This window comes from Dermacentor variabilis, chromosome 10, assembly GCF_050947875.1.
Source record: "Dermacentor variabilis isolate Ectoservices chromosome 10, ASM5094787v1, whole genome shotgun sequence".
Classification (NCBI taxonomy): domain Eukaryota; kingdom Metazoa; phylum Arthropoda; class Arachnida; order Ixodida; family Ixodidae; genus Dermacentor; species Dermacentor variabilis.
The window spans coordinates 47,210,147-47,498,504 of record NC_134577.1 but is presented as its reverse complement, the minus strand read 5'-3'; the positions used below and the strand labels follow the sequence as shown (position 1 = coordinate 47,498,504).

The following is a 288,358-nucleotide window of genomic DNA, read 5'->3' as shown; positions in this document are numbered from 1 at the left end:
TGGAAGATAATGATGACGATAAAGCGCATGTATTTTTCAGAATGTTCCTAGCTGGGGTAGCATATCTGGAGCACAAAGTCCTTCCGCACTCTGTTTGGGTGGTTTCTCGCTGGGAAAAAGCGTCAATAGATTCCGCCGAATGAACGTCTCTCTGGTAAAACTAGTCCCTTTCGCTTACAGCGGTGTCTTCATCGGCTCGCTCCGCCTTGAATGTGGAAACAGTTGCAGATAACATAATTTAGTGATACTTCATAAGAATGGAAATATCACAAAGAGGCAGATCACAAGAGGTGCAGGCAAAACAAGGAAGCCTAATTCAGTGGTACCCATATTCGTTGTTCCTTTTACTTGGCTGCCCAGACGCACCTAAAGCTTCCGCGATTACACGTTAAATAAGATGGAAGAACGCCAGCAATTTACGGAGGGGCTCATTTTCTCGGGAGATAGGGCCCTTCAGGGACCTGACTTCCTTTTTCTAAGGGTGAAATTGCTTTCCCGTTAGCATAAAAGTAGATCCCAACCCATGAAAGCTCTGTTCTGAAGGTTTTCTGAACAAGCTTATTGCGGTGGCTCTTGCCTCCAAGCTATTTGTCAGAAATATTTTATTTGCACTGGTACTACTAGGAAGAACAAAAAAAAAAGCCCAAGTACTCTGTCTTTATCCTTTCGCCTTTTATTGGCAATTTCATATTAACATCCATGAAGAAGCCTGTAACGCCCACTGAGAGCGTCGACCTTTAGGTCTCGGTGGGCGTTACAGGCCAATGACACAGTAATTACTCTGCCTTCAGTCAGAGCATTGCAAGAATAATTCATTATCAGCCAGACTTTTTTTTTTCTGCCGAAATGTCGAAGGCATCTATTCTAGTTCGCAAATGCTCTCGTAGCGAGGCTACTTTGTAGCTTCGTGCTACAGTCGGGTGGATCACGGTTTTCTCTTTCACAACCTTTCCCTTCCCACTGCGGGCATCCACAGAGAACCGACATGCCGTAATCAGTACTTATATATCGTGTGGGCCATAGCGTTCCTTCCAAAGCAGCCAATATACCGTCCTATATGTGTAGTAAGCGGACACGTCTTATTAGATGGCCTCTTACTTCAACACGCGGTGCCTTACAATGACGTCAGTGCAAGGCAAAGCAGGCGTTACCAAGGAAACGCTCTTCATAGATGGCTCGGTGCGACAGACTGTGGGTTCCTTTTACACACTTCAGGCTTCTTATAGCTCCATTGATTCAAGACAGCTGCAGTATTTGCATTCGCCTTTATAAGAAAGTAGAGCATAGAACTTCAGTAAATATTGGGAAACTGCGGGGGTGGGGGGGGGGGGGTGTATAGTTAAATTGGAAGTACCTCGCAACGCCGTAGCAGACTAACCGAATACCTTCCAGTATATTGGCTGCCGTTTCGGGGAACTCCAGAACACGCCTTGGTTTCGTTATACGGCAGCTTTGTAGGCACAAGAGCCGCGCTCTGTTTTCTCGTTTTATTCAATTTACAATCAAAGGAGGCCGTTTACTTCTCTAGAGCTCACCAACTTGAATGATTTTTTGTAGTTCTGTCTTTGACATGCGCATCGAAACTTCAACGGTCAACTTTCACTGTCTATTTGCACAAAGCTTTTTTTTTCTATATTTATCGCAGTAGCTCGCAGTGCCTCAATCTCCTCACTTTATTTAGACCCTACGCGACCGCATATCTACTCGCACGAACGTTCTTTTTACGAGCTTGTTCCTAAATAAGGAAACAAATAAAAAGCTGGAGACTAAAATAAACGCGCAAGCAAAAATGAAAACGAATGAGTCGAAATTACTTTCCCACGTGCAGCGTTTACGGAAGTAGTAACTTAAAAAAAAATCACAGCACAGGTCAGCCACTTATAAAGAGAGAGATGCAAATGAGAGAAAGGCAGTGAGGTTACAGTCACTTAGAATACACAGTAACCAGGGCGGCTTATTGTTCTTGCAAAGGGGCGTGTGGGGTAAAAAAAAAAAGATAACACCAGCGCAAAAAAAGAATGAAAGAACCGTTCATGCGAATGAAGATTTTAGTCTTGCGCACCCTAATTTGTGAGCTTTATTTCGCATGCTCAGTCACGCGTTTCTATCTCTGGCATCACCTCCATTTCGAAACATGCGTGCACTCTAGTTAGTCGGCGCGATATAGAGCCAGCGGAATGCGAACAAACAATTTTGTTCGGTCAAAAGCAATGTGTTCCGCAAGCCGTTTCCTCAGTTTCCGTAGAATGAGGGCTTGCAAACATTTATTTGATTATCGTGGCTGCACAGCCACAGTGCGCTCTGTCGTAACGGCTGTCAACCGATAAACAGCACCACCAGCATGCACGCTGCTCGAACTATGAAAGGCGTAGAAAAGCAATAGACCATAGTGCTTGTTGAAGCAACACAAAATGGATTTCGGGTACCGTTCCATGATGGAGAAAGTTCCAGTTCTTTCATCGATGTTCACTAGGGCGAACAAATGAGCAGGTAAGGCGCGCAATTAGGTAAGGGGGCACGCGTGCGATTGTGGCGCTACGGGGTTTCTGGAGAGATATAGCTCGCAAAGAAAGTGGAAGTGCAAAGCTTCCGTGCAACGTACTTCAAGACAACGCGTGTGTTGGGGCTTACAGCTTGTTTGCGTGGCGCGTGGAAGGAAGCCGTCGCAACAATTTCGCCCGCGAGCTTCAACTGAGAATGAAAGCATACGCCTGTGGCATTGAGGACTCGCAGAACACAAGCCAAATTTTATATACACACGCGCTTTCTAAAGGCGTCGCCTCACTAAGCTTGAGGGCGACCAATGCGCCGTGGCTTATGGCTGGTTGTAATAGTACGAGACATTCAAACGCAGTTAGGATTTCAGCCAACAGCGGAGCGCATAAAAAAAAAGCCATAAAGTTTTTACAGCGAAGCTCTTAAGAGCTACTTTGCCCACTGTCGTGTCCACGTGTGGAAAATATCCAGAAGATTGTGCAATGGCGTTGCACGATCAACGCCTGCGTCACCCCTCGGCGGAGGTGACTGCAGGCGTTAAGCACTCTAAATACGTGGGCCGATCCCGAATATAGTACAAAACAGGGCCGACTCGCGGCGGAAGTAAAGCAGGCGTTAAGCACTCCCCATGCGTGGGCCGATCCCGAAGATCGTGCAATGCCGGGCCGACCCGCGGCGGAGGTGCAGGTAGCCATTAAGGGCCCCAAATACACAGCTTCGCTGGGCATCCTTCTTCACAGAGTGGAAGGGCACTGAGTTTTTTTATTGGAATGACGCGCCTGTAGGCGCATATTTGTTGTAGTGAGGATGTTTATTTATTTAGCGTTTGGTGTATCATTGCGTCATTCCGCAGAGAACAGAGCCATCAGCCAGCCCATTTGACGCGGTTGTACATTTCGACGCAAGTGCGTCTCAAAGAGCTACAATGATTGGCGTTCGGCAAAAAAACGTTGCCCGTAGTGCGGTAACTCGAGCCCATGACGTACCCTTTGCAAGTCGAACCACCAACCACGAAAAGTGGCTATACGTCCAAAGACAGCTATTTGCTTTAGGGAAAAAAAAGGAAAAAAAAAGATCTATCGTGCGTGCTATATACGTCAAGGGTGCAGTTACAGGCGCGCAGTTAAATGTCTAACGAAGGCAACGTTTTAACAATTCACACTATGTTAGGCATAAAACCTAACCCTGGCTTTATTTCGTGGTACACGTATCTCACAGCCACTCCACGCCTACGCACGCGCAAAAGAACACGCAGTCCCCCCTCCATTCAATAGCGCGAACTATATCCACACGTAGGCTGGTCGCTCAGGAGATACGGGTGCCTGGTAATGTACCCACACTCATACTACGTCCGTTTTGCGTTCCTATGAGTTCATTACAATAATTCGCGTGTAAGCATTATTACCTGCAGTAGCTAAGCGCAAGTGTAGTAGCCGACTTCACAGTGCATGACCGCGTGGTCCATTTATATTCATATAGTCTCCATGCGTAGTCATGCAGTTTTTGCGAAGCAGAGAGGCATTTTGGCCTCGCGCGGTTGTTAAACAAATGACCTCTGGCGTAGGATGTCATTAGCGTTGATTAACTTTTGTAGTTAGGCACTGGTATTACGTATTTCTGCCACGCATATATTGTTCGTGAAGTGCCGCTCATTCAGCCGTCTTTTTTACTTTTCGTGTCCAATTTTCGTTGTTTGTTTACACACATGAATTGTGGTGGTGCTCTCGGAGCCTCGCTACGGCGTGGCGCAGTGGCTATAGCGTATGGCTGCTGCGCACGAGGTCGCCGGTTCGATCTCTCGTCTCGGCGGCCGTAGTTCGACACGGGCAAAACGAATAAACGCTCGCGTACTGAAATTTACGCGACGTATATGGCTTTCATACATTATGAAAAGGAATTTGATTCAGTTGAGATGCCGGATGTCATAAGCACATTGCCTAATCAGGGAGTACAGGAGGCACACGGTAATATCTCCGGAACTATCTGCAAATATTCCACAGCTACCTTGGTTCTTCACAAGTAGAAAAATACCTATAAAGAAAGGGATCAGTCAAGGAGACACAATCCCTCCAATGCTATTCACTACTTGTTTCGATTAGGTATTCAAGCTATCAGACTGAGAAGACTTAAAAACGAGGATCAACAGCCAAAATTTCAGCAACCTTTGCTACGCAGATGACATCGTCCTGTTCAGCAACAACGGGGACAAATTAAAACAAATGATTGATGACTTTCACCGAGAAAGTGTAACAGCGGGGTTTAAAATTATTATTCAGAACAGAAAGGTAATCTTCAAAAGCCTGGGGAGGGAACAAGACTCAGGATCGCCAGTCAGCCTCCAGAGTGTGTACAGGAGTACCTTTACGTAGGTCAATTACTCACAGGGGACCTTTATCATGAGAAGGAAAGATACAGAAAAATAAAAAAAATGTTGAAGTGCATACGGCTGGTATTACCAAATCCGGACTGGGAGCTTACTACATCGTTGAAAATAAATAATGTACAATCATTGCATTTTGCCGGTGCTAACATATCTACCGGGCAGAAACTTGGAGGTTAACAAAGAAGCCCGAGAAGAAGTTAAGAACCGCGCACAGAGCGATGGAACGAAAACATATTAGGCATAACCTTAAGAGACTGCAATTGAGCGTTGTGAATCACAAAGAAAACGGGTATAGCTGATACTATAGTTGACATTAAGAAAAAGACATGGAGCAGAGCAGGCCATGTAATGGGTAGGGTAGAAAACCAATGGACCATTAGAGTTACAAAATGGGTACCTAGGGAAGGGAAATGCAGTCGAGGACAGCAGAACACTGGGTGGGGCGATGAAATGAGCAAATATGTAGGCGTAAGTTGGAATCAGCTAGCGCAAGACATCGGTAGCTGGAGATCGCTGGGGAGGGCTTCATGCTGCTGTGGACATAAAGATAGGCTGGTGATGATGGCTGAAACTCGAGTGGTCAAAGTTTGTTGGGAGCCCTCAAGTATGCGTCTCTTATAGCTCAGTTGTTGCCTTGGGACAGGCCATTTACAGAAGTGAACGTCTTGGGAGCCTCGAATCACAGGCCCCATTCGAGTGCTTCTTGAGTACCTAAAGGCAAACAGACTTGAGTGCCCGGCTCCAGGCATGCTGCACTTACTTTAGTGCATGTGAAAGTGCGAAACAGACTCGTATCTTCTCTCTCTTTTTCTTTCACTCCCCCATCTCTCTACCCACCTGTAGGCTAGCAAACTGGACTCAGTCTTGTTAACCTCACTGTCTTTCCTTCCCGATTTCTCTCTGTGTAAACAATCCAATAAATAACTAAAAACAGACAGACAGACAGACAGACAGACAGACAGACAGACAGACAGACAGACAGACAGACAGACAGACAGACAGACAGACAGACAGACAGACAGACAGACAGACAGACAGACAGACAGACAGACAGACAGACAGACAGACAGACAGACAGACAGACAGACAGACAGACAGACAGACAGACAGACAGACAGACAGACAGACAGACAGACAGACAGACAGACAGACAGACAGACAGACAGACAGACAGACAGACAGACAGACAGACAGACAGACAGACAGATAGATAGATAGATAGATAGATAGATAGATAGATAGATAGATAGATAGATAGATAGATAGATAGATAGATAGATAGATAGATAGATAGATAGATAGATAGATAGATAGATAGATAGATAGATAGATAGATAGATAGATAGATAGATAGATAGATAGATAGATAGATAGATAGATAGATAGATAGATAGATAGATATTTCCGGAGGCATCGGCTGTTGCTTTTGAACAAAGTTCGCAATGTAATAAAGAGATTTACGACAGAAAGCTTACGATCTGTTTATATACAGGCTATTAAACTGTAAATAACGGGATCGAACACGTTCCAGTCATTTTCTCTGTTAACCTGTCGCTCTTTAGGCCTTATATGCTTGCAGATATCGTAGACAGCCGGATTCAGGCCATGCTTAGACTGAGTTTCATCTCTACCTTATAGTTCAGCCCCTAACAGAAAGTATCGCGCAATCATCGAGGTTCACAATTGGGAAAGCGTGCGTCCTCACTAGTTCATCTGAAGTACCAGTGATTCGCATGCATACCTGTGCTACTAGCTCGATATTATGGCCACAGTTACCTTCATGTTCCACAACTTTGCTAAACAGCAGCGAGGAACGACACATGCCCGTGACAGACCAAACAACTGTTTTCTCTTTAGAGGAGGCCTTAGCTCGGGCCCGACTCCAACGCTACCTATTCAGATACATGTAAAACTCAAAACCGTTTTTCTGAGATAACCCGTGGATCGATTTTTATGAAATTCTTTGCATTTGGGAGAGAAAGTTAAATTTTATTGACTGCTGGAAGCGGAATTTCGATTTAGGGCCTGAGTATTGTTTAAAAGATCTTCGAAAATTCGAAAGTTTGAAAAAGAAGCACGAAGTTCACAAATTATTAGCTCTGCGTCAAGAGCAGATATCGCGGTTCTGTAAACGGCCCCCGTTGGATCATTGCAAGCGGACAAATTAAATGTGTCATGTTATATCTTACGTAAATTTGGTACGTTGTGTACAAGGGTTTTGCAAAAGCTGTATTTTCATATTACTAAAATTTTCTAAATTCATATGTAGCATATCAATTTTGTTCCCTTTAGAGGTACTATTAGATGCAACTCATAAAATTGAGATATCGTTTATCGTTGCTGAGTTACAGAGTTCTAAACTTGATGCTTTCGTTTTCTGAAATTTGGCCATTTTTGCCAGCTTTTAATAAAAGATTGACGACCTAATAAAAAATTCGAAACCAACAGCCACTAAATCTTAAGTTTCTATTTTAAATACAACAAACCTCGCCAAACTTGGTGCAGTGCTTGCCAGGGAAAACGAATTCTCTTTTTACATGTATTTAGATAGGAGCTTCCGAGCTAAAGCTTCCTCTAAAGAAGAAGCTTTAGCTGTTTAGGATGCCGTTTACAGAACCGCGATATCTGTTCTTGATGCAGAGCTATTTATTTATAAACTTCGGCCGTCAATTATTTTTTTTTTCGAACATAATAATTTCTTAAAATTCATTTGACAAAATTCAAGCCATAAATCGAAATTCCGCTTCCAACAGTCATTAGTATCTAACTTTCATCTCTCAAATGCAACAAATTTCATTTAAATCGGTCCAGCGGTTATCTCAGAAAAACTTTTCTTTTGCTTTTTACATGTATTTGAATAGGCCACGCACCGTAGTTTGGTCCGAGCTAATAAAGCTTCCTCTTAATAGCGCGGCCAAAGAAAAGCGTGCCTGGGCGATCCGACGAACACAACTCGGGCCACTGGCGTGGATCGCCCAAGAGGTTGCAGAAGCTACGCGCGTTCTGGACTGAACGGAGAACTCCGCTGGGCTCACACCAAAGGAGGGAAACAAACGGCCTCCTAGACAAATCGCATCCGCGCGCAGTGGGGCGCCGTTTGATCCAATCATCGTCGTCCCACGGCACGCCGCTGCGATTAGTCGATGATGTCAAGAATGCCAATGTCCTGCCTGTGTTTTATTATTGTATTTCAATAAAGTACCGTTACTGTCCTCCTCCCCCACCCTGTCAATGCGTTGGCCCTGGGGACCGTCCTAGTTAGGCCGCTGTTAATTCATTCATTCACAAAACTTTATTAGTGTCCTGAAGCCCGGTATTTTCAGACCGAGGCGGGCCGCGTCCACGGTGAATCACCTTTCTCTTTCGCGTCCATTTCAGCCGATCGCTGCGCGATGGCCCCGAAGTGTGCGCGATAAACACCATCGTAGAAAGGGTAAAAAATGGTTGCTGCTTTGCTTAATACATCTACAAGCATTTTCACATCAGGCGAAAATTGTCGCGCTTCGTGATCCTCAGGCAATAGCAAGCTACTCGTCTTGCCTTTTTCTATTTAAGTTACAAGTGCCGTTATTTAGTAAACTACAACTTTCAACAGCTAAAATAAAAGGTATACTAGCGTCAGATATGCGTAGGTATACGTAATTGTTTAGCAACAACAGGAAGAAGAAAACTTGTAAGTTTAGTCAGATTTAAGCCCTTTTTATGTTGTTTTCCACAGTAATGGTAACGTTTAGATTGTCTTCCGAATTACTGCACGATAGCTGCCTTAACCTTATAGAGAGAGAGGCACAGATAAACGGGACGGGAAAGGCACGGAGGTTAACCGGATAAGACTCTTGTTTGCTAACGTGCACAGGGTGAATGGTTAGGGGAAAGGAAAGACGGAACCAACAGAGGAGAGAAAAAGCAAAGAAACAAAAAAAGAGAAAGAAAAAACAAGAATAGAGGAGGTCGTGAACTTCCCTGAGAACTACAGTCTATCCAACGGGCCACTCGAACGTGAAAATTTCAAGATTGCCTTCACTGTCGTGTGGTGTGGCGACTGCATGGGTCGGCGTTCCAGGACTGTCTGCTACGAAAACGCTCGGTCGCCAAGACGCGCCAGCGCGGTCTCGAGTGCCTGCCTGTGTGCGCTGTATCGGGGACATTGACAAAGAACGTGTCCGACAGTGTCCTTGCCGCCGCAGTGGTCACACGCAGCACCATCTTCCCATGCAATGCGGAACTCAAACGACTTACCCTATAATGCCCAGTGTATCACAGAGCGATATGCTATACTGGTTTTGGTACATTAGGATATGATTTAGGCACGGGAAACGTAGCACATTATGTATAGTAGTGCGTTTGATACGATAATGCGATTCCCCGACCCGCCTCCCATGTTCTGGATGTTTCAGCAAAATAATTAATAATAAATTAATTACTGTGCTAATTAGGTTCTAACTCCAATAACGTTAACTTTTTTTATACAGAAGTACTCTTTAGGGTAAGAAATAAAGATAAACATAATGTTCTAATTTGCTCGATGAGTACCGGCTTCGATACACTTATGGCGGCCATGAAATGTCAGCAGTGGTTTGTGAGGGCACTTCCAATCTTTAGAATACAGAGTTGGGTATAGGTTGCCGCAAAGAATTAGTTACGCTTGGTAGATGTCTAAGTCTTAGAATCTGGTCCAGACAGCGCGAAAGAAGAGAAGCAGTGATGCAGGTCGATTGTTTTCAGTGTGCTTGTTCCAGAACGGAAGCTTTTCTTTTTCTTTCCCTCCTTTCTTTTTGTGCATTAGCAAACGTTCGGAGTTCAACCACTTCTTGTCTCGCCTCCGCTTCCTTCCTTTTCATTCGAGTGAAGATAACTTTGGAGATGCTCCACTTCAGGCATCAAAGAAGCTTACATTATGGATTGTATTTGAAGAGCACCCTCAAAGGGAAGATGAATGGTGTCAATCGAAGTGAAACTTTGCACCTTTATTTTTATAGACCAATTATTGTGCTGAGTATCTTAAGGAGTGTCTGATAAAATCTAAAAGTTGGAAGGTTTCCAGTTTCCGTTGAACTTTGGCAGAGCAGCTGGCAGCCATGTGAGAGCATGCACAACAGGTTTCCAAGTTTCCTCACGTTAACCTCTGCAAGCTTAAGCGAGCCGTGTAATGTCAACGCCACCAACTAAAGATTGCATTAAAAAAATTCGAGTGCACTTTTAGCCTTTTGCTTTGAACAGCTGGCGCTGTTTACCTTTCTCATTTTTTTTGTTTATGCATATGACTTCGAACACAAAAGCTACAGATCTCCATTTTTTTTCGGCAACAAATCTGTGCTTCCCTCTTTCACAAATTTTCTCTTGATTACGACCTTTCCATCGGCCACAATAATCTCACCCGTCGCACTTTCGGGATGAGGTCCGCATTGTCGAAAAATAAATCCTGTTGCCAGTGTACTATGCCTAACAAAGCAACGGCCAGATAGAGGCGTTAGAAGAATGAGATGACACTAAGAAAGCAGAGCTGAATTTGACGAAAAATCAAAGAGCAGTAGATTGCGGTTGGTGATAGCGTAATGGAAACTTAGCTGCTGCGGTCAGTGCAGATGAGCTGCACATGTAAAGATGCATTTACAATGATATATTCATCAGTCGGACTCACCCGCAATATATGTTTTTTTTCTTCGCTTAGGGCTCACTCAGGCTCAGTCTCACCAAAATTTTACTAGGCCGAGCTCACGCAAACTCACGGGTAGGTCTGAGTACGCGTGAGTCGACTCTTCGGTAAGTTTGCCGACCTGTATCTACCATTAGAGCTAAGTCGATAATCCGGACTTCGACAATCATCAGGTCACTTCCCTCGGGCGGGGAGAAATCAGACTCTTAGCTGAGTGCATACTTTCGGGTAAAAGTAAAGGACACAGCGGTATAGCCCCTTTCCATTATGCGTATCACGCCTTTTCCGCGACAACTCAGACTGATTTTGTCAGGAGTTGAACAGGAAAGTAACTAGGTCGTCGTAATGCATCAGCAGTAGATACAGTCCCGGACGTTTATAAATGAACGTATCTAGCCTAATGCCTGGCATTTATGTTTACATAAACAACTTCCGACCTATTTCGGGAAATGGTCGCGGCGACTCTCGTTCCATGTTTACTGCAGTAATACCCAAAAAGAAAGCGTCTCCCACTGACTTCCGTGTAGCCATTTCTAAGCAAGTGGGTACCGCACATTTCTCTTCTCTTAACGTCTTGTGATTTACCCGCCGTGTATTGGAAACGCAGGCGCCGGCGTTATTACGGAAGCACGGAAGGCTTAGTCTAAGACGCCTTGCACTCTGAATTTTCAGTTCCTTGGCGCACACGGTCTCCAAGAGGTTACGAAGAAAGAAAGAAAGAAAGAAAGAAAGAAAGAAAGAAAGAAAGAAAGAAAGAAAGAAAGAAAGAAAGAAAGAGAGAAAGAAAGAAAGAAAAATGGGGTCGCATCCGCTGCTGCTGGTAAGACTGAGTTTTCGACTGAACGAATTAATGACGTACCTGCATTGACTTACCCTGCAGCTTCGGTGGGCCGTTGAGTGCGGGGTCCCGAATTCGTTAAGAGGCTGACATTACTGCAACGAGCAGCAAGTCGGCAGAGTCATCCTGGCGAGTATGCTGGCCAGAGTCGACCTCAGAGAGGACTGTAATTTTCTGGCAGCTGTCTTAAAAGGGCAGAATATTTCTCGCGTTTCACATTGCCGCTCATTTCAACTATTAGTCCGACGTGATGTTTCTTGTCGGATCAATGACATTATGTGTCCTTAACGCACAAAAGACTTCGTGAACCCACTTCGCGAACGAGGTTCGTTTCGTTACCCGAACGCCGCCTTTGATCTTCTGCGTGAACAATGATTCCACTTCGCAGAAGCCAGGCCGTTACCTTATGTATCTGCAATAAGGGTTTCGTTCTCAACTACCAAGTAAAAAGTGCAGATGGCCTTTGAAATGATGCGCTAAGGGAATGCTCAAGTGCAGGAATATCGGGCTTCGGTTTCTCTTTTAATAAGCAGCCTTTCACGGCGACATAAATGTTTTATATTGTCTCGGAACACAAATTCCTACCAAACTAACCTAATCTTCCGTTGCTCTTCAGTGTACACGTTTCTTACCGAAATGCACCTTTGCAGGCCGGACGGATACAACAGCGAGGATGGTTACGGCGACAATGTCGTCCACAGTATAATGACGCACGATGTGGTATAGTAGGCGATGTCTGTGTTACACGAAGTTTCCTTTTCCCCTGCAACACTTCTTTTTATTTCTGCCTTTCTTTCTGTTGGTGTTTCCTAGTTGTGCTATATTTTTGGAATATTGGATAACCCGTTCTTCGGTAGCTACTTTTATCAAAGTTTTTCAGATTGTCCTCTAATAAATAACAACATACAAGGGTGCGAAAGCACAAGGACGATAACGGGCCGACGACGGGAGGACAGATCAGATAAGGTATGCCGAGTATCATAAGCCGGGTAATAAATAAAAAGAATATTGACTTTTTGAACAGATATATATGCTTGAACATAAGCAGTTGACACACCAAAACTCGAGTATGAGCTGTGAGAACGCGCCTGTGATTCAGTAAACACTTGATAAATGCAATATGAAACCATAATTGAAACGTACGCACAAGTAGGGTACAACGAAGTTAAATATCAAATACAGTTATGCAATAGAGTTAGATACGAGGTTGAAGAATAAACCTCATTACTGCGATAGCAGTTATACGTTCGAAACTGAAGTTCCGTCCTTCTTTGTACTTTCGTGAGAACTTCGTAAACAACTAGATTCGTAATGTGTTAGTTAATATTGTGTTCTTCCCTTCGTCCGCTAGTCTGCAAAACGGTGAGCTTTTCTTTGCGTCCGTACTGTACAACTGTGCGCAACTGTACATGTTTGTTCTCTCTGTTACCATGCGATCATGTGCAGAAGTTCTTTATGCTTCTACTTTCTGTTCCCCTTTCCCTTTCCCCAACGTAGGGTAGCAAACCGGACGGTCGTCTGGTTGACCTCCCTGCCTTTCCTCTCTTTGCTATCTCTCTCTACTGCATTCTTGCATGCTTTACTTATTGTATTTCATTTGCCATGAGGCGATGAGTAACCGGTGACACCTAAACGCACCGACCTCTGTTCTAAAAGGAAGTGAATAAAAAGAAACAAAATTTTAGGTAATGTAAAGAAAATCTATGAAAGTTTTTTCTGTGCCGCCTATAGTCAACATGGGCACTCAAAGCGCAGCACGTTTTTGTCATATAACGTCTCGAGACAACGGCTGCTTGAATAGTTAAATTTCCGAATGGAAGAAAAGGGAATATTTAAAAATATAATTTGTTTCAACACAACGTGGGTTTGAAAATCCTAGCACCGCACAGTGGGCTACAACAGGGACCCGTGAGGGGAGGACTCCGAATTAATTACCCCGCCCTCCCCGCCCCATGGGTTTCTTTACTGTACACCCAATGCACCCGACACACGAGCGTTCTTGCATTTGCTTCGTCATCGAAATACGGCCGCTGCGGCCTGCACTTACACCGCGGCCGGCCTCGTGCTGAGCGATTCAAGGCCACAGCCACTGAAGTATCGAGGCGGTTAAAACTCATTTCAGAATAGCGAAACAAAAATAGAGTACTTTCTCAATTTTAAACTGGACCCGCCGTGGTTGCTCAGTGGCTATGGTGTTGGGATGCTGAGCACGAGGTCGCGGGATCGAATCCCGGCCGCGGCGGCCGCATTTAAATGGGGGCGAAATGCGAAAACACCCGTGTACTTATATTTAGGTGCACGTTAAAGAACCCCAGGTGGTCCGAATTTCCGGAGTCCTCCACTACGGCGTACCTCATAATCAGAAAGTGGTTTTGGCACGTTAAACCCCATAATTTTTTAATTCTAAGCTAAGAGACATGAAAAGCGGATACACCAATTCCAGACTCCGTTTGGCAAAAACAAAAGCTGCTTATCGACATTATTCGACACGTCGCTTCTAAAGCTGCTCGCAAGTGGAACTGCATTGAACGCAGAATGCTGTGAAAAAGAAAGAAAACAAAAAACTGCAAGCAGCTATCTAGTGCGAAAGGACACTCACTGTAACGAAATGACCGAAAACCAGATGCACGCAGAGGGCTGTGTTCCTTGAAGGAAAGGCGTGTGACGCACCACAGCATGGCACACCGGTTCATAGGGTTGCTGGGATAGCGAGACTGGCGAAATGATAAATTGCTTTGCCTAAATCTGACCAACAAATTCGCATGCAAGCTGCGTGAAAACGAGAAATTTTGTTAGTGAACGTCCGGAAGTTATTGACCAGGTGTTACTAGTCACCGCGAATTCATTCGGAAGTTGATGTCCAAGCAAAGGCTGCGGCTCTCCTGTAGCAGAATCATTGAGAATGGCCCTCCCTTGCACCGGTCTCTCTTGTTCGATGCCGCAACAGCGTTATTACGTCATATATTCATACAGACACAACTGTTCGGCACTTCCAAATAATGGGTTATGGAACCGAATACGAACCGAGTGGGAAATGCTACTGGATTTCGTATACGAAATGTCAAATATTCACGCGCCCCTGCTATAGACTTTCGAAAATAGCACGTCCGGAATTGCACAGATATCAATAGAGAAATACCAGTCTGTCTACTTTCCTCTTTGAATAGGAACTCCCCTCTCCGTGAACAGGTACAGTGGCGGAGTATCGTGAAGAAAACCCAGAACCACCTTATTTTTACAGATTTCTTTTTTCTGGAGAAGACGCAGACACACAAAACACAAAGGCTCCGTGTCACGGTGTGGTAAACGGCGCGTGGCGAAATCCAGAAATTTCTCCCGTTCAAGAAGCCGCCGACAAGCGGGATTTAGCAAAGCAAGTTGCGAAATACCGCGAGGTCAATAGACTAGAGAACACTGGAGCGTGTACATTGTTCCACGAAGAAGCAAGCAAGCTAGCTAGCTTCTCGAAGCCCGCATAATCGCCATTTGGCGTTGGTCGTTTGCACAAGTACTATACGACCGTCTTAGCGTGCAGAGATACATTATCACGCTTACCGGATGCCGTGACAATGCGGTCAAGCCAAACTGCGGCTACAATACGGGGACAGTAAGGAAACCCGGCAATATTTGCGCACTAAGATGGTGAAGCAGCATCACCCATATAGCTTCGCAATGTATGCCACATACCACGCATGCGCCACAGTTGACGGGTAAAGAAAACGCAGCCCAATACGGAGAACGCATCATTGAGGAATGACGCCGCAGACAGCTCGCAAATATATGTACGTGGACGCCGTCTCCGGTGTGTACACCGACGTGCAAAGCATTGGGTAGCGTTTGTGCGAAGCCAGAAATGTACCGCCGACCAAAGAAAGAAAGAAAAAAAAAAAAAGAAAACGAAAACGCCAACTCTATATTATTTTGTTTTGGCGATCCCCACAACAAGTAGCGGTCGGCTTTCTGGCCAAGCAGTAGAGGAAACGCAAAACAAGAGTTAGACAGCGGACAAACAACGAAAGCTCGTCGGTATATAGCGAAGGTTCGACGTGTGTTGACACACGGCCTCGTTGTGGCCAGCAGCTAAATCGGTGATCCGGTAGGATCCATGACGTACTAACCAACCAACCGATCAACAAACTCCTTTTCCATCGCTGCTTTTTCTTCGGTCCACAAGAGTCGGCTCTGTTTACTTTAGAGGCTGCCCCTCCAAACTAAAGGGATTGCAAATCCGAGCCACTAACGGTGCTCGCGCAGCTGTTGCTTGACCTTTTTTAAATGCTGTCCGTTGTGCTCAGACAAATGTAATGAACTGGGTAGACGTGCAAACTGCCACGTTTGTCTTGCCTTCTCCGCCTGCGTGGGACAGCTGCTTCAGCTGTCCCACGCCAGATTTTTTATATACGCTCCTAATTCAGTTCTATATGGGTTCCCCTAAAACGAAACATTTTTTGCGTGCAGTAAAACCTCGTTATTACGAAGTTGAAGGGGGAGCCGCAATTACTGCACAGGGTCCATCACTTCCTTATACCCATTATTTCCTTATATCCTGTTTGATCATAATGGCGTTTGGCTTTATATGCTGGTCTTCGCAGAATCTATACGGAACAAAATTAAGAGCGCTACATGTGTTTAGTAGCAGAGACAAAAAGCTCCACCAAAGTATGAGCCCCCACTCAAGGGCGTTGGTTGCACGTTGGTGCATGGTGTACTTAGCAAGCGCCACATTTTTATTCTCCACTTACTTACCGAAACCATAGGTGTGACGAGATTAAGACCGCATTAACGGGGCGCCTTGGCTAGGTGCAGTGCATGCAACAATACATTCATTCACCCAAACAGATTTAACAGGTGCACGGGTGATAACCTGCGCCGTTAGGACTGAAAAAAAAAACTAGATGAAAATAAACAAATCGAATTAAAATTCAAAACAGTAGTAAACTACATAGACAAATGGCCCACTTTCGGCCCATACATATTATAGGCAGCGAAAACATTTTACTATAGTCTTTGAGCAAGTCACTAGCTGTAGAAAACGCAACTGAAATAATTTCGCCCTAGACAAAGGCACCGATCTCGCGTCGCAAGGCTTGCAAATAAACGCCTTACTAGGAAGAAATGAAGCAGAATTGAGTCGCGGGCCCTTATTGACCAGCGTAAGCTTGAGAAGCGTCCACGTTGAAAAAGTCGCATTCAAATTACTGTGAACTGCACCAATGCTTTGTGCGAGGATTCCATCGGCGGGAGAAAGACCGCGCTAAAGTGCGCGTTCTTAGATGCATTAGTTTCTCCCGTTTTCCTTGTCCTTTGAGCCTGTCATATATATACATACATATATATATATATATATATATATATATATATATATATATATATATATATATATATATATATATATATATATATATATATATATATATGTATGTATGTATGTATGTATGTATGTATGTATGTATGTATGTATGTATGTATGTATGTATGTATGTATGTATGTATGTATACATATATTGCGGGCGCGAGTGCGTGAGCACACACGCTTATTTCTTCGCGCCAGCTGCAGACTTAAGTATTTGCAAATTTCGGAACTTGTTATTTGTGACGCCATACTTTAATATTCTCCATTTGGGTGGATTTCACGTCGACAAGCGCATTGTTCTCAAGGTGCTTATGGGGTCAGATTTCAATATGTGACTTCATTTCTGCACCTTATGTTGTACTTAGTCGCATGTTGAGTGGTAAGGATGCATAAGTTGAAAACATCGTGAAGTCTTATCCGTCCTTGGCAGAATAAACAGCTCCAGATGTGCCTTTCCTATAGGATTATCCTGATCCTCTGGCGACGCACTAGACCTCTTACCACAGATTCGACGTAGTGACCTTTCGGCACTAACATAAAGCAGATTGTCGGAAATGGAATGTTTGAGAATTCTTAAGCTTTGCTAGCGTAAGCCCTTCAATCAAATGCGGTACGTCAGTGTGTACAATCTGGAAAACGACGAATGCTTGAAAGAGAACATTTCTGGCGTTCCTGCGAGGCGAGGTCAATGCAACGCCACTACAAAGCTTACTGTAGCTCAAAGATCTACCTTGTTTTGTAGCGTTGAAGTTCTGGACATTTCCTCTAGACTTGTGCACGCGGCGGTGTTTTTGACTCAGCTGACCCGCAAACATTCTTTTGTGCTTGGGACAAGACTACTGAACCCCGGCATCGGTGACCGTGCAAGAATTTTGTGAAACATTTCCAATGTGTACTGTATAATAGCAACTACAGCAGCTCCATACGTGTTTACTAAACTTAACTTATGTGTGTGTGTGGGGGGGGGGGCAGGAAGGAGGGCAGGACAAATAGATATTCGTTCTTTTTTTTTTCAAAACTGCAGAGAAGCGCTGTATGCTGCCGTTCGTCGGCAAAAGCCTTTAGTCGTTCAGTTTTAAAACTCCTTTATGCATTGAATTCCCCATTATCTCTAACAAACATGAGACTGGCATCCGTCGGGGCAATGATACATGAGCTGTTTATGTGGCTTAGAGTTGTCAACAGTGATATCTGTATTTTAATCTTTTTAGCCAGCGTGATGTCTGTTTAAAATCTACAGCAAACATTAAATCTCCGTAGACGCTGAAATGGACAGGCAAACAGGCAGACCGTTTTGCGTAAACAATGTTCGAACTCGGCGCTTGTGCTAATGATCTCTGCAAAAATTCCAAGCACGTAGAGTAACAACTACTTATTTAAATATTTGCGTGATGCAAGTGGAACAATGAGCTGAGAATGTGCGCATGCCGATGTGTTCACGGTGCACACACAGCGACAACAATGCATTGCAGTTTGGACCTTAGTTTATCATACATTTAGGCGTAGCAGACGGTGAAGCTTCAGTTCCTTGAGCACATCAGGGGCTATAACACACTGCTAATATTTATTCACAATACGATACGTATTTCTCTTACGGTAAGTTCAATAGGTACTTGCCATGGCATGAACAGGGATAGCACCGTGACCAGTTAAATAGTTTGCAAAAGTCGGGGGCCAGTTTTTGGTGGCTTCATGTTAGATCACGTGAGTTATGTCACGATGAGTGTACTTGGACACTACGCATCAAAGCAGTATACTTCTGAAGTAGAAAAAGCGCTCAGTCATAAAGTGGTCATAAATTTAGGTGTGCGCAGCAGAATTTAATTCTTTGAAGTATTGGGCATTTGACATCAGCAGGCCGACACTCTAAAAGAAAGTCTTCAGGCAATCCTAGAATACGGTAACAACAAAATAAATGTAATTTAGCACGCTACCTCCCCCCCCCCTTCCTTGGCAATGAGCGCTGACGAATTGCACGCCAACAGCCAATCTACTGAGGAAGACGACGTCTTGATGTTAAGTGATACGCTCCAATAGAATGAGTGGTCCTATTCCGCAGGCAACGTGTTTGCTTCTTCAAAACATTGCCCGTTGGAGGCCTAGTTTGTGATGCAAAAGAGCGCGGGACACCTGTAGTGTTGTAACTTATTTAGCTTGATTTCATTCTATTCTTTTCACAGGCATGCCCAAACTAAAGATAGGCGGGGCATCGCACCTGCTAATCACGATAAAAAAAATTAAATTATGGCACTTCCCGTGCCAAATTCACTATCTGATTATGAGCCACGGCGCAGTGGCGGACTCCGGAGATTTGGACCACCTGGGGTTCTTCAACGTGCACCTAAACCAAAGTACATGGGTGTCTTCGCATTTCTTTCCCATCGAAATGCGGCCGATGTGGCCGGGATTCGATCCCTCGACCTCGTGTTTAGCAGCCCAACACCATAGCCACTAGGCAACCACGGCGGATTTTCCTAACCACGATACGCAATACGGGACGCAACAAAAAAATTCGTCGCTTTATTCTTTCCCAAAAATTATAGCGGCGGCGCAAACTTCTTTAATTCACCCATTCATTAATAACCAGCCGACTACTGTACTACCGTGACACTTATAGCGTACCATGATGAACACCTTGTCCAGCGCTAACCGCTTCGTTCAGCGCTTTAATTACTTCAGCTTTCGCCCACGCAGAACTCTGGCGCGTCGAGCGTCAGGTCTCTTGAAATACGAGAAATTATATAGAGGGTTCCTCTGCTGCTCTAATTGGAAGGCCTTCGCTTTGAAGCAATAGAGCGGCGTGGACTGAGGACGAAAGGCCGGTTGCCAGCGAGCCTGTTAGGGCCCCCTTGTTTTCGCGGTGGCTTCGGGCCGCTGGGAAATTGGCTGTCATAGCCACGCCGACAGGAATGGCTGCGGGGCCTGCGCTTGCCACACTCTGTCAAGTCGCCGAAGAGGGCCGTATGAGGTTTCTCACCTTTCGAAGCTCGTTAACGGACTCGCTTTATTAGTAAAAGCAAAACGTGGCCCGCAGTTTCCCGCTTAATTAAATTTAACGATCCAGACTGAACGTATAGACACTGAAGTATATGTGAAGCCAAGCTTCAGTTCGGCGGTTAGATTACTGCGGTAGACATATATAGGTCAAGCCTAAAGCTGTTCCTTTTCTTATTTTAACCTGCCATATCACGAAATGTTCATCTTTACGCACCGCACAGGTTTCAAGGTTAATACTGTGTGACGCAGGATTGTACGGTGACACTGCATAACACTAGGAACGCCTGTGCGGGCTGCTTGACAGTGCCCACAGAAACAGTTTGTGTGTACGTGCGTGTGGAGCCTTTTTTTTCTTTTTTTCTTACTTCTTTTAAATCCTTCTCTCTTTCACCTATGGCATCCCCTTGCCCCTCCCCCAGTACAGGGTAGCCAACCGGAGATAATCTCTGGTTAACCTCCCCGTCTTTTCTTTGCCTTTCTCTCACTCTCTCTCACTCTCTCTCTCTCTCTCTCTCTCTCTCTCTCTCCCACCCAATATTGGTGTTTATGAACTACACCGTTCACAAAGTATGCCTAGATGCAAATCCCAGGTCAGGGGAACGTAGAGTGTGAAACGTCGACGAAGCTATGTTGCGAAGACGAGTGCGACGTGTGATGCTTGTCGATGGGAGAATGCTTTTAAGAGGCGTATTCACAGAACAGCTGTATGTACATGGAAGTGGCATGCACAAAGAAGGCTTAGGCAAAGAGTCCCCTTTAATCCATCTGGGTTGCACGGAACAGAAATATCGATGTGTCGGATTATCACTGAGAGAAAGATCGCCTAGCGCTATGGCTGAGTAATTTGCTTGCATATTGATTGATTGATTGATTGATTGATTGATTGATTGATGAACTGATCAAGTGATTCACGTGTGAATTTTATCCCACTAAGACATGCACTAAAGCTATCCTGACGCGAGTTTCCCGATGGAGTCTCACGACGGCGCCTTATCAAAGCACTGAAGAAAGTTTATTGGAACAACTTCCTGGGAATTTGGCATTTTTCCATAACCTGTAGCCCTAATCAGAAACTGACCTTTCAAGACAAATAGGGGGACATGAAGAGAAATAGAAGAATGGAAAGAGACAAAGCTGGGATGTGAACCCTGAAAAGCGTCTGGTCTGTTACTCGAGACGCTGAAGGAAGGCTACTGGGTAACTGAAGTATGACAACTGTGTTGAGAACGCACAGTGAATGCAAGCAGGCCCACGGACAGCGCCGTCGGCTCAGGCCAGTTGTCCTCAAAAGAGCACAGCGGTGTCAGCGCTGCCTCGTGGATAGACGATCGGTGGGAATAGCGTTTAAGTATAGCGTCTGCACAAGCCGTAAACGATCGTCCAGTGAATCCACTACAGCGAATGGTGACTGCCATTGTAGATCAAATAGAGCGCCTGTATCACGATCAGCGATAGACCTTCTCTACGCTCTCACAGGCGAAACGGGGAATTTTTCGTTGCTATTATTCTCGTTCGTTAGCCATATATCCGATTGCCAGACGTGGACTAGTGATTGTCTGTGACGATGCTGAATTGCTGTGGGATTGAATGATCGAGCCCCCGCTGTGCCACTGTAATTCGACGCTTTCGTTGAATTATATCGAATTAAGAACGTGCGATGTACTGCATTATACGTACACGTATGATTTCTTGACACCGGGGATGGGAGAATGGGTAGGTAATCTTCGCTTTGAAGATCCGCTCGCGACCGCCGCTTGGCTTGTACTCATGCCAAGTGGCGTTGCGTTTGCTTGAGGTTTCTAGCGCGCGCGCGAAGCCCACCGTGAGTGGTGCCGCGTGATCCCGCGTTTCCGAGACAACAGCAGGCAATGCACACTCACACAACACAAGGCGTGCGCGATGAAATAGTCGTTCTCGGCGCGACTTTGAGCGTGTAGCCGTCATTCTTAGCATTTCTCTATAGGTATAAAGCTGTCCTCGCTGTCTTGGATGTCAGGGGGGTGGGGGGAAATGGTAAGCGTTTCGTCGCCATCGTCATCATTGGCATCGTGTCGTCTTTGTGCTGTCGTCGTGTTCTCGTTTTATTGAAATCGGCCGGTTTTGCAGAGGTTTGCAGGTTAGAGAGAATGGTTGTATAAATATCAGGGAGGTTAACCAGAGGTACTTATGGTTGAATGATCTGCACGGGGCGAGAGAATACATAGGTCCTTGTCGGGAAAAAAAAAAGTCGCATGCCCATATTCAATAACGCTATTTAAACCTATTAGGATCGCATATAAAAAAGCCCGTATACTGTTCCATTATTCTGGCGGCGTGTACAAAAGACAGACATGAAACACATACAAACGCGCCCTTTTATTGAACGAGAAAAAGGAAATGTTTTGAGACCTTTGAAACCAACATTGAAATGAATATATGTGTGAGTGCTGCTTCAGTGCCATTACTCTAGGTTACGTAAATCGAGGTTTGGCACGCGTACAGCATAATGTATGACTGGCTTTTTTTTCGGCATAGTTTTCGCTTCCTCCTTCTTCCTCGTGCACATGTCACATGAGTGGCTCTCGCCTATTCCTATGAGGACGGCATAGCTGCTGGTAAATAAAATGTTGGGCCACAAACGGTACAAAAAAGGCGTACAACATTGAGCGCAGGAATTTCGAATAAAGCTTTGGACATAGCGAAGTAAGTGCTCACGCAATGAATGAGTTCAGAGAGGGATGTCTTGCCCAACGTTGGATTCTGCATTCATGCTAGCTTTCTCAAATATTTTCAAAATCTATGAAAGAAAAAAAAATACTCTCGTCGATCCGACTGTAGCTTGAAGTTACAAAAGAAACCCCATACAGGTTTCCCAGTCAGAAAGCCTTATCTCTACTTTGATACCACTTTACCTCCCCCTCCCCTCTCTCCCCAGCGTAGGGTAGCCAACCGGACCTTTTTCTCTGGTTAACCTCCCTGCCTTTCCCCTTTCCTTTCTCTCTCTCTCTCTCTCTCTCTCTCTCTCTCTTCGCAGTTGACGAAAAATTTGTACTGGGTGCGGATATTCAACCATAAATTATTCGCCTTCCTGGGCGGTAGTTCTGCCATCTGAGCTACCCGGAAGATTAGCACATCGAAGGACTAGCCTGAATTATTCGGCAACTCCAAACACATAGGCTCAATATAGCAAATCAGTTCCGCGGAAGCCCGCAGGGGGTAGGAAGGTAAGCTGAAACTAGTTAACGCTATCCTCAAGCTTCGTCAAAACGGAGTTGAAGGTGGCGAGATGAAAAAGTTAAAAATAGTTTGTAGCATATAGAAAGATATAACCAGAGCTAAAAAAAATTAGGATAATAATTGTAGAGCCTCGTCATCATCATCATTGTCGTTATCATGGTAATACATGATGTGTGGAAATAGCGAAACAATCAAACATAAAGCAAGGAAGCTCCAATCGATATAGCGCGTGTAGATTTGCTAACCTTTAGGCGGGTGCTGCAATCCCCATGAAAGCATGCCTGCGGGCTGTTTTTGCCAAGACACTGCTTTCTTGACTGGTTGTTCAACCGCTTGAATAATTAATTAACTGTTTATCTCGCATTCAAAAGTAGTTAAATGAAAACAAGATCACTGGCTGCCAATTGATGCAGATCTTCGTGAACCGTCTTTTAAGTTGACAGATCGTTAATGTGTGCATTAGGCGCGAAGTCCTTGTAGCAGCCAAATTCTCACGTTTTGTCCTCACTAAGACCTTTTACATATTCTTGAAGCCGTTCTTAATCAGCCGATTGTTCTTGTTCATATAAGCAGCATTACCTAATAAACTAGGCAGGGGCCTGAGGCCTGTTACCTGATTGCGCAAATGTACTTGTAGCGAAGCGGAAATCGGGCAAATGCAAATATTGGAAAAGAAAAATACTACAACGGAAAGCAAAGCGCTGACATTTTGTACAGAGTTGAACAAAGCAATAATAATTCAACTAAGATGAGTACTAATGAATAGTTTGGGGCTCCTTCTTCTCATCGTGCCTTAAGACACGCCTTGCGGGCGTTGACCGTTCCCAGAACATGGAATCTTTGATTATATGCAGCATTATGCTGTGTTTGATCAAGCAACAGCATCTAATAATTGCTGCGTTTTAACGGCACAAGGGCATCTTTGGGGCAAAGAATGCCAAATCTATGGATATATTCAACGATTTGTAATATACATACAAGAATAAGACCAGAATGGTAAGCATGCTGAAGTGTGCTATATAAAGGGGCAAATATTTCCTAGTGGCAAAGATATAAAAGGCCCAGCTAACAATGCCGTTAATGTTATATCAGATATTTCAACTGTGCGTGGGTTAGAAATTTCGGTGACTGTGAGTGATCACCTGTTATATGTTATATGCTATCTGTGTGTAGTACAGATTATTTGTAGTTTTCAGTGATTATGAGCTATAAATTTTGCCTCGAAGCCGTCGGCAAATTACTCTTACCATGTGATAAGCTGCGAGACCTCGAGACCTCAGGTTCCTCACGTTTGGGATGCAGCAAGGTGGCTTGGGTTGTAGTATACATTTAAAGAAATGGACATTGGCGAGGTAAAAACTGTGCTGACACTAAACATAGGGCCACGGGATAAAAATAATGCAAAAGTAAGGTGGTATATTATGTGTGTAATGTTCCTGAAAATGCTGTACTCTTGCTTCTAAATCATGTAAACTGTTGGTGCTGATTTTTTGTTTGCTTTCGGAGGGAAGCGCATCAATAAACGAGCGTTCCTGCCATGCTGTAACAGAAGCGTTACACAAGGCCCTCAGACGCGAGCATTCTGCGCTTCCGCATAAGAGGACGCGCTTTTTCCAAACAATCAGTCGAGCCGGCCCAGAAAGTTTTCAATGCAGCATAATATACTCCTCCGACAACTTCTGCCCGGGCGTGGGTGGTGTGCAAATCCACGCCCCAGCGACGGCTCGCTCAGTGTAAACGAAGCTAATCTCGAACGCGATGCTTTCGCCAACTACATGCGCGCAAGTAATGGCGGAGCCAGAAACGCGTCACCAAAGCCGTAATTTATACACCACCTAATATAACGGACCTAAGTAAGGACCTTAAATTCGTGGATACAAACATGAAGCATGCTAAGAGAGAGAAAGAGAGCAAGAGGAAACGTAGGAAGCTTGACTGCGTGAAAGCTTTCAGTTTATAACGATATACAGAGGAGAAACAAACGAACAATACACTTACAGTAAGTGAATAAGCACCACAGAACTAGGCACTTTTGGCATCCTTAGGTTGTTTAGTGCTCACAGCAGCACGGCGAGGATAATTACGACGACGACCACTCGTTCGCTAATATTCTAAGGGTGAAGAGTCATATTTGTGGGAGATGCGCTTAGAATTACGGGTATATCTGCGCTCAAAACCTAATTCTGAGTTAACCATCCTTCCAACCATCCAAAACCATCCGTCGCTGCACTTGGGCTCGAATTATCCAGCGCTTCCCAGTCACGTAGGACTAAGCTCATTATCTTACGGCTGTGAAATCTAACTCCCTGCATTTCCTTGCTTCTCTGTATATGTCTTTCAACTTGAGTCATTTCGCTCTACGTACGCTTAGTGTTATATCCGTATCTACTTCAGGCCACTAATGAGAATGACTTGAAGGGCTCGCTTTCACCTTGATGCGGTTACGAACGCTTAAACTTGAGATTGCAGGATTTTGATGCATTGCCACATAGAAAGGTAGAGAGAGAGATGGGCGAAGTGAAACGAATGACAGACGGGATTTCTTATAGGCGTTCACAGTGATTCGTTAATTACAAAAAGCATGGTAATGCTACTTCAACCTTCTTATGGTTTCGCCATATGTTCTTGGGTACGGAGGACAAAGAGAGCGTTAAAATTGGGGCGAGCGCAGGCACCGTTGGGTTGTGCGTGTCGAGTCAGGCCATGGTAAAAGAAAGAAACAGAATTTTGAAAAGAAACTAATTCATCGACGAATTTGATACTCTCTAATGCGAAATTTGAGCGCAGCTCTGTACGTGCTTGCATTCCGCGATATACTGGATGGCGCGGACAATCTGTCTCGTGCGGCATGTTGGGAACGGACAGAAGTGTGACATAAATGCGTCGCTAATCGGGAGATCGCAAGAGGCAGCGCGTGGGTGACGCGCGGGTGCGATTCAAAGCAGCCGCCGAGACCTACAAAGGGCTTGTCCGTGTGCTTATGTGTCCGCTCATGCAGTGCTTTGCTTCCATACAGAAGACGCCGGCTAGTCAGGCGCCATCTCGTAGCCATCGTCGCCACACAGCCCGTCTTGCGCGGCACTGCGCTTTTCTCCTCAAGCTTTCGCCATACCATCCTCCTCCGCTTTCCGCCTCATGGTTATGTTGCGCCTTCCTCCTCCGCTTTCCTCCTCGCGCTCTCTTCGTCTCTTCGCTATCGGCTTCTTTGATAACCCGTTGTGCTCCGCGCTCGCTTTCATTCTTCGCTCAGATCGTTCGCTCGGTTACGAGGTACGATGCTGACGCTCCCCGCAGGAGTGCGCGCCTGAGTGCTGCGCTCTAAAACACCGAACGCTATACGTACTAATACGGACCGAGGTAAATAATAATGCATTTTGAACAAAAGAAAGCGCAGTTTAATTTATAGCGGAAATGTTCGAAATCTTGTGACTCGTATTTCTGATTTCAAGCCAAGCATGTTTCACTTGTTCAGGCTTGCTACTTTCCACTCCTTCAAGTCTTGCCACATTGTGAAATTCGCCATCTTGCTGGCTCAACGGGCTTTTCTACGGCCTCTCTTATCGGCTCGGAACGTGAGTGCGGCGTAATTCGACATGATGACTGAATTCTACAGCGTCCACGACATCACTTCGTCATGAGCAATGCACGCGGATGTGAAGTGTTCGTAGATTTCGCGCGTACGAAAAGCCGAAGGTCTTCGCAAGCGTCATTCTCGTTGCCTGCACCGAACGATTCTTTTTTATTACAGAAAAGCGACAGGTTATAAAGACATTTCCAGCGCCGGCTATCCCGAACTCCACAAAGCCCTATTTGGCCAGTATTAACAAGCAGACATTCAGCACAACGACGACGACGGTGACGACGACTACGATGAGATCAAAGGCTCGGTCAGCTGTGTGCTAGGTGCAAGGTGGGACACGCCAACATTCGCTCAATGGTGGTTATCGAAGCCCGATCTCAGTTGCCTGCAACGCGAATTCTCGTTCTCTGCGAGACCAGCCACGCGTGTACGTGTCACCTTCCTTAGATCTGTTTTTATTCCCCCGATTCAGCTTGAGCCGTCCGTGATTGGTCAGAATGGGACAGGCTAAGCCCATATGGCTGCAGATATCGAAGCTTGGCGTACGCCATATGGTCTGGGCCTCAGCCATTCTAAGTGATCACGGACGACTAAATGCGGACAGGGGATAAAAATAGATTGGAATCGTTTGGCTTTCTCCCGGCCCAGTAAACACGGAACAAGTGGCTCTGACGAAACCATTGCATGCGTGCGATAACTCCCACAAGTTGCCCGTGTATCAACGCCATTTCTTAATTTTTGGGTTTTAGACCTGCACAACTCCGAAACCAGAACATTGCCTGATATTCCGCGCATGCGCACTGGCACCTCGCTATTTTTCGCGTATCCAAGCCGTTTGGGTCTCGAGTAGTACAGCTTTCTTATGTTTACGTTTCTATATGGAGGACATTTGTGCCAGTAAACAGCAATCAGAATAGCGAGTGCGTCTAGGCACCTTTCAAGTTGACATGCAAAGGCACAACCTTTTGAAGTGGGGCATTACATGTTTTAAGGCTTCCGGAGTAATAGTGTGTACAAGGGATGAAGAAATGTCGTGATATTTGTGTCACATACAAACAGGGAGTGTATGCACGTAGGACATGTATTTAGCGCACTTATATCCGGTGCATCTTTCTTTCAGCTCCAAATTTAAAAAAATATTAAAATATATTCAGCTTTGGCAAAAAGCGCAAACTTACCCCTTGACACAAATTACTCGATGAGGCGGACATTACCTCTACGCGAAATCAGAATGTTGAATTGATTTATATACAAAACTTAGGAAAATAACTACCTTAATTAATTCCTTTACGGCACACATTGCAATTTACAAATTGCAGTGCATCCGATGAGTTGGCAAATCGCGTCCACTTGGAACGAATCCTCAGTACGGCACCAGTTTCGAAATGTTAAATTTCCACGTTTCTGATGAAATACTTGGCCTTCCAGGTGCTTTTGTGCTTCATTGCACAGAACAGCGTTTTCCTAATAAAATGACCGGAACCAGTGCCTTTCTTACCTCAACTTTGACGGCGCCTATCACGAAACTGCCACCATCCTCCGAATTTGTTACAAGTCGATATGCCTTGCAAACTCGCCAGCTACAATTCGCAGAGTGCAGTACGTCCTGTAAACTCATAAGTAAGAAACTTAATTATAGAATCTTCTGTGATTAATTCTGCACTTTACTGCTCGTGTTAGTAATGTCTCCTCCGTGGAGTGTTTAGTTCAAGGAGTAGAATTGGGCTATCTACCAGAGGTGATTTTTTGAACATCATCATCATCATCATCATCATCATCATCATCATCAGCCTAGTTACGCCCACTGCAGGGCAAAGGCCTCTCCCATACTTCTCCAACTACCCCGGTCATGTGCTAATTGTGGCCATGTTGTCCCTGCAAACGTCTTAATGTCATCCGCCCACCTAACTTTCTGCCGCCCCCTGCTACGCATCCCTTCCCTTGGAATCCAGTCCGTAACCCTTAGTGACCATCGGTTATCTTCCCTCCTCATTACATGTCCGGCCCATGCCCATTTCTTTTTCTTGATTTCAACTAAGATGTCGTTTACCCGCGTTTGTTGCCTCACCCAATCTGCTCTTTTCTTATCCCTTAATGTCACACCCATCATTCTTCTTTCCATAGCTCGTTGCGTCGTCCTCAATTTCAGCAGAACCCTTTTCGTAAGTCTCCAGGTTTCTGCCCCATATGTGAGTACTGGTAACACACAGCTGTTATACACTTTCCTTTTGAGGGATAGTGGCATCCTGCTGTTCATGATTTGAGAATGCCTGCCAAACGCACCCCAGCCCATTCTTATTCTTCTGGTTATTTCAGTCTCATGATCCGGATCCGTGGTCACTACCTGCCCTAAGTAGATGTAGTCCCTTACCCCTTCCAGTGCTTCGCTACCTATCGTAAACTGCTGTTCTCTTCCGAGCCTGTTAAACATTACTTTAGTTTTCTGCAGATTAATTTTCAGACCCACCCTTCTGCTTTGCCTCTCCAGGTCAGTGAGCATGCATTGCAATTGGTCTCCTGAGTTACTAAGCAAGGCAATATCATCAGCGAATCGCAAGTTGCTAAGGTATTCTCCATCAATTTTATCCCCAATTCTTCCCACTCCAGGCCTCTGAATACCTCCTGTAAACATGCTGTGAATAGCATTGGAGATATCGTATCTCCCTGTCTGACGCCTTTCTTTATAGGGATTTTGTTGCTTTCTTTGTGGAGGACTACGGTGGCTGTGGAGCCGCTATAGATATCTTCCAGTATCTTTACATATGGCTCATCTACACCCTGATTCCGTAATGCCTCCATGACTGCTGAGGTTTCGACTGAATCAAACGCTTTCTCGTAATCAATGAAAGCTATATATAACGGTTGGTTATATTCTGCACATTTCTCTATCACTTGATTGATAGTGTGAATATGGTCTATTGTTGAGTAGCCTTTACGGAATCCTGCCTGGTCCTTTGGTTGACAGAAGTCTAAGGTGTTCCTGATTCTATTTGCGATTACCTTAGTAAATACTTTGTAGGCAACGGACAGTAAGCTGATCGGTCTATAATTTTTCAAGTCTTTGGCGTCGCCTTTCTTATGGATTAGGATTATGTTAGCGTTCTTCCAAGATTCCGGTACGCTCGAGGTTATGAGGCATTGCGTATACAGGGTGGCCAGTTTCTCTAGAACAATCTGACCACCATCCTTCAACAAATCTGCTGTTACCTGATCCTCCCCAGCTGCCTTCCCCCTTTGCATAGCTCCTAAGGCTTTCTTTACTTCTTCTGGCGTTACCTGTGGGATTTCGAATTCCTCTAGGCTATTCTCTCTTCCACTATCGTCGTGGGTGCCACTGGTACTATATAAATCTCTATAGAACTCCTCAGCCACTTGAACTATCTCATCCATATTAGTAACGATATTGCCGGCTTTGTCTCTTAACGCACACATCTGATTCTTGCCTATTCCTAGTTTCTTCTTCACTGTTTTTAGGCTTCCTCCGTTCCTGAGAGCCTGTTCAATTCTATCCATATTATAGTTCCTGATGTCCGCTGTCTTACGCTTGTTGATTAACTTAGAAAGTTCTGCCAGTTCTATTCTAGCTGTAGGGTTAGAGGCTTTCATACATTGGCGTTTCTTGATCAGATCTTTCGTCTCCTGCGATAGCTTACTGGTTTCCTGTCTAACGGAGTTACCACCGACTTCTATTGCGCACTCCTGAATGGTTCCCATGAGATAGTCGTTCATTGCTTCAACACTAAGGTCCTCTTTTTGAGTTAAAGCCGAATACCTGTTCTGTAGCTTGATCCGGAATTCCTCTAGTTTCCCTCTTACCGCTAACTCATTGATTGGCTTCTTGTGTACCAGTTTCTTCCGTTCCCTCCTCAAGTCTAGGCTAATTCGAGTTCTTACCATCCTATGGTCACTGCAGCGTACCTTGCCGAGTACGTCTACATCTTGTATGATGTATCTTGTATATCTTGTATATTTTTGAACATATTGTGCTGCTAAAGAAATAAAATGAAGCAATATACACAGCCTATAGTGTACATGCCACGCTTGCATGCACTTGATGGTGTTGAGCTCTATAATACGTTCCATGCATAGCAGTCAACGCTGTGGAAGCTAGAGAGACCTTTTTGGAGTGATTTTTGCAAAAGGGAGCGCAGAAGCGTTGCGGAAAAAGGAGCCATGGACGGGAAAGACGCTACTGTTGGAGGAAAGTCTGCATACAGTTGGCGATTTGTGTGTGTGTGGGGGGGGGGAGGGGGGGGGGGGCTTGCTTTCGTATGCCTCATCTATAGAGCTTGAAGAATATGGGAGCTCGCTTGAGTTTCGCCTTCAAGAGTGGAACACAACAACATTAAAAGATCCACGACTGCTTCTCGCGCTTCTCGTGGGAAGGATGGGAGGCAGCCCTGTCCAGCTCAGCCCTCAAGGACCAGCGAGCCCTCGTGGAAAGAGCTAGGGCGGCGGCCTTAGCCAACGGAATTCCGGAATAGGAATCCGACCACCCTTCTCCTAACTCCCCTCTCCCTTTTTTTCTTTAAATAAAACGTTTTCATCATCATCATCATCATCATCATCGGCAACTGCAGCTTGTGTAACCGTAATGTTTTCCCGGAAACCCTGGCGGCGAACGCAATGAACGAAGGCGACTTTTCGGCTTGTTCTTTTTTCCTTGTAGCACCATTGCGACACCATCTGGATGATGTTGCGAGGAACCGAGCAGTGCGCGCCGCTACTACTAAGACAGACCTCAAACGGCAGCTAGAAAAGGGGTTTTTGTTTGTTTCCCCGTCACAGAATTATGTTTATCGTTCATTTATATAACAAACCGACCCTACCATGTCTGTAGGGTGTGTGTAAGTCCTACTTTACGAACCTCCTGACGCGTTTTGCTTTGAGAAATTCAATTAGTTCAGTGAACCATCTACGCCACGCGGAGGGCTTGCGTAGATAGGGGTGCGGGGTTCGGGGTCGTGAGACTTATAGCGCCTGAAAGGACAAGGACGAAAGGAAGACAGGCGTCTCACAGACACACGTCTTCCTTTCGTCCTTGTCTGTTCACGCGCTATACACCTCACGATGTCTCACCAGCTAGCCCAAATCACTGCATCGCAGTGGTTCGGGGTGACGTTTCTCGCATGGGCATCACCACCGGCGCCGACACAGACACCGGATATTCTGCGACCCGGGGCCCTTAGCGCAGCGCGCTAGAAATGTTTTATGAACCCAACCAACTTGCCTGAGAATAAGTTCTCTTACGTATAAAAGCTTCACTGCGTAATTTACTTAATCACTGCGTTCATTCCGCAGTGGGCATAAATATAGGCTGATGACGATGATATACTGTCCAAACAAACCGCTGCGTTAATTAAAGGACACTAGAGAACCAGCTCTCTGTCAAGAAGAATACCACTGCTCATTTTTCTGGGCACTGTGGTTCCTGCGTGCGTGAGCGAAGCCTTTCTAACATCCGCATACTAGGCAGAGGCAAAGATGCCTGGGCCCGTGAGTTAACGGTACCATGTTACAACAGCACGACATTTGCGTCAGCGATAAGTCTGTGGCCGTGCGCACTACTTAGAACCAGCCTTTTTGTCATGCGTTAGTGTAAGTACGCATTCTAGTGGGCACTGTGGTTTCTGCGTGCGCGAGCGAAGTCTTTCGAACATCTGCATGCTATGCAGACGCAAACATGTCCGGGAACGCGAGTTAATGGTAGCATATGACATTGCAACAACACGATATTTGTGACAGCGATGCGTCTGTTGCTCTGCGCATTACTGAATATAAATCTTTTGGGCATAAGTTAGAATAAGTACGCATTCTTGAAATTGCATCTTTTTGGTCTGATCGCAATGCACAAATAGGTTTGCGCAAGCTGCCGCCACCTGTTTACAAAGGGTATCTGTCCACTCTGAGTGTAGTTAGTTGCGAGTTTTGTTTCGAGTCCTATTACAGGACAGCAAGTACATGTGCCTCGTGGCTATTATTACAACAAATTTCAAGAGGCGATATCGTACACTCATATCCATGCTTCCGGAAATAGCGAGGGCCCGCGGACATTATTTCTGGCCCGCCAGCAGAGCGGAATACACCAAGCCTTCTCTTTTGCTGTTATCAAAGACCACCCTGTCCTGGGCTGTCGTGTAGATGCCTCGATCCTATTTGGCGTGATCGCAGCTGGGCACATGCGAAAACACATCGCCATGAAGCGAGACGGTAGAAAGCTGACCCTCCCTGCACACTCCGTGTGCGCTCCGAAAAGCAGAGTTTGGTTGTGGAGGTCAAGCGTCAATGTACACGTTGTTCATTCTGGTACCATCATTCGCTTTTCTTTCACGGCATGTGGAAATTTCTTTTTTTTTTCTTGCGCTGACATTTGTGGTAAATGCGCTAGTGATGCCAGCTGCTCTGGAAAGACAATGACGCCGTAGCAATTATATGTATGAAACGGACCCACATGCTTATTCGCAAACTAGGCCCCATGGGCACATCGGTGAATAAAAGAGAAAGTGTAAGAACGCAAGTGGCAGCATTGTAGTGTTTTGTGGCTGGGTAAAAAGTGCCTTACAGCATATTACACCGAAATCAGCGGAGCATCAATCACGTGCTTATTCGCCGTTGTCACGTTATTTTTGTTCATGAAAAGGCGTTCACCATGAGATCACTCTGAAAAATGTTTACGCCCTTTGGGGCCTACTCGGTCCCCAAACAATAATTATCATCTGTCAAACTTTCGTTTCCTTTCTTGGAAACCCTGCGCTTGCCACTTTCCTGTCAAGAATGCTATGTCACGCTGATAACAAGCATGCCGTTCATGACCTGAAACCACCGGGGTAGCAACGCTAGAGGAAGTAAAAGCATGCAAGACAGATGACGATTGTTGTTTGGGGTCACTACAAGGCCCGAATGCTGCAAGCTTTCCTTAGTGATGACATTCCCTCTGCTTCCTTTTTCTTTTTCTAATTTTACTTGCGAGCTCCGATACAGTTAGGAAAAGTAAACATACCAAATAAATTACGACGTTGCGATCACGTTCCTGCGGAGCTCAGAATATATGTTTATTTTTCTTCGATGTCCTTTCCATGCTTCCTAAGGCGAGAGGTCTGTAACTACCTTTGATAGCACTGCTGGCGAACATACGTCGTTGAAGCGTCTCCCTTGACAAAATACAGGAATACCATATTGCACTCACTAGACGCCGACTGCGGGCTCGTAATATTCTGCTACCCCGCAAGTACATCTGGCATTGCCATAAATATCGCAGCAAAGAAGTTTCCCCCGATTCTTTCCGCACAAACCACGAATACGCCTAAAGTGAACCGCCATGCGGCCTCGCGACTGATGTACAGCCCCCGAAGCAGCAGTGGAATGCTGTACACAGCATTGACGATGCGCAGCAGCTTCACTCTATTATCGCAGCACGCGCCTTGCGTACCTGAAAACAGCGTGCCCATGGATGGCGCGTGGCCTAGCGAGAGACTACAGATGCAGGAACCGCAGGACCGGTAGGAAAAGTTACTGGGGAAGACGAATTTGTCGCCACTTGCATTTTAGCCGTGTTCCAAAAGCGTACTGTGTGGTGCATAGGAGGAAGCGTTAGCTCGGGGCCATCTCCGATGCCTACGATTGAAACACCTGTAACGTGCACAAATACCTCTATAAACACGGGCCAACAGAGCAGCAGCTAAGCGACTGTACATGGACAGCGGGAGCCATTCTGGCGACGTGTCGAACCCACACGTGGAAGAAACCAGTGCATCATAATAAAAGAACAAACAAATCCAATGGAAGGCTTTCCTTAAGTTTAACAACAACAATCACCGTGATACACTTTCTTGTAAGTATCTGAAGTCGTTTTTACTAAGAACAACAGACGGCTTGCCAACACATCTTTCCCCTTCCCTGTCAATATGAGAGGCTTCCATAAGCTGCCATAAGCTTCCATAAGTGATGATCCTTATGCCGGAATAAATAACCATATTTTTTCCCGCTATCTGTCCTCACCCACACTCCCTAGAATAGAAATGCAAGTGCAAACCCACCCGTACCTTTCACTGATGACAAGTGCTCCTTTAATCTAATGCTCACAGACCAACTGGTCTGGCCCCCATAACCTTGCCCGCATGGCAGTGGTAATACCTACACAACGGAAGATCTACATCGAACATGTCTATAATTTAACTTCTCGGGACAGAAACTGCATTCGTTGCCGGGCTCGAACAATAGTTTATGCAAACAGGAATAGGCCGTGGCAAGTTCGTTGGGGGCGGACATGACCACGCGCACGCTATAGCTACTAGCCATGCTGTTCACCCAATGCGAAAAGAACTTGAGCAATTATGGTTCCACCACAGGTCTTTATTTCTTGCGCGCGGGATCTTTTGATTTATTCTTTACCTTATCAGTACCCTTTACCAACTTAATTAGATTATTACAGGCCCTCAGGATTTCACTTTAAACCACTTTCTGTATTTTCTCTGAATCTGGGCAAGAAAACTCTCCTTCGACGAATGAATGCATGTCTCCCATAGCACCGTGTACAGCGCAGCGTAAATAATGCCGGTTTTTACTGTTTTAGAGCGTCCGGAGGAAAAATGTGAAAGCGCTTTTACAGAACGACGCTTAATAGCCAACACAAATGCCCCCCCCATAACCACAGTCTAATATCCAGGAAATGAAGCTCATTTTCGGCAGGCAATTCAAAAGTAAATTTTAAAAACCCTTACCGCATTCCTTGAAAATCGTTAAAATATCAGCTACCTTATTATTTACATTCTCAATTTACGTGATGATCAAGAAATTGTCAACGTACCCAGAGACCCTCAAGGCCAAACTTCTTAAATTTCTTGCAATACATTTATCAACTAGACCAACAAAAATGGCTTAAGGCTGGGGCCAGTCTCAACCCTATACAAATTCCCGACTTCTGTAACAACGTGCTGCTTTACTTTCAACGAACATAGAGCGGAAATAAAACGACAACAATTATAAAAAAAGGACTCTCCAGAGATATTCCGCAATTACTAACTTGGGTTCGTCATTATCATCAACCGCACAATACCTAACACTATTCGTAAGTTCATTATGCGGTAGCGAATCAAACATATATTCAACGTCAATGCTATAGGTGTAAAAGCCGAACATGAGCCACAATTCTGTGTCCTAAGAAACTTAACCACGGGATCTGAGCTACTATCATAAAGAGGGTCAACAATGCTAAGATCCTCAGGTTGATTCTGCAGGCACCCCTAAATTACACGTTGCCAAGTCTCCCTTTTCCAATTTTTTTCCAAATACGCGCTCATGGGTTTTAATTTTAAAAAATGCCTGCAGTTTTGAACCTTTAACCATCTTGACTCGAGACGTCGAGAGTTCCAGGTTTATATTCTGTAGCATCGCAAGGGACTGCTTTTGATGTTTTGATGTTTCAACATTCATCGTGTAAAAATTCTTCAAAACTGCTTTTTCAGAATTTTCTGTAAATACGCCTTCCGGCATCAACACGAATATTCCTTCCTTATTCGACCCACACATTCTGAGATGGTTTCTTTGCAGAAATCGAACCACATAATTCACAGGCGAAGTGTTATTCCGGGTCATTTATGTTCATAAATGTCATACTCCGCGAAATAAACTTCAGCTGTGATTGTGCGCCAGTGTAGTGTACTTTTTTGCCTAAGTCCTTGTCCATTTAACGCTATTACTTTTGGAAATATGAATTACCACCGGCTCGCCCAAGTTTCCCGTCTAATACCTTTAAGATAAAAACCGCTGGATCGATTTAAGTGAAATTTGTTGCGTCTGACAGAGAAAGTGAAATAGCAGAAGTAGGTAACAGAACTTAAATTTAGGATGTGGTAAGATTGGTCGATTGGTCGATTTAAGAAAACTGAAGCGCTAAGTTTACAAATCCTTAACTCTACATCAAAAAGAGATATCGCCGTTCTATAAAGAGCGCCTGTTTAGGGCATCTGAAGCAGCCAAATTTTATACATAAACGTACAGCTTATGTGCAATTATTATAATGTCCACGCAGGTTTTACAACAGTCTACTCACAATTAGTGCTGTATTTGAGAGTGGTGTGTGATATAGCGATTCGAACCGCATAAGATAGGTGCAATTAAAAAAAAAGAAGAAAATATTGTTTGATTTGCTAAGCGACAGAGTTGGGAAATTATTGGACGAGATTTTTTTTCAAAAGAATATTTCCAAAAATGTGACGGCCTAATTAAATAAAAGTTGCTTCCTACAGCCACTACGCGTCAACTTGTTCTTGTAAATAGAACAGACTATCATCATCGGTGCATTCGTTGCCGACAAAAACTATTTCTGCATTCTCGTCTACACTGATGGGAGCTACTGATATAAGGTTTCCTCTTAAGAATGAAGCAATGCTGGGCCGAGGCCTCTGAAAGCACAACACCTATAAATAAGTTCGCTAACTCGCTCAATCACTCTCCCTACAAGCGAAGTCAATCGATCGAATACTCAACCATGTTTCGCGCCGCAACCTTAAGAAATAACGTTTCTATGATTTTCGTGCCATGCTCTATTTAGCATCCATCATCACTCATCCAACGCGGCATCAATAATCGCCGCCGCCGTCCATCGTACCATGTGCGTTGGTGTCCTCCCGATGCCCTCCACTTGTACCGTACCTGCCCTCGAGTGTGTACGCAGCCTTTCTGTTGCATCTCCTAAACAGTTTCTTGGGAGAATCGGACAGAGCACCCACGAGAATCTCAGCCGGCGCTGTGTCCAAGCATATAGTATGCTTCGTCCTCCGCATTCATTGATACACAGGACGCATCTCAGCACCGGCATTTTCACGAGCATTCGGTTGTACATAGAAGTGTTGATGCGGACAATGCGTCAACGCAAATTAATACGTTCTCTTTCTCTTTCTCGTAGGAGCATCCAGTGATCAAAATGGTTTCAGCACTCACGTACAAGGATGAGTTACCACATAGCGCGCGTATATCAAAACAGAACCAACTGCCCGGCAGAAAAAAAAAAAAACGAGTGTTACCACTTTCGATACGGAAGAAATTGGCTCATTCGTATTGCCTTCTCCCTCACATTTCAATCATATTACCACCCGATTTGTTGTCTATCCCCCGTAGTGGGTTTGTGCCATTAATTAAGGCTTCATCATCATCATCATCATCATCATCATCATCATCATCATCATCATCATCATCATCATCATCATCATCATCATTTCCGCCGACACGATGTTCGCTCGAGCGCTGCCACGTCAAATCCCCGTAGTGCGCGCCCACGCAGCCGTGCGGCCCCGCCTCTCGAGCCGAGCGTGATTGTGCCGACCCTGTTTGGATCAACGGCTCCATGATTCCGGCACGCAAGGTTCGCTGAGGCGTCCCCTTCCGCCGGACACGTCTCGCTCCCGCGCACCCGTCATCCTGTCACCCTCGCGCAGGAACTGGGTAGAATAGCACGACGCTGTGCGATCCTACAGGACTTCCGAGCGGTAATATGTGTCCCATTTGGCACGGTGCGCACCTTTTTCCCAGACACGTGGTGCACTTTGAGAAGAGGTGCTACTGCGAGATTTCTGATTAGAAGTCACGGAGCCAGCGTCGGGAAGAACTGCGCTTGCCTGCGTAACATTGAAGAGCGACGGAAGAACGAAGGACAAGAGTGCCACTACTGAATATATCGTTCGTGCCTAGCAATGCTAGTGGCACGCGGGTGGAAGATTGACGGTGGAAAGTTGGGCAGAACACAACACAGAATGAAATCATTGAGTACTATATAATTGATAATTTCGTCAATTATTATCGCGAGTCGACCGAGATAGAACGGTAGTACAAAAATAAAACGCGGTGGTGCTTTGCTGCCAAAGTTGCAGCGTTATGGAAGGCGAAACACAAACAAGAAACAGAAAAAAAGGTGTGGTGCACTGCGTTTCTCTTTTGTATTTATTGTAAACACACATGGCAGATGACATTTATTCAACTTTCCTTTCCATATTCCATGCGTGAAAAATAAAGAGTTTGCAATGCCCAAAGGTGTAAAAAAGTTGTAGCTTCGACAAAAAAGCACCCCAGGACCGCTCTTGCGCAAAGAATAGTTACATAGCTACGTCTTCAATGCGCTGAACTCGTCGAACTTTCGCAAATCAAAGGAGCGCCAAGCGGGCCCTCGGGCTCTGACACCGCCTCGTTGCATTCGAAAGCACTTCGTGAAGCCTTGTTGCGAAACCTGCTAGTCAGCGTGAAGTCGCTGCGGAATGGTTGGGCGATCCCCTGGTAACTACCCAACTTTCGTTTGCCACAAACAGAACGACACTTTACTGTATAGGCAATCCTGAACGATGCTCCGCTACTTTCAACGCAAGCTTTTGGACGGCAGCAATGACGCGTGGCAACGAGCTTCTCTTTCAGATTACTGCAGTGCTCTTTCAAGGAGTTCGAGCTTTACTGTATTGATGGGGTTATTTTATGCGACACATGCGAAAGAAAGTGCCTTCACGAAACGACCACTACAGTGGAAGAAATGTAGACTTTAGCCATGCGGCTGCTTCGCGACAGCATCGGTGGCTGCCGTGCTTTAAGGCAACGAGGCCTTCTTCAAGTGCCACTTAGCCAAATTTCATGTTTTTTAAGTGTCCCACACTCGTAAGCAGTAGGCGACGCACGTGGTTGATTTTGGCCCGCTCCATAGTTATTCGAAAAGCGTTTCCACTGTTACATAAATCTCACCGAGCCAGTAAACGTCCCTGCTTCTATTTCTGTCTTCATGCTTCGATCCCTGCAGCACTCTTATCTGTCCCCAAACAATTTTCTTTTGGTGGCAGCCCTATTGAAAGCCACTCTCCCAAGCCATTTTCTCCTTTCTGTTGAAACAGGGAGCGCGTAATCATCCTTGAAGGGAATGGCAGGGTCGACGGCCAAGCTGAGACTTTCTATCTCAAGGGCCTCTGGTGGCAGCCAAAGGGAAAAAAAAGGGGGGGGGGGAAAGCCAGTTATGCATTTTTTTTTTCGCTTTGCGAGTTATTTTTGACGTCCCTGAATACGAGGCGCGGGAGTTGCTAGCTGCAAGCGTCGATGGCGCCTCTCTACTGATGTTAACACTGCCACCCATTCTTGAAGATGCTTATTTAGAGCAGAAATCAGTGGGATTCCACTACTTCGTGCTTTAGAGAGCAGCTAACTTTTAATGCGGGAAACGGCGGGTCGCGTCAAGCACCCCGGCTGGCGTATCTAGAGAAAGAGGGGAAAAAAGCACCTCTTCGCCGCACGTGACTCGAACGGAATATGTTCGCGCGAATCGCGCCTGCAGTGGCTTTTAAGACTGGCCGTCGCATGGCCTTGACAGAGCGCGCGGACACTCTCACGGGAGACGGGCGACCACCTCGCCGGGAAAAAGCGTCGCAGATTGAACGCGCCGTGGCCGCGCCTGTCACCTCCCGGCAGGCCCATTGTCGTCGGCATTCCTTCCCTACCAGAGTGGAAGCGGGGCGAGGAACGGGATCTCATCGCAGTCATCTTTCGCTGTTTCTCTCTCGTCTCCTCTGAGCCTTGCTTCTTGATGGAGATTGGGTCGGAAAGAGGAACAACGCCGAATGGTCGTGAAAGAGCTCGCCCATTGTACGCCGGTGAATGTTTCTGGTCCCAATGACCTGCCGTCCAGTTAAGAACGACTTTGCGAGTGGACGCGTTGTACATGTAGCCAGGCACGTCTTCATCTCGCTCACGACGCATCGGAATCAACGTGATACTTTTTTTTTTTGTAAGCCGCGTGTCGATGAGCCCATGATGCTCATTACTAAGAGGAATCGAAAGCGATGATGTAACAGCATCACTCTTCCACCCCCTTTAAGAAAGAAAAAAAAGAAGAGGCACAACAGAAACGAAAATAGTCCAAGAAAATCGGCAAGATGGCGAGGACACCAAACCGTTGAACAGGCACAGAAATCTCGTCCGTTTTGTTACCTTTATGTTTTTTTTTTATTTCTTCTGTTACCAATTTCTTGATGAAGCTGCGTAACCCGTGGTGTTTGAAGAAGGGCGGTGTTTGCGTAGAGCACAAATATAGGAAAGGAAGGACAGAGCCAAGTATAGAGATACCGCCGTTACGGACACTGCCGTTATGAACCACGACCAACTCGCCCAAGCCCTAATATTCTAAAGTGTTTGAAGAAGAAGGCGTTGCGAGATTCAGCTGCTTGGGTAAACAGAAACGTGTACGCGCTGTCGAAGTCCAGAAAAACAGCGTCCTTACCTCGTCTACTCGCATATGATAGTTTACCTTTTCTTACTCTTTTAAAGCGTTTATGTATAAAAGAAGGTTCAAAGCGTTTACGTATAAAAGAAGGTTCAGAATAGTTATGCATCTAACGTCACCGACTGCTTGATGTATCAACCCCATACCGCTTACGGATCAAAATAAAGTAGCGCTTAATGAGATTGCTACTCTATTGCGTTGCTCGACATTTAGCGGTATTGTCAGTGCACATCGTGCGTCGTTTACCTCACGGTACGCACCTGCGGCCAAGCCAGCGTTTCCTCCGTGGTGTTTGAGCCGTCCACAAGTTGAGATAACGATTCCAGGACTACAGAAGAAGACAGATCTACCGGCCCCTGCTCTAAAACAGCTGAGCTTACTTCTTCTGCATGAAAAGTACAGCAACCACGTGCACATCTATACCGACGGATCGACTACGTCGTGCAGTTCTGGTGGTGCCGTGGTTATACCAACGCGAGGAATGACACTGCGGTTCAGGACATCGCATGTCACGACCTCAACGGCGGCAGAACTAACAGCCCTGCGTCGAGCACTGGAATTCATTGATTCGGAAAGACCCAGAAAATGGGCTGTGTTCTGTGATTCAAAACCGGCATTACAGTGCACGCAGTCAGTTCTCCGACACGGATGTCATGACCAATTGACATACGAAGTCGTGAAACTTCACCACGATGTCCAACAAAAAGGCCACGAAGTCGTTTTTCAGTGGGTACCTGGCCACTGTGGAATCAGTGGCAATGAGTCCGCCAATAACGCTGCTCGCACAGCTCATCAAGAAGAGCACAGCACTCCGATTCCGCTTTCGAGGACTGACGCTGCAAGGCAGCTTCGACACCTGGCACGTAGCCTCACAGTGACCGACTGGAACTCGCAAAACTTACGACTTACACGACTACATCGACTAAACCCCTCCCTGCAGCTCCGACCTCCACCCGGACTTCCCCGACATGAAGCTACGCTTCTCTGTCGCCTTTGGTTAGGAGTGGCCTTCACAAAGGCATACTCTACATTAATTGGGGTGACTGACAGTGCAACATGCGAGGTCTGTGGCACCGAAGAAAACATCGACCACCTGCTGTGCCACTGTCCAAGATATGCTCTAGAGCGACAAGAACTTGCCAAAGCTTTCCAAAAACTGGACAATCGGCCGCTTTCTGTGCAGGTGCTGCTGGAACACCGCCCCCATCGCCCATCGGCCCATAAAGCGGTGAAGGCACTTTTGTGTTTCTTAAGGACGACGGGTTTGTGCGACCGCCTGTGACTATTAAGGCCATTTCTGTAAAACCACACGCGTCAGCGAACTTGCCACAATTTCATTCTTTCCTTCCCTCCTCTCTCTCCCTGTGATCTTTGCTCTCCCCTTTCCCATTCCCCCGGTGTAGGGTAGCCAACCGGACGTTATTCTGGTTAACCTCCCTGCCTTCTTCTTTTCTCTTTCCTCCTTCCCTCCTTCCTTCCTACTTCGCTTCCTGGTGGTCAGCTCGATGGATAAGGTTTGTTTCTCTCCCGCAAGAGAGAGAGAGAGAGAAAAAGGTAAAGGAAAGACAGGGAGGTTAAGCAGAGATCAGCTCCGGTTGGCTACCCTGTACTGGGAGAGGGACAAAGGGATGGGATAGGGGAGTGAGAAAAGAAAAGGAAAAGGAAAAGAATCCCGACAATATACACACAGACGTACACACGATACACATGAACTTCGCAAACTGCGTGACAGTGCCCACACACAGAAACAGCTCTCAAATAAAAAATTACACCAACCCAATAGAGTGACAGGATGCTCCTTTTGCCTCTATGCCGCTTATTTGATTGTAAGAATTTAGTTAAACAGTGCTCTTTCGAATTGGTGTAAACATTAAGAATTTCGAAGAAGACAGATTTTACGTTCCTCCATCTCTTGAATCAAATTATAGCATCTTAAATGTTAACCATCGGTATATTGCGAATATATCGCAGTTCTCAAAACAAGGACAACAAGATGGCGACCTGGGAAGCTTAAATAACAACGGATACTTGACCTTTCCGAGCAGAAGCCTATATACGCTAATTAAAATTTATATAGAAAGAAAAGGAACAGAATGACAGCCCTCATGTGCAAGTTATACAGCTATAAAGAATGGATGTTCCGGATTCACCGGGATCAAAAGGAAACGCTAAAGCAATTACAGCCAAATTTCGATATTTATTACGCCTCAATATCTTTTTCGATAATGCGAATTTTCCTTTCTAAGTTACATATGGTTGACAGAAAAGATGTCATCAGCTAGAGTGGCGGCAATACCTGCTAATACTTCAAAAAAACAGCGCTTTCGACGTTACGCCTATCTACGTCACAATACGCCCTATTTAGCCATTCCTACAGCTGCATCATACTGTTTGTCACACGGTCAAAAGGGCCCAAAGTATTCAGTACACACGGCACGCCAGATCTACGTGTAATAGGGTATTCCGTTGCCGATGTTCGCAACAATCTCTTCCAGGCTGGCCGTATTCTATCGTATTCTGGTTTAAACGATGACCACTTTAAACGAAGCAATTCGCATGTGCTTTGAAATAATTACACAATTAAAGCAACGAAATAAATTGAGTTATTTATTATTACCATTGCTGACAACAGTGCAATTTGCGACGCCCGCCAATTCGAATATTTTAGCGAGAAAAGTTTACAACTGTGTTGCGAATTTATGCTTTTTTAAGAACTAAGGACGCACACAGCTGAAATGCCTGTTATGCTGAACGCTTAGAACGCTTCACTCCAAGGACGTATTTGGCTACACAAGTCCTGTTTGAGGACGATCCGTCTTCATAGATTTCACACATTATCTCAAGGTCGAGTATCTCAGAGTTTTCTCCCCAAGCTCACCTTTAACCACTCTTTCAGCCTTTTTCTGTCTTTTATTTTTACTTTTTTTGACAGAGAGAGCGAGAGAGAGACACAAGTTCAAATTGGCAAATATAGCAAAAAAAAAAATGCAACTGAACTGCGGCACCTTTTCTTCCCCCCCCCACCCTCCTCCTCTGCTTGCAACTCATTTATATTTCTGCTTCCTAATTTTGACAGCATATTCTTCCATTCAGCGCGGCCCCACTATATCGCGACTCACGACAGATCTCACTGCCTTACGGAAGCCCGCTCCTTCAACGGGGAAAAAGAAATTGATAGCCGCAGCCACCGCGACGTCGTTCGGAAGGGAAACTTTATTCGCCGGCTCCGTCTATAGCACAGCCGTAAATTCGGCCCGAATATGTAGCCAGTCCCCGCATCAGGATCACTCGTACATTTCGCTATATTGGGAAAGAAACACTCGGAAGAAGAAAGCCGACCGAAGTGTGGGGATATGAGTGGTACCGGGATATCTCGGGCTGTGGGCCTATTTTTTATACGACGCATCTCGTAATGTATAGCTGGAGACTGCCGAATCCGTTCTAACCTTAACAACTTTATATTATCTCGCTCCCTCGTTCTCGACTTTCTTTTTTGTGCATGTGTGGGAATTTGAGGCCCCCTATATCGCCGTTCTAGATTATTTTGTGCAGCATGCGGAGTTGTGGCGTAGAAGATATAACAAGCACATGCTCAGTAAGGACAAGGCTCGGTCGCATCGTCAGGTTGAACACTCTGGGCATCAGTCTTGCAAGCGTCTTTTATTTACACGTCCTTTTTTAATTACGTTCATTTGTTTTCACACACCCTATTTCTGAATAAGGATTGTCCATACTTCTCGATTCCGAAATTATCGAACACGCTGAAAATCTCATCTCATGGAAACGTCACATGGTGGACTAGAACCGCACGTGGCATTGACGTCAGCCTGGTGCTTCGCTCGGGCCTATCGAAGGTTGCGATGCACGGTATTAGAATAGCAGGACGCCTTGCGCCGTAAGCTGGAAGTATGATCGCTGTCCGCATGGGTGGGCCACGCCTTTTTTTTCCTTCCTTAACCAAAATGAAGAAGAACCGACGGCCCATTTGGACCTCAAAGTCTCGACTGCCAGCCGTAGATTACTGCACATCGCCCAGCTATATCCGTCTGCGAGGTGTGAGCGCGGTTTTTTGACCGCCAGCGTTTGTGCTTCTTTATTTCCAAGTCTGGGAGCTTACGGAGAGCGATGATGGATGCACTTGGTCGATGGCATAAACCGCTTATACCCCCCCCCCCCCCTCCCTTAACCGCCTCGAGACTTCTACCTTATACTGCTTTTATTCCCCCTATGTATCCATGAGTGCGCTTCCTGGGTTTACTATCATGAAACATTAACCCATGGTGATGAGAAGCGACTAACGTCGCTCGAAAGGAAGCTCGGGTGGCTGTTTATCGGTTGCCCCAACCGCACCCTGTCTCTGAGAATGCCAACCACTCACCGTTTCACCCAGCGTTGTCAAGAAAACCAGTCGCTTCTCCGATTCACTTCGCCGCCTACCTCATCTCCTTTATCACTTTCTCTTCAACGTCATAGTTAAGCTTAAAGCTTAATAAATGTAACAGATACTTACCGAAGCATACCAACCGTACATCTATTGCCCCATGTGGACATTGCGATGGTAACTTTTTAGATTACCTTTTATTCGTCGCTGCTGTCACCAGTGGTTATGGTCTTATCTCATTTATTTACTTTGAAGACCGCTCAGGAGTTACGAATGTGTAACAGAAACAACAGAAACGTATGCGAGTCAGGAAAGAACAAGCAGCAAGTTGTTTTAGTAGGGCTAATGATAAATTGGAGGCTTTAATATTTTGACATCTTGAATAAGGATTATGAAGAAGGGAATGGTATTCTATAGGCTCTGCTAGCACTACTGCGAGAAAGAATTCATAATATAGTTAGTTCTTGAAAGTGAATATGGACAAATGAGTTCTCAGAAGCCCGGAAGGTGGAGTAAGGTGCATGAAAGGGAAGAAATGTCTTTCACCCGACTGTAGCACCAATCTACAAAGGAAGCCCAATACGGTTTTCTCTTTCAGTGAAACCAGATGAGCGCTTCCCAGAAAGGTAAATCCATAGCGGGTTTCTTTAGCAGTTGCCAGCTTCGTGCTACAATCGGGTGAATGACATGTTTTTCTGTGGAAAATGTGACGGATTTGATGTAATGGTGTGGAAGATACAGTGTGTGTGTGTGTGTGTGTGTGTGTGTGTGTGTGTGTGTGTGTGTGTGTGTGTGTGTGTGTGCGCGTGTGTGTGTGTGTGTGTGTGTGTGTGTGTGTGTGTGTGTGTGTGTGTGTGTGTGTGTGTGTGTGTGTGTGTGTGTGTGTGTGTGTGTGTGTGTGTGTGTGTGTGTGTGTGTGTGTGTGTGTGTGTGTGTGTGTGTGTTTGTGTGTGTGTGTGCGCGTGCGTGTGTGTGTGTGTGTGTGTGTGTGTGTGTGCGCGCGCGTGTGTGTGCGTGTGTGTGTGTGTGTGTCCACGTCTTCTTGCTATTCGGAAGATTGCACGTTCACTTCAGCGTTGTCTTCGTTTTTGTTTTATTATTTCTTAGCCTCAGGAGGGCCATAGTGGGGAAAAATGTATGTGTGTGAATTGTTCACGATTAAAATTTAGTATATATGCAGATGATATCACCCTCTGGGTCAACCGGGGAAGTGATTCGGCCGTCAAAAGCCTGCTCCAGGCCGCCACCGACATCATAGTCCATTACGCGGCCGAGAGAGGCTTAGCGTGCTCGCCGCAGAAATCAGAATTGTTTGTATACAATCCGAACCGCTTAAGGTGCAAGGCACCGTCGGAGATCATAATTAAAGTGGCGGGTAAGGAGGTACCAATAGTCGAGCAAATCAAAATCTTGGCCCTGATTCTCCAGTCACACGGCCATAATGGCGAGACCGTCAAGAGGCTGCAGAATCACGCGATGCAGACCCTGAGCCTAATTAGGCGGGTGGCTAGCAAAGGCCGAGGGTTAAAGGAGAAAAATGTGATTAAACTAACACAGGCGTACATCTTCAGCCGGGTTAGCTACGCAACGTTATATCTCGATTTAAAAGCAGTGGAAAGAGAAAATATTGATTCTCTAATTAGAAAATGCGTAAAAAGAGCGCTGAGACTGCCCATGTGCACTGTTGCGTTTCGCCTGCGACACGTGGTTTTGCCGGCGCGACTGCGGCGGGGCGGCAGACATTTTGGCCCGATCGTCGTCGCCGCAACACTCATCGGCAGGTGTTTCCAGGCGCGACTGCGGCGATGCGACCGCAAAGGATCACCCTCTCATTCCAGTCATTGTGCCCGAAACAGGCGATGCCAAAGCAGGGATCATCCTCTCATTCCAGTCATTGTGCCCGAAACAGGCGATGCCAAAGCAGGGATCATCCTCTCATTCCAGTCATTGTGCCCGAAACAGGCGATGCCAAAGCAGGGATCATCCTCTCATTACAGTCATCGTGCTCGACATGGTGCTACGGCAGCGCTACAACAGGGTGCTACGAGATCGTGCTCGACAGGGTGCTACGAGATCGTGCTCGACATGGTGCTACGGCATCGCTACGACAGTGTGCGTCACCATTAGCCCATTGTACATTCACGTGCTCGTCTTTTGAGGGGTTCCTTCTTGCCCTCAACTGCGAGAGTATAAAAACAGCTGCCCCCGGACGCCAAAAGGAGGGCTCCGATTTCTTCTGTTGAGTGAAGTGCTCTCCCGTCTCTCTACTTCGGTCAACCTGACCGCCAACTCTTTGCGATGTTAAAATAAACAAGTTGTTTCGTTGTTACCAGTCGACTCATGCTTTGCCGGGACCTTCGGATGCTTCCAGTTGTACCCCAGGCCGCCAGGCCAACGCTACCCTTGGGGCTTGCGACCCAGGTACAACCACGGGCGTCAGCGCCGAGTTCCCAACAGATCGTACCAGCGGTGCGATCCAAACATCTGGTTGGCAGCGGTGAGATCGCCTCCGACTTCAAACAACTGTCTGCCAGCGGTGAGATCGCGACAACGGAGGCCAGCAGCGAAGAGATGCAGTTGACTGTATGCTGAGCAGCTCATCGACGATCCGGGAGCAGTGCAACGAGCCCTGTATGATGACTGGTTGCCTGCAGCGGAACGACTGCGCTGGACTCTTGGCTGCGAGGTTTGGTGAGTGCGGGACTTTCTTCTTCTGAGCTTTGCCAGGCTTTTTGTTAGTGTCAGAAACAGAGCTGGTAATTGTGGTTGTCGTTGCTGCCGGGTTAGTTTGCGGCAAGACAATAGTAAGCAGTAGAGAAAGCAGCATTCAGAGCAGCCATGGATTTGAAGTCGTTGCGCAAACCGAAATTGTTGGAGCTTGCAAGAGAGTTGGGTCTGGATGTCTCAGACAAACTCAGAAAACCTGAACTGCTAAGGACTATTCTTGAGTTAGAGGCTGAGGATGACGAGCTGTCGGAATGCCTTGAGACTATTGAGGAGAGGTCAAAAAGACATGAGCGCGAACTTAAAGAGCAAAAAGAGAAACTGGAGCGCGAACTTAAAGAGCAAAAAGAGAAACAGGAGCGCGAACTTAAAGAGCAAAAAGAGAAACAGGAGCGCGAACTTAAAGAACAGAAAGAGCGAGAGCAACAAGAGCGTGACCGTCAACACGCTTTGGAAATGAAGCGTCTTGAGGTAGAGATGGAACGCGCTCGTAATGGAAGTCAGGCACACGGTGCAGGAGAACGCGTATTGTTCAAAATGACTGACCTGATGCGGCCGTTTAAGCTTGGAGAGGACATTGGTTTGTTCCTGGTTAACTTTGAGCGAACGTGCGAGAAGCAGGGGTTCTCTCGGGAAACGTGGCCACAGCGCTTGCTCACTTTGTTACCCGGCGAGGCGGCCGACGTAGTCGCTCGCTTGGATAGAGAGGAGGCAGAGGATTTCGACACAGTGAAATCGAGTCTTCTAAAAAAGTACCGGCTGTCTGCGGAGGCGTTCCGTCGGAAGTTTCGGGAAAATGAGAAAGGCAGAAGTGAGTCATATACTGAGTTTGCGTATAGGCTTATGTCGAACATGCAGGAGTGGCTCAAAGAAGAGAAAGCGTTTGGTGACCACGATAAAGTTCTGCAGTGTTTCGGGCTAGAACAGTTTTATAGTCGCTTACCGGAGAACGTGCGATACTGGGTCTTGGATAGGCCAGACGTTTGTACGGTGGCTAAAGCCGCTGAGCTAGCCGAGGAGTTTGTGACGCGTCGGGCTCGCGGAGCTAAGGACGGTCAAAAGGGTGAATTTGGCTCGAAGTTTGAGAGGCCGAAGTTCACACCCATGAGAGCAAAGGGGAACACGCGTAGTGCGGATGCGAGTGGAAGCAGTGCGACCGAACCTAAGGAGACGGCGTCAGCCGAAGCCGAACGCAGAAAGCGGTTCGAGATGAGGCAAGCGCGCGTTTGTTATACGTGCCAGAAGCCGGGTCACTTTTCGGCGCAGTGTCCGGAAACAACACCAAAAGTTGTGTTTTTTTCAATAGGCAGCACTGACGAGAACATGAAGCTTCTCGAGCCTTACATGCGAGACCTCCTCGTGAACGGGAAAGAGTGCCGAGTGCTTCGCGATTCCGCAGCTACGATGGATGTAGTTCACCCATCTTACGTAGAACCCCATATGTTCACGGGCGAGTGCGCGTGGATCAAGCAAGCCGTGGAAGCTCATAGCGTGTGTCTGCCAGTAGCAAAGGTGCTTATTGAAGGACCTTTCGGAGCGCTTGAGACAGAGGCGGCAGTGTCATCTATGCTGCCACCCCAGTACCCGTACCTATTTTCAAACAGGTCCGATCACCTCCTGCGCGAGAAGGGGCTTTTGTTTGGTGAAGCTAGTGTTCAGGCCTTAACCAGATCGAAGGTTCGGGAGCTCGCTGCAAAGGCGGTAGTTGCGGGGCCGACGTTATCAAACAACGAAAAAGGGTCAGAGGCGCAGCAAGCTGATATTCCGAGCACGCCCGAACTGAATAAACTTGAGTCTGTAACGTTAAAGGCGCCAGATACTGGAGAGGAAATGCCCGACACGGGAAAGTTAGAAGAGCTATCTACTGATTTGCTCATCGCGCCTACGTCAGACGGACTTGATAGGTTGCTAAAAGTCAGCCGGTCGGCTTTGATAGCCGAGCAAAAAAAGGATGGCAGCCTGGAAAACGTGCGCTGCAATGTCAAAGAAGGTATCGCCAGGAAAACTGCGCGTTTTGTGGAAAGGGGTGGAGTCCTGTACCGGAAGTATCTAGACCGCAGAGGAGTGGAGTTCGATCAGCTGGTCGTGCCTCAATGCTATCGTCAGGATCTGTTGCGCTTGTCACACGGGGGTTCGTGGTCCGGACACCTAGGAGTTAAGAAAACTAAGGACCGTCTCTTGCAAGAGTACTATTGGCCAGGGTGTTTTCGGGACGCAGACCGTTTCGTGAGGACATGTGACACTTGTCAGCGGGTGGGCAAACCAGGGGACAAATCGAGGGCGCCGTTGAAATTGGTACCTATCATTACGGAGCCTTTTAGACGGCTCGTTATTGATACTGTGGGACCTCTGCCGGTAACAGCCACGGGGTACAGACACATTTTGACTGTGATCTGCCCAGCGACAAAGTTCCCTGAAGCAGTGCCGCTTAAAGAACTCAGCTCAGTTGAGATAGTTAATGCACTACTGTCCATATTTGCGCGAGTTGGTTTCCCTGCGGAAATCCAATCAGATCAGGGCACAGTGTTTACTAGCGCTTTGACGACAACTTTTCTCGAAAGGTGTGGGGTAAAGCTGTTACACAGCTCAGTGTACCACCCACAGTCGAATTCCGTTGAGAAGCTCCACTCCGTCATGAAGCGCGTGTTGAGAGCGTTGTGTTTTGAACATCGAACTGACTGGGAGCTGTGTCTGCCTGGGGTGATGTTTGCTTTAAGAACCGCGCCGCATGCAGCTACGGGGTTTTCGCCAGCTGAACTGGTGTACGGTCGCTCGCTTCGATCTCCGCTTCGCATGCTTCGAGAATCGTGGGAAGGTAGGGGCGACGACCCAGTCGTGGTGGAGTACGTGCTTAAGCTCCTCGAACGCTTAAGAAGGGCACAGGAGTTGTCAGGTGAAGCAATGACAAAGGCCCAGCAGAGGGCCAAGGTTTATTATGATCGGACAGCCAGGGCCCGTCGTTTTGAGGTTGGCGATGAGGTCATGATATTGCGCACATCGCTAAACAACAAACTAGACGTGCAGTGGGAGGGCCCAGCACGAATTGTTCAGAAACTGTCGGACGTTAACTACGTGGTAAGTCTGCCAGGAAAGCGGAAAGCACAGCAAGTTTACCACTGTAATCTGCTCAAACCTTATAGACAAAGGGAAGCAGTGGTGTGCATGATGGTAAACGTTCCTGAAGAGCTTCCGGTCGAGCTTCCGGGACTAGGCTCAGTGACGAACAGGGAAGACACCGGTCAAGTCATTAGTGACCTTATCAGTAAAGCACCGCTGTCGCCTGAGCAGAAAACCGAACTACACCAGCTATTACAAGAGTTTCAAGGTCTGTTCTCTGAGAGGCCTGGTAGGACTTCTGTACTTACTCATGATATAGAACTTACCTCCACAGAGCCAGTACGATCCAAGGCGTATCGGGTGTCACCCCGCCAGAGCGATATTATGGAGGCTGAGGTAAAGAAAATGCTACAGCTCGGTGTTATTGAGGCAGGTGAGAGTGATTATACCTCCCCTTTGATTTTAGTTGAGGTACCGGGCAAGGAACCTCGTCCTTGCGTCGACTACCGCAGGCTTAATTCCATCACTAAGGATCAAATTTATCCGATCCCTAACATCGAGGAGCGCCTTGAGAAAGTTAGTAGCGCTCAGTTTATTTCCACCCTAGATCTTGTCAGGGGTTATTGGCAGGTTCCACTTACAGAAGAGGCTAGTAGGTATGCGGCGTTCATTTCACCAATGGGAACATTCCGTCCTAAAGTGTTGAGTTTTGGTTTGAAGAACGCGCCATACTGTTTTTCAAGCCTCATGGATAAAGTGTTGCGGGGACAGCAAGAATTCGCTTTACCGTATCTAGACGACGTAGCGATATTCTCCGCATCCTGATCTGAGCATATGGCACACTTGCGGGCAGTGCTAACCCGCCTGCGCGAAGCGGGCTTGACAGTCAAGGCTCCTAAGTGCCAGTTAGCACAGGCCGAGGTTGTCTACCTCGGTCACGTGATTGGTCAGGGTCGTCGCCGCCCCTCTGAGATAAAAGTGGCCGCTGTGCGAGACTTTCCGCAACCGCGCACGAAGACCGATATTCGGTCGTTCTTAGGTGTCGCCGGCTACTATCAGAGGTACATTCCCAGGTACTCTGATATCGCGGCTCCCCTGACGGATGCTCTAAGAAAAACAGAGCCTCAAACAGTCGTCTGGGACGAGACAAAGGAAAGAGCTTTTAGCGCCCTAAAGAGTGCCCTAACAAACCAGCCTGTGCTACGATCGCCAGACTATACAAAAGGGTTCGTTGTTCAGTGCGATGCTAGTGAGCGAGGCATGGGCGTTGTACTGTGCCAACGGGAAAAGGGAGAAGTAGAACACCCCGTCCTGTATGCTAGTCGTAAGCTGTCCAGTCGTGAGCAGGCGTATAGCGCCACCGAAAAAGAGTGTGCGTGTCTCGTGTGGGCCGTTCAGAAATTGTCATGCTATCTAGCCGGCTCGAGGTTTATCATTGAGACGGATCACTGCCCTCTCCAATGGCTGCAGACCATCTCTCCCAAAAATGGCCGCCTCCTGCGCTGGAGCCTCGCTTTACAACAATATTCCTTTGAGGTGCGTTACAAAAAGGGGAGTCTCAACGGTAACGCCGATGGCTTAAGTCGAAGCCCCTAACGTAGGAATCAGCCTCAAAATTGTTTGTTACTGATGTTTTTCTTCCTGAGGCAGGATTTTTTTTAACATATTGCTTTTGTTTAGTGTTTCAAAGTGATGATATGCTTTCTAGTGCAATTTTTCAATTTGTGGACGCGTTCTGAGTGATGCTAGACTACTGTAAGGAACTAGGCAGTGGTATAAAAAGGGGAAAGAGCCTGGCAGGGCTTAGTGAGGGTTGTGCCGTGCTTGCTGACTGAGCGGTTGAGTTTCAGCGTAGTTCTAACGCTTGCCGGGAACGAGAACAAAAAAGGTGAACTCTCCCGAAGTCACTTTGCAGTGTCCCGTGCGAACCTGAACAAGAGAACGAGGCCTTCTCTGTGCGCTGCGCTCAAGAAACGTCGAGGGACGCCCGACTTCGGTTATGAGCATCATCGAGCGACATCCCTCCGGACAGCGGATGCAGTCCCCTGTCCATCGGGATCTCCTTCCCCCGGCGGGGCGGTCTGTTGCGTTTCGCCTGCGACACGTGGTTTTGCCGGCGCGACTGCGGCGGGGCGGCAGACATTTTGGCCCGATCGTCGTCGCCGCAACACTCATCGGCAGGTGTTTCCAGGCGCGACTGCGGCGATGCGACCGCAAAGGATCACCCTCTCATTCCAGTCATTGTGCCCGAAACAGGCGATGCCAAAGCAGGGATCATCCTCTCATTCCAGTCATTGTGCCCGAAACAGGCGATGCCAAAGCAGGGATCATCCTCTCATTCCAGTCATTGTGCCCGAAACAGGCGATGCCAAAGCAGGGATCATCCTCTCATTACAGTCATCGTGCTCGACATGGTGCTACGGCAGCGCTACAACAGGGTGCTACGAGATCGTGCTCGACAGGGTGCTACGAGATCGTGCTCGACATGGTGCTACGGCATCGCTACGACAGTGTGCGTCACCATTAGCCCATTGTACATTCACGTGCTCGTCTTTTGAGGGGTTCCTTCTTGCCCTCAACTGCGAGAGTATAAAAACAGCTGCCCCCGGACGCCAAAAGGAGGGCTCCGATTTCTTCTGTTGAGTGAAGTGCTCTCCCGTCTCTCTACTTCGGTCAACCTGACCGCCAACTCTTTGCGATGTTAAAATAAACAAGTTGTTTCGTTGTTACCAGTCGACTCATGCTTTGCCGGGACCTTCGGATGCTTCCAGTTGTACCCCAGGCCGCCAGGCCAACGCTACCCTTGGGGCTTGCGACCCAGGTACAACCACGGGCGTCAGCGCCGAGTTCCCAACAGATCGTACCAGCGGTGCGATCAAAACAGCACATGCACAGAGAGACTGATGGCTCTAGGGGGTGCACAACACATCGGCAGAACTGGCGGAAGCGGTGCGAACCTCTCAAATTGAGAGACGTAGCAACACGAGGACAGGAAGAGCCATATTGACCAAAGTTGGAATAAATCCGGACAGAGGCCCCGCCCAAAAGGTGGAGGTAGATATGGAAGTCAGAAAAAATCTGATTCTCGCCCCCCCCCCCCCCTTGCCAAATAACATGCACCCGGAACATAACAAAGACAGGAGGCAAAAACGAGCCGAAGCATTGCAAATTAGATTCGGCGAAATTTCGGAACATGACGCAGCATATGTAGACGCCACGGTAGGTGGCGGCGGTTTTACGGTGGCAACTGCCGTCAGCGGCTGGAGCAATTCCGTGACAGCTGCCACTCTGCGCGGGCGGAGCATAGAAGTTGCCGAGAAAATTTCGATCGCGTGAGCTTGCGCTGGAATGGATGCGAAATTTATGATCACTGACAGCAAAACTGCCATACAAAATTTTAGCGAAGGAAGAATCTCGCCCTGAGTGGCCATAATCCTATGTCAGAGAAAGAAAGAATAATTCAAATAATTTGGACTCCGGCGTACGAAGCCGCCCCCGGCAACGAGGAGGCCCACGAGCTAGCTCGAGATCTCTACCGCCGAGCCGCTACGGGGCCCCTCGATGACCGAGGTAGTGGAAAGCGCATGCTAAAATATGAGGAGATCACGCAGCATTATAGATTGGTTGGTAGACTGGTATCCCCGCCAGACCCGAAATTAAACAACAAACAAGCACTCGTGTGGAGACGACTGCAAACTTATACGTATCTGCTACTGGTTATGCCGAACCACATGTTTCCCCGAGGCTAGAAGCGATAGGTGTAATCTTTGTGGGGCGAGAGGAACCCTCAACCACATAATATGGGAATGCCCGTACTTTCCCGGGGGGACGCACAATATAGGTGGTAGAGACACCTGGGAGACCCCGCTGCGCTGCTCGGACTCTGAGCTCCAGCTCCGGCTCGTTCAACTGGCTGAAGAGTGTGCTGGGACCCAAGACCTCGCTGCCTGGATCTTAGGCGGTGGCACCCGCCTCCTAACCTGCGTGTCGCGGGGTGAGAAGATCACCTTACCCGTTGGACAATAAGGTTTATTCTATCAATCTATGTGTGTGAATTGTAGCAAACTGGTCACATCGTAGAGGTATATACCTATATATTAGTAAAATCCTAAACTGTCAACAAAAAATGACACGAAGGGTAGCATAGGGATAATTATTTGATTTATTTGTAGTTCTTAATTGAATAAAGGAACAATAAATTGAAATGAAAGTGAAATAAAAGAAAACAACTCCGATTTCATTTCCACTTATTTATCATGCCATAAATTAATTGAGAAATAAAAATAATTTCCCCTATGCTGTCCTACGTGTCATATTGCTTCTTGGCTTATAATTTGACCACTAAAAATCGCGTGCCTCGATTTCCTTGTGTCTCGTTAACTACATAGCGAAGATCTTGAATCCGGAAGCTTTGACGCTTTCAGGTAGCATGTGTGGGTTTATTGACCAGTTGAATTCACCCCAAGATCTCTCGTACTAGGTCACGCCTGCGGTAGATAGAGTATTCTACACCCACTGCCAAGGCCGTGAGTGGAGGGAAACAAAAGAAAAAGAAGAAAGAAGATCACATGCTCCTTATGGATGTATAAAATGTGTTGAGTAACGTTGCTTGCTTGGCGAGTTTAATATATTGTTCATATCCACCTGTGCAAAGGGTGCTTCGTTTCTCCGATGTATAACAGCCTCATACATGACGGATAAGATGGAATTGTTAAAGGGCAAACATAAAGTTTTCTATTCTCCCCACTTTGCGTGACAAGCAAACGTGACGACAGCTGCCATAGACTACACGAAAACGGCATGACATAAACTTCATTACATCCATTGCCATAAGGCCATCGTGTGAGATATTTCGGTATGCACCGGGTGGTCGGAAATACTACACAGGTTTCAGCTAGAGCTTCTGTCATCGCAGTTGCAGTTTGGGTTCGCTGTCGTGCACAATAAAATTTCTTTGTTCCGTATGCACTCTAAAACATAGTTTACGTACTTTGGGGCGTGTGCATCTTCCACAACAATACTCGTTATACTCTGGCAACAATACTCTGGCAAATTAACGTTAACTTCAAAAAAGAAAAACAGTCGCCATGTCCTTTCACAAGCATGCTAATTGCTCATATTTCAATTACTCCTATAAATCCACTTTTCTGCAGCGCGCATATGCATATAAGTATTTAGGCCTCCTTTTCAATCCAAGGTTATCCTGGTCAGAACATATTCTAACAACTTGCAACAAAGGACTAAAAAAACTTGGTTACCTAACCCGAACTCTACGTGCTGCCCCCAAAGAAACTAAACTCATTACATGCAAAACACTTGTAAGACCTATTCTTGAATATGCGGCTACCATATCGAACCCTTACAAAATTTCGGACATCCACAAAATTGAATCTGTTCAGAAAAAGGCGGTTCGCTTCATATACCGCCGTTATGACAGAATGTTTTCACCGTCATCTCATCTGAATATGCTCGGTTTAACCCCTCTTTCCCACCGTCGTCACATTAATTCTCTGAAACTTCTACACTCTCTACTTTACTCTCCACATTATGCTTCCGCTAACACATATCTGACCCGTGCAAAGCCCCTACTCACGAGAAACAGCAATGACTTAAACTTATCCGTCTTTTTTGCTCACACCAACACTTTTAAATACAGTTTTTTTCCTCGGACAATTGAACTCTGGAATGACCCACCTGGTTCCATTCGTTGTTTACCACATAGAGAATTTGGAGATGCCATTGAGTGCTCCCCTTAGTCATGTTACTCACATATGCTTCTTTTGTATATGGTGATTTTCTTTCTCACATTTTGTATTCACCCACTCCTGCAATAGCCCTTCCGGGCTGCAGTATTTGTAAATAAATAAGTTAATCTTTCTTGCTTACCTTTCCTTTATTTAACACAGCGCGCCCGGTGTTTCCAGGCCACGAACGGCATGCTTATCAGCGTGACATAGCATTCTCCACAAAACAGTAGCTGAGCACAATTTTTGAGAAAGGAAACGGACGAAAAACAGATAACTGTTATTGTTGTGCGACAAAGACACGTCCCAAAGGGTGACATCTGAGTATCTACAAGCGACCGCAAACAACATTAGAGAGTTTTAGAATTGGAGACCCAAGCGGTTTGGGGACGCAACAAAATTGCGGGCCGCAAGTGCGCATGCGCAGAATCCAAGTCCGTCTTGGGTTCTTGCGTTCGTGTTAACCTAAGACACAATAATCGAAAACTAGCGTGGGTCCCCAAGCCGTCTTGGGTCTTAAAACAGCATACTCAGCTCGTACTACTAACACAGTAATTACGTTTATTACATATTATTGTTTGCTCTTTTTTGCTCAAAGATGCATTGTTTGTTTTCACTTGTAGGAAAAGTTTTTGTTCTTTTTTCGCTTTCAAGCGACTTTCTAGTTTCCCCACTGCGGCGTCCTCAGCGCTCGACCCAACGCTGTCTGTGTTTTTCTAAATTCTCAAACACTGCCGCACCTCTAAACCCAAGAGCAGCCTATGCAACATGGCTTGGGCACCCAGAGTCATAGGTCCCCAATTCTAGAACTCTCTATTACCTTGGTTCAGTCAAGCTATACGTACGAATTTGCATATTTTTAAAGGTTGGCTAAACTTACTTGGACACCCTGTATACCCGACAAGAATGGTAGATGGGAAAGAGTTTATTTTCTTTACTGCCGGCCCTACGGGGACGTTTAGGTGGCACAGCCTGCCGTAAACAGTAACTGTGGCGCTAAACAACCGAATTAGTCGACGCATTCTTTCAAGGCGTTTTTACAAAACCAATTGCGCACATGTTGTATAACCAATAGCTTCCTGAGTATCTTCCTACGAAGCAGTTTGTGCAATTTTTGCTTCTGCATCAATCCATTTACTCGCTAGCTCCGGTACACGTTGGACTCCCTGTCATTTCATTGCCTAGTCTACACCTTTTTCCTTCTTATTTATGTATTTCCTAGAGCAGAATAGCACAGCTTCCACGTCCTCTTCCACCTTGGTGGCCTTTGATTGCCTGGCGCTATTGTTTTTCCAGCCTCTTTTTTTTTTTTTTACTTGACCTCAGATTACTGCTTGGCTTCTGTGTCACGTTTGACCAGGCAAGAACGCCTGGTCCTTCCGCATACGTGACCCCCGGTAAGCGCCTCTGTTTCACCGCTTCGATCTTGCGTGGATGGCAAGATGTATCTTTTGTTCTTTCACTGACATTCCGAAGGCTTTCTCGACTTTGATTTTCTCCCTGATCTCGTGACATTGATTGCGGCGTTTTCGTCAGGCGCTCTAATTTTGAAGCATCAAAATATAGCTGTCGTATGTCGGGATGCTGATGTCGTGGCGATTATGTTTGGCATTTCTATCCCACTCCATTTCAAGAATTGTATAGAAATAGCTTTTCTGTAGATACAGCCCACCGCTCACTTCATACCCCTCAGGCATAGAGTTTCTCACTATAACACCTAGAGGGTAATCTGGCGCCACCGTCTATGGGAGTTTCTTAAGGGGGCACCGTGCCGTCATGGGAATGACGGTATATGTGTCTGCGAGGCTCGTGTTGGCTGGTGTTGTAAGAGGCTTCGTCTAAAACGTGGATATGGCTACGCAAATAACACGTTCTCAAAGTAAAATCTTCATAAAATGTTTCCATTCACGCATATTACATCTTTACTCACCCAGGATGCATGACCAAGCGAAGAAAAGCAAGAACAGACGACCAACTGTTTCAAAGCGAGCGCGAACCTTGTCGTCTGTCCTCCAACTTTAGCGGCCCGCTGATACTTTTTACGTAACATGTAGTCGTACACACAATAACAAGTTCTCATAGTTAACCAAAACATGTTTTCGCGTAATAATAAAGCTAAAACAGCTTTTTACGTGCTGTTTTAGTAGAAAATGAACCATTGTGACAGACGGAACGGTGCTTGCCAGGCGCGTCTTCAAGGTATCCTGTCTCTACGAGAACGATGCCAATCCGAATCCACAATATACCGGCATTCCCATGCATACCACAGCGCAGCAGCGCCAGATTTCCCTCTAGGTAATGTAGTGAGAAACTCTATGCCCTCAGGTAAGGTCCCTTCCAAGTAACAAATAAATAAATATTATACGAAATACATCCGCACACAGGCGAATCAGCTTTTGGACTACTGCATCCTACCTCATACCATCAGCACTCAGAACAACACTGTAATCTTTAAAGCTCTCTCTCTCTCTCTCTCTCTCTCTCTCTCTCTTTGTGTGAGTGAGTGAGTGAGTGAGTGAGTGAGTGAGTGAGTGAGTGAGTGAGTGAGTGAGTGAGTGAGTGAGTGAGTGAGTGAGTGAGTGAGTGAGTGAGTGAGTGAGGGAGACGGCGCCCACATTCCAATATCCATATACAAAGTACTTTTTACTCATGAGCTCTAGCCCCTAGGGGCCTTTGTTAAACCCTCTGAACAGGATGCTCAAGGTCGTCCATTTGTTTGCGGTGACCCCGCCGCAAGAGCCGAAGATACTAACACTCATTATGTATGTATACAACATCATTTATTGATTTTCCGCAATATGCCGAACCATGGGAACTCCTAATTTTCCCTTGACAATCATATAAGTTCTAACTGCACATCCCGAAGCAAGTAAATCAGACAGGCACTCATTCTACGCGAACCGCTGGCATTCAATCGCTGCACCCGCTCCTATGGGCCAAGCCCGACGGAGATCGTTCTACTTCCACCTCTGTTCTCCAGTGGTAAGTCTTATACTGCGGCATTAGTGGGACCGCAGTGGCCGCGTAGTTTCCCACCAAACCAGAGTTAGGTCACCCATCTTTTTTTGTTTCTTTGATTTCCTCCCTGATCGCTTCTGGAACTTCCTTTTGCCGTCGTTGAAGGGCAGATAGCGCACTGAGCTGTAAACGGGCATCTTTTCGACCACGATTCCGGTGACTGCCGCCCGCGGTTCTTCTGTGGCCTCTGGCGCTTACTTTGTTGCGCGAGCACCACTGAGCGAGGTTCTTCTCTTGTTTGCGAGGTTGTGAGCTGTATATGTAGTTTCAAACAGTAGGCCATGCCGAACAAAACCAGTAGGCTATAAAAATAAAGGCAGCAGAGGAACGCAGCCCCACAACACGGTGTTTTCGTCTTATTTTACTCGTAGGTGCAAACTTCTCGAATTTTCTTCCATATCGCTCTGTTTGTAGATCCATAGTAGTTTATCGCATTTCAGCAAAATAACTTGATACCCGTAAGAGGAATCATAATATTTTTACGAGCACCATCAACGTTTTCTTGGAAAAAAAATATAGCAAGAAAGTTATTTCCCTATCTCCCTCATTAAATCACGAATTCGCCGTTTGAGTAATCGTTTCGTCACCATCGTCGCTTAGCCAGCCGGCACCGGAACACTTCACGTTTGCTCTGTGTGGTCCTCTACAATTTAAGCATAATAAAAATAAATAAATAAATAAATAAATAAATAAATAAATAAATAAATAAATAAATAAATCGAACGACCGAGTCAGTCGGAGAGTCAGCAAGTCAGTTTGCGCTCTCGACAAGTTTTCACTCTGAGCTCGCTAAGCAAGAGACCTAAGTGTTTCAACTTCGAACCGGAATAAGTGGCAACGCAATCTGCAAGCGATTGTGCTGCTGGCTCAGCAAAAGGCGTTTGCATTTCAAATGCCGGAGAAGACTGCTTCTCATTCTTTCCTAAAACATCGCTCGCCTTCTGCAAACCGAGTCGTAACAAATGCGTGCGAGCGAAAACTTTGTTGTTTTCTTTTCACGTTGCACTTACTCTCGCTGTTTCCTCCGCGGGAGTAATTGTGGCTCCCATGCCTAGGCTTGGAAAAGCGTGATGTGGAAGTAGATACCTTGAAAACTTTCCCAAGCACGAGGATATTAGGTAATAAATAAACGGCCAGCAAAAATCATTGTGCGCACATGGCCTGAAGTATTCTGCAGTACAGAGGCATCTCCAATATTCTCGTTTTGAACGTCGCCTGAATGTAAATTCCGAGAAAGAAAGGAGCGTGAGGCCGCAAATCGCATGGGAGTCTCACCACTCTTCGTGATGTGATGTGCCGAATTCCGAGTAGAAAAATAATGGGCCAGTTATATAGGGTTAAAAGAAGTATGAGTGTTGCTAATGGAAATGCCGGAGTGTTTGAGAGAAGCCAACCTAAGGGGTGGTTCTCCACACCACGAAAGCGAGAAAATTCCGCGATGAAAACTCTGCTTCGTACGCGTGGTCATTTTGCGTTATTTCTTCAGACGCTGCTTATCGCAGGTAGAAATGAGGCCTTCGCTAGAATGTCTTCTGGAGATAGTTAGGGTGTCGTTGGTAGGCAAATTCACACTGATAGGAAATGTCGCTATGCAGACACGCACTACAGAACAGGACCTGCACTTGTCCTGCGTACAATGTCGGTGTGCCGTGGTTCTTTCCTATTTTTTTATCATATAATGGATTTCCTTACTGAGCTTAAGCATTACTAGCACTGCACCAAACAAAACCTGCCACCCGTACAGCTGAAGTCACACACGTGCCAGTGGGTAGGTTGCCGCACGCATCAGCGACATCGAATACGGTGCATAGCGCTGTATATGATATACGCCACCACACTCCCACTATTCCCAGCGTTACTTTTTGAGTATCTTTATCTCGCATTGGTGCTACGAATCTACGAATCCCTGCGCACACGTGAGTGACAAATCCGCCGTATTTGTAACAGATATGATGGCTCATACGCGTGCAATGCTCCTGCAGTGCTGACTCCCGAGAGTCGCCTGGTGTGACGTGCTATTTGTGCGCCGTACAGATGCGGCCTCACGCGTTTGCGCATTCAGCTGAGGAGGCGCCAGCTTGCACATTTTGACAATTTCTCTCGCCGTTAGACCTCGTTACTACTACCCAGGTGCATCTGCAGCTCGGCGTGTGCTGAATCGAGAAGGTCACACTTTGGCGGGTCGTAACAACGTTTGTGGTGCTATGGTTAGGTTAGGTTAGGTTAGGTTAGTCGCCGTTACGCCTTTTCAAGCTTGCTGACGGCATTTCTTTTCTCTTTTTCCGTGAGAATACTCACCGAACTTTTCTAATTATTGCATTCAGCGTAGATATGTCAACGCTATGGTTTCGAACGAACTCGGAAAAATTGATTTCAATTCCTTGCTGTGGCCTCTTTTTTGTGTAATTCTACATTCCTCGCTTAAACAAGAGCCAGTGAAAGAAAGAAAGAAAGAAAGAAAGAAAGAAAGAAAGAAAGAAAGAAAGAAAGAAAGAAAGAAAGAAAGCGGGCTTCCCGCCCCGCTTGCGCATCGCGCTAGTGCTGGTCTCAAACATTATGATGGGGAACTGAACGCTCTCCATGCCTGACCCGTAAGTTGCACTGTCACCTTGACAGGGCATTTCAACGCGAGCTTTAGCTCGGGATCAACTCCGACGCGGCCTATTCAAATACATGTAAAAAGGAAAAAACGTTTTTCTGAGGTAACGCCTGGACCAATTTTAATGAAATTTGTTGCATTTGAGAGGGCAAGTGAAATTCTAGTGACTGTTGGTCGCGGAATTTCTATTTAGGTCCTGAATTTTGTTCAAAAGATTTTCAAAAATTCGAAAGTTTGAAAAAATAGAAGCACGAAGTTTACAAATTCATAACTCTGCATCAAGAGCAGATATCGCGGTTCTGTAAACGAGATCCATCAGATCATTGAAAGCGGACAAATTCGATACGTCATTTTACATCTTACGTAGATTTGTTACGTTGTTTACATTGGGTTCTGCAAAACGTATATTTCCATTTTACTATATTTTTTGACATTCATGTGTAACGTATCAATTTTGTCCGCTTTAGATGTACTATTAGGTGCAGTTCACGGAATTGTATTATCAATTTTCTTTGCTGAGTTACAGAGTTGTAAACTTGATAGTTTCGTTTTTTGGAAATTTTCGATTTTTGCCAATTTTTAATAAAAAATTGACGACCCAAATAAAAAATACGAAACCAACAGTCACTAGATTTTAAGTTTTTCTTTTAAATGCAACAAATTTCGTCAAATTTGGTGCAGTGGTTGCAGAGAAAAACGAATTCTGCTTTTACATGTATTTAGATAGGAGCACCCGAGCTAAAGCTTCCTCTTAAGGCCCTGTGTCGCAGAAAATCCGACGTCGGCGTCAGGCGTCGGTGGTGTCGTCCGACGAAGAAAATCATCCCAACCATGCATCCTGAACCCCGCAGGCCATCCGCGAGGCGCGTAGGCGTTACCGAACTAACCGAATTACTCAAAGTAAAAATGCGTCATCAGGAAATTGGCAAAGTACGACTTACGCGTAGCCTACAGACTTGGTTCTGACTGTACCTTGAATATACCAGAAACATCATTCTGTTACGTAGAAACTTAAACGCGAACCCCTTTTCCGGCTACCGTTTGAGGTCTGTCTTAGTAAGAGTGGCGCGGCCCCCTCGGTGCCTTGCAACACCATCCTGCTGGTGCTCGCTTTCGCGCATCCGCAGCGAAAGGATGGGGAAAAAGAGAACCAGAAAGCTCGACTTCGTGCAAAGCGTTCGCCGCCAGCGTTTCCAGGAAAACATCACGGTTGCATAAGCTACAGTTGCCGGGAAGCGTGAGAAGCAGTCATGGATCTTTGAATGATATCGCGTTATACTCTTAAAGGCGAAGCTTAAGCGTTCTCCAAGCTTTCGGTATGGCTGCCAGATTGCTGCTAGCAATAAGCCTCGCGCCTGAGCACACAACTTTTTGTGACAGCGGGGTATTAGGCGGCCCAAGTAACGTTATAAAAAAATCGCAGCGCAAGCTATGAATTTGTCGCGTAAGGCCAGCATTTTACATGAGCATGAATGAAACAGCCCGCAGGAATACATATTGCATTGAATTTATTTGGCAAGAATGCTGAATTATGGGCAGAATTTTTGTTCACCACGTATTTGAGCAAGGTTTAACGCTAGAACGTTATCTAGGGAGGTGAGTCTAGTAGTGTATTGGAGGAAGTAGCGTGCAGTACATGGAATATAATAGGGCTCAGTGAGGTTAGGAGGACAGAAGAAACATATACAGCGCTAAAAAGCGGGCACGTCCTGTGCTACCAGCCGGGGCTTAGCGGAGAGTCCAGAACTAGTAGTCGGATTCCTGATGAATAAAGATATAACTAGTAACATACAGGAATTCTATACCATTAACAAGAGGGTAGCAGGTCTTGTTGTGAATCCTAATAAGAGGTACAAATTGAAGGTCGTACAGGTCTACGCCCCTACATTCAGTCATGATGACCAGGAAGTCGAAAGCTTCTATGAAGACGTGGAATCGGCGATGGGTAAAGTCAAAACAAAATACACTATACTGATGGCCGACTTCAATGCGAGGGTAGGCAAGAAGCCGGCTGGAGACAAGTCGGTGGGGTATAAGGCATAGGTTCTAGGGATAGCAGGCGAGAGTTATTAGTACAGTTTCCAGAACGGAATATTGTGCGGATAATGAATAGCTTCTTCCACAAGCGGGATAGCCGAAAGTGGACGTCGAGGAGCCCGAATGGCGACACTAGAAATGAAATAGACTTCATACTGTGCGCTAACCCTGGCATCATACAACATGTGGACGTGCTCGGCAAGGTGCGTTGCAGTGACCATAGGATGGTAAGAGCTCGAATTAGCCTAGACTTGAGGAGCGAACGGAAGAAACTGGTACATAAGAAGCCGATCAATGAGTTATCGGTAAGAGGGAAAATAGAAGAATTCCGGATCAAACTACAGAACAGGTATTCGGCTTTAACTCAGGAGGATGACCTTAGTGTTGAAGCAATGAACGAAGTTCTTATGGGCATCATTAAGGAGGGTGCAATAGAAGTAGGTGGTAACTTCGTCAAACAGGATGCCAGTAAGCTATCGCAGGAGACGAAAAATCAGATTAAGAAACGCCAATGTATGAAAGCCTCTAACCCTATAGCTAGAATAGAACTGGCAGAACTTTCCAAGTTAATCAACAAGCGTAAGACAGCTGACTTAAGGAAGTATAATGTGGATAGAATTGAACATGCTCTCAGGAACGGAGGAAGCCTAAAAGCAGTGAAGAAGAAACCGGGAATAGGCAAAAATCAGATGTATGCGTTAAGAGACAAACCCGGCAATATCCCTGCTAATATGGATGAGATAGTTCAAGTGGCTGAGGAGTTCTATAGAGATTTATACAGTACCAGTGGCACCCACGACGCTAATAAAAGAGAGAATAATCTAGAGGAATTTGACATCCCACAAGTAATGCCGGAAGAAGTAAAGAAAGCCTTGGGAGCTATGCAAAGGGGGAAGGCAGCTGGGGAGGATCAGGTGACAGCATATTTGTTGAAAGATGCTGGGCAGATTGTTCTAGGAAAACTGGCTACCCTGTATATGGCTACCCTCATAACCTCGAGCGTACCGGAATCTTGGAAGAACGCCAACGTATTCTTAATCCATAAGAAAGGGGACGCCAAGGACTTGAAAAATTATAGACTGATCAGCATACTGTCCTTTGCCTACAAAGTATTTACTCAGGTAATCGCCAAATAGAATCAAAAACGCCTTAGGCTTCTGTCAACGAAACGACCAGGCAGGATTTCGTAAAGGGTACTCAACAATAGACCACATTCACACTATCAATCAGGTGATAGAGAAATGTGCGGAATATAACCAACCGTTATATATAGCTTTCATTGATTACGAAAAAGCGTTTGAATCGGTCGAAACTTCAGCAGTCGTCGAGGCACTACGGAATCAGCATGTAGACGAGCCATATGTAAAAATGCTGAAAGATATCTATAGTGGCTCCACAGCCACCGTAGACCTCCATAATGAAAGCAATCAAATCGCAATAAAGAGGGGCACCAGACAGAGAGATACGATCTCTCCAACGATATTCACAGCATCTTTACAGGAGGTATTCAGAGTCCTCGATTGGGAAGAATTGGGTATAAGAATCCATGGGGAACACCTTAGTAACTTGCGTTTCGCTGATAATATTACCTTGCTTAGTAACTCAGGGGACCAATTGCAATGCATAATCACTGACCTGGAGAGGCAATGCAGAAGGGTGGGTCTAAAAATTAATCTGCAGAAAACTAAAGTAATGTTTAACAGTATTGGAAGAGAACAGCAGTTTACGATAGGTAGCGGGCCATTGGAAGCGGTAAAGGGAATACATCTACTTACGGCACACACACACACAAACACATACACACACACAAACACACACACACACACACACACATATATATATATATATATATATATATATATATATATATATATATATATATATATATATATATATATATATATATAAAGAAAACAACTGGCACACACACACACACACACACACACACACACACATATATATATATATATATATAAATATATATATATATATATGTGTGTGTGTGTGTGTGTGTGTGTGTGTGTGTGTGTGTGTGTGTGTGTGTGTGTGTGTGTGTGTGTGCCAGTTGTTTTCTTTGAACACGACAAAAATTGGCATTCGGCCATGAAACGCACAGCGCCGCCAACTGAAGTTGATGATTTCGAATTAAATATTGCATACGAATTCATTTTTTATTTAATTAAATTCATCAAAGAAAAAGGGTAGGACTTTCTTGTGATAACATAGCTGTACTGCCTTGCACGAGATGGCAGCTGAAGAATTTTCAACTTAGTCAATAAAGAAAAAAGAACTTTGATAATCGTGAAGCAGGAAAATTTCTTGGCATTATTCTTGATCGGCAATCATCATGGGTATCGCACATGGGTACACTTGAAAAGCAAGTAAATATTATTTTGAACGTGCTTCGCCGACTACCCGTGAAAACGCGGGGAGGATCAAAAAGAAGATTATGGGGTTTTACGTGCCAGAATCACTTTCTGATTATGAGGCACGTCGTAGAGGAGGACTCCGGAACTTTCGACTACCTGGGGGTTCTTTAAAGTGCACCTAAATCGAAGTACACGGGTGTTTTCGCCCCCATCGAAATGCCGCCGCCGGGATTTGATCCCGCGACCTCATGCTCAGCAGCCCAACACTATAGCCACTGAGCAACCACGACGAGTAGGGGAAGATCAGGTTCACCACTGCTACAATTTCATAATGCAGTGAAAACGCAAAAAAAAAAGAAAAAGCTTATTCGGCGCCCACTATCCCACATCTCTCGCGAACTTCGGAAGAGAGACTGCAACGCTCACTGGCAAGAGGGCTCAGATTGCGTCTTGGCGGCCCCCAAGCAACCACGAGTCCTCTTGTTAACGCTAAGGCTCGTCATCCACCTTGTTCAGTTATGCGAGTAGTTGAAACTTGTAGACACGCCTACGGCATGCCAACGCAACACTAATGATATCCACTAAAGCCTATAGCGAAGATAATAAGGTTATTCGCGATCATCAAACTTTATCGCTGAGTCTTGAAATATACAGAATTATCACAGGTTATGCTTCTTGGATGCTGTCATCGCCCGAGATATAATTATCAGTCAAGGGTATCCTACGCAAGAGAGATATGTTCATGATAGCTGTGCAAGAACTTGCCCTGTTATCAGTTCGCTTATATCCCCAGTATATTCATGTGTATACGGATGCTTCCTTCCAAACTAATTCGTCCGCGTCTGCATTCATAATACCGGACCCTAAGCTGAAACAAATGTTTAGCTTATCACGAGTGACATCGCCTACAATCACTGAGAAATTCGCAATCCTTTCTGCCTTGCGCTTCATAGCCTCAGTGGAGATAAACCTGGCCCTTGCGCCATAAAACACTACACATCATCATCATCAGTGGAGATAGCGCAGACAGGGGTTACCTTTCGTGATTGCCAAACCGCACTCACGTCAATAAATAACACAGACCGAAAAGCGCTAAACACACATTTGGTATATAAAACTACAGGGGAACGCACAAAATTCAGTGCGAGAAATAACATTATGGGATATCAGTGAATTGCAGGACCACTGCAATATTCTGAAAAACACTGCAGTGGAAGCTGCTGCAAAACAGGCGTAACAAAATGGAAATACAGCAACTCCTTCTCTTACGCCTACCGCGAGCTGCTTGTTGATGAGACAGTTATTCTGTCGACTTAGCAGAAAGACCTTGTTTGATAAAAAAAAAATCAGAGCACTCAGAGCTATTCTTTATAGATGCTAACAACAAATTGTCTATCCCGCCAAAGCGGAGCTATGACAGAAACTTTGCAATTTCGTTGCACCTCCTGCGACATGGGACACTTCTTACACAGGAGTCAACGCATTGGCCGTCTGCGGTGCCATTGTGGCCACGCTGACGAAGACTCACAATACCGTCTTTAGGAGTGTTCGTGACACGAGACGGCGAGGTGAACAATACAGGTCGATTTGATGTTAGACCGCAAACATCTCACTCCAAAAAAATACTCGGGCCATGGCCAACTGTTAAGCGACAGAAAAAAAAAACACTCGTAGGGTTTTGTAAACTTCGTTGAAGAAACAAATCCATCAGGTTATTACTAAATCCATCGCGGTTGACCCCACTATTACTTTTTTCTTAGTACACCAGGGGCTGTATAGCATATCGTATGTTGGCGCTCACGTCTGGCGCAGTTATCTTTCTTATGTCTTGCTGTGTAGCTATGAATTGAGGTCGTTTGCGAGTTCTCAGGCTCCTTTGTGCGCTTCCATTTGTTTACAGAACTGTGTATGTCTCTTAGTGTCCCTTCTAATTTGTTCTGTGGGTTTACCTTTGCAAATACCCGCCGTGGTTACTTAGCGGCTGTGGTGCTGGGCTGCTAAGCACGAGGTCGCGGGGTCGAATCCCGGCCGTGGCGGCAGCATTTCGATGAACTAAATGCGAAAACATCCGTCTGCTTAGATTTAGGTGCCCGTTGAAGAAACCCAGGGGGTCAAAATTTCCGAAGTTCCTCTCTATGGCGTGCCTCATAATCATTGCGTGGATTTGGCACGCAAAACCCCATAATTTAACTTGGCAAATATGAGTACTATTTGACCGTCACTAGTGCATATCACTTTCTTTCGCGCTTTAGTTTTTTGCTTGCCATGAGAGAAAGGAGTAGCCAGAGCCAACAATGTTTGGGTAAGCGCAAGTCGAAAAACAAAACGCATAGATTTCGAGGTTGTGGCCGAGGACCGCCCTTCATCATGAATCACACATCACACACGCGTGACAGGTCTATTCTACACTTCGAGTTGATTATTGCTGCAACATTAGGCGACTAGCTTGCAGAGAAGAGGTTGTCAACAGGACCTGCAATTCCCTTCCCGAAGTAGGAAGTGACGACACGCACAACGAATAATGGCGACGACATCGAGCACCCCAATGAACTTGCACACTGGCTCTAAAAGGAAAAGAATAATCGCCGCAAAACCTCTCTAGTCCGAGTTCTGTCTGCCCCCTTCTGCAGCGTTTTTTCCTTCCATTTCCTTCCCTTTCCGGCAGGCATTCACTATCTACAAAGCAATTTTGCTTTAAACCACCGCCTTGCCACTAGATTTACAGCTGCATGCGCGATAAAATTTGTAGGTGCAAGCTCCGCGAAAAGCTGAAAAGGCAAAGAGAATTGTTGCGCGATACCTGTAAAACCTGACGAACACTATTTTGACTGCGCCTGCCAACGCTGGCTGGAGACATGAGTACCAGCCTATGTGATCAAGGCACAAAAAATCTTCACTGATCTCATTAAGCTTTTATTAAGAAAAACCAGCCAAAAAAGAAGGCGCACACAGGAGACATACAAGAAGACAGGAAAGAGGCTTCTTGTATGTTTTCTGTGTGCGCCTCCTTTGTTTTTTGGGGGGCGGCGGGTTTCCTTATACATTGTGCTAACTAGCCCAACAACGTGTTTTACTCATTAAGCGCATAGTAGTAATACGGAGGGGCGAGAAATAGACGCCGCCGAGCGCTTGTCCGCGTCTTTCGCTCGTCATTCAGTCTTCTGTCCCGTTGCATCGCTTATCAGTACGGAAAAAGGATTTAGCCCAATCCGCATCCCTTCCAAGTTGCCTTAAACCTGCATTTCAAGTACAGCTTTTGCCGAAAGTATACGGGTCACTCTGCACCTTTATAACATCCGTGTCTTTCGGCTGTGAGTTGAACTTTCCATGGCTCTCATAACACTCCAGCAACTCTCGACGGGGGGCGCGGAAGTCCGTTTCATTCCCCTGGGTATTGGAGTTTATGGCATAGCGCAGGAACTCCTTTAAACAACCCGTAGTCAGCATGTTGGTTGCAGGAAGCAGAGCCCATAACATCTTGACAAAGACCGTTCATCCGTATTATCGTTTTCCTATCATTGTCAACAGTTATAAGCCTATTTCTCTTCCCTGCCCGTTATCCCGGCGCACAGCCGCAGGCTAGAGGAGACCACCTCCGGCCCCACTTCTGCTCCATTACTTAAATTTCTAGGTTTGTTCGTAATACGTACGCAGACCGGTGCATTCTGAAAAACTTGACACCTTTACACGCGGTCATTCTTCGCGCGCGTTATTGGCACCCCCCTCCCCTCTTCCCATCTCTAAGCGCAGAAACGCACACGCACAACACACACACACACACACACACACACACACACACACACACGCACACACACACACACACACACACACACACACACACACACGCACACACACACACACACACACACACACACACACACACACACACACACACACACACCTTTTCCTGCATTTCTTTGCTGTTTCGAACTTTGAGAGCACTTGCGACTGCTGCCCACGTGGCGATACGGCCGCGTCTGTTGCTGCAACAGGCGCGCCCATGGGACTCAACTTAACGAGACTGGCAGCCGAAACCGGCTTGCCTCACGGGCTCCGCTAATGCACCGCAGTCGTGTTAACGAGGAGACGCCTACGTCGACTCGACCTTGAGAGCCACTCTCGAAACTAGTGGCCGCCAAACTGCAACCCCTGTTGACGCGCTACAACCGCAGGCGGTGCAGGCCTGTGTTCTCGCGCAGCTATTAGCATATGCTAACGAGTGTTTTGCTCGTGTGCCTAACGCCCCTCAATCCCCTAGAGTTGGTTCGAAGGAAAGACGAGGGGAGACGAGTGATGTCGTCCTGAATTGTCGCTAAGTAAGGTTTGATGAAAAAAAAAGCCCGAAGCAGCTAAGAAAGCGTACAGCCGAAGGTGTTTAAGCAGCGGACACGTGGCAACGAACCATTGATCTAAATCGACAAAAGCAATGTCTGTTCAAGGTACCTTCGTCGTATAGTATATCTGCTGCGTCTGCAGCAGGCTTCAACGACCTCTTTATGGAGATAAGCGTGCCACTACGGCAAAGGAACTCGGCGTAAAGAGGTTTTTGTTACCATGATGAAACGCTTCGTGGTCGTACTGATGTCTTAGACGGCCTCCTATCGATTACAAAATTACTCGGACCCTGGTCATTTCCCTATGTACAACGAGAAGTTGTGAAATGTCCTTGCAGTTATTCTTTCATTTCCGGCTTTCGTTCTCATTATTGTAATTGTTTGCATTATTTCTTAATATATTAGATGAAGTGTAGGTGCATTCTCGCAATATTGTGCTGCAATTTGTGTAGCTATAGAGGTTTCGGATATGTCGATGGTTTTTCTGAACTACGGCATTGCTTGCAGCGTTAGTATTCGGTTGCTGGAATACCTGACCAGGAAAAATGTCACAGGCCTGCGCGGTACGCGAAGCACGGTAACAATGTAAGCTGGAGGAGTGGCTCTATATAGGAGCTCCATCTTTGGCACCACGCACTACAGGGCCCTCGCGGCGAAGTCCCTTCGCATCGTTATGACGAAAAGGATCTGTGACTGTCCGCCCAGAGTCGACGGCAGGCTGCGGCTTGAGCTGCCAGCGACGACAGAGACGTATTGCTGAATTTTGCGCTTGTAAAACGGTGACACACGTGAGCTAAACGAAAAGCCTGACATCGGCTCTTCAATCATTTTCTCTCACCACTCATAATAGATCTCCAGCTCGTTTCTAGAAGCTTTGCCTACACTCCACAGTCATGTCGAAGGGCCTTTTCCCCACTCTTCGACTGATAATCGGCCCTATTGGTTGTGCTATTTGGAAAACAAGAGGGTGATCGCATCTTCGCGCAAGTTGCATCAGTGTGCTCCGCAAGGCAGCCTGATGTGGCATTTTACCTTGAAGTGCGTAGATACTGAAACATTCTCATTTCCAGGCACACTGCGTGTCATAACTGTGCATACGCGGTTCGAAAAATGTATTTATGCCGGTTCCTTCCCATGAACTTTGCGTACTCTTGACATATTAAATAATGTAACACTGCTGCTCGCGATAGCCCTGCACAAGTGAGGACAGTGTCCTTCTAGGGACAACAGGCGTTCTGCGGCTCACGTAAAAGAGTAAGCGTCCGTTTTCTTCCTTATGTTTCTAGGGACATCTGAGCAGAAACAACAACCAAGGCTGATTTTAATGTTTACACATCTGAGTGTTCCTTCATGACCCCGTGTCCGCACAGTAGGTAAGTATGCAATTCAAGCAGGCACTCATTATGTACACAGGAGACACGTAATAACTCACGGTCATCGTTTTCTTTTTTTTTTTTGAAATAGTGTGGGTGCGATTCAATGAATATGAAATGTTTACTCCGTGGTTATGCTGTTCGATCAACTTGTACTTGCAGCAAATTTGAACGAAGCGTGAACGGAACATCCGAGGGGCCCCAATAATCTATCCCTTTATACACTTTCAATGTTAGAATTTTCAAAATTGTCCTTTAACTGAGTTGATTCGCAAATAATTACATATGAGCATTTCGCACCGAGAGTTACCTTACCAAAGTAACTTATACAGTGCCTGCCTTAGGTCCAGAAGGTGGTTGCGCCATTATTTAAAGCGGTCAAAATGGCGCGAAGTCGAATTAGTCGCTTCTGCAGGTTTGGCCACACCACGTGATTAAACTGACGGCGCTGTTGAACAATTCCAAGGTGACATGGCAATGTGGGTGGCCGTTTCTAGGCGTTTACAGTTATCACTGAACCGGGCAACAGCTTAGCTCAGAAGTTTCAAAAACTAAGCATTCCCAACAAGTAGTTCTCCGTACACATTGGTTGCCTGTAGCAGCGTGTTGTGTGCGTGGTTGTAGCCCCCGTCATCGAGGACACGTCTTCACTAACTCGTCGAGTAAGAGATTGTGGGTTCCAGTCTCAGTCGAGATTGTTGCGTTGCCATGGGGACGGAATAAAAAAAAATTGAACAGATGTAATGAGATCACCGCGCATGCAAACAACCCGAGGCGACACAAGTTCACCTGCAGCCTTATACAACCGTGTCTTAAACGTTTAATTTAAGCGTATAAATGTAGGTGAAATGGAGAGGTACAACAAACACGTCTCTGCGCTTCCAAGGGTTCACTGCTGTATAGTTCCAGCTGTACTGCTACGAGTGCACTTCGAAGTCAATGCTACGTTTCTTGTACATCTTTCTTTCGCTTCAATCCCGACTGGTATACGTATGGTAATCGACGAGCGATATAAAAGTGGATGCGGGAGCTTATTGTGACTATCGTGTGTTATTACAAGGTGAGATCTTGGGAATAAAGTTCACTGACAGGAAAGCTATACGAAATATCAAAAATATAGTCCTACAATTAATACAGGCTAAGAAAACTACAAAACACCAGTTATAAACACGGGCAGAAAGAAAATTATCATACGAATAAAACATCACGCAATGCAGGAACAGCCTTCTATAATATATGGATATTCACAAAGCAAGACATTGGTAACACGCGAACGTCTGGACACAGCGAACATCGTGGGATGTTCGCTGTGCTTTGTTATGACAAAAAAAAAAAAGGAAAGAAAGAAAATGCGCATAGCACAGAATACGTAAATTCACTACATGGACTGCGTGTAAGACAATGACAGCTCTTCACACCAAACAAATATGAAAACATTACGGCACCTCGACAAGAACCTTGAACGTACACAAAAGCTCATTCTGAGCACATTCACGGAGCGCTTGGCAAGATGTCTGCCTTCGACATGTTTCTTAATGATAAACTAGACATACTTGTCCAGGGACAGTACTACTGCGCAGAGTCTTCTTCATTACAAGCATTTTTGTGGGCATTTACTGCTCCTGCGTAAAATCCACTAAAAAAGTTTTCGCCGCTGTTAATCAGGCTTTCATTGATAATCGCGCATAGCAGGACTCTCGAAAAAGCTTTTCCATCCATACATTTACTGCTCCTTCCTAACATCCGCTTAAAAAGTTTTCGCCCCGGACAATCACGCTTTCATTGCCGTAGTAATACCCGTTTCACTTCTTGATTATTATTTTTGCCACCCCAACTTTCCTTTTTCCTTCTACCTCTCCTTTTATTTCCCTCAACGATTACGCTAGGCGTCCAGACTCGTACGCGGTACGAGTGGTTTCCATGGCCGGCCAGAAATAATTTACTATTATGAGTTTGACGACTCTTTCTAATCAAGAAAAAACAAAAGCGAATGTGATGGCATCTGTTTTTCTTTTTTTTTTCTAATCGTTCCTTCTACCGCAGTAGTGTTGGGCGAGAGGAAACCGGAAAAATTGACGCTGTTTTGTATCAGCCGCCCGTGACCATAACGATACTAAGGGCTACCGCTGTTGCTGCTCATATCGTTATCGCTGGGGTGGCTAACATGCGAAGCGGTAGATACAGCGCCCCCCATCGCGACGTCTAAATAACCAAATTAAATTTTTAAACTGAGGCTTCGAGGTTGCACACGAGTGGAAATACGGCAAATGATAAAAGCGTGCGCTGCCAAACGTTTCATTGTTGCGCTTGCGGACGTTATCTCTTCGCACGCGCTTGTATGAAGCAACGAAACAAAAATAATTGAAAAAAAATAAAAGAAGCAAACTTCGCATGCTTGTATGCTCGAGAGTCTGGCGGTGCGATTAACATTGCACTAAACTAAGTTATGGCTTTACTAAGAGAGTTTTCACGAGCAAAGAGCATTATACAGTTTCAAATGAAGAAATGATTTCCGCTAATTTTCTGTGCCCTTCCAACGCAGGGCACGTTCACGCGCCTTTGCCGCACTTAGAAAAAAAAAAAAAACGTGCCGCGTCGTTTATTTGTTAAACTTCACTTATTTCTTTTTCTTTGGTTTGCGGGCTAGTGGCCTAGTCTCCCTATTTCTTTCTTTTTTTTCTCTCAAGTTTTTCTGCAGTAAGATGGACCTTTCTAATGGCAGAAATACTTAGCGGGAGAGAGCAGCAGGAGATGAAAGAAAAGAGCGCGAGGAGGAAAGTGGACGAGGAAAGAAGGGGAAACGGCCTGCCCGTGCGCTGAGTTGAGTTGACGGCGGCCACGCCATCGCAAGGTCGGCATTCGTAGCCACGTGACCGATCTCACCAGTGTCTTACCAGTACTCACCTACGGGGCAGAAACATGGAGGCTTACGAAAAGGGTTCTACTCAAATTGAGGACGACGCAACGAGCTATGGAAAGAAGAATGATAGGTGTAACGTTAAGGGATAAGAAAAGAGCAGATTGGGTGAGGGAACAAACGAGAGTTAATGACATCTTAGTTGAAATCAAGAAAAAGAAATGGGCATGGGCAGGACATGTAATGAGGAGGGAAGATAACCGATGGTCATTAAGGGTTACGGACTGGATTCCAAGGGAAGGGAAGCGTAGCAGGGGGCGGCAGAAAGTTAGGTGGGCGGATGAGATTAAGAAGTTTGCAGGGACGGCATGGCCACAATTAGTACATGACCGGGGCTGTTGGAGAAATATGGGAGAGGCCTTTGCCCTGCAGTGGGCGTAACCAGGCTGATGATGATGATGATGATGATGATGATGATGATGATGATGATGATGATGATGATGATGATGATGATGATGATGATGATGATGACCGATCTCATCTGCGCTTCCGAGATGGGGGGAGGAGGGGGGCAGGGTGATTTTAGGTAGAGAGAGAGCGAGTGTGGGTTTGCTTGTGCAGAGGAAGAGGAGGGCTACGCTCGTCTGCGGCATCAGCTGCATAGGTCAGTCCGCGGTACCAGCGTGCATGACAGGGATCACTGCTCTTGCAAGGGGCGATAGCGAGTGGCTACGAGTAGGGCTTGATGTGACACCCTCTTTGGTGTTGTCGCCCCTCTCGTCTCTGGTGGAACGAAAGCGTGAGAAGAAAATCGTAGTGCCGCGCAAGACGGGCTATGCGGCGACGATGGCTACGATATATGGCGCCAGAGTAGCGCGCGTCGTCTGTATGGAAACAAAGCGCTGCATGAGCGGAGGTCTGTCTGCTGCGGCGGCTGCTCTAAATCGCGCCCACGCGTCACCCACGCGCTGCCTCTCGCGATCTCCTGATTAGTGAAGCAGTCCCGCCACAATTGGCTCCGTTTGCAATGTGCCGCATGAGACGGCATTCTCTTCCTAATCTAAACCGTATAGCTATATATACATAACACAAACTATTTACACGGTAAAATTCAAGACATCGCATTTTACGTCCTCGACAGCTGCAGAACTCGCCGCCCTCCGGGCTGCTCTAGAATTCGCAATTGAAGAACCGTTACAGGCATGGTCAATCTATTCCGATTCCAAGGCCGCTCTCCAGTGCGTTATCTCTCCATCTCGTCATGGGCCGAATGAGCAATTAGTCACTGACATAAGGCTTCTTCACCACCACGCAACACAGAAAGAACTACACATAGCATATCAATGGATACCGGGCCATTGCGGTATCTACGGAAATGACCGTGCAGATGAGGCCGCCCGATCTGCTCGTGACTGTCCCCACTGGGTAGCTATACCGCTATCCGGAGAAGACGCAGCGTCAGGGTTTCGTTCGCTCACGCGTGAACTTACACTTGCGCAGTGGAACTCGACGGAATTTACCAACGCTTGTCTCCACATCTTGGATCCGAATGTGCGGCTGCGCCTTCCGTCGGGACTACCTAGAGCTGAGGAGACGCTTCTGCGCCGCTCGTGGCTTTGCGTGGCCTTCACGAATGATTACTCATTTCTAATCAGAACAGCCAACAGCCCTACATGCGATAACTGTAGCTGCGAGGAAACAACCGCGCACCTTCTCTGTGAGTGCCCCCGCTTCAGTGCGCCCAGGACAGAGTTTTCCAAGAGTGCTAGATAGTCTTGACAAACGCCCTTTGTTGGAGGAAAAGGTCCCGGGACAATGGCCGAGACCGTCCTTAGCAAAGAAGGCTTTGAAAGCGGTGTTGCTCATCTTGTGGATTGCTGGTCTTAGAGACAGACTTTAAGCATTGCCGCATTCCCCTTTTCCTTTTAGCTTTTCTTTTTGCTCTTCCTTCCTTAATTTTTTTCTTGTACCATTTCTTTTGTATCATTTTTATTACCTTTATCCTTTTTCTCCAGGACAGGGTAGCGAGCCGGTCTGAGAACTGGCTAACCTCCTGTCTTTCCGTCTATTTTTCCTCCTCCTCCTTCACACGCGAAATGAAAACACGTATAGAGCTGCGTTCAAATTTCACATTAGGGAGTATCGTAATCGTTGGTGAATTTTTTTCTTTTCCTTTTCTTTTTACTTGCAAGTGAGCGTACTCCGACTTCGGTAACGAACTGCTAATAGCCGAAAAGATGCCCTTCACCCGTCATCATCCTTCATTCATGCAAATTGCTTCTATAGTTGCACCAAACCTAAAAATGGCCTACGGCGGATGGCATAATTCTAACCCTTGGATTAAATTACTCCGATGAGGCGCTCATTACTTCAACGAGAAATCAAAATGCGCAATTGTATAATTAACGTATTTACACTAATTAACCTTTTTCTTTAATTTCTTTATGGCGCCCATTTTCATCTACGAATTATGCCTACTGAGTTGGCAGGCCGCATCCGCTTGAAACGAATCCTCAGGAGAGCGCCAGTTTCGAGATGTTAATCTTCAAGATGTCCGACGAAATGCACTGGCGTTCCAGTTACCTTTATTAAAAGAACACGCTGTTTCGTGCATCAAAGCGCAAAAGTAACGCTTTGCAAACAAATATTTAGAAACTGGTGCAGTCCAGAAGATGCAATCACAAGCTACAATTCGTGGATTAAAATATGTGCCGTGAGATAATTAATTAGAAATTAATCGGCATATTTGTGTATGTTATTCAATTAAGCATTGTTATTTTAGTGTAAATAATAACCGCCCCATTGAGTAATTTAGATAAAGAATTAGAATTGCTGTGTCAGCCACATGCCACTGGCTATTTTCAAAAATTTCGTACAGCGAAAAAAAAAAAAGAAGGATGAACACCCTGTATGGTCCGCCAGCAACGTCCCACAATTTTTATTCTCTTTTCCTTTCAAATTTACGAAAATACAAGAAACAGGGAAGCTGGTTCCGAACTACTTCATCAAGAGAGTGGTTCTATCTCACATAAACAAAGGAGGGGGGTGGGGGAGCGAGCAAGCTGAATGCGCATAACTAAGTCAGCGGCTCTTTGCACAAACTACGCCATTAACCAAATCAATCCACAAGAGCCCACGAGTAGCCCATCTCTTCCACTCGCTGTCCTGCCACATGACCTGAAATACGCCACTAGATCCCTTTCAACGAGAGTTTGCAAGGACACGCAACGCTATCTATCTGTGTCAGCACAGATAGATGTGCCCGACTAGTTGTTTCTGGAATAGGTACGTTCGCGCATGCGTATTGGATACAGTGAGAAAGATAAAAGAGAAAATGGTTAAGCGTTTTAGGTGGGTGCATGCATGAATGAGCCTGGACTCAACTGCCTGTTGTGTTGTTCCTTTCTATTTTCCGGTGATGTAGCGAGACGTGGCCACGACGTAACTTTCCGCGCTTGTGAGCTGCGCAGACTGGATCCAATTGCTCAGGGCAATATTGCTGCTTCGAAGAAATCCTTCTACGTTACTAGCCGAGACGAAAAGGGGTTTTCGTTTGCGAGGATATGAGCAAAGGACCATTTATTTGAGCTCGTCGGAATCTCGGCGCACGCGAGTACTGTTGGTCGTCGTTCGAAGTCATCCACATTTACGCATTTGTCACAAGTTCTGTCTTTCGAGGTAGTATACTTCTGCAAGTCGCCGCCTATACCCTCGGTGAGCTATTTGGTAGAGGTACGTCAAGCATGCATAACGCCACGTGTTACTATGTTACAGAGCGAACAAGGAGACCCTACTGTCTGCATATATTACCTATGCAAATGCACTAAATTAAACTGTGAAAGAGTCACCTGCTCGGTGCGCCGATACTGCAAGACGCTTATAGTTGGTAGGGAAGAAAGCAGCGTACGGAATTATTGGATACAGCTGGCGCATATTTATTCATGACTAGTGGCATTTTATGAGTGGCCATTTCGGAAAGGTGTGCTGGAAGTAGTCACAGAGCCATCTCTCCTTTTACTTTCCTGCTACTGTTTCTTCCTATACCATAAGATCCATCGTTTTAGATAGAAAGTCTGAATTCTTTCTGGGTATATTATAAACGAACTTTATGCCGTTCCTCTTACTGCGTGTCGATTCACCCTTTCGCTTGCATGCCGATACCCCGGCCGGTCTTAGCAGCCTAGCTACAATCCCGTTTCATCCGAAGTTTCGTACTCTGGCAGACGTCGCGCGTGCTAGCCACGTCTGCGTTTGGCTCCCCAAAACAGTGACTTTCGCGCTCATGAACTCTGGGAAACGACAGACGTCACCACGCAGATATGTTGAGCAGACATTACATGCACTCCGTGCTCAGCCTTTTCTTTCGTTATAAGAAGCCATGCGCTCAGAAGGCTGTTGTTTTCACATTTGCGCGATTGCTGCGTGGTGCGATTGCGCACGGCAAGCCTCAGACCCTTGAGATTTCGCTTCGCGCAAACAGCAAAAAAGACGACGCAAGTGATACAGAAAGAGACCGCATAGACACGGAGCGATCAGCCAACTGATCATCATTTGAACCAAGCATCAAACACTCAAACACAAACCCATTTTGCAGCGTTTCTACCATTCATAGAGCGGTGCGACCCGCTCGGTTCCTCCCGACAGTACCATCCAGAAGGCGCTCGCCTGCATGCATCCGTAGGGAGCCTACATACAAGCGCTGTTTTAAAACAGCCCTTGCTTGTAGGCTTCCTACACATCCACAAGAAAGCTGCGTTTGCCGGGAAGCGTGAAAAGCAGTCATCCTTTAATGTTATCGGGGGGCGTTGCATGCTTAAAAGCAAAGCTTAAGCCTCCTCAATTGTTTTTTACTTAGCTTACGTTTACACCATCTCATACTGGCACTACACCTACGAGCCTTGCACTTCGTGTATTATGCTAACATGTTGTTATCGCATTTATTGCTTCGCCCTTATGGCGAAAGTCTGACATATTTTTTTTTCTAACAAGACGCCATCGAGTCTTAACAAGCGTTCTACGACGGACATGACAACTTCTGATGGGAACGCGACGCTCTAAGGCCGAACAATTTTCTCTAATGTCGCTTCAGCTACCTTGCCGTGAACAAGGCCAGAAAAGAGCATTCTTCAGCGTCGAGCGCGTAATGCGTCTTTTCTCAAGCTATCGCTGATCGAGACAGAACGCAGCCCAGGTTTTTTAAGCTCGAAATTCGCGGAGCGGCATGTGTGTGTCAGCACGACCCTTGGTCTGAGAAGCCTCCACTTCCTTGTTTTTTTTTTACCTCGGGTCACTGAAAACTAGTGAAAAGGCAAGTTGCGTGCACGACGCCGACATTTTGAGTTTGCATGTCTGGCGTACGACCAGGCAGAGGCATTCAGCGTGTCGCCAGAGTATATTTCGATCTGACCAGGATTCAGCTTGTCAACTGGAACGGACTCCATGTCCTTGCTTACTGAAAAATGGACACTGTACCGATTAACTTCTTACACCTCGTTGCTGGTTTATGACTGCCTGCTGCACCAAGACACCATGGCGCTGTGCTAAACTTTCCCTTTACCTCGAGTAAGCAGGGCGAAATCCTCACACCTCGAGGTGCGACTGATTTCGACGTGCGCGCAGAAAACGGAGTGGACTAGCGCGGATCGAGTGCTGCAGAAGCAAATACTTGCCATGAGAATTGTCACCTGAAGTGTAATGTCGCACAATCTCCCGCGCTGTACGAGTTGAGGTTCGCGTGCTTTTGACGTCAGTTGAACCAGCTATACACCGGTGTTGCGGGAAGTTATTACCATGCAGCTTCTAGTCAATGCCTGACACCCATGAGGAAAACCGCACAGAGGGCACACACTCGCATCCAAATGCCGCCACCTGTATGTACCCCACCCTGACACCCTACTTCGTTTCCTTCTGGCAGAGTACGAATAATGCACAACGGAAGTGGTCTTTTTAAAACTGAAAAAAAGACGTTTACAAACAAATAAACAGTGGTTAAGTCCTTTTGTGGAATTTCACTTACCTCTACGGCCGTCGTGATTTGTCCCGTGATGTCTACCTGCCTGGTTGTTAGCGGGTGTCCTGGAAACAAATAAAAGAAAGAATAGGAAAGAACAAATACATAGTTGTTATTGCCATCCCTTTGTAGTCTACAGCTTCATGGTTCAAGGGAATTGACCTTAACATACTGAAGCGTCTGGCGCGGTGTACAAAATATCTTTCCGCAGTGTATATCATTTTCTGCTCACTTTTCTTAAGTAACGCTTCTCTTGCCTATAAGTCGCATAGCGCAATCTTCAAAAGCCCAATCAAATTTATGCATACGTTGGCCAGAATGTAACAGAAGCAAGTCTATGGATCACGAAGAAAAGCAGAAAGCTAGACAAAAAAAAGTGCGGACAATGTAAGAACAACACAAGCATGACTTAATCAACCATGTGTTACGGGAAAAACACGCACATAAATAACTGTAGTCAAAGAACTGATGTGGTAACTGTCCCCGATAACAACCCACAGAACTTAGAAAGATTTCTATGTTTGATGGGAACAACCGGCACCTAAAAGCTTCCTAGACAAGGAGCTAAATGAACAGCTTTAAAGATTCTGCGTGAGCTTTAGAGACTCGGAGGAAAACCCAGAATCTGTCGCGCCTTCAAGAACACTTTGTAATATTAACCACGGGGCTTCGTATTCACCAGGAAACTAGAGTGAGAGAAAGTTTTTCGTGACTGACGGAAACGAAAACTCGTTGAAACGTGGTGCGCTCTTCTGTGGCCGCACGCAGAACAAATTGCAGCCACGTCTTCGTCAATTCTTGGCATCGCTTGTCGTGGAGACTAGCTTCAATACATTCCCCACTCGCAAACCTGCATGCCACTCCAAGCACGGGATGTTACGTCCCGCATCCAAAGTATGACGTAATGGTTGTTACTAGGATAATTCAAGGGTTGCTATAATGCGTCGATGCCAAACAAGCTGCGTATGGAGACAGAGTGCGCATTCTTAGCGATAAATCTTTTCGCTCGACGCCACCTTTTTCTGCACAGTTCCTGTCACTGTCCTTCTCAAGGTTTAACAGGACGGTTTCAAAAGGAGAGAAAGGACGTTTTAATGATAGTACCTTTTTTTTGTAATAGGATGTTACAAGATAGAGAGAGGAAGGAGGAATTCTCACCTTCTCCATGACTCGGCTGAAGTTTGCTTCGGGAGGTTATTAGGTTTAGCGAAAGAAAAAAAAAAGGATATTCGAAGGAGTTACGGAGCCCAAACTTTAGCAAATATCACCCTAATCTAGAACATGGCACCAAAGTAGATTATCTACGCGGTGAATTTCGTAATATCAAGTGTACGTGAATATTTTTTCAAGCTTCCTGAAGTTCTTTCAACCAGCCGACCTGCCAAACAGCCAATAAACGAAAGAGAAAGGTAGCTACACTAAAAGTAGACGGACCGACCGATCGACTGATTGACTAATCAGGCCACTGTCAGTCAGCCGGCAATACGCATTCAATTAAGGGCCCTCGTGCATTCAATTAAGTGCATTCAATTCAGGGCGCTCAATTTCGCTTACGCTTTCTCCACACCTCTATTTATGTTAGACTGCTTGCGTGCAAAGTAAGAACATTGGTTGCTGTCATAATACAGGCTCGTCTTCAACAGGGCGTTAACAGCGAACACGCCAGAATATAGGAGCCCAAATGATAAGGCGAGATAGTGAGCCTCCCCGCAGAAAGGCTTGAAATCTGAAGACAGTGACTAAAAAAGAAAATAGAAAATAAAAATATCATTTTTGCGTCGCGCATTGCGCATGCCGTTAGCCTCTTGTGTCACCGCCGTCAAAAAGAAGTAATGAAAAGGGCCAGCAACCCAGTTCAATGCGTCGAAAAGAAAATTTAGGGAAAGAAATATGTTATTACTGGGAATTTCTACCGACAGGACGTTGACACGTCGTCATAAACATACGGCAATAAAATTTCGTTTTCAACGACGCCTGCTGTCATTGCAGAAACCGGTCCCAGACTCGCCTTACGAGCGAAATATACAACCGGACGCTGAGAAGAAACGGCCCTGTTGTGCCATATAAAAGGCAATTCCCATAAGATCGAGTCAAGAAAAATAAAATAAAATAAAACGGAAAACTAAGCTTCTCATATATACCTTTCTTCGATGTGTGTATGCCCCGGCTTCTATGGTTTCGTATTTCAATCTTTGTGGTATTTTCAACTTCTTGGTGAGTTGGAAGAGATCCCTGCATATCCCTTAGTATGCAACGAACATTTTTTCTCTTTAATATTGTTATGTAAATGGTAACAATTACGTAGTCCAAACGCCCACGAATATTGTCACGTTGCATTGGCGGTGAAAAATATGATACTACCAAGGTCATAAGGTAAAAAAAAAATAGCTTGTTATTTGGGGTGTTTGAGAGAGAGATGAAGAGGAAAGGCAGGGAGGTTAACCACATATCACTCTCCGGTTTGCTACCCTACACTGGGGATGGGAGATAGAGGTTAGAAAGAGGACAGAGAGGGAAGCGTTAAAAAAAAACTTGTGCTTGTGCTGGCGCTTGTGCTTGTGTCTAGGAAAAACCAGCAGCGCTCAAACTGCGTTAGCAGCGAGAACAACGAGCGAGAACAATGACAAGATCGCGAGCTTACTAAGTTTAAGATCGCGAGATGCTATATTTAAGGCGGTCGTTATAGGGCAACTAAGCTCATCTGTCATCATAAGCTGGGGCCATAAAGGTAACAATAAACGTCCCACTCACGGAAAGATGCAAAGTAAAAGAAAGCACAATGAGTGTCCGGGGTTACTATCGCTGATAGCAACGTCAACGGCTTCGTCAGAAATGACCGGGCCTCCAGCTGCACCCAACAATTCCTTTATTCCACTGTACGCTTCGCGAGGGCCTCGGGCACTCAAAATATACTCAAAAGGCTCATGAAGAGGCACGTGAAGCCGCATTCCTGAACGGGCCCTTTCTGTCTTGGTTCTGCGACACCCGCAAGACACAAGCCCTATGGAGGAAGACAAGAACGAACACACTCATACAGTCAATCGTTGAAACTTAAAGTCCAGATTAGCGTCGCCGGCAACGGCTCGTCTTCCCTTCTTTTATTTATTTCATGACGACTCACAAGCTGCTGCCTTTCGCCCTTTCCTTAGTGATGACCATACGAAACCACGCAAGAAAAAAATAGTAAGAGCACCTCGTATTTCGGGCAGCCTTACCAATGTGCTGTAAAAATGCGTTGCCGTCACGTCTTTGTCTGCGTGACGTTTGTAGCATTTATGCATAAAAGATCACCAATGCGAACGCGCTACAATAGTGCGCGGGCGCTGGGAATATTTTATTGCATCTTCTTTTTATTCTTTTAGAAATCGTTATTTCCGTGTTTGCGATTCTGCGAAGCATGTTGCTTTCCACAACGAGTTGGGTTTCTGCAACGTGATCAACCACTCGAGGAGTGCTATGGAGAAATCCCAATAACGCTCATCTGCTTATTACCAGAAAGCTTTAAAAGCCGAGTAGCATATAGTACCCTACTGTAGAGGTTCAAGATACGAACGTGTGTTTTGAAAGCGTAAAAAAAATTCTTGAATAGAGCGGCATTGTTGGCCGGTATTAAGGCTTCTAAAAAATACGTTTTGCTTATAAAAGTGTTTTTTGTTCCTACTGTAGCCGTGCCTGATAGACGATGTTACCGTTGATCGCATGGTTCCTCCGAGAATTTTTTTTCCCTTGTGTTGTTTCGAATGATATATGATAGCGTCGTTCGATGTGCACTAACTCTTACTGTGACTTTTTTTCCTAGAAATAGTTGTGCAAACGTACACAAAACCGTATGCTTAACGGTAGCCTCTGTTCTAGGGACAAGACGCAGGCGGCGCCATACTTATGTGCTCCCTGTGCTTGAATAGTGCTCTTTTTTTTTTGCCTTTACAGCTAAGCAGCACATGAGGGTGGGGGGGCGGGGGGTGGGGCAAGCTGATTCGTCCGTCCCTCCGTCCGTCTGTCGGCCGCATGTACGCCGAGAACTGCTCCGGCGCAGCCCCATGCGCATGCGCAAATAATAAAAGAAAGGTAGAAAGAGAGAAGCGCGATTAGCCAACACCACCGAGGTATCACAAGGTCTCTTCACTCCGATCCATGACGTCACCTACCTGGCCCGAAATATTCATTAACAAAGCTGACGCGCTGAAAGCGGTGACGTAAAAATCACTGTTGCCTACTGGGGAGCATCCCTATTAGATTCTATGGCAGTCAGGACAGGTAACATGACGTCATGAACCGGAGAGAAGAGGCCTTGTGCTGTCTAGGTGCTGTCGACAGAGCTTTCCTTCCTTTGGCAACCATGCTTGACTCTAATGGTCCACCGCGGTTATCTATCATACGCATTACATGGCTTGCCCCGCTCCATTTTTTTTTATCTCAATGTCAACTAGAGTATCTGCTATCCCCGTTTTCTCTCTGATCCACATCGTTCTCTTACTGTCTCTTAACGTTACGCCTAACACTTTTCGTGTTATCGCTGTTTGCGTGATCCGTGACATTTTCTCGAGCTCTTTTGTTAACATCTACGCTTCGGCCCCATATGTTTTCACCGGTAGAATGAGATGATTGTATACTTCTATTCAACGGCTGTGGTGGTACCTGCCGTAAGCACAACAACACGCATTTCTTCTCTAAATTTCTTTCTTATGATCAAGGTGCTGTGTGTATGAGTAAGCTAGATAAAAGAACTCGTACACAAACTCTAGAGTCTGACTGGCGATCATGAATTCTTGCCCACTTGACAGTATATTGAACATTACTTTTGTCTTCTGCACAATAATCGTCAACCTTGCTCTTATACTTTCTCAGTTATGGTCCTAGATCATTCGTTGCAATCCATCACTAGTGTTGAACAGTAAAACGAGTCCTTGGGCGAGTTCTTCACTTACTGGAGGCATAACAGTAGCGCCAAAAAACATACACAAAAGAAAGGAACACTGAAAGTAACGCAACGAAAGAAACGCAGCGATTGTCCGTGTCTGTCAGTGATTATTTCTTTCGTGTGTTTTTTCTTTTCGCTGCTGTTTTGCGTGCAGTTGAACAGGACAATGCCATCTCCGAATCTACAGCTGTTAAGATATTCACAGTTGATCCTCACTCCTATGAATTCCCAGTCTAATGGTTTGAATACGTCAAAGCACGCAGTGAATAGCATTGGAGAGACTGTGTCTCCTTGGCCAACGCCTTTCATGATAGGTAATTTTGTACCGTTCTTGTGGAGACGCAAAGTAGCTGCAAATTCTTAGAAAATATTTCCTAGGATATTCACGCATGCCTCCTGTACTTCTTGACTACGCATACCTCCAAGGCTCCTGCTACCCACATTAAATCAAAGGCCTTTTCATAATCTATGGAATTCTTATAGAGAGTGATTATGCTGCACATATTTCTACATTACCTGATGGATGACATGAACGTGATGCATTGTTAAATATCTCTTCCTGAAGCCAATCTGTTTTCATGGATCACTGAAGGTTTGGCCTGATTCCATTGGAAATTATTTCGCTGAATAGTTCATACAGTACTGAACTCAAGCTGAAGGGCTTATAATTCCTCAATTCTTTGACGTATCCCTTCTCATGGATTGTTATAATGTTGGCATTCTTCTAGCTCGAAAGTATATATGAAGTCGTAGGGCATTGCGTATAAAGGGTTGCTAGTATTTCAAGCGTACCGTCTTCTCCATATTTAATTAAGAAGACTGTTATTCCATCTTCACTTGCCGCTTTTTTCGGGACATGTCTTGCAAGGCCCTTCTAACGTCGCCTCTAGTTATAGAAGGAGCCTCTATATCTTGTTTTGCACTACTTCCAATGAAAATAGCGTGGCTGCCTTCAGCACTGTACGAGTCAGAACATAATTCTCCTGCTGCTTTTAAGTTATCACAAAAATTGATGATGACATTACTCTGCTTATCTTTCACTGAATACACCTTGCTCTGTCCTAAGCCAAGTTTTCTTCTCACTGATTTTAAGCTACGGTAATTTTTTCTTGCTTCCTCAACCTTGCCGGCGTTATAATTTCCAATATCGCTTTTTTTTCTTGTTTATCAGCTTTTACAGTACTGCGAATTCTATCTGATCTCTTGAGTTAGACACTTTAATGCTTTGTAGTTTCTTTATATGTTCCTAGGTTGTCAGGTTATAACCAATTTACGCCGACAAGGCATGTCCGAAAATGCAACACGAAGAGCCACTATCATAAAATTAAAACAAATTAGTTTATGGTCCATCTCTCTGGTGCTATACTTCTTTAACCTCCGTAACGGTAACGCGCAACCAAAGTGAAATAAGATTCCTCTCCGCCGCACAACGGCCAGTTCATGCAATCAGCTTAGAGTACTCTTCGCGGTCGTCTACGCCGACGTAGAATAAAATAAATGTAGTTTTCTCCAATGTCAACGGCAGCTGAGCAGCTGAACGTCAACAGGTGAACCTACGCATTTGTGAAAGGTGTAGTGTTTTAAGGGAAGGTAATTCGATATGACATGTCGCTTTTTAGAGCTTCAGAGAAGAGTGCGGACGACCTCGAGTACGTCAACCTAGCGGCCGCCTCGAAGCCCCGAGCCGTGCGCAGAATGTTGCGCAGGCTGAAGGCTCTGAGCACCATTTTCCAGCACTCAAGCTGGCTCGAAGGTACCCGACACACGGTTCTTTAGCAACGACTTCGTTCTAGAGGGAAGGGAGTGAGCCTTCATAGGGCAGTGCTCTCCGCCGCTCAAACTGTGGGTTGACGCAATGTTTTCGTATCCTTCATAGGCGTGGAAGGCTTCGTACTAAGAGGTGACATCCTCGACGAACAATATACATACGTACATAAAATTTAGTGAATGACGCGTAAAAGACGAAGAATTTCATGTTTCTGACAGTTTTTTTTTTGTCGTGACGTCACGAACGGCGGCCTCGTCACTAGTAGGGCGTCAAAGGCTGTCGACATAGACTGTTGTCGCCGCTCAAAAAAAAAAAAAAAAAAACAGAGTTGATTGATGTAGGATGTCGCATTTGCAGAAGAAGAAGTTCCTTTTCCAAGAGTGACATTAATGACATTGGGAGAAATGACTTGTCACCTGTAGTGCGACAATGATTTTTCTCACGGCCAACGAGCATTCAGCCCTTTTTTTTTCAAAGTCTTGGATAAAGCAAGCGAGAATGCTATTAAAAGTTTGCCTCCATGTTCATCGGCGGAAAGGTTAAGTTTGTGTTGCGGCAACACCTCAGCATTCACTATACATATCCACGCAACAACATTTATTATTCGTTTCACTTCCTTAAAATAACCCGTGTGGGGTATTACATAACGTGTGGGAATACAAGAATTTGAAATAAAGGTTGTCCCCTATAATATTTACAAAACGCTCGTTGTTTTGTCCATGAAGGCAGATATAGTAATGAATGTAGCGATGGTGGTAGGGAAGGCCGTTCCAGTCTGCTGCTGTGTGAGAAAAACGTGACCACGAGCAGGATGTACTACGAGCACGTACTTCCCCCTTAGTGTACGGCCTGTGCGAAACGATATGCTTGAAGGTGGTAGAATGCAAGGTGCGGGGCCAAGTAAATTGGTGTAGAACTTGAGCAATGAGGTGTCTAACCACGATTCTGCTTTTTATGAGGTCAGGCTGATGTCATACGAACATGTCGAATTAATGAACCTGTAGTGACGCGATTCTGTACTGATTCTAGCCCGTTGGCGCGGTAAACTTGGCGGGGATTCCACACGGGCGATGCATATTCGAGTTTTTTGCTGAGCTATTGCCTTATATGCTAGTAATTTAAGGCGTTGCGGAGCATCACGAAGGTTATGTTTTAGAACTCCTCAACTTTTATTGGCAGATGATGTGATCTTAGCCACACGCGAGCACAAGTTAAAGCCGTGCGTGATAGTAACGCCTAGAAACTTGAGTGAATGCGTGGTGTCAATGTGTCATGGTGCATGGTGTCATGGTGCATGGTGTCATGGTGTAATTGGGAAGTGGCAACGATTTCAACTAAGAAAAACTGTTATTGACTTTTATTTAGTAAAGCTTAGGACCATTAGGAAGCGAACAAACATGCAACAGTTTGGTCTGTATGCCCACACAGCCCGATCAGGAGACATTTTTTGTGTACTTTCTTTGAGAATCGAATCAGTGTTCCCTTCCAACTATCACACAATACACAATTCGAGAAACTGTTAGTATAGAAGTGGTTGCAGACCGGCGTTGTAAACTTGAAGGAAGGAAACAGTGGAGAAGGAAGGCAGGGAGGTTAACCAGTATAGCCTGACCGGTTTGCTACCCTATACATGGGAGTGGGATGGGGGGGATGAAAGATGGGAGGAGAGAGAGAGAGAGCACGTAGCAAAGCACACACATCGTCAGTTACAGTCCGTCACTCTTGCGCGGTACGTGACATCACTGTCACAGCCGCTTGTTCAAGCCCGTCTCTTTCAAAAACCGAAGTCACTTCGTCGCCTTCAGCTGCGATGTCTTCTGTCGGCGACATGTGAAAATCGTTTGAAGTGACAATGGTCTATTGTCAAAGTGCGCTATAATGGACGCCAGGGACTGTCTCTGAACATTATATTCAGGACAGTCGCACAGAATGTGTTCTAGCGTCTCCTCGCAAAGACAGGTATTGCAGAGAGCGTTGTCGGCAATTTCAATGCGAAATGAGTAAGATTTCGTGAATGCCACCCCTAGCCATAAGCAATAAAGCAGAGTGGCCTGTCTTCGGCGGAGTCCAGTTGGCATACAGAGAGGGATCAAAAAGGGCAGATGGTATTGACGATTGCTCCGACTGATCTGGCTGCTTGGTGTGCACCATAGAGAAAGCGTGATCTCCTGTGCAAGCACTCGAAGTCTGCTGGCTGCGTCGGGCCGTGAAAGTGGTATGGCCTCTTCCTGTGTGTCTTCGAGAGCTGTCCGAGCGGCATTATCGGCGTCTTCGTTTGCTATGGCGCCGCAGTGACTTGGCAGCCACTGAAACGACATGTGGTGTCCTTTCTCGTTTGATTTATGGAGTAGGCATCTAATATCGAATACGAGCTGTTCGTATGATCCGCGACGCAGAGCTGATAGCACAAATTGTAGGGCTGCTTTTGAGCCACTGAAGATTGACCACTGTCGAGGAGGTTCCCGATTGACGAAACAAAGTGCAGCGCGAAGAGCAGCTAGTTCCGCAGATGTCGATGTCGTTGGGTGGTCAGTCCTAAAGCTGATGGGACAATAGCTCTTGCTGGGACAACCACAGCACCGGACAAACACCGGATGTTTGTGGGACCATCAGTATAAATGTGTACACTGTCCACATACTACTCGTGGAGTAGAAGCAGACAGTTGTTGCAGCACAGGCGACAACAGCTCACACTTTTTCTCTATTCCCGGTACAATGAGATGTACTGTGGGGCTGATAAGACACCAAGGGCGTATCGATGGTTTAGATACAGCGGTGAAGCACGAGGGAAGTTTGTCGTTGTACTTGACGATGGTTTTAGAGAATGTTTGGTGCCTGTCTGAAGGTAGTGTTGTAAGGTGCTGACAGGGGGCACGCGCAAAATTTCTATTGTGCGTTCTCAGGGCTTCCATCGTAATGTGAATTTGCATTGGATAGTCCCGAGTAATCGCAATAGTTGCCTCTGTTGACGTGCATCTGAGCAAACCAAGGCAAACTCTCTGTGCTTGAGCTTGTGCTGCCTTCAGAACACGAATATTGGTCTTGTAGGTGTTGTTCAGTACAGATAGACTATATCTTAAAAAACCGAGAAAGTGAGCTCTGTAGAGTTTCACCATTGCGTCTACTGACATACCCCACATTTTTCCTGTCAAATATTTAAACAACTGGGAAGTTGCTGTCAGGCGCCATTTCATGTAGGCCACGTGAGGGCTCCAACAGAGGTCTCGGTCAATAATTAGGCCAAGAAGTACGTGGATTCTGACATAGAAAATGGTCCGCCCATTGATTGAGATCACATAAGGCGTCCTTGGTTTGCGAGTAAATGCCACTAGTGCACATTTTTCTGATGATATACTGAGACCTTGTTTGCACAAGTTATTCGCTGTCAAAGTTTCCTCTCTTTGAAGCCGCGCACGTATCTGAAGGCGTGTGACTGCCGAAGTCCAGACACAGATGTCGTCTGCGTATAAAGAAATATTGATGTAGTTGGCAAGTATTCAGCAAGCCCAACAAGATCGAGGTTGAATAGTGTCGGGATGAGAGCACCGCCTTGAGGAACGCTCCGGTTGGTATAGCGTCGAGTAGTTGGGTCATCGTCAGTTAATACAAAGGATGATCTTGCAGATAGGTAACTTGCAATCCACAAAAAGCCGCGACCACCTAGGCCAACCGTCACAAGAGCGTCAAGAATGGCCTCATGTAATACATTATCGCATGCGCCTTTCACATCTAAGAATAAAGATGCAGATAAACGCTTACGGGACCTTTCGTGCTGGACACAAGAAACGAGATCAATTACATTGTCGATGGAAGAGCGGTCACGTCGGAACCGAGCCATAGAATTCGGATAAATTTTGTAGTGTTCAAGGTACCATTCCAGGCGGCCAAGGACCATCCGTTCCGTTATATTTCCTACACAGCTGGCCAGCGCTGTTGGGCGGTAAGAGGTGAGCTCTAGTGGGGATTTGCCCTGTTTCAAGAGTGGCACCAGGCGGCTTACTTTCCATTCGTCAGCAGTATTTCCCTCCTAGATCTCTCCGTGCGGATTCTCCGAAATAGCACAGGGCTCGGTATGATATACCATCTGGACCCGGAGATGAAGAGCGCCTGCAGAGAGCTAGTGCCGCCTCGAGTTCCTCCATTGTAATCGCGGGAACGGGGGGCGTCGCTTTCCAAGCTTTCCAAGCTCACTCGCGTTGTACACGTCTATGGCGAGTATATTCTTGCTTGGATTTATTCATATGTCTTTAATTTGATCCGGCACCGCACATTCCAGAATAATTGATAGGGCTTGCCTGTTCAGCAATTGTATAGGTTGCTTGAGTGTTCTTCCGGCATAGAGATGATGACGTGTGGCCAGCGCGCAGAACTTGACTTCATAGTCGTTGTACTCGCAGGAGTTGACGGCGCTGTGAGGACGATCTTTCTCTTAATTCGCCCTCTTACTCCGGACGGGTATGAAGCCGTCGTCGGATGAGTCGCCTTCCGACATAGAGTACAGCTCAGTGTCTTCGGTGTCACTGGGGGAGCCAACTCGCTTCCTTGCGGTTGATGGCCGTGATGACTTCTGGCCAGGCGGGCCTAACCTTATGAAAATGGTTATGTCCTTTATGTTTACTGTATGTTTCCCGCAGTTCACATGAGGAAATGTCCTTTATGTTTCCTCCATGTTGAAATTTGGCCACTGCTTTTATGTTTCCTTCATATGACCTCCCTTTATGCATCCCTTATGTTACCGTACTTTATGTTTTCTCAATGTTGAAATTTGGCTACTGCTTTTGTTTCCTTCGTGTGTCCTACATTTGTGCATCCTTTATGTGGCCCCAGGGATTAAATCCTGTATTTTATGTAGACACGCATAGATGAAGAGTTCCGTGTACACATCTTATATTTATGCACTTTTTCTGAGTTTAAGAGTTTTGCATTGGTTTTCATTGTAAGGTTACTGTTCCCTACATGATGCAGCATACGAATTGGAACTCTGCAATGGCACAGAAGTTCATGCTAATTTGTTCTAAAATTACAAACTAATTAAACTTCATAGATTATTTCAGTAAAACACTTGGAGTACCACTGTACGTTCCTCACTGCTGTGCTGCTGTTGTTCTAGTTATGTCTTTGTTACTAATCTAAAATGTAATGTTTGGATGGAAAGATCAGGTTGGATCAGTGCTTGCACTTTTAAAAGAAAGTTTTGACTATGCTTTGCAAAGGTTTGTCTGAAACTACGAACAGTTTATTGGACTATCTGGATGTTACTTCAGCTTGTCACGTCTGCTCATAGCAGACCTCTGGAATCTGGTGCTTGGGTGAGAGCTCACAAGGCAGCTGAAAAACAAAACAAAAGCCAATCTTTTTCACTTATTCAAAAATATTCATATAAGCAAGAGCAGCATGGCCTGTATGCACACAGCTAAGGAGCGTGGAGCATTCAAAAAGAACTCACAAAAACATCAGGGAAACACAGAAGCTTTTAACTAATTGTTGTTTGAAACAGACTGAGCTGCCAGTCCACTCAGGTATTAAACTGCTCACAAATTCTTTTAAACATTATTGCAGCAGCTGCTAAGTAGTACATGACCTTTAGGAGTAGGCAACTGGCCAATAAATCATAGTGTGCTATCTTTGTGTGCCTGCTTGTACAGATGTCTCGTAGTTATATCTCAAGTGGTTACACTGTTATATATGGCAAAATTCAGGCGGGAATAAAACCAGCAGCAAACATCAGACTACATGGGAAATTATCACCAAAACTTAAATATCTACTAAATCAAACGAACAATCGATTATGAATGGTCTAAAACCTAGGCCGCGGTATTGTAGCGATGCCTTTTCCGATGCTACTGGTTTTCCTCATTGATCTGGCCGACATTCCGCTATCGTTGTTAACTAGAACAGCCAGCGGTGGAAGGTGGGTTATAAGAGTGGCAAACATCGAGCGGGAAGCATCGCAAGAAAATCACAGCCCTTATTAGGCAGTGCTACAAGCCACTGTCTTTAACAATCGCAGGAGCTGACATCCTGTTCTTCGGATGAAAATATTAATGAAAACGAGCGTCTGATTGACATGACTCGATTAAAAGGAAATTTCGCTGTTGTAATGTCGGTCTATATTTGCCCTACAACACAAAAGACAATTACGCGAGCACGTCGAAGAACACAAGCAATGCAGACAAGTTCTCGCGAAGCTGCACTTCAAACTGAAAACTATCAATAAAATAATCTTCGCACAAGCTAATATCTGTTCAAGTGTCAAACATTGCAGTCGTGTACCAATTCGCGATGCCCACGACACATCGACATACATTATACACGTAACTTGCGGAAATGCATATCCACGGAAGAATTTCTTGCCGGGAAACTACCGAGGAAACAGTAGCTTTCAGCGTTTACATAAATGTTTGCCCATCCAGTCCTAACAATCAGCGGTGGCAGCACATCACTGCAGAAAGCAAGTAAGCGGTCAGAAACAATACATTTCACGGAAACTCTCATCGGGAAACGGTTTGCTAAATGTGCACAGCAACATATGGAGAACATACGCTTCGAAAGTGCTCTGTTGTCAGTGCACAAAGCTTACTACATGAACCATAAGCTGCGAGAATGCGCGCAAGCGTCAGACCTGCTTACCTTCAACATGTGGCCAGCAAACGCTCCTTTGTCTTGCACCACGCGACGACTCTCTTTCCAGCGCGAACACTGTCGAATTGTCGATGAACACCAGTACACGAAAGCAAAACTTTCAACAAATTCTTCCATGCACCATAATTCGAAGCCACAGTACCAGGTATTTCACGAGCGAACGCGGACAGGCGAGAACAAAGGCAGCTCGGACGGGCGCTGTTGTACACGGAAGACACTGGCTTATCACAGGAAGCATAAGGCGAACTAACAGCGTTACACGAGTCCAGAAGTTTCCTGATGGTTAATGCAGACGATACAGATCACATTTTCCTTATGCACTTCTAAAATACGATTTAATTACCATCTAACTGAAACGAGCACTCTCACCGCGCTCACCAGCACAACGTGGGCCCAGCTTAATATATCATACAGTAATTTTACCGCCGCAGTGCGGTTAACAAGTGAATTTAGCCTCCGAAATCTATATTTGTTTCTAGGGCGTGCAGTTTGCAAACGCACGGCCTTCGAAATTGAATTTTGCTACTGAGGGCAAGTCGTAGCTGGAAGGAAGGCTAATATTTAAACACAACTTATTGAGTTTAAAGTGCACATGTCTTAGTGTGATGCCGTGTTTTTTAAGCATACACAGAGATTTTAGACGAACTATGCGCCAACTTTAGCCGGCGGACACGAGCCAATCAGCGCGCAACATGTGCAGCTCCGTCTGCATAATATGGCGGACGGTTTACGGGCAGCCGCGATAGTTGCGAGACCCACCGATCAGAAATTCGGGATCACCACAGATCTAGATGCACGCTTCTTATGGCGCGCACTGACGTGTTTTTGAGAATGTGAGGCCTCATCTTGAATAGGTGGAACCATATTTCCTCGTAGCGTAAGGAATAAAGGCGACAAAACGTGGCGACGGCTGGCTTGCAGCGGCAGCTGGAGCTTCGGCCGAAGTGAAACAGCCGTACTGCTTGCATACTCGAGTAATCAAACAGGTATGCCCATACGCCGCACACAACTTTCATACTCAGCCAACTGAGAATCATAAATTATTGAGTTGTACGCCCAAGCAAGCATTTACGGGATCCGCGCTGGTGTACTACTTTTGGTAGCAACGCGAAAGCGACACGGACAAAAGGAACAAACACGACGCTGTTTCTTAGGAGTGTTTCTTCCTTGTTTCCGCGTTGCTTTTGCGTTGTTGCTGAAAGTACGATGAATCCTAACGAACTCGCCCACTTTGCTATCTTGCTACAGCAACCACTCGCAGTATTGAAAAGAAAGGCACTTTTAGCATCGACCGCCGGTTCTGCTTTGATGAGTGAACGAACTTTTGTGTATAACTTGTGTGAGTAGTAGAGAAAAGGTATCGTAACAGGCCGAGGGCTGAAGATAGAAATAGCTTAGAAAAACAACATGTCAAAAAGTGCTTAGAAGACCACGGTTTTGAGGTGGCAATGTCTCCCAATGTTAAAGTTTTTTTCCCCGGTTTAAAGTATTAGAAACGTTATAGATATTCAATTTCACTACATTCTTTCGAACTAGGCGTTCTGAAAGTTAGCGTCAGCTCCAGTTCAGCTTTGGAGGTGGCGCGGCTATTTTCCGCTGATGGCTGCAACGAAATCTTAACGAGCGTAATGTAGAGACAACCGTAACGTACGTATCATATTTACGTGTAATGACGCTATCATGAAACCAATATAACACCCGAACAGCTACTTAAATGGTAGGTTGTACATTCATATAAGCTCACAGCAAAGAGGCAGATTGGCCCCGGAGGCGTCCGCCTCGTTATCGGGTCACGTAGCGCAAGGCATCGGCATGCATGCTCCGAGTCGACAGCCGCAAGACGGGGAGGCGAGGCCCCTCGAAAGGCGAAAATTTCACCAAAAATTCACAGAGCACAGAAACAAGTGTTCTGCCAAGAAGACACTTCGTCGTCTTCCCCCCTGTAAACTTCAAACTATCGACGAACCCTATGCAGTGTGTTTGCTTGCAAAGAGCGTTTTGCGTTATTAGTTTGAAACCAGGCAAAGGGCTGAATGCCGTTCCTCAAACTGCAGGATGCATTTGTTAACTCATTCTCACGGTTGGCGTGGTTGACGTGAAACCACAAAAAAAAAAAAGAGCGTTTCAGGCACAAAGTTAACAAATCTGTAACACTGCTTCAAAAACAGGTGTCACAATCTTGATAAACAAGTTTAAAGCTTCTCTGAAATAGATAACATTTTTACAAGGGTTTTCAAAAATTGCTTCTGAAATATTGTGTACTTTACTGTGGTGTATAATAAATCAATTTTGTCCGCCTTATATCTGGTATTAGGTGCAGTTTACGGAATTTCAGTACCATTTTTTTATTTTGCTGATTTAGAGCGGGAACTTAAAAGTAGAGTCGTCTTCCCTTTAATTTGGCAATTTATAACAATACTTACTAAAAAATATTGCTGGCCCAAATAAAAGATCGCTTGCTACAGTCAATAAATTTTAATATTTAATCTTATGTCCCAAAAACTGTTACGAAATTTGATGTGTCGCGCTGGCCGAGAAAAAAAAATATTTATCGGTTCCTGTCTGTGGCAGTGAAGGCAAAACTGCGCGGGTGGAGCTTCTGCACATGTGTCACTGCGCAAAGTAGTCCGGCAGCGTTGGAAAGCATTTTTGGGTTCCTTGACCAGACGCTGAATGAGCGTAGCTTCCAATGCGACGGTATCGCATTTTTCAGCCGCGGAAGAGGAAAGCTACAAAATAAGTTAAATTTAACGCACAGTGGTGTTTCTAACGCAAAAGTGTTCTCTGCCAAGCTACAGCGGAGATCTATCCCATGTGCGTACACCCGTGAACAAAACTATACGGACCACAGGGTCGTGAAAATAAAAAATAAAAAAGCCTACTTGATTAGGAATTCAAACGGAGAAACTGACATTGAAAAGTATATATATATATATATATATATATATATATATATATATATATATATATATATATATATATATACGCAGGAAGGAGACGACGAACTTTTTGGGAGACTTCTTTTTCTTACTTAACGTTTTCGGCTGGTGGACCAGCCTTCGTCAGAGTACATATATATATATATATATATATATATATATATATATATATATATATATATATATATATATATATACTATAAAGGTCGCAACACCATGTTTGCACTGTCGCCCTCAATTTATTCATAGCCAGAGAATAATATCGGCACTATCGCGAATTCGCGGGTCCATATACTTTTGCTGAGGGCAGTAGGTCACAACAACATGATCACGCCAATATCCCAGCATTCAAGAAAAGCTTACGTATCTAGAAGTAATAATAATATATAAACAAGGATTGTGCTCAGCTGTTTACAATTTTTTGAAATATAGTTCGACGAACTTTTAGAAATGTTTGCATATGGGTTTTAAAACTTCAGATATATTCGCATGTTAGACGGTTCGGATAAAGAAAACTTACAAAGGAACGTCGTGTCACCGTTGTTGATTAAACGAACGAGTCGTACATTAGAATGCCTCTAAAAATCGGCCCCAACCGCAGTGAAACGCAATTTCCTTTTGCCAACACTCCCCAATTCCAGCTTGTCTGCTCTCTTTGGCTGCTCTCTTTGGCTGCTCTCTTTGTATGTGTTACCGTTCTCGCAAAGTTCGCGACAACTTGTGTCGGAATAAACATTTTTATGCGTAAACATTCCAGGGCTACTTCCCCCTGAAATCTGTCCTTCCGCCCGTTTGTCTGTAACGGGTGACACGATGCACTTCATAACATTTTTTTTTTAAAAAACCACCAATTGTTAGGCACACTGCCTTTTTTATATCACCCATTGCAAAAACCATGACCTTGCAAATTAAGAATACGTACCATAATTGCAGTAGTGTGACGCCTGTTTTTTTTTTTTTTTCAATATATCTGGTCTGAGAAAGCGCCTTGCGTTATAGTCGGACATTGAGAGGCTTGTGTCGCGTCGACACTTCATCGTAACATGCGCACAGTAAAAAGGACAGGAAGAAGACCATAAAAGTATTCCTATTTTGTCGCGGTCTTTTGTGCTGTAGCTTGTTTTTCGCTATATTCAGGTTCATGACACAAGTATAACGCAGTTTCACAGCGAAGCTGGTAATGCGACTGCGAGCGCTCAAAACGTTATATACCAGTTCTTGCGGCTTTACTTGAAAAAAGTAAATCACCTTAAAGACATGGGGGCAATGATAGCGGAATTGGGCCGGCGAGTTTTCAAATATCTGTGTCAAGAAGGAGTTCAATGAAAATTTTTATACCCTCGTCCTTGCCCGTTGAGAAATGTAATACTACAGGGTTAAAACGTTTTTCCCTCTTTCGTGGAAGCACCATACAAGGCAGATATTTCATATTTAAATGCGATGGGCGCCACACTTTTGTGCTACATGCACCGAAAATTTCGAAGCGTCCAGATTTATTTGATGGATTACAAACATTTACTGCGAACTTGTCTACTCTCAATGTTTAAACGTTACACGCAGTATGTCGATGTTTACTACCAGTTTCTATAATGAATTATGTGAGGCACTCTCTTTGAACTCCGTGGAAATGGTGAACACGTTGTGTATGAAAAATTGTTGTTTCATCTTTGTATCCTAACTGCAGATTTTGCACAACGTTACGCATCCAAGCGTTCCAGAATATGATACGGCCCTTATTCGCAATATTTCTAAAAGCCCCAAAAACTCTTCACAATAAACCAACTGGAAACTTGTCGAAAACAGTGCAAATATAAGGTCAAATGTGTAGTGTGACATTCATATTTCAGGTTTAAATAAAAGGGTTGTAAAGAATGATAGGTGTAACATTAAGCCTCCTTTTTTTATGGAGCATCCTTTGGAGCCTCCATAATTTCAAACGCTAACAATTCCGGAAAGACTTTAATGCATTGTTTGTGGTAAAGCATTTTATTCGGCGGATCGTCGCAGGCCTAGAATTGCTCAAAGAGCAACTTGACTTTTCTCCGTCTGAGACATTCCACATGGAATATTGACCGAATACAACGCAGGGAACACTAACAACAGCGCCGTGTCTTGAAAATTCGCAGAGCAGTTCGGTTGATCGCAGTTGTTGCTGCGAACTGCCAGTGCTATCACGTGTTCTAGGTGAGGGCGAAAGGATGTACGTACAGTCCTAAACAGGCTTCGAAATCGCGCACTCGTCGACATATATACGAAGGTATTGGTTATTGGAGGGTAGCGCACTATAACTTCCGACTTAGACAGCGAAATTAGAAGACCGATTTCATCGACATAATCCGCAGTTATATTCAATGCAACTAGTAACGTTGCCAATAGAGTTCTGGTCCTGTACTTGAAGGGCCAGTAGTCCATAACGCGATAGCATCCGCGTAGATTGTGGTGGTTACCGGTTACTTATGCCGGTTAGGTAAACTGCGAGGCATGCCTGCAAGCTCATAGTTTAAAAAGAGCTACGAGAAAACACCGCCCTTGGAACTCTTCAAGTGACTGGGCGAGGTTTCACTGTCCCAAGACCAATGCGTACCTTCATCGTTCTATCTGCTAGGTATAGCCGAAACATAAGCAGCTACGCGGTCTTCAAATCCGGTACATCTGAGGGTGTGGAAAAAAGTCAAAGGCTTCTTGGATGTCCAGGAAGAAGATTTACGCATGAAGGCTATTATAACTTGCCGACTATACCGATGCCGCAAAGTACCCAACGGGGTGTGATGCGGAACGATTTCGGTGAACAATCGCCCAAAGTTTATGGAACAAAGTCATTCCTGCGTCGTATATCAGTGAGACGCTCACTTACTAAGCGTTCTTCCAACTTTCGACAACGAGATGAGGGAGAGATGGAACGATAACACTTAAGAGGAGGCTTTAGCTAGGGCCCAACTCCCATGCCACCTGTTCAAATACACGCAAAACACAGAAATGCTTTTCTGAGATAGCCCCAGACCAGATATTAATAAAGCTTGCTAGATTTGAGAAAAAGAGAAGTTAGATTGTAGTGACTGTTCATGTCAAAATTGGGATTTAGGCCCGGCCTTAATTTTTTGTAAGGACTGCCGCAAATTGACATGTTTGAAAACAAAAAAGGTTGATGTTCACAAATCTGTAATTCTTCGACAAAGACGGACATAGCCGTTCTGTAAATTGCACCCGTTGGAACACCAAACACAGGCAAACTTAATATATATTAATTCATATCCTGTGCGAAATTGTCACAATGTTCACAAAGGTATCGCAAAATCTTCACTGGTTCATTTAAGGTGCAGTAAAGAGTCCTTTAAATTGTATAAATTTTGACCACCTTCGTAGCACTTTCAAATGCATCTTAGAAAATTGTGATATCATATGTCACTGCTGAGTTATAGAGCTGTAAGCTGGATAGGTTTTCTTAATGTTTTCGATTTCAACAATACTTGCAAAAAATCGATGGCGTAAATAACAAAATCGCTTCGAACAATCACTAGACGTTAAATTGTCGTTTACATTCAATAGACCTCAAATAGTTATATATAACTCATATACCTATATTGCTGGGTCTTGAAAACGTGTCTTTGTGTTATTTTCACCTTGACTTGGTCAGTGGCCGCAATTTGTTCAACATCTTAAAAGCTAATTAGTGTACTACTATGTACCTACCACTAATTAAATTCAAACTTCGAACTGCTGTAATGCCTCAAAACAGTAAGGTTACCTCTTTTGGGGAATAGGTTACAAGAAAACAAAACTAAAAGAACAGGATTCACTCAGAAAACAGAAAGCGCTAGAGTGAAGAATAACGTTACTTAGAATAATCCTTTTTTTAATTTAAACGCGGCGCTCATTCAATACTGAGACAATGTCTCCCGGAAGTGAAAACGAGCAAACCGTATTCCAATTAGGACCACACGTTCTTGTGCTAATTAAAAAAAAGGGGGGGGGAGGGTTATAGTATAAGTTGAGATTCATGCACGAAAAAAAAAAAGGAAAATGTCTCTCGGCTTGAATGAATCACATACAAAATAAAGTAAGAGAATATTTCTTCGGTTATTCTTCAAGCGCACTTAGTGAAAAACAGACTGTGAAGGAAAAAGAAAGCAAGCAGCAGCAACACTGAAACGGAGGTGAGTGTTCGACGCGCTCGACAAGTTCGGTAAAGAAAGGGAGCTTCCAGAAGTAGGTGAGCTCCCCTAGTCTCCCGACTCTTAAATCTGTATTTCAAGTATGTTCTTGTCGTTTCCTTTCCTGTATTATTTTACGTATTTCTTCTTTTTTTCACGGAATGAGGGACACTTCTCACGGAAGACAGGTGGACAGCGGAAATCTAATTGGATTAACTGCTGCTACGCGCAGGTATAACACCTGGGCTCCAACATGAGTCCGGGCCTCAGCAAAAGTTCGGTTAATTGCGAATACTAAGCGGTACTGTTAATTAAGTGCGAAGAGCTTTGCGGGCCAGCATTAACTCGTTCGCCTCGTCGAAAGGTGCCGGTAGACTGGAAAATCTGAAAAATTATACAACCGAAGAGCGACACGCGTATTGGAACTTTCCATGGCCATCGCATTCGTTTTCTCGAACTGGTGCCTGATGAGTGTAAGGTGGCATTCACAACAAGTAGTCGCAGAAATCACGTGGTCAAGTTCGTCGCAAAGCGGTAGTTGCACTCTGTCTCTTTCTTCGAGAAGTGACCGATTTTGAGAAGTCACTCAGTGTCTCAGTCAGCTTCGCGACTGGAATCGCAGCTCTCTTGAAACAATCGGCACCGGAGCAATTTAGACATCGGAATTCGCTCCTGGTTATTTCACGTGGCGGTGGTTCAGCCAGACATGAAGCGTCCTTTTTCTCTTTTTTTCCCTCTTTTCTCGAAGGTGAACGCAGACATGAGCGGAAGAATTTGCGAGACACTTCGATGTGGCAACAGGTAGGATCGTGCTAGCCGGCTTAAAAATCAGTCACCGTGAGTAGCCACTTAGTCGCTATTAATGGTGGGTCACGCGGCCTCCATCAGTATCCGGTGTGGATGCCACATTACTCCAGATGTTGCGCCTACTGGCCGGTCATTCGTTCCCTAGAGACTCGTGCCTATTGGAGTCACTGAATTTCTATAAGCATTGTTTTTCTCGATAGGATTGTTCGATGTCCCATTTGACTCGGAGTAGTTGCGGAGAATCTTTCTACGGGATAATGTAGCATGCGATGTGTGCGCTTTATATACGCGCCGACCACCTTCTGTGGCAGCGTAGCCAAAGCTACGGAGTTGAAGCACACTTTTTTTTTCTCTTTTTACTGAGTATTTGCACGTGCTCTGCGAATGTAAGCAACTGGAAAGTACGTAGCGTGAAACAAACCGTACCAATTATTATTTTAATTTTTTGTTCTAGATCTAGCTTAAACCAAATGGAAAGCTTGCTTCGGAACATGGTTTCCATTTTTGTCGATGCCAGTTTTCTGGCTTTCTGGTGTCCGTGTCGGGTTTTCCTGTTCCTGTAAAACGCCAAACACGCCGGCACTAAGTGGAGTAGTAACACAAGAGCAGAATCTCCGTACGTGCGAGCGCATGGGCGTAGTTTTGGCTGTGCCGCCACAGAAAGTTGCCGCTGGATGCACATCTGTGGTAAGAAAAACAGTGAGAGAGCGCGGATTCCGGCGGTACTGTACAGTGAACTATGTTCGCGTGAAACGTGCAAACGTGTCCTACGCACAGCCCTTTGCAGTTCGCACGCGTCTGTCATTCAGTTCTAGAGCCTGCTGGTAAGGTCGTTCTTAATAAAGTGAAAATCAGACATCCACCTGAACGTATCTAAGTGCTACAAAAGAAACCCATACGGGTACCCCGAAAGAAAAGCCTCGCAGTTGAAGAAAAGTTCGTCATGGTCCGGGATTCGAACCCGGGACCACCGCCTTTCCGGGGCAGCCGCTCTACCATCTGAGCTAACCAGGTGGCTAGCAACATTCAACTGCGAAGCTTTTCTTTCGAGGGACCTGTATCGGTTTCCTTCGTAGCACTTAGCTATGTATTGGTGAATGTCTCATTTTCCCTTTATTATTTACTTCCCTCCAGCTTGCAGGTTTCCGCAGAACTGTTACGTCAAGGTCGTTCTTTGTTTAAAATGTCAAGGGCGCTCCCGTTGTTCGAATTGTCCTCCCCCACCATCGTAAGGGGTATACGCCGTCCAAACCACACAATATGGTATAAGGTACTTGATGTTCTGTGCTGCGATTGGGGCAGTCATGCAAGGATGCGCGACATGGCATCTAGAGTGTGACGTGCTCCACAGCTGGGGCCAGTTTCACGGTCTATCTTGGGAAGATAATCTCCTGTAAACGGCAGCCCGAGCCTGACTCTGTCTATGAAAATTTTATGATTTCGCTTTGTATTAGGTGGAGTACTGAATCTCAAGTCTGTGTCTAGCGCGAATAGCAATCTTGGCGATAGTTAGAATTAGCCCAGAGCAGCTTTTGAGATCTTCCGTCATGCCTGGGGAAGGCGATGCTTACGAGCTGGCGCGACATGCGCAAGCTTTCCTTCCATGTCTGCTGGGACTACTTGCTTAAGATGCCGCATCGGCTGCGCATCCACTGGAGATGTGCGGAGTGATCCTCTTCACGTGACTGTGCCTACATCCCTAACTGCATCTGTGCTGAGTTGCTCGTTCCTTCTTCCCTTCATTGGATATCATTCGCCTTGTACACTGCTGACCTAAAGTCTGAAAATGCTCTCCACCGCCGCGGTATATACCTCCATGCAAATGAGTCTTAGCGCTTTACGGGAAACAGTTCATTCCGCTCGTTCAGAAGACTTCTTTTCTTGCGAGCGGTCTTAAAACGACGTTTTTCTGATGTCCCTGATTAGTCAAAACAAATTGCCTAAATTTTCAACTTTCCGTATTTGCGTAGACCGCAATGATCAAATTGTGCATTGCATTAGAATCCATCATACTGAAGCGTTTCCAGCGCGCTACATCTTCCTTAGTTATCTAAGGAATACCTGGAGGCGAGGCCGAAACTCTACATCATTAATTTCGCAGGGTCGGCTGTTAAGCGCTTACCCACGCTTCGCCGCTTCCATCCTCCACAATTCGTTCGTCCGGTCTTCCCCACGAGCCGTGTCGATTTCTAAGTGAACAATCACGGGCAGCGGGTCTCAATCACGCCGGCAGTGAGTAGGGCATGTTTTCGCGTCGGTATAGATAGCGGTGCGGCCAGTAAAGTGTGCTAGGTCAGATGCCGGAGCAGCTAATTAATTATGAAATTTACGAGGAAACATTTAGACTAGGGTGTGCACGCTCAGATAAACATTCCCTCCAGTGGTATTCCAGTTGAGGAAGTGACCGAACGTTATTCGACAAGCCAGTGAGAGGGAAAGGGGTGAATTCGGTTGTATAAAGTAGGGCAGGTATTCTGGGTGTAAGGTAGCAAACCAGGTCGAAATTTATTTACTAGCTTACACTGGGCGAGGTTCAAGCAGGAAGGGAAAGTGGAAATGGAAGGAAAGGCATAAGAGATGATTCACCAGCATATATATATAGAACCGCTTTTAGTGCGCTTTCAAAGGCGCGATAAAAGAGAAAGAAACGTAGAAAGCAGGAAGGGAAAGAAAAGTAGAAAGGGTGAAGGAAAGGAATAAGACGGGATTCAAGCGCATATATGTGTGCAACCGCGTTCACCGCACATTCAAAGGCGGTCGCAGAGCTCACTCATCCTTAACGTGCTCAACAGCGCCCTTGTTGGCTTGCTGTGCCTTTGGCGCGGTAGAGTCCACGGTCCCAATATGTTTGACTGTGTGAACGCTCCTTCGTTCAGTCGGCTTATATGCGCATGGCAAGCCTCTCTTGCACCATCAAAAGAAGGCGAGTAGCTGAAGCTGCGTAGCGTGGTATCGCCGCAATCTCAAGAGTTGCCTGAGGCACTGTTCATATTGCCCATACGAAAACGGTAGGCATAACGACAGACGCCTACTAATAGTTTGCATGGCCGCCTGGTAAAGCTTCCTTATAACCTGTATTCTAGAGGGAGACGTTACAGAACTGGCATTCAGGACCGGAGCTGCCTTGGTCCAACAAGTGCACACTCTCGATTCGCACCTGCCGCGGTGGCCCAGTGGCAATGGCGTCGTGCTGCAGAGATCGAGGTCGCCGGTTCAATCCCGCAATTAGTGGCCCCATTTTGAAACGCCATGTGTACTTAGTCAACGGTAGACGTTACGAAACCCCACGTGGCCAAAGTTAACCCAGAGTCTCCCATTACAGCGTATGTGCGTCATAATCAGATCGGGGTTTTGGCACCTATTAAAGTCCCAGAATGTAACATTTATGAGTGCTCTCGACTCACACTGGCTACACACAAAAAAAGGAGTACTATATATACAACGCAAGCTCTGCTACATTCGACTTCAATAGCTTAACAGTCAGATCCACGATGGCACATATTTTAGCTTAAAGTTGAACTGTGACGACTGTGCGAACATGGTTCGCACAGTCGTCTCTGCGGCGCTTCTCGCGATCACTGCATAGATTGCCATGCATTAGCGGGAGTTTGATGTCAATCCTGCTGGTACACTAATAATGGCTTGTGGAGAATGAGAAGAGCTCATTACACCGAAAAAGAAGGCCGCGTTTGGTTTCCATCAGTTGAATGAGCATACAATTATCGATGTCCCGCACCGAGATATGGAGAGGCTCTATATAATGAAAACTGCAGATATTTGCCAGACACTAAGTCTTACGCTCTATTCCAGATGTAAACGACGACAAATTAAATAATACATGCAACGCACACAGCATACCAATAACGTACACAAAGCACACATCTTCATGCAGCATACTAAATTGGAGCGTATCGCTGAAACCAGCATATGGCAGAAAGGTTAGCAGAAGATTCGAAGCGCACCTCTCTCTTCGTACTGCTTTCCTTCGCAGAAAAGGAGTGCCAGTAGGGTCCCGGGAATATTACAAGGCCAACAATTGTCACGAATGTGCTCTAATAAGCAAATAGCTTGCTTATGTCTAAAAAGTGTTTGCTTATATCCCTAAAGACAGAAGCAGCGATGAAAAAAAGGGACTCGTCATCCCGGCTCTGCGAAAGTGGATGTCCAGCGACGCTGTTGCAAAATACCATCGCTAAAACTACTGAGGAGGGTTTGCGATGCCTTACTAATGGTTCGGATGTTTGTTTTGAGCATGTTCTTTATTGAAACGTGTGCTGCTCTGTGTGTTGTATGGGCGATTTCAATGAATGTATGCACTGTTCGCTTCACTTCGCCAAGCGCTTGTAGAATCCGTGTTAGGAGGGGGATGAGCCATTGCATTTTTGCTTGCTTAGGGGCGCACGAACCATTACTGATGATGATAATTTTTGTTCACGGACGGAAACAAAAAAAAAAGTGGCTGGGGTTGAACGTGGCTTGAAAGTTGTTGTACAAGCGAAAGCTCTGTTAGGCATGGTTACACAAGGTTCTTTAGTGCTTCTTACCGGCAAGCTGTATCGGCAGGGTGCTCAGACTCAGCCTGGTGCCTGCGGCGAAGAGCTGACGCGCTCGCACCTGCGCGTGCTTCATTAACGGCGAGAACGAGTGACCAAGCGCCGGCGAAGCAGCTGTTAAACCTTCGCCTAGTCACGTGGTACACAGCGGCGAAGCTCGAGCACGCGCAGCTGCGACGCCTTTCTGTAGCGGATCACGTGACGTGACGACACGCCTTCACACTTGCACGGCGGCGGCTGAAGGTGAAACGCGCGCCGAGATTGACCTTGGGAGTTGTGTGTCGAGAAGTGGAGCTTTAGCTCTAGACGGCCGAACACCGAGATGATAACAGCTTCTCCGTAAAAAAACATACTGGCAAATCACTTCGTCGTTTCCGTAATACGTGCGTTGCTTTCTGTTATTAAATGTCCCATTGTTCGTTTGTGACCAACTGTATGAAGCAAGCGTTACCTTACTACGTAAATGTAGAAGAAACTTTCGTGTCAACCTCGACCGCCTGGTTTTGCATAGAGCTCATTTCGGCACTTTGGCATTTTCATGCTACAGCCCCCGCTTGGTATGAAAACTCTGCGGTCGGACAAGAGAAACCCAGCCAACACGTGACCAGTATCCGGAGAAATAGCCGCTGGGCCTCTGCAGCTATAAACCAAGTACTAAACAAAAGAAGTTAAGTCACTCGATCCTCACGCTTTGACAGACATTCCGCGGGGCCGAGCCAAACCGCGCGAAAGAACGCAATAACGGAAAAAGAGGGCCAACCGCCTCGCTCCCGAGGCATCCCGACGCTGGCTGCGGTGTCAACGGCCCGTCACCTACTCGGCCGTAGCGGCCCGGAGCGAAAGAATGCCGCCGCGCGTTTCGGGCCCGGCGGTGCCGACGGCAGCCGCAGAGCGGCGCGGCGTCTCGCTCCGGCAGGCGCGCTTCGGGACGCTCGGTTTGTCGGAGCGGCCACTCGCTCAGCGACGGGTCCTCCGAGCGCGCGCGCGCGGATTCCCCGAGTGTGAAGTGCGAATTTCCTTTTGCGAGGGAGGCGTGCACTCCTCGTGGACGGAGGGCCTATAGCCGGCGCCGGGACGTTTTTTTCGCGGGACCCCTGCCACGGAAGCAGGACTGCCAGCTCCTGTGAGTGTCGCACGCTGTCCTAAAATTTACCTCGCTTTTTCTTTTTTTTCTTTCTTCTTCTCGATTACTGGGCTATCTCAAAGTTTCTTTTTTTTCTTGTACTGGGGGTAGCTGATTTCGATGACTTGCTTTCGCTTCGCCCTGTAAGCATCCGCTTTGTCGTCGACTACTTAGTGCGTGTACCCTCTTTGATATTGGTTTGTCACCTCTTCTTACGACGACTCATTTTCACATTACTACTTGAGCACTAGTACCAATCGAGATAACAGACTAGGGGAAGAGTCGCGTCGGGAAGAAATGATACGCATATATCAACAGGCTATTGCGACCTGACAATAGCAACTATTCAAAGCGGCATCATTTAGCACAAGTGAATACGTTCGCGGTGTTTGTGACAACAAATGTAGAAACAATGGATGCGATAAAGTACAAAAAAATATATCAAATAAAGAAAAATCGCGCGAAAATGTAACAGCACGCTAGAATTGTACAGATCAAGCCAGGTGTTCCTTTACTGATAAATTCACGCAATAAATTATGACAATTGTCTTTATTTTCATCTAACCAAAAAATAAAACATTTTCAGAAGCTATAGCAAAAACAGAGAGCCTATATGAACAAGATATGCAGGCATCAAACCAAAATTTTAAAAAGAGTAATGTCCTGCATAAGACATTGATGGTCATCCGTTTGATTCGTAAAGGTCGCCTGTTACGAGCTCGTCGTATAATGTACCCGACGGGGGAGGCATGACATTGTTGATAATCGTATAACTGAAGTTGAATTCATGAAGACTGGCTGTGTTTTCCTCCGCTCACTGTTCGTTTCGGTGCAAATTAAATATATCTTAAAAGGAAATCTTCACGGTTTCATAACTTATTTAGCTTGAACTTGGACTGTTTATCACTTTTATCGAAGAGACGCTGGCGGGCATTAGCGATTCTTTTACCTCGCATACTGAGCCTATTTTACTTGACAGGATTTCCGCAGTTTTCCTGATTTATTTAGTTTGTTCAAATGACGGACCGAATAAGTTATTTTTTCATGGGAATACAGTAATTCTTTTTTGGTGTGCTGCTAAGGTCATCTCCCGCGATTTTAAACAAAAATTTTAGTAAAATTATGTTGGTCTAAACAGACACTCATCTCGTTTCAACGTTGCGCCCTTTCTACTTGAGTTGCGAATGTATCACTTTTTGAAGCTATTTGGTTTTTGCACAGTTTTTTTTTTCTAGTGGCTATATAAAAAAAAATTATTTTTTTGTATCTTATCGAGGATCACAAAGGCGAGACATATTTGTTTTGCGGAAAAACTTCTCAGAATCTCGATTCATCCTAACTTTGCCAAAGAATTCGCCAACAGTACGTGACAGTGACAAGCTATGCAGTAAAAAAAAAATGTTTTTTACTTTTCTTTCCACACGTAAGCTTTCAGAGGCATCTTTCCACAGAACATGGCTGCCGCTCCGTCCTAATCTTGTGGCTCGTGGGCTACACAGAGTGGAGCGGTGTTGCTAAAATAGTGAGAAACTCGCTAAATTTTGGCAGCTTTTAGTCATCTTAACTGCAACTTTTCCTGCTTGGAACCTTGGCAACCTTAGTGGAATTTAGTGGTCTAAACAGCGAGTAACTTGCCATGGTAAGATTTCTCGAGAAACCTTCTGGTGAGTTAAATACTTCTTCCCTATATTATCATAAAGAATATGCGCCTCCATTTGTTGCTGCTTCTAAAGACGTATCGAAGAGGCTGCTGTTCTAGGCCAAAGCATATTCTCTATATATGATGTTCTTTTCGCATGCAGGCCGTAAACTCTGCAGTGCTATAGTTTAAAAAAAAAAGAAACAGTTAAAAAAACTGTAAGGAAGACGTTTCGAAAGAATCAAGTGATAAAAAAAAGAACATTGCGCTCAAATCTTCATCACCATTGTTACCACGTGACAACTTTTCGCTGGAAATAGAGTCTTTTGAGTCGTTACCTGGCAACTTCGTAAAAAAAACAAGTACAGGTTATCGAAAAAGTTTCCAAACTTAGAGCGGAGGTAGGTCATCCAAGCATTGCGCTTATGAACGCAAAATGAATGTGGAAAATTAAGTGATAATAGAAGTTATATGCGAACAACATAAGAAATGGTAATGAGACAACCAGTGCAAGCCATCAGGTCGAGTCGCAAACAAAGCAGTAACTTTTCAGAAAAGGCCTATCACCTGGATTTCAGGGCCCAACCAGGCTCTCTCATAGCAGGACAAGTCTAATAAGCCCTGTTCTTTTTTTTCTGTTGTGTTTAATTCGATGTTTTCCTTTTGTGTTACGGTCTACTAGATTTTCCACTTCGATGCTCCGTCTACTGCTCAGGTTAAACCCTTTACAACTGTACCGAGCTCACTCTTAACTTTAGAAGAGACAATGTCGCGATTTCACATTTGTATCAGTTATCGTGTTCGGTTTGCTTCCTTACCTTGCTGCAGTTACCCTGCAGACACGCTTGTTTGTCTGTTTGTCGCTATTTTGAGATTAGTGTGCTTAAATATGGTTAGAAGTTTCTGATGGTGCAAGCAACGTAACGCTTAGCTGCAAAGTCGGTGTACTTATTCCCGCGAGAAAAAAAAATGGCCTGAGATGCAGGAATGAGCGAAGAAGTTAATGTTACGCCAAGTGATATGTCACCCAAACAACGCAAAACTCCCCTTTGGTAGCCTGTAAATGAAGTGTTTCGAGGTCATTTAGAAATTTTCGCAATAGACGCGGTCATTGCGGCAGGCGGCTCGCATTGCGAAGAAGTATCTGGTATTGGCATTTTCTCTACCGATGAAAACGGGTCAGTCTCAATTAAGCTTCGGGACTCCTTATCCCTATTTCTTCCTGAAGTTCTGACAATGGCCTCAAGCCTGACGCGAGCTTAAATAATCTATATCTACAATTGTCAAGATAACGAAATGTTTACCCTATGTTTATCGCTCGGCGCAAATAGTGGTACTCACCTCTTACGGCCATTTCGTTTTCTTGTGACTGCCCACGTAAATTTTATTGGAGTATTTTGAGTGCCTGTCCATAAGGGCTTATTTATTAACGAAATGGCTGAAAGAATGGCGAAAGCGGCCCTCAGTGGCCCTGTTCTGTGATTACTCCCTGCGCCAACTTACGAAACTGCTGTTAGAGTCAGGAGACCTGAAGTTATTCGAGACTCTTTGAACCCAGCTATAGATAATTTCGCTGTGTCGACAGCTCCCTCGATGCAAACGTTCATTTCACGCCAGTAAAACTGAAGTACTTTTCATCCGATTACGCTGTCGGATATCGGCCTTCAACTTTTTATCGTCACCCCCCCCTCCCCCTCATCTGCCCAATGTGCGGTGAAGTTGAGACAATCGATCGCGTTTTCTTATTCCGTCACCATTTTCTTCTTCTTTAAGGAAAAGATGTGCTAGAATCACAGTTCAGACATTTTGGTATGCATTTTTACATTTCGGATATTTTTTCTCTGTGAGCTCCCCTCTTGACCGTTGCAATAGGGGCGCTTAAGTTTTTTCAGGCGCGGAGGAACTTTTGAGTTGTTTCAGGCTGTATTATTTTTAATTAATTTCTTCTCGAAACTTTTTTGTTGGTTTTCGTAATAAGTTACTTTTTTTTTCTAATAACATCCAAATATTGGGCAATAATTTCCAGCGGTGGCTACGTGTCATCAGGTAGAGAAAGCAAAAGACGAAACGAAATGAAACGATGTTGCCTCACACTTTCATGTGACATTTTCATACAAAGTTTTCGGTTGCTTGACTGTGCCTTGTAACGTGGTAAATCTCGTGATTATCTATATACCATTAAATGCGGTATGATTTTGTGGCCGTGCGACCAAAAACCAAATAATAAGAACTTCAGTTAATTGTTCTTGCAGACTATGAAAGCTTTAACTAATAAATGAAATCTATTTCGCCTAGTTTTTACTTTTTAACATTTTTCTACCCACTATACTTTCTCACCAGTGATATCTAATAGATATTAAAGAAACCTGTGCTTCTGCCGCTGCTTATTATTTTCTTGCCAGAAATGTTGGACGCTGTGAATGAAAAGCCATGCTCATTTCTCTTGTCAAGTCGTTCTATTTACATGGACAAGTGCCACATATATAAAATCGCATCACCTTGAGAAGAGCACACATAAGAAAGTGCAAAAATACAACCAACAAAATAATGTTTTTTAGCAGCTACTCATTAAATGCAAATGACCCTAATGGTTCCGCAACTTCGATAGATTTTAACAAACATTTCAATGACAGTTTCAAAAAGTGTCAGTGCCACATTAGAGCAACCCTCAAGAATCTCCACTTTAGCTCTCCGTTTCATTAAATAATAAGGTACGCATTAAGCCACTGTCAGCTAACAACACGAGAAATTGTTTTTCAGCTTCCCAGAGCGATCACTGTCGCAATTGTTGCTTCCGCCAACAGGTACGTTGCAGCGCTAAGAAGTACGAGAAAAAAAAGAGAAGAGAGAAAGGAAGCTAATGCAAGAAATAACAACAACAAAAAATAAAAAGAAAGGAAGACTCCTGAGTTGCCCTTTAAATGCTTCCGTTTTTGTTTGCTCTCCGGATCTAGTATCCGCGTGCTTCACTCAAGCGTTCAGAACACATCATACGTTTGTCGTATTCCTCAGCTTCACTTCTATGAAATCCGAACAGTTTTTTCTCTTTTTCTTCCGGTAGCGTTAACGAGGGATACTGCTTGCATGGCACTTTCTTTTTCCGCACCTGTATCCTAACGAAAACCTCAATCTAAGAAAAAAAAACAACAACTAAAAAAAATGCAACGCCGAGCTACGACTTATCCTGATATAATGAGGTAGTGTTTGAAAGCTGCTCGACACCAGACTCGCCCAGGTACGCCGGCTTTTCGCACCACCTACTCACGCGAACTAGTGCGAAAGCGTGACTACTTTAGCACTAGAGCTCCCTCCTCGAAATCGCAAAATTATAGCAAGGTTGCTTCTCGTTCTTTATGGCTGAGCCAACGGATCTGGACCTCATATTTCTTGCTCGAAGCCCAGCGTACCCGTTCATAGCGGCGCGTTCAGCCGTATGCGATACAGTCAGCAGGCGCCGTACCAAACTTTATGTCGCTGTCAGCTCCGTCTAGAGTATGCGCGAATCTTTCCAGACGACACCGAAAGGGCGTTCGTGCTTGCTCCGATGCCACTCAACGTTGGCTGCCAACCTACATTGTTCACGGCGAGGCGGGCGCGAATTCCGGTGCAATGACGTTTTCTCAAGTAATACCACAAGGCGAACTTCCGCTTATTTTGGTGACCTATAGCAGATGCAATCATTACTATGTATGATCACGTTTGCATGACAGCAGTCAACAGAAAATAAAACCCAATTTCATCTGCCTTCTCGCTGGGCTGAGCTAGTTCTGCAGTCGGCGTAACATTGGGGTTATGGTAGAAGATAATGATGGTAATGAATGATGATTACGATGCTGCTGCTATTGATGATGCCAAGAGTGGAGGGGGAAGATAATTTGCTCTGCCCAGATGTACCCAGGCAACAACAACGTTTCCCTACGGTCTTCAACGTTCCATCAGCGTCACTGCGTCGTCATCGGTCTCATTCCTTCGTCTGTCGTAATGACACCGTGATCGAGCCTTCACTGTCATCACCGAGTAGACGGACATCACCGCGGCCGTTCTCGTTGGCATCGTCAATGTCTACGTGCCCCGGCTAGAGCCTGTTTTAATGCTTTTATTTTACATCGCTGGCCCCTACCGTTACATTCAATATAACGGCAGCGCAAATGGAGCAGCGACACCGACAAGATAAACACACAGGACAGGCACAGAACTAACAATTGCAGTTGTTAGCTCAGCGCTTGTCATGCGTGTTTCCTCTTCTCGGGGTCGATGTTACATTTGCACTGCCGTTATAGTGAATATCTGCCAACTCTCCCAGTGTCGCATCCTGAAGCGCATTTTTTTTTTTTGGTCAGAGTTTACAACGGCTTCATCGATCTTTGACGATGTAATCGCAATCATATAGCCGACAAGCCCCTTGCGTTACACCCTAGGTGTTGGTCTTAACCAAGGTGATATGTTCACCAATTGCTCTGGAATGAGCATTGTAACATCGGAGTTTTCACGCGACAGCCGCAGCAGCAAAATGCCGGCCAGCGTGATAATCCCATCGGTGGAGTATCGTGGCGCGAGTGTCTACCCGTTTACTTTTTGCTGCCGATGTGGCCGCCACCCTGATGGCCCGTTCTCGCTGGCTTTTCACAGCGTCATTTATCACCGCCTCTTATGACACGTTCTTTCTCAAATTCAGGAAAAAGTTGCGCGCTTTACTGTCAGTTACCACGCACTTTCTCTTCTTCAGTCACGCTTGTGTTTGCATTACGGCGATAGTGACACAACCTTACAGGTGAAATTGATGAAGAGAAAAGCTAAAATGAGGGCGATTATTAAATGTGGAACGAGGAACGTTAATGCTTAAAGCAAATTCTTGGTCGCGCTCCACATAGCTTCGAGCTATAGGTGGAAAATTTTGGCAAATATTCCCACCTACCTGTATAGAGCGGCGTTCTAGACATTTGAACGTTTTTACTTTTTGAATGCACATAAAATTACCAGAAGTCTTGTTTCAGGGAAACAACCACTGTTATACGGAGCAGCGTTCGACATACCTGTACCTGTTACCCAGAAAACTTTCACAAACATCTACTTGGAAGCGTGTTTTAGTATACGGGACATCGTCCTTCATCACAGAAACGCTGCTCTGAATCTTCTATATATGTATTTAAACATAAGAAATCGCAAATTGTGGAACACCGTTTTATATAACTTACCAATTTTGTGTGAAACGCCGGTCATTTTCGGTGATCGCACGAAATACACTTGCAAATACTTTCCCGTTACATCTGAAGCCTAAATGGCGCGTGATTAATAGTGTAATGAATGCAAAATGTCTGCTTATTTTTGTATACCTTTCTACTTTGTTCTTTATACCTTGCTCAATGCTTTTATTATTTTTGTTCGTGGTGGGATGGAGAATGGTGGGGAAGGGATCTTTGTTTAACATCGGTGAAGAGTCATAAATTCAGTCCCTAAATGTCTCTATTTGGAGGTAATATATTGCGGTTTCGATAATTATCTTTAGGATTGGACTTTATAGAGGCCACCAAAAGGAGACAGTTGGGTGAAGAAATCCTTTATGAATGCATTTTGAAGGAGTAAGCACTGCGCATTAGACAGCGTAATGAGTGCATCGTTGAAAATCAAGTGAAAAGTGTCTTCTCGATGAGGGATTCTAATTCGAAAAACCGGAAATGGGGCACGGTCTAATGAATTTGTTCCGTTCGAACGCTACCAGTTCAATAGCCAGTAGTCGTGGCTAGCAGTTTTCTAATCAGATGTTTAGTCGATTGAGTACTTTAAGAAAATTTCTACTCGGTTTCTTGCGTCATTCATCTTCTTCTGTGCCTGCTGAACTGACTACGCGTTGAATCGCGCCCTTTTCTGTTGATGCAACGATACTGACCGAACAATTTATCGTCAAGCGCGCAAACTACAGTTAACAAATAAACGCATAGAAAACGGAATTCGCAGCACCCCCTTATTAATGCCCTGTTCCTTCCCACATACTTGGTGCAGAAAACGTACACCACTGAAGCTTCCTGGCGCGGCTAATGTGTGCCTGTGCTGGTTGGAACATCAGGCTAAATTGCGCTTTGCAGTCTATTCAAATTCACATATTATTGTTTGCAATATTGTTCAATGTTGTGACTTCAAAGATTGTTCGACTTCAATTGTGAAAGCATTCAAATCGGATAAAATGTATGCTACGACTGCATATATTCGGCTTTAATATTTCAAGTGGTATTCGGATTTCAGTTTAAGTTTATTGCACATAATTATGTTACAAATACGGAATGTACATACATACAGAGGGATGTCCTAGAGTCGACAGACTGTACGGGGGACCTTCCATTAGTATTGACTAAAAGCCTAAATATATAGCATCTATACGCAACTCCGAAAAACAGTATTAATGGAGTCACGAGCTAACACGAAAGATTTCTACTGCGACAAAACAAATATTGTCACAGTGGTAACCTGTGGACTGATTACGTCACTCACCGAGTAGCAGCCTCTGCGTATCCATCTGTTGCTAAATGACACTCCCCATCTCCTGGTATCGGCGCTAAGATATGTACTTTTTGGTTTTCGCTTGAGGTACTTAAAGTTATGCAATGTGTGGGTAAATATTACGAAGTGTTTACTTCCTTAAATCTATGTCAAATGTTTCTTATATGTTGTCAAAATATTTTCCATTATTTCCTATTGCATCCGGTGGTGCGAAGGCGAAGACGCGAAACAGTCATAGAGGCAATTAGGTCTCGTTACGTGCGTTGAATACGATAGCGTTCCGATTCTTCCGAGTGATACTTTTCACTTGGCCATGTGCTCGAATTGGGCAAAGACAATTTCGGCAGTGGGTCAGGTCGGTTTTGAACGTGGGTCAACTCAATTTTCGAATTGGACACAGTCAATTTTTTGGGTGTGCGCCACCCAAACGTTGGATGTGGGCCAAGTCAATTTCGGGATTGGGCCAGGTGTGTTTTCAAAGGAGGTCAACTCATTCTTCGAATTGGGCAAAGTAAGTTATTTGGGCGTGGGCCACGGCTTCCGCCACGTTCCAGCGCCGGAAACGTGGCGCCCTCACTTGGTCACGTGGGTTTTGGCACCATCGGACGGTAGCGCCGGACGCTCGCCGGATTTTCCGCTTCACGGGGCATGTAATGCTTTCGCATTAACAAGAAAATTGGTGCGCGTAACCCAACGTTGAGACCCTTACCAAGCTCGGGCATGCAAGTTCAGGTCACAACGAGATCAGTATCAACGACTCGTACCGGATTGTTTCGAAAGCGACGAATCGGTTGTCTGAATTGTGTGGCTTAAGGAAGGTAAGCAGCGTGGTCGGTGGCATAGAGTTTCGTACAATAATTACGAGAGAGAACTGTGGCGCTGGTGTCTACGGGAGCATGAATTCCTCGAGAGCAAGCCCGAGCGTTGAGACGCTTGGCGCGTTTCGTTTTTGGCTGCCTCGACAAGCTGAAACGCTACAATTAGTAGCGATTACGCGTGTTCGCAGAGTCCTCTGCACTTGGAAAAGTATAGATTGCTCTGAAATTTAGGGCAACGAAGGCATATCAAGCGCAATAAACAAAACCAAAAGAACGCCCGAATCCATAAGCACGAAGATCAGACGAAACCATGCACCATCCGCCATTCCCATGGCGGCTGAACGGTCGCAGCGCAAGAGTTCTCTCCAGTAATTATCGTAGGAAAGTCTATGGTCGGCGGCTGCGTCGGATAGCATTCCCTCATTCCATTAGCACCTCGACGAATCGATTTCGGTGCAGTGTTGTTGATTGCCAAGGCTGACGTTATAACTTCTTTTTCTTGTTATCTGTGTTTGATGAGAGATGTTGGTGCCTGTTAGACGGTGCCGGCTACACCTCGCACACCATGCAACCGAAGAGTGCCAAAACTAACTGTACTGACGCCTCTACAATCACAGCATTTGTACAGTTCATGTACACACTTACGCGCGCGCACACACACACACACACACACACACACACACACACACACACACACACACACACACACACACACACACACACACACACACACACACACACACACACACACACACACACACACACACACACACACACACACACACACACACACACACACACACACACACACACACACACACACACACACACACACACACACACACACATTCTCAACACAAATACGCAAAAACTCTGTTGCCCCTAAAAGGGGACGCATTTGCATTCAGAATTTTGTGAACTGCGCCTCATCGCTTCTTGTTGGATTTCGGGACCCCTCTGCTACCACAAATAAATGAAAGTAACAAACAACATCCAAACCATTACAGCGGAGGATCTAGTACTATATAAACTTCGCCTTTTTGGTGTTTCGGCTGCGTCCATGCAGGAGCGAGTCGTTGGTCTACCGATATCTGTATATGGTGGAAAAGACAACAAAGAAGCATAGGAAAGATCCTTGCTTAGTTTTCGTGTTGCAATGTCCGCGCATTGGAAAGTATGTTACATCGTGCTAGTGATGGCTCTTTACCAAAACGCGCACATTACGTGAACGACAAAACCTACATTTGCGTGGCTTGCTGGTGAACAGTGGTGCATTATTATGAAAGTACATTATGATCTTCCAAGACATATATGGCTTGAATTGAAACGTTTCGCATACGACTATTCGTCACCGATGGTCTTATGTAGTAGGACTCGACTGTTCCATGTGGTATTGGAAATAAGAAGGGGGGGGAGGCGTCAACCAGGAGTGTGGACTTCCTACTTTTTTTCTCTAGTTGCATTGTTTATTCACATTCGCAGCGTCAAAGGAGCCGCTCGGGCGTAGCTATTTCCGGCAGGCCTTTAGGAGGCCAGGCCCACCTGTACACGAAACACAATCGTCATCATCATCATTATCATCGTCGTCGTTGTCGTCGTCGTCGTCACACTTTCAAATAGCTCCAAAAGAACATGCTGTGTCGTACTCCAAGTATTTTCATTAAATACGATGTAGACTCACGGACGTTATGTACTATAGGGTAAAGGGCGTCAGTGTTGGTTCTGGCATCGCAGTGGAATAGATGTGAACGACATAGCAAGAAGCATAAGAAGCGTGATTTATTGTCGTAGAAAAATGCCTATTGTTATATGAAGAAACAACTAAACATGGAAGGAGGATAGGCTGCCTTTTTCTGCCCGGTCGTGTCTTCATATGTATTCGTGTATTTTGCGCGATAATAACTACTAACCAACTAGCCCCGCAAAATGCAGCGATAGCATCGTCATGGCCGGCAGTCGTCATACTTTCGGAGCCAGATAATTTTACAGAAACAAATAGACAAACAAACAAGCAAGCAAACAGACAGAAACCCACAAACAAGAAAATGCTACGCATCCTTTCTTCGAAAGCAAACAGTGCTGACGCAGTTGCATTAGATGAGCTATTTATATACGGTGCTGCGAAAACCACGGCAGTACAGCGAAACATTACGAGAAGTATCATCGAGGTTTGTCGCACTAAACAGCGTCGAAGTCCCCCAGTAAATGGTATCGGCAAACCCAGATTTTCCAACGTTACGGACGCGTGCGCGAGAGTTTACGCGCCTGACTCAACAGATGCGTGGACGTCCTGCCGCAGACAGTTGGACGTGCTGTGCCAAGCACTGCACCTTTTGTTGCCATCTTGTCATCCTTTGAAGAGCATGCAGTTTGGGACAGTGTCTGCGACGTCGTCGCCGGGGACGCTGCGGAACATCGACACGTTTCGACGGTTTACCGATTCAAGCGCGATTCCTACAGTTTTCTTTCGATCTATCTATCTATCTATCTATCTATCTATCTATCTATCTATCTATCTATCTATCTATCTATCTATCTATCTATCTATCTATCTATCTATCTATCTATCTATCTATCTATCTATCTATCTATCTATCTATCTATCTATCTATCTATCTATCTATCTATCTATCTATCTATCTATCTATCTATCTATCTATCTATCTATCTATCTATCTATCCCTCTTTATCTTCTGGCTACCGCGTTGAGTATTTGCGTAAGCTACTCGTAAAAGCTAAATAACAACCTTCGAATCACCTGCTCCCCTCATCGCAGTACATAACGTTGTTTACTCAGTAGCGTTTACGACAGAAATGCGAAAGATGCACTGAAAGTTCTGCGCCACACGCCACCTGCTTCTTCCTTATTTTGCACGGATCTTCGAACACCGAACGCTCAGAATCGAATACGAATGTTCAAGCAACAGGACCTTCGGACTACGTTTGATGACGGATAGTCGATTTCAACATGCACTCTCCGATTTCGAAGCATAACTCACTTACTGAAGACGGTTGCAAACTTGAGAAGAGCTCTGGTTTAAGGGTCTTACAGGACACACTATGCGAATAGCACACCTTTCATTGCGTGTAAGTGCTCTTACATGGTATTACATAACCAGTGTCTCTGTAATGTGTTCTAGACCTTATTTATTAGTTTACGTTCACTTTGTTGTCAAGTCGTCTTGCTGGTGTGTGTCAAATACTGTGTCTATCTACAATTGTATGAACCCCGTCAGGTACTCTGCCTTTGGCGTCCTCCTATAGATTGCACCTATAATGTTACACTTTCAATAAACGTCACTTCGCTTTTATGTGCTTGAAAAACATTTATTTAGCACACGTACGCTTAAAGAAAACAAGACAGATACGTGGACAGCACGCTAAATTGGACAGTTTACTTTCCGAAAATTCACGCCCTTATCTAGCAAGAGCACACACAATTTACACAAATTTCACACACAAATTGACACATTTCTTGCCGAAGTGGTTCGAATAAACCCGTGGTTTATAAACACGGAAATTTGCAGAGAACGAAATGTTGGAGTTAGTGTACCATGGTGTCAGCAACCAACAGACAAATAAAATGTAGCAAATAAGAAACCTGATTTATTTTTCTTGTGTACGTACAATGCCATTTTTAAGGTTGTCTGAGCCGCCTGCATGTGAGCAATATATGAGAGGACACCTCATTCCCCGGTTTCCTTATAACGGGAACTTGAATCAACCGGTAGGCCACATGAGTGAATGCTTTTCTGTGACGGACTGCATCTAGTAGTCGCAGTTAACGCCTCATACGCGGCCCCAATGATATTCGAAGAAAGTTTATATCAAATTGCGCAAACGATTACAAAAATTTCCAACCGGAGAAGTTATATATATTCCAATGATTGAATGTTTGCTCGCCCCCGTCAAAGCCATTCGCACCAAGTTCTGCAACTGCCCATGTGAATCACGATATGGCAGCTCAATATGCTGCCCCTGCGAATGAAAGGTTTAGACAGAACGCCGCCGCATCTGTCGATACTTAAAGAAATATCAGTGAACCACAAACGTTATTTTATTCCCCCTTCGACGTTAAATAAGAATTAAATTTTCGAACCTTATATGCCAAAACCACGATCTTATCATAAAGCACCCCATAGTGGGGGGCTCCCGATTAATTTTGACCTCCTGAGGTTCTTTAACATATCCCTAAAGCACGGTACACAAGCGATCTTGAATTCCACCCCCATCAAATTGCGGTCGCCTCGGCCAAACTTAAGCAGAACAACTCCATAGACATTGGGCTACTGCATGCAGATAGTGCCTCTTCAACGTTGTTAGGCGCGCATAAAGAGTTGCAATGTGAAAATACAGGCTCTTGTACATTTTTTTTTTGTGCAAGTAAATTCTTGATAAGACCATAGCGTCGTGTTTACGAGGTGATAGCTCAAACCCATGTAAGGCCACATTGAACATAACGGCAGCTCTACACCTGTACGTTGCGCATGTTGATTAACGTACTGGGCAAGCATCTTAGCGCAAGTAGGAAAAGACAAAAATGGGACAGGCTGACACCACGGGGCACAAACTCCAACAGTTAATTCTCTGCAAATTTATGCGCTTATAGACCACGCGTTTAAGCGAACCCCTCTGACAAGAAGCCAGTCAATTTGTGCGTGAAGTGCACTTTATTCCATGTATCGTTGCTAGGAGGGCGTGGGTGTGATTTTCCGGAAGGTAAACTGTTGACGTTAGCGCGTTGTCTACGCACCGCTCTTGACCTTTGTCAGCTTGCGCTTAAAGTTTTCCAAGCACCGAAGAGTGAAGTCTATTAAAGCGTAACATTAAAGGTACAATTTGTACGAGGAGGCCGAAAGACAGAGTTCCTGGCGGGCCCGTCCCCTTGCAAACAGTGATAGCATTCGACACGCAGCAGCAACACCACTTCGTCAACATAGTGAACATAAACTAATAAGATTTAGAACACATTATAAAGACAGGTATTCAATAACACCATCTAAGAACACTTAGACGGTATGAAGGATGTGCTACAAGCATAACGTGGACCGTAGGGCCCTCAAACCAGTGCTCTGCTCAAATTTGCAGCCACCTTTAGCCAATTAGACAATAAGCTAAGCTTCCAAAACAAAGAATGCTAGTTGCGATCTACTATCAGCCATCAAAGTCGTGAATCGCTCATTTAGCAGTTCCTTGATTATACTTCTGCGCATACTCACAATCACACCAGGCGTCATCAGAAGTCTTTATAACATTGTTCGATGCAAAGTTTCAACGCTACAACTGTTAAGGAAAACATCTTTTAGAGCGAATAAATCTTCGCGTGCATTACACAGTATGCGCATAGAACAGCAATGAATACGGCGAGGCCGAGATTAATGGATGAACGCTTATCAAAATCGACGTGTATACGACAATGCGCACCTAATAGGTGTGATGGTGGAAATTAACACGCGGTAACAGGAAGCGCTGAACGAACGCAAGCATTGTTGTCATGGCAACTGTTGCATCGGCAATTCTCGCAAGTCGCAAATGGTCAGCAGGTGGTTTATTGACTTAGAAGTATGCGCTAATGCATTTCATAAGTCGCTCTTGGAGCGTCTGCATGGAGCAGGCCTCCACATGCTTACATGCAATTTCCTTCCCACAGTGGGCCGCGTTGCAACCCGGGCGGATATATAAAAAAAAAATGCCAGTGCATTCATCCTTTAGAGGTCGTTGACGACTTCAAAGCTATTAGCGATCGATGCGATGGTTAGTGAGTAATTCTTGCATATAAGTTTTATATAATACATTATGAAAGGCGCCACATACCCGGTGACACATGACCATTGACGACAGTCGGCATCAAGGCGGCTTACTGAGCTGCGGCTCATACCAAGTGGCGAATACCCTGTGACCCAAGTTGGTGTTAAAGATGTCCATTGAAGAGCGGCACCATTACCAGGGGCCTGCACACAGCTACCCAAGTTGGCGTCAAGCAGGTTTCCTGAAGAACCCCACGTGCCCAGTATTTACGTACCCAGAGACCCAAGTTGACACAATCGTCGTTTTTTTTTTTGAACCGGGCTTTCTCAGCACAGCAGCCCGATGCTCTGCCCATTTGACCGAAGACGGTTGGCGGCAAGGAGGTTAGGAGCAAGCAGACATAAATACTTCGAACTGTTTTCAAGGGAGGCCAATAGGATTAAACGCATGCGCCAGAAAGCCGGGTGTCTATGGCCGAGTTGTTCCGTGCAGCGAGCATGCTGAAATCAATGAAACTCCCAATTACCTCCTTCTATTGTTTGCGAAGCACGGAGCTAAATGCGACGTCGCGTGCGATATCCAGCGTCAACTTCAGAGCTCGGAACAGCGAACCAATTAAAGCGGGTGACAGTTTGCCGTTGACAGGTGGATCAGACAACGGGAAATAAATGTACGCGCTCATGATGCATCGAAGGGTTTGGCATCGAACGGTGTAGATAGCATGTTTGGGGCACGTTACAAAATTCTTGCACTCGCTGTTGAGGGGGAGAGAGAGAGAGATAAAGGAAAGTGATGACGTAATGGCAGAGAGGTTAACCAGGCTAAAACACGCGATAATCGCTAACACGACGCGGCGAAAAGGTAGAAGTAGGATAAAAAATATGAAAAGGAGAGAATAAAACTTCACAATACAATATTATAAGTCAGCTTTGAAGGAACTCTTCAAAAGCCCCTGGATGTGCAACTGGTATAAGGAGACTACGGTTGTACCTTAACTTCCTCCTGTGATGTAGAGGAAGCGTGGTATATGGGCAGGACACGCCGCCATATTACATTGAAACATAAGCGAGGTTCTGCAGCGCAACGCGAATCGCTATAACAGGAGACCAATCTTTCTGCAACATAGATAGCTTGTCCCTGTGTCATTTTTTGCGCTATGTATCCCAGTCTGAATGTATCCCACCAGCACGCCGAAACTTCTTCCCTGCTATAGATTGAGTAGCAGTTTTTTGTGGACTCTTTAAAGGCCCAACCGTCCCTTCCATTCTCGCCAGACAAATATCTCGCACTATCGATTTTCATCTCTTTTGCCACGACAGAAAGGAAAAAAAAAGTTTTCTGGTGCGCAATTTCTATCGGTCGTTACAAGGCAAGCAACGCCGAAAAACAATTTCGGCCAATATGAGAGAGTGAAGAGGAGTCTCAAGAAAAAATAAAGACTATCCGGATCCCACGCGCTGTGGGAATCGATGTAAGCGAAGCTTTGTATATGCTGTTTGCTTTGACTGAAGATAATTAGCTGCGACGTTGGCGGCGAATGTGTAATTTCCTTAGCGCTTCTTCCGAGTGGCGAGTTGATCTTAAACGTCATCTTGCGTGCATCACTGCTGTGTGTCTGCATATTCCACAGAACACACGGGGAGACGTGTTTGCTAAAGGCGTTGTTGTGCGTCACTGTTCATAATCTCCGAGATGCTTGATCATTTTCATTGCCTCAAATGACACATCGCATCGTGGCAGAATTGTTCCATTTTAATTGAATTGCGGAGCTCTACGTAATACATTTCATTATTATAAAACTGTACGTACCCACTGCACAGACACATTCGCGGTCTGTACCACGCTTCGCTGGATAGCGAAAACGCCCCTTTCCCGCGCGACGCTTCTTTCGTGCCTGCGTGTCCTCGAGGCTGAGTGCACATGTTGGAACCATTTTACTGGCGCGTGTCTTGCGGGCTCCTTCTGCATGCGTGACGCGCACGCTGTTGAGACGCCAGCTCCAAGCGCTCTCTTCATGCTACGGGCGATTGTAATGTTTACACTATCACAGCCCAGCACGCGACCTCCACAGCCCAGCACCTGAATTTTTGTCGCATAGGAAAGCAAGCATAGCACGCGCCATACGCACAAACTGTGAAACGTTGCCGCGGCGGCGCCGGCCTGGATGGATAAAAAATTATGGGGGTTTACCTTCCAAAACCACTTTCTGGTTATGAGGCACGCCGTAGTGGAGCACTCCGGAAATTTCGGTGACCTGGGGTTCTTTAACGTGCACCTAAATCTAAGTACACGAAGGTTTTCGCATTTCGCCCTCTCGAAATGCGGCCGCCGTGGCCGGGATTCGATCTCGCAACCTCGTGCTCAGCAGCCGAGCACCATAGCCACTGAGCAACCACGGCGGGTGGATGCATGGATGAATGGTTGGATGGATGGATGTGATGAGCGTCCCCTTTGGGAAGAGTGGAGGCAAGCGCCATCTGGTAGTGCTGCAAGAAACCCAGCATCGCGCGCGAGCTGGATGTATGGATGGATGTTATGAGCGTTCCCTTTGGAACGGGGCGGTAGGTTGCGCCACCAAGCTCTTGCTATTATGCTGCCTAATGTCCTACCTGGGTTAAAAAAGAAAAGGAATAAAAAAGCACCATGAATTCCCGTAACCATATTCTCTGACCCCCCCCCCCCCCCCACCCCCCGTTGCGAACTTGCAAACTAGGAGGCGAGCACCATGCGGGGGTGCTCGGAAAGACCATCACAGCAGCAGCAGCGTCCGGAAAGTCGAGAGAAGAGGCAAAGAAAGATTCCGTTTAAAAGAGTCGAACTGTATGTTCTCGCTTCTCTCACTTTGATTTGAGCACTGAGGAGCCAATAACTTGGGGGAGGAGCAGGTAAAAAAGTAAGATTACGCCTATTATTGGCTTCGCCGCTACCTTCTGATTAAGCTAGACAACTCAGAGACAGCTAGAAAACCAATCTTTCGGAACCGGTCAGGTTCGACTGCGAAAGCGGAGAACAAATGAAGGGGGCATGGATGCGCGTAACTTCAAAATTACTATTAAAAATAGGGTAACACAAAAATAAAAGACATTTAAACCCGTCAGTCTGCGTGATAAGGTAAGAAAGCCAAAGCAGAAGAGATATTGAGAAGACAAAGGAGTGCCGCTAGCTGTTGCAACAAAGTTGCCCACCAATCGGAGTGGCCTTATCGAGGAGTCAAAGGGCCAGCGCTGATTAAACCGTCTTCAGTACAGATTTCAGGCTTACTGCTCGCTCGACAATGGAGAAAGTGAGCTACCCACCTAAGAACGTTGCAACACAGGTTGCGTCATAATCGCGGATTACGGAAGAATGACTAACTATAGTCTTATCGGTGCGCTATAGTTGCGCAACACATCTTTGCTGCAACTTGACTGGGGCGAGTTGCGCCATCTTGAGTATAACTTGAAGCAACGCGAAGAATGCGCGGACAAGAACCGAAAGCAAACACAAGCAGACGAGAGCTGTTTGCGCACTGACGTTAAATTCGTTAATCCTTGTGCTTCTTTTATATGTAATTGAACTACGCTCGGCCCAAGTGAAACCAACCGTAAGTGGAATACGGTAATTGGTTTCAACGGCGGTTGAGGCCCCGCGATAACAGTTCCCTTGCGCTGACATAATCCATAATTCATGCTTACACAAAACATTTTCTTCGAGAATCGCTTTCTTATCTGTAATGGTCAAATGAAAATCCAAGTCGGTTCAAAGAGTTTCGCCGGTATTATGTAAGAGGAATCCATCTGCGCTGTAACGCAGCTCGGAGTTTCAGGTGCGCGCTGCCATTTTGTTGACTGTAATTATAATATTGATGGCGAAGACATTGAATGTTCTTTTTTACCACGGTAACACATTCTTAAGATACGGTAACCATTATATCTGAGACATTCGAGAAAAAACTTTTTCAAATAACTAGAATAGCAGTTACCACTGTCGAAGCTCCCAATACACCTCTTGTAGCACGCGTACGCTATTTGCAACACGCCGATTTATTGGCTTTTGGAGATAAAAATTTCGCTAAAATGTATTTGTTTTCATTTGCGGTGCCCAAGGCTACTGCGCTATAGTGCGGCTGCGAGTTGAGCAGCGCCTGAAATGTATCAAGTCTTGCCTTCATTCACCGTACTGATAACTTTCACTTGACGCCACGGACCCAGTTTATCACCGTGCCGGCACACCAGCGTGACAGCTAGGATGACGTCAGTGCAAGCCATCTATACGTATTGCTTTACAGCGTATGAAACCAAATGCCACTAATTTTTATCGCAGCGTGCGTAACACTGTCGGTGACTGCAACGAGGGATTTACAAAAAGCGTGCTCAAAGTTAGAACTGTCACCGTCTGCTTTCTGTGCAAAATGGTTTTGTTTCGGTTCATGTGCGATGCAATCGACATATTTTTTTTTTTTTTTGCAAACATTGAGCTGGTATAATGTAAGTATTTGCCGCGCACGGCTGCCGATCGCGACGAGAAATGTAGGCGGACCTCAGCACGACCAACTGACGAAGCGAGAAAAGGGATAGAAATGAAATATTGCCACGTGGTAGTAAAGAGGACAGGAAACTATTTGCACGTTATATTTACAAGTACAGCAAGCACTGGCGAACGCGGAAGCCAGCCGAAATAAAGCAAGGCCCGTATACTCTTCTTCAGTTCATGCAGTGGCTTCTGTCTTCTTCGAGTGTCTTATAGCAATAAGTGCTTACATTTTCTCGGCCAGTTTCTGATATAGTGCCAAGACGGTCTGCGTTTGCTATGTCTAAATTGCTGAATTTACTCCGTTCCAGAGCTAACCACATTTTAATTGCTCGCACATATTATTCGTTCAGGCATGCTCTCTTTTTGTCAGCCACTTATTTCTCCTCCAGTTTGCAGGTCACAGCCAGTCGTAACACAGCCATAACTATGGTCTTGCAAGACAAACCCCCCCCCCCCCCACGACAAAACCTACCTCACTAAAAACCACGCATAGCGCCCCCAATCTGTTCTCGTCCGCGACGCAAACGTTTTCAAACAAGTCCAGCGCAACCAATGTACACAACTTCCATAGAACTGAAATGTGCGGAAGGTCAAGCATTGATGCTGGTATTCAAAGCTGAGTGTTTCCGCGTCCTCCCGGGCATCCAAAAAATCTTTGCACTCGGGATTCTATATACACGCAGCACTTCAACGGACGGCCGTGAGCACTCCAGCAACGAGTTATAAGCCCGGATGCAACTCTCAGCAACGGCCCCACCGGTGTCAATCATTTCGCCAAGTATATCGCACCGTTGCGCCAGTGTCAACAACAGCCACGCTCCCGCTTTTCTACGTTTTAAACTTCCGTCGCTGTTCTCGTCGTCCGTTCAAACGCAGCCTCCTCGCTTTGGACACGCAGATGTCTTATTTTAACGGCCTCAGCACTCCCTAAGAATGACCTACTTTCTCCACCTCTGCACCCTCAAGTGTCCCCCCCTCCCCTCCCCCACTCCCTTCGGTTCTACACCGGAAGTGTCGTCCCGAAAGAGTTTTGATTGACGCGCGCTTGTTGTTCGCCGGTCAAGGTATGTCAGCACCATCAATCAGGCAGCGGCAGGCCGCGCGCTAGGAAGCTCAGCATATACACTGCCTTGGGAATAGCCAAGATGGGCGCTGAGCGTGAGATGAGTCGATCGTGCTCCAGACCCACAGAATCGAATGGTTGCCAACTGTGCCTCTTGCAAAACACTTTTCATTTTTATTTCTTTTGTGGAATGGAAGGCTGAGGTGGGGGGGACGCTGATCGAGCGACCGAATGCGAAGCAGGCAGCAGGTCTTGTCTGTCTCTTTACGCTTATTACCCCGCGGTTTCAGTTTCCCTTCGTCTGCACCACGTCAGCGAGAGTAAAACGCATCGTGAAGTATGACTGCGCCGATCTACTTGCCGGCCTTGTCAATCACTTATCTGAGGATTCTTGACAGCCCGTTCGCTCTGTCATTCGATCGAGGCTAGAAGAAAGACGCCGGTAGTAAACTGCGCCGTACGGGTTACGACTGCGTAAGGTTCCTAAAAAGAGAGAACAGATTGTTTTCCCTGACTGGTCGGACAGAAGCGGAGCAACCCGGCGAGCCAGCGTAGTCGGTCACGATGCTCAAAGACACAGGCTGTTTGCACTTCTAGAAAAAGTCAATAGATGCAAGTTGTAAATGTCCCATTCACGGAAGCGACGGACTTCTTGGGACATCCTTCATCTTGTAATAGTCTGCGTGCTTTTTTACGAAGAAAGAAGCTTGAGGCCGCGCCAGTCCTTACATGCACGTTTTATTGAGGCGGCACAAATTGCGAACGCGCTTGTAGCGCCCGCGTCATCGCCACTGGCGTCATCGTTTTCGTGCAAGCTCGCTACCGACGACGCATGCGCGCCAGCGCCGAGGAGTAGAGGATCTCCACAGACGCGCAGGGCGTCTGGTCGCAAAAAAAAAAGAAAAAAATTGGAAGACGCTTAAGCTTCGCCGTCAAGAGTGGAACGCGACAGCGTTCCCGTCGACCCGCCAAGGGGTGCTACGGCGCAGCGACTACGCGCCCCGCATCGGACGCGGTGAGCGTCGAGCAACGCAGCGTTCGGCGCGACAACGAAATGTGCGCCTGAGCAAGCGACGCACGCCTGAGCCTTAGAAACAGCTCGTTTCTAAGGCAACACCGCGTTCACTAGAGGCGCTTTTGTACCGCTTTGAAGCATCGAACTCGTGGCTCAGTGGTAACGTCTCCGTCTCACACTCCGGAGACCCTGGTTCGATTCCCACCCCACCCATCTTGGAAGTTGCTTTTTATTTATGAAGTGCCTGCCGTGATTTATCGCTCACGGCCAACGCCGCGGACGCCGACACCGACGCCGACGCCGACGACACCGGCTTTTCTGCGACACGAGCTCCTTAACGCTATCGCGTTAAAAGAAACAACGACCGTCAACGCTCGGCTCAATCCGCTCGACTGAGTGTTCCAGGTCATGCGCACGCATGTCGATAAGCACACCACAAGTATTCCTGCCGAGTCGTCGTGTGTATGTACTGGTCTGAGCGGAACGGGCAGCAGGCGTGAAGCTAGCTGTCATCCAGTGTTGCGCTGGGTAGTACTAACTTACGCCGATGGTTTCCCTTTAGTCTCGTCTCGCACGCCATCGGAGGTGCGACTCCTCCAACGCCAGCGTTCTTCGTCACGTGAGCGTTTTGAGACGCCTTGGTAGTTAGTTGATTGCCATGGTGCTGATCGTTTTGACCTAGCAGTTGGTTACCCTGCATTCTGCGTCGTTAGAAAAATGTCACACCTGCGTACGGTTAGAACACCATCCAGGAAGTGCCAACGCAACGCTAAAACTTGCTATTCGGGCAAAATCGACAAATTTTATTATATGGCATGTTGTTTAATGGTGTCCATGGCTAGCGTGTTTTAAAGAGGACGAGCGGCTGGTAAACTGCCTCACGCCTTTTGACAACAATAAGAATGAAATAACACCAAGTACTTTCCGCTCCTGTGCGAGGCAACCCCGTAGATAACTACAGGAACTGTGAGGTCGTCGGCGTTCCCTGTGTTATTGTGAGCGTACTTCACTGTGGCTGGAACAGTGCGAACGACGATGCTAACCCAAAACTGTGCTTGCGCATTGTGTGGCACATAAAGCCCGATACATGGCGTGCGACTGGGCAGGGAGAGCGAGCTTCTGTCCATGCCCATATTAAATGGAGAAGTGAGCTCACTATGAAAACTGCTTATTCGATATCGAACAAAACTTCTTGAAGTTACGGTGCAAAATTATGCGCCGTTGAGCGATTATTGCAGCATGTAAAGCGAGGTGCTGGCATATATCTATAATTCAGGAAAGGCTGCTGTTGTGCTGCGTTTATTTAAACATCACAATTTACGTTGATTATTATTATTATTATTATTATTGAACACCTCGACGAGAACCATACCGCAGTTCCCCAATAAAAGTGGCGTTCTTCTTTTGGTATGCGAGAAATTTCATTTAGTACGCTTCACGTATTAAACGACCTGAAGACTGCATTCTTTTGTTTTCTTTAAAGTATCTAAGTAGCGAAAGCAAATTTGTCATCCGCCTGCAACTTTCTTTGCTAAATGTCCCAGCGTTTCGACCATCTTGCAGGAACTATCAATATTAGCCAAAGAAAGCAGTTGGCTCACACCAGCACAGCAAAAAAAAAAAAAAGAAGAAGAAGAAGAAGAAGCGGCCTCGAAGAGATGTGGACGAAGAAATAGCATCTTGAAGTGTAACAGAAGAAATATTAATGCGCAGTGTTCATAAATGAACTCGCCAATTTATATATTGTACTCAGGCTCCGTAAGAATGTACAGAATATGCAGGAGAAAAAATAAACAACGACACTTACAAGTAGGAAAATATTGAAAACCATAAAAACCAGCAAACGACTGAACACGTTTTTTTTTATAGTTATTGACGGAAAGGATATTACCAGCTATCTACTCCCAAGAATATAGCTAAAGTCACTATACGAATGCCTCCCCTTCATTTAAAAGACAGAAGGAAATGTACTGAGGTTGCACGTCGGGGTTTATTGGTACGTCATACCAAAGGCCTTTAAGGCTTCTTTCCTGTCTTCTAGTTCTCTTTCTTTCTTTCTCTTTCTCTCTCTATACTAAAGACCTTGGGCGTAGCGCAGCGGATACAGGGCAAAATAACCACACAGAACTCGCACACGGCGCTAACTTTTCTACGAGTTTATTTCCGTGATGGGCGCACACATCTAGTCTTCACTAGGTGCGTATTAGAACACGTACACGGGGCATACTGACATCGCCATATCGCGACGTGTGTTGGACCTATTCCGTGGCCAACTACCATGGCCTGCGCAAGATTTTCAAGCTTCTTTGTTGACAATGAGATTGATGCTTTGCAATTACAAACAAAATAAAAAAGGTTAGAATCTTCGTGCCCGTTATGAATGGTAATCACAGAAGGAGTCTTACGTATGTCGTGATGTGGTGTTGTCAGCATGCTCCGAGTACGTGTTCTGTTGCGCATAAAAGTAAAAAAGAAAAAGATGCGTGTAGTATATTCACTCCGACACCGAAAATAAAGGCCTTGTTGAAAGTGCCGTGTGTATGCTATGTGTCATTCTTTTGTCCTGTGTCCCCTGCCACACTCTTATGCCACGATGCCACCTTAAGTGGCATCGTGACGTAAGAGCATGGCAACTCCTTTACTTTGATTTTACTCCTATGTGTGAGCAGCAAGCCTTCCTTCGCAGCCATGGGGGACCGCAAGGCCATTTCGCGGGAAAAAAAATTGTAATTCCCTCCCGGGGAATGTCGACGATGCATACAAGCGAGATGCTTACGCGGAAACCATTCACATCGCGCAAAGTTAAGAAAGAGCATTTTTTTTTGTCTCTTCCTATTTTTAGAAAACCATATGGCGTCGAAACTGGTGCCGCGTGTCATGAATTCTCAGATGTTTGTCATACACAAAGGAAAAATGCAACAAAGGCTAAAACATTATCTCTAAGCTTCGTGCTTATCGACAACACGCGGACTGTGTGACGGCTTAGCGGCGATCAACGGAAAAGGTGGCGCCCCTCTAGTGACGTTTGTCGCATTATCGAAGTTAATGTGGCGTGTGCGAAGAATAAAATAAAAAGCAGAGCAGAGCCTACTGGAAGAAAGAGTGGGGCGATGCCGGTGGCCCTAACATCAGTTAAGTACTTCCGCAATCGCTGAGGCTAATCCCACAGGCGCCACCGGTACAAATGCACGAAGATAGGTGTGTACGCAGACGCACAAACACGAAGACACAAAAACACACACATCCATGTAGCCCACCCACACACACGCACATGAACAGATTTACAACAAGCGCATAAACAAACTTGGACACTCACACAACACAATCAGACACACACAAGCGCACTCACACAAACACATTTCCATGTTTCTGCCGTTTCTGCATCTAAATAAAAAACGCACACACACACACACACACACACACACACACACACACACACACACACACACACACACACACACACACACACACACACACACACACACACACACACACACACGCACACACACACGCACACACACACACACCTGCCTTCCCATGTTTCTACATTTATATACAATGAAGCACACCACACGAAAACACAATCGACATTTAAAAATACATGTATGACATCAGTCATTTACCGCAAAAGATTTGTGACAGCGAGGTACAGGTCGCCACCACACCTTCTTCGCTTTCACTACAACAAAAGTAGCACCCACCTAATTGTAGACTTTCAATCATTTGTACAGCATTCCTCACGTTCCGGCAAACTCCCAGGCCCGGTCACGTTATATTCTAAATGCCATCATTCAGCGCAGAGAGGGAAGCACACTATAAGTGTAAGAAAAGAGATACTGAAAACAAACTGTCGTGTTTCTTCCTCCGTTGTTGTTGCGATAGCATTGATATGGACACTCCTGGCACATTTTAGACGTCGTCGTCGCTGTAACGGTCGGCGTCGCCGTGATGTTCACTATAAAGTCCAAGGGCGATAACACCATCGCCGCGCGCCGTATGCTGTACGCGCGAGTGAAAGCTGGCGAGGGTGAGCCGACGATCACGGCCTAAATTCACGCTCGCAAGGGAGGAAAGCGGAGAGGAAGAGCGCCGTCTTCCGTCGCGCGCACGGCATAGGGGAGAGGGGAGGGAGAGAAGGGGCCGTCGTAGTTTGGCAGCAACCGCGTATGGCGTGGCTGCTCGCGGCTGTGCGAGCTTTATTTTGAAAGCGATCTGCTTCGGGGGTGGGGGCGGGCACAGTCTAGGTGGGTCGACGGCTCGTAGCTTTGCGTCTGCTGTGTTCTCGCCGCCCAGTTTGCGTTGAAGCGATAGGTAGCACGAAGGCCACTTCGCTCGCAGCTGCTGCCACACTTCCTCACGCCAGCGTTCCGACAGCGAGTGTCCGCGGTCATCGAGTGTGGTGTGTTCTTGTTTGCCTGTGCGCACTAACACCGTGCTTGTAAGCGAATGCTTACAAGTTTGCGTGGCCGATAAAACTACTATCTTTACTTCATATGGCTGCCTACTAATTTGCTATCGCAGTGCGTGCTTCGCCTTCCGGGCGAAACTGCCACTTTTTTTAGCACAATTCGACGCGATCGTCAAGCGAGAAAGAAATGAAGCGATATCAAAAGGGCGAAAACAAAATTCGCGAAGTGAAAACGGAAACACCCAGACGCGACAAAATAGAAGGGTAAAAATAAGCGATGAGTCAACCGTAACAAACGAGGCTTCTCAAGCTAACCTCCATCGCTTCCCTTGCATCGAGCGACCTACGAGGATGCCTCGAGCCTGCTTCCAATATTCGGGCCAAAACTTACGGCCTTACGAGCGGAAGCGGGCGCGCGATGTTTCACTTGCTTGCGACGTCGCGGTGGGAACTTGGAGCACTATTTCCTCGAGGCAAGACGAGGTGAAGTGATCGAGACGAGAGAAAAATACGTCCCGAAATATGGTACGCCGGATAAGGATGAATAATTCCCGAGGAGGTGGCTTCCAAAGAATGTCATGCATATGGAGTGGCTAGAGAACTGTAAAAGAAAACTGGCAAGTTTCGCCCCAAGGGCGAAGTGTTGAAAGCGATAGCAAGGTGGCAGCGCTATGCAGAAGGCGATTGAGAACGTTGTCGTGGTGAGGAGCGAGGCCTGCGGTGTTGCAAGCGTCGCAGTTCGATGGCGCACGAGATGAGACCGAAGGGAAACTGGCTACCTTCGTCAGCGCCCGAAGGAAGTATTAGGTTTATTTAATCGTGACGTTTGCCTTCCGTTTCACTCAGATCAGTGTTGTCACCGTGGCTTGGTTTGTATACTGCTGCTCAGCAGGTACTCCGTGGCCTTCTCCGGTTAACCGTCCCTGACAGTCCTGGGGAGGTGTTCCGTAAATGTCCACGTATAGTGGACATGTCAATTTCGTCTGCTGCTAAGGTTATGATTGGCTGGTTTGCGAATAGCGGACGCCGTAGTAGACGCCTTTTGGCGGACGTCGTAGGGACGCGTTGTCGGCGCTCGTGTGTCTTGAAAGCGGTCTGCGACGTGGCCAAAGTGTGCGCCCGCGCGGGCCTCATCTTCAAAGCGATCTGAGATGTTTGCAGAGTCCGTGTAGAACCGGCAACGTCGTATGCGCTGTGCTTTCGACGTTTCGTTCGCGTTGAAGCGACAGACGCACGGAGGTCAATTGACTCGTGGCTACTGCCGCGATTCCTAACTCCAGCGTTTTCCCAGACAGTTTCCGCTCTCATCAAGCGAGATGTGTGCATGTTTACCTGTGAGCGCGTGACACCGTGCTGGTTAATTTAGTTAAAACACGCTGACGGGCTAGTTGGTTTGAATCCATGATAGAATGGGTAGGCGCGACTGAACAAGGACGTAGAAAGAAGCAGACACACAAACACAGCGCTGTCTCCGTGTGTCTGTTTCTTTCTACGTCCTCGTTGGGTCACGCTTGCACATTCTATCATTCTTAATTTAGTTAGTAAGCGAATGTTTACAAGTTTATACGGCCGATAACACCTTACTTCGTACAGCTATCTACTAACTTCCTATTGCAATCGATGCTTCGCCTTTGTGGCGGAACTGGGATGTTTTATTCTGTATATATTTATCTTTTTATTTTATAATCCCTACCATTGACCCTCACCCCTGCTTTGGCCACTGAGTCATCCCTTTCAATGTTCACTCCGTTGCTCTATTTCAAAGGAACGCTCAACAAGCCAAAAGCGAGAATAAATGGATTTCTTCCAATGCGGCTCCGGCTATCTTAGTTGAGAAAAATAGCTTACGCGAAAACTCGTGAAAGGGCGCATAAAAAAAAAGGAGCTATAAGCTATAATGTCATTCTCGTAGTGGGAAAAAACAAAGAAAACTAAAGGAAATGTTAAACGTTCGAAAACTAGTCGAATGTGCTGTACTGGCAGGCAGGTGTAAAGAGGGTACTTGAATTCCGAGCTGGACAGTTGAGATTGGAACTGTATACACATTGCGTATCGTAATTCTAGAGTATCACTCCTTGAAGTGTGCGCGGAATGATTACTCGACACGCTGTGAAACAACGCAATACTTCATTCTAGAAATGCAACTTGACTCGAAGCTCATGCTTGACTTGATATAAATGACGCCTAGAGACGCATCTATAAGGCGCTCGTTGTGTTTCTTTTGGTGCGTTCACGTCAGGCGTAATTTAAATCAAATCAAGCGTGGGCTTCAAGTTAAGATGCATTTCTGAATACGGGAGTAACTGTTAGGAATACTCTGGCCTACCGCTCAAAGACGTTGTGTGAATGGTTGAAAGCCGACGAAATAAAAAACAATCAGGCAGGCTAAACTCTAATTGACATGAACGTAAAGCGACGCAATCTTGGTGCGATTGTCTCGTGAAACGTAAGTGTAGGCAAAACACGGGGAAGGCAGGAGACGGAAATTCAAGACGCTGAGCAAAACGAGAACAAGGTAAAAGCAGCAGCCAACGCTTCGACAAGTAGACTTGTCTTTCCCAAGGTGACATATCCTTTCGTCGGTACAGCACCCCTTCTCACGTTTAGAACAACCCTAACCATATACACTACCTATATATGCTTTATATTTTTTAAACATACCAATTTTAGAAAACTTATTCTAAACAATACTGGCCCTAAATTGAAATTTCACTTCCAGCAGTCACTAGAATTTAACTTTTTCTCCCAAATTCAGCAAATATATTTAAAATCGGCCTAGTGGTTATCTCAGAAAAGCGTTGCTGTGTTTTACATGTCCTTGAATAGGTGGCATTGGAGTTGGATCCGAGCTAAAGCTTCCCAATTAAGTCTTCCGGAGCCCAGAGAACTTTCACCAAGTCAGCTCGAAATAATTATCGACACTGTCGATTCGTTTTTACTTTGAAAAGTAACAAGAAACATGACTTGAAGCGTCTTTCGCAGAGCGCATCAGAATTGCTTAGTTATTTCTAGGCGATGCCAGTGAACGTTGACGTAAAGTGCCGAGTTATTTAGCGCAGCAATCAAGCACGCGTGATTTTAGTTTGCGATTGCAATTGTTAATGAACGTGTTTGTCTTAAAATTTGACACATCGAGCGTCTATGCCAGACAAATGCGCAGAAAGCGCTGGATCAGTGCCGGCGGTGAGAATGCGCGCCTGTGAAGTTGGGCGGACACCTGCCACGAGGCAAACTTAAAGCGTACATTCTACCTACTTGCTGATTTCATCGGTCACAGTACTTGCTTGTCATTCGTATTTTCCCTCCCGCGAAATGCCTCGAAATAAATCCGATCTGTTGTCGCGGAAAATCCAGAAGAAAGGCTGCGAAGGACATCCATCGCCCGAGATAAATCACGTTCTTGCTCTCACTCCATGTGTTTCGAACTGCGAGCCACGTGGACATGCCCCAAGGCTCCTGCAACGTTGCCGCATACGCAGGCGCACAAAAGCACTCCACGCAACTACGTCGCACCGGGCACCTTTGATCGCCAGGCGCGATTCCAAAACACTAGTGTAGGGGTCACGCGGCGCCATTTGTCTTCGCAAACGTGAGGTTCTCAAACCCCTACGCCAGCCACGAGTGTGGAAATGACTGCGTTTCGTCTCATCGGCGTTTTCGTTCGCACCGCATCGCGTTGCAGCGCTTGCGATTCTTGATGTGTGCAGTTGCCTGCGGGAAAGGTGCTTCGGGCTCCACAGCGTGCTGCTACTATTTCGTTTTTTCGACAGAACTGCTGTGGTTGCAATGGGGGTGCAACATCAGCACCACCCTTATTCGAATTATTCTGTGGAGACGGTAGCTAAATATTCCCATAAAAGTGGCACATTCGAAAGGTTGAATGCTCCTCCAACTTCACTGAAGCGCCCTGAAGCAGCCCCATCAAGTGAAACAAGAAACCTGAAATCATCACGACGCCTTGCCTAAACGTTACTGTTTCATATTCCCATGTAGCTATATAGGAGTGGAAGTACGTCTGAGAAGCGCCATGAAAAGATCCTTTAGCACCCTACTATTACGGTGCTAAAACCTCTCGTGTGCCTAGCGTACCTCGGATATGACTGATGACGCTCGAAACATTCTTAGCGTCGCTGTGTAAACATGGAGAAAAATGAGATAGGGTCTTAAAAGTACGCGCAGCAATTTGGGAGGCAACAGACGTCAATATATTAGCGCATTCTAGATGGTGCCCCAATACCGAGTCGCGGCAAGCGCTCTTCTCAGAAAGCGCGCAGTGCCCGCGCAGTGCCATGCGAGTAGGTCAATTGACTACACCTGAAGCGACGAGTGATGAGCCTGAGCAGGTATACCAAGCACAATCACGGGGAAGGTGTACCTGAGCACTTGGGATCACAAGTCTAGCCAGTCCTCTGCTTTGCATGAAACGCATGTTAATGCTGGCAATAAAAAAAAAGCACGCACAAACACAAAATAGAAAAGAAACCTGCCGAGAGACAGTATTGAGAGTAGGTGACCCACGAATAAATAGAGGTGAGTTGGAACATCGTCCAGAGACAACGATAGCATATTTTCTCTACTTAGCGGTGTTTACTAAAGAGATTCCAACAGAAAGAAAGAGGGCACTGCAATCAAAGACTGATTTACGATTCATAGAATGGCTGTCGTCATGCCGTAAAGATAGATTCCAGTGGTCGAATCGTTGGCTGAGCACGCACCTAAGGGCACTGTGTTCTATTGGTGTGACCTTCCCCCCCCCACACACACACACGCACGCACACACGCACACACACACACACACACACGCACACACACACACACACACACACACACACACACACACACACACACACACACACACACACACACACACACACACACACATGCACGCACACAAACACAAACACACACAAACGCGCGCGCGCGCGCATAAGGGTAATCTCGTGCAGACTTGATCGGGTGAGTCTGAATACACATTGGAGCTTCCAAGTAGTGCCGTTACACAAATTTTAAGTACTTCCTCAAGTGAAATAAGTAGTTGAATAGGATGATGATAATGACAATGAGAGTGATGGCATTATACTAATGTCCACAAACGAAATATTCTGACTAAAGGAAAATGACTGGAATTTAATATCGTTGGTCAGAACCGCCCACCACGTGCCACATTATTCCGTTCGGGTTTCGTGCGAACTACGTGAAACACGATAGGACAGAAATAGGATATTGATAAACAAAACACGCACTAGATTTTCAGACCCTGGCACACAAAACGTACACGCTAAAGCAGAAAAATACCAGGCAAATATTATTGGGATGTAGGTACATATCCTACATGGTGCACGCAATGAGCGAAATAGTAAAGATTGCGCACTAACCCCCCCCCCCCCCTGCCTCCCTCCCCATTTTGCCTCGGAAGTGTACTAGAAACATCACCAAAGCCTAACAAAGGTTTAGATGTGAGCGGCTGCCTGTATGGCTCTTTCTCTCTATGGGTGTGCATTTATTTTTATCCTTCTGTCTCTCCTTCCCCCTTCTCCCGTTCAGGAAGGCCAATTGGATGTTTATTTTCCAGTTAACCTCCTCACCTGTCCCTTCTCAGTTTTCTCTCTCTCTCTCGCCAGAACTTACCCCATCCCTGTGCAGGGTAACCGCTAGTCTGGATGGCCTCCCTGCCTTTCATCTCCTTGCTCTCTCTCCCAAGATTCTTTGGACAAGATTTTTGAATCATTACATACAGGTTCGCTAAAAATGCAGTGACATTTAACTCTGTGACGGTGGATCACCAACGAAGCTGCGTATGTGGGCCCCTTAATGGCGAACTGTTGATTGCCGTGCGTCAAACGCCGTATGCACATAAATGGAAGGCCAGGCGCGACTAGTGGCTCCTCCACGATGTTGAGCCTCGGAAGATGATGAGGCACCGGGGGGTACACATACCCATGCATTGTCGCAAAACGTGGCACGACAACTTTTACTAACGAATCCCGGCAGGTAGAACACACGCAGCGCCCCGCACACAGAGGGTGCAGACTGATTCACCGTGGCCAAGGCGATCGCGCGTTGGTCGACGTCCCGCAGTGCGGTAATCGTTGCGAGGTCTCTCGAAAGCCACAAACGGGCACACACAACACAGGCCACACAAAAGTGGCTCCCCACAAACTCCCTCTTAGACCTGGCCGTTGCTGCGGTGAAACTTTCCAAGTTTGCGGGATCGGGGCCTCATGGACGGTTCGCATTTCTTTCCGCCTCGCGGTACTGGCGGGCAACACGCTCAGGGGACCACCACCACGGGAGAGCGGAAGGAAAGGAAAGGAGATACCCAAGGGCTTGGAACGCTGACAATGAGACGGCGGTGCGAAAGTAGACATGGCCGATGCGGTTCAAAGTGTAGTATCGGTTATTATCAGCATAATATCTGATACGGGCTTTATTTGGAGCGAGCACATTAAAGTTATTTTTGCAAGTTGGCGGAGTGCTTAAAGCCTGCTTCACCTCCGCAGCGTGTCGGCCAGCTATTGCACTATATTGCACTACGTAGGGGGAAAATTCTCCATCTACACGGCTTCTGCCCACGGACACATTTTCATCAGAACCTAGCCATATACAGCTTCGCTGTAACATCTTTTCTTACCCTTGCACCTGGGCCCTCTTTGGGTCCCACGTGTGATAAGGGTAGTTCAAGGGTGCATTACAGGTCCCCCGCCCAGAGGGGTATGTGCCATTGAGCTTGGACCCTTCCTGAACTATCACTAGGATCGGCCCACATGATGACTTGATTTTGTCAACATCTCAGATGCATTTTCTTCCCGGACCCTAGTTTCACACAGGCAGGGAGATAAAACAAGTGTATTGAAAAGTCCATGCTGGGTTCGAAAGGGGAACCGCTGTAAAAACAAAACGTGGCTTGGAGTCACAAGCTTTCAGGACGAGCGTCGCGTGAAGCACTACATTTCTTTGGAGTTCAATGTTTGTACCAGTATTGGCGTTCAGCTTCCTGACTTACGAGATATCAATTGCTTCATACATATATATATATATATATATATATATATATATATATATATATATATATATATATATATATCATTTGTTTACGTTGCAATTCATCTCACGAGTATCAGCTTTTGGTACGGCTGATACGAAAGTACACCACAACTCTTCATATTCAAGTTGTCAGTCAATCCTAACTCGCACAGAACCGGAAGGAGTAAAAAAAAAATTCCCCGAGGCGATAGCGATAAGTTCTCATCATGGTCCCGAAGCGTTCGAGTATCGTGCGTCAATGGAAACGGATTTTTTGTTGATTGGTGAAGTTCAGAAGTATATAAGATAAAAACAAGCAGTAATACCCTGCAAATATCTGTACGCAGCTCCAGAAGCAACATCGCGTAGATATTTAAGGTAGATAACGATGTTCGAGACGGAAACTGTTCGTGCAGAACAAACGAAACAAAAAAAACACGGTTGCGAAAGAAAAATGACGAAGCAAGAAAAGTAGCTCTCTGCCAAAATGAGAGAATCTTCGGATCCGTGTTTACAATAGAATTGGACGCACATCGACTTCCTGTTCAAACACAACTATAGCGACGCGATGTTATGAAGAAAGCGGTGACTCAGAAACAAAAAAAAAGATAAGATTGTCGCCGAACGGTAGCGCCACCAATCCGGCGGCTCTTCCTATAACGTTCACTTTGACTATATGTCCTCCAATGTCGTTTCCTCGGACAGCTAAGCACGGCACCGGTCCCTCGAATACGAGCGGTATATAGTGCAACACGGAGGCTTTGATGCAAACTGATGAAAACAAACACCGCGCTGAAGGGAAGCCGAGATGCTCTGCCACGGCACACCTTCTCTCTGCATTGCTAGGGGCCGTTCCGAAGTCGACGGCAGGTCATTCGCACGCGAAAGGTCAGCCGCGAATGACGCTAGCGACCTTTGCGACCAGATTGTTGCTGTCTCGTCGTTTCTCTCCAGCCGATGTCCATCGGGCAACATCGCGCGAAGCGTCGACGCTATATAGGAACGGCTGATATGATGAGATCCTTGCTTGCCTCGCTCTCAGATATAGGAGGCGAATAACGCAGACAAAATACTCGGGGTCCGGCGGCAGGGCTGTAAGCAATGCTGGCAAAAAAAAAAAGGAGTTTAATCTAGCAGCTATTTCCGCGAGAAGGTGCTCTTCCGCCCCAGAGTGTCTGGTATCCAGATATTCTGTCTTATACTAAAATGAGAGGGGAAAAAAGATATTGCGACAGTCAATCCTGAAGCGTCTGATTCCTTCGTGTGGACATATTCTGTCTTATCCTCAGAATGACGACGGCTTCTGTCCAGTCAAGGTGCTTTTGTCGATCGGGGCAGTCGCCCGCCATATAATTCACCCGTATGCCGTCTGCGGGCTTCGTATGAAGGGGTACACCCGAAAAATCCGGTAGCGCTAGACGCGCGACTGGCGTTATAAGACACGGAACGACCGGCAGGTGGCGGCCTAGCGGCTGTTGCGCTACGTCGATTGATCGCGAAGTCGACAGTTTGATTCCCAGCCACGGCGGCCGCGTTTCCGGTTGAGTGAAACGAAGGGAACGGCAACCTGTGCCGAGATTGTAGTGTTGCCTCTGTTTCTCTTTGTGGGCTGTCTGTTTACGTAAATGATAAGAACGCAAGGACAAAAATCCCGGGCTTAACAGGAATATGCAATCATAGGCACTGCGTGAGAACGTTGAACTTAGGTTGTGAAATTAGCAATTGATAATGCCCAAAAGTGCCATTTTGAGGAGGGTTAATATATGTATATGTATGGCAATTTGCCTTCTCTTTTGAAATGAGCAGACAGAAACATCCGTAATGAAGGCATAACGAAACAACTGAAGGAAGGGAGAAACAAGATGACAGCCGCGTCTTCACTCTAAACTCAGTAAAGAGAATATAGAACGCAGCAGTAGACGAAAAAAAGAAACGCTAGATTGCTACCGCCATCTTGGTTCAGTGCTTTATTCCCTGAAAAAAAAAAGACAATATTGTCGCCCTTCTGTAAAGTCGCACGAAACTACAGATGACGCAGGTATAGGTGTCCCAAAAAGGAAGCTTCGCAGTTGACAAAAAAAATCGTGCTGGTCTGTGTATCGAACGCATGACCAACTGCTTTCGGGAGTGCTCTCTCTGCCACCAAGCTAACCATGGGGCTAATCGATGGCAGGGCGAGAGCGAACTAATCGACAACTTCAAGCTCTTAAGAAAAAAGGAAAAGAGAAAGGATGTGTGGCGTTCTCTTGGTGGCTTCATCCTAACTATCGGCTGGATAAATTTCTTCCATTTCATTTGAATTTACACCACCTTGTGCATTTCCGCGGAACGTATTCGTAAAGTTCTGTAATTCTGCATGTGGTCAGAATCAGGCAAAATTCACTTTCCACTCCTACCAGTGGTGAATGTTCAGCGAATTCATATTCCTACAAGAACATCGGGAACTAAGGAGGAACTTATACACCATATCAATATAATCCAGGAATAAACACGGAGCTACCAGATTCAGTTTATCACTATCGCATTCAAAAGCATAACAGAGCGGTATTCTTGTGTACTTTATTCCTCTCCATCGCTTTTTCTGGATCGCAGTTCCCGTCGTGTACTGCTCGAGTCAACGCCAATCACACTTCTAATCTCGTTACACATAAGTACCGCTTAGTAAGTGGAACATTTTTTTGCGAATATGTCCCGCTTGGCTCGCGCAAGTTACGATATTTTAAGAATGACCTACAATAGCAGTTCCGCCCAATGAGTTCGGCCGCAGGAAAATCCCGTGCTCAAGGACATTTTGATCCACATATGCTACGATTGTGAGTGGCACAGTTTTCGAAAACATGTTCCACTTAGTTGGGGAACGTGTTTAAGGAGGTCAAAATCGTAGTACGCTCGTCATATTCAGCGCCACAAAGAACCCACGGAGGCTAACGCCGCGTAAGTGCTCTGGATGCCTCCAGACGTCCAACTGTGACAGCATATAGTTCTAATCTCGCTCGCAGCAGACGACGCTCGAGCTCAGGTACGAGCCTTGTCAGACAGATGCGTTCAATAACTCTGGCCGCGGCAGGTAGGAACGCGGCGTTTCGCTAGACTAAGCGAGTGCCTGCGACAACCGGGCGCGGATGACGCGTGCCAGGAAACCCGGCGGCTCCGTCGGTGGGGGTCGTGCTTCACCGAACCTACGTGCCAGGAAAAACAGCCATCGATCCAATCAACGTCGAGCCAACCACGCGCGACTGACGAGACGCCCATGGTTGTGTGTGCGTGCGTGTTTGTGTGTGTGTATGTATGCATGTATGTACGTGCGAGCGGTCTGAACTCCGCGCGTACGTCATAGCAACTTGAGTGGTGGCATGTTACTTGGTCACACACACACACACAGTGTTAACGGGACGCCCTTTGAGCGAGCTCCCTGTCGAGAGAGCGCCCGAGAGGGGGAACAGTAAAGGTGTACAAAACTCATTTTGCGGAGAAATGTAGTTCGTCGCTCCGCCGGGAGCCAGTTTTCGCTGCTCGCACATTTCCCGGAAGGCCCTCTGTCGGAGAAGAATTTAGGAAATTTTTCGCTTTCTGTGCAACCATACATTTGCTCGGAGCGGCATCAGGATGGCGCTCGATAGATATGGGACGAGAAGTGGGCAAGACATGAACGTCCCTATTGCGTGGCTCGAATAGCTCACCTATAGTGGTAAAAAAAAAGCGTGTTTGTAAATCGGTGATGATGGACGAGCTGTGGAAGTTAATTGAATAAAAGAAAAGATTTGTGCTTCCCGGAAGTATAGCGCCCTCCCTGCGCTTCAAAGGCTCTGCGAAAAAACGAGCCACTGAATTGCAAGAACAGCAGATTGGCGTCGTTCTAAACTGAAACAATAGGGCTAGCAGCTTGAGTAAATGAACACTGAATGCCTGTACATATGCTTTGATGCTTACATACTACTCGCACATACATTGTACAACTTGGGCTTAAAGAATGAGGCAAAGGCGACACACGGAAAACATTCGGTTTGAAAGACACCGAGGAAAAAAGTGCTATTTTAACAGTCTTATGTGGTCATGTACTTTAGCATCATCACCACTTGTAACGGTACGAACCAACCATTGATAAAATGGGCTCGGAACTTTTAGAGATTAAGCTGGACCGTAGACGAGAAATTTCTGCGCAGATACACGGAGGGTACTGTAAATAATTTTTTATATCCTTTCAACAGCTCTAAAACCTGTATACGAAAGGTTTTCGCGAATCACGCGTCTTACAAATGCATAGAAAGGCAAGCATGTATTTTCTGGCGACTATGTATCGACGATATGTCTTGAAGAAACATACATAAACCATTTCAAATTCTAAAAGAAAGATCAAGAAAACAAGGAAAGAAGGAAGAAAAGATGAGATGTTGTAAATTATAAAGCAAAACTAAGACAAATAGGCACGGCAGTGGAACTACAACAAGCAAAACAAGTTGACTGAAAGATTATACGCAACGGTTACGATCTCCTCTGCGCGAATCCCCCCTTGACAACGGCCAACGCGAAGGGCTTACATATCACGGCCAAAATTCTGCGTAGGAGATGCAGCTCTTTCCCTCCGGAATACGCAGCTAAGTTTCGATCTTTTACAGCCTTAGTTCCTTTTAAAATTTCAAAATAATGTGGGTGCCCGGTCACACTTATCAAACAAATCGCTGCACAAGTGACAACGACCGCATCTGCTTGGGACGCGCGCACTTCGATCTCACTCAGCCGTTAACGCAGGACATCACTTTATGTTTGCCCCAACCGTTCGATGTTCGGCAAGAACGTAAAGCGCGCGTACGATGTGAAACACTGTGTTTCGCCGTTAAGGAATGCTTGCGTGAATGCGAAAGTCCTCGCGACTTTAAGACACGCACACCGATGGTTAATTTCTCTCATGGGAGTCCTACGCCGGGAATTGCCGTCGCTCGCCGCCGCTCTCGCCATTGCAATAAACTCTCGAAAGAACGTTCTATGATCGCCACAAACATGTAAACAACGGCTCAGATACTTATTCGCATATGTATAAACTGTACTCGACTCACTGGGGATGCAAAAGAACTGAACCGGCATGTGAGAAATTGAACGGTCGGTCGGTCTGCTACCCGGCTTGCTACCCTATCCGAGGGAAGGAATTTGAGGGATGAAAAGAAAGAAAGGAGAGAAAGGGAAGAAGGTACTCTCCGTGTAAACACGGTCGGACGGTATAAGCGTCCCCTTTGAAACAGGGTGGTGGGTTGCGCCTACACCTCCCCTCCCCCCCCCCTCTCCCAAGCGCTCGTTCTTATTTTTTTCTGAATTGTTGGAACGCAGAAGCATTGCGTACATGTGCCAATTATTTCCTTTCGCTCTCTGTCTCTCTTTGTGCGCGCGTGTTTGTGTGCACCGCTCGATAACGGAGAATGTGTCAAACCGACTAATAATCGAGAGCCTCAGAATTAACAGTACAGCTGTTAAACAAATGGGGCTTCAAGGATATGGTCTGTCGCAACACCGCTCGATTGCTATTCGCATTACCGTTAGCAGTCGTCGTGAGGTCCGTTGTGGGGTAATTGTATTTTTTTTAAATTTTGTCCTGACTTACGATTGTAACTAAGGAAAAGTTTGCAGCGCCGGTGTGACGCTTTGAATGCTGACTGTAATGCGGTAGCCTTTTCGACAAGTACTTTCTATTGCTGTGCCGCAGTATAACTAATTTTTCAATTTAGTAGCATGCATTGCGCATGTCCGCCGAAGGTAATGCTCGGTGCAGGTGCATTGCAGCTCTTTCTGGAAAGCCTATGTCGCGCCAAAATGTTTGGGATGCCGCCGTAATGACTAAGGCTCATATTCAATTGGAAAAAAAAATGTTGTAGTACAAATCAAATCGGAGATCCATAAGGCCGTTTATTCGTGATAGCGCAAGGTGTTAGCCGCCTATTCAGGAGGAAAGAAACAAGAAAAGGTAGGGAGGTCAACCAGATGCAAGTCCGGTTTGCTATCCTACACGGGGGAAGCGATTTAAGGGATGAAAATAAAGAAAGGAGACGGAGGGAAGAAGGTACACTCAGTGTGAACACGAGTGGTTCTCCATATGCCTTCACGCCTACAATAGGTCACTAATAAGGTGGCTAAGATGGTATCATACCAACTCGCCCAACTCTCAGTTTTGATGACGGACACTGAGGCCAGTCGATTTTATTAATTTTAACAGTAGCCGAGTCGTGTTGTAGGCCTGCGACACATGGGGCCACGGTCTGAGAATTTTAATGTCTGAATATGGTCTGCTGTCTATTCGGTTCAACACCCTCCGGAATGCGTCGCGTTCACTGCTATAAAGATTACGAAAAGACAACAAGTTCTCGGTTGCCTCTTCACAGTTGCATGAGTCATAGATCGGTGTGTCGGACATTTCAGCAAGGAATGAGTAGGCTTTCGTAAAAGCCACCCCTAATCGGAGGCGGCACAACAAAGTTGTATCACGTCAGGCGAAGTTCGATGGAATGTGCAGCTTCGATGTAAGATCCAGTTGGCGGAGACGGCAGTTGGAGAAAATTGGAGTGTTCCACAAAGTTTCAGTCTTGTTTTGAGCAAGTAATCGAAAACTTCTCGCAGCGTCTGTCCTTGTAAGTGTATAGGAACTGTCAGGGTTTCTTTATTGGCTGACCGGATGGCCTCATCAGCAAGGTTAATGCTGACGATGCCACAGTGTCCCGGAAGCCACTGGAAGATGATGTCATGTCCGTTTATGGGGGCTTGATGGAGAATTGCCCTGGTCTTGTAGACCAGTTGTTCATGGGCCTTGCGGCGTAAAGCTGACTGCAGACTCTGAAGGGCCACCCTGGAGTAACAAAAAACGACCCCCTTTCGAGGTTTTGCTTGTGCGATGTAATTAACAGCGTCACGTAGGACGGCAAGTTCTGTAGCTGTAGAGGTTGGTATGTCGGGCACTTTGAACTTAATTGTGACTTGTAAGGCGGGCATGATATCAGCGCCTGTGGAACTACTGACTGAGAAAGATCCATAGGTTTAAATGTGCGTTCTTTGTCCATAAGCTTTGTTCAGTAATGACAATGTCAACTGAGGTAAAGCCACTGTTGAATGATGGGTCCTGTTCGTAATGCCCGGAATCTTGAGGCATACTTGCGCCTGTCGTAGGCACCACAGGTGTAAAACTGGTCTTGCTGCTGGTGTAAAGCCCGGGTCGCAACAAGTTTGAAAAATGTGGCTTCTGGTCTTTGGGCTGGCGAAGCAGCAGTATAGTGGCTGGGTGCGCGACACAGATGTAGAATATGTGATCTAAGGTCGTCAATCGTTTTATATGATTGAACCAACAAGTATCTAGCAATCACGATTGTTGCCTGAGTCGAGGCGTATCTTGGTAGTCGAAGACAGCTCCGCAGATCCGGGCCCTGCAAACTTTCGAGGGTACAGATATTTGTTGTCCATGTGTTCGCCAGAACCGGCAAGCTTTACCCTAAAACGGCCAGAAACAGTGCTCTGTAGAGCTGCAGCATGGACCGTACCGACGTGCCCCAGATTTTTCGGCACAAGAACTTCAATATATGCACAATCGGAGTTAGTCTCCGCTTGAGGTAAATGGTTAGCTGCCTAAAGCGCCAAACACGTAAGGTCCTAATTGCTATGGCGGCAGCGGCATTCCTTTGCCCATTCACTAGCCTGCCTGCTGTTTTTCGAACCATCACCACGTCTTTTTAATTCCCAATGAAATGCTACAAAAAGTTGCGAAAGAACTGACGCTATTAACAGCATGATTGCCACCCGTAGCAGCGTATTTGTTTCGGTATGACTAACCACTGCGAAAAGGAAACTAGTAAAGACAGAACCACAGGTGTCTGCAATTCTGGTTATGATTTTTTTTCTTACTTGTAAAGTACTTGCTTCTTTCAGGTTCCTACTTTGTTGCTTTTCGTGGTATCTGTGTGAAAGCGTTTGCTCAATGACCAGACAATTGACAGCAACGTGTTAAACTAATTCGCTGAGAGCTACCTCGCAAGCGAGAACCAAAAAGTTGCTGCTTTACAGCACCAAGATTTTAGAGAAATCGGAAGTGAAGCGGTTACAAAAACCGACAGTTCACTTGCTACACATATTACACGTTTAATTAATCCCATATTAAACGTTAACAAAAAAAATCAAATGCCAGTCTATGATGATGTGCATATATTCAGACTGAGATTTTTTAAAAACCTAATGAAAGTGGATTAGGCTCTATAGCTTGTTGGTTGCTAGATTCGCAAACAGTCACTTAAAAAGAAACGGCGGTAGCAACCGTTGAAATCGAGTAAAAATCAGATGAAACACAGAAACACAGCTGCATTGGGAGTAAGAGATGCGTCTAAAGAGTTAAGGAACGATATGCGAGGGACATCGATACGCAAGAACCACTTAGTAAAAGATATGTAGAGTCTTCGGTTCGCAATAACTTTAACACCTGTAGTATGCCAACTTCATAAAAATGATGATTAGTGGCTGGAATCAACATCCAGAGAAGGCAGTGAATATGACCGATAACGGCGCCCACTTTCTTTTTCATTGTCGTAACTTATGACGCTACATTGTATGTGAAATTTGATGTTGTATTATTCATTAAATATTGTATTTCGCATTTGGATTTTCATGCGCCTCCTTTGCCCAGCTATGCTTTTCAATATATATGGCTTGTAAATACACACCCCTCCCCCCGCTCCTCCTTGCAGTGTTTCCACTTGGGCAATGTACAGTAAGATAAATAAATAAATAAATAAATAAATAAATAAATAAATAAATAAATAAATATTCGGGGGATTGTCCGCCCCTACAAGAAACTCTGAGGTCTCTTCGTTCGAGCAGCTTAAGGCTAAATTCTGCAATCATTAAACTTTGCGATAAATTCGAGCCCTTCACACATGCCACACTGTATTATTAAAAAAACATAAATTTTCTGCGTAGGTTGTTCCTACGATGGCATGCGCCTTTTAATAAAGCGAGAATATTTCTCTTCGCGATCCCATTCGCTTACCGATAAGAGCGCCACTACTCAATAAACTGCAGATGGCGTTTGTACTTTCCATCTACTTATTGAAAACTTTTCGCAAATGACGGTATTATGGCACAAAAGAAATTAATAGCGAGCTTGCGACCATTTCTGTCAAGTAGTGCTTGCATCTCTCGACTGTGTATTGTCTTGTGTGAAACTTCTTTTTTTTTTCATTATTTTCTACTAGCCATGTAAAAGGCTACCGAGAGATACCTCGTTCAACACTTTTCGTTATATATATTTATCATTATTGTCTGGGCCATCGGGCGAATACACTTCGGTCATGTCTTCGATGAGGTCCCACCTAATCTCTCGACAATTTCCGGTCATGGCAGCCAATAAGACTAGAAAGTATAGTTGCGAGTAGTTCTGCCTCCATGACAATATCTCCATCTTTGTCATTGTAGTTGTGTCACTTGTATCAAGACTGTTAGGTTATCACATCAATCTGCTCGTTGTAGCTTCATACCTCAACAGGTCAGACCTTCAGTTCTTTTTCACGGAGTCTCTCAATTTGAGCAAGAAAACCGGACAATAAATTTACACTTACGAAGAGAATTACTGTCACGCGCTTGCAGACTATGGACTTTCGTTCAGCACTGTGATGAAAATGGCTTAATGAATATAGAAACAATTAGAAAGTCTTGAAATAGCAGACTTAACCTATAGCATTTAAATCCAAGCTTGTCGTGCCAGCTGAACTGGTGAATAGCTAGGGAGTCAAACAAAGGAAAAAAAGAAAACAATAACGAAAAAAAAGTTTTTAGGCTGAATATGCAACGTGGGTTCCGCATTCATTTTTAATTTCATTTTAATCATTGACATTTCAAACCTTGTTTTATTTGTGGAAGACATTCGACAGTAGTTCAGCTCTTTAGCATTATTGTTAATAAAAAGTTTATTAAATAATGAGGCCACAGCCCACCAAGGAAGCGGTTATGGCGATGATAAAAAATGTACTCCGGCCACTAAGGATTGTATGATACAAACAAAATAAAATGAGGAAAGGAAAATTTTAGAAAAGTATCGGGAAAATGAAGTAGCACTTAATTAAGACATGTATCCTGCACGTAATATTAATACTCATAGCACACTCTGTCAGCAACATGTGAGTGGTCAATAATAGTGTGCATTAGCAGAATAATATCTACTTGGTGTGTCACTATACAAAAAATGAAAAAGAGAGAGAGTACCTTGCAGACAACAAGGAATTAAGCCCACGAAATATTTTTGAAAGTTCGCATAAAGGCACCATCATTTCCAATTAATCGCCTTCAAGGAGACCTCATAATGTCACTGTCCATCAGAAAGTCATGAAGAGTTGCGACCTGCTGTCCCTGGTGTAATAACATTATCCAAGCCTGTCACGTGTTTTTAATGGAGATTACTCTCACTTTAGATTGAAAAAGGTTGTACGACGGCTCTCAGCTAGGCACGCAACACCGAGGTTTTTTTTTTCGACCTACGAATGCCTGAATCTATTTCAAGCAATCCATTTCTCCAGTATATGTATAGGCACCAACAAGTAGGCCTCTCAGAGTTATGTGCGCACGATTGAGAAAGGCATCTAAAAGTGAAAGTTCTAACATGTTTTCCTAAGAGATAACGGGCGACTTCGTGTACTCCGAGCATATTCCGATGAGTCAACAGGCATGGGGAATAATGATCTAAAATAACAAGAACCTCCCTTAAGAAGTTGACATAGTTAGCTGAAAAGCTTTACACGTCTAGAGTGAGCATCAAGCCTTTACACCGAAAGGATATTCCTGGCGCAGCTGTCGAAAAGAAGGCAAAACAACAACAAACAAATGGTTCGAAAATGTCTAAATCCGCGACATTTGACTTCCTGCAGCCCAAAGCACTGTATAAACATCCTTTTATATAAATCTGAACCTCTCTGCATAAGATCGCTTTTGGTGAGTGTTTTCTTTCAATTATCCGTCGCTCGCCAAATCACAAGTGGCAGAATCCTGGAAATAAATGATGCAAATGTCACGCTATCGCCGCATACAGTTCAAGCGGCTACCTACGCAGGAAGGAAGTTTAGACCTATGCTGTCGATATGGACAATACACAGCGCGAATCCCAGCCATAGTTGCCAAGCCCAAAAATAACACTAGACAAAGCAACTCCTACGCTATTTGCTCTATCAAAGGCCTACTCTCTTCTTTTTTTGACGACTGAAGACATATTTTGAGTGCTGGTTTAGGCAAACTAGACAAGAAAGCGCTCAGGTAGGGGAAAAAGCAATATTGAGACAGCGTACTTAACTATCCACCACGTAGAAGGCAACGAGAGCCCGGCTCTGCTAGGCTCTGCGACCGTCTTTCAATGTGCGATAAATACTGTTGCTTGTGCACACGCGAGTAATTTTATGTCATTGTCCTTGTTTATTGCAATGGCAATTACATGTACACTTCAAGCCAATATATGCCACCGTTGTAGCCTTAGGCGTCGCCGTGAGGATCCGTATGTATTTACGTATATGAATGTTATATTCCATGCCTTTATTTTTCTTTCTTTATTGCCTTTACTCGATTCACAAAGAAATACATACTACAATCATACCAGTGAAGCTAGGGCTGAGGAGAGAAACACTCAGAACTCTGGCATGTACATCAGCCCTTCTAGCCCAGGAAGCCAGTCTGGTTTCGGTCCATTGCAGTTCACACACTTGAAACATTCTGCTTGCAGATTGCCGAACTTCTTATTGACCCTACGTTCAGATCTGCATGGCAATCGGCTCTTCTTGACCACATACTATGTAAGCCCAGAAGCATCACCATGCGAAATTGAATGCCTTTTTCGTTATGGCATGCTTTATGTCATGCTGTATATGCGGGTTCTATAACACCAATAAAGTTGCTCACACCAAGTCTTACATTTTTGACTGAATTATTCCTCAGAACTTTGAGAAGGGCACTAACAAAGAAATGTTATGAAGCGTAACACTCAGAGCGCAAGAAATTTATTTTAAATCTTTTGAGACTATTGAGTATTAAAAGTGCAAAACAGTATGAGAACTCAAACCTGAACGTGATGTATCTATACTGGCGCGGCTCCTTACAGGCAGCGTAGCGGAGCCTGTGCGATGTCATTACGGGCCCTGCAAAGCTTGGTAAAGCTTTGAAAGGTGCCCGAAGTTTTGGTGCATTCGCGCGTATATCGCGTCCTCGTAAGTCGGACCCGCGTATATTTATAACAACGTCCGAGAAGCTAAAGTGCAACGTCGAACGTCGCTATCGCTGTCAGTGTTTCGCCCTTCAGAAAAAAACTGCCTTTTTACAGCGAAGGATTCCGTGAATTTTCGTTCTAGGGAACAAAAACCATGATCATCAATGACTCATGCCCCCGTAAGCATTCATGCTCCCGTAAGCAAGCAAAAAATGCAATGGCTCATAGCCCCTTAAAGCAGAGGCTACAAGCCCTCGGCAAAGTGAAGCTAACAGTGCTTAAATTCTTTCTAATCACGCATACAACATACAGAACAGCATGTCTAAAACTGCCATCATCAATGGCTCACACCCCCGTGAGCAATGGTTCATACCTCCGTAAGCAAGCAAAAATGCAATGATTCATAGTCCCGTAAGGTTCATGGCCGTTCACTTTGCGTGAATTAGCTGCGATGATACTACCCCTGTTGTTGTTGTCGGTGATTTCAATGTGGATGTGTCGGCACCGAAAAGGCAGCGGTTTACGCGTTCCGTGTTGCAGACATATCCTTCGCGGTGCCACATCGATCCGGCCCAACCGACCATATAGCAGCGTACGTGCACCGATTTGACATTATCAAAGAATTTGATTGCAATTCCGAGTGAAATAATGACTACCGATCAAGACAATAAATGAGTTCGTTCGTCCAAAATTATGTGTCACCTCCGTATTGTGTGCTAAACAGCTTCGCTGGTGAACCACCTTCACAGAGTGGACTGGCTTAAATTTTTTTTCCTACCGCTTACTCCTCCCCAAACGTAAGGTGGCAAACCAGGTGCGACCCAGACAAATTTTCTGCCTGTCCTTTCTTTCTCACTTTCTCTCTCAAACGCGTGCTCACGCTTGCACTCTTTCGAGCTCGTGTGTGCAAATTATGTAAGAGCGCTTCCCCACACAGTTTGTCTGAGCTTACCAAGACAGCGGACGAAGGGCTAGAATCGTAAATAAGGAGCCAACGCGCCGAACGTTGACATCATTCCTACAACCTTGCATCGCCGCAACATGCAAATTTCCAGAAAGCGTGTCTCACCTTTAACTGTGCTACAAGCGGAAGCGCAGTCATCTGGGGCATAGTTAGACGTGTGAGAAATCCTGTCTACGAACTTCCGCGAATGTACTATTAAGATAAATATTAAACCTGACCTCACGAACATATTGAAAAAGAAATCCGGCTTGACGAAGTTCTTGAAGGCCTCGCGTTCTACGGTTGAACTAAAATGGACATCCGTCTTCTTGCTGCGCCCCCGGTACAGACCAACTTCGAAGCCATTATAAGGGCGAGTCCTGGGCTTGCGGGAAGCAATACTGCATGCTTTCTAGCGTTAAAGTCAGCATTAGGAGGAACTTATTCCCACGTAGTTTCTTTTTTTTTCTTCTTTTTTTTTTGAGGGCTCCGACTTCATTTCTTCTCGTTTTATCACGAGCAGTTAGACGGATCAGAGATCTTACTAAACGTGTATAAGGGAGCTCATATTAAATTCTTTTGTGAGGACTGAAGAAAAAACGACGGTGGGATTCGGTGAAGTTTAATACGGGCTTGTCGACTCGTCTGCTCTTAACCTCAAGAATGAGGCAAGATAATGTGTGACTATTTGCCGTCTTTTACGAAACGACTTGCTGAGTGCGGCTTCCTTCAATCTGTTAGTGACGTCATCTGAAGTCCCTGGCCTCCACGTGAGAAAGGTTAAACATTTGATATGGGGGTTCCGAAAACAGAAATTTTAGAGGCGGGCGAATATCAACTTCTTCGAAAACGAGTCAAATATGAATGGTATAAGCATCGAATATCGAAGCGAATATCAAATAGTCAAACATAATCAGCAGGAATATTTATAGCCGGAATACTTAATTTGGTATAAGTAGGAATATGCATATTGCACAGCAGGCAATGCCTGAATTAAGTAACGATGTAATCTTCCCACTCTGTCTAAAAGAAAAATTTCACCGACTATTACGATACTCCCGAATGCGAATATTGAGCGCAGCTGTTTAATAATAATATAATATTTGGGGTTTTACGTGCCAAAACTACTTTCTGATTATGAGGCACGCCGTAGTGGAGGACTCCGGAAATTTTGACCACCTGGGGTTCTTTAACGTGCACCTAAATCTAAGCACACGCAGCTGTTTAGGCGTTATGAATTCGCGATATAATGTTCGCAAAGAATTTTATTCGGGATTATCGTAAATTTTATTCTGAACAACAGGGTTATCTCGGCGGCTGCATTGACCCTCTGCTCGGGCAGCTCGTTTAGCTACCGTGGCAGACGAAGAATTTTCACCGGTTGCGTCGCTCGTCGTTCAGAAACAAAGCGCGAACACGGCAACATGTTGCTCACGCGGAGCGCATTCTCTAGCGGCATCGGCGCCGTAGGCGAAGTAGCGCATGCGCGGTAGGTCCGAAGACCACACTAGCGCTTTGTTTTCGGGCTGGCAGCATGCCTGGTCGCCGCGTGCCATGGGGGAAAGAAAATCTGAGGAGGGGCCCTGACGTCACTCTTTGTGAACCTAAGTGATGCCTGAGCTTGCCAGCACGGCCAGAGTAAATGATAAACTCCGAACAGATGGATAGACCCAAAGTTGCTTAAGTAGGCTAAAACGCTAGTATATATATATATATATATATATATATATATTGTTAACACTGCTATGACCTTCATGCTTCGCCTCTGTACATGCTGCTTGGCTAGGCGCCGCTCACGCTGGCGGAGCTAAGAGCGCTGGTTGAACAATGCCCTCACAATATATGTTTTTTCTATGCGACGTAATTTACAAGCAAGAGCTGCCCGCTGTTCTTGATAAGATGCGCAATATAAATTAGGCTCACATACAATGTCAATTCAAAGCAGCGTCCCAAAGCGTTAACGAGAGTATAAAATGAAAAAAAGTTATAAATCTTTTGGCATTGACCGTACTGAATATTCAAGAAAAGAGGAGTAAATCTGAAACTAAAATTCACTGATGCGAAAGAATTCATTCCGAGGAGCGCGACGAGCCATAGTATCTCACTGCCCCAGAAAGTTTCCTTGTCTTGCGCCTCTCCTTTAGTACGAATTCTGAAGGAGCGAAGAAAGAAGAAATTTTTCCCATCGGGTGAGCGCTGTCATGACGTAAATTTTGGGCTGTTTCGTAAGTTAGAGCAAGGAAAAGAAAGGAAGAGAAAAATACATCCACGTGTCACCGAGTCTAGCATTATTTTCTTCGATTCCGTGCCTCCCGGTGTTGCTGATGGTTTTAACTTGTGCATGCACTGGCTGATTAATTTTCTCTATTTTTTTTCTTTCATTTCTTTATTTTCTTCATTTCTTCTTTGCTTCCTTACCTGCTTCCTTGCTTGCTTTATTCCCTGCTTCCTTACTTTTCGCCTCCTTTCTTTCCTGAATTTTTCTTTTTCTGTTTCATTCGATGTTCTTTCGGTCGTCTTTGGTCGGTTGGCTTATTGATCCGTGCACTTGGGGGGCAGAGGGAGGGGGGGGGGTGAAAGGTGAGCGAAACAGAAGGTTATAAGAAGATGAAGGTTATAAGAAGAAGAGTTTGGGAGCGAAGAACTCGCTCCCCATCTCTGGACCGTCCAGCAGGTCCACGACGCCGCCAGGAAACTCAACCTCCCGGTTCCGCCGTGGGATACGCCCACTCCGTGAGAGCCCCAAAGTTCTCGTGGCCTGCAGGACCTTGAATAAAACTGATTTCCTTCCTTCCTAAAGTGACGCCTGAAGTCGGCGTTACTCCGCCGTCGTGTCGGGCCAGATTCTCCTCACTTGTTTACATGCCTCACCTTCGGCGCTCTACCACAGGCGCAACCACGCCGGGATGCGCGCAGCAGCGATCTGACCAACGTTGAGTTGAGTTGAGTTGTTGTAGGCTACTGGTGGGATTAGCCTTGCAGCTGCTGCCGGCAATTTCTCCACCGTAGCGACACTTAAAATAAATAAATCACATAATCAGACACAGACCTCCCAATTACAAAAGGTCACTCCTCAGTTCACCATGTGGAAGCCAAATCCGTGTCCTGTAGGTAATTTAACAAAAGGCGAGAGACCTCCTTCCTACACAATCGGTTCCCGCGCGGGAAAACAATGTCCTGAAGAGAGCTGTGAGGAAGTCCTGTGTTCTTGAGGGACCCGAATAACACCCTCCTTTCCGCGTTGTACACAATACAGCACATTAGGTAATGTTCTATGTCACCGCACACACCACACGTTGAACATAATGGTGATAACGCCAGGCCAGTCTTATACTTCCCCGCAGGGGTACGAGCAAAGCCCGTGCGAATGCGAAGCAGTACGGTGGCTTGGTTTCTTTTGAGACCCTTCATCACACATGGCTTGTGAGGTGAGCTCCACAAAGAACTGAAGTGGCACGACATCGCTTCTCTGAAGAGTCTCTTGTCTTCTTGAGGCACTTTTCTCAGAGGATTCCCAGACAGCGCTCTATGGGCGAGGCTGTCCGCCATCTCGTTGCCTATGATACCTATGTGTGATGGCACCCATTGGAATCGTATGGAGAAGCCTTTGACACGGAGATTTTGCACCGAACGTAGGGAGCTTAGAGATAAGGCATCAGTAGGGAACCCGTGCTCTAACCTTTGAAGAGCGGATTTCGAATCTGTAAGAATGACAACAGGTTGAGGCGTACAAAACCATAGCCTTTTAAGAGCTGCCTCAATGGCAACGCTTTCTGCCGTTGTGGAGGACACGACTGCAGTGAAGCGAACAGACCAATCATACTTCAAAGAGGGAATGTGAAAAGCAGCTGCACTAGATCCTCTGACCTTGTCCACAGAGCCATCAGTAAAGATTTGAAGATGAGGTGCATATTCAGTTTCAAGATGTTCGAGTACGAGCGAACGCGTTGCCGCCAAAGGAGAACTCCGCTTAGCACGAACGTGAGAAACTGCCAACGAACAATCGAGGCTTGCAAAAGATCAAGGTGGTTTCAACCTCTTAGTTCGACCTCTAGCGTCAAGACCCAGGTAACCAAGAGTATCAAGGGCCAAGTACGCTCGGGACTCGGATCTCTTTCGAAGGCGCTGTAGAAGGGCTCGGCCGGCTGCCGTCTGTTTGAGGCGGCCAATTTGCAACAATAACCTTTGTGAAGCGACTAAGGTAAGAGGTCTCGATAGAGATTCATAAAGTACTGCATTGGTAGGAGCAGTCTGCGGAACGCCAAGAGCCCTTCTTAGGCCCTTTCTGTACAGAACCTCAAGTCGTTCCAGCTGTGATATCGATGGGGAAATTAAAGGGAGCTGATACATTATTCGACTCGTCACTAGTGCATCGTGCAACCTGATCATTGAAGAAGGGTGATTTCCCCATTGCTCACTGACCAACCATCGCGATACAAGCTATGGCAAACCCACCGGCAGTTTATGAGAACAAACGCGCATGCTGGTCGTGACTTCATCGGAATCGTTTTGTTTTATTGAACACGTTTCTGGCAGCCACTCACAGCGGAGGTGTGACGAGTCACAGCGCGCCGACGAACAGTCCGGCAGAGGAGAACGTCATTATGCGTTTAAAACACCAACCGCGGCCTGAGACATATCGTTCTCACAGTTCACGGAAACAAAGTTCTGCGGCGCCGAACAGTAAGCGCTGATGCGTGCGGCTAGCGCATTCACCGGGCCTACGTACGTGAACGCGTAGGTTCTTCTGTTGAACCTTGTTCACTCTTGCACCGCATCCGCCAACCTTCACTTCCTGCGCCTCTCGAGAACACAGATTACCGCAGTAAAGGGGGTTCGTCCCTTTATTATTCACAGCAGCCGCTACTCTGTCTTCCTTCCACATGGCTGTTTTACGTGCCAAAAATACACCGTCCGCTGTCAAAAGCAGGAACACTGCCCAGCTGTGACTGACGTGCAAGGTGTTTACCGTACGTAATCTGAAGCGCACTGGTTTCAGTCTGTGATGACACGTTAGCATGAATCCAACAAAGACGGGTAAAATATCCCCGCGTCGTTCTTCGTCCGTGGCATGGTGTACGGTGTTGCATACCAGCTCGTGTCACGCTTTATACTTCTTCCCGTCCCACCATGCAGGCCACAAGAGCTGGGAGAGCACAATCTAGATAACACAGCGGAACAAAACACAGAGACTAACGCAATCCTGCGCACACGACGCCTTTGCCACGGCACTAAACCCACGGAGCAATGCGTGTGAGCGCACATAACCATAACAAAACCGCCCCTGTGGGGCGAGAACATGGCCGCTATATCTAAAGACAGAGAAAAAAAAAAGAGGAAAAAGGACGAAATACAACGTCACTTCCTCCAAACTTTTCTCCTAGTGCGCGGAAGGGGTAGGGCCTCTTTTGTTTTTTTTTTTCCGTCCTACATGCCGCAGGCACTCCGCTTTCCTCCTCACCCTTTCGCCATACTCTGCTCCGCTTTCCACCTCATGGTTCCACTGCACCCTTCTCTCCGCTTTCCTCCTCAATCCACCTCGCTCTCGCCGCCTTTTTCATCATTGTGTTTCGTAGAACAATTAGTAGAGGGAAACCGGGCGCTGCGATCGTTCAGCCACCATGGGAATGATGGGAAGTAGATGGATTTGTCAGATCTTTGTACTTGTGGATTATGACGTTCTTGTGGCTTTGTTTGTTATTACGCTTTATCTGTCTTTTCAGCACTGCGGGTACTTTACTGGACACGCGATTCGCAGTAAAATGGGCGTTCTTGCATTTCGTCCCCGTCGAAATGCGCGCGCCGAGGCCGGAATTAGATCCCACCACCTACTAGCACCGCAACGCTAAAGCCACTAAGCAACCAGGGCAGTTTGATCGTGTATTTTATACCAGGAAGCATTCTCAGGGCACTCACGTTTCGCACTCTGGCTGAAGTGCGCCTTATCCTTGCTCTTGCCGAAGTCTTCGAACGGAGTTCTTCTCATGTTTAGTCTGCGGGGAACCAGTGCTGCGCCTCTGGTTGGTGCTCGGGAATATTTGAGACCCAATGTCGATAAACGTCGGCAAAGCAATGGCAGATACTTTGTAGGCGCACAAATGCAAGATCGAGGTCGGGTTGACTCGAAAACTAGCCTCCGCGACTATGATGATTGTTCCGTGGGAGGGGGGTGGGAGCAGAAGATTGTCACGAAGAAACTTCGGCACGTGTAGACAAATTGCCTGCACCCTACACCCGGAATGGAAGAGGCAATTACAGCGTTCTCTGTTTTCTTTCCTTTTTTTCTTTTTTTTTTCCACTGGAGCGTCCTCTCGTGGCCCATATTATCTTCGCGTTATACCACGAAAAACGAGCTCCGTAATGCCACCAAGGGATCGAAAAAAATCCCGAGGCTTTTGGACTCGTACGTAACAGCCAACGGCATTGCAAGATGGTGCCGAATTTAGTGCGGCGATATCTGCCTTACGTAAAGACATTCTGGCAACAAATAAAGGCCTTATACACGTTCGTTACAAAAGCCGTCTTCTTATAACCTTCTGTTTCGCTCACCTTTCACCCCCCCCCCCCTCCCTCTGCCCCCCAAGTGCACGGATCAATAAGCCAACCGACGAAAGACGACCGAAACAACATCGAATGAAATAGAAACAGAAAAATCAAGGAAAGAAAGGAGGAGAAAAGTAAGGAAGCAGGGAATAAAGCAAGCAAGGAAGCAGGTAAGGAAGCAAACGAGAAATGAAGAAAATAAAGAAATGAAAGAAAGAAAATAGAGAAAATTAATCAGCCAGTGCATGCACTGGCAAAAACAATCAGCAACACCGGGAGGCACGGAATCGAAGAAAATAATCTTAGACTCGGTGACACGTGGATGTCCTTTGTTGCCACATGGTGTCAGATTGGGGACAGCATAACAAGGCCGGGAGGTGTAATGTCATCAGAAACGTTATAGCCGTGCTGGCGTTTTTAGCGCACTGCGTCACGTTTTTCTTTGTTTTCGCAATGTTTGGATTCCCTTAACGCTTTCAGTCTGCAAATTTGTTTCAGTTTTGTCTCTTCCTTTCTTTTCCTTGCTCTAACTTACGAAAGAGCCCAAAATTTACGTCATGACAGCGCTCACCCGATGAGACAAATTTCTTCTTTCTTCGCTCCTTCAGAATTCGTACTAAAGGAGAGGCGCTAGACAAGGAAACTTTCTGGGGCAGAGAGATACTATGGCTCGTCGCGCTCCTCGGAATAAATTCTTTCGCATCAGTGAATTTTACTTTCAGATTTACTCCTCTTTTCTTGAATATTCAGTACAGTCAATGGCAAAAGATTTATAACTTTTTTTCATTTTATACTCTCGTTAACGCTTTGGGACGCTGCTTTGAATTGACATTTTATGTGAGCGTAATTTATATTGCGCATCTTATCAAGAACAGCGGGCAGCTCTTGCTCATAAATTACGTCGCATAGAAAAAAAAAACATATATTGCGAGGGCATTGTTCAACCGGCGCTCTTAGCTCCGCCAGCGTGAGCGGCGCCTAGCCAAGCAGCCGGCGAGAATGAGTGACGATCAGCATGTACAGAGGCGAAGCATAAATGTCATAGCAGTGTTAACCCTAATATATATATATATATATATAGATATATATATATATATATATATATATATATATATATATATATATATATATATATATATATATTAGGGTTTTAGCCTACTTAAGCAACTTTGCGTCTATCCACCCATCCACATCCATCCGTTCCTCCTTCCCTAACTCCCACACTCTTATGCGGATCTATCTATCTATCTATCTATCTATCTATCTATCTATCTATGCTTGGCAGAATCAAACCCGCGTCCCACGGGTGCGAGTACATACACAAGCACAGCAGCATATCACTTCAGCACTGCGTCATGAATGCCTGCGTGGATCCAGAGATTAATTCTGAGCGTTAGCACGGGCCGGCGTGCTGGCGATGGAATCTCGGAGGCCACGCAAATGGGAGGGGCACTTCGCGGGGAATCCGTTAAAGGGCGCGGCGTGTCCTGAGGAAAGCGTCAGGGAGGAGCCCGTCTGCAGCACATGACTCATACAAATGCTAATCGCAATGGATTTTCAACAGATGGATTCTGCAGGAAATTTTTGAGATTGGCTCGATCCTCTGGGTATGTTCAGGATTTAAAAATGATTCACATTGAGGAACCAGTGACCTGTTTATCCGCGTCATTATTAGAACATCTAAGGACAGCGAAAACGTTCGTGGCACTTGGCTCATTTGCAAGATGCTTTCAATGCCATGGTGGGAAAAATATGCATTGAAGTATCAAGGTTGCTGCACTCAAGCGGAATAATATTTTATACATATAGCGTAATGACACAAATTCACTAAGGAGGAGTTCGCAGAGCGTGTTTTAATTGAGAATGGCGTATGAAGGCGAGCAGCAGCGTTCAATGAATTGAAAACTGAATCATCTCAATGCAGCGATAACGAATGAAGCAGACACCTTTTGAACTTTGGAGCAACTAGGTTGCCAGAGGGTCCCTACATTAGACTAAAGTATGCCTGGCAGCTTAATGCATAATGTGTTGCATAAACGCCTAACGTATTGCCCTATGCCACTGGCAATAATGAGATTCATACAAATTACACCACTGAAGCAATCTTTGCTTTCAACAGTTGATGAATCGCACGGAGCATCGCATAATTAGGTTGAATTACTCAAAACGATTCAAATAAGTATAGAGGAGACCAGTAAAGAGAGAGAGAGCAAAGACAGGAAAGGCAGGGAGACCAGTAAAGCTACTAAGTAAAAGAATAGTTGTGGGACGATAAGTCGCTGAAACTCGTGAAAGTGTTATGGCACCGCGCCTTCATAAAAAAATACGTGGTGGCATGGCGCACGAGATGAGCTGAACGGCAAAGCTTTTGGCGCTTCGCAGCGCCACTCGAGTCGCGCTCATCGTAGCGTTGCGCAAACTGCTTGCGCTGAAGGCACCTGAGTCTCCGTACGCTTATTTACAACTGTCTGTTGTCTGTCCGCTTGCGTAACGCGGCCGTGACCGACGATGAACTCTGGAAGTAAAAAATGTCCAGCTTCTGAGCGTACGTAAGCTGCTCCTACAGCCTTGTGCGTAAGTTTCATCTGGTTCAGTAAGGTCGCTACATCTGTGCGATCGCGCCACCTGACTACCCCCCCCCCCATCGCAATGAGCGATAGTTTGCGCGTCTAGAGTGTCCTAGGCCCACGCTTCCGATACTCAGCCTCTAGGACATGGAAATACGGCGCGTTTAGATTTATCCCTTCTCCTGCACCTGACGGACAGGACTCGGCCTCGGGAGTTCGAGCAGGTTAATGCAATGCCACAGACCAGTAAGCATACCAACGCGAGTAGAATGCAAATGAAGTTGTTTAAGTGATATTGACGGTTCACATCAGTGCGACTGCAACGCTCCGAATTTAGGTGCACGTGAAAGAACCCCAGGTGGTCTAAATTTCCGGAGTCCTCCACTACCGCTTTCCTCATAATCAGAAAGTGGTTTTGGCACGTAAAACCCCATAATTTTTACATGTAACATCTTTACAATTTTTTACATGTAACAATCCTGATGAACACGCGTATCGGACATTTGTCCAAACTCTACTGTATTCTTGAAATTTCCATAATCTTTACCATTTGAGTCACTCCGTGTGATCTGGCCGACACACCGCGGGACTCGGCGGCCTTGACAAAGATATCGGTTTTTCTACGCTCGTTCCAGAAACCGCTGAAAGGAAACGTGTTATGAGAGACCTGCTTGGTATATTATGCAAGACGCCCTGCTACATAATGCTCAAATCGCCCCTTTTCTTCGTTTCGGTACACACGGCCCCAAAGATACGCAGCGAAACGACCTCGCGTAAGGCGCTTCTTATCGCAGCGGCATAGCGTTACAGTGCACAGCTCCCGCCTCCTGGCCGCAGGACCATGGTATCGCTCCAAGATATCGCAGTTCCTCGCGACGCGCTGCAAACGATCAGCCACCGGCATAAATGTGTTTACGTGGCGTGATATGTACGGCGACATTTTTTTATTATACTTTTCATAGTCATTCTGCCAACTTTAACGATACCGCTGGCGCTGAGGCAAAATGGCGACAATGCGAACGCAGGAATGAAGTTATTGTGCAAGAGAGAGGCACACAAGCTCTAATGGTATGCTGGAGATGTTAACCTGGCTGTTCTCTCGACAGGCTACTCCTCAGGTTCTGGGTGATGATCCTGAGGAATACAGGGATAAACACTTACTGTATACATAAAAGAGCACAAATGCTCGCACGCACGCACGCACGCACGCACGCACGCACGCACGCACACACACACACACACACACACACACACACACACACACACACACACACACACACACACACACACACACACACACACACACACACACACACACACACACACACACACACACACACACACACACACAAACACACACACACACACACACATACACTATAGAGATATTTACAAAGTTCTGTTGAGACTCGTGGCCCACAAAAACAAGAACGAAGCCGTTAGCCCGGTGGAAAGCGCGTGAAATGCGCGTCGTCGAAGTGCGTGCGATTGTTATTCGTGGCATTGTTGGCGTCGCGAAAGGCACAGGGTTAACGACGAGGATTTATCAGCATGTCCTTCGAAACGGGGCGGTGCCAAATAGTCACTTCGTTTGCTTGACCTAATCAGATAATATATAGATGTTTATAAGTTTACCACTTTGCATACATCCCCTTGATGTTTCCTTTTGCCTCAAAGCCTAAATATCTACCTAGTACAGCTACTTATGCCTGCAATGGACCCAGTCGTATGAACCTCTTCTGTGCTTTTTTTTCCCACCAAGACTCTAAACACCATTCGTTTATCTTGATATCTGACCGGTTACTCTTTCCATACGCTTTGAATTCTAGCACTTCTGTAAGATGGGCGCTACCTACGAGACTCGCCGGGTGAATTACCTTTGCATTCGATTAGAATATGCTGAGTTGTCACCGGATTTTCGCTGCAGAAGACACACGCCTCATCCTGTGGAGAATGCTTGCTACTGTTTGTTTTTCTCCTTAGGCAACTAAGCTCGCGCCTCAAACAATAAGGCATTGTCCTTTGTATTACCGTGCAAATTTTGCATTTCAATTTCCTTTTTCCCAATTTTGTAAGTATTCTTGGCCTGTTCGGTTTCTATCTTTTGCATCTAATTTATCGTATCTATTCCCCCCTCCATTTTATTTGATGACTCCTAGTTCTCTCCTTAAACTTTCAGTTACCTTGTACTTGACGGCCTACTTTCTTGACCTCTTTCTCCGTTCTGTGTTCACGATTCTGAGGTACATAAACTAGTGGACTTTAACCGCCCATTTATTTTCCTCTAAGGCTCTTTCTTCAAAACATTCTTCAAATATTCTCCCTGCATTGCCACATTTGTAGTTTTACCGTAGGCCCCCAAAGTCAACCGGTCTACCGAGCTTTGGGTAACTTGCAACCCTTAAGAAAGCCTAATATTAAGCAAATTTTTGAATTTGTGAACATTATCGCTGGCATCATTGCTTCTTTCTAATTATCTCGCAACGTCTCAGACTTATTGTAGCTCGAAAGTGCCCTTTGTTGCATTATTGCTGCATTCCGCTTCCCCTTCCTTCAATTATCTGGGTGGATGTTTGAGTAGGCCTTTCTTCATGTGTGTATACACCCAGACACTTATATTGCTTGAATGTGGCTATGAAACTAGGGGTAATGTTGATTATAACGATACCTATCTGTTGCTCAGGAAAGCCTTGATAGGCCGAACACCAGTTACACAGATGGCATTACCAGGCGAATTGGTGGTGCTCTCAATCTTACTTCTCGTAGTAGGCAGAACCGCGCGACAGATGGTCCCTCAGAGCCGTCAGGTGATGCACGATGATGCACGGTCGCGTCTTCAATTTTCACTTCGATCTGGCGAAGGTCAGCATTGTCAGCTTTCTTTCTTTCTTTTTCTTTTTTTTTGTCAGCGTTGTCAGCACCGACGCATTGTGACCTTTCGTGAATGAAACACCCGACGCCTACCCATCGCACGCACATGGGGGACACACGTTCAAAACAGTGCGCATATAGCTTCCGTGATGTATCCCCTACGTGACAGTTTGGAGAGCCCGCGCGTTAAATAAAAAGCAGGATGTGCGGTGTTCGGTCGATAATACTGCGCCGAAAAATCTGCCCATGCCAGAAAGTAGATGCAAACGGCGTCTTTCTTGCATATAGGTTGAAGACAGACATGTGAGGCCTCGCCTTTGCCTCTAGCAAAGCCGCCAGTAATCGCCACAGCACGTCGATAGTAGGTACAGCAGTCGTGGCCTCCTGAGAGGTCTGACGGAGATGAATGGTCCAAACTGTCAGTGGTGTGCCCTCACCGCCTGAGGATGCGCTGACGGGCTCGGTTGATGTTGCGTCAGCAGAAAAACATGCCGTAACTTCTTTTCTTTTTTTAAGGCAAAGCATTTTCTTAGACATCAGATCGATTTGGGGTTCTTGGGATCTGGGTATCTGCCTTCACTTTGGTACCCCTTTCGTCAATTTAAGTCGATTCGAGGCCTTCGAGTGCACAAAGGACGACGAAAAAGTGGTCAAAATGAAGCTTGGAGCGAAAATGACGCATCAAGTTAGCGTGCAGCTACGTACGGAGCCGTGATCAGGCTTAATTTGCGCAAAAAGGCAGACATTAAACCAAGGCACGCTCGTTGAAACTGCGCCTGCCTAAAAGCGGCACCGGAAACGTGCATTTCCTCAACAAAAAAAAAAAGTGTGGGCTGACGCCCGAGACCATGAAGGAAGGAACAAGATAGGAGCGAGCGTACCGCAACACATACCTGGTGGCCTAACACGCGATCGCACGTTAAAGGGCGCGGTTGATTCTAGTGTTACCCCCCTGCAGGCGGTGCAACCGCAGGGCAGCTGAAAAAGCGCGCACCGAATAAACACTACTGGCACAGCTACTGGGAAGCAAAGGACTCAGCGAATCTCGATTCCTGCTACGTGATCTCGACGCGAGAGCTCACGTGTTGGGGCACCGCCTTGGCTGCATGGAGCGTTCGCTTGCCAAGGCTTGCTGCATGACGTAATGCTCCCTCCTATGTTTTTCCTTTTTCCATGCCTGATACACTGCAGTATAAACAACAAACCACATGGTTCACTAATGCTCTTAACAAGACCGTCTCTTTTTACGATGTGAAGCACTATTGACTCGCCTTTTCGACAAGCCTATGTTGAAATGCAAGCTCTTCGCGTGAATGTCACGATATATTGTACCTTATCAACTTTACACTGGTTCTACTCTAGACTATTTTTTTTTTATACTCGGAGCGTGGCCACAACCGTAGAATATTCGAAGAATACTTAAAGTACGAAGGTTGCAAACGCTCTACTTTCAGGTATTGAATATGTATTTAGTTTGGTGGAGGTGTTCCTACAGGCCGTCTGTGCATGCCGGCAGTTGCTTCTCCTGAACGTCAATTTCAAAGTCACGAGAAGCTCTCACTGAGCGTAAAATAAATAATTTCCCTCAATTTAGAAACTTCAGTAAAAGGCATGGGACAACTTTGCTTCTAACGTGATGTGCTTGTACCCCCTTAGTGCTTGCCCGGACTAACCGAGGGACCATGCTGAACATTATGGCTTCATTTTTAACTTCCGCGCATCATATGATCTCATTTACTCGTTTACAAGCATACGTAAGCCATTTATCTACTTAACCACGGCGATATGCTCGCTCCCTGTATCGCATCGTATGAACGAATGAATGAATGAATGAATGAATGAATGAATGAATCAATCAATCAATCAATCAATCAATCAATCAATCAATCAATCAATCTATCTATCTATCTATCAAGTGATCAAGCAATGTTTAACAATAATTACCTCTTGATTCTTAGCTTGTGGGACTGATAATACCACTTTCTAACTATTAGGAGTCTACCTCTACTATAGTAACGCCGATAAAATCGCATCTGCCTTCAACACATACTTTAATTCTGTTTTTACTGAAGATTATATCGAAGCAAGTCCTTTTCAATAAGGTATAGCTTCAACAATTAGTGACCTCTCTGTATCACTTGATGGTGTTCTTAATTTAGTGTTAAGACTCGATAGTAAGAAGTCACGTGGTCCTGGCGCATTTGGAATGCTTTCCTTGTTCGTTACTCCCTTTGTACTAGTCTTTATCTCAAAAGTTATGTTAAACAAATCATTAGCAACTGCGTTTCTTCCTTCTTCGTGGCGACGTGCTAAAATTTTACCTTTGCACAAATCTGATAATAAGCAGATGTTAGCTAACTGCCGACCCATTTCTCTAACCTCCAACTTTTGCAAACTACTCGAACAATCATACCATGGATTAAACAGAACGCAATACCATACTAAGTGATTGCCAGCATGGTTTTCGTCGAGGTGTTAGCACCGTAACTCAGCTGGTTGGATTCACGCATGACATTGCTAAAGCACTAGACCTCGGTACACAGGTTGATGCAATTTGTTCGACACTGTGGTTCACCATAAACTTCTATTTAAACTCAGCCTCATCCTAAATAGTCCTAAACTCGTGGACTAAATTGCCAGTTTTCTGTCCGACCGTTCCCAATATGTACCTTAGGCTTCTGACTCTCTTATTGCTAATATTTCCTCTCGCGTGCCACAGAGTCGTCCTCGGCCCACTTCTAGCTGTTTCTAATTTACATTAATGACTTGCCAAAAAATATAACCACTAGCATAAGTCCCTACGCTGATGATTGCGTCCTCTACCACAACGTTAACTCCCCTGAAGATCATACTATTTTTAACGAACCATTCTCACACTTCTGCTCATGGTGTAACACTCGGAAGATCAGTATAAGCTACACCAAAACCGTCTCAATGACATTCACTTGGCGTTTGACGCCTTCCGTTCTCTCGTACTTTTTCAATAGCTTGTTTCTACTAAAAGTACCCGAATATAAGTACCTCCGACTCTTGTTCACCTAGAATTTACCTTCGAGCAAGCCTGTTGAAGTAATATGTACTAAACTATTAAAAGAAGGGTAGAGGAAGGTATGAGAATGTAACGTAATGTTCTGCACTAGGCTATCTCCAACGCGCGCTTCGCGTGACTCCTCAAGAAACTAAATTGCTAACATACAAAACACTAATCTGCCCAATCCTTGAATATGCATCTATGATTTGGAACCTTTTTTATGATAACGATATTAACAAGATTGAGTCTGTACAAAGAAAAGCTGTTCGTTTCATGTACCGTCGCTACGAGAGCGATTTTTCACCTTTTTTTAACCTCTCTAATCTCAACTTGAACACTCTGGAAACACATCGCCACAACAATAGCAAAAAAGTTCCTGCACACCTTAATTAACACTCCTCAATGTATCCGCTTCGACAACTACCTTAAGTTTACTCAACCTTCCCGCACCCGTAGCTCTCACAACCTAGATATTTTGCTACTGAAATCCAGAAATGACATGTACAAACATAGTTTCCCCCCCTCCCTCAACGATTGCACGCTGGAATGCGTTGCCTAGAAATGTCCGTTCTTTACCCCTGACCGATCTTTTATCTGCAATTGACACAGATGTTATCACCGCTCCTGCTACAGCTCAAAATGCGCTGCAGTATTTAAAAATAAATAAATAAACTTATTCAAGCTATCTACACATTCCTGAAGAAACAAACCAACCAACAAATAATTGATTTGTTACACACATTCTTTGATTCTCAATCAATCAATCAATCAATCAATCTTTCAGAAGAACTCTACGCAAAACATTCTCAGTTTACGTCGCCTTGTTTCACGTCGCTCTCCACTGCAGTCGACACAAAGATGTTTCCACTCACTGCCTCTCAAGTTAAAAAAAAAGACGGGGGGGGGGGGGCTGAGGAGAAGGAGGGAGGGCGTTCTATCAATCAGACGAGCGCTACTGTCATATTCTAGTCACAACTGAGAAAACAACGGCGCGCCTTCACATGCGTTGTGCGCTTCTTGGAGTCGACGTTTCACATCCATGGTTCTCATCCACCTCTGCGGACGCGAGGCGCAGCCGATAAAGCTTTCGGCCTTCGGAAACGCGTAAATGTCGCAGGGCTTAACGGAGAGATGGTGCCAGGGTCACGGCAGCGTGTCCCAAGTTCTGGCATCCGTTCTAGCGCCAAGAAAGAAACTCGCAGCAGCCTTGTAATTGGCGCCAGGCGTGGAACTTGTCGACACTGGGCAACAAGGGCGGCGGAGGGGGCGCTTGGGTAAACACAAGTGGACTTGTTGACCGAGGAAACAGCACTGGTAGCGGCGTAGTGGTCCGTTGCGTGCGGCCTAGGTGGTCACATGTTCAGGCGCACGCCCGCAGTAACAAGGTGTGTCAACATACCACGAATCTGCGTGTCTGGCGAGCAGTCGTTGCTTATATACACCGTATTGTTTGTTTATTCCAATACTACCGTCTGTATTCCCCCTCTTCTTTCTTTTTCCTTCGTTCTTATTTTTCCTTATTTTCTTCCTTTGTTTCTTTTGCTTGATTCAGGGATAAATGCGAGCCCCACTTGTTGCGGAATTCATAAAAACATAACGATATGGCAGCGGGAAGTAGTGTACAGATCTGTGGGTTTCCTCAGACCGCTTATCAATGTTCTCCAAGTTTGCCAATACAAAAGCGGTGTCGCGCAACCATTTGCGAGTTGTTTGTTTTGTCCTCGCGAAACGCTCTCTGTGTATTCGAGATTGCGCTGTCAACATTCGGCTCGTCACCAAAGCGCGGTCAGTATGCCCACCTGATTTCGGGGCGCTGGCCGGCAGGCTTTTGTCACATTCACGCACCAAAGACGTAATATGTTTAATTGCCTCGATCCCGTTTCACTAAGCTTGGTGTTCAGCGGGCATGGATTACGAGAGGTAACAGTAGTACACAGCGCATATATTTATACGTGGTAGAGTAGTCCTAATTAGTGGCACAAACGATAATGGTCACCGACAACAAACGCAGGTTTCGAGGAGCTTGAGTGGCTCTTCAAAACGTGAAATGGCTTCGTGCAATCCGAGATTTCAGCTCAACACCCTTAGCTATCTCTTAGCACGGCATTCACTAGCTTCCATTTCTCTGAACCCCCAAAAACCTAGACTTTAACGACGCGCTTACATCGCACGCACTCTTTATTTTCCGCATTGTATGTAAGGCGCTGAAATTGGCACAACTTTTACTTTCGTCACTACTTTCAATAGATTCGGCAGAGCAGTTGCAGCGTGACAATGTTTCTACGTCTCAGACTTGTCGTATTGTATCGCATTGCATTGTAAAGGGTATGCGTGGTCGCTGGGTGGCGTTTTTATGTGCTTCAATTATAATGCTTGGCTACGTAACCTGAATTTATGAGCTTCGACATCGTGCCGTTTTACAGGCAACGAAAAAGTAACTGGTCATGCTCCGTGCGCACTCAAAGTTGCACTAATAACTGGTTTTGACATACTGAGAAAGGTAGCTAAAATAAAATAGAAGTTCATAAACACATAAGAAAAGGATGTCATAGGAAATCGCCAAGTGGTCGTATGTTTGTGAAATGGAAAGCTCGCGTTCACTTTAATGGACAACTGAAGTTTCAAACGGCGAAGCATTGCTCAGAAAAAATATTCTTCCCTATTCAAATAACCCAAAGTTGGACCAAAAGTAAACCATTGGTGAAACGGCAGATACCACTTTACTGGAGCAGTCTCACTCGAGCACGAAGTCGGATCTGTCGACAACTGAAGGCGCTAATAGATTGATATGGGTTTCGAGACATGAGACGTCGCCATTGAGGGAGCCGAAATTGTTTGCTCCGTCTCGTGTTATGCAATGCGTTTTTGAAGCACTGTACACAAGATTTTCAGAAATCTACGCCCGTAGCCATATAGCCACGTTGGTCGGGAATCGATCAGAACGCCTTAGCTCGTCGAGCCACCATGGTGGGTGAAACTCGCGACGTTGGCACAGTGATTGACCAAATATATTTGCACTTAACTAGTGCAACCGCAAATATAACGCGATGGGGCCCTTTTGGTTTCTCAAAAATAAAAAATAAATAAAAAAAACGTATTGCGATTATAACGCGAAGTGATGCCGCAAGGAAACATTGAAAAGAAACGCATAAAAGCGGATGCCCGCATTGCTTTATTCCTCGTTACTGGGAACTGCCGTCGCAAAAATGAAGTGAAACGGGCCGCGTGCTGACGGATTTGTCTTTGTCGGCGAAAACGATGTCATCCTCCGGGTGACATCCGCCAAATTTATTGGACGGGCAGCACTTCAGAAAGGCCCGTCACACAACGGAACATCACAAAGCGTTTAAAGGACAGCGACGTGACGCATCGTGCGACATCGAAGACCGCTCGCTGTTCGTGCCGGCACAGCAGCGCTGACCGTCTTGCCCAAGGCTGCGATTAATACTCGTAACCACATAGACCCGGCACTAACAGTGTTCCAAATCATGAGAAGAAAGGTTGCGCGAATAGCACAGTGGCAACCCTCGGCTAGCCGCTACTGCGCGAGGCGAAGTAGCACGCGGTGAGCTCGGCGAGCAGTCGAAAATGAAAATAAACCTTAAAAAAGCATCGCATTCGTGTCACGAACACAAATATAACTCGAGGCATGCTCTGCGGCCACTAATTAAAAGAGAGATAGAGAAAAAAAAAGAACACGCCATATTTCTGCAAATACAGTAAGTTTGGCGGCAAACTGCCGAATACTCTGCCACCGCTCAGCGTGAATCACACTAACACTTTGAAACTTCAATGGCAAAAGTGAGGGCAAAGGTGCGCGTCTTGATCTCACTGGTTTCGCGCTAGTTTGCGGCGAAACAGAATGTACAACGTTAAAGCAGTGTATCACACGCATCACTTCGTTCGCATGCCCAGGCCGAACACATGAAAGGTCGCAATATGTTGAGGTCGGAAGGGGCTGTGAAAGGCAAAGAATGGGCTCTTTTATCCCTCTTGTGATAGCACTGTTTTCATGACCCCAGAAAGCTTGCGGTCAAGCATTTTTGACATTGTAAGGTAATATATGCAGCTTTTTCCTTGTAATTATCAGCAAAAACCTTTGTGAAGAATCTTACTATGCAACAAAACGGGTGCAAGGTGGATAGTTCTATTCGTTCCACAGCGCTTAACTGCAAGTAGTTTGGGAGCTGTATTTGTAAACATAAAAAGCGTCTTGCGTGATAGACTTTCCTTCAAAAGGCGTAAGCGTCAACGAAAGAAACAAAAATACTGGCTCTCCCGTAATCGAGTGTAGATTTAAGCATGAAATGGCTACCGCCAACGCAGATTGGTTGCAGGTGATACAAGCTACAATCTTAAAATGGGTGTAGTGCACGTTCGCTACGGCACACCGCACCGCACACCGCACCGCACACCGCACACCGCACCGCACACCGCACCGCACACCGCACACCGCACCGCACACCGCACCGCACACCGCACCGCACACCGCACGCCCTATAGGGCGTGGTGCGGTGTGCGGTGCGGTGTGTGGTGCGGTGTGTGGTGTGCGGTGTGGTGCAATGCCATGTACGGTGTGGTGAAATACTATGCATTGTTTCACCGTCATCATCATCCTTATCAGCCTGGTTACGCCCAATGCAGGGCAAAGGCCTCTCCCATACTTCTCCAACAACTCCGGTCATGTACTAATTGTGGCCGTCTCGTCCCTGCAAATTTCTTAATCTCATCCGCACACCTAATTTTCTGCCGCCCACTGCTACGCTTCCCTTCCCTTGGAATCCAGTCCGTAACCCTTAATGACCATCAGCTATCTTCCCTCCTCATTACATGTCCGGCCCATGCCCCCATTTCTTTTTCTTGATTTCAACTAAGATGTCATTAACTCGCGTTTGTTCCCTCACCCAATCTGCTCTTTTCTTATCCCTTAACGTTACACCCATCATTCTTCTTTCCATAGCTCATTGCGTCGTCCTCAATTCGTAAGCCTCCAGGTTTCTGACCCGTAGGCGAGTACTGGTAAAACACAGCTATCATACACTTTTCTCTTGAGGGGTAATGGCAACCTGCTGTTCATCATCTGAGAATGCCTGCCAAACGCACCCCAGCCCATTCTTATTCTTCTGATTATTTCCGTCTCATGATCCGGATCCGCCGTCACTACCTGCCCTAAGAAGATGTATTCCCTTACCATTTCCAGGGCCTCGCTACCTATTGTAAACTGCTGTTCTCTTCCGAGAGTGTTCAACATTACTTTAGTTTTCTGGAGATTTATTTTTAGACGCACTCTTGTGCTTTGCCTCTCCAGGTCAGTGAGCATGCATTGCAGTTGGTCCCCTGAGTTACTAAGCAAGGCAATATCATCAGCGAATCGCAAGTTTCAATGCGCAATGGACGCAATAGCTTCCTGTCACAGACAGATATCATCATCGCAAGTATCGTCTCGGTCAAACGGCCATTCGCGGTGGACCGGACACTGCCAGCTTGAACGCTGGTGGCACGCCGGATGCGCCGCAGACGTCACGGATCACTGGCGCTGAAAAGAGCGCAGGCAACTCTGTCTCAGCGCAAAAAGATGGCAGTCAAGTGCATAGGGCCCTGTACCTGCCTTTTGAACGTCGACCCCCCCACCCCCATTGGAAATGACAAATAAAACTTCAACGTACTAGAAGTTATAGCTTGAGTGATACTGTGAACAAATATTTAGAAGAACACGGAAGCGATATTTTTGCAACTTCCTTGGGAAGTAAGAAGCGTATGTAACGTGGTCTTGACTGGTTGCCTGGATGATATCGTTTTATTCTCCCAACTGGCCCGGATGTACTTGTTTGAGTGCCCGGATAACGGTTCTGGCTTTTGGCTCAAGGTCACTTGAAGGTCGCCGACAATGGAAGCTAAAAGCATTTCATGCTTACTAGCGCCCAATTACGGGACCAAATAGAAAGCGAAGTGTCAGCGAAAATAAATTTTCGGCAAAAACAGTGAACTACAACAGCGGAGGAAGCTTCTGGCTCTTGAGCAACAGCGTACCACGCTGATTAGCGTAAAATACGGCGTTTCTGTCTGGGCTTCGCCGACATCAACAAAGCCCTCGTTTTCGGAACGATTCTGCGTATCGCTGCAGCCCGAAACGCGGCCATGGTGACATGCTAACAAATCCGCGACCTCGCTCGCGGAAACACGCTGCAACATGGCCCCCGCAGCATAGCACTACAAGTGCTGCGAGCGTGGATGATCATTCACTCGCTCTGCAGGAAACATGGAGCTCGCAGCCGGATCCACCCCACTCGTTGTTTTTTTTTTGTTAATTTATTTTCTTTAATGACCTTTTTGCTGTACGCCATGAAGAAACCGAAATCGGGAACGGATCTCTTTGTCAACGCAACCCGCCACGCTTCAATAACAACGACCGCCACTGCAACGTTTACCCAAGACTATGCGGAAACCAAAATAAAAGAAAAATAACAGGAAGGTGGGGGAGGCCGGGGGGGGGGGGGGGGGGTCAGTTGGCTGATCGTACTAAATGTTCCTGTCGTACCTGCTATGTTCTGGTGGCGTGCCGTGGTTAGATTGCCTACTGGTATTAAGAAGAAGCTTAAACTCGGGCCCAACTCCTACGCGGCCTATTCGAATGCGTGTAAAACGCATAAACGCTTTTTTGATGTGACGCCTGGACCGATATTAAGGAAATTTATTGCATTTGAGAGTTCAGTTCAGTTTTGAGTTCAGTTCTAGTGACTGTCGGATGCGGAATATTGATTTAGGGCCTGAATTTTGTGGAAAGGATTATAAAAAATTCGAAAGTACGAAAAAATAGACGCACAAGGTTTATAAATTAACAGCTCTGCATCAAAAACAGATATCGCGGTTCTGTAAACGGCAGGCATCCGTAAGATCATTCAAAGCAGACAAATTCAATACGCCAATTTATATCTTACGTAAACTCGTTACTTTGTGTACAAGGGTTCTACGAAAGCTATATTTCTGTACTACTAGATTTTTTTTAGATTCAAATGTAACATATAAATTTTGTCCGCTTTAGATGTACTATCAGACGCAATTTACAGAATTGTGATATCATTCTTTCTTGCTGAGCTAGAGAGTTGTAAACTTGATAGTATTCTGAAAATTTTCGGTTATTGCCAAATATTTATAAAAAATTGACGACTAAAATTGAAAACTGGAAACTAACAGACACCAGATTTTACGTTTTTCTTTTGAATCTAGCAAACCTCGTCAAACTTGGTGCAGTGGTTGCCGAGAAAAACGAATGCTCCTTTCACATGTATTTAAATAGGAGCACCCGAGCTATAGCTTCCTCTTAAGAGGATGCTTTAGAAACAAGAAAGAAGCTAAGCGAAGCTAAGCTTTATGATCTTTCAAATATTTTAAAGCATGAAACAGCCCATTCCTTCGACGGGAACGTTTGTTGTACAAAGAACATATGACTTCCATGGCCTTGCTGATGTCATATCCTAGGTAAGCGAGACGTATATTATTGTACAAATACCACATTTCGCCTATGTTCGCTCACTCACCTAGGTTGCAGAATACTTAAGCGAATCAATCAGAACGATTGTCTTGGTTGTATATTTGCACTTTCAAACTATTATACCTTCCTTAGTGGCATGACCAACAGCACCACGAGTGACACATGCAGCTGCGATGAGACGCTCGCACAGATTATCTGTATGTATCGCACAGATAATAGACAGATAAGATATCTATGGCACAGAAGTGGCAAGTGACGTGTTAAGTTGTGGATCAGTTGAGCAATCGTCCACTATGAGAACTAAAAGCTGTGGACCAGTGCTCCCCCCCACCCCCTCAAAAAAAAAAAAAAAGCCCCGCGCACAAGGCCTTATTCGCGCTAATAAGATTCCTTCGGTCTACGGGCCTTCACAACAGACTTTAAGAACGCCAGCCTGTAACTCTCGGTAGTATACGCGGTTCGTTTGTGCTCGTCTCTGTCTATCTCTCCCTTCCACTCTCTTTCTCTTTTTATCCTCCTACTCCTTTCTCCACCCGCCGTTGTTGCTCAGTGGCTATGGTGTTGGGCTGCTGAGCACGAGGTCGCGGGATCGAATCCCGGCCACGGCGGCCGCATTTCGATGGGGGCGAAATGCGAAAACACCCGTGTGCTTAGATTTAGGTGCACGTTAAAGAACCCCAGATGGTCAAAATTTCCGGAGTCCTCCTCTACGGCGTGCCTCATAATCAGAAAGTGGTTTTGGCACGTAAAACCCCAAATATTATTATTATTACTCCTTTCCCCCGTGCAGGATAGCCAATGGGAACTACCTCTGGTTAACATCCCTGCGTTTCTATGCAGCCTTTCTTAATTACCATGCATTTGCATCACCCTTTGGTTAAATGTTTGCGTTTACCCCTTTTATACGTATTTAGTGCGTTGAAAGGTTGCGTTGTATGATCTTAGTTTTTCGAGTCATATGTAGGCTCACTTTGCTGTTACGGAATATGAACATCTGGTTATCGCAATACTGTACACAATTCCTATACATACATCATCTTTACTCATTGTATTAAAGACCACCAAAAAACTGTATGCGCTGCTTTTGGCGCTTAGAAGCTTATGCGGTGTTTCGTGTGGCATCCAGACTCCAATAATGGTGGCGACTTTGCACGCATCTCGGAGGTCACGGCAGGGTACGCACCAGCGGACAAACACCAAGTTGTACTCCATCGCAAAAAAAAAAAAAAAAAAATAGCCCGTCTTCTGGCGGAACTTGCTGTCTGGCGTAGTAAATTAGTTTACTGCCGGGGGAACCGCTGTAGCCTGTTGAGTAATCCAAAGCTCTTTCCGGTGGCTACAAAAATATACGGACGGACATTGCCGAGCGCTTGCACTTCAACACTCAGACATATCCCCTTTATCTATTTCAACTTCTTGCTGAATACGTCTAGTGATGATATTTTCTGTTGTATGCAATGCCTTGAAGAGAGCTTTCAGGCGCTCTCTTAAATGTAAGCAGAAGCATCATGAGAACTAAACGCAAATACTACATGAATACACGCCCCGCCCTGCAGTATCGCCATCCTGAATATGTTAGGACGGGTAGGCGCTTCACAGCCAAACGTACTCCAGATTGTCACACCACCATCACATTGACGCCAAGAAATGCCAACGCAACAACGCCCGCCACCTTCTGAACGCTGCTGCCGCTACTTCTAACGAGTTAGTTAAATAATATGGCGAGTAAAGAGTGGTTGTCGCGCATTAATGCTAGCGCACCTGCCACATGTCTCCGAAACTATATGGAAGTGGTGCTCACCACGTGGTGCATTTGCTGCGGTGAACTTAGCCGAGTTCTGGGCACGCAATTACTCTGAGCTAACTCGGTTGTAAAAATGTGACCTAAGCTGTACACACAGTATTTCGCACCGTGGATTTCTCGCGCCTTCATTTCTTACGCTGACCGCGTCGGCAGTCTCAAGAAAGTCCAAGAATACGCGAGAGTGAGCAGCAAACGAGTGTAGTTTTGAACACATATACACATATACACAGGTAACAGAAAAGGGAAAGCGAGGAGCAGGCTGGCAACTGCCACCGGAAGGGGCACAACGCCTGCCTACTCTTCAGAAGGGAGGTGACAGCAACACAGAAATGGAAGATAGGAAGGAGGGGAAGAAAAAGGAAAGAGGAAAGGAGAGCAACAGGACAAATCTAAAGACCAAAGTAGAACACTGCAACAGGACAAATCTAAAGACCAAAGTAGAACTCTGCAGCCAGAATTAAAGTGACGCCGCGTCGCACAGCCTCCACAATTATCAACCACATCCATGGCTAGTTCGCTATGCGGCTAATTGTGTTCTCCACGATGAGACGCCAAGTAAAGCTGCACGTGATCACCGTTTCACCGGTAGTCGGTTCACAATATACACTACAAGGTGTTTGAACCCGCCACACGAGTGTAGTCTTGAGATGGGAGTTCCATCAACTAACACTGGTGTAGACGCCAAGTTTGTGCAGCTGGGCGCGCATCTAGGTGTAGCCTACATCTGCAGCAGAGGGAACAAAGAAGTGGGCTGCCACGAAACATAAAAATAAAAAGACACCAATACGTTCACGGACGATGACGCCGAAATGGCATTTCGCGGAACACGCTTTCTACTTTTCTTCGCAGCACATTTCTCTCTCACGATGTTTGCGTCAACAGTACGTGAGCGTCCCCTTTACGTAGTGAGCCGTTCTACGTTGGGTAACGTTCTCAGCATGTACTGAACGCAGCACTTTAGGGTGCGTTCCAATTCCGGCCAGTATCGGAGACAGTCTACGTAGACAGCTAAGGAGACAGCCTAGATAGGTTCGAGGCATCTAGCCGTCTGGAAGACGTACGAAAGAAGCTTCTGCGACGTGACGCAACCTCGGGGCGACAAGAAGAAGTTAAGAAAAGCACACATTATTTCTGTACTTTAAGTCTTTGCGCCTGCAAGCCTATGAAAAACACGATAGCTTACATTAAAGGCGTAGGATAGCGTGTTTACGTTTTCTTGTGTGCAGACAACCTTCCTGACGGCTTTGAAAGCCTCCTGCTCAGTCGCCACCTTGTTTGGACAGGAGAGTAGCCGGAATCGTTTTTGACTTCGATGCTGTCTTCACGCAGCTGTCTATTTGGACGTCTTCGTGAGAATCTTGGAACGAGACTTAAGATGGCCGCTGCCCGCTTAGCCGTGTACATTGCCATCTACGGCGAGTAATCGAACACAACGTTGGTTCGCTTCCTTTTGCGGCTTTCAGCTTGCGCCTTTCTCGTTGCTAAAGTTCGCGCCTCGAAAGCTCAGCCTCTAACTTCAGCACAGTTTCTCTCCTCGAGTTAGTGCGGGCTAAAGGGCTGGTGAAAGGCTACAAGACTTCTTTTTTCTTCCCGTGGCAACTGGGACTGCGGAACAATTTGGACTACGTCGAGATAACCTCAGCGTTTATGACCAGTACTAACCACGTACACGCGTAGGTGAAAACGTCAATGCGGACTGAAATAGTAACGTGCCTGCGCGTGTTCATGTTTCGCGTTCCAGGACCCCTGAAAGCCACCGAGCCGAGCTTCGCTTGTCACTCACAGCCGGCGGGCCACTTCGGTTAAATTAAACTTTCGCTAGAAGCCTCTTTCGGCTCACCGTGTAAACAGACCCGGCCGGCCCATAGGCTTTAACTCGAACAACCTCTCACTAAAGCTTTACCACTCCGTTCCCTTTGCCGCAATACCGCCACTGAAAAAGAAGAAAGCCCTTTAGTGTCACTATTACTGGCCCATCATCGCTTGCTGTTTTAAGTTGCTCGATTTGCCACGTAAACTGGCTGACGAAGTACGAAGCGCCTCCGTGATTGCACTACAAAAAAAATATAGGTAGAGGAACGCGGGAAAATGTTCGTTACGGACGCAGTGAATGAATTTGTCGCAGGTTGTGAGCGTATTGTAATGACACAGAGGTTGAGCAGCACGTGTGTACCTTAAATGCACACGCAATAAAGAAAACAGCTGTTTAATACCGCGAGTTTCTGCGGAGCAATCATTGGTTACAGCAGAGTGGAATAGGGAGCTAAGTTCGTGCTTCTGTACGGAGCAGATTTGCAGTCGGCTCCCCCTGCGAACTTATTTCAGCAGCACAGGCAATCTCAGTGGAAAAGCGCCTCGTTCGATTCCTACTCTGTCGCTAAGCGGTTCCGTACTTCAGTGAACTCTATTTACTGAAGTTTCTTTTTTTCTTGTACGCGGTAGAGCTTTATTTAGCAGAGCTTCACGGTCATCGTTGAAACGCTCTAAGCCTTAGTTGAACGGCATGTATCGTAGTAAGTGCCTTCTTAGTACATCTTTGGTGGCATCCGCTTGCCGACTTTGAGGACACTGGATAAGCGATTGAAAGAATGAGGCCTTCTGTTGTTATATAAAGTGAAATTCCGCGTTCAATTGAAAGGAGGAGGTCTGAAAACTGGAACCTGAAAGCAGTTCTTCATTACAGTAGGTATAGTTTAAAAAAAAATAAAGAACATGGCTGTAGTGTCGTCCACCGGGCCTAATATTTATGTTGTCCTTTCAATGTATACACTATAAGAGATGGACAAACAACAGAAACAGACAGCAGAGTTTCGTTTTTTTTTTCTTTCAGTATCTAAGCACATAAATCTGGAGCATTTTCACAGCGAAAAAGATTGACTCGAAAGTTCGGACGCTTCCGCTTGATGTCCAGCACACGCACTGGCCGCTTATTCACACCCACTCCGACAATCTTATCAATAGAGCTTCACACTCACCCCGGTTCCCTTCTTCGTGCGCTTTGACTTCTTTTGGTTCACCTTCCACCTTTCTTTTTACCATTTTTTCCAGCTGCGATGCATCATTTTATTATCATTTATCACACGTTTAAAAAGTGATATTGGCGCTTCGTGGAGGCACCACTTACATAATTTGGAGGTGGGGGAGGTAGAGGGGGGGGGGAGTGGGCTGCAAAGAAAGAAAATTTTACAATGAATTAAGCCTTAGAGCCGTACAGGCATAACCTAAGGAAGAGCTCTTGGAAACACTTCATAAGTGTTATTTGGCTAATCTGGGGTTCAGGTTGGGAAATGTCGGTGCCTGGCAGGACTGATGTGTCATATGGACAGAAAATGCATCATGTGCACGCTTTATTTCTGTTTGCGAGTTGCAAAATAGTTTTTCTTTATCAGAGTGCTGCAATTCCCAAACGCTTACTCCACTGACTGCACTTCTATGTAGCTAAATGTTGAACAACCAAACGCATCTAATTTACCGCTCTAAGTTTAGTACCTTAATATTCTGATTTCAAGGCTAATTGCAATGATCTTTTGTGTAGCATAAAAAAAAAGCTAGTTTCGGATTGTGTAGAGGTATCTGGAGCTAGGTTTTGCCGTGCAAACTATTACGCTTGAAATACCAGTCGACATTTCACAGAAAGGCCCACAAGTAGTAGACGTTCTTGATACCGAAACCGTCGGCAAACGACTGCAGTGTGTGGCATGTGGCCGGACGTCCCATTCACGAACGCTTATTAATTCTTTATCGAAGGAGCCATCAGTGTCGCACCGCGTCTTGCGGGTGTGACGAAACCATAGCGACACATTATCTGCCCCCGTCCAACCATAAACGCAACAATACGATGTGTGTGCTGCGTCAGCTTATTACACGACAGTCAGTCCCCAGAAGGAAAGATCCTGGAAACCTTGGCCGCACAGCTCTAGTATCCGCAATGCCACCAAAAAAGCGTGAATTCTCTTCTTAAAAACAGCTGGCATAAACTAACACTTCTGACTATACGTACGTGACCATTCATCTGCGGTTGTGTGCACACTGACTCTTCTTCACACCTTATCTTTCTTTACCTCGCCCCCATGTGTAGGGTAGCCGACCGGTAGTGACCATAGTTCACCTCCCTCCTTGCCTGAGCTCTCTCTCTATCTTTCTATTAATGATTTCAGTTGATCTTTCAAACCGTCTCAACATGACTCCCTTTATCAAAGCCTCCCCCCTCCCACTAAGAACGAAAGCCGCAGACGAAGAAAGGAACAATTTGGGACACAAATTTTAGGCAAAAATTCGCTACCACGAACATACTTGCAACCGTCTAGAATGACCTTTCAAGAAAGTGCTGAGGTCAACTACCAAAGTTGAAATCGATTACACTGTTCATTAAAATAAAGATTCATTTTCTATTTTGTTAGTGGCTTGACGCGTTACATTTGCAGTTATGGTGAAATAATGCAGAAACCGAGGGCTATACTCCTTGAACACTCTTTGCTATGATTAACGATCGCAAACACTGTATCGCCCGACTATGATGGTCCGCCTGCTTTTTTCACCACCTATTCCCTGGTCGCATTTACGACTGCGAGAAGCATTAACGGATGAGCTCGTTTGCATACGACTCCGATTTTAAGTGAGCGCGACCTGACTCATGGGCGTTGTCAGCTTAGCAGAATGTTCGGTGCAATTAGCGATTTGCCTACCCGGAATACCCTCCGACCACCTTCAGCTTCTACCGCAGTGCGTGGTACTAGTGAAGGCCACTGGGGAAGCAATTGAAGCTCAAAGGGTGGCGGTGACAGCAAAGAGAGTTTTCAGGAAACGTGCCGATATTTTGAATAATGCTTCGAAGTAATTTTCGCCTTACTGCGGTCGTCGCTTTCCAGATTTCTCTCGCTTTTTGATGATTGTTCAAGATTTGATAAATAGTGGCAAGCCACCGACAAATTATCTGCGTTTGTCGGATTTCACTGTGTTTAACATATCGCTTCGGAAACGGAAACATCACATTAAAAAATTGAGAATACGCAAGTTAGAAAGAACAGCTTCCTGAAACGAAGAGGACTTACGGGTTTACGAATTCGATATACTATGGAAAGAGTTGAGTCGTGATGTACCACAAGTTTCTATTTTTCGTTCTTACTACTCCTTGGAAAGAACTCCTGAATTTTTTTAACGGAAATTCGTCATTATGAAGGATCTTCTATTTATTTATTTGCAAAGTCTAACCGCCATTTCGCGGGCATTATAACTTCGACGTGTATTGTGGTGCTTAAAGACGTCTTATGCCTTCGACGCGGAATTGCCGGAAGTCGAGAATAAAAGTAGCATTGTGTGCTTTCTATCGTCTTTCTTTTATTTTTATTTCGCTAACTTCGAGAAGACGAGCTATTGCGTTCACAAAACCCATCGCCGGCAATTCGAATCTCTCGCGCACTTTTTGACGGTATGAAATAGAAATTGCAATCGCTACATTTCATAAACGTATTTTTCTCTACGTTTAATCCTGTATCTTCTCTCCCGGCTAACCACAGATACTGAGAAAGCAATCAATCAACCACCGCTGTTCTTCGAGAACTTCTGGTGATATTGTGGTGGGCATGAATGTTTTTCACGTGGCTTATAGCAACAGATATTCTTTCTGCGTGCGGGAGCAAGCAATTCCTTAGTCAGCCGCGCAGCGCCTCACAAAATTCAGAGGAGAGTCATCTGTCTACACTCAGCGAACAGTAATAAGCTACGCAGTAGAAGTACTCTACACTTGTTTGCTTCAACCAGGTCAACGCTGCAAAAATCTGATAAGTGAATCAGTGTTCCTGGACGAATAGTCCTGCTGGTCTTCGGAGATATCCATGGGCAGCCTTATACATCATTATTGCAGTTCGTTAACGTACTTTGTTCTTCGCGCGGTCTTTAAATTTATTCGCGCTTGTGAAAATCCGCCATCGTGTTCCCTCACAACAGCGTCTAGGAGTGAAGCGGCGAGCGAGCTATGCATGGGTAACCTTTGTGCGTGGCCGTGGAATACTGGAACATTCATTAGCGGCTAAAGAAACTCGGCACTAAGCACTCTTTTTATCACTGCGACGTCCGCTTTGTGCCACTCAAAGCGAGAAACAAATGGCAGGCTTGGCAGTCATTCTGCAACCAAATGCGACTGGGATACGAGCAAACGATACTGTGAGAGCTGGATGATTAATGATCAGCGATTACCTCTCTTCACGGTTCATGCTGTACTATGCTGTACTACAAACTGCGTCTCAGAAAGTGCACGCGTCTCTTTACTTCTTGCTTACGTTAAACCTCTGTGACAAACACGGAAGTAGAGGAAAGGAGGGGGAGGGGTTAGAGAGAGAGAGATTTCAGAACGACGCACGCGAGTAGCACGTATGGAATGATTGTGTGTCCAGTTACTTCGTCTAACGTATGAGTTATTACCTGTTTTCAGTTTGTTTAACGAGCGGTGGATTTAATCCAGGGAAAATTGTTCTCGAAACTTTAAGCAAATAGATAATTTCAGAAGTCTAACGCTTGTAAATTTCTCCCATGTATACGTTTCTTCTTTTACCCATTATTTGTGTGTGTGTGTGTGTGTGTGTGTGTGTGTGTGTGTGTGTGTGTGTGTGTGTGTGTGTGTGTGTGTGTGTGTGTGTGTGTGTGTGTGTGTGTGTGTGTGTGTGTGTGTGTGTGTGTGCGTGCGTGCGTGCGTGCGTGCGTGCGTGCGTGCGTGTGCGTGCGCGCGTGTGCGCGCGTGCGTGTGTGTGTGTGTGTGTGTGTGTGTGTGTGTGTGTGTGTGTGTGTGTGTGTGTGTGTGTGTGTGTGTGTGTGTGTGTGTGTGTGTGTGTGTGTGTGTGTGTGTGTGTGTGTGTGTGTGTGTGTGTGTGTGTGTGTGTGTGTGTGTGTGTGTGTGTGTGTGTGTGTGTGTGTGTGTGTGTGTGTGTGTGTGTGTGTGTAATGTAATTTGAGCACCGCTTGAAACGAGGTCTGTGGAACGACAGACACAAGCGTAAACTTTAAACTCGTTTTAATGGTAGAGGAAGTCGAGTGGCTTTTATACATAGGTAAACGTGACGTAACACGAAAGACGTCATGAAACCTGCATGTGAAATCAACAATACTAAATGGCACGCGTGCATTCGCGATAGCAAGATAAATTCTAAATAATAATGAGTATCACACCCAAGGCATAAAATACTGGGACTCAGTCTTTCACCGGGGCATCCTGCAGAGGACTATTAGAAAAGGAGTTGGCGCTATTGGCGGAGTTGGCGCAGGTTTGTACCACGTTATTCCACGGAAATGCCTCGTGTCGAAATTGTGCTACTTAGCCTCAACAGCTTGTGGAATACGTGTATGTGTGTTAGACATGCTGACGACATTGTACCCTCAGTACGTGAAAATTTCGTAGAAACGTTTTGTGCAGTACAGACACGTGTACAGTGCGTTGCCTGAACCGCTCGAATGGATTGCAATGCTTGATGATTTGGCTGTAGTGGAAAAATTACAATCCATTTGTGTCGGCAAATATAAGCTGACTCGTTGTAACTATTTTACTTGTCTTGTCAAAACCGGCAATAAAGAAGAAAAGCGGCGGTAACCTCAAGGCTATTTCACGTGCAAGTGATTTAGCCCCCCCCCCCCCCCCCCGCCCCCAAAGAAAGAAAAAGCTCGCCGGCAGTCTCGGGAGAACCTTCTCGCCCAGAACCTGTTCTTCGAGCAGTGCATGCCACTGCGATCGAGGTCGAAATATTGTTAAAAAATGCCAAAGAAATTTTCAGGGTTGTCTACTGATGCGTAAGCATTCTTCGGCTCGGCTGGTACTTCGGTCTTGCTTTCTTATTCAGCTGGCTTGCGCATGTGCGCCCATCTTTTCCGGAGCGAAAGACTGCCTCAGAATGGCCTCAGAAGAACGCTTCAGAACATGATTCTCAGAATTTTTGTAGCATTTTTGTTGCTTACATCTATCTTGCTTAGACTATATCATAACGTTCTTTAGAACAATTCAGTTCCATACAATCACGGGATTACAAACTTCTTCTGCTGCGTTCAGCGCAATGTTTTCTTCGGAATCAGACAACTTGCATTTCTTCTCTGGAGGCTGGGAACCTGCTCCTCCTTCGATTTGAATGTCCCGTTGTTCCTGCGTCGTATGACGTTGACCTTGAAGTGCTTGTCGCAGGCCACGTTGCGTTGCTCTTCTTCCTCTTCTTGCCGACGCTGAGCCCCCCCCCCCCTTCCCCCGTTTTCGGTGTCGCTCCGTGTTCTGCTCTTCAATGCCCTTGGCGCGACTTCTATTGAGTGTCGCTCAATAACGTCGTTTCCTATCTGCTTCTGCGGGCCTCCTCTCGTCTGGTCCGTGTTCTAGTTCCTCTCGCTTTCCTTCCTCATTGCGACGCGGACATTCCCGCTACCGTTCGGGGTGATTCGCTTTTGTGCTTCTTGAGGACGAAGGGCTTGTGCGAACGTCTGTGACTGTTAGTGCAATTTCTATTAGACCACACGCGTCAGCGAACTCACCGATAATTGCCTTCTTTCCTTCCCTCCTCTGTCACCCTGTCATCTTTGTTCTCCCATTTCCCATTTCCCCCGGTGTAGGGTAGCCAACCGGACGTTATTCTGGTTAACCTCCCTGCTTTCTGCTTTTCTCTTTCTCCCTTTTCCCCCTCCACCGCTTCGCCCCTTCACCAACCTTATGTTTCCTTGGTGTCATTCAAAGTAGACGTCTTGACACATCCTACCACTTCTAAGCGATCGTATCCATTGAGGCGGAACACCATCGCAACTGCATATTTTTTGACCCACCAAAGCTATTTCCCCTCCTTTCTTATTTTCCTTTTTTGTTACGACCTTGACGCGGTGACGGCGAAGTCACCAGTTATTTTTTTCAAACGCAACCAATCATCTACTATTACACTACTATAACGATTACATGTATTAACTTGACCAATTATGCATCTTTATTGCAGAGATAAAGCGTCGCGGAACGGACAGATTTGACTGGGGTACTCGCGATAGAATGCTTACGCATTAAAACTCGGGAGCGGTGACAATTAACACGACCAATAATGGTGCTTTCGCGGGCTGTGATGCGTGGAGCACGTGACAGGGGAGGTGTCGACGTGCGAAAGTGCTCACGCGCTCGAGCTGGCAACGATTTTCAAGCAGACGACAACCAGTGACGAACCAACTGGTGGAAGCTTCCATTCACGCACTAAATAGGCTGTGCATGGTTGTGCTTTCCTTATCTTTGCCTTCTTTTGTGTGTGTATGTGGCGGGACCAATATCGTCACGGATACGCGTGACGAAACGTCAGTCCATTTTCTCATTCTCGGCGGACGCAGCTGTCTCTCTCTCTCTCAGTCCTGCGCCAACTGATTCCAACTTACGCCTACAAATTTCCTAATTTCATCACCCCACCTAGTTTTCTTCCGTCCTCAAATGCGCTTCCCTTCTTTTTTCATCCACTCTGTAACTCTATTGGTCCACCGGCTACCCTATCCATCCTATGCAATACATAGCCTTGCCTGCTCCATTTTCTCAATATCAATTAGAATATCGGCTATCTCCGTTTGCTCTCTGACCACAGCGCTCTCTTCCTGTCTCTTAACGCTATATGCCTAATATTCTTCGTTCCAGCGCTATTTGCGCGGTCCTTTACTTGTTCTCGAGCTTCTTTGACAACCTCTAAGTTTCTGGCCCACATGTTAGCACCGGTAGAATACAGTGATTGTACACGTTTTATCAATGATAGTGGAAAGCTCCCAGCCAGGATCTGGCAATACCTGCCGTATGCACTTCAACCCATTTTTATTCTTCTGTGAATTTCCTTCTCATGATCAGCGTCGCCTGTGAGTAATTGACCTAGATGAACGTATTCCTTTAAAGTCTCTAGAGGCTGACTGGCGATCCTAAACCCTTGTTTCCGTGCTAGGCTTTATCATTATCTTTGTCTGCTGCATGTTAATATTCAACCCCACTAACACTCTCTCTGTTAAGGTCCTCAATCATTTGTTGTAATTCGTCCGCAGTGTTGCTGAACAGGACAATGTCATCTGCAAACCGAAAGTTGCTGAGATATTCGCCGTCGATACTCCCTCCTAAGCCATCCCAGTTTAATAGCTTGAGTACTTCTTCATGCATGCCGCGAATAGCGCTGGAGAGATTCTGTCACCCTGCCTGACCCCTTTCTGGATAGGTAACTTTCTACATTTCTTGTGGAGCACCACGGTAGCTGTGGAATCTTTGTAGATATTGCTCAAGATATTGACATATCCCTCCTGCGCTCCTTGATTACAAAAGCCCTTCGGCAATTTTTAAAGGCTACTGGACTGTACGAGGGTTTGTGACAGTGAACATTCCTCTGCCACTGACTCTGTGAATGATTGTAAATTTTTTTTTCTGTATTCTTCTTATATATTCCTCCCCTTTCCCCCTCCCCAACTGTAGGGTAGCCAACCGGGCACGTCCTTGGTTACCTTCCCTACCTCTTCCTTTTCGTTTCTCTTTTTCTCCAATGCAACTATAAGGCTGCATAAGTCCTTGCATAGTCTTTACCAGAGGCTAGTGTGTTTTCTTCTTTTTTTTATGATCGGAGCTCTTTTCTCTTGTCTTATCACGCACTTTGAATCGCATTGCGGGACATCAGGGTAGCTTAGTCGGCTGACATCATGCATGTTGGCAAACATCTCTTCGCACTAGCAGACGAGCGCTCCCCCTGATGCCGCGCAAAATATTTAAGCTTGCTAAACTCCTCACCTTCGCTTGGCCAAACGCTCTCTATTCTCTCTTATTCCTTGCGCGGCCCTCAGACGATAATGGTGACACGGTTCAAGGTGCCAGATGCCACGCACTATCTATAGGAGACGCTGCGCGGATACGGTACACAGACCATCAAGGTAACGCAAGCTGTTCGGACGCCCCGAGCACCGACTTTAGACGAGCGGAGAGACGGTACGGGCACACTGCGGTGACAATTTAACAACCAGTTCATCGCGTTCCCGCTCTCGTCACTCCGAACACGACCATCAAATATCCGTCTGCTCGCAAAATAGAAAAAGAAGCCGGTGCCCCAAGGCTTTTCTGTTATCTATACGGCGATTTTGCATCATTAAAGCTCGCGACGTGGAGTGCTGCGATAATGTTCATAAGATACGCAAGGGGTGCCGTGTGTGATCGTCGTGCTTCTTGGGTAAGGAACCAACGCTGGCCCCGTGGCGCTTCGATAGCTATACAGGGTGTCCCAGCTAACTTGAGCCAAACATTAAAAATGTGCACATGCCACGTAGCTGGGCAGAACCAAGGTAATGGTTGCCGTCGCTTGGAGATACTCGAGTTATATTTTTCATTCCGCCTAATTAGATTATTAGCCTTAATTAATTAATCGGCTTCTAGAATATTATAATCAGATGCAAAGTGTCAATGAGAAGGTTGTAGAGCGACACAAAAAACTCGCGATATAGCTTTTTGTTGCTCAATGCGTGCTACATAAAAGTCTGTTTCCGAGCGTGAAAGAAACCCGCATGCGTACGCGAAATTGCCGCGCGACTTGCCACTCGAGACACTTTGCGTGTATTCGCGGGCTTCTTTCATGCACGAAACAACACTTTTATGTAGCGCGCGTTGAGCAACAGAAGGCTGTGTCGGGAGTTCTGTAGCTTACCCACGCTGGTTTACCCGCCGTGATTGCTCAGTGGCTATGGTGTTGGGCTGCTGAGCACGAAGTCGCGGGATTGAATCCCGGCCACGGCGGCCGCATTTCGATGGGGGCGAAATGCGAAAACACCCGTGTACTTAGATTTAGGTGCACGTTAAAGAACCCCAGGCGGTCGAAATTTCCGGAGTCCTCCACTACGGCGTGCCTCATAACCAGAAAATGGTTTTGGCACGTAAAAGCCCATAATTTAATAATAACCCACGCTGGGTAAGGGGTTTGGGCAATCAGAGAGGTAGGATGTGACGAGGAAGGAGAGTGGTGGTATGGTGAATATGATGAGGGCTGCGCAGCATACTGTGTAATACGCACGTGCGCGCTTCACAGCACAGTCATCTTCCCGGGCAGAGGTAGAAGTTGGTGCTGTGTAGCTAGGAGACTGTCTACTGCGTTCATAATTTTTTGCCGCCGTTAGCGCCACTGGCGTACTTAAACCGGACAGTAGCAGCTGCGGGGCGTCGATTATTTGTCGCAGCATGGCTTTGATGACAGAGTCCGATGGTGATATCTGAGCGCACTGTCCTTGCTCGCGTTGACAGTCTGAGGCCCGTGTGCTCGGCGGCAAGCGTGGCCATACACTAGATTCCGGGCTCGCGCGGCTGGCTTGAAGCATCTGCTTGGAGAGATCTATCGATGCCGATTCAATTACCTTCTGCTGGACCTGGGGAATTGGAGCCAGGGAGCTCTCGTACGGACCTACAGCTTGTCCTACGCCAACGATGCGTTCGTCTCCTCCGGTTTTGCACTGACGCTGCCGCCTCCTTGTGGGACATACTTGTCTTGCTCATTTGGTTCAGTATTTTCTTCTTCTTTTTTCTGTTTCGGTCAATTCTTCGAATTGGCTTCGTGGGGTGCATCGCAATTCGAGCATTTCATCTCTTTTACTGTGCATGAAGATACGTCATGGTTGCCGACACAGCGGAGGCATGCCGTCTAGCCTGTGCAGACAACGCTGACATGGCCTAGCGCTTTAGGCAGTTGTGACATTGCGGCGGTCGTGGCACATAAGGACGCACCGGGTGTCTCACCTTGACATGATCAGGTGGCGTGTGTCGCTCTAAAAGAAGCTTGACGCTCGTCGAGCGACAGAAGTGGTGAAAATTGATGACCTTCACTGTTGAAGACAGAAGCCTTTGTAGCTCTTCGTCGCTGATGTCAATCACGACATCGGAAATAATACCTGCCTTAGCGCGACTACTGTGCACGACGAACCACCGCACTTCTATGTGTCCTAGTATGCGCACGGTTTTCAACTTTTCTAGGGCAGCCTGCGTCGCTACTTCCACTCTGACTATGTTTTTCTTGGTGTTGAAGCGCACTTCATTAATTCCTTTCGGAGTAACATTAGGAAGATAGACATTAAGAATCTGTTTGTGTACAGAACATAAATTCTTAGAGGCGTCGAGAGGCACAAAAGCAATCCTGTAAGTCGGAGTAGGCGGTCCGTTGGGGCACTGCTCACTCTCGTCTTTGGTTGTCTTGCGGTATTCTCTCTTCGGTCGCTTGCCCTCCACGACGGTGCAGTCGTTGTCGGAATCCATTGGCTCGCTGTTGGAGAAATAGGAACCGGACATCTACATGTCTACGTTGCAAGCCTTACAATATATTCCTGCGAGACGCAGTGCGAAGAGGCATGCTCGATGCGAGTGATGGCGTGCCGTCTGTCATCGCCCCGGACGGCTTCTCGTCCAAGAAGCACAATTAAGCCTCCACTATGACCAAACTGTCGCAGCGAGGCAAGAAGCGACGCTTGCTCAGATCAGCAGCGGAAACGGCACAGAATCTTTATTTTTTTTTCGATAGGAGAGCTGCTTAACGTGCAGTGGAGGTATCCAAAGGCAGAAGGCTAATTTTCTATACAACTTCTATCTATCTTCTGCTTGCAGCTATCTTCTCGTAGTACGGTGCAAATGTTGCTGTTACCGGATGTGTTGAAAATGGTCGGAAAATCTGTGGTTAGCATATTGACTTCATTAGCTATCGTTCTAATTCATTCGGTTCATTCGTAAGACGTAGCCTTCAATCGATTCCTTCCCTTTTAATCTTCTATGCGCCCTATAATAAGTGTGTATAGAAGTATATGAACTTGTGCGCCTTTGTGCTACCGGCTTTCCAGGTACTGCATACTGTGAATTGGTCTCGAGAGCAAGCCGTCCGCTCCGGTCGCTGGTCGCAGAAATTCGCCAGCCTGCTGGTTGGCCGATAAATAGATTCCGATACGCGACGGCTTCCCCTTTATAATTACGTTATATTTTTGTGACGCAAAAGTAAGAAGGGTTAATGTTACATCAATTTACATGACGCATATGTTCATGTTTCTTTCACACCTGACGCGCTGTTCCTTGGCGGCGAATGCGAGCTACGGGATAACTGTTTCTCTACAGCCTCCGTAGCGTTGCCTGCTCTGTATGGAAGGGAGTATCGTAAGACGTAGCCTCCAATCAACTTCGTTCCTGTTAATCTTCCGCTTTATTTAATAATGATGCGGAAATCCTAGCCTTTTCCTGCACCGCATTGCGTGCCCTCTAACTACCGCGTAATAGTGCGCAAAAATAAGCTTGCTGCCTTTGGATCCCTCGCTGCACGCTTAGCGGTTCTCTATCCGAAAAAAATAAGGTTCTGTGCCATTTCCGCTGCTGTGTTGCAGGAGAGGCTAAGCTGACACGTAACGGATGGGGTTGCAATGGGGGAACATAAGTGGTTGCGAAAATCTGCGCACGCTATGTGCGTGGTCCGTAATCCGCGGCTTGAGCCTGTGATCTTCAAGGGACCGAAGCAGCTTAAGGATCGTCGAATGCCGGAAAGCGCTCTTAACCGCAGCCTCATCTCCTAATTCCATCCTTATTTGAACTCGCGTGTTCTCTTTTGTTTTGCGCCCTGCTTACTGTTTGCTTTGCAAACTCTGAAAGAGGCACGTTCACGCTCGATGCCACACTATCGATAAAAATCGTGCAATTTCTCTCTGTCTCTCTCTCTCTTCTTTAGATACGCCAAGCTTGATTTCTCTGAAGGTATCGAGACTACAAAGAGGCTTGTGAATCCTGTGATATTTGCTCTTGTTATTGCATTGTGATGTATTTTATTTCAAATCGCATCTTTCCCTGCAGATTGCAGTGCTTGGGCGCAAAATTCACTTTTGATTTTTTCTTCATGAAGTTCATACAAGATTAGCACAATGATAAGGCTTTGTTCATAATAAATTTAATCAACACTTTGCTGCTTCCATTGAGGGCTCTATGTGAGATTATTTTTTTTTATGATCTGCGATATAGAGTGCACACGCCAAAATAAGTAACCCTTACGGTGATCGAACAAAAAAAATATGTATGCCACCATCGAGTGACTGCAATGTACGAAGAGGTAGCATTTTGTTTATTTTTGTCACGTTGTCATTTGAGCGTATTTTTGCGTATTGCATCTTGGCGTTCACATAACATGGAATATTTTTTTTCTCTCATCAGAAAAGGCGGATCTTCACCGTCTGCTTCCTTCTCATTTGTTTCCATCAGTGTTTTCTTTTTTTCTAGTAACTTTCATCACTCAGCGCCTTAGCTTATCTTGATGTGAAATCGAGTGTGAGGAAGTACACGTGGTTTTAACCTCTCCATGCGATCCCCCGAATAAATGCAGTCGAAAGAAACTTTGTTTACAAAGTTCTCCTCTTTGTGCAGGCGAACGCCACAAAACACGTGATCAGGTATGAGTTACATTTTTTAAAAAGTTACTACACAGTTGAGGCCAGGCAAGGAGAGACTGCGAAGTACTTTACGTCAGGGAACCAAGTAGCGCATCACGCCGTTTGCGGAGATATACGACAGGAATTCCTCACGATGTGTCTTCCTTATCTTTCAAGCGCACTAACGTCGTTGAAGATTGATGTCTCTTATCGTCGGCTAGCAAATGGTCCCGCTGTATAGCAGTAAATCAAACTTCCATCGCCAAGGAAACCCCAACCACAGAAAGAAACGGAGATGAGAGAGTCACAAGTGAGAAAAATGCGGGGAACTAAACCAAACCCAATCAGGTTTGCTATACGGCACTGGTGTAAGGAGAGTAAATGGACGAAACGAGAGAAAGAAGGTGAGAGGAAAGGGCAGCGCTGTATGTCGTGGCGGGAAGCAAGATACATAAAGTGTTCCATATTTTTTTTTATTCGGTAACGCAGGTGTCGAATATAGTCTTGTCATCCATTCCAATATGGGATGAATGCATACTTTTTTAAATGCCAAACCGATGCAGAAGTGCATATATTTTCTCAATAAACCTTTCAGCTAACGGATGATTGGCCGGCGATATTCGAAAAGGCCTCAGGAGTGAAATGGCAACACTGAGTACGTAGCGTCATCAGCAGAGAGCAAGTTCTCGGCGTCTTTTTTTTTTTCCATTTCAATATTTGTGCTGAAGTTGCGAAACTGTAACGTCTCATAATAAATGTGTGTCGAGTATTCACAATGCCGTCGGAAAACATGATTTCCTTCAAGCCAGCCATTATTGACCTCCACATTCCGTTCGAATAGCTTCCCTATTACAGACTAACCCCAACGCCTCTCAAGCGCGAATTATACAACTCCGTAGGCTTCTCTTCACACATCGAAGCCGATTATGTACTGTGTTCGACAAAAAGAAAAAAAAACATGGCTCGAATCAAGTCAGAAAAAAAAGAGGTTATTCCGGAGTAGGTTATCCTAAATCTCAGAGCACAGAGTCGAATACGAAATTTGGGATTGTTCTTTCAAAGCTTTCCCGCTTGCGCGCGGCAGCAAAATTTAGGCTATAAATGTTGAAATCTGGGCACATTAAAGCCCACGTCGACAAAGTAATTCCACTCACGTTCGCGTACTCCGACAACGTATTTTCTTTTCATAGCTGTACGTGCGTGTTTGAAACGAAAAGGCAGTAGGAACTGCTTTGACCTCGCACAAAGTTGACGTCTACCAGGACATTATTTTTTTTATCATTTGTCCTCAAAAGAACTTGCATCAGTTGCCACTCATCGTGCGCACCCGACTATGCAAACGAGAGTAAGGGAAATGCGCAATGGATGACGCTTCACAGAAGTGAGAACAATGGGGAAAAGAATTACAGAAAGAAAAGAAAACTAGCGAGAGCCATTTCTACTCGATTACGAGTTGGCGCACTCGGGTGTGCGCACTGCGAAAGACAGGACAGTGACATCTGTCGCATACAGGCCGCCAAAGTTTTCAAAGTTTTTGCAGTTCAGCCGAACTCGACTGTCGGACGTCTCAAGAAGAGCTGAAGAAGCAACGCTAGGCCGCGTATGAAACACTATGAACGCAGCTAAGACACAAAGGCCGCCTCCGAGATAACGAGTCGGAGGGTACCTCGTTATCTTGAAGGACCTTTGTTGCTCTTTCCGTTATTTCAAGCAACAATCCTTTGGTGCCTCCCTCCCACAATGGCATCGTCGCTTTGCCGTTTCTTTTTAAGAGCTCGCTTCTGCAGCCGCGCACTATCCACTTTCAACGGAACATTAAGAGACTGCCTCGTGAAATCGTGGCCCCGCGAAACCGGCGCAAGGATTACACTTCTCAAGTGAACCAAGTTGCTCATAACTTATTCTACTTTTCCTTCTTGTACTTGAGAATAATTCCTCGTTATGGCGGCCTTTAGTTAAAAGTGATGGCATGATATAGTTAAGCCTGGAGCAGCCCGTGTCAGCTCGCTTCTATGAAAAAAGTGCGGCCACATTGCGGGCTTTGATGCACCATACGTTGTGCCATTTTAAGCAAGAAACAAGAAGTCAGGCAATAATTTCAATGCACGATAAGTCCAAATGCCTAACTAAATAATTAGAGAACCTAAAGCGTTGCCACGAAGCATGCCATAAACCTACCCGCCAAAAAGGCAATTGCGGTCGCGCGTTCCATCAAACGAAGTGTGCCGAAAAAAAAAAAACAATTACCGGCGTCTTGCCTTAAGTATCTCTCGAATCCAAGTTTGATAACTGCTTTTCTTTTGCTTAGCCTTCTTGAGCTACTGTATTGAAAGCAATGCGATGAACAATCTTTGCAACAAGGGACCTGTGCAAGGTCGTTGGAAGACCCGAACGCTTCGTTATAAAGGATCGCGCCTGCTCCCTTTCCCACAGCCTTTCTCGTGGGTGTGTAGCGTGTGCAGCGCTCGCCGTCCGTCAACTTGGCGCCTGCCCAGGGACAAAGACAGTCCACGAATGTGCACTTAGGGATGTCAAGTTACGAACTCAACAACCGGAAAACAGCGAATGATTGCTAGTGGACAAAAAATTTCATAAGTGGCTATGGACATATCGGCATTAAGCGGGTTTGTAATTTTATTGCCCCGTTATGCCACGGGGGAATTATACCAGGCGATGGAAGAGGCCAATTAACTCTAAGCGTTATCACTCTATAGAGCACATATTGCAATTTGAACACTTCTTAAAGTCCAATGGTTGAAGAGTACACTTATAGAGTGTCTGTGCATCATCCCACGTGCACTCAGTGCTCACTCTCTCCCTATTTTCCTCTTTCTATTCCCTTTACCCTTACTCCCCGTGTAGGGTAGCAAACCAGGCACTCGTCCGGTTGATCTGCCTGTCTTTCCCCTCCTTGCTCTCTCTCTCTCCCTCTCTCTTGAGAATTGGAGCCGGTGAATTTTCAAGATACGCGTGAAGGGCGCATGACGCGTAGTTCCATAACTGTCTTCTGCGCAGGTCTCCTCGCCATGACCGTGACAGCCACCGCTCTCGCGTAGCAGAGCAAGGACGTGCGGAAGTCAGCGTCGCGGAAAACGACGCCCGCTCCTCTAATGTCTCCCGATGGAAGCAACGCGTCGGCCGGCCTCCCGCAGATCATCGACGAAGACGACCTCCCCGAGGACTACGACTACGAGGAGTCGGCGTGGCGCTTCGACCTCGCCGACCTGATCCCGACGGCCGTCGTGTACGGTGCCACGCTCCTGTTAGGCCTAGTGGGCAACCTGCTCATAGTGTACACGGTGGCGCGCTTCCCGCGCATGCGCTCCATATCGAACCTGTTTCTCGCGTCGCTCGCGTCGGCGGACCTGCTGATCGTGCTGCTGTGCGTGCCCGTGAAGTTCGGCCAGCTGTTCTCGTACACCTGGACGCTGGGCGAGCTGGGCTGCAAGCTGCTCCTGTACGTGCAGCACGTGTCCATGATCTGCTCTGTGCTTAACCTCACTTTCCTCAGCATCGAGAGGTAAGGAAAAGGATGACTCCTTTTCGTTCTGCGTTATACGTCGGATGGGTGCACGAAGCCACCGTAGCGCTCCCCTCCATCGGAGGTACCGGGTTTCGTCGCTGGTTCGAGTCCTACCTGATGTAATGGATAAGCGCCATCGCACTACGCTTGAAGTAACGCCAGCGAAAGACTGCGCGCTTGCGTTTTCGTGCGCAGTCCTTCTCTCTCGCCGGCGTAACGCAGGTCTCGTACTTTCTGCTGATTTTCTACCGGGTCAAACTTTGCGGGAATTGCGAGAGCAAGTTGAGCACTCAATCCTGTAGACACTCGGAAGAAATAAGTACAAAATACTTGCGTAAATTTTGTGCCGGAGCGTCTGCACATCCGTCAGTAATCGCGTCTCGTTTCTTTTCGTACAGGCTCTTTTCCCGATATAATACTCACTTCCTTGTGACAATGTGTCAATTGTTGAGTCTTTATGCGACCAGCCATAATTTTTTTAGCGTTGGCGGCATTAGAGATTTGAAGATTTGTTTAGCATACTATGTTTTAGCGCTTACCTAAACGCAGTTGAAGTGAGAGCTGCCGTGCGATCAGAAGCACCAGTAAGGCACGCCGTGAAACACTTCAATTATCAAAACTACTACCGCGGCCTAACCTTGAAGCCTTGTGTCACTTGACAGTGATGCGCACGCGCACTTAAGCGGCAAAAACTGAAATTAGTTCGGCTTTGTAAAAATTAATACTTGACTTAGAACCCAAAACATCTAGGGCACCAGGACCAGCGCTCATCCTGTCTGGTCCTTCTTGTGTCCTAGTTTTTTGGGCTTCAAGTAAAGTACGAGTTAAATCACTTTGAAGGAAATGCGAAATAGCGCAACTCACTTGCAAGGTTAAAAACTCGACAGAAAAGTGTCCAAGGTAACGGTTCTCCTACAGATGAAATGAAAGATCTAGGCACTAATCTCGGCAGAGTTACACTCAACTGACGCGACTCACGACTCAAAACTTACACTTTGTTAAATTTTTACTAACCTCTAGGAAACGAGATGGCGCTGCAGAGGAGCAACGTAAGGACATAGGTCTCTCTTGCTTCAATCTGTATCCGCAGGTTTGCGCAGGTGTGTGCGTGTGTGTGTGTGTGTGTGTGTGTGTGTGTGTGTGTGTGTGTGTGTGTGTGTGTGTGTGTGTGTGTGTGTGTGTGTGTGTGTGTGTGTGTGTGTGTGTGTGTGTGTGTGCGTGCGTGCGTGCGTGCGTGCGTGCGTGCGTGCGTGCGTGCGTGCGTGCGTGCGTGCGTGCGTGCGTGCGTTTATTTTCATCTGCACTAAGTGCACCTATTTAGGGAGCCAGTGTCCCGGAAAAGGGTCTGAACTGGAGCTTGCTCGCGCTGCTACAGGACAGGACTAGAAACCCCTTGTCCTCTCCGTGCTTTCCCGTTTGTACCGCGTTTTTTTGCATGTGGCGTTCTCGGTCTGTTCAGAATTGAGCATGTCCGGCGTCGGTAGACAAAATTAGCAGAGCGAGTTTTAGGGTCAAGAGATATGTGATAATGCGCCTAAACACACTGCTCGTACAGATTCCCACAAACTGCAATCTTACACGGTGCTACGCCCAGGCTAGAAATTCCACAGACGGAGCGCAGCCCATGCCTCCACCAGCCGCTGTCGTAAACAGGATGCCTGTCAGCATAGGCTCGCCGCCATCGGCGGCACGCAAGTATGAGAGCAGGCGCGCTACCAACCACTGTTTGCACAACAAATCGTGCGCGGAGACGCGCGATCCCTTTGTCATGTGCGACGTGCTCAGCTTCTCCGTCTATCGCCCTTTCACTCGCACGTATCCGATGCTTCTCGTCTTCCCCGCGCAATATTACGAGTGGCGCTGATACCCCCAACCTCCTCACTACTGCTAAGTGAGCGACTGTCCTCAAGGCGGCTGACAGCAATGTTGGTTTCAGGCTCAGCTAGCAACGTTGCGGAAGGTGATTGAACGACTGTTGTTTAACGACTATACGTTTAACGAAATATTTTAGCGACTATTGTCGTTAGACAAATTTCGTTTAACGAGAATAGTCTGGTGATTAAAGTTTATTCTTCGCCGGTGGTAATTCGTTGAATGTTTCGGAAAAGTTCATTCATTGTTCTGCCCGAATTGATGAAACCGAACGTTATGTTCATCATGCTGCGCATCAGATGTGTCGAGGGCAGCCCTTGAGCATGCTCTGAAGATTACAGAGAGCCGAACGTATATGACTATGGTAAAAAGATCGAAAATTTATGTCAAAGTAAAACGAATCTAGTGTGCAATTCCCATATCAGGAACATTCTGCAACAACACGCTTCGCACTGAAATACACATTTAAATTAAAGACAGAACTTGCTACTGCTGCTGAAGCGCAGATCGGTATTCTACAGCCGCCGAAGACGGTACTGGCTATTTCAACTTTGAAGTGTTCAAAGGAACGTAGTCACAAGGCGCACGGAAAAAGGCTAGCAAACTGACTCTCGACTTGTTCGCGCTGTTACCATTATGACTATCGAAGTACTGGTTCAATAACACCTATTGACACATCACTTGAAAGCACAAACGAAAAAAATCCAACTTAAGCAACAGTGGCAAGAATACCGACAAGCCACAGAACATTAAAGCCCGAGGATCGGTTCAACTTTATCATTTTGCCTTTGCGGAACGTCAGTAGAAGTGATCTGAGCAATTTATTCCTCGTCCAATGTCAATGAAATTGCACCAGTTAATATATATATATATATATATATATATATATATATATATATATATATATATATATATATATATATATATATATATATATATATACACATTGAAGCCTGTCAGCATTACAAGTGAGCGATTGCCTCATCTTTCACATCGCCAAGCACCTTGCGTAATGGCATTGCACATGTCAAGAAGGCAAAAAACAGGCAGTTCCGCCTGAAGCTCGAAGCACTGACTGCGATAACAAAGTTTACCGTAGTGATCGAACTTCCAGGATGGTGTTCTAACACAAGCTCGGGCGCACGTGTGTTCTATCACACATGGGCCCGGACAACGCGGATGCACGAATTTTTTTTTGCGGCCCTAAACGCTTTAATACGCCGTGTAGCCCCTGTAATGACGTCGTGCAGGTGCCATTGCGCTGCCCATAAAAAGTCCAGCCAGTAAAATTACAGCGCTTTCAGGTTTGAGCATTGATGTCGTCTCGCACTTTTAATATTTAACAGCCTGAGTAGATTTAATGTGAAAGGCATGCGCTGTGAGTCTTATGTTTCGTGAAATCGTCTATGAGATGCCATCGTCAAAATTCTGAGGAATAAGTTTGTAAAGGGCGTTGAGACTTGGTATGAGCAACTTCAGTGATAGAATAACGTAGCAACGTAACCCGCATGTACGGCTTGCACAAGCAGACGCTATACATATACACAAATATAAGCGGGGCCTCACGGCGACGCCAACGACAAAATTTCGCTCAACGTGTCCGCATAATTGCTATCGTAGAAATTTAATTAAGCGAATTGCAAACGTCAACGCAGGTACTACGCGGTGATCCACCCCGTACGCTCTCGCTACCTGTGCACCTTCAGCCAAGCCAGGCGAGTGATCATCTTCATCTGGTTGGCGGCGTTCCTCACCGCTCTGCCCATCATCTTCGTGCAGGTAAGTGTGGTGGAATTGAAGAACCGAAGTAGGTTCTTACTTTATGTGGCTTTATTTATTCTTAATTTACGTGGCTTTATTTTATGGGCACGGAAAATCGCGCAGCGTTTTCTACTGAATTGTATGCATTCAAATATGTTGTCATAACCTCTTCTATACTTTCGTTTGTTAAATGTTAGGGGATCTGCAATAATGTTTCTTAAGGAGAGGAAGCAAAGCTTCGCAGGCTTATTCGATTGGCTGCAAACAGCGTACAATAAGTACGCTTTCAACTCAAGGTTTCACTATGCTTTGAGACTTGGTGACTGTTAGTCGGGCATACTGTATATAGAAATAAGATTCTCATAACATGCTAAGAGCAAGGACGATTGTCGCATCAAAGGCATTAGCACAAAATAGCGAACAGCACAATTTTCAAGCAATTTTATCTGCAGTACTTCCAGGGTAGAGGCGGAGTATATTCTTTATTGACGAATTATCACTCTGCCTCAGAGGTGATTATATGTTATTATTCCTACGAATAATGTAAGGGACCTTCTTGGGATACCAGCCTCCGACGGAAATTATTCTAGAAAACGAGAATGAAATAATGTTGTCATTTCTGTAACCTGTTTGTGTTGAAGTAGTTTTGTACCAATAAACATCGCTTCCTTGTGATTGCAAAACGTACGTCTCAGAACATCTATACTGAAAGCTCTCAACTAACTCCCATCCTTTCCACTTCGTATTCCTGTTCGGGGATATACTGATTTCAAAAACAATGAAAACAGCTTTGTCAATCGTCAGACTAAGATGCATCTCTAATCGTGTACGTTTCATTTCTTGCACTATTTTTTTTTTTTTGCAGATCTATATAATCAATAGCAGCACTTATCTCAATTCTAATGTCTATCTTTGTTCCCATTTTTCATGTTCGTTACTTTTTGCAGTGTAGCGCTAATGGAACGCACAAATGTTCGTTTCGAAGTTCCTTAATGTTTCTTTTTCAGACCCACGATTCACGTATGTACAAGAAAGTATTCCTTTAAGCAATGTTTAAATAATAGGAAAGGGCTTAATGAGAGTGTACGCCTAATTGAAAAATTCGACCACAGCACCTTCGCGTTGCGGTGTTCTATGTTTGCTAGATAACGCCTGAGTGAACGGCTGTTATAAAAAAAACTGCTCGGATTCCTTATTTGAGCGTTTCAAGCCTAAGCTTAAAACGAGCGTACGATAGCTACTGAAGCGATCCGTCGCGTTGTACGATCTCTGAATTTCAGGACATTACGAATAATTGCAGTTCAATAAGGCAGGCACATACTCTAGGCCACCCTTGTTGTTTGACGCCCCGATGTGGTTCTGGTTTTCAAAATTTATAAACAATCCTTCGGAAGGCGGCATATGAAAATGATTTTTCCTTCTAGCATTTCATCCTTGTTTTTCATAAGTGTACGTATTAGCTTTTGCGAATAACATTGACTTGGTTATGTAGGCACACACTGAGTTCACCCTCTTTGCATATCCCCCAAACATACCTGGACTTCCGAAACAAAAACAAATGCCTAATCTCTATCTAAGATGGCAGCTCGCACATATTATTTTAAGATAGTTGCATGACCACGATCTAGAGCGAATGATAATTTTACCCATGAGAGTGGTATCCTTTCGCTCGATGACAACCCAAATCTATTCGATTCAGCCCTTCGCTAGTCGTTTTTATGTGCTCTTCATAAAGTTCCCACTTAGTACTAAGAAGAAAAGAAATATAATAATGTCAAAAGCAGTGTTTTCGTTTCTGGGAGCGAAAAAAAAAAGTGGGAACTGCCCGTGAGCAGTTGTCCGAACAGTGGAGTTGAGCGATCTTCAACAGAGACGCTCTGTGCATCTTCCGTAGTTACATTTGTTACGTTTAGCTGTGAGACACAGTATTCAGACCGAAAATTTCGAGAGGGACGACACATGTGAGATGTGTACGACAAGAAGGTTAATCAACAATATAAAATCAAACGCAGTATAGGAACCTACACCTTAAGATCAGTCTAAACACGTCTTAGTGCAGGCACACGTTGCGACGGATATATATCGTAGTCATGGGGGACTTACCGAATCCTCTCTTGTTATCAGGGTAAGCTTGAGAATTCGTGCAAAAGCGACGATTCTTTAACTTTGGAGCGCTTGGACATCTCGCCGCAGCATGTCACCAGCGCCTTCGTGATTCAAGCGCTGTGCTTGTTGATCGCAGAAGTACTACCAGGTAGTGGTGCTGGCAGTGAAATCACGTCGCGAAATGCCATGCCGAAGTGTGCAGCCTAATCGCGGATAAAGATAAATAACGATACAAAAAAATCTGTGACGAGCCGCGTATCGAACGGATCTATGAAGGAATCGTATGGAGCCGTGACGTAAGAGTCTCGCTCAGGTTGGCAGCACTTGAAGTCCTCTAGCACTATAGTTATGCGGAAAAGAAAGAAGTTTGCGTTAATTAGAACTTCCGTGTCACTCGTAATGAGCTTTTTCTTTATCAAAACAAAGTTCTGCAGGGCCTTATACAGCTATCGCATGTGAGTTCTGGTAGCATACTGACGGACTTTGTAATCCCAGACTTTCATTACCTGTATTAAATGGGCCCATGGTGAAGCCAGCCGAGATTCTGGGTCGGCTTTTAATGGCTACTGGTTCAATGGCCTATGGTTTCTATGGCCGTTTGAAGTGCTCGTGAAGCATGCGTTTTAAATTGACTCTGGAAACACCGCTGTTTGCCGTTCGTCCTGCCGATCCAATCCCTCAAACTTTCAAAGCATTAATAATGACAGGAAATCCTCGGACGTCATCCAACCCGAAATACCATATAGTTTCTTTGTTTGCTTGTTTGTTTTTTTACGTTGGATGGGTGCAGGGTACTATGTTTTGACGCGTATTGAACAAAATATTAAAAAAAACATGAAACAGTCCCACTGGAGATTATGTGTCATTAGGCGGCGCCAGTCTCGATGAAGACCTTTTGCAGAGATTGACCGCGCAGAGCGTCTCCATACGAAACTAGTAATTATAATAATAAAAGAAAATATTAAGTCAGTCGGGAGATCTTGGAAAACAGCAACTTGAAGCTGCAGGCACGACCAAATTCTTTCGACGGAACGTCGCTGGCGGCATCTCTTGCAAGTCCTTCAGCGCCCAGTTCTTGCCGCAGCACGCATTTTCTGACGCAGGGCAGTCTTCACGGGCTTCAGTCTCCACTGGAGTTACAGGGAGGCGCTATTTGGCAGGCGGATCTAGCTGATTCAAGGCTATAGGTATGCCTGCAGCTAGCAGCCCTTGTTTTACTGAAGCAGCGTACGATGAGAAGCAGAGCTTGGGGGCGTGTGAATTGAAAGTTCGATTCCCATCTGGTCATTCCGTTGATGACGTCAATGCTTTAGCAGCACAGATGTCTCACTCCATCCAGAAGACTCCATCTTCTGGATGTTTTACTATGGAAAGAAGAAATATTCCTCGATGAAAGGCACTGTGCAAGGGCCTCTTAATGGCACCCTCTCTCACTATGTCCACCGCCTGTAGGTTCACGTGGAGATGGGCCTGCGGCGGCGAGCCTACTGGTGCATGCGGGACGAGGCCAGCCCCGGCGCGTGGCGTTCCTTCGAGATCTACATGCTCATATTGGTCCTGTGCATACCGACCCTGGTCATGGGATACGCGTACGCCAAGATCTGCGCCCAGCTATGGATGGTGGTGCGCGAGAGAGCGCATCTCACCTCTGGCTCGTAAGTATACCGTGCCTGGAAAAAGAGCACTACGACTGTGCAACTCGTGATTACCGAAGTAAGGGTTAGGCTTTGGTGAAAAAAAAAGTACTCAGATATAAGTGCAAATGGTGTGCTATTACGTGGCGATTTGAAGGAGGTGCGCTACGTATAGAGAGTCTGAGGTGGAGTACTTTACGTTGTAGGTGCCATATGTGTTGTCAAAACTAAAATGGGAGACGTAAATCACTTTGTGAAACTTTTATCAGCACCCTTGGTTTCATCCTCTTCAGGAAATCCAGCTTTACGTTTTCATTCGAGCACTGCCTTGAGGGAGATAAAAGCAACATATCTGTCTTGTTCGTAAAGACCGTAAAGCTAATGGAGCTGGTCATCGAGGAAAAATAAAACCGTCCAATTACTCGTAAACTAAATTGTCTTGACACAAATGGGTGTTCAATACTTTTTTACTGCAACTACCATGTAAAGATACCAATGTAATGATCCCAGTGCAAGGATGCAATCAACACAGCAAAATAATATTCTGCAGTTTGACTGCGGCAAATTAAAGTAATTCCACTACTGCGGCCCTACGGTGCTGAATTTCAATTCCTTATTTATCATAGAGGAAATCACTAGTTGTGCGATTCCCACAAATAGCGCATTAAAGAAGGAGGTCTTATTTCCGGGAGCACCTGTTGAAAGTTCCGTAAATGGCAGCGCTCGTGCAGACAGTTTTTTTTTTTCGTTAGATCGCTTACCTCTTAGCGTTGAAATTTCGCGAATAGGTGGCATTTCGCGGTGTGCTCAGTCCAATAGAAGGTTTGGCTGCGTGACTTGCCCAGTTCCATCGAAATAAATCGGAAATACGGCTCATGGGTAGTAATTCAGAAAGTAATGAGTTCGCAGCAACAGGAAAGGATGAAGCGTTCATCGCCAATAGACCGAAACGAGGCGCATGCCTTCTTTCGACGTTACACTGAGCAATGATGCCATCATTACGTTCCTGCGGACGTGTTCCTTGTTTTTTCTGCCATCACTTCCCACGACGCCCAATCTGATTTATTTGAGGCAAATGCGCATCCCGTGCACGAAAACGCGGCCTTAAATTGAACGCGCAGCAAAATGTTCCGCGACTGCGAAATCTGAGAGCGATCAGGTGAGTTATTTACTCTGCAGAATCTTGTCTACGTTGCTCTCATATTCACGCAACAGTCGGTGCATTCAGTACTCTCAGCCATCATCGATTCATGCAGTATAAAGCCTGAGCTGTATACCTGCCTCGCGAATGCCTTCGTTACATGGTCAGTGGTTGTAGCCTCTTAGCGTATACTACGTCTGTCGTTGTATCTTTCTGCAGTGCTTGTACAGAAATGCTGGAGAAGGCTCCCGGCAAGCAGGGCTTCAGCGTCAACGGTGACAAGAGGTTTCTGGGCAAGCCGTCGAGAGCTGACGAAGACACCGTCAAACAGGTAGAGCACGCAAGCTGGTGAAAGCTTTATAATTTGGCTTGTCAGAGTGTAATGATGTGGTTCTGTGGGCATTTAGATATTTTTTTATCCAGAAATTTTTTTTGAGAGCGCCGCGTTGTCCGGCATTGAAGCAGGAAGCAAAGTCTCCCTCTAACCATCAAAAGCTGAGGATATATTTATATACTGTGGTCTCGTCATATTCACAAAAGTTGCACAAGGCACTGTACATCATTCCGATGCCAAAAAGAGTGCAGGCATTCGTTAAAGTGACTCCCAGCGACGACTGGGACACACAAGCAACAAGTTATTGGGGGCTATGAGAGACAGAGAGAGATAGCAAAGAGAGGAAAGGCAGGGAGGTCAACCAGACGAGCGTCCGATTTGTTACCCTACACTGGGGGAAGGGAAAGGGGCTATGGATTCAGTCACCATCAATGGAGAGCCACCGCGGTCTTGCTACACCTCTAAAGGACAACTGGGTCCTGCTACCGACTTATTTGTTCCTTTGCATAGCGGCTCACGAATTATTTTTACAACGCATATTATCTCTCAGGACCAGAAAGAGGCAATGCCTTCTACAAACATGGAGGTAAAAGTCTGGTATTGGTGCCAAATGGAAGCAAGAAACGGAAGTGTAGACAAAAATAATAATTTCAGAGTATATAGCTAGCAATAAAGAGAGAGAAGGCGGGGAGGGAAGAGAAGGGGGGGGAGGCAATAGGATATACGTGCAGTCTACATGCAAAGCGGTGAATTTCGCGTAGATTAAACATGGCTGAGTTTGTGAGTGCCTCACGATACGTCGAACGGACGCCGTAATAGAAGGTTAACAATGGCTCTTTAAAAATGCACACAAGGTTATGGCCACTATGCATTGCCTCGGAGAAAATAATGAGAAAACGCGAGGCCCACACCAGTAAGCAAGTAATAGTCTTAGAAAACGTTATTTATACGAAAGAGAACAGGTCACACCATAAAAAAAGTTGCAACGTGTCCCCCCTCCCCCCAATGCTGCCTGCTAGTTTTCTCCTAAAACCAGCATGCATGGAGGTAGTATTACGTGTAACCTTGAGTAAGTCCATCGAAATACTGAGTCAGATAACAGGTATAATAAGCCTAAACCGTTACTTTCTTCCTACATCAGTTAAAGTACTATTATACAACGCCTTATTTGCCTCTCATATCAATTATTGTCACCTCGTATGGGACACTACAACTGATACGAATTTAAACAAATTATTTTTATTACAGAAAAGGATAGTACGTGTCCTCGCAAATGTTCTGTACTATACACACTCCGAGACTTTGTTTGACAAGCTTAAAATCATCACAGTGCACAAAATTTTTAGGCGTCGACTTTTGCAGAAGATGCATGAACAGGAAAAGCGATCTATCCCTTCTTAAATTATCATGTTTATAACAACAAGTCCCCTCACGTCTCACAAGAAACACAAAGAAACCCTGGACGTTGCACCATTTTAGAACTAACTGCAGCTCACAATTGCTGAAAAAAACTTACCAAGGCTTTTAAATGCTTACACCAAATCTGGAATTCATATATGTGCCCTTGCCCCGTCAGAATTTCCTCGGCTTAATCAGCAGAACAAATATGCATGTTTATACGGTCAGCTATTTCAGAAATGCAGGTTAGTTGAATGTACAGCTTTTTTGTTTACACTTATAGTACATATATATGTGTATTTTCCCCTCTGTAATGCGTGAAACGTTGTGTAACTTCTCTACGCGCAACTACTGACGTTTCTCACTTTGTGCTTCTCATGCATTCTTGCAAAACTATGTATTATTGTATTGTTAAAAACACGCGGCAGCTCCGCGCTACCCATGTCTTGTGATCATAGGGGGGAGGGTATTTTTTCAAGCTCCACTTGCAGCTCTTCTTCCCTGTCTCCCCCAATCTGTTGGAAATACAGATATATTCAAATATTTAAATTGAAAATAAAGCGACCAATTATCCTTCTTACCGAGGTGTCGCCGCTCAAGCCACGTGCATATGTATGCAGTAGCGCCTGAGCTGTGCGCATGACTAAACATAATATATTAAGCGGACGAAAAGAACAAACGCCATGGGCCCTGCGAACCCCCGCAGAAGTTACTCGCTTATTATTCATAGCACGCACGAAGGAAATATTTCGGCACCTCACTTGCTGCCACAGTGGATGCAACAAAGCGCGAGCAGCGAGCAATCGCTTCCTCCAGTTATGCTGCTTACTTGAAAGCCGGGTGGCCGACAACAAGTAGAAAAAAAACCGGTCGAGGCATAGTTCTACACATCCGCTTTGTGACGCTACTCCCGCGGAAACTCTCGCGCACCGTCGACTCATGCGTGCAGTTGGCGCTTGCGTAGACGGCCTTCTTTCATTCGGTGAACGATTGCTTGACACATTCGTGAATGTTTTTTTTTTTCCTTTCGTTCATCGCCCGTGAGGCAAGCCATCACGACCAAATGCATGCACGCCGCTCCTCCGCAGGTGATCAAGATGCTGATCCTGGTGGTGTCCCTGTTCGTCCTCTGCTGGGCCCCCATCTTGATCCTGAACGTGCTGACGGCGTTCGGCAGCGTCTCGGCGCTCAACTACTCCTACCTGAAGCCGCTGCGCACCTGCTTCCACCTGCTGTCCTACCTCAACAGCTGCGTGAACCCGCTCGTGTACGGCTTCATGTCGCGCTCCTTCCGGGTCTCCTTCCGGGACGCCCTGCTGGGCTGCCTGCGCCAGGGAGGGGCGCCGCAGCGGGGCACCACGTTGCGTCTGAGCCGCACGAGGACCACCAGCCTGAGCATGGGACGCTCGGCGACGTACGTCACGTGACGCCAGCCCCCGCAGCCGGGCATCCGGTGCATCCGCTGGACTAGCAACTGCGGTGCCGCGCCCGGAACCATCGCCCTCTCCACCACGAGTGGATAACGAGCGGTGGGAAAAAAAGAAGAAATCGAGGAGTGCCGTCGACGCTCCACGCAAACCGGAAACGAAAGGCACGAAGAGTGATGTGTCTTGAAACGTAACAGCGCGAAAAGAGCGAAGAAAAGCGCTGTAAGTTTCTCAACTGTGCCACGTGAACTAACCTATATATGCGGTGTTCGCGACGTAGGGCACAAATCGACTAAGGAGACGCCCTTCAAGCGACCGTGGAAGCATTCTGCTGCATTCTGCATTGTCGTGTCTCTGTTACCGAGATCACTCACTGACAAAACGACAGAAACGGCGGCACCTCAGAACATAGAGGAGGCGCACAATTGTCCCGAGTCACTCCTTTTGAAGCACTAGTCACATCAGAGGACAAAAACAAAACAAACGGATACCTGTGGCTCTCTCGTGTCAAAGACAATCGACGTTGTGAGCTTTCCGAGACGTGCAAGTGAGCGGTGCTACAGAAGACAAGTCTTTATGGCGTTGGCACCCGATCTTCTGTATAGTCTGGACAAATGCGTCTACAGAAAGAATCACACCTTCACCTTGAATTAAGGAACTTCTTAGGGAAAAACGCAGGAAGCTATTTCAGATCCTGTGAGAGGCGTATCACTCTTGCTGATAGTGACGGTCGGGAGCAAATTTGTGTTTTATTTTTTTTTATTACTGGTAAAGAAAGCGGGAAAGAAAGAACACTGATGTGTGAAATAAACTTTCAGTAGTGCTAAAAAATAGCATCGACAGAATTTTTCACATTAGCTAACATACGACACGCAAGAACGACATCCAAAGGACACCTGTTTAGTGTTTGTCGCAAGATTCAGTTTTGTTCTTCGGTTTCTGCGTAGCAAGGTGTCAAAATACCTGTGTGTATTCACATCGCCTTAAGGGAAAAATTCACAGTGATGTTGGTGGTACAGCCCCCCTCCCCCCGGCCTTCTCCTTTTTATCCTTCAGTTTAATTTCTCTGCACTACGCTAAATGACCCAGTGTGAGTCACCGCGCTTCGTCTCCAAGGAGATTGGAATCTATGAAGAGCAACATCCGCAAAACACGGTTTGCAAGACTTCGCATGCTTCTGGAAACGTTGCAGTCTTCGTCAGAAAGTGGTATACATCGAGTGGAAGACTGCATTCCTGCACGCACTGGAAACGAGCATCATTGGTCTATATAAGGTGATACCTCAGGTGTTTTTCTATTCTTATCCACAAGACTCCTTTGTTTAGACAGCCCTGTTTTTATCGTCATCTTATCTTTCGACAGAAGCCACCGCCCGTGTCCTTGCGAGTCTACTGTTGCCAGCCCTACTACTTATGGGACGTTGCCTAGAAAAGACGCGGCTGCTTGACTGACCGAAGTTAAAAATGCTGGGCTTGTGTGACTTCTGCGTGGGCAGGAAAGACATGTGTAAACTGGTACAGTCAAGGCTTTTATTTTCTCAAACCTGAGGCACCAAGCGACCGTCAAGCTCGATTCGTTCACTTCTACATGTCTCTGTGCTCAAACACACTTGTGCTTCACGTAGGATTAGTTGCTCAACTGACGAGTGTGGACCGGCCCAGCTGTGGTAAGGTGTGTGTGAACTTGACGCGAGTGAACGTCCCCCCCTCCCCTCCCTACTCTCATCACCCCTACAAGACTGTGGCCGTGACAACGCACACAGTGGTGCAGGCTGTGCATCACTGAACAGAGAGAAAACATGTGAATCGGCGCGCTCAGATCTCGTCTTAAAGTATTATGTCGAGTTGTGTTGGTTGTTGCTCTCAGTCTTGATGGTTCGTGGTGAACTCTCCCACCGGAGCGTCTACACATCCTCGTGAACTGTACTCCGTCCCGTTGTTGCTGGCGCGTTGATGGTCAAGCGCACACACTTCGAATAATGGTAAATGTTCAGTGACAAACATTGTTTGAATGCAGGTAAAAGATATTCGCTGAAAGGTTTTTGACATTCACCTTCCCTTTACTTCACGCGTATTAGTTGGCGTGATAACCTTTCTTCGAGAGCGAAGGAGATAAAAGCGCCATTTATGTGGCAGCGCAGTATTATATTGTGGTGGATCTAATGCGTTATGCGCACAGAGTAGCATATTATTAGCACCATTCAAAGAAGCAAGCGTTCTTTTGCCGCAGATGCTGTAATTGAGAAATTCAGGCCAGCCAGTCATAAAGAAGCTCTGATTTACTACAAGTTACGCAACTGACCATCTTCAAACTATTCGTAATAAGAATGAACTTGATAGGGCAGAAGGTCAGGCGATTCAACAGGCTTTTATCCTTGAGCACTGGGTGCCAAAAAAAAGTGGACAACAAAATAAATTATCAATTGTGCCGGAAAGGTTACCTTTGAATTTGACTATTGTGCAGAAAATCGAGCGGGGGGTTTGAAAAGGGTTATATTCAAAGTGGCGATAACTTATAGTACTTCTATTAAACCATAATTTTAGCGGGCCAAGAATCGAAAGTTGTATAGCAGGCCTACTAAAGTATTAAATAGGAAGCCAATTCTTTAAGCTCCGTGTCTATTACCTGAGTAAAATGTTTCACTGAAAAGATAAGGACGACTACACTCAAGAACGGTCGGCTGTCACAAAGATTGCTATCTCATACTTTACGGCATTACTTGCAACTATAATCATATGCGTAGATACGCGTGGTAGTTGAAATAGCCCTTTTAGTCAAAATGATAAAATGTGAAAACATGTTTTTCGGCGAGAACTATGTCATTTCAGATCGCATTTTCTAATTACAAACAATGGTTCATCCTGTTATTCTATTTGTACTTCTATCTCTGCATAACGAAGGTCCAAAGACACTCGGGAACATTTGCTCAAGCATCGAGCCAAATAAAGATTTACGGCGAGCTACTTCATTTCAAAAATCAAGTGTAAGGTAATCAAGTACACTTGTAGATCAAGTATACTTGATTACACTTGTAAATCAAGTGTAAAGCGTTAAGGTACCGCGTGTATTCGTGCTAGTGCTCATTAATCAAGTACACTTGTAGATCAAGTATACTTGATTACACTTGTAAATCAAGTGTAAAGCGTAAAGGTACCGCATATATTCGTGCTAGTGCTTATTCATCATATTTCTCACACTACCGATTCATCATAAAGAAATGTCATATGATAATAGACTGATAGTTCTCATCTCTACTGAAAATAATGCATCTTGTTTGCATGCATCACCTACCTCTACAGTATTAGATGTGTGTGGATGTGTGTGTGGGAGTTTTAAACATGCTCAACATGTAGATAAATATGGAACTGCTTGTGCCATCTGCTGTAAGGACAGTTTGTGCGCATCAAGGGGGCTGGAACAATGAAGCTAGCGACGAAAGAAAAGTAAGTGCCACGCGAAACGTATGCCTTGTCATAAAGGGCGTGGTTGACGTGGCTCATCAGACTAATGTTTTAGACTTTATTGTAACACTTTCTCCAACGCCCCAACACCAAAACGAAGTACTTGCATTCGTGCCGCTCCTTTCTATCGACAGTACCCCAAAATTTCAGCCACCAGACATTTATCTTTTTTAATATATCTCTGTAAGCAGAGCAACTTGGTCCTCATATGAAGCCCACTATGACGTGACAGGCAACCTTGGATGGCCTCAATGTGCAGCCGTATGGAGAGATGTACAGCAAACAATCTAACGAAACCGGTTCAGATTGTCAGGCTTCATGGAGAAACTTTTCAGCGTGTAAACTAATAGAATTTGTGTATTTCTTGTGAGCACCACAGGTATAAGAAAGTGTCTGTCACCCTTGATATATGTGTCTGTGTCTTACCGCGTGTTTGAATCTACGCAAAAAAAAAACTGTTTCAACTGTCTCAGAACACAGTGTCTGACCACAATCCCAAAGTCACCTACATTGTTTGTGTTTACCCGGTATGTTCACTGGCCACTCAGAAATGACGCTGACTGGACAAGAAACTATGCGCGCGGAGTTGGTGGCGTCAGTCGCAGAATAAAACCTCTAACAGGGTCCAACTCTCTATCTTATTGAAACTGGCGTACTTACCAAAATGTTTGCTTTCACTGTGCTGTAAAATATTTCATTGATTCATTCGTGTCAGCAATACCACTTTGACAGGCATTAGAATACACCGGGAATTTTTTTTTATCATACATACGTTTTCAACATTTTCTGTGAAAGCTAGATAACATTATTCTGGTCCTTGAGCTAAATTACTCGAAGAAATGGACATTACATGTACGAATAAATAAATAGAACAGGTACCTGATTAGCATAATTCCACTAACTAAGCTTTCGCTGTTCACTTCACCGCAAATATGGAAATTTAGGAACTGTAAGCTGTGAGGATACAAGGCGTATCCACTTGAAACGAGTTCCAAACGTAGCACAAGTTGCGAGAGTTTAATTCCCAAAATGTGTGACGCAATATAACAGCGCTACAGCTATTCTTGTGCTTCAGTAAATAAGCCTGCGCTTTTTTAAAAAAGAAAAACAGAAAGTGGAACTATACGGAGCATTCTTTCCGCAAGTTTAACGACTTATTTCTGTAATCCTCAATATTCGTTCTCAGTGGACATGAATGTCAATAACACGAGCTACAATCTGCAAATTGCAATGTGTATCGCAAAGTACATAATTCAAAACTTTATTGGCAAAGTTTTGTTAATTAGTCAATAAAACCTTTTAATTTCCGCACAATTAACGCTCACTTATTCGAGGAAACCAGCTCAAGTATAAGAAGCTACTATTGGCTACAAGCGACGGAAAAAATTCTCCACGCTATGAAAAAACACCTAGCATAGAGCATGCTGGTTGTAGATCGTCCTAAGCGTACCCCTAAAAACGATGTTCAGACATGCTTTTGTTGAATGTTCAGATGCTTAAGAACTCAATTCTGACTTGAGGGTGATTCCGACACATCGGATTGTTGCTATAATTTATTCTTAATAAAGCTGTAGAAGAGAAACTTTACTTTGTAGCACCCAAATTCGCAATAAGTTGGAACTGTAGAAATTATTTTTTAAAATCTGTGGCACACTGGCCCACAGATATTTTCATCATTAACGAACAGACGTCAAGCAAAATGAAAGCATATTTTCGCTGAGCCTCTTCAATATCGAATCAAGATTTCATTGAAAAAAGAGAGGGAAAATACAAGAACACTTCATCGCAGATAACGCTAGAAGCCTCCACGCACTTGCGTGTTCCAAATTCATTCTCAATTTTCCCATTTGCACTGCAAGATAAAGGTGTAAAAAATTCAAGAAACCTTCCAAGAAATATTTACAAGAGAAAGAACGAGATAGTTCAAAGTAGAGAACCTCGTTTCGAAAGACCGCTTGCGTTTAGCTAGCAGCTTTTGCGTGAATTGGTATTCAATTGAGCTGTCCTTAATAAGCATTAACTGAATGCCAATTCTCCACTGGTGATCGCTTCGTGAAGAATGAGGAAAAAATGACTTCTGGTTCTCTTTCTTTATTTTTTTAAAGTAAACAAGTAAAATGTTTCATTGAATTGAGTAAGGCTAGGCCACCTTCACAGCAACATCTGAAGTTACAAGGTGCACCGACTCCGAAACGACACAATGCGAGTCGTTACTATAGTGCACATTTCTGGCAATTAATTTGTACGGCAGCGCTATCGTAGTAGCGGACTTCTGGAATAGTGCTTTTTTTCTTTTTTTTTCTTTTTACAGCTCACTTATCGACAACGCAACAACGACGACCATAAAGCACTTGGTGTCTTTCAGTTACGCGAAGCAACCAAACTGCGGGGAATCGCTGCATAGGAAATTGTGTAGACACACGCGGCAAGAAAACAGATGCAGTCGGTCGTGCCTATAGCAGTATTGTGCATTGCAACGCACGTCGACGCACCGCGGTTGCTCAGTCGTTATGGTGTTTCGCTGCTAAGCACGAGGTCGCGGGATCGAATCCCGGCCATGGCGGCCACATTTCGATGGGGGCGAAATGCGAAAATACCGTGCGTCCTGCAGGACCTTGAATAAAGTTTATCCAATCCGTGTACTGTGGTTTAGGTGCACGTTAAAGAACCCACGGGGTCCAAATTTTTCAAGTCCACCCCCCCCCCCCCTACGGCGTGCCTCACAATTAGACCGTGGTTTTGGTAGGTAAAACCCCAAAATTTGATTTTAAACGCGCTGCAGGTAAGATGTGTGTTCGCCAGTACCACATGAATCTCAGGCCAATGTATCGCATACTTAACTCAACAACTTGTAGAGAGGTGCTCTATAATGAGTGCTACAGCGTCTTGCCTGCCCATGTGCCTAGCACGCTATACCAGGCGGCTATAATTATGCACGAAATGACCCACACATGACAGACGCACACGATGTCTGCAATTGACAACTGCAAGGACACACGGCAACAATCGACTATGGTCTCTCGTTCAAGCCTCGCTGGAAGCATAACAGCACCTTCGTAGCACGCGAAGCCTATAGCAGCGCGTCGAAGAGCGCGTTGCAGCTAAATGTTGCTGCCACGTCAATTTATAGCGTATTTTAGAACCGCTCTCTTCGCAACTGAGCGCTAAGAAAACATAGCGTGAGTCATCGCTCATACTGCGCGCGCTTCCCAGGGACGATCATACCAGGTGAAGTTGCCGCAACACAACAAACCCCTTGGCTCTGAAAGGGAGGAAGACCCAACATTGTTTGTGTCTTATACCAGAGATCCCGATATGAATTAGCGATACACTATTATCGGTCAACAGAAGTTACTGAAGTACTACCGGTACTGGAATGAATGCACAGAAAGCAATATTTCCAGCAGCCACGTAACGTTATATCTCAGTCCTAAAGAGCACTGTTCCATCCCTCTTTGCGATCGAAAAATATTTGAAATATACCAGGCTTTCGCATGTATCGCTGAGTTTCTTCGGAAAACCTAGAAGACCGGGCCTTTTCAAGCTTGTGGCATCAAAACGTGTAAAAAACCATAAGCGCGGAATACATGTGCAGTCCTCAGGTTAACGGGCCTACATTTCAAGATTCAGAATATGTGGCCGTTATCGTTCAGAGTAAGAAATGTCTGCTTACATCGCGTAACGGCGTAAGCAGGCCCTAAAAGCTTAACCATTAACATGGTCCCCCCCAAAAAAACACGCCTAACAATTTTTTGCCTCACATAACCCTTTCTTCACTCCGATCTCCAGCCGTTGCGTGCAAATATCACACAGAAGCGGAAAGCGGGTGGTTTAAAAAGAACCTGAGCGCTTAGTCGCCAGGATTTATTAGGAAAGTCCATTAGCGTCGCTCAGGACACGGCGGCACACGAGCTTGACACGATGGTCGAAACAAGACAGCCAGGCACGTGACGTGCTTATAGCGTGTCGTGCGTATAGCGCGTGGGTAAAGTGCACAAGACTTATGGAACAGAAATATCGATACAACCTGTTCGTGGTTCGGGACACACGCTGTCAGCGCGCACGCACGGGGGAGTGCTGCTGTACGGCGCGGACCGTGTAACGTCGGGGATGCGTTCCAGCAGTGCACGGGTAATCACATGCGGCAGCGTGCCTCCAGTAAGTTGCGTAGGAGAGAGAGAGAGAAAGTGGGTATTACTTATAGAGTGATGTGGGTGTATAGAAACGATGGCAAGTAGGAAACTTGTGCTCATCCTGCTTCAAACTCCAGACGCGTTTCCGGGCTCGGAAAGCAATGGGGAATGAAAAGTGTTGTTAATGACGGCGAATGCTCCACACGGAAGAGAACTTTGACAGACACAGCTGTAGTTAACGCAATGCGAAGCTTTCGTCATTGGTAGAGAACTAACGTGAATGCTGCGTAGCGAACAGATACGCGAAGAATATAGGATGTAGTGTGTTATTTTTTTTAGTAAGACAATGTTTGTGGTGGAAAAAGAAATATAAGATTGGAAGCAAACTAAAATACAGCGGCGCATGCTACCAGCGGGATCGGCCCACTGCAGCAAAACGCAGCAAATAAAGCGCCTGCACTCGAAGAAAGAAAACTTGAAAGAAAGCTTGTGATTGCGTAATGCATTCGCTGTTATGTGTATAATACGCATATGCACGCATTTGCAATGGGCGCTGCTTTCTTGCAGAGAAATATTGTGTTCAGAACTTCAGGTGGAAAGCTTGAAAATGATGGCTACAGTCCAGGAGAAGCCGACTGTTCTACTAAGGGGCACTTCGAGTTGAATCGGTCATTGTTTACAGTGGCCCCGTTTAAGGTTCTTTACACGGTGTGGTTTAGAGCCTGTCGTCTGGACGCATTCGATTACCGCTAACTAGATACGAAGGATGACGAAATACGGAAAAGGAGCAGCCCGGTGAATGAGCCCGGGAAAGGTTGAGGGTGACGGTACTGAAGTTGCTTGCACACAAAAGGTATTTGCGTCTTCTGCGAATGTTTATTTCCTTTTATGTAGAATCATTTTTTTTCTTTTTATCTTCTTTCTTCTCTTCCATGCCTACTCCCCCTTCCGATTTTCATTGCCCTTCAGCTTTAATTTTCTCAACAATTTATCTCCAGCATCCTCAGTTCCGCCTCCTCTGTATTCTTCCCATCTTCCGTCGTACCTTCTGACACTTGAATGTGCCATGTGCAGAGCCTATCATCAAGTTTAGAATCAGAGATCGTAGGAAAAGAACTGTAACTCTTTCAGATTAGTATTAATATCTTTATTATCTACGTAAAGGTACATATGAATCACGGAGAGAGAAAGTTAAGCGGGCTAGCAGTTATCTTCTAGCCTATTAGGGACAAGACATAAAAACTTCGCCAGCATATGTTACACTCCTGTAACACACGAAGACAAAAGCCTGCTGCGCACGTGGTAATGTATTATGTTATACGATCGGAGGGTCAGGCTTCTTGCGAGACATAACGAGCCACGTTTGAAGTAAACGTATGGCGCGGCCGGTTGACCTCCTCAACGACAGATGCGAGCCCCTAATGCACAACCTAAAAGTTATCTCGTTCTTTATTTCATTCTCTCTCTTTATTTATTTATTTATTTATTCATTTATCTTTCTGTTCCTTCTTTTTCTTCGTTCCTTTGCTTGTTGCTTCTTTCGTTATTTCTTTAGTTTGCTCATTCATATTCAGTCGTTGCATCTTTGCTTGCTTACGTGGGTATGAGCCATTGTAACAAGCCACTGAAGGCTTTCGCCTTAATAAGCATAATGAACGAAAGAGAGAATGAACTTTATTGTTTGCCCAGGCTTCTTTGACTTGATACCAAAGGTGGGTGGCCTCTTCACTCCAGGTAGCCAAGGCTCGCTGCCGCCGCCCGAGCCCTGGGCGCCAACCGCAGCTGGTCTTCACGGTCTTGCGTCATCAGCAGAGCCTCCCACTGGTCTTCCGATTGTTCTTCTGGTTCCGCTTCTTTCTGCGCGTTATCTCCTTGTGCTGGTGATGACGGTGGTACGTCTGTGGTATTCCTACACCGCAGCACCATGTGGTGCAGGGTGCTGGGCATGTCCAACGGGCAGAACTTTCAGTGATGCCCGTAGGCAATCCGGTTACATGGCACGCAGCAGTGTTCCCTGCGGGTAGGTTACAGCCTGGAGTTTCCTGCAGGGCACCGCTGTTCCCTACTCAACCTGTTATGTGCAGATGGGTAGGGATTCCTCTGCTTCCTATAGTGCGCCAAGCTCTCCGAATACTTCGAAAAGAAAAAAAGAATACTTTGCAGAAGCTTTTCCAGCAATAGGCGGGAGCAAGCAGCAGGCAGGAAAGTGGAAGTGGGCTTCACCGTAAGGTGCCGTTGGCTTTGCTTGAAATTTGCACAGACAGCTCTGATCGTGTTAATTTAGGGGTACATTTGATGAGTTTTACATCACATGTAATCCTGCATCAGTCGGTCTCCTCACAGTGCGCTTTCAAAAGAAAGCGAGTGGTTCGCCAAACTTCTTCCTTATCATGCGTATCCAGCTGACAACCGAGAAATGGCGCTTGTTTTCCTTTATTTAGTGTTGGCCGAAGTCATCGTGCACACTACCTAAACTCAGAAGGCAAAAAAAAAAGAAAAAAAAGGGAAGCCATTTCACTTTATCAAGGTGGATTACCAGCGCAGCTGTAGCCCATCACACAGGGTTAAGCAAGAATTAATGCATATATTTTCGCCATTTGGTAATGGCAGAGATGATATCTTTATGGTTACTCTGATATACACTGATTGGTTCGATTACAACCTTAGACATAACCTTGGTCAAAGTTAAGTTTATACACGAGCGTCGTTGAGTAGTTGAGCGACTTGGATTTGTGTGTCACTTATAACCAAAATTTTCTAGCACAAACTTATGGAATCATTTCCTGCCTGCCTTTGAAATATTCACATTGAAGTCTCCAATGATTATCACAGGTGTAGGGTCTTCGCGCTAACCCATGCAAAGTGCGGGGTAATGAACTACTCCATATCACACTTGAGGGTGCTTGGAGATATATACGGAGTGGATATCACAAACCTGTCTTTCGTTTGTACAGCATAGACACCCATCCCCACAGTCTCTAGCATTGATCGTCCCTTTCCCAGTCAAGAGGACAAATGTACACGCATGTTGTAGCCATGAATCTTACGGTGCTATGAGCCATTGAGTTTTTTGCTTGCTTCCGAGGGTATGAGCCATTTATGACGACAGTTTTTGACATGATGTTCTTAATGTTTTATCCGTGATTAGAAAGAACATAAGCACCGACTTTGCTCAGTGCTTGTAGCTTCTGCCTTACGCGTCTACGAGCCATCAAATTTTTTTCCTTGATTACGGGGATTGCTCACTCTCGCACATGCTATGGCAATCTACCGCGTTACCAAAGGGCCCTCTCTCTAGTGAGCCCGAATGGGAAGAAGCCCTCAAAAGCCCGGACCTCAAACTCCAGCTCAAGGCCGTCCAGAGGGCCCAAGAACTGTCGGAGCATCACCACGTTCCCGTCCCGACTTGGGCGTCGCCTACGGTTTCGGCCCGAGGAGCTCCCCGCATGGGATCTCTAACGGCTTAAAACTCCTCAGGACCTCACTGAAGTTCTTGACTGACTGACTGATTACGGGGATACGAGTGCTTATGTGGGTATGAGCCATTGATGATGATAGTTTTTGTTGACGCAAACAAAAATTCACAGAAGCCTAGCACCCCCCCCCCCCTATATACAGCTTCGCTATAAAAAAAAGAAGAGAGAAATGCTTTTCTCTTGTTGCCTGCAGGCGAAACTCGTCCATAAAGGGTTAACAGAGGACCCACGGTGATCCGCTTGAAGAGGAGATAAAAAATAATAATTATAAAAAAGCAATGAAGGCACACCCACAACGCTGCTCGCAGTCACATGGTAGGGTACGAGCATTAGAGGCGAGAATCCAGCCGCGTGGTTGACGAGAATTCGAGCAAATCTTTGCGCGGCTCATTTCGAGATGAGGCACGACGTTTCGGAAACAATACCTTACGACTTTCTGTTCGGGTAATGCTTAGTTACAGGAACTTGCTCAACAGCAAACAGCAGCAACAACGGAAAGTTGGGCATCTTCAATATCGTCAAGCAGACCAATGAGTGAAACTTTTCTGAGCGAGGAAGTTGGAAAGAATTGGCAGTGGCTTAGCTCGGCTAGGCCAGGATACACGTAGCGAAAGCTAAGGCTTAGCATGGTTAGCCTTGGTTAATATCGATTGAAAGTCCAGGTTAGACTGGTTGTCTAGCTATGTTGCGGCGCTTAGCCAGTCGTTCGGAGCGCTGTTCGTCTGTTTCCTGGGCAATTCGTTTCCTCTTCATCTCGTTCCGATGTCGATTCCAGGCCTCCTCCTGCTTATCAGAATTGTCGCCGTCCATATTGCCGCCTCAACTGTGGTTGCGGCGCACGCGAGCTCTCCTTTTCAATCCTCCAACATGTTATCAGGCATGCGACGCAGCTGGCCAAGCGAGCGGAGGCGAGCGCAATGACGAGGAACGCGTGTGACGTCATACCAAACGGTGGGGCGGAAATTCGCGGCGCTCCGCAGCGTCGGAACACCTGTGGCTCGGTGCTACTAGTGGCGCATGCGCAGTAATGACTAAGGAGCGAGATAGAGAGAAAGAAATATCCGCGGCGAGGCACGCGTTGTGACGTCATGTGCCTCCTCGGAGCACCGCCACGGCGAAATCGCAAGTTCGCTGCCCGTAAAGCTTTCGCTTTAAAGAAGTTCCGTTCTTTGACGAGTTCAACAGTAAAGCAGGAATGACCCTTAAAACTGCAGTAGCCATATGGGGAAGTATCTGCTGAACTTTTAGAATGTGGAGATGTATGCATAGGGCGCTGCAAAATTTTATCCCCCTGATTTGATGTGCCAAATTCTTTCACGGCTTTGAGTACACTGAAGTAAGCTTAGGTTGCGCATTTCTACTTAAAGAAACAAGTTCTATCTTATCAAAAATAAAATAAAATAATTGTTTTCGATATTAATTGCAGCGCTATGGATTTAGCCTTTACCGTGTATCGCTCGGTTTAATCGTTCCTTACCAGCCAGCCCAGCGACCCACCACGAATGGTAGACTGTCGAGAAATAAAAGGAGCCCTAGGCCCTGCTACAATTTGTTTATAATAAAACGTCTTATACCTCATTCAATACGAAGAAAATTGGCAGCCAATACATTGACGTCACAGCCGCAAGGGAATGGTCTACTTCCTTTTCGAATGCCTCACTCTGCATTTTAGAAAGGCGTACATTTTCCGAAAAAAGGTAGCAATTTGCGTTCAGCGTGCATGTAATAAAAGAGTGAGTGGTTAGCATTGCAGGAAATTTGATAAGAGAGTGGTGATACCAATTTTATTTTTAGTTAAAGAAAGGAACATCTATTACTGGTTTCACGCGCTACAAATGCGTTGTGGCCAAAGGGAGACGGCCTAATGGAAAGCCAAGGAGTGTTTTTGTTTTCAAACTGGGTTTTTTTTTAAACATACGAAAATAAAAACAGGCAAGCGCTTCCCTCCCACGACCTAGTTCTTAGAAACAAAACGAGACAGTGACGTGGCATGTTTACTGTCAAAGAGCATAATTTCGACTGAGATATTGTCGAAAATCTTTCTGTGCCAGAATAGGCAACGTGCTCAAATGCATTGCGACAGATTCACATGAACCGCACACCAGAGTAGAATAAAATAAAATAAAGATTTATTACCTAGTGGCTCCAAAGATACTTTGGCCCACGTGAAAGCACATTACGTCGGACACATATTGCGGGCGCCTCACAAAATAATAAAGAAATGAAAGCAAGGAAATCGCGTTAAGAACACAATCACGTGTACCACCATACACCAGAAACTCAACAGCAATCGTTCAAATAGAACTACATGACTGAAAATGTACACAGCATTATGCAAAACCATTAACGGATGGCTCCTTCAAAACATCGAATCATTCGTTTCTTGTAATCGCGTTATTGGACAAGGTAATCTAACGCCAAGATGTAATGTTCGAATACAAATCTAATGTACATACGTAGCATCGCATGTAATTATAGAAGGAAATGATGGTACTAAAATCTGTTTTCAATAAAAAAATAAAACCTCGAATATTGATTAAATGCGCCCCACATGCACAGCGCTCTATGGGAGACAACCTAGTGGAAGTTCCGGCACACCTGCTATTTTGTTTTTTCTCAAGCCACACAGAAATGCAGGCGTAGCTATAGAAAGAATACCAATAATGTCGACATTAGCTTCCATCCAACCGTTCCTTCCTGGGTGGCTTCCGGCTGGACGCCTGAATCGCATCAAGTATATTAAGAGTCGTGAATCCCAGCCCTCTGAAGACTCGTCCAAGCTATTCTTATTGAGCCATCAAGATTCTCGAGTTCTATCGTCAATGAAGAACCAAGAGCTGTTCGAAATTCCGATTCTCCTTTTGTCGAGACTTCTTCGAGGTAGAAGCAGACAGGGTGCATGCACACACACACACACACACACACAAAAAGAAAAGCAAAACATCGAATGTCAAGCATTTTCTAGCCGTCTGTTTCGCAGAAGACAAAAAATGAACGTTTGCTCTGGCGTCTACCGTTCGCGCGATGAGAACGCCAGAGCTGCCTCGCAGCCTCTACATTCGCAAGATGCTCACAGCAGGAAGGCTTCCCAGGGATTTATCACTGAAACGCCCTTCCACTTCACTTGGCCGAATACCTCCTTGACGGAATAGACTTTACGCCATAGAGGCTGCGTGGCATGCACGAACCTATGGTTAGATACGATTTACGCCGATGTTGAAAGAAACGAGATTTGCATGCATGAGTGACTTCGGAGAGGCCCTGTCGCACGTCAAAGAATGGTTAACGCGCGACAAAGACTTTTGGCTGTTTGTTCGTATGGGTGTGATGAAAGAAAAATAACTGAGTCTCTCGGTTCACCTTATTCTTATCGATCATTTTGCTGAGCGGAAAAAAATATTGTCGGAAAAACACAGGCCACACCTGACAGGCCTCTTTATTGCTCCCGACGACCTTTATTTTTTTTTTTCGCTCGGCACCACGATCAATACGCAACACCAATTACCCCAACTGTCTACCATCCTAAACCTCATTCTTCTCCCTCGTATCAAAGTGAGGCCCTCGAATTTGGCTGTCTCGGTGCCACGGCGCAGCAATCAAAAGTTTATTGGCCAGCCGCCTGTTCCCTAAAGCGTTCCCTAAACCCCAGCTTGGTTATTCAAGACTGGGCTTCGCGCTTCCCCACTCTGTGTTTTCTGTGGTGACATTGGTGACATCGAACATTTTATTTGGCTATGCCCACAGTTTGACGCAGAAAGAAAAGCGTTGGTCGACAACCTGCAAAAAAGCGGTCTCACGCACAGGACCTTTGAAGACGTCGTTTTCCCCGGAGGGCCCGCGGCATTCAGGAAGAGAGCGCAACGCCTGCTGATAGCCTTCCTGCGAGACACGGGGCTCATCGACACCTGGTGACACATCCCTGATCTCAACTTGAAGGAGGATCAGGCGGAACAATTGCCGGCTATGTATGCCAGGCTAACCCCGCCTGCTTCAAGATCACCACCACCACCACCACCACCACCTGTTCCCTAAAGCTCCCGCACTACACGACGCCTGTGATTGAAAGAAAGCTCCTCCTCCACCACCTCAGTAGCTAGCGGCGCCGGCCAACTCGCACAGGGCTAGTCATGTACACAGTTGCGCAAATGTGTCAAAAAATGGGACGACAGGCTGGCCCCGCCGTGGTAGCAGAATCGGTAAAGCGTTGCAGGCGTAACGCTCGCGATGAGCGTTCAGCTCTCACCTGCGGCACGTTATATTTTCGTTCACTTTCATTACTATTGACCTTAGTATTGCTACATTTAGAATAAAACAAATAATTACCGCTCTCCTTTTGGTTGCTTACTTCTTATGGTTGTGACAAGCAAACAATCGTGCCCCTTGGGTGCCTCTATTATTCTCGGGCAGGGGTTATAAAAAAGGCGCTTTATAACTGGTTTCAGCATTACGAGTGGCACCGCCACCGCGGTGACGCGCGTTAATAGCTAGAACCTAACTGCCAACGTCGAGTCCCAAAAGGAAGCTCCGGTCTACGCGTACGCAAGGACCGTACGACTCGCTTTAATTCGCTTTGCTCGAACGAAAAAATACTGCGCGGCACCGATGCGTGCATCGTTGATGCTAAACAAAGGTGCGCATACTGCAGGCTTGTTACGATCCTATACTATAACTACAATACTTAAACGTATAGTAATTAGTTGACGTAAACGTTCTGGACAAACTCGACTTCTCGTTCGAGCGCTCTAATAGCTAAAGAGAGCAACGTAAGATAACAACTAAGCTTTACTCTTACGAGCGATTATGAAGCCAAATTAGCATTATTACAACGCCGAATCTGACAGTTCAGCTTGAAAGTGGTCCTTACGCGAGTTTCAGCATTACCAGAATCTTTTGAAGCGACCAGTCGAATGCGCAGACGTGGCGGAAACGCTGAGACGGATTTTACAATTTCGCCGCACGCCGAAGCAGCAGCAGCCTGTGCGGAATAGGCTCTCAATAGGCTGAATTTAACAGCGCTCGTCTACAGAGAATGCGATTCATCAACTCCCACTTTCATATGCAAGCCGTTACATTTCGGTCAGTGTTCCAAAAGTGCCTCACGCACCTCGTATGCACGCAGTTCTATCTACCCCTTCAGAGCACCTCCATTTATCAGCCCAGCACGCCTAAATTCAACCTCCGGTTTCCTGGATTGCTTACGCCAGCACAAGCTATACACAATGGGCGGCACACTGTGCCTATTCATTGCCGTGAGTCATCGTCCCTCTGCACGCTACGTGCGGAAAATGTTCCAGCCATTGTTCTAAGCTCGCGAAATGTATGCATCGGCAGAAGAGTTAGCTAATTGTTGTGCCTTAAACGCGTAGCCGCAGCTGATCAGTGCCGAACAACTTTCATGCGTCTCCATACTGCTGTGAGCGTGATCATGAAATTGATGTTCTATCCTCGGTTAGCTGCCGAGTTCAGCGTAAGCAGCGACAAAAAAAATGGGAGGTTAATAATGTAAGTGGAAGGCGGGATGGTTTACGCGCGAACTCAGAGCGCATTCTGCCAATCAGATGGTCCACATGTTCAGACTTTGTCATTGCGGAGAGTCCTACTCACGGTTATGTATTGGGAAATTAACCCTCCCCTCTTGATTTCATTTGGTTAAGCTAATGAATTTATGGTGGCACGGGTAAATGCATGTGTGTGTGTGTGTGTGTGTGTGTGTGTGTGTGTGTGTGTGTGTGTGTGTGTGTGTGTGTGTGTGTGTGTGTGTGTGTGTGTGTGTGTGTGTGTGTGTGTGTGTGTGTGTGTGTGTGTGTGTGTGTGTGTGTGTGTGTGTGTACGTGCGTACGTGCGTGCGTGTCAAACACCATGCGTTTATCAACTGAAACCTCTCTGAACAGCTCAGAACTCAAAACTTCGCAGTTTGTATAGCGGAACTACACACGTAACGGATCGAGACGTCACGCACGCTGATATTCTCACCTTGCAGCCTTTTCTGTACAAGAAAATACATGCATACTTGAGAATGTACAGGCAGATAAAGCTTCGAGCGAGAACCCGGATAAGACAGTCAGTGCACATTTTCTGCATTGGCCCGCACTAAGTTTTCGTTACGTTATCTTGCACTCGGCTTCCCAGGACGTGAGGAGTCAAAAGCAGAAACACTGTCCCAGGTGGTGCTTTAGGAACTTATAGCGGACTCGGCCCCTATAGGGCCCTTTATAGCCCTTCGGGGAAATCCTAGCGCTCTCCTTTGGCAGTTATAACAATTATCCCGCAGAACGGGGGAGCCAGCGGTTCCGGGAAAACGCGTCGATTCATTGCCTCATATTTCGGAGAGGCCAAAGATCGACATCCGAAACTGGGCGTATTGTACTGGTGCTACGAGGGGAAAGGGTTCTGAGAAAGTGCGACGGGAATACGTCGCCTTAGACATTAGAATCCGCAGGCAGAAGGAACCACGCCATCACCCACTGAACCACCCTGACCCTTTGCTCGGCTCGTCTAGTAAAAGAGAAGGCGTCGCAGTGCGTTGCCGTTATCGTCATGCTGCTGCTGTCATCGCACGAACCCTCCACCTCACATGCGTTATTGCTCGCCTTACACAAACACGTTGGGCCATCAAGTAGAGCTTCGCAGAACCTCGAACGATTCTGGACAGCCAGCTAACTACCTGCACCATGCTTCGCATAACACCGATGCCAGTAGTGCGTGGGTTCTGCAAAATTTGTATCCACTCTTATTCACAGGACATTAGAGTCTACACGCGCTCCCACACGCATGCCCATATTTACCTTAGGCTTAACCAGTAATCGGGCACACGGTGCATTTCGCTGTAATGCATATAGTATACGTAATTGTTAGAATGACGCGCAGAAAGACGTGGGTTGAGCGCGCGTGCTCTGAATCACTTGAGCCTAGCATCTGGGATGTTCCTGGCTACTACCTGGTGGCATAAGATGGATGTTTATTTGTCTCTCAGTGCAAGATATGTTCCGGAGATGGCTGTTACAGGCGAATGCCCGCAAGGTATGTGCACGGAGTGCAATCAACGTTTTCATGCGACGCTTCGCGGACCGCGTGAGCGACGAGCCGAAAGGAGTGCAGCCCAAATGCATGCTCTTAACGTGTCCAAGCGTGTAAGAATCTTAACGTGTCCAAGCAAACATCGCTGGCCCTATCTGGCACTAAGAGCTCCCAGTCGGTACGTTCTTAACGTGCACTCCGGCCGCTGATGATGTGGGTGCCATTAGCTTTCCTATATGCAGCGTTCATGGTCTAACACTGTGTACAACCCCCCAACCCCTCTACCGCCCATTCCACATTCCCCCCCCCTCCAATGCTCTGCTGCCAGGTATGGAATGCACGTCTCTAGATGAGTGCCAAGGAGAGACCAAAGATAAAATAAAACACGCATTGCATACCAGGCGCGACATTATGTGATTTCAGTAGGACGTACTAAAAGGCATGCCATCGCTAAACCATGAGAAGACACTTTTGTTAAACGGACAGCTAAAGCTTCAAGAAATGACTAAGCATACCTTTATGCTAAGCAGATAAATAAAGTGCCCCATACGCTAGCTTATACTACATCATTTTTTCATTTAATTAGCAAAGTTATTACGTAGGTCCCAGAGCTTCCGCCATCCTCTGCGCTTCGTCTCCCTCCCGACAAATGAATAGGTTGTCGGCGCAGCTATTCCCTAGGCGACACCTAAGAAATCATAAGTACACTTTAGCATATTCTCGTGCTACGCGCTAAAGCTGATTTCGGTATCTGTAAATGCAGGTAAAAAGAAAGGAAACCGTTTCAAGACTTAGGAAGAAGGCGCACGTTGGGCCCGACCATATATTATCATCCAGTAGTATATACGCGAGGCAAACCGGCCGAACGTCACAGCTCGGAAGGCAACCATTATGTTTGGTTCGAGTGAATTGCGAGTGACTTTCAGAAGTGCCAGTGGGATTGCTCAGTGTGCAGAGAAGACCAAGCGTATGTTCTTCGATTGGCTGACACCTTCGAAGACAATTCAGTGACGGCATGAATATGCAACGGTGCTTTATGGGTCAGCGCTAACTCTACTGACATGCAGTTATGTTCGCCGATGAGTTCGTCTCATTTCATCACCGCTCTCCATGTGTCGCATTGTTGTCGCGAGCCGGTCACCATTTGCATTCTTGAGGTTTTCCCACTGGCTGCATTCAGGCAAAGTTAAGCATTAATAATCGTATTAATATTACTTAGGACATTTCGAGTCCACAGGGCAAGTTCTATCGAAATGTCATGATTATTTTGTTACCACCTTTCAGAAAAACGTCAGCTAAGTACACTAGGTAATCATTCGTGCCCTATTGATCGCCTTGTCAGTAATCATCTCAACAGTAATCTCATGCGTACCATCCAGGGATGGCCTCCGTTAAGTTGCCCAGAGAGGCCAGCGTTCAACGTTCGGCTGGCCGTGTCTACCGGCGCTAAGTTCATCTAAAGCTTTAACTTAAGCGCCGAGGTCTTGAGAGCTCATTTTACGCCACGCAGCCGTAATCTCAATGTGTGACTAATAGGCTGAACGGTCTCCCACAGCCCTAATGATACGCAGACTTTTTTTTTGGATTCTGTTTTCAATGAGATGGTGCCTCTAGACTGCACCGCGGCCACACAAACTGGCAAGTGCTCGTCAGCAGACAAACAAATGCAAATATTTTGTGCAAATAAAAATGACGTCCTTCGTTGGTGTCACGCTCCAATGGAAGCCCTCGCAAGGACACTTTGAAACCAATCACTCAATCGAAACAAGAATACATAGACTTTGTATTGGCACATATTACACAAAGTGCTTCCTATAAACATACGAAAAACTAACAGCGCTGTTTGCTCTTGTGAAGAGGCTGTAGAGAAAAGACAGTGCTGTGAAAATTACTATATTAAGAGCATTCCGCGATGGCACATGTTCGGAAAGGAGTCCAGCATCATTGGGTAATATGTAATCTTAAGTACAGAAGCATCAGATAAATTGCAACATTGCAACAGGCACATTCAGAACTTTGTTTAAAATATATAATATGTAAAAGCTACGAAATTTCATTATTAGATACCTTTGATTCTATGAAAATGTTGACTTTTTACAGGTAAATGATTTATTAAGTATTCGCATATAATCGTTCCTTCGTTTGTTATTTCTGTTACAAGTAGAAGGTAGCATTGACATAATCGGTCCAACAAGTCGCCTTAGACATACTGTAACATACTACGTGGTGCCCCATTTGCACACTATCTTTCCCTGTAAACTGTCCGATTGTTGTCAACTTAGGCCTTACGTTACCTAAGGTCTCAGATGTAGCATTACTTTAGGAAAATTATTATTTCGGGCCTAATGAGATTATGTAGGGCCGCTAATGCAGCATGGGAATGCAGCAGTTAACAAAACATGAGGCACCGCTTTGCTGATAATATGCGGATATCACAGAACCTAAGCTAATCAACATCACTCTGAGGATTCCAACGCGGCACTCCTTCAAAAGAAGCTGTGCTGGTGCGCGGTAATATCCATTATAACTAGCCATTCTTGGCTCCCAATGTACTTGAGCGTAAGTATCTCGCGTGGTAAACCCGAATCCAGTCAGCACGTTGTCACCAAGCCGTACGAAGTACACATGCTCTGTCGGGATACTTCGTCACTTCGAAACACGTCCGGTAGACTGATCCACGAATGACGTAGCACGCGACAACAATAAAAGATGCAAGCACGCATGAAATGTTTCTATGATATTAATGAGATACAAGTACAAAAAAAAAGCGCAGACGCGCAAGCATGCGCATATCCAACACGTACAAAACACGCGAGCATGGACACACTTGTCTTGAATGCGCACATTGGATAGAGCTGTCATGTGATATTTAAACTCGGATCAGCAGACAATCACAAGCGTCTTAGTTTAGAAACGCAGTTTTCCTTTCTTCCTTTCTTTCTTTCTTTCTTTCTTTCTTTCTTTCTTTCTTTCTTTCTTTCTTTCTTTCTTTCTTTCTTTCTTTCTTTCTTTCTTTCTTTCTTTCTTTCTTTCTTTCTTTCTTTCTTGTGCGCGCCGCGGTAGAACTTCATGCAAAGAAAAGAAAAATAAACAAGCTAGCTATAACTCACAGACTGAAGTCGTTGGCGCTGAGAAACTCACTTTGCACGACTACTCCCGGGTGACAGTTGAGGAGTGGGACCGAGTTTCTTGTGGTGCGCGCAGTAGCCTTGTCCCGTTGTCATCATGCTAAAAGGAAACAAAACAACAGAGAAACGTAAACGTATCTTCACGGTAGACGCACCTTCACTCGAGCCGGAGTGAGCCTAAAGGCTTCGAGCGAAAAGAAAAGTTCATGCTGGCCATCCAACGAAGCAAGACATATAGGAGAGCGCCAAGAAATGGTAGTGAGGGAAAAAAAATTACAAACAAGATTCCCACACAAGCACCTTCAACGAAAAGGAAAGCACCATTGCTCGAGGCTTAGCAACCGCCGCAGAGGGAAGGTTAGCGATGGCAAACGCTCTTGGATTCTACGTGTACGCAAGGATTAGTTTGTCTTCGTGTTCTCGAGAAATTTGCGTCTCACGTTCGCCAGTGTTGATGCGAGGGGCTTTCGCGCTCTGGTAATAACGTTTCCGGCCGAACGTCGAGAGTCCACTGCCGAGGACGTCTGACAGGATAAACGGGCTACACGCCGGCACTCAGGAAGGAGACACTCGGCAAACACAGTCCACCTGAGACGTAGTCTTCCAGGAACACCAAAGAAAAGGAAGCTAGAATTGCTACGCCCACTGTGCGAGAACATTTGCAACGCACGCACAAACACGCAGGCGTCTGTATCCCATGCGTGCTTTTTCTCATCATGCAAGACGGTTTTAAAAAAATTGTTGGAGTGAAAACGATGTCCTGAAAGTGAAGGCGGACTGCCCACATCTTAGGAGGGACACGATAAGACATGAACATATGGTGAAGGAAAAAAAAAACACTTTCCTTACACTCTCTGACTTCAACCTGGACTATCTTTCAGTAGAAATACTGGTCGACGTTACTGGTATTATTGGTTTTTGGACGAAGGCTAAACGTCCTGGCAAATTTTATTGGAGATAACGTCTTCGCTGCTCTGCCGAAGATAAGACTTTCGTCAGGAAAATAGGCTCATTAAAAAAATAAAAGCTCTAAGACTTACATAAGCAGAGCCAAAACACTTCATGTGTCAGCGGAAACCAACGCACAAGGCTGTATTTCAGAGGTGATGTAGGGGAAATGGCTAGCTTCGCTCTGCTGGCAAGAAGATACGGAACATTGGTGCAATGCATTGTGCGATGATCCTTGTATCGATGAACATTGTGTCGATGATCATTGTGCCGATGATCATTGTGCCGATGATCATTGTGCCGATGATCATTGATCCTACTTTGGATTAATGCAGCGTGTACTGAGAGTTACTACGGTCATTCGTCACACTAATACCCACAACGTTTTTCGTTTCTTGCGCGTTCGCTGCGTAGCAGAGATGTCGTGCTTTGCAGGTGTAACTCAAGGTCGATAGGAATGTTTAATACAATGTCTGTAGCATCTAAACTAAGAACTCGGTAGATGTGTCACATTACCGTGTATACTAATTGAGGATTAGTTTTTCTTTAGTGGCATTGGTCGTTATCACTTTTGCATAAGTGGCCACTACCACCACCCATACACCTTCTACGAAGCGTGGCCAATGAACACGGTGCGCGGTGCTTGTAGTTACCGCTCAACGGAAAGCTATCGCAATAATCATTGTCAAACCCCGCATATAACGTGTAAAAGCCATTACCCAGCTGTGCACAGATATCACGATGACCAAATTAACCGTTGACTAAATTCATGGCGACAATGTTACACGTTGCACTGTCGCCCGACGCGCCGGTCTTTGTTCAACACCTTCATAAAGCGCACAGTATACACGAAGGATCCCTGGCTATTTCTAGGCCGATACGACAGCACAGACAGCGACAGATGTACAAGCCGGAGCAGTCGTGGTAATGACCCACGTAAATTAAGCGTATTGCGCTGCTCTTCAGGGCGACAGCCTTCGCGTATGCCTTGTATCTATAGTATCAGCGCACAGTGCGAGTGAGAGAGGACCAAGACCGAAGGTCGAAGCTCAGTCAAACTCTGGGTGAGTCGACAGAGCCGCATCACGTGAGTTGGCACTCCGAACCTTCGTCAGAAGTCCTGCATATGCCTGTCTTTTTTCGTCTTCTTTTTTCCGCGCCACGTCAGATCATGCTCCCTAAAATGACACCTTTTATAAAATAGACATGGCACGGTGCTATAAGTATGGCGTGGAGAATTATGATATGGCACAAGGGTTGAAATCAGGGCCAGTTGGTACATAGTTGAAAGAAAAAGAAGCAGTCACAAAACACAAAGGACAAAAAGAGAAGTTCACACCACAACGGCTGGACAGTCGTTGTGGTGTGAACTTCCCTTCTTGTCCTTTGTCTTTTTGACTGTTTTTTTTTCTTTCAGCTACGATGTGGCCTTTACGATGCGGCAATCTTAAAGTATAACTCAGCCTATCAGTGGAAACCTGTAATTCATTACTTATTGTGTGAATTGTAGAAGTTCGTTTGCTTAGTGGGAATTCTGGCACAGGTAAAGGCTGTGTTCACCCGCATTTGCATGTTTTACTCTATTCAGATTTTGTTGTTACATATGAAATATTGCGGCACAATATATATATATATATATATATATATATATATATATATATATATATATATATATATATAAAGAGATGCTGTTTTTAATGAAAAGCTGGATACGTTTGCCTGACTGATGACCTGACGTGCTACTTCATGTGTTGGTTAAAAATACGCTTTACAATGTGACAACATAAAAGCGAACAAACAGCCCATACAGTTACCGACATGTACAAACAATAATCAAGTTCATAAACTCTCCTTAAGGCCTGTGTTTTCAAAAAGAAATATTAAAAACACTTTGTTCACGTAATGGTTAAGCATTGTTTCTCCATGGACCGAGAATGTCCCAAAGGTTGAAGCTGTATTAATGCATCCTTAGACTCGGATGCAGCGCTTTCAGTTCGTTACCTGGACGCCCATACGAGCTTTTGCTGACGAGCCTGTCAATGCCGCACTTTCACGAAGTTGCTTGCCTGCTCGTAGAGTCGTTAACAGCGACGCCTTTCCTCGCTCCTTCAACATTAAAGCATGTGTTGTCGCGACCGCGGAGTTGTATTCTTTATTTAAATTTATTTTTATTTTATTTCATGCTGCGAGCATACATTCCAAAACAGTAGTTGCTGTTTGACGAAAAAGTGACGAAAAAAAATAATCTCCACCTGCTAGTCCCTCAGGACCTGAATAAAAGTTCATTGTCTGTCTGTCTGTCTGTCGTATCCAAAAAAAAGTTGCTCACATTTAATAATCTACGAAGCATTCGATTCTTATTTCTACTATTCAATAAGAAAACACACGCATACAATGGGCAGAGAGGGAAATAGGGAAGGAGCAGACTGGCAACTGCCACCGTTAGAGGCACGACGCCTGCCTATTCTTTATGAAGGAGGGGATAGGAAAGTGAGTTGAAGAAAGGCAGAAAGGAAACAAAGAGGCAAATAACATCAGGACAACAGGCCACAAATACACATAAAAATTTCAAAACAACATAATGCAAAAGAGAATGTCTGTACATTCATGCACAACAAGGTTACTACTAGAAGAAATGGTAAATTCTGAATATACAAATTTACACTCGTAACTGACATATTAAATTAGAAAATGCATTTACGTTAGTAAAAAAATATTTTAAATTCCTAAAATATATGTAGCGTAAAGGCACTGGAAAAGACTCCTCGCCAAATTACCAAGTTAAGCTCTCTTTGAGAATTAAAAGCAACGGCTACATAATCAAGCACGCCGTTGCTGTACGGGATAGGCGAAGGTAGGTGCCGGTGGATTTTTTTTCTAACGCCGTCAAGCCAACACTCACTTGAAGTCTTCTATCTTCATTAAATGCAAGACCGCTTCGGTTTATTAGACCAAAAAGCCGCGTCGCCAAAGGCGAAACCCCACAGCCACGCGCTGACCACTCGCAATTCATGGAAGCAAAGCTATTCCGCCGTCACTGGAGTGACGCAAGGAACGGCAGGTAGGCTTTCGGGTGCGCGAAGCTATTTGCATATGCAAATCGAGCTCCATGTTACGTTCCATAGAGTCCTTCGGTGGCGCGGGAGAAGTATAAACGACAACGAGCGATACGCCGCTGAGTGTTAGGCACGAAAGCTCGCATCCCAGCTGAGTGGTGCCTGCGCGAGACAGCAAGGTCGAGGCACTGGTCAGCTTCCTGCGAGCTTGACCACACGTACGGGGCCTCAATTCAAGTATACTCGGAGTAAGAGAGCGCCCTTCCACAGTGCCTTCCAATTACCGAAACTAGCAGAGCTATAATGGTCACGGATGAGGTCGACGAAGTCCCCCTAACACGTGGCCGAGACTGTCAAGTCAGAAGAGAGAGAGAGAGAGAGGATAAGCGGGGAAAGGACATGCATGTTAACCAGAAAAAAAAAAGAGTGTCTGGTTTGCTCGCGGCGAATGCCCGAAGGCGCGCCGATGGGCTTCCCGCAGTCAAAGGCACCAACACGAGTGTTCATAGCACTAACACGCTTTCGTTCGTCCCGTTCTGTGCGACGCCCTCGCCCAACTTATGCAAATTACGTCCTGACGAATAGCCGGTAGCATTCTTTTTATGCGATCCCCTTCGGATATTACTGATCTCCAGAGCAAGAAGGAAATGCCAGAACAAAAACGCTTGTGCGGGTAGTACGTGTTGCTGTGCTAGTCGGCCCATACTGAAGGGTTGCAACATTATAGCGCTCACCTTGTCCCCTCGTCATTCGTGTTATCGCTTTGCGCAACGGGTCATAAATCCTAAGGTCTGAAACTGTTCACAATACTTATATATGTCGTGCTGGGTTACCAGTCACAGTGATCGCTTTGAGGAGTAACGCTATCAGCCTCATGCAGGAAGCTAGCGTAACATAGAGTAATGATTTCTAGTCTAATAGACTTGAAATACGAGAAAACTACGCCGGTTGCTGATCTAAATATCTTATAACGATTGGCGCTTTGATGTGTCGGGGTGGCATTGGGGTTGGCCGTTCACGAGCATGCACTTTTATGTTTTAATTCCCACGTCATGCGATCCAAAAGTTAGAATGTTTTCCAATTCACGCTGGCAGTTCACATGCCGTGGTTCCCTTCTTCAGGTGAAAACCGATGCAGCAAAATTGCTCACAATACGTAAACACGCCGCGAGTGATCATGTACACCGGTGCGCAAAAGTGTACGGACCATAGGGCCGTCGAAAAAAAAACGGGATTTCTTCGTGATTAACGCACATAAACGGAAACTGACGATACCACTAGAAAATTCCTGATGCCAAGTTTGGATTGCAGTCTTTCATTTCAAGTTACAATGAGAGACAGAGGAAAAAAAGAACTAGTTTTATCACGCAATCCCTGGTCCGTATATTTTGCCCACGGGTGTACGTTCGCCTGTTTGCGCAGCCGAGAGAAATTTCCGCATACCGCAGTCAACGCTGCACCGAAAGTCTACAGGGGGGTTCCCCGACGACATTGTGGGAAGGGACATCACATTAATTACACGAAAAATCAGCTAAAGCTAAGCCATCTCCAAATCACTCCTTAGCACGCGATAGCAACACATTCAAGCGGCACCGCGCCGGATCGCACACGCCAGAGAGGAGGAAAGGCTCGCCGCACGCCCTTTCCTCCTCGCCCGACGAAAAGGACTATATCAACGCCTTGTAGCTAGCACAAGGCCGGTGCACATCGATCCGTGACGTCATGCTACCTTGCCCCACTGACAAAGAACCTAATGGGGACGCTCTCCCGAGTACGCCGCGGTGATTTCGACGTCACCGTTTTCGTCACACCGCGCTTGGCAATGGAAATTTCTGTCCAAGTAGCATGACGTCATAAAGCAGAGGGCGCAGACGTGCTATCTAGGAGGCGCTGTCTATACGCGCCACAGGATGACGTATGCGTCATATTAATAAAAATAATAATAATAATAATAATAATCACCATCATCGAAGCATGAGACAGGATGATCCCTGCTGCAGTACGCGGCTCATACATGAAGGGTTTCAGCGATGACCGTACGGTGTGTCGTTACACTGCTTCCTTCCTAATCGCGATAACGTCGAGATTAAACGTGAGGTGGGTAATGCGAGAATGTAAAAAAAAAAGTATTGTTGCGAAGATTGCCCGCCAGGGGGCCGTGGAGTACAGACGTGTCTCACATGGGCTGCCGCTTCTCCTGCTCCTCACCCCGGAACAAGGCCAGTGACGAACCCAAGTTTTGCACCGGTGCGACCGGCAAGACGAGAGAAACCGGCGGACTCTAGCCACTTTCGGGTGAGTGCACCTAATCTCAACATATCAAGCGTTATTCCCGACGACCGCCCGCCCGGTTAAGCTTAACGCAAGAACCACCTCCGCGCGCCGCGTGAGCACGCGCGCTCGCCCACGCCGCGGCGAAGAGCCCCTACGATGAGCCGAGCGGAAGCTGCTGCAAGCGAAATGTCAAAGAACCAGAAAGAAGATGAAGCAAATGCAATGCAAACAGACCGGACAGAAGAAAACACCGGGGAAGGTGCCTGGAACTATGACGCAGAAAGCGGCTGAACAATCGAAGCGGAAAGCGCCTGGATCACGAGAAACAAGAAAGCCAAGAAGGACACCTCGAATTCAAAGACGCCGGAAAAAAAAACCCACCGGTGAGCAAACGCCCAATGCAGCACCTTCACACCAAAAACGCAGACCCAGGATGCCGCCCCTGCCACTTGACGACTTTAACATCGTCTATCGCCCGTAAGCAGGTCTCGACCTCGCCAAATGGAATACCGTCGCAGTCGTGCACGTCATCGGTAGAGCGAGTGGACTATCACAGCAGGACTTCAATGACAAACTACGCGTACAAGTACAGAGAATCGAAAATTTAATCATCGCAAACACGGCCGACAAGGAAGATGCCAAGATGCTGGTCAGCATCAACAGAATACAGCTCGGAGGCACTTACCACAACGTCAAAGGCAACATACGAACCCCTGACGACGTCTCCCGAGGCGTCATCAATGGCCTCATACCAGGAACAAGCACTGCAGAACTTATGGCAGGAATCCGAGCACCGGCACGATACACCGTTCTTCACGCTCGAATGATGGGTCAGTCGACCACGGCAGTCGTATTCTTCGAAGGACCACACATTCCCTACATCACCTTCCAGAGCGTAGACTTCCGCTGCAGACCATATCGCAAGTCAGTGCAGTACTGCCGCACCTGTGGCAACACGGGACGCCGCCAAGACGTCTGTCCGAAACCGATCCCAGATTTTTGCTACAAATGCGGCAAGACTGGACAACCACAAGACCATGACTGCAAGCCGACCTGCAAGCTCTGCGGAGAAGCGCACGAAACTGCGAGTACAGAGTGCAAGAAGAGACCGAAGTCAAGCCCTCCACCCTACAATATACGGCAACAGCGCCCTAACATACAAGAAAGAGACAACCGCTGGAGCCCCAGCAGTGAAGAGTTCCCGGAACTGGGCACCTCGGCCACCAGCTCGAGCAGTGTCAGTGCGAGCAGCTCCCCCAGACGCAGCAGCTCCAAGCCAATACTGCGAAGTGATTCGCGCTCACGTTCCCGCTCTCGCTCCCGCTCAGTCAAGCGCGCGAGCTACGCCAACGCGGTAAGCGGCTCGAGCGACTCGGGTGGTACGAGCAGCTTGGATGCATCGGCCCAAGCCGCAGTCATACGGGTCCTAGAAAACAAACAGCAGAACCAGCAGAGCAAACTGCAGAATAAGCACAGCCAATTGCAAAGCCAGCAAAACCTCATAGGCAAGCTATTCCGCAGTCAACAGAAACAGCAAGAGCTCACCGATAAACTGCTTCAAAAATTCAAAGAACAACAAGAACTCACAGACAAGCTTCATCAAGAATGCCAGGAGCTCGAAAACATAAACAGAGCGTCGGGAACGACGTTGACCAAGGCCGACGTTGAAGCCATAGTAGATGCAAGGTGCCTGATATTTGAAGAAGCCTTTATGAAGAACATTCACGCCACAATTGAAAAAGTTGTCCAATCAGCAGTCGAAAAAACAGCCGCTACCTTCGACAACAAGATCGCCACGCTAAACTCCAAGATAGATGGCATCGCACCACAGCTCAACAATTTTATCGCGCATGTAAAGAACAACTACATCACCAAGGCACAGCTCGACAATTCGCGCCCCGTGACTCGGAAGAAGGCACGGGCGAACAGCCACAGCGACTCTCGCTCGGTCTCGCCCACTCGCTATCGCCGACGCGAATTCGAATCCATTGACGATGGCGATCCCTAACCACAAGGCAAAGAACCAGCATTGAACTATAAGCATATGGCAATTGAACTGTCGATCATACAGTCCTCGACACGCCAATCTGCAAGAATTCGTCAAGCTGAATCAACCCGACGTCATAGCACTACAGGAAACCAACACGCAGAATGTTCGACTGCAAGGGTACGCCACATATGCACAAACCCGACGAACTGCCATACTGGGGAAGAAAACTCTCCCAGCCCAAAAACATGACATAGAGAACACCTAGACCGAACACACCTTAATCGAGGTTTTACCGGAACGAAAGACGCAGAAAAGCCTATTCGTGGCCAGCGTGTACAGCCTGCCCCGCGATCAGCTACCGGACTTCGATCTCTTTATACGAGAAATCAGGACATCCACGAATGGACACCAACTCGTCATAGTGGGAGACTTCAACCCCTCACACGGCATGGGGCTATCATACCACCACAAAAAAGGGTGCTAGAGTGCACAATGCCGCACAGCAACACAGACTCACCCTCTGGAATGATCCTCTCCAGACCACGAGAATTCGAAACAGCGTCTCCATGGACACAAACCCCGATCTTACCTTTACTGCGGAGTCCCCTGGGCCGAGTGGAGTCGACTCCAGGAAACCTTAGCTAGCGATCACCATATCCTCCAGTTATATGTAGCACACACCCGCAAACAGACCAAGACCGGAATTGCACAGCTAACTGATTGAAATCCTTCAGGGACAAGCTAGATTCCGGAGCAAGCATAACTGACATTGACGAGTGGCTCAAAAATGTATTAGACACAGCAGAACGTCACACCAAGATCATACAACTCGATGCCGATACACCGGCGGTCGACGCGCACTTCCTACATCTCTGGGAGGCAAGAAGTGGCCTCCTGAAGAGATGGAAGCGACAAAAGCTTAACAAAAAGCTAAAAACACGTATCGCTCTCCTTACCAAGCAGGCTCAAGACTATGTGGACCACCTCGTCAGGCAGAACTGGCACGCTTTCTGTGACAAGCTACAGGGGTCTCTGAGCACGAAGAGGACCTGGCACCTCCTACGTGCTCTCCTGGCCACTGAACCCACCAAAACGAAACAGAAGCAACATTTTCACAGTCTTATCCACAACCACGCCGGATCAGAAGAACACCTCCTACGATAACTACAAAAGAAACTATGCGGAGACGCACCCTCTACCACGTCAACTCGCAGCAAAGAATACTCTGGAAAACCGAACCCAGAACTCGACCAGCCCTTCACGCAGGCCGAAATCCACGTAGCCCTATCCAAGCTGACTAGAAATACTAGCCCTGGTAAAGACAGGATCGTTAACAAACACCTACGCAACCTACCGTAGCAGGCCACCAAAGCTCTCCTCCGTTACTACAATGAGTGCAGGGGGAAAGGAGAACTGCCTGCTGTGTGGAAACACTCGGAAATCACCATGATCCCTAAGGCCAACAAACCTCTCAGCTTGGCGAACCTACGCCCGATCTCCCTCACCTCGTGCGCGGGAAAGCTTTTCGAACATATGGTGCACTAGCGCATTACCCAGTACCTGGAAGACAACGACCACATACCAGACACCATGTTCTGCTTCAGGCAGCACCTCTCAACGCAGGATGTACTCTTACAACTAAAAAAAGGCCTTCTAGATCACCTAAACAATCGAAGCAAATACTCCATAGTGGCAATAGACGTCAAGGGAGCCTTTGATAACGTTAGCAACGACGCGATCCTCAACAATCTCGAAGGCACCGGCTGCGGCACTAGGACCTATGCATACGTCAGAAACTTTCTGATGGACCGCACGGCAACATTCGGAATCTGCAACATCCGCAGGGAAAGCTTCCTACTTCCAAACAGGCACCCCGCAAGGGTCGGTCATTTCACATCTACTCTTTAACGTAGCTATGATCAAGCTACCCCCACTCCTCGAGACCATACCAGATCTGCGTCACACGATGTATGCTGATGACATCACGCTCTGGACCAGAGCTACGAACGTTAGAAGGCAAGAAAGTAGCTTACAAGAAGCCGTCGACACCATCGAAAGCTATCTCCGAAACTGCGGCCTCCGCTGCGCTCCAGAGAAGTCTGAACACCTCGACCTGAAAGCAAGAACGAGAGGCCGACCACCCAACTATGAAGAGCCCGACCCCAGCATCACACTCAATGGGACAATAATCCCGAAAGTCGACACCATGCGAATACTTGGACTCCATATCCACAAAGACAGATCGGGAGCTGCCAGCCTACCGAGACTAGAACGCACCCGTTCGCAACTAACGCACCTAGTCAAAAGGATCTCAAGCCAAAGAAGCGGGCTCAAGGAGCAAGACACTCTAAGAATAATACAAGCGCTCCTCACCAGCCGCATCACATACGGCACGCCGTACCTGGCTTTAAAGAACGCTGAAGTAGAAAAGCTGAACATCATAATAAGGAAGGCAATCAAAGTCACCCTGGGACTCCCCGCCATGGCCTCTACATCACGTCTCCTTAAGATGGGCGTCCACAACACGTGGCAAGAGCTCGCCGAAGCGCACAAGAACAGCCAGCTGGAATGACTCAAGCTCACGCCCACAGGGAGATCAGTACTCCGACACCTAAACTACACCGAGACGTATGTCGCAGACACGGACAAGAAAGAGTGAATACCACCGGACGTTCGAGAGTCAATTTGCATAGCACGTGTCCCGCGCAACATGCATCCCATATATCACAAGCGTAGAAGACAGGCTAGAGCCAACGCCATCAAACGAAGTTTCAAGCATGACCCGAATTCCCGCTACACCGACGCGGCCAAATATCCGCATCGAAACGCGTAAGCTCTGAGCATCGTAGACTCCCAAGGCTCCAAGCTAGCATCGGCAACCATCAAGGCACGCAACACGGAAACGGCTGAAGAAGCGGCAATGGCTCTCGCCACCACCACATGCACAGACGCAGCGGTTATAGTCACCGACTCTCAGGCCGCCTGCAGAAACTTCTTGAAGGGCCGCATCTCGGCCGGTGCACTCAAGATACTAAAAAGACGAAGCACTCCGCTCCCGTACACCTGTGTAACGTGGGTACCCGGACACGAGGGACTAGAAGGGAACGAAGCGGGCCACGCCGCTGCCCGCGAGCCCGTCAGCCGGGCTCCCCTCTCCCCACGCGCTCTCGGACCCGTGACAGAAGAGGCGGAGGCCGTACCCACCAACTATTCGGCCATATTGCAACATTACAGGCTCGAGCGTCGAGTGTACCCTACACAGCACCCTGAACTCGACAGAGAAGAAAGCCTGATCCTTAGACGCCTGCAAAGTAATACGCACACGCACGGAACGATAATGTATCACCTCTACCCGACGCTACACGGCTACCTCTGCCCACTTTGCAACGTACCCGACACTCTGGCACACTTTCTCCTGGAATGCATGTGGCAGGAAGGTAGCGAAACGCAACCAGAAACGCACGCAAAACGAGCAATAGAAGCAAACGACCTATTCGAACCGTGGGAGGCCAAGCTAACCTTCGGGGACCTGGAAGACCAAGGACAACTCGTCGCCTGGGCCAAGAGGGCAGTCGAAGCCAGAGGGTTCCTGGACTAAGGAGCCTTCCCACCTTAGGGTGATACCCGGCCTCGCTCGGGACACTGTTTCGTTTAATAAACGTTTCTCTCTCTCTTTGTTGTTGCGAAGCGATTGCGTGCAAAGCTGAACGAGGTGCTCGGCAGATCGACGACGACGGCAACTCTGTGAGACGTCGGCACATGTAGCCCTTGAGGTGAGTTGTCTTTCTTTTCTCTCTAAATATGCAAATACCGCTTTCGTCTGCATCTCGCCTCCATTACGATATGATGTTGGGGAGATGCTGGTGCTTTTCATTTGCACAGACTACTGTTCTTCAGGTATAATTACGTGGAACGAATAAATGCAGCAGCCAGGCATGGAAAATTTACATAATAAACGCGCTCTAACTTAAGATCAACTAGCACAAATAGGTTAAACACATTCATTCCTAAAGCCAATTCACACAGGCAGGCGTAAGACACTCACTTTTAATTCCCGTATATACGCTGAACTTCACATTACGTTAGGTATTCATTTCAACTTGCCACGCCTTGTGGCGAAACTGCAAGCTGTCTTCACGGCTTTCGTTTCGCATCGCTTTTTGTTGCTCTTCGTTAAATGACGAAAGCGTGGCAGAACAGGCAACCGAAAAGACTGCATTTTTTTACGTACTCAAGGCACATTTCTATAATTACTCGAGTACCGTCTCGATAGGCCGATTCTGAGGTAAGAGGTAATTACGAAACTCTTTGGTTGCGCGACCCATTAATTATGGCGCAGCGCGTGAGGAGATAGCCAGAACTTTGAATAACAGGCATTAATATCTTTAATTGGATAAAAACAATCAAATGCTTGTCTCAGAAGGAGAATAACTACGATTTACTGTTTTACAGTCTCAACGTGATAGCCAGTACAATGAGACATGATCGCTGTTATTTTCTGCACACGTTCTTTTTTCGTTTTTTTTTTCGTTCAAATACTGCCGCTACCCTTTATGTTTTTGTGCTCGCTTACTTTCCAACACTGCCTGTAAGAGCAGCAGAAAGTGATATGCCGGCAGGCGCCGATCCCATTTACTTTGTTAGCCGGGAATTATTGTTCTAGGCAAGTGCCCACCTCTCGCCCTTGGGTTCCCTTCACGTGCTTCCTTCACACAAAAAAGAAACGAGAAGAAAGAAAGAATGAAAGGGAAAAGAAAAAAATAACCACAGAGATTTTGAAGCGGATAAGGATGGAGCCTTTCTGGGACGTTGTTTATGGGGTATATTTATTTTGCAATGTTTAGAAGGAGAGCGACGGTTAATTATGTTATCAAGTTCAAGGCGCGTTCTTCAACCTCTGAAAAAAAGAGGAAGCGAGGTTAAAACGTGACAAAAAAGAAAAAAGAAGGAATGGGGGGGGGGGGTGGCGGAGCGAATTATCTATTCTATTTCATCGTCTTCATCGTAATGCCAACGAGGTGTGTGCAGCGCCAAATGTGTGACGTGCAGGTTAAACTACACAAGGATTAAATATTCGCAGAATACAGTGGCACTCTCAGAGCTTTTCATATCAGAAGCTTGACATCAGAGGGCGTGATATGAATAAATAAATGACATCGGCGGGGCACGGGACTCTGATAGGTTAGCCTCAGTGCACGTAGGCGTCTTAGAGCGCAGAACAACGCGGCCTGTTACTCCAATTGCGTAACAATATAATAAAGCACAGACCTCCCGCTTCCATACGCATTCACCCTCGTTACCTGCTTTGCGACCTGATAGAAACGCATTAGCGGTAAAAATCAGCCATCGCGTAGTCCCATCTTAAAATGCGGACATTACAAAATGACATCCCTGAAAATGTAATCGGTAGACTTACCGATCACTGCCCCTCGAAAGTTAGTGAGGGAACTGCTCTACAGGAATCGGTTACTTCTGCGGTACTTTCCTCCGAACCTTTATTAGCATTGTACACGCTGATGCCGTAAACGGGACGATCTTGCCTGACACTTTCAGAGCGTCCTCTTCATAACCTACCACATTGCTTATTTTTTTCACAAACAGCCATTCCCAAGTTTAGTCGGCCGTCCTTCCTCGTTTTTTTCGCTGGGAGGAAATCAGAAACGACAACAAAAGCTCGCTCAACGTGCGCGGTGTGGATAGGGGGATGTTGTAAGCTATACGAATCTGGCGCACGAAACTCGTGGTTTACTGAGCAGCCGGGTACCCTATAAAGTGCACCGTTCGCGTTGTTGCTGGGGCTTGGGGAAAAACATTTCCGGACGAGTCCGCGAAAAGTTGAAAAAAAAGTCATCCGATCGCGATTTCCTGACACTAACAACCTCAGTGGCGACCGCGACATGAGACGAGCCAGAGCCGGTCCACATCGCCGGCCGGCATCTTGCGGGACCGCCGTCAAAATGACGAAACCAATACTCAGATACCGTAATTGCCTGTTTGAACGTACGCGTTCGCCAGGCTGCTCCACTGTAGCCGTAACTCCCCTCACACCCCCCACCCCACCCGCCCGTCCACATTAGGGTTAAAGCTGCATAGCCTGTTACAGCTTGTCTCGCCAATAGAGTAACAAGTTACATGTAATTGGTTTCCGTAAACAGTAATTGAACTTGAACTACTCTGAGCATTACTGAGTATAAAAAAAACCATAATTGCTAAACTATTGCGAAATTACCAAAAGATATAACTCATTGCAAGTAACCAATCACATGTATTTTGCTACGTACTAGTTTGTTGACACGACGTGTTTTTTTTTTCTTTTTTAGCACTGGCAGGTTTAAAGCCTATCCATGTCCATGCCTATCCATAACATCGCCTCCCATGCCACCTGTTATAGATAACAGCGAGGGAAGAGTGCAAATTGATGGCTGGCGTCAGGGAAAGGCGAAGGCGTACGTATGCTTATGAGGAGACGTATGAAGTCGCAAACTGTTATATAGACATATATGGAGCATCTATGAATTAGTGGCGAATAGGAATGAAAAAGAAAAGACAGCTGGGAGTAGTTGACCTATGCACAGGTAGCGATAGCCTGATCAAAATAAAGAATTAATACACTGCATTGAAGTTTTAATAGGTTATTGCTTACATAAATTACGATTTCGGACTTACAGTCTTGTGTTGTTCTAGAAATGTATCAGGATGCACATATTTATAGCATCGCGAGAATCAGTTCCGCGGAATCCCGCAAGGTGGAGGAAGTATCATGAAAGGGAAAAATTGTCTTCCACCAAAATGTAGCATGAACCTAGAAAAGTTGCACATATGAGTTTTTCATAAAGAACGCTTCACAGCTGAGGAAAAATTCGTCCTGTTCCGGGATTCCAACCCGGGACCAACACCTTTCCGCGGCGGTGGATTCCAAGTTCTTCCCTTTCATCACACTTCCTCCTCCTCCTTGCCCGATTCCTCAGAACTGATTTGCCATATGCGATGTCCCTGTGCATCGAGTTGTCGATGAGTTGTCGAAGCTTCGTGCCACATTCGAGTGGATGACAATTTTTCTCTGTCATAATCACTGCATATATGCCCCTCACTGCCGAGCAATGCACGGGTGACAGGGCTTACGTTACACACACTATTCTCGTCATTTAGACTTGCCATGCAAGCACGACCCCCACTGCGTCTAAAACGATGCTAAATAAACAAATTAATAATAAGCTCAGGAAATCGGGTCAGGTGATATTACCAGGAGATAACAATGCGCTAAAGGGGGATCTAGACGAATATATACCGGCGATAACGGTTATTTATTGCCTCCGCCATCCCTTTCTCCTTCCCCGTTTCGCTCAACGCCACCGAGCCTTTCCACTAGGTGGCGTTGCTTTGCCGAACGCCTATTGCAACACAGCGGCGCTGTGAACATGCACAAGAGCATCGCGGCGTCGAAGCACACAAGGAGAGGGTGCCCACGTGACCGCGGAGGCTACATTGATTTCGACGCTGCAACGCCTGATTCGGCGCGTGATTCTCTTCCGCGCATTCAGGCACCTTCCTCATCTGGCGCTCGCTTCCCTCTCGGGGACGAACATGCGGGGCATGTACGCTTGAGCCTAAAAAACACAAACAAGACCACCTCTTACAGTACGCGAAAATATCTCTTGGTTGCGCCAACATGTGACGCGCATCGTCAGCCGCGGTGTGTGTATGAGTTGTGAACTATTTTGCGTATATCGGTTTTAATTCAATGAATAGAACCGGTGTCTCTGTATTATCAGCATGAAATGCTACATCTGCACACTATCTCATCGCTTGGCGTAGGGACTAAAAACATAAAACATAAGAGCGCATGCTCGTCTACGGCCAACCTAAGGCAACCACGAAACATATAAGCGGCAGGTGCTATCAAATATTTGTGATACACCAGCATGGTTCTGACGCATGTCATGTGTAGTGTGCTTGAAATCCCTATATGTCTACGCTAGCCTTCCTGCATGAGGTCGATGGCGCTGCTCAACACAGCGATCACTTCGGTTGGTGAGCCAGCATGATACATCTATATAATCTACGTGCTTCGGCATTGCCTTTCTGCCCTGTAAAGCCGTAATATATGAGAGCGATCGCATAAAAGGAATGCAATAACTAGTTCACAGGGCAAAATTTCCGTAATACGTGTGAGTGCGTCGTAGAGAACGGAATTAACACAACCGAAAGAAAAATTTAGTTATCATCTTTCTCGAAAGAGAAAACGGGCTAATGCCGCAATACGACCTCGCATAGTCACGCCGCACAACGTTTATAGATCTATAAACGTTGATGCCGTATGCTCGGACCATGCGCTATATAGAACAGATATTTGTAATCCAGAATCTACCACACAGCGGACGCTTGAACAGTTCGTAAACGGTCGCTTTGCTGGACAAGCATAATTCACGCTGTAAGGTATGCTGTTATTACTAACCAAAACAATTGCATTCAGAGGCGGCAACCTCATGCACCGAACCACGTAGTCACTCAATGTAATCTACAGTTAACAGTTTGAACGCTAGTCAAAGTACAACCAGCTCAACTTCTACAATAGCAGAACGGTATACCCACGCTGTTACGATCGTCGTGTATGTTTCATTGCTCCTAAACTGCAGCTTAGAACTAAAGAATACTGATATACGGTAACACTAATGAACTGAGTTTTCAGAAGTACACAACTGATATCCCAGGCTGATTGTAGGTTCAAACGTGCGCGCACACATCGCGCTCCGTGCTCCGTCCGCCTCGATGCCTGCAGAAAGTCTGGCCATGCCGACTTAAACCACCTCAGTACTTCTCACACAACCGTTTTCCACGTAAAAGACGCACGTCATGCTAAACATACCGCACGAGCGTGAAAACAAACACAAGAAACCAGCGCCGAGCGTATCCCTGCCATGCAAAACGGAGCGCTCGCCCAAGCCAGCATGCCGACTGCCCATAGATGGTGCCACTGCGCAGCAATATGGTGGCGCCCATGAAAAAATGGTGTATGCATGCGAAATTATGCTTTGATTGTGACGCGACAGTTGCGCGCCACGCGGTGCTTGCGATTGTCCTGAGTCGCTCACGAAACTCAGCTTCTGCTGTTCCGAAATCAAATAGCTACAACTTTTTATGAATCAATGGCAACAAACCCTTCAACAGAACAGGGTCACGCATATATGTACCTCTCCTTCGGTGATATTAGCTTAAAAGATCAAATGATAGTGTGAAGAATCTTAAGAAGGACACCATTATTTTAAGGTACTACCTAATCATAATTAAATGTATGGGTAAACTTCGCATAATAGCCAGACCAAGCGTGGATGCTTTTCAATATAGAGTATGTTAGCCATGCACACCTCAATTGGCTCCATGTGCACTAGGGATAGCTCCTCTGCTAGCTTATGGCCGTTCGCCCCTATCGGTGACCGCAGTTGACTGATGAGCAAGCAAAAGGATTCGCAGTGATGCTTCGCTACGTAAACACGGGTTATGGGCGGCAAACGTGTGTGTGACTGTGTGTGATACCCTCGTCGAGCGGGCAGCTTACGTGCACTTGCGGAGAGTGTCACTCGGTTTGAGCGCACTTTCCCAAACCTAAACGTCGCAAGTAGAGTGCACTCGCAGAATAGTGCACTGCGGTCGGAGCGCGTTCGCGGAACGTACTTTGCTGACCGAGTACATAGCCTTGCCGCAAGCGGTTTCAACGCGGCGAAGTGTAATACATAAAAAGAAGGCCACGGAAGCTCATTTTAGTTGTTCAACAGCTTTTAACAACATAATCAGATCACGCGGCGCTAAACGGAACAACAGATCGCACTCGCAATAAAAAAAAAAAGCAACAGACTAAGAGCGCGTTATTGAAGCTGTACATTGAAAAGAACTTCTAAAAAGTAATGGTTTTACGTTGTATTATAAATAAAAAGAAACTTAACATATTTATTGTCAGCAAGAAACGAAATATCTTTTATTATAAGAGTGCTGCAAGACAATGCCGGCCAAGACGAATGCCAATAGCCAAACCAGAACATTTCGGCGTGCGACGAGGCGGCATTTGATCCTGCCAGAACAGAATATGAGCGTGTTCTGGGGCCCTATAACGTAAAACTATTCCAATATGTTTTTACTCCAATCTCCCGACGTTAAATTTACGTAACCACTGACGAAAGCATCGGGTGCTAACAGGCAGCGTTCTTTGAGAAGCCCAACTAATTGCGCTTCTCGTTTATGGGTTATCTTTCTTTTGCTTTGAAAGCGAATAGCATTGGCCACATTGAGCAGTTTTTCTTGTCTAGTTGGCTGAAAAGAAGCGAGGAGCACGCTCAAATGGAGAGAGTTTCGATGGGGCCGAGCTAGCGCAGCGAAAGTAGATAGTCGGATGAGGAGGGTGGAGCCGGCGTCTGCGATTCGTCCGCTTCCCCTTACGTAGCTTGCGGTGGCTGGTCGAAAATTGTGGAGGTGTGCAATGGAAGGTTAAAAAATTGGCTGAAGGCTTAGCTTGGTTAAGCCTGGAAGATTGCGAAAGCAATACCCTTGGCAGCGCCTTGGTTCGGCTGATGGTGTGGCTTCGCCTCCACCATCGATGCCGCGAGCTGGGGCCCCTTATCTCGGTCTGGCGTGACGTCACACCAGCGAGCGCCCTCTCTCGGTAGCGCCGCAGCAGCGGCGCGCAAGGCTTCGCCTCCACCATCGATGCCGCGAGCTGGGGCCCCGTCTCTTGGTCTGGCGTGACGTCACACGGTCACGTTACGCACAGCTGTGTAAGGAGGCGCCACGACCACCGATGTGCCGAAAGTGCGAGCAGTATGGCTTTCGCAATAAAATTTCTCGGCAACCACTGCACCAAATTTGACGAGGTTTGTTGCATTTAAAAGAAAAACTGAAAATCTAGTGACTGTTGGTCTTGAATTCTTGAGTTAGGTCGTCAATGTTTTATTGAAAATTGGCAAAAATCAAAAATTTTCGAAAAACGAAACTATCCAGTTTACAACTCTGTAACTCAACAACGAAAAATGATAATACAATTCTGTGAATTGTATTAATAGTAAATCTACAGCGGACAAAATTGATATGTTACACATGAATGTAAAAAATTTGGTAATAGGGAAATACAACTTTTGCAGAACCCTTGTAACCAACGTAATAAATTCACGTAAGATGTAAAATGACATATCGAATTTGTCCGTTTTGGATGATCTAATAGATGCCGTTTACAGAACCGCGATATCTGTTATTTATGCAGAGCTATGAATTTGTAAACTTCGTGCTTCTATGTTTTTCAAAAGGTCAAATATTTGAAAATTCTTTTAAGAAAATTCAAGAGCTAAATTGAAATTCCGCTTCCAGCAGTCACTAGAATTTAACTTTCTCTTTCAAATGCAACAAATTTCATTAAAATCGGTCCAGGGTTATCTGATAAAAACGCTTTTGCGTTTTATATGCATTTGTATATAGGCCACGTCGGAGTTGGGCCCGAGCTAAAGCTTCCTCTTAAAACGGATCCTCAGCAGAGGTGGCAGAGCGATGTCATACACCTGCCGAAAGGCCTCGATAACGTTATGCTGCCACGCAAAATGTTATACGCAAATAAACACATGCTCCCCAGCAGCTCCGAGTAGCCAGTACTACAGCGATCGACGGCAGCCATCTTAAGATCTATTGCTTTTGAAACGGGGCTGTCTCCGGCTATTTAGAAAAATAGAAAAAAGACGTTCAGTTTTGTTCGGCATAATAATGCGTCCTTAACGCGTACACGTCACTTTGACGTGATGAGTCTTCGCGCTTTTGTTACGTCGCGTGACAGACAGGTAAAGTGGGCTTAGCCCAAAAACGTTTGACCAATAGAAATTCGTCCAACGACGCCTTTTTCGCTAATGGCGAAAAGGGTGCCGAATCAGAAATTACTCTTTTTCGATAATTCGGCCTAAACATGCATAATCAGTGTACACGTATCATATCAGATGGGGAGGCGTTCTCGCGGTTTTCTTGACCGTCGCGTGACGGAGAAGCGCAGTGGGTGGTGAATCGAAAATTTTTTTAACCGATTGTGGAGTGCTGATTGCAGAATTGAAATAGAAAAGTTTGGAATGGCTTTATGTTACAGGCAGCCCTGATCTCACGCTCTCGGGCTTATCGGCGCAACCCGATAATCAGTACGCCGACACGGCGGCCTCTCTTAACTTTCAAAGAATCTTTCACTGCTTTTCTTTTTTTCGGCGCATGGGTCTAGCCGGGGTGGGGGGGTGTTATTCGTATACCTTTGCTTGTATTTTTCGTTTGTTATTTGTTATTTTCTTTGCTACAGTTCGAGCCAACGTTACTACACTAGCTTCAGTTGTAAATGTCCCCGCCCGCGCGCTTACAGCCGCTGTCGCCACTTCTGTGACAGCCGCCAGATGGCAACGCTGTTCCATCGGGCTCCACTGCAGACGCTAAGTCACAGCCTTGAGCTCGAGCGGACGGGCAGTTTGCGCGTGCTTGACGCTCGCTGGCGTTCTCCTTTGTCCGAATTAGTGATACCACGAGAAAGCGGTATCCAGCTACAGCAATAAGATTTATCGCGCCAGTTCGCTAATATTGAAAGAAGGGTAAACTGCACGAAAGGAAGAAACGCATATAGTGAAGCGCAGAAACTGCGTTTCTAAATTATACGAGGAAATTGCCAGCAAACTTGAGAGTAGAAAAAAATCAAGAGGCAGACATAGACAAAGAGACAGGAAGGTGGCTTGTCACCACCTTCCTGGTCACCACCAGCCACCTTCCTGTCTCTTTATCTATGTCTGCCTCTTGATTTTTTTTCTACTCTCAAGTTTGCTGGCATTTTCCTAGTATAACCATGTACCAACTAGCCCAACAAGTCACTCTCATGAGCGTTTCTAAATGTCGTGTGTTTCTTCCTGTCGTCTTAAGGTTTAGCGCAGTTTAGGCTCACGAGCCTGAATATCTGGCCAAAGTGCGTGATTGTAGGATGATCTTCATCCCCACCGAAGCTTCTCACCCCGCCAAAGAAGCGCTACAAAAAGAAAGATGAGGTCGATCTTTCTACACACAACCCACACACTCAAAAAAAGGAAGTCGGATTTTTCATTCCGCGAAGATGCTTAATCAGCGAAGCTGAACGTGCGGCCCCTGTGTTTACCACTGGGTTTTAATCCCGAGGGTTCTTTAAAGTATTTCTCAGTTATGAGAAATACTTTAAACTTGCCGCAGGTGGGTTCGGCTCCCACCTGCGGCAAGTTGTTTCTTCATCCACTTTAATTTCCACTAATTGATCGTTTCTTTTTTTTCAGCACAAGTAATTTCCCCTATGTTGTCCTTGGTGTCAGTGTTTGTTGGCTTCTCATATGACTAATAAATATCGGGCCCCTCGGTCAACCCCCTTTCTTCTCAGTTATGAGGTTACACACACAATCGGCTGCTACGGAGAGAACGACGTCACTGACGGTATGCCCGCAGTGCGCAGTTGTCGCTTGCGTTGGATGTCTCGAGTTTGTTCGACGGCGTGGTTAGCAGCCTTCGCCTGCGATGTGCCGCTTGTGATTCTTCGAAATTAAATTTCTTCAAAATTAAATCTTTCCGTTACGTACGACCATGAGTGGCTCATACCCCCGTAAACGCGGCCTCCCCAGTACGACGACAGGAGTGAAGTGAAATTCCACGCTGGAAAGATGAACGGCCACGCAGCCAGCTGTGGAAGTCGGCGACGAACGCGGCAGCATTGGCACGAGCGCGTGCCGTTGATTTCGCAGAGTGTTCCCGGTCGGCACGAGGAATCGCTCTGTTTCACGCCGAGCGAAGCGTCGCATTGCTGGGAGCAAAGAAAAAGTGGTGCGCCGAACTGTCGACATCGTTCTGATAGCGGCCTATGCAGCCAGGTACGCAGCACGTCGGCATCGTCTGCTGATATTCTTAAGAAACTCGGCGAAGGCTACAGTTCCACGGATGACATGCTTGCTGAAATTCGCCGTCCACAACGAACCACAGAATACAGCAACGCTGCACCGCGTGCTTAGTCCGGCCCGCCCGCGTAGCCCGCCAGTAAGGAAGTGAAGCCGAGTGCGACTGCAGCGCCACGAAGGCGCGGGCGGGTGGCGGTTCCGCGCAACGGCACCGAGTTTTAAAACTGAACCTAGTCTAGTAACGTTGCTTCGAGCACCAGTGGTGCAACTTCTTCATTCTCCCTTTTCAGGCAGGCACGTTCTCCAGAACCCCTGAACGTGCACTTTTGGTGTCCATGTTGGAGCAGTTAACCACTGGTTAGGCTATAGTCCTGCAACGCAGACTATGACAACGCAGACTAAATGACTAAACCAATACTGACATACCGTAATTGCCTGTTTGAACGTGCGCGTTCGCCAGGCTGCTCGACTGTAGCCGCCCCACCAAATTAGGGTTAACGCTGCATAGCCTGTTACAGGTTGTCTCGCCAATAGAGTAACATGCTACGCGTAATTAGCTACCGTAAACAGCAATTGAACTTGCTCTGAGCATTAACGATGAAAAAAATCCGTAATTGTTAAACTACTGCGAAACTACCAAAAAACATAACTCATCACAAGTAAACAAATACATGGATTTTATTACGAACAAGTTTGTTCGCATGACGTGTTTGTTTTTTGTTTTTTTTAGACACTGGCAGGCTTAAAGCCCCATTCATGTCCACGCCTCTCCATAACATGGACCCCCATGCCACCTGTTATAGATAACAGCGTGGGAAGAGTGCAACATGATGACTGGCGTCAAGGAAAGGCGAAGGCGTACGCATGCTTACGAGGAGACGTATGAAGTCGCAAACTGTAATATAGACATATATGGAGCAGTTATCAATTGGTGGCGAACGGGAGTGAAAAAAGAAAAAGACAGGTGGGAGAAGTTGACCTATGAACAGGTATCGATAGCAAGATCAAAATAAAGAAATAATTAACTGCATTGAAGTTGTGATAGGTTATTACTTACGTAAGTTACGATTTTGGACTTACTGTCTTGTTCTCGCTATAGAAATGTATAACGATACACATATTTATAGCATCGCGAGATTCAGCTTCGCGGAATCTCGCAAGGTGGAGGAAGTATCATGAAAGAGAAAAATTGGTCTTCCACCCAAATGTAGCACGAAGCTAGAAAGGTAGCACATACCGGGTTTCCAGAGAGAGAGTAAAACATCTTTATTAACAGCATTTGAATGGCGAGAGCAGTGTGGGAGGAACCCTGACTCCAGGGTCCCTAAGATGATTCCGGCGATGTTTCGAGCCCGTTGTATCACATTTCGGAGGACCTCGGGAGGTCCGTCGCGGAGGGCCCCGTCCCAAATCAGAAAAAAGAAAATAAATGTTGGAAATGTTTGAAAAAAAGTCTGAAAAAAGAAAAAAATGCTTCGCAGTTGAAGAAAAATTCGTCCTGTTCCGTGATTCGAACCCGGGACCGACATCTTTCCAGGGCTGTGGATGCCAATTTTTTCCCTTTCATAACACTTCCTCCTCCTCGTTGCCCGATTCCTCAGAACTGATTTGCCATATTCTATGTCCCTGTGCTTCGAGTTGTCGATTAATTCACCGTCGCGCTGCGATGATTGGCTCGGATGGTAGAGTGACTGCCCTGTAAAGGCGTTGGTCTCGGGTGCGAATCCCGCAACAGGACGAATTTTTACTGACCTGCGAAACGTTCTCTCTGAGAAACCCGCATGGGTTTCCTTTGTAGCTTTGCGCTACATTCGGGTGGCTGACAATTTTTTCCCTTTCATATTTATTGCATATATGCCACTCACTGCCAAGCAATGTACGGGTGACGGGGCTTACGTTACGCCCACTATTCTCGTCATTTAGCTTTGCCATGCAAGACCCTCACCGAGTCTAAAATGATGTTAAATAAACAAATAAATGATAGGCTCTGGAAATTAGGTCAGGTGATACTAGCAGGAGATACCAATACGCTCAAGGGGGATCTAGACGAATATATACCAGCTATAACGGTTATTTACTGCTGCTGCCCTGGTCCTCCGCCTGCCCTTTCTCCTTCCCCGTTTCGCTCAGCGCCACCTAGCCTTTCCACTACGTAGCGTTGCTTTGCCGAACGCATATTAAATCACAACGACACTGCGAACACGCATAGAGAGCACCGCGGCGTCGAAGCACAAAAGGAGAGGGTGCGAACTCGGTCGTGATAAAACCCCTTAAAATTCGTAAAGTAGGGCCACGCTTTGAAGAATGCCGCCTCCTCCTCGCGAGCTCTGGCCGACGCCGCGTCGCTATTGGCCTAATGGTATCATGTGGGCCCTCGCGCCGTGCATCAGCGCCATTTTTGCTCGAGAAGCATCTACGGTGTGGCGAGGAGCGCATGTTGGCGCCGTTGCCACGCTCGAGCACTATAGGCGGCACCACAGTCGAGGAGGGAGCGTGAAAGAGAGGAGAAACGAGGAGGAGAGTGTCACTACTTTACGAAGTTTAAGGGGCTTTAGGTCGCGAAGGCTACACTGATTTCGAAGGTGAGACGCTTGGTTCACCATCGGGCACCTTCCTCCTCTAGCGCTCGCGTCCCTCTCGGCGACCAACATACTGGGCATGTACGCTTGAGCGTAAGAAACACCAACAAGGCCACCGCTCCATGAATATGCGAAATGATACTTCGATTGTGATCCCACAGCTGTGCGGTGCTTGCGATTGTCCCGAGTCGCTCACGAAACTCAGCTTCTGCTGTTCAAAAGTCAAATACGTAGCTACAACTTTTTATGAATCTATTGACAACAAACACTTGAAGAGAGCCGCTTCACGCATATACTTACCTTTCTTTTGGTGATAATGGTTTAAAGGTTCTAAAGAGAGCATGAAGAACCTTAAAGAGGCACCTTTATTTTACGGTTCCTCTTAATGATAATTAATTAATTGGAGGAAATTCGCCAGAACAGCCAGAGCACGAGCGGATGCTTTGCAAGATAAACCCTGCTGGCCATCCGTAGTAGCTTTGGCTCCATTGGCGGTCCGGCTCACAGTGCCTACGGCTTACGGGCGTTGGCCCCCCACCCCTCCTACTGGTTTGCCGCAATTATTTCTGAACAAGATGACAAAATTTGCCGTGACGTTTCGCTAAGTGAACGCGGGTTATGGGCGCCAAAGGTGTGTATGATACCCTCGTCAAGCGGGCGTGTTACGTGCACTTGCGGAGAGTGTCACTCGGTTTCAGCGCACTTTCCCAAACCTAAACGTCGCAAGTAGAGTGCACTCGCAGAATAGTGCACTCCGGTCGGAGCGCGTTCGCGGAACGTACTTTGCTGACCGAGTGCATAGCCTTGCCGCTAGCGGTTTCAATGGGACGAAATGTAATACATAAAGAAAATACACAGAAGCCCATTTTAGTTGTTCAACAGCTTTTAACAACATAATCAGAACACGCGGTGCTAAAGAGAAAAATAGACCGCACTCGCAATGAAACAAACAAAAAAAAAACAAAGCAGCACACTAAGAGCGCGTTTTTGAAGATATAGATTCAAAAGAAAAGAACTTCTAAAAATTTACTGTTTTACGTTGTATTATCAATAAAATGAAACTTAATATATTTACTGTCAACAAAAAACGAAAACAGATCTTTATTATAAGAGTGTTGCAAGTCAATGCCGGCCAAGACGAATGCCAACAGCCAAACCAGAACAACATTGCGGCGTGCGATGAGGCAGCACTTGATCCTGCCAGAACAGAATATGAGCGAGTTCTGGGGCCCTATAGGGTAAAACTATTCCAAAATGTTTTCATTCCGATCTCCTGACGTTAAATTTACGCAACCATTGACGTAAGCATCGAGCGTTAACACGCAGTGTTGTTTGAAAAGCCGAATTAAATGAGCTTCTCGCTTATAGGATGTCACATTCTTTTGATTTGAAAGCGAGTAGCATTGGCTACATTGAGCAGTTTTTCTGATTTAATTGGCTGAGAAGAAGGGAGGAGCACGCTCAATCCGCCTCTTTCATTTTCCTGTGCTGCTCTCTGCCGCATGCCGCTGAAAACGTTTTGGAAGGGTCCCGGAGCTTTCGCCGGTTGATTTGTGCACCTGCGCCCACGTTGAGTGCGCATTGGTTGTGCGTTTCGTGGATGACGAATCATTATTAATGGCTTCTTCGGGACGGCATGTCATTCCTGGAGCCATGTAGCACTCACTGACTACTGGTTGAGCAGGCCTGAGTGCGCTGTTCGGCAAACAGTGCGGCGGATAAAGGCACACTGAGTTCCGTTTGGTGGCACGGCTGCCTTGGGATTCGTCACTGATTTCTGCACTTGGACATCACTTTTTGTATTCTTTTTACAGATTATTTAGATGTTTAGCATATTCTAAAAGTCTTCGAGCGCAACCTTCTACGTCGGATTCATTAAAGCGGTGCACTTGTTTACATCGATATCTACAGCCGCATGTCGTTGTCATCGTCAAATATTGCGGAAAAGGTCCATCGCTGATATGAAACAGTGTCAAAATGTAGCAAAACATGCATATCTGCGCATATGTGCCATGTTGTTACACCATGAGAGGAGTCAATACGAGCGGCGGAACCACTTAAACAACGGCAAGATACATATATTACGGGCTGTTAACTCCTTCTCGCTTTTCTTTAACTCCATCATACTTACAGTTTTAACGTGCCATAGGAGCATTGTTAGAGAAAACAGCGCTCGCATAAGTGTTCATCTGTAGGCCATGTTGTTCTCTCACGAAAACGCTCGCGGATGCCATCGCTCACACGGCGTTGGTATAAATGAGCGAGGCGGTTGTTTATGCTGCTGTATACCGAATACACCGTCCCTTGTTTGCCACTTGACGCAGAGGCAAACAGTGCATCTCTGAAATTGAGAAATGTGTCGGCAAAGCAACACGTGCAGGCCCACCCACATACGTAGCCAATGCGGCCAACAGCCTACAGGTACGGTGACGTACAGATATTGGCACAGCGCTGTGTCGCCGCTTACCGCTTATTGTGTACGCGCCGTGCGAAGTGAAGTGTAGCTGATTTCAAATCGCTAAGGCCAGAATTGAACTATAAAAGCAGTTTCGTTCGGCCTAACTGCTTACATTTCAGTTCAGGTCCGCCGGTAGCGAGTGCACGAACTCGACGGCACCAGGTTAACCTTCGCTGAACAGGATGGACATTGGCTCAACCTTCGTGGGCACGGCTTGACAGGGTTAAAGCTTGTGCATTTCAACTTGGCAGGCGTGCTTAACTCCATTTTGAGCACGATTAATTATATATACAAGTGAAGGCGCTGTTTCTATTGTGTTGTCGGTTCGACGGCCGATCGCGCGGGGTTCGGTCGAACGATGGTCGGCACGCTGATTTTGCCGGTGCCTTCGACAAGAACGCCTGTCGCAGTACAAATCGCGCTCGTCGGTTGCATCGTTGTCGACCTGATATGATAAAACGGTTTCAGCGACGCACAATAGTCGGTCAATCATTGGAGTGAGCGTCTTGTCGCTCTCGTATCGACCCAGTGTTGCGGGCCTTACAAGTACGTACAGTATGGAACGCGCTGCCACCACCAGCAAGTGAGGACCGATGCTGCAAGAAGACTTCGTCAGCAACGTGATGTACTTAAGTGCCGCCCAAGTGTAACGCACGGTTTTTTCGTTAAATTAGCGAGTCATTCATGAAAGGCGGCAACTACCTGGCTCACGGTGCAGTCCCGACAACTCGAACGATGCCCTGGCCGGTTTCTCTTTTAAAGTGGAGTTGCGGTCTTACGCTACGCACGTTTTCGGCACCGTACCGATGTCGAGCTACCAGTTGAGTTTGAACGCGGTACACGGCACGAGTGTTTGTAGCAGCGCGCGTCCGAGCGCTTTCTTTTTTTTTTTTTCGGAGGATTTCCCGGCGCACAGCCACGCGCGCGACCCTTCCAAAACTTTTCGCGACTAATCCGCTAGGGCAGGGCGCATGTGCCGTCGCGCCATGAAAGAGGCGGATTGGAGAGAGCTTCAATGGGGCCGAGCCAGCGCAGTGAAAGTAGATAGTCGGATGAGGAGGGTGGAGCCGGTGTCTGCGATTGGTCCGCTTCCCCTTACCTAGCTTGTGGTGGCTCGTCGAAAATCGTGGCGGCGTGCAATGGAAGGTTAAAAATGTCATTAAAACATATCCTCAGCAGAGTTGGCAGAGCGATGTCATATACGTGCCGAAAGTCCTCGATAACGTTAGGCTGCCACGCAAAATCTTATACGCAAATAAATACATGCTCCCCGGCAGCTCCGAGTAGCCAGTGCCACAGCGATCGGCGGCAGCCATCTTCTATTCCTTTTGGAACGGGGCTGTCCCCGTCTATTTAGAAAAAACGTTGTTTTGTTCGGCATATTAATGTGTCTTTAACGCGTACACGTCACTTTGACATGGTGAGTTTGCGTGGTTTTGTGACGTCGCGTGATAGACAGGTAAAGCGGGCTTAGCCCAAGAACGTTTGACCAATAGAAATTGGTCAAACGCGCCTTTTTAGCTAATGGCGAAAGAAGGCACCGAATCAGAAATTATTAGTTTTCATTAATTTCGTCCAAACATGCACAATCGGTGTGCACATATCATATCTGATGGGGCGTTTTCGCGGTTTTCGTGACGTCGCGGGACAAAGAGGCTCAGTGGGTGGTGAATCGAAAATTTTTTAACCGATTGTGGATGGTTCATTGCAGAATTGAAATAGAGAAGTTTGGAAGAGCTTTACGTTCTAGCAGCTCTGATCTCGCGCTCTCGGGCTTATCGGCGCAACGCGATAATCAGTACGCCGACATGGCGGGCTCCCTTAACTTTTATAGAATCTTTCGCTGCTTTTTTTTCGGCGCATGGGCCCAGCTGTGTTATTCGTATACCTTTGCTTGTATTTTTCGCTTGTTATTGATTATTTTCTTTGCTACAGTTCGAGCACCAGTGAAGCAACTTCTTCATACTCCCTTTTCCGGCAAGCACGTTCTCCTGACTCGGCCCCGTGCCTGGCCGAGCGCACGATGTCGGAGCCGCTGACAGTACATCAAAATAAACCTTGTTATGATACTTCTGGCCTGTCACTCGAGTCCTGGCGCCTCACTCTGGCGTAGCGCTTCGCCCGAGGCCGAATGCTTGTGTTAGTATGTTTTTTTTTATTCACCCCTAAACGTGCACTTTTGGTGTCCATGTTGGCGCAGTTAACCACTGGTTAGGCTATAGTCCCGCAACGCAGACTATGATGTCGGGCCTAACGCATTTCTATAAAGATCAAAAAGCATGCCTTTCTCAGCGTTTGAGGGCCGCAGATATCGTCTAGATTGACGGAAAATGAGCGCGCAAGAAGACACTCACGAACATTGGAGAAACACATAGCACAGGCACCTGTCCTGTGTCTTTCTCGGCTGTTCGTGAGTGTCTTCTTGTGCGCCCATTTTCCGTCGATCCGCTGTGCACCGTCTAGCCCGCCTGCAGTTGTCGTTAAAATATACTCTAGGCGTCTGCCGGCGGGAAGCAACTATACAGGGTGTCCCAGCTAACATTAGCCAGAGTTTATGAATATGCAAATGCCAAGTAGCTGGACAGTACCAAGATAATGTTGTTTGCCGTCGCTTGGAGTTACTCAGATTATCTTTCTCATTCTACCTAATTGCATTAGTCTTAATTAATAATCAGCTTCTCAAGTATGATAATTAAGAGAAAAATGTCAATGAGAAAATTGTACGGCGACATCAAAGACACCCCATACAGCTTTGTGTTGCTCAATACGTGCTACATAAAAGTGTTTTTCCGAGCCTGAAAGAAGCCCGCGGATACACTCAAAGTGCATCGAGCGGCCAGTCGCGCGGCAATTATGCGCGCGCTTGCAGGCTTCTTTAACGCTCGGTGAAACTTTTATGTAGCACGTATTGAGCAACACAAAGCTGTATCGGGTGTTTTTCATGTCGCTCTACAATTTTCTCCTTTGCACTTTCCATCTAATTTTAGTATTCGAGAAGTTTATTAATTAATTAAGTCTAATTTCCTTACTAAGCGGAGTGAAGAAAAATAGTTTGAGCGTCTCCAAGCGACGGCAAGCAACACCATTTTTCTTGTGTCCAGCTACGTGGTATTTGCGTATTTTAAAGATGTGGCTAAAGGTACCTGTATATCATTGTTGGCTATCGCCGCATATGCACTAACATCTCGTTCCAGGTAAGTTTCACTGTATAGGCTCCCCTACTTGACGAATGTGTTCCACATATTTGATGGAACCAATGTGCAACAAAATAACGTATTCGACTTACTTAATAAAACTTGTATGTAATGATATTAAGAGTGATGTAGCACAGTAACAGTGACAAGGTCGAAGCTCCAACGAAGCAAGAGCCAACGTTCGAAGAGATTTGTTCCACACGGGGCTCCTCTTAGTAAGTGAAACATGTTTGCAAAAATATTCCGCTCATTTGAACCTATGTGAAACGAGATCAGGAGTATATTACTGCGCGGTCTGGGTAAAACTGCCGAGGCTAATATTGCACGCATACAAAAATACCCGAGGAAGTGGACGGGAGAATGGCCGTCGAGGTATTCTTCAGGCGAATGCAGCACAGCATGCGTAATGCGAAAGATGCGGCTACGACTTCCACCTGCCGGTCAGTTGTCATTTCGTCCACTTTAATTTCCGCTTTCATTATTACTTCTACTTATTATGTGAATATAATAAGGCATTTTCTTTGCACTTTGCTTGGCTTCATTGTCTTCTTCCTTCACATGTTTGTAACTCACAAACGATTGAACTCCTCGAACTCCCTTATTCTACTCGTTTATAATGCGAGGATGCACTACATGTTGCACCAAGGCACTCAGAGCCAGGTGCTTTGAGTCCAACTATAACAAATTTGTAGCGTATTGGGCGATTCAATATTTACCCTACGGAGCGGTAAACACGTACAGTAGATAGCCACTGTGCACGCTTTTTCGTTCACGCTGGTAACCACATTTGAATATTCTCTTTAGGGCAGAGATAGCGGGATGTTCGAGTTCTTTCTTTCTTTCTCTTCGTTTCTTTCTTAGTTTACTTAAGACGATATTGCAAATTGTCTTAAGAGGGCACAGCTGAAGGCATAGATTTGCTACACTGAGTGGCACTACCAGTACAGTAGCAGGCGTATGGCAAAAGTTCGCAGTTACGCCGGAAAGGCGAAGCACCGATTGCGATAGCAAGTTAGTTGATAGCTGTACGAAGTAAGGATAGCAGTTTTATCGGCCGTATGAACGTGTAAACATTCGCTTACTAACTAAATTAATAATGACAGAATGTGTAAGCATGACTCAACGAAGACGAAGAAAGAAACAGACACACAGAGACTGCACTGTCTTTCGTTGTCGGCTTCTTTCTATGTCCCTGTTCAGTAGCGCTTACCCATTCTATCATGGATTCAAACCAATTAGCCCGTCAACGTGTATTAGCTAAATTAACCAGCACGGTATAACGTGCGCACTGGTAAACAAGAACACATCTCGCTCAGTGACAGCGTAAACTACCTGTGAAAACGATGGAGTTAGGAATTGCAGCAGCAACCGCGAGTCACTTGACATCCGTGCATCTGCCGCTTCAACGCGAACGAAACGTCGAAACGCGCATACGAAGCTAGTGGCACTACGCGCACTCTGCAAGCACCGCAAATTGCTTTGAAGATGAGGCCCGCGCGGGTGCGCACTTTGGCCACGTCGAAGACACAAGAGCGCCGGCAACGCGCCCCTACGGGGCGCGCCAAGAGCGTCTACTACGGCGTCCCCAATTCGTGCGGCCAACGCCGTGCTAGACGCCGCAGTGTCTCCACTCTGTACGGAGCGGCGGGCGAGGAGGACGTCGACACACCCTGGTCGCCCTGGCAGCCACCCCTCCTCTCTCGCCTGACCCCCCTTGCCTCGCGCGCCACAGTAGAGTGCCCGCATCGCCGCCGCGTTCCTCCCTCGCGCACGCGAGATTGAACCGCGTTCGCCGGCTCACCCTCACACGCTTTCGCTCATACGGAACATCACGGCGACGGCGACGGCAGAAATGCGCCTGGAGTGTCCATGTAATTGTTATCGCAATAGAATGGCAGGACGACACTACATATCACACGTCAAACTAAACTTAGTACACATGCTCCTAAACGTTAGTTTCATAATTTACGGAACAAAATAAAACTAAATACTCTTGCCTATATAGTTTGCTAAGGACTTGTAACACACACACATATATATAAAAAAACACACCAAACATATTATACTGCCCTAGGTTGACCTTTATATCAGCTTTGCGATAACATCAATTCTGCTGTAGTCTTCTTAAACTTTTGTTTTGAAATTCCCTAATTTAGGGGGTGCAGTACTATAATGTATTTATATAAAGGTAGAAGAAGTTGCACTGACAATTCATAAGCACGAAGTCTTGCTACTGCAATTATTTTATAATTGCTACAGAATGGATTAGGAAAAACACGGGCAATGCGGGAGATGGAAATTCAAGACGACGAGCAAAACCAGAACAATGTGAAAGTCGGAGCCAACGTTTCGACAAGTGGCCCTGTCTTTTTCAGGGCGACGTACGTCGCCTTGAAAGAGACAAGTCCATTTGTCGAAACATTGGCGCCGCCATTAACCTTTGTCTTGCTTTGTTTAAAACATGGTTTAGGCAGAATCAGCACATTCCAGGTTTCCAGGTTACGCAGTGCACGATATTGAAGTGTTTGAAGATACCTTAAGTTACATCGTGTAGTGGTCGGCCAAACTCGACAGCAGTATGTAAATCGAGAATGTTAGTATCGTCCCTGAGTAATATATTACAACAGTCTTCAATACTTACAATATTAATAATGTACAGTAAAAATAAAGGAAGTCCCGAAACGGATCCCTGTTCCACTCCGTATTCATTTTACTTGATTTCAGGACTAACGCCACTTATTGTTGTGTACTGGCTTCTCGAGGTGGCTTCTTGCACTGACAACGACCGTTGTCATTTAAACTGTTTTGTCGTCTTGAGGCCACGTCATCGCGCCGAGCTTCACCACCGCGCCACAGGGCGAAAAAGAAAACTGCCCGGAACCGGGTGCCGCCACTACGATTCAAACTTCGTACAAGCGCAGCAGTGCCCACTCTTTAGTTTATTTTACGTACGCACACAGCCTTACGACTTGAATCTTGAGCTTCGATTGCCTACAGCGCCTTCGGCGAGACACGGTGAAGCCACCGCCAGATTGCCTGGGCCGCACAGCATTCCTTCGCCTTTGTTATATCGAGGGAGTGCGCTGGCCGTTTACACCCACGCGATGCGTGGGACGGCAGAGTGTGTAGTGCAATCGCTGTGCTATATTGCTTGGGTGGTGTGTGTGGCGTCTGGTCTGTGTAGGCGAGCTCCCATGGCTGGTACACTGTGTACGCAAGCGCCCCAGTACAGTTGTGTAACGTGAGTTTCGCAGGCGCAGACCTGGTATTTGCAAGCAGCGAAGGCGGTTCGGTCATTTGCGTGTGAGGCATTGCAGGCTTGCGCAGTTCGTTGTGTGCTTCCAGACTGAGCTTTGGGATTGCCTGAGGCTTGTGAACGCAATAGGAACGAACCTTGTGTCACATATGCGCCTTCAAACACCTCTAATCGCACCTGTACTGCGAGATTGATGAATATGTGCCAAGTGCTCTAGTAAAGCCAGTTGGAAGGTAGGAGACTGTGGGTTTGCTCGCGGTGTCAGTAAATCTGCTCCCGCGGTGTGATCATGTAACGCGTTCACTTGTTTCATTTTCTTTCTTCACACTGTCTTGCAGCAGGCATATTTTTCAAGTAGCTGCATGGTTGCTTTCCCATTTAGCTAGACAAGGAAAAGTTGGCGTTCTCGTACCTGTGACTCGTTATATGCCTGACGAGAATTCCTCCGTGGCCGTACCCGACATTCAGCAAAACTTGGCAAAACTCACTGTAGAATTGAAAACTCCTAATCCGTTCTGCTGCAGCTGTGCGCTTTTCACGATTTTGTAGATGCGAGAAACGGAGCGAAAATAAAATTTTCAGTGTCCAGAATTATTTGGCGTAGGAAAGCGCATGTAGAACGACGACCACGCTAGAAATGACTATGACGGGGGCACGGCTTCGACGATGACCACAAGGTCACCAACGGGTGCACTACGGCGGCTACACTACCACGATTGCTCTAGGTCACCAGAATAAACGAACGGATCAAGCACTGTTTTGAGCTCTCGACCGCTGTTTCAGTAAATGTACGCGTATAGGGAGAAAGAGACAAAGTGAACTGCAAAGGTAATGCGGGAAGGTTAATCGCAGCATGTCCCTAGTTTGCAGCATTTCACCGAAGGGAAGGAGAAACGGGGTGTTAGGAAAGACGAGTGAAAAGAAAGGAAACAGGAAGAAAAAAGGAAAGAATGAAGAACACACGACTGCTTGGTGCGGGCACTGTCTCACAGTCTCGTCAAGTCACCAATATGGCCACGCACAGTTTCAGTGTCACTTACACACACACACAAACATCCATCACTAAGTGTACCGTGTCACTGAGCCAGAATTTGTCGCACGCAACTGTATCTTCGATATAGCGCCGCAGCGCCACTACACTATAGCCACTCACGCTGAAGTCGGCGTAGGAGAGTTTGCAAGAAAACGCGCCTTCTGTGAGTGAGCGATTCGCTCAACTCGTCTAACGTGTGGGAGGGCACTGCTGTTTGAAACGAAGGCACTCACGTAGAAAGTGTGCGATTGTTTCGCCGCACTTAACAGTAGTCGCAGAGAGCCATTACGCGTTGAGAAAGGAGTTCAGACAGACGTCGAAATGAGTCATTTCACAGATTACCGCCCAACGGAACTAGCCGCAGAGCGACGGAGTGTGGAGGAACGAACAAATCAGGCCCTGCGTCGGGGCTTGTAATTGTTGTCGCAGGAACTTTTGACAGCAGTTAGCGCTAGTTAGCCGAGATGGCGCTGTATAGTTATCCGCCGTGGCTGCCGTCATGGTGGTGCAGTCACGATGGCGTTGTGCCGCTGAGCACGAGGCCTCGGGCTAAAACCTAGCTGTGGCAGCCGCATTACGATGGAGGCGGACTTCAAAAACGATCGTGTACAGACTGTCAAGCGCACGTTAAAAAAGATCCCTGGTGGCAGAAATAGACTAGAAGTCCCCAACTACGGCGTCCCGTTTAATCATACCATACTGGCACGTAAAACTTTAGAAATAACTACTTTTTTATTAGCCGTATTTAAAAATACCGAACGATATCTATAGCGGCTCCACAGACACCGTAGTCCTCCATAAAGAAAGCAACAAAATCCCAATAAAGAAAGGCTTCAGGCAGGGAGATACGATCTCTCCAATGCTATTCACAGCGTGCTTACAGGACGTACTCAGAGACCTGGATTAGGGAGAATTGGGGATAAGAGTTAATGGATATTACCTTAGTAACTTGCCATTCGGTGATGATATTGCCTTGCTTAGTAACTCAGGGGACCAAATCCAATGCATGCTCACTGACCTGGAGAGGCAAAGCAGACGGGTGGGTCTAAAAATTCATTTGCAGAAAACTAAAGTAATGTTTAACAGTCTCGCAAGAGAACAGCAGTTTACGATAGGTAGCGAGGTACTGGAAGTGGTAAGGAAATGCATCTACTTAGGACAGGTACTGTCTGCGGATCCGGATCATGAGACTGAAATAATCAGGAAAATAAGAATGGGCTGGGGTGCGTTTAGCAGGCATTCTCAGATCATGAACAGCAGGTTGCCATTATTTCTCAAGAGAAAAGTGTATAACAGTTGTGTCTTACCAGTACTCACGTACTGGGCAGAAACCTGGAGGCTTACGAAAAGGGTTCTACTTAAATTGAGGAATACGCAACGATCTATGGAAAGAAGAATAATCCGTGTAACGTTAAGGGATAAGAAAAGAGCAGATTGGGTGAGGGAACAAACGCGGGTAAATGACATCTTAGTTGAAATCAAGAAAAAGAAATGGGGGGAGGGCATGGGCCGGGCATGTAATGAGGAGGGAAGATAACCGATGGTCATTAAGGGTTACGGACTGGATTCCCAGGGAAGGGAAGCGTAGCAGGGGGCGGCAGAAAGTTAGGTGGGTGGATGAAATTAAGAAGTTTTCACGGACAACTTCGCCACAATTAGTACATGACCGGGGTAGTTGGAGAAGTATGGGAAAGACCTTTGCCCTGCAGTGGGCGTAACCAGGCTGATGATGATCATGATGATTTTTTTACGCTATGGTTGAGGCACCACAGGACAGGCGTGGGCACAGTTAGTGGCAGCATAGCACCATACGAGAAGAGAAAAGACGGATGTTAAATGTAAGGTAGATATCCAGTTTGCTACCCTACACTGTGGAAGGCTTCAACTATATTTGGCGGAAAATTGTCCAGAGATTTAGCGACTCTGCGGGAGCTCATAGGGGAACCTCTGGCAGGTTTTTGCAATATCTTAAGGTATACAAAAGGTGCCGGAGGTGCTTTTAGACGTCATCTTTGCTAGAGTAACTGAAGTTTGCTTAAGAGTGCCGCGACTCCGGGCGATTGAGGTAGATTGCGCAATGTTTGGAGCGTGCTGTATAACAACTGACGCTGTCGTCTAGTCTACGCTTACTAAAGTTCGCTTGTCCCAGGTAAATATTCGTGGACGCTCCCGCGCTTTTTTCTTCGTTAATGTTGGTAGCATGAATCGCGTATTCTGTTAGGGCTGTGTTTACGATGAACAAAACCCATTCTTTCATGCCCAATATTTTGCGAAAGTAACGTTCTCAGTGGAATAAAGAATGCCGAAATGAGCGGCATTGTGAATGGTTTCTTTATTACTTTCCCTTGCACGTTTTAGTTCATACTTTTCCATTCTAAGACAAGCTTTGTGAGTCAAAGCTCGTAACTTGGTCGCAACCTATGTTTCTTTTTGTTGTTTTTATTCTCCACTCCTGCAATAGCCCGATGAGGGCTGACAGTATGAATGAATGAATGAATGAATGAATGAATGAATGAATTCACCCGGAAGGAAATATGTTATCAAAAATTTCGCTGCAAGACCTCAAGCTAATAGCGCTTGCAAGAATGCAGTGGGTCTCAAAGTGAATATAGCGGTTCTCGTCACACCACCCAACCAGAGGAGCTGTTGGCTTGGAACCGCGAAACAGTTCAGCAGTCTACCTTGAGCTAGAGTCGAAACGTCAGCGGCTCGCCACGCTACTACCCACTCCATCCGAAAACCGTTCCTACCCTGCTTACACAACCATCAAGATTAAGCTTCTACATTTCAATTCTACAAGCATTCACATTATAGTCCAATAAGGTAATCGCCTATTAGGTTCATCAATATTCTTATTCAGGCTTCTGGATAAAGGAAAAAAAGCTGATGACATCTGCATTTACGCTAAAGTGGAAATTGTACGTGTAACTGTAGTACGGAACGTTGCTCTGGCAGGTAGTGAATCCTCGTAACGTGCCACCGCTCTATCTTTGGACGGGGCAAGAAAGTCCTTACCGCATCTGTCGAATCTACGCCGCACGCCTACGCCTCGTTACTTCACAACTTTAGGCGGTACGCTGCGTTGGTGCATACGCCAACAAAAGCCTCCGCATGGGAAGATAACGCTCGATGCTACCGTTAGTACCTTTTACGCATGCTTTCCCGCGTGAAGTAAAAATGTAGGGGTGCGGAGCCATAAATAAATTAAAAAGAAAAGAAGCGAGACAGCGGTCGAGGCGTACTTCGCACCACTTATTTGTTGTTTTCAGGCGCTCTAATCTAGTATGCGTCTTTCGCAGTCCTCTGGTCGAGTGGACGGCATGCGTTAAAGGTCGAGAGGTGGGCGGAGTGATTGATCGGTCCACTGTTCGGGGCGGTTAGATATGCTGAAATACTTGCTTCACCGGTACACTGGCTCAGCCGAGGGAGTGGCTTAAAATGTTGTGTGGCACTCTTGAATAGTTTCGGGGCTGGCTTTTCGTGGGGATTGGCAAAGTGACTTTGATGGCCGACTCCCGAGAAGTTTTTCCGGGCAAGCGGGTGGAAATAAGGCGCGGGGATCAGGCCGTTCGCCTGCCTGTGTAATTTATGCACCGGAAGTTAACCAACTTTTTTTACCGCACTGCTAGTGGATAGTTTTGTGTGGTTTTAGTTGCATTCCTTCGCTGCGCAAAAACATGGTTGCGATAGAAGCGTGGCAGATCTAAATAAATACGTTTATCGCATTAGGTTGCACGCGATATTGAAGAAAGAACGGGGCTGAGAAGTGGGGTGGAGGAGTCTTCATCTCTGTTCGATGGTGTCTGAAATTCGCTCTTTTATTCGCTTGATCTTACAACTGACGTGTAGAAGCATTCAGAGCGCATCGCACTTCAATGTTTGTTTTTAGTAAGTGCATGGCGCAGCTGTGCTGCTGTTTTGTAGCACTTCATGCATAAGGTTACACCAATGGTTTCGCAGGTAATTCCTCCTTATTTTGGCCGACAAATTCTGTCATGAAATATTAGCTGCTGTCACGCGCAGCGTTGTGCAAGACGGATGCCCATTGAAGAATCCCAGGTGGTTAAAATTAATCCAGAGCGCACAGCCCCAGCGTTCCTCAAATTGATGTTTAGGTTTTGAGACGTGAAACCCAAAAGTCTAATCTAATCTCTGTGGAAGATGACGCTTTCTGGTCTCACGCCCACACTGCCGATTCCTTCGCCGTTTTGCGCTACCGGCGAAACCGTAATTTGAGAGTTTTAGATTCTCCGTAATGTAATTACTTACCGTTCTTGGAATGCTGGATTACCGGTGACGTAAATGGGAGCGGTCGGTTGGCTGCGTGCCGCCTTGTATAGTGAAGAGTTGAATCAAATATGATAGACTAGTGAGTGCAGTAACTATTCATATTCCACTTATCTATCGGTGCAAAGAAACGGCGCAGACGCATCCTGCATGCAGTTCCTTTCATTTTATATTGCTTCGAAGAGAACAGTCATGAAGCGCAAAAACAGTTCACGCGTCATTGCACAAAAGCGCCACAAGATGTCACTAGCAGTGTTGTTGCTGCAGTTCACGTCTACCGTAACCCAGTATGTTCGCGAAGAGTGTACGTATACCAACCAACTAAAACTATAGTTTCCTCTTAACTGCTACGTACTTTACGTATTACGTATCTTACTTGCCTTACGTACTTATTATGTGGAGCGCTCTTCTGACGTATACCTAAATATGGTTCCAGTTATAGGTTTGTGGAATCATATTCCGAACAATCGATACAAGTATGTTGTTCCGGATAACCATATCTACACCACTGGAACATTGTTGTACATATTCATTGTTCGTCGAATTTATACAGCAAAGCGTTGAGATATACTAAACGCCGTTCCGTATACTTTGTGATTTTATGTGTACTGGTGTTTTATTTAAGTAACTGCAGAATATTTGCGAGAACTTTTTTCCTCTTCTGACCTGAACCTAAGAAGAAGATTACGAGCGCGCCTAGGGTGAGAACAACTCCTCTTCCGCCCGAATACGACTCCTGTAGCATTTCCGTGAGCCAACTCATCAAGTCGCATGGTGTTCCAGGTCTTCAGAGATGTACCAGCGCTTGGGAGAACAACCTCTGAGCAAGCTCGAAATTTCCGGTCGTGCGATGTTGTTTCTGCGCTGCACGTGATCGAGATACTGAAATACAGATCCGTTGTTAAATCTAAGGAAAACACAGTGCCACTACAATGCTCCGAAATGCAAGGAGGGAATGATTTTTCTGTCTCGACCTTCGGAAAACCTGGAGAACAATAGTAGCAGTGTTTCTACACACCAAGTTCCTTGCGAGATGATGTCGTATTTATTTATTTTTCACTTTTTTTCCTGGCTTCGGTGATTATGACAGTAGCAGCGGTAAGTTCGCGAGAGCAAACTAACCGTGTGTCAAAATATAAAGACGTACGTGCAAACATTGGCAAGTAACCGGTTACGAACGCGTGTTAAAACAACGAAAAAGATAACGCGATAACGTCGCCGACAAAAAAAAAAAAAACGATGCCCGCGGGGCAGCACAGGAGAAGTTACTCGCATAACTAACTTTCCTAATAACCACGACTTTTCCTTATGAGGAAAGAAAACAAAGCGTTGGCATGCGCCAAAAGACAGATACCGTACGAGAGAGTGAAAGAAAAGGAACGAAGAAGAAAAGGAAAGGCAGGGAGGTTAACCAGGTTGCGTCTTTTTTGTTACCCTACACTGGAGGATGGGGAACAAAACGAAAAAAGGAAAGGGCAAAACCAAATGAAGAGCAAGTGATGCGGGTGCGCACGCATAGCGTTCATCGCGCCATCAAAGCATAGCGTGCAAGGTTGCTACACACACAAAAAAAGAATGGCGTCACATTTTATGCTTTCGCTGCGTCACTGCATCTAATTTCCAGCAAATTCTGCGCCTTTTGGTTCCCAGAGTGGAGCCGCGAAAAGTGGCAAGAAAGGCGAGAGTGTAAGAAGGGGAGAGGGGCGTACATACTATTTGTTTTCAGTTTTAGCACAGGAACAGCTGTTTGACAAATGATGGCCGAGACTGAATACTGAGAGAGTAACGCTTCAGGCGATTGAGGTTGCAGTCAGCTTGTTTACGAATAGATGGGAATCGATGCCTTGAGGAACAAACACACACACAGACACACACACACACACAAACGCACGCTGAAGAAATGCTTTACTTTCCCATGCCGAACTATTCATTTTGCCACAAAGTATATCGTCCTGATATTACTTTTTCCTTTTCTCTTTCGTTTGAAGGAACGAACAAAAATTAAATTATGGGGTTTTACTTGCAAAACCACGACCTCATTACGAGGCGCGCCCTAGTGACGGACTCCGTAAATTTGGACAACCTGGGGTTCTTTAACGTCAACCGAAATCTAAGTAGACGGGTGCTTTCACATTTCGCCCTCATCGAAATGCGGCCGCCGTGGCCGGGATTCAATCCCCCGACCTCGTGGTTAGCAGCGCAACACCATAGCCACTAAGGAAGGAACACATAAATGAATAAAATTGTGAATGCAACAAACGAAAATACATGCCGCACGTAGGCCCAATAACACAAACACCGCGTTCGAAGCTCAAATATGAACTTCAGCGTGGTACGTTTTGCCGCCTGGGGCAATATTGCAAATGTGCGGTGCATTAGGAAAGTGGCACCGGGTGAAACATAACTACGCCGCTCTTCACGGACTCGCGACTTATTTTACTTGCGCCATTTTATTTATAATTCTTGCTGATTCTTTGTTATATTTTATTTGCGTCTTTTTTACAGGAGTAAATAGAATTTTGAAGCTATAGCTTCGAAATTACATATAGACGGACTGCAAGCAAGGTTGCCCTAGTTTTTTGCCATTTGTTGTTGAAGTGAGATTTTAAAAGGAGCTTGAAAGAAGACAAGCTTCAGAAAGCAAGTCGTCGGTCGGCAGAGCACTATTGTCATAAGCTCCTTTTCAGGTCTGTAGCAAGATATGTGGCTGCCCTACGGCAGCAAGCAATAGTTCTAATCCGAACAGATATCGATGTGGAGAGTTGAGCAAGGGTACAAGAATAAATATGGATCCATTCTTTCTCCTGCTGGGTATTCCACCAAACACTGCTTGTGGAAAAGTACCGTGTTTTCCGGATTTTGAGTCGCACCTCATAATATATAAGTCGTACTATAAGGACGATTCATTGTTCATGATTTTGCCTTTAATCGATACATCGCTTGCGACGCAGGATTGTTCATCGATTAAATGATTAATCGAAATTTTTGCCAGGCACTTTGAAAAAGGTTGAAACGCCGTTATCTACTTTTATAGAACCCTATTTTATTGTTTCAGAGGGGGAACCAATTTTGAAACATACAAACGTGTGACAAAGTATAATCTCGAATTTTGTTAAAGACTAAACATAGTTGGCGCTAGTGACTTTTGAAAAGATAAACAATATACGTTATGAAATGACACTTAGTGCAGAATTATATAAGATGCATGGCATTAGTGAATCCAGTGCAGTTAAGAGAAATGGAAAAAAGTGAAAGTTAGGAGAAATGGAAAAAAGTGAAAGGTGAAGCCCTATTAAGATATGCAAGAAATCGCAATAGGCGCATGGCGAAATGAAAATTACTGGTTCAGGATTTTAAGCCCCATGCTCTTTTCTACAGAGCGAAATAATGTCCACCATCTGGGACCTTTGGGGGAAATCGACACCTTTCTTTCAGTGACCACACGACCAGCGTGCGAGAATAGACGCCCGGAAGCTATAGATTTGCTGGAATCGACGTCTACTCCAACGCTACGTCAGATACGTGCTCCAAGCCGGCGCGCAAGCTGTGCCACGTCTTTAGCGGACTGGGAGCCACACGACGATCAACGATTGGGTTGCTTTTAGTATGCCACCAATTGCGAGGGCATTTCGACCCTCCGGCTAAGGACGGCGTGGTTGCGTGTGAGCTGCGGAGCAAGAAGGGAGTAGCGCTCGGCTCAGTATCCCTATACTCTGTTTCATACATAGCAGTCAACGTTGTGGAGACTAGAGAGACTTCCTGCTGTGGGGGCTTCATTCGCACTTCGATATATTTCGATGTCTGTTCGACCGCAATTGTGCGCGGCTGATTTCTATATAGGCTCAGTATTTACGTAATAATCTATCAATACAGACTCAGGTTTAATCCTCAGAAACAAACAGACTGTGGTATGCGGCTGATAATGTGTTGTTTTAGATCATTTTTTTATTATTTTTTATTTTTTTGTTATCGTTGTGTTTCATATTTGCAACCCGTTGCGAGGAGCGCCACGTGCGTGCTAGCGCGGGCGTACGTTGTTGGTGCGCAGCGAAGCATAGACGGAACGCGTGGAGTGATAACTTTTCTTGACCGAACTTCCTGCGTGACTACCACAGCGTTGACTGCTACGTACGGAACGGAGTATAGGATAAACAGTCGACAGTCGCTCGACCACAGCCGCACAGTCACTCCTCGTGCGCCACCATTCCAGGGCGATGGCAAAGTTCTCGCGCGACTCTTGTCAAGCTCTCTAAAACGCTTAATCGAACAGCTCTAATCAATTAAGTCCCCTTTTAATATTGCCCACTGTCTGAACCTATGACGTCTGTCTGACTGAACTTTGTTGTTGTATTTTGTCTGTGTATATTTTGCAAGGGAGCCGGGGCCCTCGTCAGGTGCACTGTCGCCTTTAGCTTCGGCCTCCTCTTAGACTGTGCCTTAGGAAACAATAAATAAATAAATAAATAGATAAATAAATAAATAAATAAATAAATAAATAAATAAATAAATAAATAAATAAATAAATAAAGACGATTAAATGAAAGGTGGACATCGATGAAGATTAATTATGCTGCGAGATACATTTGTTCGCTTAATCATTCATCGTCATTGCTAACCCTAAGTCGCGTCCGCCGCTGTTCGCCAGTTTCCAAGAAAAGTATTGGTATACAAGTCGCACCAGTGTGCATTACGCCCATGTTTTAGTTCGGTCGGCATAACGAAGCGACGCACGCACGGACACTGCTTTCCCATTCAATGCACGTAAGGGCACTAAAATGTCTCTTCCTTAAAAAAAAAAGAAAAAGAAAAACCTCCTCGCACACAATGAATTCGCTTAAGAGGAAGCTTTAGCTCGGGCCAAACGCCAAAGACGCCTATTCAAATACACGTAAAACGCAGAAACGCTTTTCCGAGATAACCCTTGGGCCAATTTTAATGAAATTTATAGCATTCTGTGCTGAGAGATAAATTATATTGACTGTTGGAAGCAATATATTTATTTACAGCTTGAATGTTATTACAAGAATATTTTTTGAAAAATCATCAGTTTAAAAAACTGAAACCCTGAGTTTACAACTTTGACCCTCTGCACCAAAAACATATCAGCGCTCTCTAAGCTGCATCCATTAGAGCGTCCAAAGCGTACAAATACGATATAGAGGGTGTTTCACATAACTTCAACCAAGGATTTAAATGACATGGTTAACCGCAGCCACAATGTGGCACTCCGTAGAGCATATTATTATCTTCTGCTTAATTAGTAAATTAACTAAGCTGAATTATGCAATTTTTTTTATATTCCACCTATGTCAATTATGGAACATCTTATTATTCACTTTAGGGACAAGGGCGTTTCGTCGCGTTGTAGTGGGGAGTCAGAAACAACCGATCCAATTTTTTGCGCCATGCTGCATGGTGATTTTTTTTTTAAGTGTTTAAAGAAAGCCTGCGAAATACGAAATAAAGCCACGTGACTGCGCGCGGACCGTGGCGAAGTGAGCGGCCGCGGCTCTAGGCGTCGGCTTCGCATTGCGTCAGCATCCTTGGCGGTGGCACACGGAAAGGAAGCGCCGCCGTCCCTGATGAGCGATAGGCTCGACGCACGGTTGAGAGCGCTGCAACACGATAACGCGTGCGCGCAGTCACGTGCTTTTACTTCGTATTTCGCGGCCTTTCTTTAAACGCCCCGAAAAATCGCCACGCAAAACCTGCGTTGCCACAAAAACCTGGATCGTGTTATGTTCGTGTTGTGTCCGTGTTGTGTTCGTGTTGTGCTTGTGTTGTGCTTGTGTTGTGCTTGTGTTGTGTTCGATCGGTGTTCGTGTTGTCCACTTCTATACTCTTGTGTCCTGTCTGCACGCCTCACTTCTTTTTGCATAATGAACCTGGATCGGTCGTTTCTGAACGCCCTTTACAACGCAACGAAACGCACTTGTCCTTAAAGTGAGTGATAAAATATTCCACATTTGATATCAGCGGAACATAAGAAATGCTGTTCTGCTTTGCTTTACCGGTCCGAAGTGCAGCCCGAAGAGTAGTGCCAAGTCTGGAGACATTGTCTCCTTTTGCCTCTCTTCGTGGGCCATTTCACGAAATGTTCGAATGAAAACGGAAATCTATTATAAGGATCGCCACATGACGACAAACCATATGCCGTCGGTTTCATTTAGCTGCGGTTAACCAGTTTTCTCAAAATCCTTGGTTCAAGTTGCGCGAAACACCCTGTATTTAGTTTTACAGCTTACGTGAATTTGTCACAATGTTTACAAGGGTATCGCGAAAGTCACGCGCATAAGAACGGTATATTTGCAGAGTGGAACGTAATACACTGAATTTGTCCTCTTTAGATGTACTATTAGATGCGGTTTACAGATTTGTGATATTATCATTTTTAGTGCTGAATTACAGAGTTGTAAACTTGATATTGACAGCCTAAATAAAAAATCTATTGACTTTCAACAGTCACTAGATGTTAACTTGTTTTTGTTGAACACAACAAACTTCACCAATGTTGGTGCAGCGGTTGCTGAGAAAAACGATTTCTCCTTTCTCATGAATTTAGATAGGAGCCGCCGAGCTAAAGCTTCTTAATGTCCTGACATCAAGTGATATTGCTTGCGTAAGAACAGCTGTTTTTGTTCGTAGAGATTTGTCGTTGTGTCAGTGGTTTAAGGATATAACTTGAAATTCAAGAGCAAAATTTATGGGTGATCCTGATATCAGCCAAAATTATTATTTTAGCTTGATTCAAAGAGCTTTTATGTACTAATTATCCCATCATTTACATCAGGGGAGCGAAGTCTCCAAGCTGCGAATGGACTCCGGTTGGTTGGAATGGACTCCGGCTGTGAATGGACTCCGGCTCTCCTTCGGAGTTGAAGGACCGGTCCACAGCGTTTTTTTGGGTGGAGCTTGTTTGTAATGAGGTTTTTACCGACTATACATCTATGCAGTCTAGCATTTTCCCTATTTCTCCTTTATCTCTTCCCTATTCAGTAAAACCTCTAATTCTATATTGTAAATGGATTTGTTTTTGTAAAGACAAGAAATCCATCAATTTCCTCCCTGTTGTTGTTTTTTTATTCACCAATACTCTAAACGTCGCTTGCTTATCTCAACCGCTCACCAGTTAATGCTTCCATCCGCTATGAATCCCCAGCGCTTCGGGAACGTTGACGTTTCTACGAGCCTTCCTTGCTGGGTGAATATATTTCTGTTCCATTACACCATGACAAGTCATCTTCGAAACATGCCTGGTCTTGTTACAAATGTGTTTTTGTCCTCAGGCAGCCAGCTCAGCCCCTTAATAACAAGACATTGCCCCTTGTGTTATCGTACAGATCCTCCAACTCGGTTACTTGCGAGCCCTAGTTGGTAAATTTTCATGGAAATTTTTGTTTTGATTATTTAAACCTGATTTACCATGTCGACACACTGGCACCATTACCACACAGCGTTTCGCGCACCCTATATGACGTCGGGTTTGTTAGCCACTTCCAGCTTTGGTAAAATGAAATCTGAAAAAGTCGCATGCGCAAACAACTAGGCTTTACAGTACAGCATCAAATAATCGCAATGCCACGTCAGCGGACCTAATTATTGCGCCGAAATACGCCGAATAATACTCCTTATAGCCTCCCCCCCCCATACACCGAGCAACACGAACAGATCTGACGCCAGTGCCAGCACAACTGGTAATATTGCAATCAAACCAATATATGGTAATGATAGCTGGAGCCTAGTTTACTTTTTAGGCTTAGGGCTTCGGTTAGTAGCTTCAGACTTTGTTCTGGTTTCTATGATGCGCATGGCAACGACGCCAAGTGACTCCGACGTCAAAATATCTAAGAACTGAGCCCAACCGAGTTTTCTTCTTTCTGTGTTACGTAAAAAGCCTGTTTTTATGGAGCTATGTTTGAGAACGAGAGAAAATAAAGCAATCACGTGAACTGCCGCATTGCGTTACGCTCGCATGCTGCCTTTTGAATATATGCCGACGGGAAAAGGTCCGAGGGCACCTAAGTACTTACGAGTTGTGAATGCGAAAACATTAATGTCCAATTGAACGCCGCTGAGAGGTCTTTCAAGTTATCAACTCCTCGTGGGCAAGCGAGCGCGTTGAGACACTTGGTGCGTCTTGATGTGGGCTTGCCGAGGCGCAGTTAGGACGCAGGCGCGAGAATGCTCGGACAAGGAACGTGCGGGTGACGCAGGCTTTCGAGATCGAGGGCGACTTCCCTCCGCGGTGAGGCCCTCTCCCCTCACGCAACACCTGGCGCGTTAACGCTGCAGCAGGTGTTACCTTTCGCCCGCTCTGGTTCGTCGAGGCGCAGTCGTGACGAGGCGTCGCAGCCAATCAGAACTGCGTCGAGCCGTGCCCGTTGCGTGGCGTCGCACCCAATGAAAATCTAGGTGTCGTTTTGCTGCTGCAGACGCGGGAGGCCATCTTTTTCGCTCAATGAGCCATTTGACGCTTTCGCATCAATATATTTAACAAGGGACGATTGATTAATGTGCCCCGAAAACGCTATTATCTGCGACAGTGCTTCCTGCATTTTCTATATAACCTTGCTCATTAGTGAGCAAGAGGTCACGGCAAGTTCGACTGACGTAAAACGACAGACGAAACCTTCCGTTAAGACAACCAACATTATACTTGGGGCAGCTTTGTTGTGCACTACATCGGTTTCGTCCTCCGAGGGTACAATGTTTGCTTACCCGACAAACTTGAATAGCACATCGCAGCTTTTTCCCGCGCAAGCGCTTGGTGCGTAACAGCGCGGACGCAGGGTAGGCGCGTGCAGTTGGCTGTCCTGCTGGGCTCTTACGGTACACGGTTCCCGCTCGAGCGGGCTGTTTCTCAAGACTGCCCGCAGCTGCTCGAGTCTCACCTTTCCCACGAACACGAGAAGCCGCACTCTCCAAGCTGCTCGATAAGATAAACACGGCCACACTTGTAAGCAGTGGTCAAGGAATTGCTCTATCGACCTTATTGCAGTCAAGCAAAATGGCAAAACTCAGCTGGATTCAATGCAAAGACAAGGCATTGTTGCTTACTCACACGAATCCGCCTGCTCGAAAAAACAATGCGACCTCTCTCTCTCTGTCTCGCTTTCTTGTTTTTTTTTTTTTCATATTTCGCCAGCATTTACCTTACCGAGCATGCCTCGTTGCTCAATTTGTGGACCGAAAAGCATCAACCTGAAAGGTCGAATAATCGGTCTCTTGCCCCTGCCGGCGCCCGAATTCTCTTGTTACCGAAGACCCGGTCCCTCTGTACGGTAGACACTCGGTGCGTCCTTTCAGACTGCTGTCGATGTCCTTGTGCAATGATTTGTGTCTCTGGTTTCGCCTTGCGCCATTTGCTCAAGGCCGTGTCCTCACCGCATTCGTCTCAGTAACAATTGCCCGAGATTTGCGCCCCAGTTGTGGCACGCAATGTAGCGACAATGGATTCCCACGACCGCTTGACATTTGATGCGACCCGTCAGAATCTGAACTGCATAGAAGGTCGAGATGGGCGAGCACCGAGGAGACAAAACGTAGCGACGTTATAACCAGCTTTCATCAGATAATTATGATTATTACTGGTAATATTACGTTTAAAAAATGCGTGTAAATACACAGAAAGCAGGACGAAAAGTGTGCCTGCTGCCACCAGGAAGGGGCACAACACCTGGACATACTTAAGTTAGGATGGCATAGAAAAGAACGAATCAAGGAAAAAAAACAGACCGTGTAATAATTCATGAGCGCCTGTTAAAGAACACGCAGCCTCTTCGCGGAGATTTCTGCCTCGGGTGTTTTCACCCGAGACAGAAACCAGTGCATTCAGTGCAAACCAGTGCATTCACTGCACTGGTTTTGAATTCCAGTGCATTCCAGTGCATTCAATGCACTGGTGGGTTTTGTTGACGCCAGTGTCGTGCATACGTGCCTCGCCTGTGACAGAGGTTTCTCTCATTCTTCAACAATCTTGGCAGTAGAGGGAGCACATAGAGTTCCAAGTTAAAATAAGACCGCGAGTTTCATCACCATCAACGTGGTTACCTTCAAGTAAGCGTAAATCAAAATCATTGCTTCACGGTATAAGTGTAGTAAAAAAAAAGTGATAGCTTTTTTTAATGTTTGCGATACAAGTACATCAAAGCCTAGACTCATTGTCTCACGAAGACTGTTTTTCACATATGCTCCAATACACGTCCTTATACCGTAACTGAAAAGGTAATGGGAATCTGAAATAGCCGCAATCATATGGGCAGACGAAAACTTTCTCAGCCGATAACATGAACAGAAAGTTGGACTTCACGCCATGAACCCCTGCACGTTTGAAGTTCATACGACATCGCGAAGCGCGCATTCGCTGCAAATTCGCTCCGGCATTCTTTTCCGAAAATGCACCTTCATCATGAAGGTTCGGCGCAAAGTTATTCTAACATATCCCACGCTGAGCCGCAAAAGACTGTCGCAAATTCAGGATGAACGCTTCGTGGGCCGAAGGCGCCTCGTTCCAGTAAGTGCAGCGGCCACTGCAGCATTTCGTTTATACGGCTATAATATCGAAAAAGAAAAGGGAGAGGAGGAGCAACATGTCGGCTGCCGGCGGATGTAGCCTTGCAAAGCATGCCAGCAATTGCTTCACAGCGAGGGTGCTGACTGCCTCTCAAAATTATCCACATTGACGTCCGTCCGATTCGTTTTTCTTTGAAATTTGGCATCCTGCGATGCTCCGGTGGCGCGCTGAATCTGCACTATCATTCCGCGATGCACCCCTTCTGCGACGCGTGCAGTGCGTACAACCGAGAGCCCGCTTGCTTGCTTTTCGCGTGACGTCACGTACGTCATTTTTCGCGTCGTCTGCGGACAGCAGACGACGAGCCGCTGGCTTAACAACGCACACTTTTTGTTAGTGTGGAAGGTCGTGCCTGGGCTGGGCGCATGTTGCGCGAACTCGATGTCGCCGTCTCTGTGTGGTCGTGTTACAACTGGCTTCGTGAAACGCGAGAGAAGCGAGTATAGCCGTGCCCTTTAACTGTTGTGTGCAAGGGTGCCGTCAGAGCACATCAACGAGCTGCAGCTATCGGTGTTCGCCTTCCCGAAGGAAGAGAGCCGCCGCCATAAACTGCTACGGGCAACACCGTGTGAAGCAATGTGAAGGGATGAGCTCTACAGAGGTAGGTAAAATTTTCTTTCTAACAACTCTTTGCTAGGTAAAGCACAAATTAGAAACACAAGATCATGCTACTGTCCGCGACCTTCGTCAGCGGAAAAAAAAAAGAAAACGATTTTGTTTTTGCTTCATCTTTCTGGTTACTGCTTCACTAAAGCGTTCCAAAAGACGCTATCGGGAACTGTGCATTATTTTGTCGAACGTTGAAAGTGGTATTACGGCTTGGAACTGCATACGTATTTGCTCCAGTGAGTTTGGTGAATGCATCTACCTTTGTTCTGTCGTGGAACACCCAACGAAAGGTTTTCACTAGGGTGAATAAACAAAAGTGTCGAAACTTCTCTAGACGGCACTGTATCGGATGTTTCTACGAATGTCTTAATATTATAGGTAATTTTTGTAAAAAATTTCGTTTTCAAATAAAAGTATGGTTCCTTACGAGAGATGCTGTCAGTGTTGGCCACCACGAGGTGACGAGCGATACGTGGTAATTAGTCACTAATTAGGCTTTACACCTTTAGTTTCAGCAGGCTCATCGTAATTCCTTGAGTGAGGGTCACAGTTAGCTCATGAGCGACACTACGCAGCTGCAAGATCAAACGGTGTGTTCCTGAGCTTCGGTGTATTGGCTAAATACCCATGAAGTATTATTTTCACTGACATTCTTTTCCTGCAGTCATTTCTCCACGGCAGTTAGGAGAGATAGGGAAACAAAGTGCGTGGAGGCAGTGGCTTAACACTTTCACTATATGTATAGTTCACGCTTGACCAAATATTTCAGGCACAATTAGAATATAGCTCAGTAACGTGGAAAGTTGGGCTAGTTGGTGAGTGATCATAGTACCTTGCTGGTGAAGCAGCGCACAAACACGGACACAGTGGAGACAAGCAGGAATAGACGACACTCGCTGCACTCGCAACTATTTTATTTCAGAACACATACTTCAAGTTTATATACCTGCGCACCCTCAGGCGTCAACGCAAATCATGGCAAGATTAGAGGCTTTTTTATATATATATATATCGTTTGCCCGCTCATACTCGGGCGTCAAAGGCATTGCACTTATCTATCATGGTGTGCAATCCTATCGTAATTTGTTGCAACCCTAACAACCATTTTTTTACACATTTTCTTTTCTCTTCTTTTTAGTGTACTTCCAAAAACGCAACCTCACCATGGCTTAGATGGACAGATGGCTGACTGATACAACCCTCTCCCCTCTTGTGAATATGAAAGGCTTCGATTATTTCCCTGGTTAGTTGATCCTTATGGTGTGATAAAACTGTGGCATCATTGTAAAGCGGCCAGCACCCATGTTGTGAGCAGTGCCCCTTAATATGGGAATGAATGTTTCCCCCCAGTGACCTTTTGTGCTCTAAAAGTCTCGTGTTTACACAACGACCTGTTTGGCCGATGTATACTTTCACACACGATATGGGCAAACAGTAGACTACAGAAGACCTGCACTCGACAAGTTTTTCTTTGTGCTTGACTGTGCACTTACGTCCATTTTCTTTTACTTTTGTTGAAACTCTACGATCCAGTCCGGCACATATTTTTCCGAGTTTGTTAGGCGCTCAAAAAACTACTCGTAGACCGTATCTGCCACCTACGTTTTTTAAGTTATGCGCAATTTTGTGTGCATATGGTAGTGACACAATTTTTTTACTGTCAATCTCTAGTCTGTTGCGCTCTTTCTGATAGCCATTGCGCACATAACGGATCAACTTATACGCTGATGTACAGAGTACATGTTTTTCATACCCTGCATTCTTTAGTCTGATAACCTGTTGGCTGAATGTTTGTTTTATTTTTTCCGGGCAAGACTTAGTTAAGGCAGCCCTCAGGCACGAGAAAGCTATGCCACTTTTTACGATTTTAGAGTGTCCCGAGTTATAACTAAGCAAGGGTTTTTCTGATCGTGGATTGTATGACCAGCAAACGTGGTCCGGTGTGGAAGTTAACGCCAAATCTAAAAATTGTAGCTTGCCATTCTGCGGCAACTCAACAGTGAAAGCCAGTCCTTGGCTGTTGTCCTTGAACACTTTTAAGACTTCATTCATTCTTACGTCCAAAACACCATGTTCGATTATAACCAAAAAATTGTCCACAAAGCGGAACACTTTTACCGCTAAGTCTTTAAGGTTTGCAACTATCGCTTTGTCTATACTACCTAAAAAAATTGTGCTAAGTGCCGGAGCTACTTTTGAGCCTATACATATACCGGACTTTTGTCTGTACATAACATCATTCCACATACCAAAGTGGACTCAAGGTAAAATGTTAATAGTTCAAGAAATGTATTAACTGATACGCCACATTTGCTGACAAATTCCATCTCGTCGTTGTCTTCCGTTATACAGTGCCTAACACTCGATAATAAGGGACCATGCGGAATATTGTAATACAAATCCTGTACATCTATGCTGAAGAATTCACATCGTCCACGGTTAGACGTGCTTAAGTACGTTACTAACGTTTCAGAGTTTGGTAAAACGAACGGATCGGTAACTATCAAGCCATTAAGGTGGTTTTGAAGGAATGAAGATACAACCAACTGCCACGAGTCCCTTTCTGATACTATGGCTCTGAACGGAACGCCAACCTTATGTGTTTTTGCCACGAAAAGCAATTCGAGATGTAGGTTGCACGAGCGCTTAACTACAGAAGCAAGTCGCTCAAAATTGTTGCTTGCGAGTAATGTGACTGCTTTATCCCTCACCTTTTTAGCTTTTACGTCGACACGTACGAAATTCTTTCTGACCGCTGTCATCGCCTTCTCTTGGAAGGGACCTTCAGGCACAACTACAAAACAACCTTCCTTATCAGAAGTCAGAAACCGTAAATCGTTCTTCACGCCAAAGTTCACTAGATTCCTTACGTGTTGCTCTTTTCTGTCGACGGTCATTGTCCTCGATAGCACATCCATACACTCTGTAATGAAACGTGGACGTTCTTCTTCGGCCACACGACGCGCCATGGTCTTGGTCAGTGCTACTTTTTCTGGTGGAGTGAAAGCCGGCTCGAAGGAGAACTTCGGACCGAGTCCAAGAATCCTTTTGTATTTCTCGGGAACGGTGGCGTCTCCCAAGATGACCACCCTGCGCTCAGGTGGTCTGTGCTTCTTTGTTCTAGGTAGGTGTGGTCTCGTGGTCGCCCACAACCACTCCGCCAAACTGTCGGACGTCCTACACCATTCCCTGAAGCGTCTATTGTGCTCTCGACCGTGAAGCAAGGCGCACGTTACTCTCAGGGAATCCTTGAAATGTCTTGCTTGTCTCCATAATTCGGCTTTCACAATCCTACAAATGCGTTTTGAGTGTGTTGAAGATGGCCGAAGGAAACCGCACTCCACCAGAAAAAGTAGCACTGACCAAGACCATGGCGCGTCGTGTGGCCGAAGAAGAACGTCCACGTTTCATTACAGAGTGTATGGATGTGCTATCGAGGACAATGACCGTCGACAGAAAAGAGCAACACGTAAGGAATCTAGTGAACTTTGGCGTGAAGAACGATTTACGGTTTCTGACTTCTGATAAGGAAGGTTGTTTTGTAGTTGTGCCTGAAGGTCCCTTCCAAGAGAAGGCGATGACAGCGGTCAGAAAGAATTTCGTACGTGTCGACGTAAAAGCTAAAAAGGTGAGGGATAAAGCAGTCACATTACTCGCAAGCAACAATTTTGAGCGACTTGCTTCTGTAGTTAAGCGCTCGTGCAACCTACATCTCGAATTGCTTTTCGTGGCAAAAACACATAAGGTTGGCGTTCCGTTCAGAGCCATAGTATCAGAAAGGGACTCGTGGCAGTTGGTTGTAACTTCATTCCTTCAAAACCACCTTAATGGCTTGATAGTTACCGATCCGTTCGTTTTACCAAACTCTGAAACGTTAGTAACGTACTTAAGCACGTCTAACCGTGGACGATGTGAATTCTTCAGCATAGATGTACAGGATTTGTATTACAATATTCCGCATGGTCCCTTATTATCGAGTGTTAGGCACTGTATAACGGAAGACAACGACGAGATGGAATTTGTCAGCAAATGTGGCGTATCAGTTAATACATTTCTTGAACTATTAACATTTTACCTTGAGTCCACCTTTGTAATGTGGAATGATGTTATGTACAGACAAAAGTCCGGTATATGTATAGGCTCAAAAGTAGCTCCGGCACTTAGCACAATTTTTTTAGGTAGTATAGACAAAGCGATAGTTGCAAACCTTAAAGACTTAGCGGTAAAAGTGTTCCGCTTTGTGGACGATTTTTTGGTTATAATCGAACATGGTGTTTTGGACGTAAGAATGAATGAAGTCTTCAAAGTGTTCAAGGACAACAGCCAAGGACTGGCTTTCACTGTTGAGTTGCCGCAGAATGGCAAGCTACAATTTTTAGATTTGGCGTTAACTTCCACACCGGACCACGTTTGCTGGTCATACAATCCACGATCAGAAAAACCCTTGCTTAGTTATAACTCGGGACACTCTAAAATCGTAAAAAGTGGCATAGCTTTCTCGTGCCTGAGGGCTGCCTTAACTAAGTCTTGCCCGGAAAAAATAAAACAAACATTCAGCCAACAGGTTATCAGACTAAAGAATGCAGGGTATGAAAAACATGTACTCTGTACATCAGCGTATAAGTTGATCCGTTATGTGCGCAATGGCTATCAGAAAGAGCGCAACAGACTAGAGATTGACAGTAAAAAAATTGTGTCACTACCATATGCACACAAAATTGCGCATAACTTAAAAAACGTAGGTGGCAGATACGGTCTACGAGTAGTTTTTTGAGCGCCTAACAAACTCGGAAAAATATGTGCCGGACTGGATCGTAGAGTTTCAACAAAAGTAAAAGAAAATGGACGTAAGTGCACAGTCAAGCACAAAGAAAAACTTGTCGAGTGCAGGTCTTCTGTAGTCTACTGTTTGCCCATATCGTGTGTGAAAGTATACATCGGCCAAACAGGTCGTTGTGTAAACACGAGACTTTTAGAGCACAAAAGGTCACTGGGGGGAAACATTCATTCCCATATTAAGGGGCACTGCTCACAACATGGGTGCTGGCCGCTTTACAATGATGCCACAGTTTTATCACACCATAAGGATCAACTAACCAGGGAAATAATCGAAGCATTTCATATTCACAAGAGGGGAGAGGGTTGTATCAGTCAGCCATCTGTCCATCTAAGCCATGGTGAGGTTGCGTTTTTGGAAGTACACTAAAAAGAAGAGAAAAGAAAATGTGTAAAAAAATGGTTGTTAGGGTTGCAACAAATTACGATAGGATTGCACACCATGATAGATAAGTGCAATGCCTTTGACGCCCGAGTATGAGCGGGCAAACGATATATATATATATAAAAAAGCCTCTAATCTTGCCATGATTTGCGTTGACGCCTGAGGGTGCGCAGGTATATAAACTTGAAGTATGTGTTCTGAAATAAAATAGTTGCGAGTGCAGCGAGTGTCGTCTATTCCTGCTTGTCTCCACTGTGTCCGTGTTTGTGCGCTGCTTCACCAGCAAGGTACTAGAATATAGCTGCCGACTGTGTTTAACCACTGCTTGGATTCAGATACATGGTGGAACTTCCTCAGGCTGAAAAATATCAAGATAGTACACTACTATTTTCGTCGCGCACACAAACTTATTAGACAAGGCCCGGCGACAACATAAAACAGATAGAGCCAGCGGTGATGTTCGAGAAATTTCGATGCTGAAAGGCGCGTCTTGTGAACGACGATAGCATTCAACATTTGTTTGCCAGTGAAAGACGGTCACAGGGTATGAAACAGGTACACGTGGTAGTACTTTCTGGACAGCTGCTTAAAAGTGATCGAAACGAGTGCACTAAACCAGTCGGCGTAAGCCTTTCAGAACTGTCCTTACGTTCTTAGATAAATATTCATTACCATAAGAAAACCAAATAATGACTAAGTTTTCTTGTTCGAGCTACTCGCCGTAATCATGCCACCGGTTAATTGAATGGAACAGAGTAAACTTTCTTGCTGTGCCGCCTACGCATAGAGGCTGGGCATTGCGATGTGGCTGCGCCTCGGGTTCGGCGAAGTGGTAGTTTGTTACCCTAATGTAGACCCCACCTACGCAATACTAAAGCCCGTGAGACAAGTCCAAGTAAAATACTTCTAACTTCAGTTTATGCACACCACAAACACACAAGCAAGCTAGCCACTCGCAATAATATGAACGGGCGAGAAAGTAGCATAACACATTTTAATCTTTGGCTGGCTTGTTAACTGCGGCGTTAATAAGAACATATTGAGAAAAAAAAACGACGGTTACGTGTGTGTTTTGCGCCTCGCTGTATGAATTGCACACGTTCACTGTAACGACGAATTAGCGTTTTTGGGCACTCGCGTTCCTAAAAGCAAAAATACCGGGCGAAATATCGTACCTTTTTCTTCTTGCGGCAGTTCTGCCCGGCGTTTCGCACCGTTCGGGGTAGGAGACGGAACGTCATCGACAGTTGCGCACGCCTTCAATACTCCCGAGATGTCTGACACACTGGCCCTCGTTGGCTATATCACTCCCGTCTTGACTCCGTATCCATGGCAAAAAAAAAAAAAAAAACTTGCTGCCCGCGCAGCGCGCACTTCACTAGCTGCATCCAAATGCGATCGGCTGTCTCCGCTGCTCAAGCATGCCGCGTCATGGTTGCGGCACGCGGCCTGCCGTGAATATTTCGTTCGGATAGAAGACGCTGCGTCATTGTGATAATTGCAGCGGTAACACGTCATGGAAGAGCGAAGGTAAATTCAGACAGGATGACTAGGAGGTGGCACGCCGAATAGTTTACTGTAGTTGTAAAGATACGGTGACCTGGGTTTCTCTTATAGAGCTTTAGTTCGGGGCCAACTCTGTTCCCCCTTATACGAGTACACGTAAAAGGCTGAAATGTACGAAATAATCGAAACGCTGGACCAGCCTGAATAAAATGTTGTAGCGTTTAGAAGAGCCAGATAAATTCTACCTTACGTAGGAAGAGTAATCCTGACTTGGGTCCTCAAACTTTTAAATATTGTCGAAAATTGGCAATAGAAAAAACAAACAAATAAAAGAACTGAAGCACGGTGTTTACAAATGCTTAACTCAGTATCCCAAACAGGTATCAGAGTTAATGAAGTGCACCTGTTAGACCAACTAAAGCGGATGAACGTCGTTTATAAGTCTGCAGGTTACATGAAAGCGCTATAATGTCTACGAGAGTGTTGGGAAAGTTCTACTCGCACATTAGTGGTATATTTCAGTGTGGCGTACATTACATAAAATCTGCCCGCTTGCGACATTGACCACAAAGACAATAACCCCTGACCACCTGGTTCACTTCGTGCAACGAAGTGAACGAAGCAACACCTAAACTACAACCGCTACAATTCTTCATAAAGAAGAAAAGTGTGTTCGGAATACTGGTTTGAGCGAGTTGTAAGCAGTCCGTGACAGCAGGTTTTTGCGCGCAAACTCGGTACGTAGACAGGAGATTTGAGAAAGCTTGCGCTAGTGCTTTTCAAGTCCCCCGACTACGTTTCTAGTTTGTGTTTAAAAGTCTGCCGTCACGGAAGAAAAATTTGGAGGAAGCTTAAGCTTCGCCTTTAAGGGTGGAACGTGACATATTCAAGAATCCCTGACTGCTTCTCACGCTTCCCGCAAATTTCAGCTTATGTAACCGTGATGTTTACCGGGAAACGCTGGCGGCGAACGCTATGCACGAAGGCGAGCTTTCTGGTAGAAACGCGGCCTCTTGCCCGGAGGTATTCCCGGATGTAATTAGCGCGCAGCCGCTCCAAAAAAAAAGATGTACTTCGTTTCCAGGTTTCTGTTGCCGATTCACATTTTAAAATTTCCGCCTCAGAAGATTTAGCATAAGATGCATGCGCTGACGGTATTTTGTTTCACGACACTGGTTTGCGGGCTGTCATTGTCAAAATTCCGAGGAATAACTTTGTCAAGAATCTACAAGGAGGCATTAGCAGCTCTAGTGATAGAATTGTGCGGCAATATAGCCCGCACATACCGCATGTCATACAAACAGGCGTGGCGTATGCATGCACCTCTAAATATATACGGCAACTT

At 45.9% G+C, this 288,358-nt stretch overlaps 1 protein-coding gene and 1 pseudogene across 2 annotated transcripts; both read left to right on the top strand.

The window, feature by feature from the left end:
* Positions 1 to 107,940: 107,940 nt before the first annotated feature.
* On the top strand, positions 107,941 to 213,253 carry LOC142560476 (QRFP-like peptide receptor). 2 transcript variants are annotated; one of them, XR_012823377.1, is made up of 7 exons: positions 107,941 to 108,171; positions 196,730 to 197,234; positions 200,765 to 200,888; positions 204,429 to 204,631; positions 205,971 to 206,082; positions 208,572 to 211,965; positions 212,061 to 213,253. XR_012823377.1 is itself a non-coding variant. In XM_075672629.1 (6 exons), exons 2-6 carry the CDS (start codon positions 196,825 to 196,827, stop codon positions 208,908 to 208,910), a joined length of 1,188 nt encoding a protein of 395 aa, XP_075528744.1. In that variant the 5' UTR covers positions 107,941 to 108,171; positions 196,730 to 196,824; the 3' UTR covers positions 208,911 to 213,253. The 2 variants fall into 2 exon arrangements, 1 of the variants encoding a protein (XP_075528744.1); XM_075672629.1 differs by having other exon boundaries at positions 208,572 to 213,253.
* On the top strand, positions 140,236 to 140,412 carry LOC142562613 (U2 spliceosomal RNA; annotated as a pseudogene).
* Positions 213,254 to 288,358: the final 75,105 nt, after the last annotated feature.

Coding starts and splice junctions, on each gene's coding strand:
- LOC142560476 (XM_075672629.1), top strand. CDS start 196,825: ATGTCTCCCGATGGAAGCAACGCGTCGGCCGGCCTCCCGCAGATCATC. Junction 197,235..200,764: donor ACTTTCCTCAGCATCGAGAG/GTAAGGAAAAGG, acceptor ACGTCAACGCAG/GTACTACGCGGTGATCCACC. Junction 204,632..205,970: donor GCGCATCTCACCTCTGGCTC/GTAAGTATACCG, acceptor ATCTTTCTGCAG/TGCTTGTACAGAAATGCTGG.